Source organism: Marmota flaviventris, chromosome 5, assembly GCF_047511675.1.
Source record: "Marmota flaviventris isolate mMarFla1 chromosome 5, mMarFla1.hap1, whole genome shotgun sequence".
In the NCBI taxonomy this organism is placed as follows: domain Eukaryota; kingdom Metazoa; phylum Chordata; class Mammalia; order Rodentia; family Sciuridae; genus Marmota; species Marmota flaviventris.
In genome coordinates this window covers 74,124,619-74,412,976 of record NC_092502.1, presented here as the reverse complement: position 1 = coordinate 74,412,976, position 288,358 = coordinate 74,124,619, and the positions used below count along the sequence as shown (strand labels likewise).

The following is a 288,358-nucleotide window of genomic DNA, read 5'->3' as shown; positions in this document are numbered from 1 at the left end:
ATTGGATATCAGTAATATTTGGCTCTGCCGGCAACAACTGGACCAAAGCTTTCTATTGCTTCTTGAAATCACACTTGGACTGTGATGGTAATTCAAAGCCGCAGAGTCTTCTTGTAAATTTTATAGAATATGTAGTTGAAAAAAAATTGTCTATAGTCTGTTGAATATAAAATTAGTATGAATTTATGAGAAAATGCCAGAAGAAATGCAATGCCATTTTGAAAATAAGAGAATTATTACATAATAAATTATGCCTGAGAAGACAAATTAAACTCTAGTTAACTCTAATATATACCTAGGTGGTCGGTTTTTATTTAAATTGATATATATATATATATATATATATATATATATATATATTTAGTGAGATGCGGTAAACCAAATTCAAAGCTTGACATTTTCTTCTTTTTATGAAAAAGTGTAGAAAGAAAAAATATTACAGTGAAAGCTGACAGAGGGAAGATAAAAAACAAACAAATGGAAAAATTTATGTTGTTAAGCAGCAGTAAGTTGGGCTTGTAGACCATTTTGTGTTGTGATAACAGAATACAAAAGACTGGGAAATTTACAATGAACAGAAATCTCTTGGCAGCAAGATGGAGGGAACAGCTCTGGGAGGGCTTTGGCTTTCACAATGCATCATTCCATGGTTGAAAGGCAGAGAGGGTAAGAAAGACACAAAGAGGCCAAACTCATCCTTTTATAAGGAACATACTTCAGAGATACAAAACTCTTGTGGGAAGGATGTTAAGACATTCACAAACGCAACCCACTTTTGACCTAATTACCTCTTCAAGATCCCACCTCTGAACACCGTTATGAGGACAATCAACCCTTAACATTATGTTGGGAGGAGACAAACCTTCAAACCAGAGAAGCTGGTGGCCATTAGGTATGTTATAAAGCACAGAATATTGTGCAAACACAGTGACAAAAGGACCAATCCTAAATATTTATAACATGCTTGAGATACTCAATGTTTGTGAGATCTTCAATCAAATGCTGACACCCATTCTAAGCCCCACCCATTTTCTGCCAGATTAAAAACGTAGCTGCTCTGCAGGCTGAATGGTGTGCACCTGGGACCTGCCCCTGGAACGGCATGCCTAAGTGCGTGCTCACTTGTCACCACGCATCCGGGTATTTCCTACACCATACAGGCATTGACAGCATATTTCAAAAGCGTGGAACTCTATCATAGGCCTCGGGCAATTAGTTTTATTTTTGTATCCCTTTGTAGTTTCTTCATTCTTTTATCAGTCTTGCTCTCCAAATCATTTTGCATAATTCTTCTAGTGAGTCATCAATACTTGTGGCATTTATTTTCCCTTCATAGGTTTGGACCTGCAAGATTCTTCTTCACCTATCGTTTTATGAGATTTCCTCCCCCACTTTCCTTCCTCCTTTTTCTCTTTTCCTTTCTCTTTCCTTCTTGCTTCATTTCCTTTCCCTTTTAATTTTCATCCCTCCTCTTTCCCTCTCCATTTATTCTGGCTCCCTTTTAGTGCTCCTCCTATATGGCTTCTTTTAAGTGGTTTAATGGGATAAGTGCAGCAAAATATTATTTATGAAAATAAGTGAAAAATAAAAATGAAACCCTTGGGTGGAGTGATAAGGTAGACGGAAGAATGAGGCTGTTAGGATAACCATGGAGCTCTTGTTGAAGATGAGCCACAAACTCTGCCCTAAGCCTCTCATCAAAAAATGTCAAAAAGGGTAACTGGTAAGCCACATATCCCCAGGTCTTGGGCAGTGCTCATTTGGACAAAACTGGGATTCTGTTAAGAAAGGATAAAAGTTTCTACCACATTGCACCATCCATGCATGTGCCTCCTCTTGTTGATAGAACACCTTCCCTAACTCCCTCCCAAAGTCACACCATTATCTCAGTCAGCTATTTGAGTCACTCAAAGGCCAGGGTCTTTGTATAATCTTCTGTCCTTGTCATCGAGTCTTGAGGCACCACCTCATCCTTGGTAATTAATAAGCTTAAGTCTTGAAGAAGTTATATAGGTCTCCATTTGGGAAAAGGGAGAATAAGAACCCAGGTGCCACTGTCCACACATCATATCAGCTCTTGGTTGGGCAGGAACAACAAGGACTCCTGCTCCAAGGGGGAGTTCAGCAGCTCCTTGGTTGGCTGAACTTAGGAAGGTCCTCTTATTTATTACTCTCCAAGCAAACATCCAAGGGAGCTCTGTAAACACATCCATCTGTGGAGGCTGCACAGCTTTCCCACTTTCACAACTCATTACCTGTGGTGAAATGGGAGGGGGTGGGGGGCTCTGTTTCTTCAATGAATTGGTAATTCCATGGTGTTTGATATTTCCTTAGAAGCTCATTTCCCTCTGAAATTTAATAAGCTTTCAGTGTTTTCAGATCAATTCCATCTGTGAATAGTCACAGCCAAAGGCCTTATTTGACCATTGAATTAAAGTCTGAGAAATATGGGTTCCTAGTTAACACGCTCATATCTCATGCCTCTCTCCATTCAGCTTGGTTGTCATGGGCAATGTGAAAGTGTGAATTTGGAGGAAAAGCAAGACCCCTTGCTTCCCTCTTTACCATCAGGTATGCTCTCTAACAGAAACCTGAAGAAAGGTTCCTGTTCCAGCTCCAGTTGAAAGACATCAATTTAGGATAGGAAAGCAGTGTGCTTTCTTCTCAAAGCTGGAAGACTCTAGACCATAGGTGTCTCAGGCAACTTGGCTTGCAGACCAGTTGCCAGAGTGACTGGTTCTAATGTGAGTTCATCTCTTTCAAGGAGTACTTTGCAAAACTCAGCAGTCAGTAACCTACACATTTTAAAATTTTCTTATCATTTCCCCTAATACCACAGCTGCTGTAAACACAGTCTGAACATGAAATCAAATGTTTAGTCAACACATAAGCATTCCCAGCTTGAAGTAGATGAGACTTAACTCTCCACCTTTCAACTCTCCTTACCAGAAAATTCACACCTTAATATCTTTTGAGTGAAACATTTCATTTCTAGATGACACAGCATGCATGAGTGAATAATGCATATGCAAGTAGCAAAAAGTCTGTACCACTGTCTTGTCCAGTGGGGTTGTATTACTCTGCTTAGACTGCTATCTCTTAGACTGGGTGGTTTAAAAAAATTATTTCTCACAGTTCTGGAGGCTGCAAAGCCCAAGATCAAGGTGTTGGTCAATTTGGTCTTCTAAGATCACCTGCTTTTCTTGTAACACCACCAATCCCACCAGATTTGAGTGTCACCCATATAACCTTAATTATTTCTTAATAGCCCTATCTTCAAATATAGTCACATTGGAGGGTAGGTCTTGGATGTATGAATTCTACAGGTACAAAAAATCAGAACGATGACACGATTTTCTTCATATAAAGATCCAGAAGAAGGGCACCCAGGACAGGCATAGCAGCTCCATGAAGACAGTACTGTCCCATGTTCCACCTGCCCCTCTGCCTTGCTGTATAAAGCATGTGGTTTCTGTTCTAAAGACCACAGAATACCTAGTTTACATTAGCTTGCCTTGCTAGAAGAAAGGATGAAAAGAGTTACATGTTTATCAAAAACAAAAATTTCCCCTAGAACTTCCTCCCATACTTACTTACATCTGATTGGTAAAAATTTTAAATATGGAAAATGTTGTCATTTCTAATTAAAGAGATGGGATCCAGACATTCAGATTTGCAGCTCAGGATAATGTTGTTTGGTACAGAACTGTGATTCTGTTAGTTAGGATAAAGGACTGAGTGGATTCTGAAGTGGTACTTCAAACAGATCTCAGGGGTTGTTACAGTGTCCCTCCAAATGGGCTGACAATAACACCCAAAGCATAATTCAGTAAATACAAAAAGTGAATGAAGAGGGCTTCTAGTATTGTGGGTTTATAACTCTTTCAAATTTTAGCTTAATCCATGAAAATATTTTTTTAATATTTATTTTTTAGTTGTAGTTGGACATAAAGGTATTGCACATTTATTTATTTATTTATTTATTTTTATGTGGTGCTGAGGATGAAACCCAGGGCCTCACACGTACTAGGCTAGCACTCTACCACTGAGCCACAACACCAGCCCCTGTCCATGAAAATCTTTTAAAGTTTTCTCCATAAATGTTATTTCTGTATTCTTATTCTTCATTTAGTTTTGTATTAAAGCAGTTTGATCTAATACTAACTTCCATATTCAGGCCTGTCATTAGATCTGGGTACTAGTGCTAATATTTAGTTACAAGAGCCAAGACTCTTTGGAGGATGGTTGAATCCATGTGTTAGGAATTGAAAAACTATGCCTTTTCTCAAGTAAATCACAAGTCCCTTGGGCCCAGATGTTACTGTTCTCAGCATCTAAGGAGTAAATTGCAATATCACATATTGCCAGTAGATGGCAACATCATCTAACACTTGAAGACTCCTGATCAGCAAATCTTATATTGTTTGAGTCCTTGAGTAAGGAGTCATTATTTTCTATTGCCAGTTAATTTGAGTTTCTACTATTTGATCTTAGAATAAGAAACACATGTTCAAATGGTTACATCAAATACCAGAACTCAGTCACATATTCATCATTTAATTAATGGTAATTAATTCCATTAGAAAGTCATATTCAAGGCAATGGCAATGACTTGTTATACACAATTTTCCAGATGAAAAGACTACCTTGTAAAGAAGCCAGAAGAAAACAAATTAGATGAGTTTAATTGTTGTGGTCTCAGAGCCTTAGGGACTATTTTCAATCTTGTCGGTACATTGGAATCATCTCAGCAGCTAATAAAAAATACTGAGGCCTGGTTCTCATCCCCAAAGATTCTGACTTAATCATTCTGGGGTGTGGCCCGAGAATCAAATCTTTCAGTAGCTTTTCCACAATGGCTTGAGACTCCCATTACTCTGTAATATAATCATTTTCTTAAAATGGCCAACATCACCCAAATCCAGAGCAGCTGGTCACATACAGTTTGAAAGAAGACTTTCTCATCCTACAGATTTTTTTCATATAAAGATCCCCCACAGATAAGAAAGTCTTCTTTTCTCCTTAGAGAAAAGCCAGGATGTCTGCCCATCTACCATCATGGGTGCATTTCCTCTTTGCAGAGAGAGAATAAAACAAATCACAAACAAGTCATGAGCTTCACACTCTTGGGCTTGATCAACATTGCTGTTGATTTATTTTATTGTTTTTCAATTGATAGCCTTTGTGGAAAGGGACAGAAGGGAAGACAGCTTAGAGTTTGATCATCTTGAGGAGAGAGTGAGCAAAGGTTAGGGTTAGGGTTAGGTGTTGAAATCAGGTGAGACAAGTATTTGACATCTTCATTTCACTTGCACTGATTGCTCCATTTCTACACTCGGGACGTTACAAAATGGCATGGGACTCCCCTTAGTGCTGCAACATCAGCACTTGAACAGATGTGTTAGTTACACCCTGAGTTATAACTGATCATGATCACAAATATGATGCTTATGAATGACACAGACACTAGGTACCTCAATGGAGAGTGTGTGGTTGACACTGAATCCAGTCTGAGGTCCAAGAAGTAGGTATAGTGATGAGCTTGGTGACTCACTTTGTGGTGCCGTATGTGCAGAATAGGTCTTTGTGCTAAACTTTAGGAGAATGGTTTTCAGCTTTGACATGAAGACATACTTTTAAACATCAAAAGTAACCTTTCATTGACACCCAAAGGTAGTTATAGGAGTTTCATACTGGGTGCTGAATTTGAGTGACAATCCCACATATCTTGATAGTACCATCTAGTTACTCAAGCTTGGAAAGTCACTGTTAGTACTCTTGTTGGTTCACAGGATGGGACCTATTAAAATGTGAACATCCTTCCCAAGGGGAAAAGTTCACCTTTTGAAATGTTGTCAGTTATTGAATTGGTATGGAGGCCCCTTCCTAGTCAGGTGACCAAGTAGGTATCAAACAAAAAGAAGACTCAAAAGTGCTACAACATTATCAAAGGGAGGGAAGGATTCTAGGGTCCCAAAGCACAATTCTTCCCTGAGTGCCAGCAAAGTCCAATGTTATAGGGACTAAGTTCCATTAAGATAGAGTCTCTTCAGGAAGTGACTAAATAGGGACCACCAGATGTCTTCCTGTCGTTCTTTCCCAATTGCTATGGTTTGGATAGAAAGTGTCTCCCCAAAGCTCCCGTGTTAATGCAGGAATATTCAGAAATGACATGATGGGGTTGTGAGACTACAACCTCATCAGTCCATTCTAATTGGAATGGATTGACTGGGTGGTAATTGTGGGGCATGACTGGAGGAGGTGGGTCACTTGGGGTCCGCCCTGAAATGGTTCTTCTGCACTGTGGGCCCTTTCTCTCTGCTTCTTCCTGATCCCAACATGGAAAGAGGTTTTCCTCTGTTATGCCCTTCAGCCACCTTGGACCCAGAGCAATGTAATTGCCCACCATGGACTAAATCTCTGAAACTGTCACTCAAATAAACTTTTCCTCCTCTAAGTTGTTCTCATCAGGCATTTTGGTCACAGCAATGCAAAGTTGACTTACACACCAATCTATTTGTCATCTAGCAGGAAGAGTAGTTTTGATAAAGTGAAAATAGGATCATGCCACTCCTCTGAAATCCTTCAATAGCTTCCAGCTGTCCTTATTATCATTTGATTATAACAGTTCTCATTCCTACAAGGCCTACTTAATTTTCTGCCTGTTTTTCAAACCTCTCTTTGTCACTGTGATCTCTAGAGCAAGGGTCCCAGAAGCATTTTTTAGTATTGAATTTTTTTTGGGTAAAAGGTGCCTGCATACTTCTGTCTCCATGGTTGTCTCTCCTCTGTTCTCCTTTTGCAGGACCTATCACTCTGCCTGGCCTCCTGCCGTGACATCTAAACTAGCTTGTTCTAGAAGCTAATCGCTCCTGACCTTGCCTTGTCTTTCATTCCAAAAAAGCACAAATGCAGACAGAGCCTGAAGACCCCAATTCAAAATTCCCTCCTTCCCTAAACCTGGCCTTTATTTTCTTGTTAAGAATGGAGAAAAGAGATTTACAGGGTTGCTGTGAGAGTTACATGACACAAAATAGAAAGTACCGTGATATCAATGTCAAAGTCTTCTAAAAATTTGTTTCTTTCCTTTGTTACCCCAAACCAACCTAACCTGAGTTCCACTCCAGAGTTCATATGATTGTTGAGCACCCTGTCTTCTTTCTGAGAGCAACCTGATTTTCTTTAGGGGGAATTGTCTCTTCTGACAGTCTTGGTGCCGCTGCAAATCAGAAGCTTTATTCTCTGAGTACTTGACCTGAACTAATCCAGTTTTATTTTTGTTGTTGTTGTTCTTCCTGGGCTTACGAAGAGAGATACATAGGAAAATACATGCTGTCTATGTAGCCAGAGCTGCTTCTGCATCTGTTCTGATTCTGCTTTGCACCTAATAAACTTGGTTCTCCAAGTTGGTCTGACCCATAAGCTACTTGCTGTCCTTTTAATACATTCTATTTTAGCTTAAGCGGCCAGAGTTTTTTTCTGTTACTTGAAAACCAATAATCTATGTTTTTTAGTTGTAGATGAACACAATACCTTTATTTTATTTTATTTATTTGTTTTTTATGTGGTGCTAAGGATCGAATACAGTGCCTCACACATGCTAGGCAAGTGCTGTACCACTGAACCATGACCCCAGCCCCTAAAACCAATAATCTTAACTCATAAGCATTCCTCTGTGAATTTCTAAAGTCTTCCTGAATTTAACTTGCTTTGTTATTTGTGCATTTGCAGAGTCAGATGCTGTCTTTGAAGTCTTTGCTCACATATTTTTGTTCTTCTGTGAAACTTTCCTTTTTACCTTCAGTTTTAATTAATATTTCCATTATCTGAATTCTATGACTGATGACACTAGTCAGTCATTATTCAAATATAGTTCTCTCATTTTCCCTTCAAGACTTCAGTAGAATTGAATCAGCTTGCTGAATGGGACGACAGATGGCTAATCCAGTGAACTAAACTAAATAAAGGGACAAGTGCAAAACCCCTACCAGGTAAGAACATCTTAACAAGTAAAAAGTCTTTCACCATGATATTATTTATATCCCTATAAGTAACGAAATGAGGGAAGTAGAAGATGTGAGGTGGGAAGTACTTAATGGTATATTTTGGGGAGCAGGGAGGCCAAAGAACACTCTAGATATGTGATAGCTACCCACCTACATAAATCTTAGCATAAATAATTATATCTATATCAGAAGAATTATCATAGACATACTTGGTAAGTTTTTTCAGAGGAAGGGACATATGGTATGTGTATGTGTGTGTGTGTGTGTGTGTGTGTGTGTGTTCAAATTAGGAGGGGGAGTAAAAGGAAAAGTTGGAATTTTTGAAATTTCTTACCTGTTAATTTGAAAATATTTGATTAAAATTGGTTTTTATATTGTTGGCAGAGTAGACAAGCTTTCTGATTTTTGTAATAAGAATCTGTACTTATCTAGCTGAATGAACTGGATGCTTTATACACAGCCTCTTTAGGACTTTGGTTTTATTGTTCCCATCTTGTAGATGAGGTGCAATGGCTCTTGAGGCTTAAATGACTTGGAGTACCATATTCTAAACATATCAAAGGCCCCAATTCCTGTGCTCTTTCCACCTAACCTCATTGAAATATTGATTAATGGTAAGAGGAAACAGAATCTAAGAGGACTTATCATAGAGACTGGCACTGTCCAGTTAGTTGTGTTACCTTGGGGAAGTCACTCAATTTATTATAGACTTCAGTTTCCTATTTATATTGGGTTAAAGCCTATAAAGTTGTTACTTTTGTAGTATAAAAAAGATCAGAGTTCAATACTATGAGCAAAATGAGCCTGTTGAATCAATATGATGACATGACACGTTGTCCATTATTTTCCATGATTATTATTTGCACTATGGTCTGAATGTCCCCCTAAATTCATATATCGAAACTGAATCACCAATGTGGTAGTATTGAGTGGAGCCTTTAGGAGATGATAAAGTCATGAGGGATGAGTGACCTTACAGAAGGGCTAGAGGAAAGCAGCAAGGTCCTTTATTGCCTTTCTTCTGGAGTCAGCACTAGCCTGGGAATTAGACTTCACTGCTAGGGTAGGAATGTTTGTCGCTTTTGCTCTTTTCAGCCCTTCTGCACTGTGAGGATGTCACCTTGATTGTGACTTCCCAGCTTCCAGAACAGTAAAAAGTAAATTTGTGTTTTTAGTAACTACCCAATCTTAGGCATTTTGTTATAACAGGACAGGCAGAAAACATATGGATAATCAACATGGTCAACATGAAAATGCTCTGCCATGAACCATGGTGATGACCTTGCAAGGTCAGAGACGCCCTTCTTTTCCCCGGGAGCTGCATTGCTTAGCATTGGCACAGGATGATGATTCCACCCAAACAGAGGCACAGCGTGGGGATCTTCTGCTGTTCTGTGCCAGGTCAGGGTCTTCACTCTTACATACCAAAGGTGGGGAGGCAGTGAATCCTAGAATAGCACGCTGAAGTCTTACTTCATCTGATCACGTGGCAATTTTAGATTAAGGGCAAACAGGAAGAACCCGAGGGAATTGATGTGAATTTCATTTTCCTCTTGCCTTTTATCCCAATTACAGGATCATTTCCGGGAGAGGCTGTTTCATGGAAAGGCCATGAGTCTCTTTGTTGTAATCAGGACAGGAAGCCTAATGTTTTAGGATTCTGTAATTATCTTTTCCATCAGTGTTTTCTCTGGGGACTGGTTTCCATATGCAGAAAATTCTCCTCAAGAAAATGACACAATGTGAACAGTGTGAACCTCCCCTGGACCCAAACCCTGGCAGTAATGTTAGAATTCTAAGATTAAATTTGGACAGTTCCAGTGAGAGGGAGCTTGCTCCTTGCTGTTTTGGAAAATGGGAAGATTTCAAACTGCCTTGTAGGTAATTGCTTCATAGTGGCTAGGGAAGAGATTTAGGCAAAGAAACAGGCAGAGACTCTCTGAGTCTGCCTCTGTTCTCATGTACATAAAAGGCATCTGGATTTCTTGCTAACTGGCATAGAGAGCTCAAAGGCAGGCCAGCAACAAGGCTGTTGTAGAAATTAAAGATGCACTGTTTTCTGTATGCATCAGAATGGTGGGTGTAGTCATTCTAACAGCACCTATGTTCCCTGCCTCAAGGTGTTTAAAGTTGACATAGTCGCTCATGTTTATAGGTAATATCATTGTTTTAGGGTAAGGTAAGTGCTAAACTAGACAAAGCCACTGGGTGCTCGGGGATTACAGAAAGAGGCCACTCTTTGAAACTGCTGGCTAAGTTGAGTCCTGAAAGTTTGAGACTGAGAAAAAAATAGCTAGATAAAAAGAAGCAGCTAAGACACTCAATGCAGAAGGGACAGCGAAGACAATGAGCCCACATTAGGAGAGAGAAACCGAGAGCCCAAACTGAGGTGGTGGTTTTGATTTCAGAGATAGATTAATGAAGTACAGAAGATACAATTCAATAATTTGTTTGATTTGGAGATTAGGGGAGAAAGAGGAGTCAAGGTGAACCCCAAGGTTTTTCTAACAATACCTCTAAACAGATATTTGTTTAATTGAGTTGGCAAATTTGTGAGTAGTATGTGGGTGTTAGCATAAGGTGAAACACCTGTAAAAAATACAATCAATATTACTTTAATGGCTTGCCAAAGATGGAACAATTTTTTCTTTTAAAAACCTTACTTTGATATAACTATGCTTACAGAAATATACTCATATTGGTTAATAAAATGTAATCTAAGTTTAATTTATCTTATATAATTTCCACCAAAAACATAGTACATGGTTTAAGATTTTAAAAAGGATTCAAATCTGACATAACTTTCCTATGTACATAAATGAATACAGTGAATCACAACATCATGTACATCCACAAGACTGGGATCTCCATATTTGTATAAATATGTCAAAATAGATGCTATTGTCAAGAATAACTAAAAAAATAAAATAAAAAAGAAAATGATTTGCAGTCTGTTTTTTTTTTAAATCTGTTACAAATGTGTAAAAGATCATCCTTCAAATGCTAGTAAAAAAGGCAGCAAGAACCTTGAAAAGGTTTGCTTCAGAAAAATAACACATACTACACTGTAAAAGCTTATCAGACAGGTATAGTAAGACATTGTTACCATGTTACAATGAAGTTGGGAAGCCCCTGGGAGGGAGCCTGTGTACACCTGTACATTGAACTATGGAAGCTATCTGATTCAAAGATGGACCTTTAAATAAGGTCTATCCAGGTCTGTTAAACATCCATCCAAGGTCAGCATTCCAGGTTGGCGAGTCTGCTTCTCATTCAGTGACCCAGGTTCCTGATCTGCTCCTCCCTTTCCTAAAGCCTCCTCATCATCTGTATGTTTGCGTCTGGGTTTCACAGGCTTCAGATGTTGCAAAGAGGAAAAAAAAAATGGAATATGGAGGAAACAGGTCTAGACATCTTAAGTGTCAGAGCTGGACGTGATAATTTCTCTTTGGAGGAGAAATGATCAATGTGACCCTAACTAACTTCAAGGACGACTGAGAAATTTTACATGCTAAGGAAGCTTCATATCAGACTGAAATCTGATTTCTGTAGAAGAGGATAATGGATTTTGTTGAACAGTGACCAATCTCTGCAAAATAAGTATGTGAAAATGGCTACAGATGTGTGTCTAGGAGCTGTTGAACTATGAGAGTAAATGAGGCCAGAAGAGAGTGAGCACAGATAAAAAAAAGAGCACAAAGAAAGAAGCACTAACATTTTTAAGAGGAGCCCAGGAAGGCGATCAAGACCTGTACACAGATACGGGAGTACAATCAGACTTTTTGGATAAACACTTGTCATTCTTTTAGCCTGACCAGCATTTCTTTCTAAATATAATGAATTCTTCATCTCTCAAATTTTATTAGAAGAATCTATCTTATAGTATAGAGGTTAAATGATGCCTGGTTACTTCTTTCCCAGCTCTACTTTTATGGAGAGGCAAGGATGTGTCTTAGCTCTGCCAGTCGGATGCATCTGACCAATCTGTCAATTAAAGCAAGTTAGTACTTGAGTGTGAGAAACTATGGGGAATCCACTGGTAGCATTGGTGTTTGCAGGAGATAAAAATGCTTGGGGCAGCCATGGCACTAGTGCTATGGCAGTGCCTGACATCCTGTGCTGGTGATGTTGACAGAACAAGCTGAATACTTTGTGGTTATGTCAGTAATGGTGGTGGCATTGGCATCTCAGGCAGGACACTTTGGGGGGAGTGTATTTTACATATTGCTCTTGCATGCACAACTTATGAGCACCTTCTCCATCTTTTTTTTTCTGAAATTTTTAGGTCAATGCTTCAAGTATCATTAGAATAAATAATTTTTCTTAAATAACCAAAATCTTTTTATCTTGCTTCCAATTATGAGACACAACAATACATCTTCCTTAAAATGCAAATTTTTGGGTTTTCCTTTCCATGTTAAAGGTCTTTGAAAATGTTTCAGAACGTTATCTAAAAAGAAAAGCACTTTTCCCCCAGAAATTATCAGAGATATAAATTTCTTTAGAAAAATATGCATGTGCATAATGTAGGTCATGAGATGTAGGTTGTGGTAATAATTTATGGTTGGTTACCAGAACTCTTACCATATTCAGGAAGGCAAGCCCAGAAATCATTATGATTTAGAAAATGTTCTAGGTTTTGTTTTCAGTAATGTAAGGTTGGTGGTTTTTATAAAATGGCACGAACATGGGTTTAGATCCCAAGGGAAGCTGCATGTGTGCTTTGGGCTGTGATTAAGTGATAGAAAGTGCAGAAGAAACTTTAAGCTGCTTGTTCTTTCTTAATGATGCAAATTTCAAATGTGACTTCAATTTTTTTTTCCAGGTCAGTTGATGATTCCATAAATTAACCTATTCCCATGGGAATAAGTTACATATTTATATAATTAAAGACTTAGCATTTCTTTATCTCTAGGCTTAGCTGTAAAGATAAATTCCCTTTTTGATTAAAAGAACACAGATTTAAATAGAGATCAAAGATAACTATTAACTTCATCCCAAACCAGAAGTCTTACAGCACTGTTGTGCATTCTAATTATTTTAAAAAATTTGTTCCTTGTACTTCCCACTTCTTATCATCTTATAACCCACTTCTCTGCCTCCCTTTATCAAGAGCTTTGTGACTGAACATCAGCTTCTCTGTTTCACATTCCCACCATCAGTCTTTTCTAACTTATCCAACCATCCTCTTCACTTTTCATTCAAAGAAATGAAATCATATGAGGGTTTCTTGTGTATGCTTATTAACTCATCAAGCCTGTCTTAACTTTGAGGTTGGGGTCTTTACTATGTTTTGATTTGAATGAACAAGTGACTGAATAAATAAGCAATTTCCAAGCCATGGCTGAGGTCCACCTAGGAAGGACTCTATTCATTAAGGGAAAAAGACATTTCATTTCAGCCAATGTTACCCTATGCCTATGAATTCCAGAGCTGAAATTTAGCCAATTGCTGCTTCTCTCAAAGGGAAAATGAGAACATTATATTTATGCTCTAGTATTTAAGAATGGAGAAGGTTTATGCCCCAGGGAGCTGAATCAGTACTTATTATAATTTAATCTGCCTCTGTCCTATCAGTAAGGTGGGGTGAGGCTTCAGTCCCCAGAACAACAAAGCTCTGAAAAGAGTCGATGCTGCGCACCTGTCGCATAGCTTTCCATGTTTCCCAGCAACACTCCACTAGTTTTGTTCTCTAAGCCTTAGAGTTGGTTTAGAGCCTGTGGCAACTTTTGGGGATCACATAGGACTAGTGTTGTTTTGACTCCTTCCAGTCCACACCTCAGTTCTTTTCTTTGTCTAAACATTTCTATATTTTGAGAATTTACCGAATTTTTTTTTATTCTTAACTGTCTTCTAAATACCATCTGCTTTCCAGTTATTTATAATGTTTATTTTTATTATGTAAAGATATTTTGAAAGAATTTTTAAAGACAGAAATAGGCTCCCCCTAATTTATTTTTCTATCTTGTTAAAGATTTTTTAAGCGTACCTAGTAACTTGCTGGCAAAATGAGAATATAGATTTGTAAAATTTGTCAAGTCAACGTGAAAAAAAATGCCATGTAATATTATGACTTTCTTTAAAGACCCATATAAAAGTGTCTAACCTAGGGAAGTAAGTTGACAGCAACAAAGACTACTCCCTCCTCCAACCTCAGAGCCAGAATCTTGAGATAAGACTGCTGCCTGTCTTTTGTTCTTGACTGGGTCATTGCTGAAGTCACTCAAGAGTCATGATAATGCAGCACTGTTGGAACACCAGGCAGTAAATTTTTATTTTCGAATAAGAAAAGAAATAAATGAAAGACAAGAGCAATCCCCCTTCTCTATATGTTACCCCAAACATCGGCGTGTAGTAGGCTTCTTCCATAGGCACTCTTATCAATTCACCTACTCTCATTAGAAGACCTCCAATTCCTGTGTCTACAGTCCACACTACTTCCTGAACCTTTTGTCCATTGGACAGTGGAGCCTAAACACCTAACACTCTACAAAATCAAATATGGAATAGCACTCATTCTCTATGAAAATGTGCTCCTCTCTTTCACTTATTTTTCTAGTAAATTCTCCCAGTAGCCAAAACAGAAACCCCATATTCACCTGTGGTTTCTCCATCTTCCTCACTTATTCCAGGGCTTATCAATTCTATCTCTTTACAATGTGTCAGGTATGTATATTTACCTTGCATTTCCTCGGCTTCTGTTTCTTGCCTAGATGACTTCAGCTGTCTCCTAAGTGCCTACATTTTCCCACACGTTTCGCATTTAAAACATCCTTCTTGTCTCAGTGCAAATCTGTTTTGTTAGTTTCCTTCTGAGCATAAAAAATATTACATGATTTGAACACAGATGCAGCCAATCCCACTCCTCAGCAGCCACCTCCCCTCCCACGTTCTATGTTCCAACTCCACAGAACGTCTTGGGTTTCCCAGCTACCTGCCATTTACCTGAATATGCCACTTAACTCTCTGTCTCAACTTGTGATTAACTCCAACTTACCTTATGAGGAGGTAAAGAATAATTTTCTCTGAGAAGATTTTCCTGAATTCTACCTCCACTCCTTGTTGAGCTTCTGTGCTCCTAAAGAATCCTGTTTGGCGTTTTCTGGAACTTCTTATGTACTGCTTAGTTATTTATGATTTAAAAAATTTTTAAATGTCACCAAGGCAATACATGCACATGATTTAAATAAGCACTTTCATAAGCCTTTTTTTTTCTTTTTTTAAAATTGGTTGTTCAAAACATTACAAAGCTCTTGACATACCATATTTCATACATTTGATTCAAGTGGGTTATGAACTCCCATTTTTACCCTGTATACAGATTGCAGAATCACATCGGTTACACATCCACATTTTTACATAACATAATGTCCTCCTGCCCAAAGTCAGTTACTTCTCTTTGCTTTCTTTTTTACTTCTAACTCAGCATCACCAAGTGAGCAGCCTTTACTACTTACACTGTCTTGTCTTAATTTTTCAGTCATGTGCCATCTTTATGCCAGCACCATATTATCTTGACTACTGTTGCTTTATAATAATAAATTATGAGTTTTTCTTTTTTTTAATAAAAGTTTTGACTACATTCTTTGAATTTCCATATAAATTTAAACTTTATGTCGTCTGGATGTATGTTTAACATTATAATAAAAACCTCATGGAATTCTGATTTATGTTATATTAAATGTGTATCTCACTTTGAATTTATATCTCAACACTGCTTAGTTTTTTTTTTTTCCATTAGATCTTTGTGGTTATACATACTAGTTGGGTTCATCCCAACAAACTCAGACATGCAGGAAAATTGATTTCAGTTTATGATCATCCCTTTGCCCTCCTGTCCAATACTGCTTAGTTTTTAGATCCAAAAGCAATGTATCTCTCCATTTATTTAGGCCTTCTTTAATTTTTCTATCAGAATTTGTAGGTATAAGCATACAGTTTTTGCATATATTTTGTTGTTTATCTCTAAATTTTTAATATTTATAAAATTTTTACTTAAATATAAATACTGTGCAATAACAGCATGTCTTGAAAGTATACAATTTGACAAATTTTGACACACACATGTTACCTTTGGAAACATTACTACAGTCAATAAATTGCATGTGTTCATTACCCTGAAAGACTCCTTTTGTTATACCATTTCCTGTCTCTCCATCTCTCCATGCCCACGGCTCTGCTCACACTCACCTGCTTTCTCACACTTTTGAGTAATTTTAATTTTCTAGAATTTTATATAAATAGAATCAAACAGTGTGTAATTCTTTTGTTCTTTAAACTAATTATTTTGAGAATTATTCAGATTGTTCTTGTATCAATAATCCATTTCTTTTTATTTTGAAAAGTATTTCATTTTGTGCACATCTACCATTTATCTGTTCATTCATCTGTTGGTGAACATTTGTTTTGTTTCAAGTATTTTATGTGTGTGTGAGTAAATGGATATGAAAAATTCTATGCAAGTTTTTATGATTTTATTTCTCTTGGTAAATACCGAGGAAATGATTGAATTATTAATGTTTAAGGAAACTGTCAAACCATTTTTCTACAAAATTGTGAATATTCCAGTAGCTCAACATCTTTGCCAACATTTGAATAAGTCTTGAAATCAAGCAGTGTTAGTCCTCCAATTTTATTCTTTTTCAAGGCTGTTTATTATTTTGGTTGTTGTTTCTTCTTCTTCGCTATTTGCAGTCTTTTTTATTCCTATATGAACTTTTAAATCAGCTTGAAAATTTTTATTTAAAATTCTACAGATATTTTCTTGTAGGATTATCTAGAATATAATCCTAATGTAGTATTGAGTCTCCTGACTGATGAATGCAGTTTGCTCTACTTTGATTTGGGCTATTTTAATTTCTTTTAGTAGTATTTTATAGTTTTTGATGTAGGTTTTGCATATATTTTGTCAGATTTATTCTTAATTATTTCATATTTTTATACTATTATAAATGGTGCTTATATTCAATTTTCTGTTGCTAACATATAGAAATACAAATCTAATGCAGTTTATTTTTATTGGTTTTTCTTCTATCTTTCCCCATCCTAAACTCATTTATTATTACTTTAAAAAATTTTCGATTTAGTTGTAAGTAGATACTTTTATTTTACTTATTTATTTTTATGTGGTACTGAGAATTGAACCCAGTGCCTCACACATGCTAGGCAAGTGCTCTACCACTGAGCAACATCCCCAGTTCCTTATTATTATTATTATTATTTTTTCCAGTGCTGATGATTGAACCCAGGGCCTCACATATGATGCCAGGCAAACCCTCTACCACTCAGCTACATCCCCAGCCTTCTAGTTGCTTTCTTAATAGAGTCCATCAGATTTCAAAATAGACAATAAATATAGTGAATAAATAGTCCTAATATTTCTTTCCAATTCATGCTTTTTTATTACCCATTGTAAAGGTAGAATTACCTGTACAATGTTGAATAGATGTGGTGAAATAGATGTCCTTGTCCTGTTCCTCCCTTTAGAGGAAAAGCCATCACACTGAAAAAAGTTTTAATCTCATCTTAATTCTCTGAGTTTTTTTTAAAATTAGACTTTATTTTTTATTTGTTCTAATTAGTTATATATGACAGTAGAATGCACTTTGACACATCATACATAAATGGAGTATAATTTCTCAGTGATAACTTTGTCAAATATTTTTACAAATCTATTGGCATAATCATATGAATTTCTTTTTTATGAGTCTATTATTTTGTTAATTAATTTGAATGGTTTTCAAATGTCATTTGTATTCCACATGGTCATGATTTATTGTCTTTTATTTTATTGTTGACTTGATTTACTAAAATTTTGCTTATAATTTATGTACATTTGTACTCATGAGTGATATTGGTCTATAGTTGTAACTTCTAATGTTGGTAGGGGTATCAGACTGATGCTGACTTCAGACAGGTATTTTCTTTTCTTTAGTATTCTAAAAGGGTTTTGTGTGGAAATCTGATCCATGAAGATTTTGTTGGATAAAAATTTTCCTATGGGTCTTTTGTATTTCTACAAGTCTTCCTGAGAATTTAAAGAATTAAATGCCCTCACCACACTACCTGTACCATTTCTCTGTGCTGGCTTGTATTTAAAACAAGTAATCTCAAGGTATGAGGTTATATCTCCCTCTGAGATAGAGGGAAGACTTCATTACTGCTCACTATAAAAGTAGTGGAATCCCCAAGTTCAGTGTCCCTCAGTTGTAACACAATCTCACTATGTGTATAGAGTCCATCTGGATCCCTCAGCATTATACCCATGGGAAGTGAGGCAAGGAGAAATGATCACATATGCTAATGCTTAGGGTACTTGTGCTGTAATAAAATAACTTTCTAACATAAAAATCTTTTGTCATCTACCAGAATCCGTAGAACAGGAACAAACTAATTTAATAGTTTGTTAAGTAGGGTCAAAACTAATCTTGGGCCCTATTTACTTTAGGGAAAAAATTTAAACTGCAAACTCAATTTCTTTAATTGACATGACTATTCATGCTATTTATTTTCTCGAGAGTGAGCATTACTTGTCTTTCCATATATACATATTAGTAACCATGACTAAACCTCAACCAATAGGAGATAAGTGATACCAGATTCTGCTTGTTCATAAATACAGAATGTTGCAGTTTTGTTTGGTACTGCTTTACCTAAGGTTGAATGGTCTTATCTAAGTTAGGATGCTTTGTTAGTGTCTCTAAAATTATGTTTAATAGGATTTTCACCTTAGAGATTGCTCATGTGAAGCTTCTTTCTTTCTGTTCTCTTTTTCTACAAATTCTATCTACCTTATCCTTGGAATTACAACCCTGTCTTTCCAACTCAGCGAGATGACTGGGGGGCCTTTCAAATCCCTCTTCTCTGAAAGGCACATAGGAAATGCTTTTTAACATGAAAGAATTACTTCTTGTTACTCAGATTTTATTCCTCAGACTTATCCCAAATACCCTATAAGTTCTGCACTGCTTGCTTGTAATTCAGATGAAAAGGCTCCTGGTGTGTTTCCTTAAGGTTATAATTTATGAAACATTTTATATGTATTATTACCCTGAATAAATCAGTATTCCCAAATTATTAAAGAATATAATTCTATCCCTTAATTCCTTGAAAGGCTATTGGCCCGTATAAGGAGGCTATGACTCTTAGACTGGTATAGTTTAACAATATTTAATTTTTTAAAATGAGGACTGATAAATCAGGAATACATTCTGATTTTTCAGGTATTAGGCATAGCATTCTTTGCCTCTAAGAGTGTCAAATGTTCCTGAAAATCCTGTGTAACCCCTTAAGACCTAGGTCTAATGGTCATATCTCATCATTTCAGTGTGAGTAGCTTGGGAGAGCAGGTCATTTCTAAAAGGTTAATGTTCTTTATTCCTCAAAGAACTGTCAACCCCTTGTGAAAAAACCATTGCATTCTCCATATCAATGTGCTTTCATCATAAATACAACCAATATTTCATTTAGGGAAGATAGAATTTGGCAGGAGTAAATTAATTTGGATAGCATAGCCCAAGAGATCATGGGTAAACATTGGTTCTACAATTAAAATACGTGCCTTTGAGAGTGTCATATTTTCTTAAACTGCAGATTTTACCCAAATCAAAATGGCATTAGAATTCAGGAAAGTCACAATTTTAGCACAGCTTAGGTATAGCTGCAAGTACTTCTTCCAAGAACACGAAGCCATTGGTTTTTTTTTTTTTTTTTTAAATTTTTTTTTTTTTAGTTGTAGTTGGACACAATGCCTGCATTTATTTATTTATTTATTTATTTATTTTTATGTGGTGCTGAGGATTGAACCCAGAGCCTTGCACATGCTAGACAAGCACTCTACCGCTGAGCCACAACCCTAGCCCCACAATGTCACTGTTGACACAGAGCATTAATCAAGTATGTAAGTCAGTAAAAAAAAAAAAAAAAAATCGGTACATCCATGTCATTTCACTGATGTGAAAAAGAGTTATATTATGCAAAGTCTATAAGAGCCATTCGATTCAGGTGAGAGGAGCTGGGTGTCATAGGGCCTTTGTCACCAGTTTTCTGAGCCTACATTATTAGATCCAAATCTGGAAAGGTTACCATTTTTCATACTTTTTTGATAGCCCAAAGAGGGCACTGTTATCTTCTTATGAGAGTTTGGAGCACCAATCAAAATGGGGCTAGTAAAGTAGTAGGGAAACGTCCATACTTTTCTACACTTTTAAAATATTGAATAATTTTTTAATATGTAATAGAGTCACATGATTAAAAATCAGCAATATAAAAAGATGTGTATTGAAAAGTGCTACTCCTTTCTTCATCTCTATTCACTTTTGCCCTTCCCTCTCTCCTGCATCTTACTTTTTTGTGTTATCTTTCTAGTGTTTTTTAAATGCAAACATAAGCAGTTATAAATGAATATTTGTTTTCTTCTCCTTTGAACACAAATGTTAGTGAATATGTGGTATTCTGAACTTTATATTGTTTTTAACCTAATATTTCCAACCTAATATTTTATATTTTTCTTGATATCTTTTCACCTAAATATTTAGCATTCTGTTGTATTTTTATATATGAATATATTATAATTTAGTAAACCAGTTTACTTTGATGTATACTTAAGTCATTTTTTATCTTTTATCATTTAAAAAGCCTGCAATGAGAAACTTATCCATATTTTATTTGACATGTATACTAATTCAGCTTCAAGATATATTCTCAGAGTTTTGACTACTAGATTAAAGAATAAATTCATTTGTAATTTTGACAAATACTTTCAAATTTTTTAAAAAATTGGCTGTGTAATTTTTTACTCCTAATATAGTGATAGTATCAATACTTTTCCATCCTAAAATATTATCAAATTTGCATTTTTCACAATATAATAAGTGAAAAATGATATTTTACTATAGCTTCAATTTACATTTCCCCATTTATGAGTCAGGTTAAACAATTTAATACATAAAATAATAATTGGCATTTATTTTCCTGTGAATAATCTACGCTTATTTTTAACCTATTTTTCTATGACTTTATGGATTTTTTTCTTATTTATAGTGTACTGATGAAATATTTACAATTAAAGAGATTGGATCTTGTGTGTTACAAATGTTTATTCCCAGAATGTCATTTGTTTTGGGCTTTACTTGTTATATATATTTGCCTGGAGATTGTTTCTTTTTAAATCAGTAGTTCTTTCATGGATTTTGAATGTTGAGTCTTAGAAAGTATTTTCCAAAACCAAAGTAATAAGAAAATTCTTCCATATATTTTGTTCATATATTTTTCACTTATATGCTTGATTCATTTGGAATTTATTCTGATGTTTAGCTTGAGTTATGGATATTATTTTATTTTTCCATATAAATATCAGTTACCCAAACATCATGTGTTTAACAGGCCATATTCTTTTGAATTTTGATTTACAACTTTATAAGCTGATAAATCTGTGAATTTAATTCATTTTTGAACTTTCTATTCCATTCAATTGACAGAGTAGAAAGTGGGAAGCAGGAAAAGATTACCACTAATCAATCTGAAACCAAGCAAGATTTGCTACTTGTTATGGAAGATAGAAATATTTTTAAAAAAGTCTTTCTGAATAAAACAAAAAGCTAACTTCACAGAACTTGAGGAAGCATGCAGATATAGAATAGGCTGATTTCTAGAATTAAGAGATTTGAAGCACTGGCTAATATTTAACATGGAGTTTAGGGAAGAGCTGATTTTCAGAGCGAGGGTACTGAACCAAACTTGTGATTGAATGATTGGAGCTGGTTGAAATCAGTGTGTGGTTACTTAATTGTAATTTTAGACTAGAGACAAAGAACCAATAAATTTGTAATATAAGGAATTTTCCTTCTTGGTTCTGTTTTCTGTTTAATGTTTCATGTCGTGTGCCAATTCTAACCAGGAATATCATTTTTTAATAACCAGAACTGTCATAGGTCTCTATTAACATTTCATGAGTGAGGTAATTTCATAACCATTTGAGCCACGAATAGCATGCCTAGTTTCTGCACAACCCTGGGTGATTTTTTCACTGTTTTATTTTGATCATCTGTCCCCCACCACTACTACCTTGTTTCTGAGTGTTGTGGGAAGAATAAAGTATTGTTGAATCTTTTGGGCCTTACAAAATCCACATTTTGTACAATGTGTGCCTTAATCCTGTTAATGGGCAAGAATATTACAAACCTGGGAACGAAGTCCTGCACTGTCTCTTGCTGTTAACCATTATGCCAATATTTGCACATAAATAAGCAGCTTGAAAAGTACATACAATCATTAAAATATTTTAGAATCAATACTTCTTACTGGAAAAAAAATCAAGCTAAATTTCAAAAGAAGCATTCTAATAGAAAGGATGAGTTAATCTTGTCAGCTTTTCCAACACTACAGTAATGACAGATGAACAGAGAGTTCTAATACTGTTGAGCAATGTGAGAATGTTCAAAGTCATCATAGGTTCAAAATATTTCAGGTTTACTAAGTTATTCACAGATCATCCACCTGGGTTTCATCTTAATAAATGTTATGGCTCTAAATTTCTGTTTTCATTCTATTTTTCCACGTCAGTCTATACCTTAACCTTATTCCATCCTTTACCACCATCTTACTGAGGTTTCAGTTGGAAATGAAGATAAATGCACATATTCATATGCTTTCATCAACTAGAAAGCTGCCCATAGCATTGAAGTTATTATTTTACTCATCTGTCTCTTTGACTAATTTGAATATCCCCTGAGAGAATACCTATGACATTCAATTTTGTAGAATCAGAGCTCTAGCCCAAGATAAACTACCATAGGTTCTCACTAGATAATTATTTTAATTAACTTGTACACTGCAAAATACAGGCACAACTGAGAAAAGGGACATTTTTTGAGGCTTTATTTATAGGGACTTTTCCATCAGAGTGTGTTTGGCTTTAATTGAATTATTTGTATCTGACAGGAGGGGCTAGTTTTTCTATTCAGTTCTCATTATGTATTTTAATCAGCTTATTGTCAATATAAGCATCTTGCTTAGATTTTAAATAAGATTAAATCTCACTCAGAAAGAAAAACAGAATATGGCAACAGAGCAAATTGCTGTCATTATATGTCAAGAAAAATAAATCTCATTTTATGATATGTGGCACACTATAATAAATTCCCAGCACTGTCATTGTTTGTTTTCCCAGAAAAAAATGTAAATGTTAAATTTCAAGAACTGCTTTCTATTCAAAAATAGTTGTTGATGAAATGATTAGCTTTTTCTTTCCCTAAAATCAGTACACTGATGCACTCCCCATATCAAAGTCCAATGTCCATTCATTGCAATGGACTGTGCATTGGTTTCCATTCGATGTAGGAAATAAGAAAAACTTTTGGATGCATACTTATATACAGTTATACTGACATTTATTGAGTTATATGAGCGAGACCCATTTGACTTTAAGAATAAGAAAAAAACCTCACCATATTTTCATTTACTACTCAGTGCAAAAGTGATACTGTTAGGGACTGGGGTTGTGGCTCAGTGGTAGAGTGCTTGCCTCGCATGTTGGAGGTGCTGGGTTTGGTCCTCAGCACCACATAAAAATAAATAAATAAATAAACAAACAAATAAAGGTATTATGTTCATCTACAGCTAAAATTTTTTTTTTTTTTAAATGTGATGGGCTGATGTTGTGGCTCAGCGGTAGAGCACTCACGTAGCAAGTACAAGGCCCTATTTTATTTAAATAAATAAAATAAAGGTATTGTGTCCAACTACAACTAAAAAATAAATATTAAAAAAGTGATACTGTTAGTAATACTAGAAGTGATTATTCCAGCTGTCACAAAGGTGAAGATCTTATATTGACTCTTAATAAAGCATTACACTCATCACTCCGTTGGTTCTGTCTTTCCTCCCGTCTGTACTTTTTCTCCTCCCATACTTTGAAGAGATAAGCTTAATCAATAGTAAGTAACTTGAAGTACAGAGGTATGCAGTAAAAGTCTCTCTGGCCATCACTGGCCTCTTGTTCCTCCCACTGGCAACTGCTGGGGCAGTCAATTGATTGTTATTCATTCCAGATGTATTCTCTCCTATATACTTGTATACAGACAGATATTAAATTTCTATTTTTCTCACATATTTGCATATCACATATATTTTTTGAACCTTCTTTTTTGCTTAATAAGGCACCTTAGATTTCACAAGAATATCCATGCTGTTTGACAACAGTGTGACTGCCATGTCATGGCTATAGCAACCCTTGACATATCCTACTGATGAAAGTGTAGGTTATTTTCACTTCTTTGTTACCACAAAAAATAGGGTGAGGGATTGGGAGGGAGAGCATAGGAGAATTAGATGAATTCTAGATATGGAAGAGGGGTGGGAGGGAAAAGGAGGGGGCAGGAGATTAGCAAGGATGGTGGAATGTGATGGACATCATTATACAAAGTACATGTATGAAGACTTGAATTAAAGTATGTTGAATTGGGTGTCAACATACTTTATATACAAACAGAGATACAAAAATTGTGGTATATATGTGTATTAAGAATTGTAATGCAAAAAAAAAAAAAAAAGAATAGTGTTACCTTAGATTAGGTAGAGGGAAGTGAAAGGAGGGGAAGGCAGGGGATGTGGGGATAAGAAAGACAGTAGAATGAAACAGGCATTATTACTGTATGTATGTATGTGACTGTATGACCAATGTGATTCTATAATATGTATAATCATAAAAATGAGATATTATATTCCATCTATGTATGATACATCAAAATATATAAGTGCATTCTACTGTCATGTATAACTAATTAAAACAAAAAATTAAAAGAAATAGGGTGATATATATCGTACTTCACAATTCTTCACATATAAGTAGCAAAATCTGTAGAACAAGTTTTCAAATGTCTACTGTTGTAACATAATATATGTGTACTTAATATTTTAATAGACATTTCCAATGTGCCAGTTTATAGTCACTCTGGCAACGTGGATTCTTTGGTTTTCCCTACCCTTATTGAAAAATGGAATCTCATTTTATTTTATTTTACATTTATTTTAAATAACTTTCGGCATTTTTTTCATGTATTTAAGGTCTACTTGCATTTGACTTCCTGTGATTTGTCTTCTTATTTCATATACCTGTTTTTCCCTTGGGTAAGAAGGTCATTTGTACATGTTTATTACTTTAATGGGATTAATTCTTGTTATCTTTTCTGTTGCAAGTAACTTTACCTGATTTTTATTTATTGTTTGTACTAGTTTATGTGAAGCATTTCATTGTAAGGGGTCAAATTATATCTTAATTGCTTCTGGAGTGGGAGACAGAGAGAGAGGGAAAGAATAGAAGAGCACAATAAGTTTCTCATAGTTTCTTTTAGTACTCTCATCTGCCTTATTTTACATTTTTAAAATGCTCTACCTCAGATACATTCTGGTCTAAAACTTGACAAATGAGTCCAACTTTTGTGATGTTGATCATATACTTTGAAAATTCTGTAGTATTTGTAGCATGGTATATGTGTGTTACTAAGTGTAATTTATAATGCAGGACACTTAGTATTGTATTAGAAGACAGATACTCCCCAGGAACAAGCATGAGCTCTTCTGGTATTCTGATCTCCATCAATACATGCTTTTCTAATTAATATAACAGATGTCAAAAATTGTTTTTGCTTTTAAAATAAGTTCTTTTAAAATAGTTAAATGTTAGCTTGAAAGGAATTAGAAATGGAACCCCATTGATGAAGTTAAAGATATTTAAGATATTTGGATGGTTCACAAATATTTTAGAGATGCCCTTTACACATGCGTGAATAAGGCTTTTAAGAATCCATTGAAGCCACAGTGCATCCTTAGGGATTGAGTTCAAGTCTTGAATCCCTGAAATAGTTCTGCATCAAGACATTGGTTTAAAATGTTGGCTGAAGCTGAATATATAATGATGCTGATGATATGGGTAACGAAACTGTTTCTCAGAAACTTTGCTAGGTCTTGCTTCATGTGAATCTCTTATGCAAATTAGTGGTGAGAATGGGGCCTCAAACTTTGTTCAACTGGGACTTCATCAAGTTTACAAAACAGGTTATGTCTGGGTTATTCTGTGCCATTTGGCATTGATTGTTTGGTGTGTGTGTGTGTGTGAGGGGGGGGGGGAAGGGGTATGTGTGGGAGAGGAGAGGAGATTTGGAAGCTTTCTTTCTTTCTTTCTAAGAGAGAGAGAGAGACAGAGAGAGAGAGAATTTTTTTAATATTTATTTTTTAGTTTTCGGCAGACACAACATCTTTGTTTGTATGTGGTGCTGAGGATCAAACGCAGGCCCGCGCTTGCCAGGCGAGCGCGCTACCACTTGAGCCACAACCCCAGCCCTTTGCTTTCTTTTTTAAACAAGGGGATATCTGACATTGTCCATCTGATCAGAGGTTTTTGGTGGCTGTTATTATAAACCCAAATGTAACTGTTTATAACCCTTGTGGGCTTAGGTCAGTTTGTAACAAACTTGGTTCAGTACTGATTTGTAGTTCTCATGTTCTGATCTCATCTGTTAAGTAATCCGCATTTCCCCACTGATTTGAAATGACATTTCTCACATACTAAATTTTTGTAAATATTTGGGCCTATTTCTGAATTCTTCATTTGGTTTATTTAATCTATGACAGTATCAAACTTTTAATTATTGTAGTTTTATTTTTTAGAAGTTTCTGGATTATTTCTTACAAGTTCATTCTTTTATATAAACTAAGAATCTTGTCTCTACTTACTCCCACCATAGAAATCTATTGGTTATTTCTTTGTTCCTTCCATCCATCCATCTCTTAAACAGTGTTCATCAAACACGTAAAAAAGTTAATTCCTTCTCATAACCACCCTAAAAGGTAAGTTCTAATATTATCTCCATGGAATAGATAAAGATATTGAGTCACTGAGAGGTAGAATAATTTAATTGTGAACATACTTAATTTATAAGGTAAGTTAAGAAGTCATCCTTATTATTTAAATTTTATTAACCAAGAAAAGGCATGCTTTTCTACTTGCTAAAGGTTTATCTTATATTTTCAGGAGGTTATTTAATGTTCTTCTTATAGGTTTTATATCCTTTTAGAGTTCATTTCTTAGTTGGAAGGTGTATTGTTTCCATTCATCACATGATAAAGAACAGTTACATGTATATCAAAAGGGTTTTGGTTTTCAGTGTTAGTTTTGTATACACCCAGAGTACTATATTCAATAATTATCCTTTCTAGAAAGACAACTTTATGATCTACTAATAATATATTTGCTTTGTCCTTCCCATTTCTTATAGTTCATCTTTCTGGTATCTAATTATTTCAGCTAGCACTTTCAGAACCATACTTACCATTCTTTGTACAGATGTTCTCACTGCATGATTTTAGGTTTAGAGCACTTAAACAAGGAGACTCTTAAATATTTGAAAAGGCTTCCACTGCAATTTGTATAATCCAATTGCATGGGTTTTGTTTGTTTGTTTTAGGATTGTAACTCCAAAACCTAGTTTAGTTCCTGGCATATAATAGGTCCTTATCAATTTTTATTGCATACAGAAATCAGCAAATGGATGAACGAATACGAATGGCTTATTTATCCGAGTGAAGTATTTGGCTGTTTTCTTCTTAATCTTCCTGATTACTTTTCTCAATAAGCTTCTTTTGTGGCACACTTTTGCCCTCAATTTTTTTCTTTTCATGATTTTTGTGTTTTTCCTGCTGTCTGGAATCTTCACAAGCTATTTCCAAATCCTCTGTAGCCTGGTCCAACTTACCTATAGTTTCTACCATTCTTTCAAATGCTTATCAGTCTCTATGAAGACAATCTCTACGATTAGATTCCAACTCTCTGGGCTTATTCCAGCTTAGTGTCTTCATTCTGAATTCCCTTTATGGCTTCCCAATGTTCTTCACATAGATCTATGTCTATTCAAACTCTTCATACTCTTAAGATCAGTGCCAGCCTGCTCATAAAAATTCCCATTTCTACCATACTTTATGCATATGTATCTTTCAAAATGCCTACATTTATGGAGAATAAAAGATGCCTTAATATTAATTACATACTGTTTGTGTTACTATTCATGATTCATGCTTATCTATTCCACCATCCAAAGGAAATTATAAGTTTCTAGAGGGCAGTTGTATTAGGCTGTTCAGTATCCCCCACAGCATCTCAAACAATGCTTAGTATGGAGGAGTCTGGGAGGTGACAAACTGGTGGCTATAAATAATTAAAGCTCATAACTTGATTTTATGAGTCAAAAAAGTACTTTAAAAATTGAGCACGAATGCCTTACGTTGTGTTTTCTTCCTTTCATCATAGCTTCTCTATGCTATTGTAATTAGGCTGGGCTTCCCTTCCACATTTATGCTACTTGCCTGGCCTATAACAGGCTTGTTTGTGGTACTGCTCAGTTTCAGTATGGATTGACTAATACCTGTACAAAGGGTAAATGGAGTGTTAGCTGGATGAGCCTAAAACACAGTTGACTTCTGTCTACAATCAGAAAATTAGGTTGGAGAATGGGTTTGCCCTGACTCAGCAAAAGAACTTTTGCTTTAAAAAAAAAAAAAAGAGAAAGAGAGAGAGAGAGAGAGAGAGAGAGAGAGAGAGAGAGAGAGAGAGAGAATTTTAATATTTTATTTTTTAGTTTTCGGTGAACACAACATCTTTGTTTGTATGTGGTGCTGAGGATCGAACCCGGGCCGCAGGCATGCCAGGCAAGTGCGCTACCCACTTGAGCCACATCCCCAGCCCAGAACTTTTGCTTTTATAAATAAGTGACAGAGAGGGTTAACATTTATACTGTCTGCAAGGGCAGCTGTAAGATTATTATTCACTGGACATGTTCATACTTTGAATAAAGATGGGATCTAAAAAATTACCTCTTCTAGTCACTAGGAAATGACCTCTTCTAGTTGCAATATCAACTAGAAAACCCACTTATTTCATTTCTAACTGCATCGAAACTTTACTGTTCCTTTTCTTCTTTGTATGAATGGAATCGTGGTATGCATTCATTTGTCTGACTTCATTACTGGATATTATGAGATTTATTTATACTGTTGAACATAGTTTTACCTAATTTATTATCATTGCATATTGTATGAAAATATTATATATATATTTTTAAATTTAGCATTTGGGTAGTTTTGATTTCTTTTAAACAGAGTTTCTACAAACATTCTTCTACATAGCTTTGGTGACATTATGTATGTATGTCCACTTTTTATGTACCTAAGAGTGAAATTGTTCTGTGGGCATATAGAACATGCCTATGTTCAGCTTAAAGATACTGCTAAACAGTTTCAAAGTGACAAGTCATTTTTTTCTCTCTCTAGCAGCATTTGAGTGATCTCATTTCCCACATCCTCACTGACATTTGGTATTTTCTGTTTTTTTTTTTTTTTTTTTTTCCAATTTAGTCAGTCTGATAGATATAAGGTGGTGTTGCATTGTGGTCTAAATTTAAATTTACATGTCCCTGATTATTAATGAAGTTGATCTCATTTTTATGTTTATTCACCACTTGAATGGAAGTATCTGTCTTTCATCCATATTTCTATTTGGTTGACTGTACCTTTTTTTTATTGATTTGTAGTATTCATTTAAATTACTGAACATGAGTTGTCCTATGACCTGACCTTTATAATTCTCTTAATAGTAATACAAAAGTCATCTATTTTGAATAGAGTTCTATGTATCCACTTTTTTCCTTTTGCTTTTTGTCCCAATTTAAGAAATATTTGCCTAACCTCATAGACTTAAAAATATTCTCCTATGTATTTCACTACTAGGTTTGCATTATTACTTTTACTTTTAAGGGTATAAACCATCTAAAATTTTTTCTTTCATATGACGTGAGGAGGAAGTCAAAAATAGATCATTTTTTCATGCTGGGGATATAGCTCAGTTGGTAGAGTGATTGCCTAGCATGCACAATGCACAAGGCCCCGAGTTCAGTCCCCAGCACCACACACTCATACACACTCACACACACACACACAAATCATTTTTTCATGTGGATATTCAGTTGACCATATGTTATTTATTGAATAGGCTAGAGTGTCATCTTTGTCACAAATTAACATGGTCTTTCACTTTCCACTGTATTCCACTGATCCATTCTCTTATCTTTGTTTACCAGTACCACCTTGTTTTAAGCAATATACCTTTTAATAACTATTGATATTTGTTTTTGTAATATCTCTAGTGTCACTTTTTTAAATTGCTTTAACTATGTTTAGGCTTTTGCACCTCTGTAGGAATTTCGAATTCATCTTGTTTTTTTTTTAATTATTATTTTTTTGTGTGTGGAGAAAAAACAATCTGCTGAGTTTTTGACTAAGCCTGAACTAAGTCAATAGATTGATTTGAGAAGAATTACCATCAACATCTTTTCACTATGGAGTTTTCCAATCCATATTCATGGTTTCTCATTTCTTTTACATATTTCTTCTTTAATTTGTTTCAATAATATTTGGTAATTTTGAGTATAAGAATCTTGCCCATCATTTGCTGAAACTGTTCCTAAGTGTTTAGTGGGTGGGTGCTGTTTTTTTTTTTTCCCTGCATGTGATCAGTATATAGAAATACAGCTAAATTATTTAGATTGCACTTCTTTAAAAGAAGCATTGTAATATTTAGAGGAAGAAGTAATGTTGAAATCTTGCCAGTGGGCTATGCAGGCAATTTATATACATTGCAATGTATTGAGCACTATAACAAAGATTATTAACATTAATCCATCATGTAATCTTAATAACATTACTTATGATCTTAGATCCCAGCTCCTTTAATCTTAAAACAAAACTGTAATACCTAACTCAAAAATTGAAAAGAGGATCATCTATTTAATAAAAATGGTAGTACTTGGCAAAAAGTAGGTATTCTAAAATACTATAATTATTTATTCTAATGTATGAAGATAGAAAAATTATATGTGTGTATATATACATCACATACATATATTTCCATTTATAAAGTCTTTTTCCTAATTAGTCTAAAATTATGTTATTTCGCACTATAATTTTTATTACCTTATTTTTGTAATTAGTACTAATGTTTGAAAAATATTTTTAAAAATCTTGGAGATTAAATGCTAACAAAGATTGCAAGACTATAATTTAATAAAAAAAATCTAATATAACATTATAAACAAAGCTATGAAATAGTTTAAGGCATTATAAACAAAGCTATGAAATAGTTTAAGGCAACTTGAATAAAAGTTTAAGCTATGAAATAGTTTAGGGCAACTTGAATAAAATTATGACACAATCTACTATTTGTAATAAGGCAAAGGAAAACACCACTTTTTATATATTCATGATGTTACAAAAAGTTTAATTATAATTTGAGTCTTTTAGGAGGATTGCATTCTATATGTTGTAGAATGATAAAAATTAAAATAGCAAATAGTTCAGTTTTGGGGGTACATGTTACCATTAAGATGTAGAAGCATAGTATCAACATTTTTGGTTTCTTAGATTTTTACCTCTTGGCTTCACACCTACCCTTCTTCGTTCCTCTCTATGATCCTGGGACTGGAACTTTCCATACTGCATTTCTTCCCTGCCACTTGTTTTCCTGCCAAAATGGGTCTTAAGAGGCAGAATGCAAAACCTGAGGCAGGGAAACGGACTTGCTTCTTCCTAATTTTTCCCCACTCCTGAAGTTTCACCACAGCCAGAGTTCTTCATCCTGGGAGCAACAGTTTGCTCCCCACACCCCCAGAGCCAGCCTTATTTGCCCCCTTAGAGATATGAGCACCAGCTTGCAGGTGCCCATGACAGTCTTCCCTAGATTTTGGGGGCTCAGCTATGCAGAATGGCTTCCAAGCTCTCATATACCAACACCAGCTGGTCAATTTTAATAACCTCAGCGTTTCCCTCCAGCTCTCCAGCTAGGAGCTGCTTCCTGTAATTCCTGTGCCTATTATTTAAGTGCTTCCTTTAGCCTTTTCAGTTGTCCAGTAATTCTTAAACAAATTCCTTAAATTAAATTTGCTCTACTAAAATAACTATGTGGTTTCTGTGTTCACTACTGGACCATGACCAATAGATTCATTACATTTTTAAGACAAGAAAAAGGTTTACACATTTTGTAAGTTTACCCATGAGATAGCAATAAAATATGCAAAATAGAAAAAAGAAATTGAATTGCAATCCTAATTTTGGAAGATTGGAAGAGAAATTTACATTTGAAATAACACTGACGGAAAAAAATTAAAACATGAAATGACTACATTTTGTTTTAGTGAGTTTCTATTGAAGCATAAAGGCCTAATTACTGAAACTTTCAGTTTGTTTTTCATCATTTTTGATAAACTGCATGTTCTCCATTAAAATTTTTTGAGAGATGCTCATAGCTTTTAGTACCAACGATGCTTTACTTGCATTTCTTCACCTCAAGGTGGTCTCTGCAAGGACCCTGGCTGAGACCTCAGGGTGGTAGCAGCCCAAGAGGGCTCCTCACTTGCTGTGTCTCTGGTTAGATTCTCCAAAGACTCCACAATAAACTATGAGATATAACCTCAGGGTCTGGTTTTAATTGCATTTTCCCCTAATAAGTCATTTTTATTTTATGAGGTTCAGATGTTCAAGACAGAAAGGAATTAGAAGTACACAAAATCACTGACATTCTCCAAAAAGAGTTTGCTGTAATAGATGCCTCTGCGTTCAAGTACAATTTGTTACAGCACACTTCTAAAGAAAGAACTAAACTGGATGTTTCCACCTACCCATTAATCCAAATAGCATCTTCCTTTGTGAAATATCCATTTTCTCTGCTAAACCATGTGATCTTTCCACAGTGATATTAATAGGACCATTCCTCTATTTTGTTATTGGAAACATTCTTCAGAAATGTGAACTATAGATAAAAATTTTGGCAGAAATTTTTATCAGGAGACCTAGATGTTTATGCATCAAACATTAATGTTCTTCTTTCTCTATTTCATTCAAATATTTCTGGAGGTTTTATAAAATATTTATATATACTACATATGTCCAATTCAAGCCCAATTTTTAGGATCATTTTATTTCCACGTTTTTACTGGTGCATTATAGTTGTACATGATGATGGGATTTGTTGTTGCGTGTTGGTACATGCACTCAATAGAACAGTATCATTTGGCCAGTATCACTCTCCAGCCCTCACCCTCTCTCTCCTGGCCTCCTACCTTTTTGTCCCTTTCCTCTATTAATCTACCTTGGATTACACCTTTTTTATCCTTTTCTTCTCTAGGCTCCACACATGAGAGAAAACATAGGACCCTTGATTTTCTGAGTTTCACTTATTTCCCTTAACAAGATGGTCTCTAGTTCTATTTTCTTGCAAATGACATAGTTTCATTTTTCTTTATGGCTGAATAAAACTCCATTGTGTACATATACCACATTTTCTTTATCCATTTATCCATCAATGGGCACCTAAGCTGGATTCATAGTGTGTTAAGCCTAATTCATTTCAATACTAGGTAGCTAATAGCAACATTTAAAACCATTATTTAATCCAAGATTCCCAGGAATATGGTGGGTTATAGATTATCACCCATTGGATCAAGCAAAGCATGTGTTGGGGATAATACATTGAAGCATAGTTCCTTTTTTATTTGAATTAATTAAGGTATTAAGTGATATATAAAAATATGAATTGTACATATTAGTAGGGTAATATGCAATGTTTGAATATATGCATACATTGTGTATTGTTTAAATAAAGTTAAAAATATCTATTTCCTGAAATATTTATCATTTCTTTTATGGTAAAAACATTCAAAATCCTTTATTTTAGCTTTTTGAAACATATAGTTTGTAATTGTTGATCTATATTCACCCTACTGTGCAAGGGCACGTCAGAACTTCTTACTCTCATCTAACTGTAAATACTCATTAATAAATCTCTCCTGTCCCTTTCCCAGCCACTCTCTCTGGCTTCTGGCAACCATTCTATCCTCAGCTTGCATGACATCATCTTTGTCAGAATCCACTTGTGAGTGAGATCATGCAGTATTTATCTTTCTGTGCCTAACTTTCTTAATTTAGAATAATGGTCTCTGGTTCCACCCATGTTGTCACAAAGGACAGTATTTCATCCTTTTTATGGCCAAATAGTATTCCATTGTGTGAATGTATCCTGTTTTCTTTATCTGCTCACCAGCTGCAAGTAGCAACCAGTATTGTATTCTTTGCTTCTGTGCATTTCACTACTAATTAAACTACTAATAATACTGCATTATTCTACTTGTAGGAAGTATCTAAATAACTAAAGTTATGGAAGCAGAGACTACAATAGTGGTTGCCTATGCCTGATGGTTGGGAGAAATCAGAAATTATTTAAAGGATATAAAGTTTCAGTTATATTAGATGAACAACTTTTAGAGATTACTATTGTACAATAATAGTACCTTGAGTCCACAGTGTTGTATTGTGCAATTTAAAATTTGTTAAGAGGGTAGACCTCATGTTAAATGTTCTTACCACAAAAAAAAAAAAAAAAAATGAAAACAAAGCACACGAGGAAACTTTGAGAAGTGTTGAATACGTCTATGACCTTGATCATGTTGATGGTATCATCGGTGTTTGCATATGTCCAAACTCATCAAGTTGTACACATTAGATATGTGCAGTCCTTTGCATATCAACAAACCTGCTGTAAGTAAATAAACAAATATATATATATCTATATATATCTATATATATCTATATATCTATATCTATATCTATATATATATATATCTATATATATATCTATATAGATATAGATATAGATATAGATATAGATATAGATATATATATATCACTCTCCAATCACTGTGACAATCAAAAATGGCCCTGAAAATCTACAGAATTCTCACTAGGCTGTAGTAAATCTTTTCTAAAAATTGCTTTTGTAGATTTTAACTATCGGCTTGTTAGGGACAGACTCAAAGAATGAGAACATTTAATAAAGATCTTAAAGATAGCATAATGCTTTTTAATGACCAGCATTCACCAAGCTGTAAGAAGTGAAGCAATCACAAGAGAATAAATAAAAAATCTGAAATTCAGAGATGCAATGATGCTCTCATGTAATCCAAACACGACATATTGTAAAAAGAATTTATATGTAAAGCTGTATTCATAGGTTTTTGTGAATAATTTTGTGTACAGATTTCATAAGCAACTTTCCATGTTAGCATTTTACTAAGGCACTATTTCAAAGAAAAACAGGATTGTATAATTCACAGTTCTATTTTCTGTAAAATTCAAGGTTTCTTAATGTGAACTGTGTCTCTAGTAACTACTACATATTCAAATCACAACTGAGAGCGACAACAACAAATATTCTGAGTTCAGGGGAAAAACTGAAGGTGGATAAATCTGGAGGAAGAAAGGAACACAGTAGGGAAATTGTTGACTTTCCTAAGATATGGAAGAAGCAGGGAGAGACCTGAGTCGCAAAGTCAGTCTTGGGGTCCCTGAACCCACCAGCATAGCATTACAGTAGCAAGGGAACCAACTCCTTCAACCTGCAGCAGCAACTGTTCTGAAGGACCTGAGAACACCTGTTTCATACACTCACATAATGAGAGAAAATGACTAATTAGCTCAGTGTTTTCCCCAGACATCTACTTCATTAAAAATATCTGATGAATGGCATCAATGATCTAAAAAAGGAATTGCATTCCCTGTTTTGAAACATTTTTCTATTTAGTGAAATCATATGTGCTTTTAAGAGATCATTTTAGTATTTGGTATTGGTGAAGGTATTTCCTTCCATGAGGAAAAACTTCAGAAACAAAGATTTGACCTTGAAGAGTGTCCCAGTATGGAACTATCTGCCCTCGTTATGAATTCCTCCTACAGGCAGAAACTATTGTTGTTGACCTACTTTGTGACTGTAGCATCTACTGGAAAAGAAATTGGGTCAGGAATACCCCTCACAGCGATTCTTTGCCTGTGTTAGTTACAGTGGCCTGTCTCCTTGTTGGTCTCTCATTCTTCATTCCCTCATTCCCGACAGCTCTTCTCAGAAAGAAGCTTATTGTCTACTCAATGGGACTAATTCTTAAATTGACCTGTTAAAATCTCCCTCTATAATTTTTTTTTGTTATTTTTAGAGTTGATACAGTTGTCACATGGCATCACTGTGTAGTTTGGTACATTTGAGTATCTGCTTATTACATCTTCAAAAATTGTGCATTCTATCATTACGTAATGAATTTTTGTCTGAGGAGTGATGGTATTAGTATAATAAAGTGTACCTTGCTCCATATGTGTTTTCCTCTGATTCTTTATTTTTACATTTGCCTGGTAATTATGTCTCTTTTTAATGTCATTTGTAGTTATTGCTTTAGGTATATTTCTTTTTCTTCTTTTCCCTTCTCCCCGCCCCCTTCTTTTGGTACTGGGGATTCAACCCAAGGGCTCTATGCCACTAAAGCACATCTCCAGCCTTTTTAATTTATTTTTTGAGACACGTTCTTGCTAAGTTGCTTGGGGCCTAGCTAAATTGCTGAGGCTGGCTTTGAACTTGGGATCCTCCTGACTCAGCCTCCAGATTTGCTAGGATTATAGAAGTCCACTGCCACATCCAGCTAGGGATATGGATATATATATATATATATATATATTATAAATAACTGTGTTGGGTTTTATTTTTAAACAGTTCAAACACAATTTCTCACAAATTGCAAAATATGAATTGTTTACTATTTCCATTGAGGACCCTACTAGTTACTTATCTGATTCTCTCCTCCTGCTTTAACCTGAATGCAGAATTTTGGGGAGGTGGAGTTTCTGAAAAGTATTTCTTTTGACTCGGGGACCTCAGCCTGACTAATGATGCACAAGCAGACACTAAGTGGGGTTTTGGGGAAATGACTGTATACTCAGTTGGTATTTCTGTTGCCCTTCAGCTGCTGCTTATCGAAAATGTATGTATCATGCCTGGAGGTGGAGCAGTCATCTTGTGGTCAGGATGACAAAAGCCACAAGAAAGGGGACACAGCAGAATGTGGCAGTGCAGGTCCTGTTGATACTCAGGAACTGTGCTGAACTGCCTGCCTCAGAATCGTGGTGTGTGAGGAGAGCAAGTCCCCGTGTAGTCACAGATCTCACTTGTATGGGCGAACATAATCCTAATGATCACACTGCCCCGAACAAGGCACATCTAATCCCCAGATATTCCCCACCATTACAGGAATTAGATGAATGTCCTAATTCTCTATTCGCTCCATGCTATGATTGGAATTTTTTCCCTCAACCCCCTCCTTTTCATTCTCAAAAAAAAAAAAAAAAAAAAAATTGGTGAAATTATTTTATGCTTTAGTCCTATACTATTATTTTGTATTATTTTGAAGAATGTAAGTTATGTAAGTTTATTTCAAAGTACTGTGTTATTTCAAATTGTTCTACACACACCCAGATTTATATTGTCCAGTTCATTTCTTAACTACTTTTTTCTTTCTTATTCACCTTTCTGAATGTTAAGATTTTCATTTGGATTAATTTCTTTGGCTAAAGTTTTTTTTTTTTTTCTGACTATTCTTCTCAGATAAGATGTATGCTGATACTGTCTGAATTCTTGCTGATGGGGTCACAGTTCTCTTCTGTCACAAGCCTGTAAATGCTATTCAAATGCCACCTGGTTTCCAGGATCACAGATAAGAAATCTGATGTCAGTTGGTTTCGTTTTTTCTTTTTTAACTAATCCTTTCTTTTGTGAAGCTTCTGTTGTTTGTTTTCTTTGAGATTCAAACATTTTACCATGATACATACAGGTGTTTTCTTTTATAAGTCTGGCCTGCTCACCTGCAGTGAGCTCTTTTACTTTACAGAATCAAATCCTTCTTGAAACTACAGAGTTTTTCCCATAGTGTTTAATGGCTTTTTTTTTTTTTTTTTTTTTTTTGGAAGTTGGTCAAAGGCAAGCATGGCTACCTCCAAAGACTCTCTCCTCTCCCTTCTCAACTGCAAAGTGTCAGTCTGTTGGAATAGAAAGTAGACCCTTTGAGTAAATTATATTCCAGGTCCTGTTCTAAGTCATTTATAAAATTAATTTTTTTTGTTTTAACTATCATTTAATCTATATACTATTATCTCCATTTTGCAAAACAAGAGTAAGAAACCTGCCCAAGCATCCACCACTAGACTGTAACCGTGCTAGAACTCATTAGCCAGGCACTCTTTGTCCTTAGCCATAGTTCTCAAACAATATGCACTTCAGTCACATGTAAAGGTCCCCAGTACTCACACAGGGCAAAGGAGATCCACAGCTTCTCTGGAGAGACGAAGACTTTTATCCAAAACCTCAGGGCTCAGGCACTTGTTTGAGGCCTGTCCACTGCCAGTATTGTGCCCTGTTGTCCAGAAGGGAAAAATATCCTTCAGCCCATCTTTCCTTAAGCATTCAGGCAGGGCAGAGTCTTTGCACATATCCAACTGCCTCCTGGTCAAGGAAAAGTGGAAAAGTGTTTTAAATAAGATGGGGCAGGATGTGCAGTTGTAATGTATAGTCCTGTGAATGTGACCTTCATGACTGCTTTAGGGAACATAGTAGTAGCTCAATAAACATTCACTGAATAGGTCTTTGCCATCTGAGAGCCATCAGCCTAAAGTCCTAAGACCTAGGACTCTGTCCCCAAACTGTGACCCTTAGACAAATCCTCTTCTGAGTTTTTGGAAAGGCATCTCTATGTCGTTATCCTCTTAGAAGATGGAGAAGGAAGCTTCTGTTGTTTCTTTTGGTTAAAAGCTTACAACAAAAAAAGACCTTCATTTCCTACAAAGCAAATAAATGAATAAATATCATGTATATAGAAAAGCTCTCAAAAATTCTTTGTGTGTGTGTGTGTGTGTGTGTGTTAGGGTAGATGAGGAGAAAAGAAGAGAAAGATAAAGCTGATGAAAAGTGAGAATAATATGGCATCCATGCTCCACAGCGAAGAAGGAAATGTTGCTTAGCAACTAGAAGTTTTAGGAAGGAAAATTCTCAATTCCAGTGGGGGGAAAATGCAGGAGGTAGGTAAACATGTATCTAAAGTGAAAGCTTTTGAAGTGATTGTCATGGTGAATAATTTGCTTGGAAAATATGCTCCTTCTTTTGCTCTATATTCATTGAAAATTTGGCCCTGTCTCAAAGCATGACGAATAAATGGTCAAAATGAATGGAAGGGCCAAACTGGGGACCAGTTTGTCCATCATAAGATGTGTCAAGGACCCAAAAGGAATTGTTTGCTACCTCACTTCTATAATTGTCTTTTTCAAATTTTCTTTTGAATTCCCCTAATACATGAATATATTTTCTCTCCAAAAGATTTTTAAAATACAGAGGTATTCCCAGAAATGCTCCCTGAAGCTCGCCTTTCCTACCTTGCCTTACCTGGCGTACCATTGGTCAAGAGTCTAGAGTCATCCTTCCAGCCCTTCTCAAGCATTTGCATATGTTTACATAAATATTTACATCTCAATTTTTAGCACAAAGGGAATATGCTACTCCTTGGTCTTATAAAAATGTATGACTGAAAAATCTCTCATGGAATATTTGTAGGCAGAACTATTCTTTTCCACATGCCATACATCATATTCCACCCTAGCTTCCCTCCTGATGGGTATCTCAGCATTTCCAGTTTTATACTAATACAAATGATAAAGTTAATAAATGGCCTTGAATACACATTGTTGAATACATGTGAATGTATTTCTTGAAAATAGACTGCTAGAGACTAACTTGCCAGGCCAAGAAAATTTAAGATTTCGATATATACTCCCTAATTGCCTTCTCCAAATACTTCATCAAAAAGACCATCTTCTTGCTGTGTTATGAATGTGCCAGTTTCCCCATATTTCACAGACTGACAGTTTATGCCATCTAATAAGTGAAAACCACACACACATGATTTCGGGTAAGAATGAATATCCTCTATATGTTTATTGGCCATTTTGTTTCTTTTTTTGAGATTTACCATCTGGCATCCTTTACTTATTTTAATGTCAAGTTGTTTGCCTTTTTGTAAATTATTTATAGCAGTCTTTATAATTCTGGTTATTAATATCTTCTTTGCTAAATGTGTTGTGGTAATTGATCTCTTTTTCCTGCAGTTTATCTTTTCTTTATTTTTCCAATTACACAGGGAATATGCTACTTCTTGGTCTAAGTTCCTTAGGTAAAACCTACTATTTTTACTTTATAGTTTCTGTATTGAGGTCTCACTGATGGAGACTTTTGCTACCTCACGGCTTCAGAAAGTATTCTGTACTTTCCTCTAGCACATTTATATTTTTACTTAATATTTAGTGCTTTAACCATCTGAAGTTTGTTTTAGTAAGTATGAATCATAAATATTATCTTGCTTCAATTTGTTCATATTGATAGTGACTTTTCCTAAAATATAATGATCATACATTTTGCCCACTGATTAAAAGACCAAATTAATCACGAATTATAGTCTTACATATACATGGGTCTCTTAATGCTACTCAATTTCATTGATTTATTTCCCTATTTTAAAACTATTCAGGTTTAATTATAAAGGCCTGCTAGCATGTACTCATATCTAATTGAAAGTCCTTTCTCATTGATAGTCTTTCAGAAAGTTTTTGTCATGTTGTGGTATCTTCTCTTTCATGTTTAAGAAGATGTTAGATAGATTTATATATAAGAAGGTAAATAAATACATAGTCTTTTGATTTTTTATTTTCTAAATGTTTTACATTTTTAATGAGATCTATTTTTCTCACTGGATATTGTTAATTGGAAAGTATTAACTTTGTTTCTTTGTTTTCTAGATTATGTCTTTCTTTCTCCTAAACCTTCTTTATGCTAAATATTGCCATAGTCATGGCTGGTATCTTTTTTGTGTTCTTGTCTTTAATCAAAATCCTTGCCTATTTTCATTTCGTATTTCCTGTAGATTTCACGTAAGCACCCTTATTAAATTGAGAATGTTTTTCTTTGGTCTCTGCTTGCTAATCATTTTTGAATCACTAAAGAACATTGAATATAATTGAATGGATTTTCTCCTTTGGTGCCCTAATAATGATATATGTGTTCATTTTCTGATGTCTAACCAAGTGTTCTGGGAAATCTTTGGTTACACTCTTTCTTGTAACTGTACATTTCAAGATTTTTTTCCCCCTTTCCCATTCCTACCTGAGAACAGAGAGATAAACTTGACTATTTACTGGTATAAATAAGGTGACAGAGCAATAGCTGGTTAGGGTCACTGCCAACACAGACATACCAGGAGAGATCAGAGAGAGACTTGTCCACTTTCCATGAAGTGAGGAGGAAGTGGGCCGATATTAGTTCATACATAAGGAAAAAACAGAAACGGAATCATAGAAGAAAAAGCTGACACAAGTGTATGAATTTTGTGAAAGATAGTAAGTAGTTAGTGTAATAATGTTCTAAGTTTCTTAGAGTCCTGAAAGTCTTGCTTCTTTATCATGTATATGCCCAGAGAAGCAAGTCATCTCTGATTTTTGCAAATGTCTAAGACAGAAATAACTTCTACTTGATTATGTTGTATTCTTTCATTTTCTACTGGCTTTAGTATGTTAATATTTACTTTAGAATTTTAATATTCATGTGCCTGGGATGGGATTCAATTTCAATTATTGATCTCTTTTTTTGTACATTTTACATCCTTTATTAATAGCTGAGTTTTCTCTATTCTTTGTGAGAATGGCTCACAAAGCTTTTTATATTTTTTCTGCTCTGAAACACACACACACACACATATATATATACATATATTTACTGTATATATAAATATACTATATACATACATAAAATATCTCCTGCTTGATGTTTAATAGAATTCTGTAAAATTATCTGGACCTAAGGTCTTTTGAAAGAGTAGATTTTAATTGCAAACTCATTGCTTCATTTTATATACTTCTTAAATTAGCTGTTATATGCTTTTCTGTGAAGTGATATCCATCTGATTCCCTTATGTGTCAGGGACTAGGGATTGAACTCAGGGACACTCTATCACTGAGCTTCATTCCCCGTCTTTTAAAAAATTGATTTTGAAACAAGATCTTGCTAAGTTGCCCAGGCTGGGCTTGAATTTATGATCCTCCTGCCTCAGCCTCCAGAGTTGCTGAAATTACAGGCAAGCACTTCCTCATCCATCTCCATTTTTTTTTTATGTTCAAATACCAAAGAGTTTTTTATTTTTTTTTTGTTTTATTTATTTTATTTTTTTTAAATTTTTTATTGTTGGTTGTTCAAAACATTACATAGTTCTTGATATATCATATTTCACACTTTGGTTCAAGTGGGTTATGAACTCCCATTTTTACCCCATATACAGATTGCAGAATCACATCAGTTACACATCCATTGATTTACATATTGCCATACTAGTGTCTGTTGTGTTCTGCTGCCTTTCCTATCCTCTACTATCCCCCCTCCCCTCCCCTCCCCTCCCCTCTTCTCTCTCTACCCCCTCTACTGTCATTCATTTCTCCCCCTTGTATTATTTTTCCCTTTCCCCTCACTTCCTCTTGTATGTACTTTTGTATAACCCTGAGGGTCTCCTTCCATTTCCATGCAGTTTCCCTTCTCTCTCCCTTTCCCTCCCACCTCTCATCCCGGTTTAATGTTAATCTTGTTCTCATGCTCTTCGTCCCTACACGGTTCTTAGTTACTCTCCTTATATCAAAGAAGACATTTGGCATTTGTTTTTTAGGGATTGGCTAGCTTCACTTAGCATAATCTGCTCTAATGCCATCCATTTCCCTGTAAATTCTATGATTTTGTCATTTTTTAATGCAGAGTAATACTCCATTGTGTATAAATGCCACATTTTTTTTTATCCATTCGTCTATTGAAGGGCATCTAGGTTGGTTCCACAGTCTTGCTATTGTGAATTGTGCGGCTATGAACATCGATGTAGCAGTGTCCCTGTAGCATGCTCTTTTTAGGTCTTTAGGGAATAGACCGAGAAGGGGAATAGCTGGGTCAAATGGTGGCTCTTTCCCCAAATTTTTCAAACATTTGAGTTATTGCACCCATCAGTGATTTGCCTTCTACGATTTTCAATCTGAGTTCACCACTAGTGAAATTTTGAACATACTATGCTGTAGCTAGTCTCCGAAGCTGGCCCTGGTTTTGCCCCACCCTTTATATACACATCACACTTCCTGTTTCCTCTCCCTTGAATATGGCCTATGTTTGTGATTTCTTCATTCAATCACATATAGTGTAAGTGATGCTGTACTATGCAAGGTGTTGGATTAGCCCTTAAGTGATCCTGCAGTTTTCACTTCCTCCCTCTGAGAACAGGTCTTGGGATGTTCCCATTTGGAACTCTCCTATGAGGCTGTTGAAAGCTCATCTTCAGGAACCCTGGTCACCAGTCCCAAGTGATCTTGGAGCTGAAGCCAGCATTAGCTTCCAACGATGTGAATGAGCCAAATTAAGCACCCAGATGACTGCCACCTCAGCACACATTGTTGGAGCTGGAGAGCTACCCCATTGAGCCCAATAAACTCACAGACTTATGAGAGATAATAATATAGTTATTTTAAGCCACTAAGCTTTAGAGTTATTCTTTATGCAACAAAATGTAATCATGATATGTTGCCACAGTATTCCAGGAGTTATCATACTCCATCCACTAACCAATAATGGAATCTTTATTGTTAGCCAGCTAGTGGGCAATATGGTTCTAAAATTCTATCCTCAAAATCTGCTTCCTTGGGCCACTTTGCACCAACTGTTAAAAGTAAGGTCCTCTAAGAAATATTTGTTGAGACAGAGAAGAAAGAGTGCATGCAAAATGTTTATTGAAGAACAAGCAGGAAGAACACCTGTGAGGATGGAGGGACAGGGTTGGGCAGAAGGAGGAGATCAAACTGCTGTACATTTGTCCCTGAGGTCTCCATCAGCTCCACAGGGAGTTCTGGAGATGGGATGAATCCTCAGAGTTGTCTTGAGTTGAGACAAGGTGTCTGAGATCAGTTATTGAATGTAAGCTGCCCCCAGGGAGAGGGGCTAACTTTGAATAAAGCCATTTTTGATGGCATATCAGTTTCTCATACACTACCATTTTAAGTATTTTATTAGTATTTTTTCTTTTTTAACCTTCTGCATCTATCAAACTTTCTTTGTCCCGTTTCCTACCCTTCTTCCTTCTTGTTTGAAAAGTAAAAGCACTTTCTATTTTTCTTGTTTTTATCCTATTTATTAAGACAGGGTCCCACTAGGTTGTCCAGAATAGCCTTGAACTTGCTATCCTCCTGCCTCAACTTCCTGAATAGCTGGGGATTATAGGTGTGCACCACTGTATACTGCTTAATCCTTACTTGCTAAAAATGTATCTTTAACCTTATGGCTTTCTTTTAATGTCCATGTTTAATCAGGGTATCTCTTTTCCTTCCAGACTGGATGGGATTTGTAACCTATTTCATGTGGGTTTTGTTCTTGACCTCTCTCCTCTGCTCCCTCTCACACACCTAAGCTATATTATAAATACCCACTTTATTATATTATGCATTAACAATTCTTAAACTTTATGTTTTCCTTGCTTGCATGCTTTTTTTTCTTCTAACTCACAACTCACTTTCTTATACAAATTGAAGATTTTACTGTAGTTCATCATAAAGTGACTATTTCTGAAAGAATGAATTCATTGTAAATGTTAGTTAGCTTGACCATGATTCAAAATGCAGTTTTTCTCCTTTGAACTTTGGAAGCAATTGCTTAGGTATTTTTACATCCCAAGTTACTGATAAGAAATGTTATGGAATTTTGACTATGATTTCTTTGTAGGCAATCTAGTTTTTCTCTCTAAGAAATTTCAGTGTTCTTAAATAGCATCAATGTATATCTCCATGTAGAAAATTTTCCTTTCAGTTTGTTCCTGCAGGATGTCACTTAAATGAAAACAGACAACTTGTACTCTTTGGGGTCTGGCTTTTTTCATTCAGCTTAATGTTTTTGAGACTCAGATGTTTCTATTCATATTAGCTGAGTATTAACGTTTGATTTTTTTTTCAGTTGTTTTGTTACAAATATGTAGAAATACAATTTTATATTGGATTTTGCATATTGATTTTATATTTGGTGACTATATATTCATTAATTTATAATTAAATTATAAATTAATTCATAGAGTTTTTTGTATTTTCAACACAAGCAAGCATATCCTCTGAATACTGATAGATTCTTCTTTTCAACACTATTCCCTTTAGATATTTTTTTAATTGCTCTTATTGCAAGGATAAGATCTCCTATATGATATTGACTATAATTGGAAGTGGCAATAAAGAGCATGTTTCTATCATTTCTGATCTCAGAGAGAAATTTTTATTTATTTCACCAGTGTGATTTTTGTTGCAGACTCGATTCCTAGTTTGTTAAACGTCTTCCACTTATAAACAGGCTTGATTTTTGTAAATTTTTCTGCCTCTATTGAGGTGATCATATGATTTTTCTTTGGCTTTCTGCTAATGTTGGTAAAATATGTAATTGACTTTGAAGTGTTAAATCAACCTTGAATGACTAGGATAAACCTAACTGGGTCATGATATGGTATAACTTTTATATATTGCTTATTTTTAAATTCAGTTTTTGAGTAATGCTGGTCTGAAAATTTTCTTACTTGCTATAAAATAGCTTCTCCTTGCTCCAAAGACAAGTGAAGAATTGTTCTCTTTGTAATTCTCTGGGAAAGTTTGTGTAGGACTGATTTGCTCTTTCTTTCCTAAAATGTAGAATTTACAGGTGAAATCTCCAGGTTTGTGTGTGTTTTACAATTAGAGATTCAATTTTTTTAGTAGGACTAGAACTATCCAGATTTTTAGGATTTATTTTTTTCTTTTTTGTATCAGTTTTATTAAGTGGTATTATTCTAGGGATTTATTTATTTTAATCAAGTTTTTATAATATCCTTTTTGACTCTTAAAATTTATCAAATTTGTGTCGATTGCCCCTGTTTTAAACCTTATATTACTTACTCATGTCTGTTGTTTTTCTATTGATCTGTTCCTTTGGGAGTTCACCCATTTATGGATCATTTTAAAGAACAAACTTTGGGCTCTCTGAGTATTTCTATGGTATATTAAGTTTCTGTTTCATTGATTTCTGCCCTTTTTATTTCATATTTTTTCAGTTATAATTTTATTTTCTTTATACTTCTACTTTTTTGTGATGCATCATTGCACCTCAAAGCCAGAAAATGTTAGGAAAAAATGATTGAGACAGGAGAAGTTAGATCAGTCTGCTAAAGAAAAAAGCTCTGCAATTATTTGGAAACCTAGTAAATTTAGAAAACTTGGACTCACTCTGTCCTTTGAAAAGTGGAAATTGAAAATAGAATAAGACAGTCTAATAAGTCTGGAAATACTATACAATGTTTAAGACACGTCTACATTAGTTTGTTTAAAATTTTAGGCTAGTTTTTTTAAAGTACATACTGCAGTGACTTTTAGATTAAACCCTAGAAATCTGTAGTGTCAGCTAGCAGACCAATGCCTGCCTGGGCTGGTGGGGGTGAGGAGTGGGCAGGGGGAGATTGCAGAGGTACACAGGACTAGAGGTTATGGACCTGTTTACCCCTGGACTATGGTGGTGACTTAAGAGGTAAATGTATACATCTCAACTTATCAAATTTTATACTTCCAATATTTGAAATTTCTATTTTGTCAATTGAGCTTCCATAAAACTGTTTAGGAAACATACCAGCATAGAAATAACAGGGGAAACGACCTCACTGTCTTGGTTTCTTCCTTGTCAGACAAAAAGTTTGCTGAGATTATTATCATTTTCCTTTCCATGCAATGTGTCTTTTTCTTTAACTACCTTAAGTTTTTCTCCTTCTCTCTTGTTTGTACAAGACTGAACAGGACATGCCTAGATGGTATGTTTGTATGTGTATATACACATAACACATATATAATATTTTATGTTTATCCTTGTTCTTCTCTAAGTTTCTTGGAGCTGAGGTTTAGTGTGTGTTATTAATTTTGGAAAATTCATACTCTTATTTCTTCAAATATTTTTCTTGTCCTAATTCTCTCTTCTTTTCGGAGTCCATTTAAGCATTATGTTAGAATAAGATACACTAAGATGGTATCCAAATGACATATTTATTATATTTAAGATTTTTCCACAACTCTCAGATGCTCTGTTCTGCCTTTCACTTTGGGTAATTTCTCTCTGTCTGTCTTAAAGTTCACAGAATTTTTTCTTGGGTCTGTCATGTCTACTGAGGAGTGAATCAAAGACATTCTTCTTTTATGTTACTTTGGGGTTTTCGTTTCTTGAAATTCCATCTGATTCTTTGAGTTCTCATCTCTGCTGAAATTTCCCACTAATCTCATATCTTTTCACCTTTTCCATTAGAATTTTGAACATCCTAATTATAGTTATTTTAAAATCACTTGTCAGATGATTCTAACATCTCTGTCACATCTGAATGGGTTCAGTTTATAGTTTTTTTTCTTAGCAATATAATGTTTATTTTTTTTTTTGCCAGTTTGTTTGCCTCATAAATTTATGCTGAGCACCATGAATCTTGTGTTGGACAGTAGAAACAGATAATAGACTGTACGCCTGTAAGCACGCAGGGCTTCTCCTCTGCTAGGCTTCTAGTATAGGGGTTTGAGTTAACCTAGTTTGGTTGAATTTTCAGAGCAACACGTTCTTTGAATTCTGCACCAATACTTTTAGTTTAGGGTTTAGTTCAGTTTAGGAAAACTTTTAGTTTTCCCGAGACACTTTCTTTGCTTTACCTTCAGTTTTAGGCCTTTTCTTTGCATGTGATGAAAGGGTCAGTCTCCCTGTCTCCTCTCAGCATCCCACTGTTGACTTGTATTTGAGGCTTGTTGGCTGGTGTTAATGAGCAGGGAACTGTCTTTGTTCTGATTAATCTTCAGTCTTAGGTAGACCTTGTGTGTTTGGATCTTGGGAACATGACCTCAGAGCTCTTACTTTCTAACATCAGTAGTTCTATCTTCAGCACACTCTTGCTTCTCTCTCCTTGTTCTCTTCCTCCACTTTCAATGGGTTTATGCCAGTGCCTAAAGGTGACATTGCTTGATGCAGACCGAGGTCTCTGATTTATAGGGAGAGAAAGGTCTGGTTTCCTAGTCCCTCACCACAGCTGCTGTTCTCTCCCAGGTCTGCACCACCAGGCAGGTTTTCTAAGGACTCCCATCAGATCTTTCTTGTATGCCCAATAGCGTTTGTGAAGAAATGGTCAACTCCTTCAATATATATGACTTCCGGAGCCTCTGCATTCTCTTGTAAGCCCACATTCAACAACCCCCATCTTGTAAACTTTTCCAACCCAATTCTAATTGATGTTGGGCTGTGTTTGCCCCAGGTAAGCAAATGCTGTCTTTCCTCCTGGGCAGGCATCTCCTTAGACTTTAGACTACTTTGTGATTCTATGACCTCACTTCTCTCACGGGTTAGAGGAAACCTTGACCCTGCATTTTTGTTGTTATTGTAAAGGTGGATGAAGTGTTCTTTCTAGCTCTCTATACAGTATGAAGAAACAAAAGATTTTTTCATCAGGATTTTTGTTTTCTTCTTATTGATTTCTAAGAATGCTGAATATATTCTGGATATGTAATCTTTGTCAAATATTTGTTTTAAGAATATTTACTCCTACCTTGTGGCTTGTGTTTTCACTTTCTTAATTGTTTCTCATGCTCTACGGAAGTTTTTTAATTTGGAACTTTCAATTTTGAAATATTTTAATTTTATGTTTAGAGTATGTTGTATCTTGTCTAAGATATTTTTATCCACTGTAAATCCCTGAACTTATTCTTTAGTGCTTTCTTTTTGGAGTACTACTGCAGTATTAACTTCTATACATAGGTTTATGATCCAATTTAAATTTATTTTTGTTCCAAAATTAAGGAAAATATTGAGGCTCATTTTTTCCCATTTAATTCTTAATATTTCTTTCAAATAATTGGCCACATATATATGATTCTATTTCTGGACTCTCTATTTTGCCCTACAGACTTATTTTTTTCTATTCTTACATGAGTAGCATACTTTCTTCATTTCTGTTCCTTAATTACATTCATCTGTTTTTAAAATAAAAGTTTTATTGCAGGGATTAAATAAAATATAGTAGTTTCCTGCTTATAAGCAGGGCACAGAGTTCAAGGCATCCAATGGATGCCTAAAACCACAGATAGTCCTCAACTCTATATATTCTATTTTTTTCCCATTCAGACATTATAAGCGACTAATGGGTAGTAGTATATACAGGGAGGTTACATTGGACAAAGGGATGATTTGGAATGGAATGGCATTAAGAGTTCATCACATCATTTAGAAAAGTGGTAAAGTTAAAACTTATGAATTGTTTATCTCTGGAACTTTCCATTGAAGATTTTGAGATCTCAGTTGACCAAAGGTAATTTCCATAGAGTGAAACTGCAGATAAGTTGGGACCTTCTTTTTAAACCTGAGTGAGTAGCAATTTTACAAGTCATTTATGAAAAGAATAGGTGTCAAATGACAGTGTATGCTGAATGTAAATATCAATTATATAATCATCTATGTACCATGAAATGGCTGTTTTTCCATCCATTAGCCCCAGAACAGCAGGGGATAAGAGACTTAATCATGTCTCTCAATGTAACATGCTTGCTTTGGATCTATGTGAGAACAGAATTGCTCATGATGCACAAGCATTTACATGCAGTGCTGCCACTTCTGGACCTGTCTGGAAGAGTTGTGAATAAAAATGACTTAGCTAACTACTTTATGCCCATCCTTTCACCAAGCCAAGGGAAATTTATTTAGTGAATTTACTTTAGAGAGCTTTATTATCTTGGTTTGCTTATGAGGTTGATTTTCTGACATGAAGATTAGTAAATTTATTCTCCAGGTAATAACATCATGTATTTTCAATCTCTCACCAAATAATCCACTATGTAACAGAATTTGTATGAATTTACATATATTTGACATTTTAAAGAACATTTGCAAATTGAGCATGTGTTCATCATCATGATATTACCTGTCAGGAAAAGTTACTGTGTTAATTTTCCAGTTTCAATCAACTAGTGTTCACATACTTATCATTACTTGATTGAATTTATCATTGTTTTTTTCACCAATATGATGATAGATATTCAACCAATTGTTAGAACAGCCATGACAGGTGATGGACGGACATAAGAATGTTTCTGATCGGATACATCTTTTGTGAAGAAGAAAACTTTAAATGTAGCATTCTTTACAGCTGTGAATGGTGACAGGTCCTGCCTTAGGGCAGAAGGTTCGACTAGTTGGGTTCTCCAGGGCCCTTCCAGACCTGTAATTCTCTAAACCACTTCTGTTGCTGGCCTTCAGACGCTGAGATCCAACTAGACACAGCCAAGCATGTGCCTCTTTAGGAGCTCCAGCAGTGTCAGAGGCAGCAGTGTCACCAGCAGCAACAACAACATCTATTCCATCTGAAGACTTCACCCAAAGGTGAGTCAAGTTAGCTTAGACCTAGGCCTTTCCCTTTCCTCCAGCTTCCACTGGATGCGATCACCGGAGCCCTGGAGGACTGAAAACCACAGGACACCCTCTGCCACCAATATAAGCTTTGACACAGGGACGAACGAGGGATGGCTGGTTGGCTGGTGCTGGGTGGGAGGGACTCGCTAGGAGACACGCTCGAGGAGGGATGAGTTGCACCAACAATGACCAGGTTCCTTTCGCACCATCCGCTGGGTGCCCGCCACTCCCGCAGCTCTCAGCCCACTGCACGCGGTCTCCTTCCAGGCTGCCGGCTCCCGCGGGAGGGCGTGTGGGATGATGCTCCCTGGTCCTTGTGCCTTCTCCAAGCTCCAGCATCCGGAGCCGCCCTAAGCTGGCACCGCGGCAGCCACAGCCTGGGCGGGAGAAAGGGAAAAGGGAGGGGGGCTGGAAAGGCTCGGCGAGCGGGAGGAGGGGAGGGGGGAGGGAAGGAGCGAAGGGGAGGGAATCTCTCTGCTCTGCGGTGCCTCCCCCTCGTCTCTCCGGCTGGCGGTGACTCCGGGTTCCCTCTCCACACCCGCTCGCAGTGGCTCACCCCCTTCTCCGCCCACCCTTCCTCCGGAGCGCGCCGGAGGGGAGCCGCAGCCCGCGCGCGGCGGCGGCGGCGGCGGGGCCGGGAGGCGAAGGCGGTGGGTGTGTGCGTGTGTGTGAAGGACGCCACCTCTCTCTGGATCCTGCTTTCTCAGGCGGCGGGCGGCGGGGCTGCAAGCTCCGGCAGCGGCGGTGGCAGCAGCGGCGGCTTCCGGAGTCCCGCCGCGAAGATGCTCAAAGTCACGGTGCCCTCCTGCTCCTCCTCGTCCTGCTCTTCGGTCACCTCCAGTGTGGCCCCCGGGGCTGGGAGCGTCGTCTTGGATTACTGGATCGACGGTTCCAACAGGGATGCTCTGAGCAATTTCTTCGAGGTGGAGTCGGAGCTGGGACGGTAAGGCGGGGAGAGGCAGGTGCCCTGGACCAGGCGGAGCTCTGAGGCGCGGGCTAGGGCTGGGGACGCCTGCAGCGTGCACCCGGGTTGTCCCCCTCGCAGTGACTGCTTCCAAGGATGGGGGACTGGCCTCTCTGCCCTTCTATTTTTCGTTGCCTAGTTAGTGACTGGGAGGGAGCTAAGCTTTTCTCAGGTGCGGCTCAGATCTACCCCGGAGTGCCTAGGCCGGTGGAGTGGCTGGCATCAGCGGTACTCTCCCAAGCTCCCTGCTCACCGCCGGCTGCCACTTCTCTTGGGTGACAGCTCTCACCGCACGTGGGCCCTGCTTTCCCAATTAATGTCTTTGCTCATGGCTATAGCTTGCTAGAGGGTCCTGTTTCTCTAGTTATTTGGGGGAGTGGGGATTGGAGGGTGCCCCTTATATCATGACAAAATTATTAAATTAGATGCCTCCTCTTTCGCCTTATCAAGCTCTCCAAAGCAAGTAGCACTAGGAATTAAACTTAAATACTAGCTTCCCTACAGAGTGTGCTCAGGAGTGAAAGGGGGAATGAATCATTTAAGAGAGTTAAAGGCAGAATAATGAAGTAGTGTGGCGTTAAAGAGGAAGCAGCACATGGAGTGCAGGCACTGTAATTAGTGAAGAGTTCTGCTGATTTATTTAAATTATGTATGTAAAACCCCATCTCCCTAGGGAAGCATAAAAGTCCCTCATCCCTTCCCTGGGGATCCAAACAGGTAGCAGATTTTCTTTGTGAATGATTCCATGTGTTCTAATATTTTTATCCATTGAATTTTTCTTTCCATCCTCCTTTTTTTTCCCTTCTTTCTTTTCTTTTGTCCATAGGTGAGGAGACTTGTTTTCAATACTCAGTTTAGATGCAGGGCCCTTTACTATACAGAATCTGAAGATGTAGTTTAAACTCTTGACAAATTGCAACTTCTTTGCAATTTTATTTTCCTTTCTCTTTTTGCTGGAAATATTTTAGCTAACAACTGTTTTAAAAATGTCATTAGAGACCAGAGTAGAATTCTGAATGTTGGTAGTTGGCCAGAAGGTATAATCGTCGCTGTCTTACCTGTCTCCAATTTGCTATTACTATTAAGACTCATTGAGAATGGGTGATATGTGAAAATGAAAAACTTCTGAATGAAAACTTAGGAGTTTGTTATGCTTAAAAATGTCTCAAAATACTTTAGCATTGGATAATGTTAACAAAACATCCATTTCTGGTCAAATTTTTCAGTGTCCATCTGAAGATCTGTTACATATAGATTGATATGAAATAACAGAAATAGGTTTGCAAGGTTCAAAACCTAATGATGTGTTGTGCTGCATAATTGTGTGTATACAATTGTGTGATGTGCTGTAGTACTGCAGTGTATACTTCTAATTAAGGGGATGGTTTACTTAAAATTGTTTACTTGGTGTTTTAGAAACTGACACATAGTTGAGGAAGTGCCTGATGATGCTACAGGGACTGTCCCAGCAGCAAACCTAACTGCCTTCAGAGTAACAACTTTGTCAGATGCTTCTAATCCATTCTGACTTACCATCAGTACAGCTTGTCTTTAGGAATAAGTTTTGCCATCAGGAAACTCGAGAAATTTCCTTTAATTTGAGGGATGGAAAAGTTAGAAAAAACAACAACAACAACTGTCAATTGTACATGCATATGGGATGGTAGACATCACAGGGAATGCCTAAGGAATTAAAAAAAAAAATGAAGTTTGGTGTTATGTTGCATAATTTTGGGGTGATAAGTCCAAACAAGTTTGCTCTTAAAAACTGATAGTATATTTTGCTCTTAAAAATCACAAAATTAAGATATTTAGGGGGAAAAAAAAGCTAAAACTTGTGAACTTCTCTGTTTTTTTCAATAGTAATGTGTAATTGTTTAGGTAAGTTTTCTGTAGATGGCAGCATTGATGAGTTACATGCTTACACTATTTGGTTAAGACTTTGAAAAATATAACTTCATGATACCACTTATTTTTTTTTGAACAAAATATACCTGAAACCTACAGCAACTAGTATTCTGAATGTAATTATTAATAATTTATAACCAAAATTATCACTGTAGATATACGATAAATGATAAAAGCCCTCTTCCTTCCCATACTAGTGATCAAGTTGAATTTAGTTAATTGGTTTCAAGTCTTTACTCTCACATCTTGGGTCAAATCTGCTCACCAGTGGTGACTCTAAGGCCAAAACATTCAATTCATTAGTACACAGTTGTCATTAACATACTAAGAAAGCAGTGCTCTGGAGTTGTGTGGTACCACTCAAGAGTGGCAAGCTCCAGAGTGTAGACAAACTCTACAAGATTGAGTTAATTCATGATTTATTGGTTCCTCTGTTACAATTATCTATTATAAATTAGTGACTACTGAATTCAAGAGGATTGGATTTATGACCATTGGGGGCCAACACATGCTGAGGATATTTAGAAACACCAGGAGAGCAAATTTCCAAGGTTAGACCCATCTAAAGCCCTGGATGGTGCTTGTGAAGGCAGCTGCTGGCAGCACTGATTCATATGTAGCCATTTAGAGCAGGGCAGATGCGTTAACTTTCACTATGGGGGTATGGATGTATGGGAATTATTTAAAAGTGTCAGGTGAACTAATTTCTCTAAAATCACATTTGAAATTCTGTATTACTTGCAAAGTTTGTCAAAAAGTTTCTAAAAATCATCATACACCAACAAATTCAATTCTACTTAAAAATATGGAATTGGTCATGATCCCAGTTAGGGCTCCATATCCTAGACAGCAGTTGGTGTTTTGCCCAGTGATTTGAGAAATTGGCATTTTAAATGCTTTTCTAATGCACAAAGGAGCTTGCCTCTGGTTCAGATTCTGCCCAGTGGTTTGGCATAGGGAATGACAAGAATTGATTTGGCCAACTCTGTGGTGGGGATTTGGCCTTGGGCATCTAAACCCATATCCTGTTTTCAGGTATGTCCTACCTTTTGTTTCCTACCTTCTGTTGCAGCAGTTTGAGAGAACATTTATAACAAAGCCAGATGTACTTACAGATGCACAAATCCAAAAAAGAAATGAAGAATAATTAGGACAAAATAAAAAGATTTTCAATTATTTTATATATTTTTTTAAAATTTCCATTCCAGGGGCTGAGGTTGTAGCTCAGTGGTAGAGCACTTGCCTAGTATGTGTGAGGTACTGGGTTCCATCCTCAGCACCACATAAAAATAAATAAATAAAATAAAGATATTATGTCTATCTATAACTGAAAAAAAAGTTAAAGAAAATTTCCATTCCACTTACTATAGTTTCTTTAGGCTGGTGAACTTTAGTATCTGCCTCCCCAACCCAATTCACAATTAAAAGATACATCTATATTGCAGCTTAACTCAAATATAATTATATAGGATTCAAGATAAGAACCAAGTAGATTTAGATAGTGAGGTGTATATATGTGTGTATGTTTGTGTGTGTGTATAAAACAGAATGATTTGATGATATAATACATATTCTTATTATCAACAGTGGACTCTAATATTTTCTATTCTATGTTGTTTGATTGTATTCTGTTTTATTAGAAAAATATTGGCTGAACTCATGTGATTTCACATCCCACTAATGGGTTGTGATTCAGTTGGAGAATTCTGTTTTAGGCCATAAATCTGTGCATGCCAGATTGAACTGTGAGGCAGAGTCCTTTTAAAAATTGTCTTGCAGACCAGTTGACAGCATTGAATAGTGTCCATTTGGCACAACTCTGTAAGAGAAAAATTCTCCTACTTTTGCCTCCGAGTCATTTTTGGGTTTCCCTTTCCAAGATTTTTGGAAAAACACTGGTGTCTCCTGAAGATCTATTCTACTAGGCAAGTAAGAATCTGGACTGGCTGAGGGCAAGGGGCTGCACCTGAAGCAGCTTCACTGTGGAGTGGCGGAACTCAGAGGCCTGAGAAGCAGGATGCTTCAGTAGAAATACATAACTGTGGCCCAAGTAACAGTCAGCAAAGGCCTCCTGTAAGGGAGCATGAAAAGTGTGTATTTTCAAAGAGAAGGGCTTCAACGGGTGCTCTTGGCTTGAATATCTGGTTGTCTTAAACAACAAATCATTTGTTTCTCACAGAGCTGGAGCTGAGAAGTTCAAGGTGCTAGCTGATTCATTTCCCCAGTGAGGGCAAGCCCTTTTCCTGTCTTGCAGGTGGCCACTTTCTTGCTGTGTTTTCAGAAGGTAGAGAGAGGAAGGCGGGCCGGGGAGAGGAACCAAGCTTTCAGGTGTCTCCTTCTAATCCATCGCATCATGAGGGCTCCAATCTCATGACTTCATCCTAAACATAATTACTTCCCCAAAATCCCAACCTCCATACCATCGTAATAGGGATTAGGGCTTCAGCATATGAATTTTGAGGGGACACAGTCAGTCCTCACCATGGCTGGTGAAGGATCAGATTCTTTCTTTTCCCTTACCCTTTCCTCTTCAGCCCTCTACCTGGGTCATTCTCCTGGCTAATAATTCTCATGCCCCAGCTTTTACCCTTAGACTGTCCTTTAGGCCCCCACAGCCTGTCTAGGGTATACTTCTGGCTACTGATCTTCTGCCACACATACTGCCTTTGAAGCTTACACCCTTTGGGGATGGTATGGTTTTTTATCTGACTTGGAATTAAAAATATACCTGTTCAGTCCCTGTCTTGTTCTTTGTGCATGATTCTTTTCTTAGGCAGTGGACATAAGGGCAAGGTGGGATTGCAAGTGGTAGAATAGAAACTGACACTGTGTGGGCTCTTTGCAAAAATACTGACTGTTAGCTTCCGGAAGGCAGAGTCTGTGGGTTTGGCTTATTCACTGTTGTATGTGCATTGTCTAGCATTGAGCATAGCACTTGGCAGGTGTTCAATAAATGATTTTAGGGAGAAATCCTCAATGGTAATAAAGTGGACTGGGCACAGAAGGTGTTCCTCTTTCCTCTCTTTTTTTGAAATGCTGGTGCCTGTTGGTCTTGATGTATGATCTCCATTCTTGTGACTCCGGAAAAGTGAAATATTGTAACCTATTTATCTTTTTCCTAAAACTTATGTGACCATGTCCCTCATCTCACTCAGCACTCTTCTCAGTGTGAGTATTGATAACCACCACCTCTGTAGCTCATAGGGACTGGAAATAATGCCATTTTTCTGTTGGCAGTATTCTGTGGTTCTGAAATGAAAGGAATTCAGTTTCACCTTCACTATCACTTTACCACAGGTGTGTCAGAATTAGGCATTAAATCAAGTTGAACTTAAAGTCATGAAATGCCTCCAAGCTATCCCAACCTCTAAAGTACTTGGAAATGCACTCTTTGTAAAGAGGCTTAAAGTCTATTAAGGACTGTATGATAGGATCACTGCTTTAAGAACACCCTATTTTTCCATGCTTAAATACTGTTACAAAGTTCAAAATAACTTCTGGTTTTGAAAAAAAAAAAAAAAAAGACTTCTAAACTGTTCTGGAGAAATTGAGAGGGTGGGGGAGGGAGAATGCTAACCACAAAATAGCTTCAAAGAACTTTATTGTGAGCGCTTAACCCTCAGACATAAATTTGTGGGTTGTGTGTTTGCAGAAATACGTTTGAGACAACTTACTGAGGGTTGACCGAGTAAACTCCTTCAACTACTAGTTGTTATTTGCTTGTTGATTATTTTTCTTCTTTCTTAAATATGCCTGAGAGGTAGTTTTTTATTTTTCTAAAACTCCCTCTTGGGAAAGCTAACATATCTAATAAAACCAATATTGATCTTTTAAAATTTCAAGGTCAGGTTTATCTGTGAAATATTAATATTTAATTGAGTCAAAGAACCATAACATTCAGGCCAAAGAATAACTTTCCATGAAGATCAGTGACAGCTAGAGTCAAGTTTTTACTCAGATCATATTAATCTTTACCTTAACTATCTTTTTATCTCTTTGTAGTACAGGATCATCTGAAGACTTCATAACTCCAATGGCTTAATTAGGAGGTTACGTCCAGATATTGAGGACATAGTGTTAGCACATAAAGGACACAGATCCTTCAATACAGTCCATTTTCTTCATTCTAATTGCAAGTGAAGGGCAAGAGTAGGTAAGGTAAAGTAGAGAAAGGTAAGGATTTTCCTTGGCTTTATCTTATCAATGGCAAAGATCAAATGAGGAAAGGAGCAACGCCTAGAGAGGGTGATTCACCATGACCAGTCAAGGGTAATACGTGTAGACCTTTCTCTTTTCTCTTACAGTGGGGTCTCTCAGCCTAGGCATCATGGAAATTCAGGCCCAGATAATGCCTTGTGTGGGAGCTCTCCTGTGCATTATAGGATGTTTAGCCATGTCTCTGGCTGCTAGCCCCTAGATACCAACAGCAACCTTCCTCTCAAGTATGAACACTACAGAGTCTCTGGATATGGTCAAATGTAGTCTCCTTGCCCTACTGACATCCATTATCTTAGAAGCTTGAAGCTAGTCTTTTTCATGACTTTCTTTCAGCTGTATAGACAGTGAACAACAGATTAAGTGCATTTGCTGGATATCTGCTGCAACCAAATATTTCTCCCATTTCTGTATATAACACCAAGATTTCTGTCATAGGTGCATACAATCTGTGCTGTAACTTGCTTAATGTTTGGTTTAAATAACTTTATCTTTATTAACCTAAATTTACTTAGAACAAATGCTTATTTCACTAAATTGAAAACCATAAATAAAACCAAATTGAATATTCATAAATAGAAGCAAATTATAAAAATAAATCACAATGAAAGCATAACATTAATATTAAATTGTAGCTAGAAATGTTTGTCTACTGAAGGCTGCAAGCCTGAGGATTGTTCTCTTTGTTAAGAACAGAGATTAACAAAGATTAGCAGGGTTAAAACCATAGTAGTACAAATTGAGGTTTTCTTCCTGATATAATCAGAATGACTGAAAAATAATTGAAAGAAGAAGGATGTTCTCAATTTTTGATTGCTTGCTATTTAATTCCATGCCTTTGAGCCACCTAAAGTCCACATCTTTACGGATATGACCTTTTTTTTTAAATTTTTTATTGTTGGTTGTTCAAAACATTACATAGTTCTTGATATATCATATTTCACACTTTGATTCAAGTGGGTTATGAGCTCCCATTTTTACCCCATATACAGATTGCAGAATCACATCAGTTACACATCCATCAGATATGACCTTTTGAATAATTATGACCTAGACTGTGTCTGTTGGCAGTATGTGTGTTGTTCAGTGAAGGCCAGAGTATGAATGAATATGATTAATAAAACACTATTTGGCCTCCACATGCATAGTTTACTGATAATAAGTCATCAGCAATACATCTAATAATACAAGATAAATAAGTAGGCAAATAAATAAAAATCATTTTTCTAGATGACTTGCTATATTTAATAGGTACACTAAAATTGTGCTGAGAGCAGGGATTTGGAAATTTCTAATAGATGTGTAGTTAATTTTGTATTTCTGTTGCATGAGGCTCCATGCTGAAGGTTCCATAGACTTGCTGTCTGCGTAAAAGAGTGTGGTTCAACTAGGCTTGTTCATGTGTACAGACAGTGATGCTTGTTTGCTGTCTTTGCTGCTCATGCTGTGTTTCAGGATGAACCTAGTTTTCTTACACGTAGAATGAAAGAATCTACTTTTTTTTTTTTTGCAGACCCTTTTCAGAAGGTTAAGAAAAAGTTAAATTGTTTTACTTTGAAAACATTTACCATTTAGAGCCAAGGAGGTTGCTGTTTTGAGTTTAGCATCAATGTGAAAACAAATGCAACTTTGATTTCATGTTTCTTAATGTTCATTCTTATTTTACAAGTGGATGATTAAGTAATTATACACCATAAACAAAGGAACCAAAGTGAACCATATTATGGGTATACTGTCTCTACACACACATTGGGGTATATTCTGAAAGCAGAGCTCATTTACATTTTGCTTCCAAATCTTTTTGTGTAACAGGGATTCAGATTTTATACATACACATACATATATATATATATATATATATATATATATATATATATATATACACACACACACATACACACACATATATGTAAATATATATAACATAAATATTTTATGTATATATATGTGTATATGTCATTTTTAATGACAGGATTGTATATATTTGAAGTAAATGTATCTTATTTTTGTTAATTTTATTTATGACAAGAATTGTCAATATGAGAATGTGTATCTTTTATGCAACCAACTTAATAAAGAAGTTGAAAGAAAACAAAAACTAATATGAGACAGAGAAATAAGAACCACGGCAGTCTTTTCAGCAGAGTGATAGTTCCATCTGAGAGGATTGAGGTATCTTCATGGGAGAGTGCTGGACCTTGAAATATGCCAGGATTTTAATAGCTATAGCTCTGGTAAAAGTAGTAAAATAACAGAAAAATATAAGACATACATTTTGTTTTGCAAAATTTACAAGTCATGATCCCTGCAATGGCAGATAAGTTGGAAGGGTAAGTTGCTATCAGACCAAAGAGGGCCCGTAATGAAGAAAAAGTGACCCAGTAACTTTGTCAACTGAAAACTGAACACCCAGAGAAAGAGGAATGAAACATTATGAGAAGCAGAAGCCATGGTGTATGACTGATCCAGCTACTCAGGAGGCCGAGGCAGGAAGATTGCAAGTTCAAGGCCAGCCTGAGCAACATAATGAACACTTGTCTAAAGGAAAAAAAAAAAAAAAAAAAAATATATATATATATATATATATATATATATATATATATATATATAAAATTATAACTTATGTAATTATATATGAAATTATATTTATACCCAGAAGCAAAAGATGGCTACAGAAGCAGCATCTGGATCTTCAGTTGAGTTTGTCAGAACTTGTTACTAACCTATAATTAAAATAAAACATGGGAGTGGGTAAGAGAAAACTTATGTTGGTTTAAAAAAAAATAAAGGGGGGGGGGGAAGAACTCTTACAAATCCCATGACTGACTAGATAAGAAGGAAGAAGTGTTGTTGGATTGAAATCTGTTACTTCGACCAGGAAAAGAGATAGGTAAACATTTAATATTGTGGATAATACTTGTGTTCAAAAGCATTTTACTGGATGATTACTGGATTAAATAATGATAAGTGGGAACCAAATAAACTTCTTTACTTACATATAAATGCTATTTTACTTTATGAAAATGACTTTAAATCAGATAAATGGATAAAAGTGTGAATAAAAAAGAAATCCCATTACAAGGTGTGTCTTTGTGCAGAAAGGGGAAGTGGGTACATATGTGTAGTTGTTATGCATTTTAAAGTTACCTGATGAAAAGTTTTGATAAGAACTTTTGCCATTGCAACCAAAAAAGTCACATAGAGGAAAACAGAAAAAGAGTAAAGAAATACAGATTCTGCATCAAGTGGAGGTTTAAATGAATTTTTGGTTCAGTAACAAAGATGAGTGGTCAGAAATCTGGTATGGAAGTGAGGAGAGAAGAGGGGTTCTTTGTTTGCCTCAACTTCAATTTTAATTAATTAACTTACTTCATGGAAAATTTTGCTCACCGCCTACTTAGGAGGCTGAAGGCATCAGCCTGATGTGTGTTTGTGAGCTGTGCTTGGAGAATTGTGGGCACTAGTGCAGAATGTGAAGTTTCACCTTGTTAACAAGTGCATCATCACCACCTACTGTTGAGTCACACTTCAGGGTGACATTATTGAAAAACCCACCAGGGACAAAGGTATTCCCTAAAAACAAAACAAAACAAAAGAGAGTGGGTTGGACTTGAGACTACCCTCTGAATGGCATGTTCTATGGAAAAGATAACAGATATGACATGTTCACTCTTTGTTTAGAATAAATTTTCTTTGACTTATGACAATAGACAGAATTGGCTAATATCACATGTCAGACATAAAAGAGAAGGGGATAGCAAATCTGTAGTTATATTCCCACATTTATTTTTACCTACAATGCAGTATATGAATGATTTCTTCTTACTTCAAATCCTATGTATTGTTCAATAGAGATATTTGCTCACATTTTATCCTTTATTGCTCAGATTCTTCCAATTGTGACTTGGTCTGCCTCACTTGTCATACAGTCTTTTTTTTTTTTTGTCATACCATCTTATGGGGACAGTTAGTGACTACTTTAACTTAGTAACGAACTACTTTCCATTTGGGATTCTAATAGACATGCAAAGTTGTCATTTAATTGTGACAACTGGTCCAAATTCATTCTTTAGCAAGATGTAACTATTCTGTTACCCATCCATTCTAGTGGATCCTATATATTTTTTCAAAGCTCCCGACCAAGACAACCACTGAGAAAATGAGACTGCTATTAAATGAAATTCAAAATATACAATTCAATAAGTCAGTCTTGCCTGAAGTGTTCAGTCATAACAGGCCTCTGGGTATTTCTTTAGTGAGAGGAATTGTTTTTAGTGGCAGTGGCTCTTTTAGAACTCTAGGTCCTTCTCCTTTTTCCTTTAACGTTAGTGTGTGTGTAAGCTAATAAAAATGTTCATTGGGGTAAACGTGTGAGCTCTCCTGAGAGCAACCTATAGCTAAAGGTGAACTAAAAACATAATAAACAAAGCTTGTCATGTATACCACAGTAGTGAAGGGGAAACCCTAGGACATGATCAGGATAATGTCCAACAAACCAACACACAGCTTTAAGCTATTGAGATGCAAGAAATGGAAGTGAAATGTCAGGACTGAGTCAAGGGCAGTAGAGGAGCATTTGGCAGGGTCTGTTCTGAGCCAGGTGAGTGCGGCAGAGCACTGGTCCTGGCTTCAGCTGGCAGGTGGTGGGGGCAGGTAGTCCTCAAGGGTGGAGGGGAGTAGTCCTCAAGGAGGACTCTTGGGCAAGGCAGTCACCTGGGTGGCTCTGAGGCTGGAGCACCAAGAAGGTCATTCTGGACAGTTGAATCAGTGGAAGTAAGAGAAGCACTGCTGAGCAAGACAGAGGCTAAGAAAGGAACATTGCTATCTGGTGGCTGTGCCTCTTTGGGCATAGAACTGAACCTCACTCAGCCTCATTCTTAAAATGAAGACTAGGAGTATGTCACTTTCAGCATTGCTAGGACAATTAAATGAGATCACATATGTAAAACAACGCTTAGCTCTGTACCTGGCATATGCACTTAATATCATTCACAGGTCACAAAGTGGGAAGTAGGGAATAATGGTTCTAAATCGGGTATGGGCAGAATTAATATCTTACTTGGTCTGGTTTATAGAGCCCTTTTAGCAAACTAAGCTGTTCTCGCCAGCCAACCTTACCTACTATCATTTCTCTTCCAGATCACCATCATGCAGTAGTAACCAGGAACTTGGAATGGTTCTACTGCCTTAAAGTGTACTTCTAATTATTTCAATAATACTACACGATCTTTATCACTACCATTTTACAGAAGAGTAATCTCAGATTTAGAATGAATGGTGAAGCAGGTTGTTCATGCCGTGAAGAAATGGATCCCGTATGATCCTCTTACCTCTATGGCATTGTGCACAAAACCCTCTTAGTCTGAAACGCACTTTTGCTAATCCTCACAAGAGTCATCCTACCCACCCAGGTAGAAAGCTTCTACCACTTCTGTTCACTTATCTCATTTCATAAATGCCCAATTCTAATGTTCGTGGTCTTATGGTAAATGACTTGTGACCTTCACCACCAAATCATCTGCTCCTTGGACAAAGGAGCTCCATATCTTACCTATCTTTTATCTCCATACCCAGCCCATTCTTCAGCACATAGGTGTTTGTGGAATGCTGGGTGCTGTGATGCATGCCTGTAATCTCAGCAACTCAGAAGACGGAGGCAGGAGGATCACACATTTGAGGCCAGCTTCATCAATTTAGGGAGACCCTCAGCAACTTAGCAAGAACTTGTCTCAAAATCAATTTTTTTAAAAAGGAAGTGTTTGTGGAATATCTTGTGAAAACCCCCAAAATACAAGAATTAGGCAAACAGCTGCAGGAACAGGCAGGAGATTAAATCACTTTCTCCAGGATGTTTTCCCTACAGCAACCCCCAGCGAATCACATCCAGAAATTACTTTTTCGATACCCGTCTCCCTTTCAAGAGTGTAAGCCACTGAGCATCCAGTCTCTGCCTCCTTATTCACTGCTATGTCCACAGCACCTAACACAATGCCTAGCATTAAATATTTGTTGAGTCCTGAGTCAGTTACACAAATAGGATTTTTACAATTAAGTTTTCTTAGAATGCAAGGGTCTCTGATTTTTATCTGTGTCTGTATCACTGTCTTAAAGGCCCCTGTCTTTGAAATACTGGTGGGTTATGTTTTTGTTTTTGCAGTACTAGGATCTGAGCCCAGGGCCTCATACATGGTAGGCAAGTGTTTTACCTCTGAGTTACATCTGTGGCTGGAATTATTGGAACAGGGTGCCTTCTGTGATTAGGTCTACCTCTAAGTTCCCTTCTAGGCACAAGATCTGCTTTCTTCCAGTTGAATTCTCTACTTGTATTCAGGAGACAGGGCAGCTTCTGGAGTAGGTACTTTTCTAAGCTCCAAAGGCTTTGTAATTGTGTTAGAAGGTAACTGTAGTTGTGTTGAATACTTTTTGTTTTTATTCTGTGCTTTTTAAATGCCTCGCCTTTTTTTTTTTAAAGTGGGTAGATTCTCCTTATTTATTAGTGCATATTAATGATATGAAATACTGGGTTTAATTTAAAATATTTATATATGCATATAATCTATTTTGATCATTTCCAACCCCTCTCCCTCTGTCTTCCCTTCTCCTGCCCCCTGACCTCCTACCCCTTCTCTAAGAGTCTTCCTTTTACTTTCATGTCATGTTTCTCCCCCCCCGTAGTTTATGCACATGAGAAGAAACATGTCAGACTTGTCTTTCTGAGTCTGGCTTATTTCACTTAACGTGACGATCTCCAGTTCTATCCATTTTCCTGCAAATGACATGATTTTGATTTTCTTTATAGTGTTTCACCTTTTTTTTTTTTAAAAAAAGTATTTATTGCTAAATTTGCTCTTCTCCACTTCCTTTCGAGGACCCTACAAATGCTGGTAATAATTGTGGATATCTAGGGTAGAATGTAGCAAGAAGGTATCATTGCCTGTTTTCCCTACCCCTTTCAATTTTGTTTTAAAGTGAATTATTCTTAAAAATCTTGACTCACGATCTGTTTGTTACTATGTAATCAATTAACAATGTCTTGTCACATGGCCCTGTAGCACATGCCCTGCTTTTACCACAGGAAGAGAAATAGTGGTTAAGGAGAGGGTCATGAAGGAGGTCAGAGCATAGTTTGCTCTGTGCCTATCTTTATTTGGGGATAGTGTTCAAAAGCCATTTACTGAGTCCTCAGCTCAAAAGCACCTCTCTCTCATCTTCTGATTTTTTTCTTTATCCCACCAGAGCCTAAGTCCCTTTTATTTTCTGTGTGTCTCCCCTTATTATGGACTGAATGTTTATATCCCTTCAGAATTGACATGTGGAAGCCCAAACCCTGAATGCAATGACATTTGGAAATGAGCCTTTAGGAGGTAGTTAGGGTTAGATGAGGTGATAAGAGTGGGCCCTCAGGATGGGAATAGTACCTTGTAAGAAGAGGCACCAGCAAGCTGTCCCTGTCATGTGAGGACATGGTGAGAAGGCAGCCATCTGCAAGCCGAGAAGAGAGCCCTCACCAGAGCCATGTGGGGCGCTCCAGCTCGGACCTCCAGCTTCCAGAACTGTGCGAGGTAATGTCTGTAGTGTAAGCCACCCAGTCTGTGGCGTTTGTTATGGCAGCCTGCGCAGACTGTGATACTTCTGCTCCTTTTTCCTTTTGGTACCTATTTGTCTCAGAGTTCTAGAAAAGTGATCTGTTCTCCTTCCTAGATGCATGCCATTGTCTTTCTCCCAGGTGTTGGGGAATGGAGATCAGAGACCCTCTTCACAAGGAATGCAGCCTCTGTGTTTTCTTTATCAAAGGACGACTGGGGCTGGCTCTGCATTTTGTTGCTCTTTTTTTTTTTTTTTTTAAATGAGAGTAGGACTGTCTCCTACACTGCATCCTGCTGGATACTAGACTGGGGCAATTCTGCGGCCATATCCTCTCTTCCTCTCCTCAGCCTTCCAGGCACTCACACCTTGGTGCCCTACTGCGTATCCGTACCTGTCTGCTTTCCAAGTGTCAGTGCCTGCCAGCTCCTGGTACATTATTTCCTCAGCAGCTGGCACGGGATTTTTCTGTTGCCAACTAGAAGCTCAGCTATTAAAAAATAAAACTTGGCACATGGTGAGTATCATATGTTTCCATCAGGACTTGGATCTGCATTCTGGCACAGCTCACATGATCACTTTGGGCACCTCTCTCAGGACAGAACCCAGTGTTCCTTTGGGTCCCTGACCACATTTTCATCCACTTATTCCAAATGTAATGTCCAACATTGAAAGACATGGGATGCTTATGATAACTTGATGGTTAGTTTACCAATGTTTTTCTTGATGCAGTTGAACTCTTCGACCCATCAGTGTTTCTTCGACACTAGGTTGTCATCTCTTACTGTTGGTGTCAGTTTTGTATCTTGAATTGTAAACTTCCAAGAATAAGGTTCATATTTCTCAAATTGATGAACAGCTAGCACATAACACTGCAAGAGGGTGTTTGTTGAATGACTTTTTATGATCACGAGGAAATCCAAGGGAAGAGATGTTGATTGTGGGGATAGTTAAACATTAAAACAAATTAAATGAATACTTTTAAGTTAAAAAAAAAATCTGCAGCCGAGTGCCAATTCAGCCACTTATGAACTGTTTCATTTCAGGCAAGTTTTCAATGAGTCTCAGTTTCTTCATATGTAAGAGGAGGTAAAATTGGATGAGGTTAGTGCACACATTATACATAGTAGTGTGCATTAGATATCATTGGTTTAATTCTGGAATGGCTGCTGTAAAGGTGGAGGGTTTGTATGTAATGAGATAGCCAAATCTCTCAGAAATGTCTTTAGATGCCCAGGTTCTATAACTGTGTTGGCAGCAGGGTTCACTAATTTTCTGCTGTTGCTTGCAATTTCCAAGCAAGCTCTCTGAGCTCCAAGTTTCCCCTTCCCCAGAGGAAGCACACTGTGCAATTTTTGTAAATATTTGACCACTGTTACTTGTCTTTCACATATTGAAAAAAATGTATAGTATATCCTTAAGATTTTCCATATCTGTTAATAAAAAAGGTACAGTTTGTGGTTTAAAACAATTGCCATACATTTTTCTTTCTATATGAATTTTACAGCTTCTTTACTTCTAAGAAGAATGTTAAAATTAGAAAATATTATTTTTTGTTTTGCTCTGAGATCTTATTTGTACTAAATTTTTTTCATAGCTACATTAATCTTTTTATATAGAATAATGCATTCTTCATTGGCAAGTTAAATAACTAGACCTAGGATTACTCATTGTAGCCTGCCTGTGATTCAGAAATGAAGAATAGTTAGTTCTCATGCTTTTTTCACAGGATTACTACAAAGATTGAAAATATCAATTGTGGCTGTATTTATTAAGCAAAAAGTCTGTGTGTATAATGAATTTTTCACTTGAATGATTTTTTTTTTTTTTTTTACTGTCAACTAAATACCAGACTTCATTTGGATTTCCCATTTTTCCATTAATGCCCACTTCTCTTCCAGGGTCCAATTTAAGCAATCACATTGCATTTAGTTGCCATGTCTCCCTTGGTCTGTGGCAGTGTCTCAGTCCTTTCTTGTTTTTTTTGTGACCTTGAGCAATGCTAGCCAAGTTTCCTGCACAATATTTCCCACTTTGGATTGTCTGTTGTTTTTTATACTTGCCTGGAGTAATAAGTTTTTGCAAAGACAAGAAGTGGAGTGTCCTCCTTGTGGTACCATATCAGAGGAGACTTGATACCAAATGAATTTCCATTTAGTTAACCTTCCACACTGGCTAGTTTCTCCATGTATAGTTACTTTATCCCTTTCTTTATTCTACTTAATCTTTGGAAATGGGAATTTAGTTTGGCCCACTTTTGGAAGTGGAGAGAGTTAAACTCTATCTGCCAAAGATGGGGATATCTACATATGATTCCTCTGTAAGGAAGATTTGTGAAATATTATTCTATTATTAATAAATTCTTTTTAATACCAATATATTCCATTTATTAGTCAACATGGAATAGTCAATCGTCTTGTTTTACATACATTTCCTTCACAGCAACACACTGACAAAGTCAATGCCTCCATTGTATAGGTAAGGAAACTAATAATGCCTAAAATAATTGTTCAAAGTACAAAATTATGATGTCAACCTCTTATACTAGTTACAGTTCATCCAGTAGTATGCTGGAAGCACTTTGTACTAATTTATAAGAGCTGACTTAAATTTTTAGGAATTCTAGAAGCCATGGTTAAACAGTCATGATTAAAAATTAAACTATAAATAACAAATTATATTAAAAATGAAAGTAGTTAATTATTCAGAATTCATTTCTTAAATATTTCATTTTAGTTTACTCTTTATATTATTTCCTCTGTGTGTATGTGTGTATGTGTGTGTGTGTGTGTGTGTGCAATGTATATAGTGGGGATGCAATATATACTACACAAGAGTGTGTAGAGTAGCATGTCTCCCCAACTATGCATTCAGTATCAGTAATAAATTTTTATACACGTACAATATAATTGAATGTTTTAAGTTATTTTCCTTAAAAAATCTTGTACAAAATATATTACTACCAATAAATCACGCAATTGGTCATAAACTAAAGGGCCAGAAGCTTTGAGTCTGGTAGGAAAACCTGTCCCTGAAATATTCTACTTAGACAATGGAGTGCATTGGAGATGATATTTTAAGGGGAGGGCAAAATCAGAAATTCTGTTTTGTCTTGATGGAAATAGATCAACTCTAGGCAATCACCAGTCTCTGTATGAGTGGTGCAATTTATGGCAGGAACAGCCCAGCCCCTGGGCTATTGCAACTCTTCATTGGAAAGCCGGGGAACTTTGATGCAGGTGAGGTATTTAAAACTGACTCCAGCTTCCACTTCCCCCTAAACAAGGCCACAACAAAATCTGCTCTTCTACATGTGTAGCCCATCTCAGTAAAAGTTCCTACCACCACTTATCTTGGCTACCTAGAATGATTGGAGGCACTCTAGAGTTCTCCTTTACTCACTAATAAGACATACCTTCAGCTTAACAAGTGTATGATATAGAGCAAGTCCCTTATCCTGACTACCCTTGGAAGAGGTATAATAATCACATAGAGGTCTTATGAAGATTCAGTGAAATCATACATTATAAAGTTCTTGGTGTAGTGCTCAATACATTGCACAATCAAATAAAGATTAATAGGAATGATTTCTGTCTCTTAAATATATTTGAAATGTGTCCCATCCTCTACATGGCCTTTGGTCCTTTTAGTTGAACTTATTTGGAGCTCTTTTCTAGATTATGGCATTGGTATCTTAAATCTTGTCTCTACTCCCATCCACTTCCCACTCTGCTTGCAAGATGACCTTCCTGAGGCCAAGTCTGATTATGTCATATTTCTGCTGTCTTCAATCCTATTTAGAGTGTGGAAGTCCTTTGAACAGGTAGCAGGTCTTTTCAGAACAGTTCCTCTTGCTCTTCCGTTCTTACATCTACATTCTCACCTTGGGCTCCAGCCTTACCTGTTATTTTTCCTCACCAAGAATGTGTCATGCAGTTCCAGGTCAGAGTGTGGCTCCTCCCCTGTCCCCTTCTTCATACTGTACCACTCGCTCTGCACCCCTCCTTGTCTATTTGTAAACACCTTTTCCTTCCTTGGTATAGAACATGTGACATCTCAGGAAAGCCCTGCTGGACTCAGAGGCAGCTAAACTTACATCTGCCTCTGCTGTCTGGGGCAGTGCTGCAGGACCTGTTTGCCAGTGTGTCTGGATGGGGAACTCTTCTAGGATCTTTTGATTCCCATGTGCCTTGACAGTTCCTAGTAGATGTTAAAGAGAAATTTTATTTAATGACAGTTATTAAAACATGATTGGACTGACTTTATTTAGGACCACTGGGATAAGTACAGGGACCACAGCAATGGGGTCTTGCTGTGAAGAAGAGAAATTGGGCTGAACTTCATATGCAGTTGAGCAAGTTAGAATTTGTACCCAAGAAGCAGGGACAGTAGACAGAAAGTTATTAAGAGGGAATATTAGGGATGAGGGGGATTTTGGCTAAACCAGTCTGGCAGAACTGTTGCTGAAGTCAGCAAGGGTAATTAGACATAACATGGAGAACAGTGGAGGAGGGTGAACCAAGCAAATATTAGGATGATTGGAAATTGAGGATGGAATTTTTGGTAAACTAAGCAAAAATCTGTATTTACAAGGAGGTACACAAGTGGACCTAGGGGAAGGTTTGAGAACCTGACTAAAGTTTGGCCAATTGAAGAATCTTTGTCACAAAGGGTGAAATCATACATTATGAAGTTCTTGGTGTAGTGTGTTCTCTCTCTCTCTCTCTCTCTCTCTCTCTCTCTCTCTCTCTTAGTTGTAGATGGACATAACAACTTTATTTATTTTTGTATGTGGTGCTGAATATCAAACCCAGTTCCTCATGTGTGCTAGGCAAGTGCTCTATCACTGAGCCACAATCCTAGCCCACAAAGGGTATATATTTAAAATGTGAAGTACCTGCTAGGAAATAGGTAATATCATGACAGTTATTAACCTAACTGGAAATTTTGCTGTCCCTATTCTCCTGTCAAAGAGGATAAAGCAAGATTCAGACAAATATCTGGGAAAGAAGCATAGACAATGGTTTTCTTCTGTGCTCAAAAACTTCTTGAAGTAGGTTAAGCCTCAAATTTAAAATCTCCGAAGGTGTCAAGAGTGTACCTTGTTCCTGTATCCACATGTTGGACAAGCCATATGTCCTCATCCTTATTAGGGTTCTCACTTAAGAGTTTTCAGGAGCTGAGAGCTGAGCAGAACCTGAGACATCACCCTGTGCAGTGTTTTATTAGACTGGTGAAGAAACTAAAGCAGAGAAAGGTTGTGCATCTTTCCTAGCACTCAAAAGCCAGTTGGGAGCAAAACAGGGGACCAGAACCATGGTCTTTTGCACTTGGACTCTGTGACATACCTCCTCTTCTCACGAGTGCCATTTTCAGAAACCTGGGTTTGAGCCAGTCCCGGTTCTTCCTCCTACAGCTTTCCTGAATTATTTCAGAACGCAAGATTTCTTATCTCCAAGAAGCTGTTACAGATTCTACATTTAATCTTACACTATTTTATATCTTGGGTATTGTGTTTACATCTGGGGGAGCAGAGGATATAGCCTTAAAAATTAATATGTAACAAAAAATATTAAACATTTTACCCTTGACTTCTTTCTCATTTGGACAGTGCTCACCTTATAAAAAACCTTTGTCTCATGTGTGTTGAAATTACATCTAAGAATCCTGGTCTGCTTGTTACTTCTCATTCTGTTCCTATCTGTGAGTGACTTGGGAGTCGAGGTACTCATTCTTATACAACTTATTAAAGAAATATAAAATATGCAAATGTCTTACCCATTTTTAAAAGCCTACCTAAATTAAAGTAAACATCAAATAAGTCTCCTTTTCATTGTTCTTCCTGACTCTAGGAAAATTGAATGTTTGAGCAAGTAGATTGATTAATATATTATTACAATATTTAGTACAACATAACTAGAAAAATCACACAAGGTAGTACTTTCATGGACGGGCCTTGCACATGTAATGAGACCAAGATTATTTTCTTATAGCTGGGGACACTTTGATTCTCCAACTATATTATTTATAAGAGAAATATATTGTTTATATTTATTCTTAAGCTCAATTAAGTCTGCCAGCATCTGACTTGCATTAAGTATATACTCTTTTTCTTCCTGATTATAGCAATAGTAAAGTTTTAAGTTACTTTAACTGATAAGATAAATTGTTTTTATTTATTATTGATAAAAATGGCAGAAGTTTCCATTATCAATAACAGGAAAAATCACAATGTCATTTTTATTTTGTTTGCATGTCTGTATCTAAACTTGTGCCTAAAGAATGCAAGTTCTAATATATACATTATATAGCATATAATATAAATAGCCCTCTCTTTTTTCCTCCCCTGGCTTACCTCATCTGACATAAGTCAATACTACCATATTGTATTTCTTTCAAAAAACTTCTACTTTGTTTTCTTCTGTCTGGTTGTTTTGCTCATAATTTCATTATAAAGTGGCAGTTGAGTTCCACTTGGTTTCCACTTTTCAAATTAATTCTCCAACATAATTTCTTAAACCTCTCCACTGTCTGTGAATCTATCAATAATCAATACTCCCTTTTTAAAAGTGATAGGATGGCTGTGCCCTGTGTGCCATGGAAGGCTGAGCACTCAAGGACAATGTTTACTGTCATAAATGAAACCTACACAGATCTCGTTGAGTGTGTGCATCATAATCATGTGAATAGTTTTCAGTTTCAGGAGTGAATGGTTCTCACCAGTAACTACAATTTGTAGAAAAGAACTGGTCTTCAGTCAAAGTATGTTTGTATTTTTATTCTTCTGTATCTATAACAAGCATCAATAATAATCCTGTGACCATGTATATCAGGTATTTTTTTTAAGTTAGAATATTATAGTTACACTTAATCGTTGGATTCATTTTAACAAAATTATACATGGATGGAATTTCATTTACTCCATTTCAATCTCCGTCTTCCTCCCTTTTTCTCGTCTCCTCCCTTCCCCTATTCTTCCTCTAATGATTTATTTATTTATTTTTGATTAGTGCTTCATACATATACATAAAGGTGGAATTAACTGTGGTATATTTATATATGCACATAGTGTGATTTTGTAAATTCACCCTGCATTTCCTCCCCTTTCCTGTTTCTACTCCCTTCCCCTCAATCTCCTTCTCCTATTCCACTAATATTCCGTATATTTTCATGACATTTGGTCCCCTTTCCTTTTCCCTTATTTTGCTCTGGCTTCTGCCTATGAGAGTTAAACATTCAATCCCTTGATTTTCTGAGTCTGGATTATTACATTGAGCGTGGTGATCTCTGGTTCCATTCATTTGCCAGCAAATGCCATAATTTCATTCTTCTTTGTGACTGAGTAAAACTCCATTGTGTTCATATACCACATTTCTTAATCCATTCATCTATTGATAAGAACCTGGCCTGGTTCCATAACTTGGCTATTGTGAATTGTGTATAGTACAGCAGGGTTTTCTAACTATGATCCATAAACCTCTGTGCCTAGATAAAGTTTTATGTTGGTGGAAGCATTTTTCTGAGAAGAGTGACCACAGTGCTCATCAAATTCTCTAAGATGTTAAAAAGTGCTGATATTTGAGATTCATGAATATACACATTTTCTTACAAGAATAGCTGGGGAGCTCGAGGCCTGTGTTGACTAACTCATTTAGCAAACTTTTTATTTCCCTCTTCTGGGGCTCTTCCCAGTCCATCTATCCCAAGAAGTGCTTTCTATATTCATATACTCCTATTTTTTGACCTCTTCTTTATTCCCTTTGTTGGTCAGGATGTCTTATGTGCAAATGTCAGTTAGAAAATATGTACAGAGGCATCAAAAGAAATCCAGCTCAAGTCTGGGGTTGTGGCTCAATGGAAAAGTACTTGCCTAGCATGTGTGAGGCACTGGGTTTGATCCTCAGCACCACATAAAAAATAAATTAAATAAAGGTACTGTGTCAATCTACAACTAAAGAAAAATAGGAAGAAACTCAGCTCAGATCACCTTAAACAATGGAATAGATTTACTGGCTCATTTAAGTGAAGTCCAGAGGTTGTTCTGGTTTTGTGTGGGGTTTGTCACAGAGTACAGTTTTAGTTTTCTGCCCTTTTTTGTCCTAAGTGTATGGGCTTTGTCCTTGTACCACTTTTCTCTTATGGTAGCAAAATATAGCAGTTTGAGTGCTAATACTGGCAATCGACCATCACATCCAGGACAGTAGGTGTTATCTACTTTTAGGACTTTGGTAGTCCCAACTTTTATGTGGGTATGTTTGACTATTGATAGGCAAGATGCTGAGCAGTAACAATATTTATTAATACCTTGAATTAAGTGAGTCTGGACACATAGCTCCTGCTATCTGAATAAATTGTGCTGTGGAAGACAGGATGTAAGATAGGAATTTATGGTGTTTCTTAAAGAGAGTTATATGATATATTAGTTCCTTGGCCTAAGTAGATATGTTTAGATAAATAAATGATTATTAAGTCTTGGGTTAATGATCTTCCTGTTTGCTCAGAATCATCACTTTTCCTTGGCAGAAATTAAATTGTCACAGCTTAAAAATATCAGCTGCTTCTTTGGAAGTTTTCTCAAGGTGGGTAATTAGTCAGGGAGATAAGCAGGACCTCTGATCTGAGCCTCACAATTCTCGTCTTACTACTTTTTCTGTTTTAATGTGATAGACTATAACTTTGTTCCACTTAAGAAATTATTTAAATCCAGAGAAAATGAGACAGAACAGGTTGAGTTAGTGAAAGTGAGTCTGGTCTGGCTTGTTTTGTTTTGTATTATTCTCACAATATCCAGCACATTGCTTTACTCTCCATGGAGTTTAGCAGTGTGTTGTGCTTGACACTTAGAAGAGATAAATATTTCCTTTGAACTCTGTTCAATCCCTTCTTGTAATTACATATTATAGGATCAAAAAGAGCTCTCCTATACCTGGTAGTACTAGAGTCCTGGCCAAAGACTATGAGCAGTAATCTAGTTGTGCATAGATCCATTTTCCTGGAAGGGAAACCAATGTGGTTGTCACCAGTAACCCCCCAACCTCCAACCTGGCCAGCTGTATTTGGATTACTGCCAAATCCTCCCAGCTAGTTTTTCCTTTTGGGAGACCACTGTAATGTGTCTGTGTGGGTGTTGTGCCCATGGGTTTGAAAAACAAGTCAAACTTTAAAATTTGTTGCAATTGGGCAGGTACTGGTTGAATCTGAGGAGATTATTATTTTAAAATTACCTAGTTTGACTGAATTGAACAGATTACCTAAAAGTCAGTTTGTACGTATAGTCATAAAAACTGTGTATTGGTTTCTTGTTTCTTTCCTTATCATATATGAATAACAAGCCTTTGTTCAATGAGTTAGGATAAATACCAATTTTGTAAAACCTAAAAGTTTTCTCATCCCAAGAACAGAATGAGCATGAAATCATCCTCTCTACTTGAGACAATGATCTGAAAACTGTAAAGGGCTAGTTCTAAAACCCTTTTTTCTTTTTAGAAGATTATAAAATTAATAAACTAAATATTTCAAATATTATCCTGTTTTATGTATAACATATATCTCTGTTTAAATAATGTTAATATATTCAAATACATTAAATATCTAAGTAACCTAGATTTTTATAAAATCATAATTTTTTTCTAAGGGTAGACATTTTGGAAATGTTAAACAAAAGGCAGATAGCAAAAATTAGTTTTAATTCTTTTAGCCAGAAGTGGTCACTATTCACATTATTCTTGATTTTGCTTGCATTTATATATATATATATATATATATATATATATATATATATATATATATATATGATTTTTTTCCCACTTAATTGTGGCTTTAAGGTTAACGTTTCTACAAATTTAAGAATATATTTATAGTTGACTGTCTTTAAAATATGATTTATATAATTTGACTAAAACAAAACATATTTTATGTATTTTTTTCATTGAGTATCTAAAATCAGTAACACAATACAACGATAGCAGCTAACATATAACAGGTGTGCACTAGGCATGTTCCCCTCCCCCCACCAATTCTCACTGTAACCTGCAAGGTAGGTATTATTAACCAGAAGTTGAAAAGGTCTGGGAGAACAATCACCTGACCATGATACAGGTGTAGGAAGTGCCTTAGCTCAGATTGCCTGATTATTGTTCTGAGTCCAAGATGAACACTCTTAAAACTGTCATATTGCCTCTTTTGCAATGAATTCCATGTAAATTTAATATCTTCCACAGAAGATATCTGAAATATGATGAAATTAAATTATGGGCAAATTGGCCAGGCACACAAATTTGATGCTCAGAACTCAACAGAGTTGACTCTGAGTGCTTTTGTATTTCAGAGGGAGGAAAGAAAGCACCATTAGGCAGCTGCAAGTATCCAGGGGAGATGGTCCTATTGCCTAGTCCTATCTGATAAAAGGCATGATGCAGTTCTTCAAAGAAGGAAGATTTTCTCCATAGACTTTTATTTAAAATAGGATTTATTCCTGAGAATGGACTCAAAATAGTATTGGAAAATCTGAATCGGGTGCTTTTTCACATTACCTGATAACACATATTTTGCTGACCCATTATCAATATGTCTATGGCTCATTATATGCAGACTTTATTTCTAGGCTGCTCCAGATTGAAGGTGAAACTCCACTAGCCAGGATACTGCCTGTCCTTCATGGAGTGTCTCCATCCTTGCAGTGCTCATTTTTCACCCTTTTTATTATTCCCTGGATTCCATTTCACCACCTATCTCTTCTTCCTTTTCTCCTTTGATTTTCCATTTCCTGTCACAGATATATTCCATCCAGACTTCCAATTCTGAGCCCTATCTGTAAGTTTTTTCATGTTTTTCTTACATTTTCCCAGCACATCTCAGCAATTCAATGTGTGTGACTTTTGTCCAGTATCACAGCTGCCTTCACTTTGTAAATGCTTTCACATTCTTTGTGATAACTTACTGCACTTAGATACAACTTTAGTTTAACGCAGGAGGGCACTTTTCTCTCTTTAAGAAAGGCCCTATTGAATAACTGCATTTCATATTATCTACTCCTTTTAACTACTGCACTTTGATGAAGTCATTATTCTGTGGCTAGTGGAAAGACTCTTGGGTTGTGAATAATCTGATTACATTTTACTCTTCCACAATCAGTTGTGCTCTGCACAAAGGCTTTTGACCCACATAATGACATCTGGTCCCTTCTGCACTGACCAAGCCACTTAATTCTCTCTCTAGGGGTATTTACATTTAGCAGTGGCCTTGTTTACACAGGAGTCCAGGTTGATCTTAGAAATACACAAATGCACTGACAGTAATAGCTTGGAAAATCTCCAAGGCCTTCACAGAAAGGAACTAACTAACAAGACATGTTCAGTATGTTTACTTGCCTGCTGCATTACAAGGAAGAAAGGAAGGCAAGGCTGGGTCATTTGTACTCTTCTCCATTAAATTTCTTTTTCAAATAAAAAACAAATACCTGACACATTCAGTTTGAGAGAGCTTTCATTTCTTTCTGTGAGTCTTCTGATATCTGCTTTTCCTTAACCCTCTCCCTTTGCTCTTTATTTTTCTCTTCCTGCTTAGTTTCCCCCTCCCTTTAAATGCTTCTAAATATCAAATCTAAATATGTAAGAATGTCATACAGAGCTGTGATGGAAGAAAATTTCACTATGTATTCACTAATGCAAGTTTCCTGTTACATAAGCTCACTGAAGAAGCCCAGGCTCTTTCAGTTGTCTTGTTTGGTAAGGGACTGTATGGCACTGAGTGTGGAATTCATTGACTTGCTCCTTACTAGGTCTTTAGCATTCATGAACTCAGTCAGATTTGATGAAAATGGCAGAAAATTCATAGAGCCCTGTTCCTTATCTTTTTCTTTGTTTGTGATACTTCTGAGTTGTGTTAGTGTAAAGGAAAGCATCTGGGATGGGGCAGGGTTGTAGGGTGCCAAGACATAGGCATAGTTACAGGATGCCAAGGCACAGTCATATTCATTGCAACTTTGGGAATTACCCCCAAGTCTGTAGTCACACTTTCCAAGAATGGATCTATTTGGAGAGGTATTTTAAACCTTGCCAGAGTCATTTGTCTTGGCTTCTTCCACTGATGTATGTGGGGGCTCTGATTGTTGGCTGCTGCAGTGTGATATGCAGTAAATAATATGACATACCATAAACCATGAAGGGCGAGTAACTTCTTTATGTTTTTGTTTAGTATGGAGAAATATGGAACAACACAAATAAGTCTGCCCCTTATTTGAATCTTCATTATATATTTAAGACTAGTGGATTTTTAAAAATATATTTTCTCTGTTTCACCATTTAACCAACTTTAAATTGGAAAGCATTTTTGTGGAACTGGTGGTTACTAATGGAGTTAATACAACCAAACTCCAATAGCCTTACTTATAGGTTCCAAAAGAACCCAAACATAATGTTGAATTTTAAGAATGTACAATGGCATTATAGACTAATAACTAATAATTAATTAGTCATATATTAATAAATAATATGCTAATAACAGTAATGTGATTATAAGTTAATATGTAATTTAACCAAAAGAATTTGTAGGAAAAACCTTGACTGATTATTTTTCACTCACTACATTTTTTTTTCCTTGAGACATTCTTTGGTCTACTGATTTGCAAAATAAAAGCAAAATAAGAAATGTGTCCCTGGCATAATGATAATTATTAATATAGCATTAGATGTACTAGAATAATAATTTCAGTAGTATAAAAGTTTTCTTCAATCTGACAAATTCTTAGGATAAGAAATGAGGCTACTTCTACTGGTGACAGGTCTATATAGATGATGCATAAAGAGATACAGGGATCAGATTGTTGATTGTATATCTGTGTTTGTCTTGGTTTTCTTATTTCAGTCAAGCCTCATTTCCTGTGTACAGAGATTTTTTTCCTAGGTCATTGGGACACATGTATGTGCATGAACACACATGCACATGCACATGCATGAGTATACACACACACACACACACACACACACACACACACATTGGTAGAGTTCCATTCTTGGACTTAAAGGGGGATAATAACTTCTGCGTGGGTGATAATTCAATGCACCTTTCCAGTCCCTCCGTTCCTGCCTTTCATTTTTCTCCAAAACACCTTTGGTTTCTGGTGGCTGCACCATGAGAAGCCTTAGAGCCACGTGCTGAGCTTCTTTTCTGGGCAGACCTCTCAAACCAACAGCAGGTGCTGTCCACCCTTCTTGCCCCTAGAGCATGGAAGATGAGGCAGTTCAGTTCCGGACAGAGTTGGGCTGTGCTGCTGTAGCAGATGGTCAGCTTTTAGTTTCCTCAGTCCTGTCTCCTGGGGAACTCTAGTGTTGTCTTATGTTCTGTTATTTACTTTTCATTCAGAGAGAAGCCAAAAGAGGAACACAATGCTATATTAAAAGAGCCAGCAACTTCAATGTTGACAAGGGTGAAAGACAATATTTTTTTTTTTTAAGAGAGAGAAATGAAGACGACACATGTGTTAAAATGCATAACTACAGTTCTAGAATCTCAACTTCATTCCATTTTATGGAAGATTGAAAAGATTTATCTGTTGATAGATTGTTGATTAGATTGCATTATGTATTTTCACTTTTCAACAGTAAATTTGACAGAAATTTCCATTTTACTTTTCCAACTTGATATGTATACACACACACACACACACACTGATATTTCTTCATATTATACAAGACTGTCATTATAAGCTTCATTTGATTACACAATAATCAACCCATTTTTAAAATTCTTTCCAATAAATTTCAGTCATTTAAGGTATGAATTGCTTTTTATGTTAAATTTGAGCATTTTCTTTTCACCCAGAAAAAAGTTCAGAAATTTTGTGTTTAGATATAAAATGCTGATAAAAATACCACAGTTTAAGATTTGAACATTGAATCTAGCCAATGGAAAATAGAGGTCCAGAATAAATTATCTTCCTTTGGATTATTGCTGTACATGGAGGTAACAGTGACTCAAATTTTGTTCTTGATATAACCAAAATCTGTTTGGAAGTGAGGCCAAGGGCTTTAGATCTGTCTTCCATATGGTCAGCTGTAGAAATGGTTGTGCTGATGCTTCATGAATATTTCTGAGTTTGATACAGAGAGAAGCTGGGAGGAAATGAATTCCGGTGGAGGCACTGAGGTCCAAAGGGAGGTCATTATACACAGACCTTCCTGGAAACTGCTGTCATTGCAGTGGACTGTGAGATGATCCCAGGTCTCTGTACAGAATTCTTTTCCTAGATATGAGCAGAATTGACACCCTTGATGAAACAAAGGGAATAGACCAGTTAACCTCCCTCAACTTCTTCCACTATGTAATGACATGAACTGCATTCATATCAAAATGCAAATTTTAAAGTATGACAGAGATAATGTTAATTTAAGATGTGAAAAAAATTAATGCATTGAAAAAAAACTGATAAATCAAGAGATCTGTTACTCTCAGGATTCACAGAAAAACCTCTTTACATAAATGTATCTTCTCTTCCCATCTCCAAATGATTGCATAGATTTCTCACCTTACGTCGCTAGCACTTTTGTGCTAATCCTTCATTACTGCATCTTGCACAGACCCCTAAGTCACTAGGCACCTACATTCTTTAGGATGATGGTGATAATAATGGTATTGCTTTGAGTTCCCCAGGTTTTCCCTGGGGGTTTGCTATGGTTCTTGGAAGCTATTTTCATACCCTGTGAAATTGCTTGTGCTGACCTTGATGAGGCTGATGTGCCATCAGAAGTACACTCTATGGTAATAGTATTTGCAGTGAGCTCGGTGGCTACAAGGGTTCAGTTAAGTCCCAATGTCTTTTAAGCTAAAGTTTGTCTAGCTTCTATTTAGAACTCTTGTAAAATAAAAGAGTTGTTTCATGTGGCTTTTAGAGTCTTTTAAACTGGAGCTAACTATTGGAATTCTTTGGTGTGACTGAGTTATATTTCTGATGGACTTTATTTGAAGATCTGAAATCATGGCTGAGTTTTATCTGTACTGCTATTCACGGTCAGGCAGTCTTGACTCCTGCATGTTACAAATAGCAGGTCAGCCCACTCTATGCCATCATCACCCCATTGGATCTGCTCACTTTGGTGAGCTATGAATGGAAAAGTTCTTCCCACGTACCAAGCAGCTACATTTCCCCTTACAAATAGAAAATGTTTGCAGCAGTCTTTATTATCATCTGAGTGGGTTTTCTTGGATTCATGCCCAGAAAGTTTATTTTTGTGGAGAGTAGGCTGATTTTCTAATTTTCTGTACATTTCCTGGTAGAGTTTACCAAACTGTTTATCTTCACTAATAACTTTGACTAGGTCAGGGTTTGTGTAAATTCAGTGCAGCCTTAAGAAAACCATTACCTAAAGTTCTGTAAGATCTTCCCTGGTGGCTTTTAGAGTAACAATTTCTGTACCACCTTAGTTGAATCTGTCTTGGGAAGGGAAACAACAGAAGGATTGTGTTTGTATTCCCAAAGCTTCAAACTGTGGTGGTAAAGGCTCTGTTACTTGTCTTTGTAGACAAGAATCCTGTCATTTATGGCTCCATCATATCATCATCTTATGATCATTTGGAGCCTCTGATGGTATTCTAATTCAATGTACATTTCCTAACTACTATAACATTATTTTATAATGCTTAACATGACAAACTTCTCCAGTGTAATTTTTGGATATATTCATAATGGGTTGGAATCAGCAATGTTGTAGAAAATAAATAAATTTAAGGCTAATGGTATAAAAATTAAGACTTTCCTCAAGGTGAGTAGATAAGTTTTCTCACATTTACAACACACACACACACACAAAACATATCTGTATACATTTTTGTATCAATTAGTTGCTCACAGCATCCAGCTAGATGTCTTATTAAAAAAAGTGAGTTTTATGTCTACAACAGGGCTGTTATTCAGCCATTAAAAATTAGCAAATTATTGATACACAAAGTAATTTGGATGGACCATGAGGGCCATATTCCAGTGAAAAAAGTCAGGGAAAATTCAATTTCAAAAGGTGTGATTTCATTAGAAGTGTCTCAAAATGACAGACTTACAGAGGTAGAGAACAGATTCGTTATTGATGGAGTTAGGAATGGTGGTGGTAGAGTGTTGGATTGGGTGTGACCAAAAAGGGGAAAGGGAAAAGCATTTGTCATACTGTAGTAATTTTGTGTCTTGATTATGGTGGCAGGTGGATGAGTCAAGACATATAGGATGCACAGAACTAGACACATATTGTCCCAATGTCAATTTCCTGGTTGTTATGTTGTACTAAAAGTATTTAATATGGCCATTAGTGAAGAATATACAGTATCCCTTTATCTTGCCTGCATCCTGCACAGGCAATAGGAATGGAGTCCCCCTTGGTAGAATGGGCTGGCTGCAAAATAAAAGCTAAGAAAAATAGAATGACGAAAAAATCATAGGACACAGAAAATATTTTCTGAAAGTGGAGGCAGGACGAGCTAGCCGATCATATAGAGCGTGCTTTATAATAAAAAGCAAAATGGAGCCCGTGCTTGCTTTATTTATATTGGAGTACATTAAAGGCCTTCCATGTTGAATGTTCATCACCAAAAAAGTTATAGATGGGTTCAGTTATTTTGTGTCTTGATTATGGTGGCAGGTGTCCAGTTCCCAATGTGTTACGCCCTAACCCTAGTAGAGCAGAGATAAAGATCTTGTGCCTTGGGCAATCTGTTGAGTAGGAGAGCCACAGATAGTTCTCAAGGTTAAATCTAAAATCTCACTGGCTACCATACCAAGAGAAGAACCTCAGGTAATTCATAGGTGGCCTCCCGCACCTTTATACCATTTTTATAGCTTCCTATAAATCTATAATTATTTCAAAAAAATTTTTCTGAATGAGCTAGTACTTATAAAGCAGCCTAAGGAAAACAAACCTTTCCCTATCAATTTTGGTAATAAATTCAGTAATTGATTCTCAGAGCTATAAAGACTTAATAATACTCACACATAAATGCCAGAATAATGTTGGAGTCCTAGCCTTTTAATTTTCTTAGCTCTTTATAGCTTCTCTTCTTGGCAGCAGTCTTATTATTTTTGATAATTTATTAACTACCACAGACACACTAGTAAAGTGATGTTCATTAGCTGGAAACAATATGCTTACTCTTCCATATTTTAAGTCTACCACCTATTGGGATACAAAATTTGTGCCAGCAACATTCCCACAGTCCATAAGTCAAATCCATTTTATTTTTAAAAAGATATGTCTTAGCTGGACGTTACAATAGTGCCTACTCTGAATTTTCCTATAACAGTTTTATTGAGATATCATTGACATAAAAATTGTGTAAATTTAATATGTACACCTTGATATTTTGACACATATCTGCATTATGAAATAAGCACCACAGTGATGCTAAGTAGGGTATCTGTTTACCTCTTCTTAGTTACATTGTGCTTGAATGTGTGCAGTCTTTGCCTTTTTGTTGTGAAATGTTGATGTCATCATGGAACTTATGTATTTTCTGCTTAACACTTTAGGAAAAATTAAAAATGTATTCAAGCCTTGAAGCTAGCTAACAATGCACAAATCTCAAGCTATGTATGTCAAAGAGAACGTAAGAAAAACCCTTAAGAAAATAAATCTCAACATATGGTAAGAGATTTATGTAAAACTGTCAGCCCCAAATCCAGGGACAAAAAGGGAGGAAGTTTATACTTTATTGCTTGTCCCAATTTTTCAAGTGACAACTCATTTAGGGATCATGCTATGTGTACCTTTCTAAACTGTTCTCCCATTCTTCTAATGCAGTGAAAAGACACATAGTCATAGAATAAGAACCTACCGAATGAGACACAAAGAGTATGGTTTCTTCATCCTTCTTAAAAATGGAGTGTATGCTTCTTAGAGGTAACACACTTTATATTAATCTTTACCTCTCACTCCCATACCTCAGTTTTTGCCACAAAGTTTAATATTTACCTACTAGAAACTAAAGGGTCCTAAATAATTGGGAACTGAATTAAAAAAAAAAACAACTGTGCATAGTCCAGGGAAAAGTTGCAGCAATTATTAAAAAATGAGTGAATTATCTTAGTGTAATTTGATTGGAAATATAGGAAAGAAAGAAAAAAATGATTTTAACCCAAGTTTTTCATATTGAACTCATGATATGCTGGAAAGAATAGAACTCAGGCAAGTTTCCAACAGTTCCTTTGAAACAACAGGGGCCTGTTGTCTCTGGAGAGTGGAACGTGGGCAAATGTGCACCATACTGATGCTCCTCCCCACCTGAGATGGCAGCCCACGTGCATTGTTCCCAGTGATTAGAAAATGGTGTCATTTTTTTTCAAATGCCATATTCAAATGGGTCATCTAATTGTTCTGGTATGAATTAAGAAAATGAGTTTCACAAAAAAAAATTCACTTTGCAAAACTAATTAAAAGTATAACAAAAGAACTTTTCATATTAACAAAGAATTTCCTGTGACATTCATTTAACAGTGAACTCCTTTGGGGTGTGAAAGTGGAATTTTATAGATCATTAACAACCTGACAGGTTCTGAGAGTAGAAAAATATAAAACCAATGTGTTAGGAAGCAATGCCAATTGAAGATCAATCAAAAGTGACATAGAGTATTCTCGAAAGCTTTATGAATTAGCCAGAAAATAACTCAATTTATAAGCCCTTTTGCAAGAACATATCAATTATACACACTTGTGTAATATCTGTAAATTCTTTTCATGTCATCATAAATAATAGCTGAAAAGAACTTTGAGAGAGGAAATGATTGTTCCTTTTCTTCCCATTGTGACTAGCAGTCCTGAAGGACTAGTCGGCCCACATGCTCACTCCCAGTCTTGATCTTCTCTTTGAAGGCCAATATTAATTCTGTCTCACCATGTCACTAAAGCTACTAACAGTAAGATCTCCTTTTAATGGCCAAATTCAAAAAGAATATTTTTCAGTTCCTGTATTAGTTGACTGTTTGCTAGCATTTGTAGTCTTAATCATCTTAATCATCCCAAAGTTTCTAAGTTCTTTCCTTTGGCTCCACCTACACTATCTGCTGGTAAAACTTCTCTGACCCCTTTGGCCTTCTTCACTGGCTTCTCATCCTTGAGGTACCCATAGATGTGGGCTTTGCCCAGGTTTCACCCTCAGCCTCCTTGTCATTCTATAAGTTTTGATATAGCCCAGTATTCTTATCTCAAATATATATCTACGGCCCATAACTACTATCTTCTAAACTTATAGGCCTTGTTTTCTAACCCAAATATTTTCTTGTTCTCTAAAACAACAACAACAACAAACCCTTCTTTTCTACTTTCTCAGTTCCCAATCCTAAATAATCCTTAAATTCACAACCTTCTTTATGTCCCTTCAGCTACTATGTTTGTTGAAACCCTAGCCTTTCTCACTTATGCAGTGGTAACAATTTCATCCAAATGGATTCTACTGTGATGTATAACTAAAAGAACCAATGAAATTAAATTTTAAAAATATGTGTCCTGGTCTCTAATTTCTCCCCCTCTCTATCTCTCTTCCTCAATGATGTCAGAATTATTTAACTGAAGTCTAATCCTCTCACTCATGGCTCTTAAGACATTTTGCATTCTGATCCAACCCTACCTTTCTGAATATATAAATAGGCTGTGATTCCAACACTCAGTTTAATTTTTGAGACTTTTGTCTTACAATGGATTGTCACTCTTCTTAGAATGCCCTTTCTCAGATCTTGTCCATCTGGTGAGCTCTACATCATCCTTTACGATGTGGTTTGGATATAGTTCACAGTGAAGTGTTCCCTGATTATTCATAAGCCCAACTATTGCTTTTACTCCGAGTTATTTTTACAGTCCTGCTGTCATTTTAACACTATTTATTTGCAAAATGGTGGACCCCCTAGGATGTACAGACCCTGTTTAGCCCTCTTAGTAGCTCTAACAACACAATATCATTACCCAGTCAAACCAATCTGGGAGTGTAGCTGCTTTATTTTATTTTATTTTATTTTCTGTCATTAATAACAATACAACAAACTGGGTAAGTTATAGAAAGATTAATTCTGGCTTATGATTCTGGTCCAAGGTCAAGGGGCTGAATCTGTTGATAGCCTTCTTTTTTTAAAAAAATTTGTTTTAATTAGTTATACATGACAGTAGAACACATTTATGCATTTTGATATATTATACATAGCTGGGATATAACTGCTCATTTTTCTGAGTTGTAGAATCATTGTAGAATTACATTGGTCATGTAGTCATATATATACGTAAAGTAATAATGTATATATATTCTACTATCCTTCCTGTCCTGACATACTTCCCTTCCCTCCCTTCACTTCCTCTACCTAATTTAAGGTAACTCTATTCTTCTCTAGTGCCCCACCCCCTTATTGTGAATTAGTATATATATATTAGAGAAAACATTCAGCCTTTGATTTTTTTGGGATTGGCTTATTTTGCTTAGCATGATATTTTCTAACTCCATCCACTTACTGGCAAATGCCATAATTTCATTCTTCTTTAAAGCTGAGAAATATTCCATTGAATATATATACCACATTTTTAAATCCATTCATCTATTGAAAGACACCTTGGTTGGTTCCATAGTTTAGCTATTGTGAATTGAACTGCTACAAACATTGATGTGGCTGTGTCACTATAGTATACTAATTTTAAGTCCTTTGGATATAAACCAAGGAGTGGGATAGCTGGGTTAAATGGTGGTTCCATTCCAAGTTTTCTGAGGAATCTCCATACTGCTTTCCATATTGGTTGTACCAATTTGCAGTCCCAACAGCAATGTATGAGTGTACCTTTACCCCCACATCCTCGCCAGCATTTATTATTGCCTGTATTGTTAATGATTGCCATTCTGACTGGAGTGAGATGAAATCTTAGTGTAGTTTTGATTTGCATTTCTCTAAATACTAGAGATGTTGAACACTTTTTCATATATATGTTGATCAATTGTATTTCTTCAGTTCCTTAGTCCATTTATTAATTGGGTTATTTGTGTTTTTTTTTTCTCTCTCTCTCTCCTCCACACATTTAACCATTGTTCATAGGCAAAATTTTTACAATGAGCCTCCTCTTTTTTCCTCCCCCAAGGTATACAACATGGGGCATTAAGGAGAAGTCCATATCCCTGAGTTGAACAGTTTGTGGATGGTAAAGCTGCAGTTATACTTATGCCCATTCATTAGCACCTGGGCCCCTTCCTCTACCAACATATCTTCACTGGCAGGGGAGACTCAGTTTAGGTCCTCCTGAAACTTCGATGTTTGTCAGAAAATCTGTACAGATAAGTTAAACAGGCAAGATTTTATTTAAGAATATTGCATTAGGGGAGAGAGATCAAACTCTACTCCATTGTAAAAGAGATAGGAGAGTTTTTAAGCACTAGGGAACTGGTGGGAAAGTCCTGGAGGAGTTAGTAGAGTGTTTGTTGATCAATGTGATTAGGCCATTTATTTTGGCTAATTGGTGTGTATTGATGTTAGGCTCCTACCCTCCTACAGAGCCCCAGGGGAAGAGATCCTATTTTCTTTGTGATTAAATTTCAAAAGAGGTTGACTCCTAGGTCCTTGAGAAAGTCCTTCTTGGGTTGTAGAAGATTTGCATCTCAAAGAGGCAGAGAATGAATACATAATGGTAAGTGTTCTAAAGTAAATGCTGTAAGAAAAAAAAGGAGAGGGAGTGTTCAGAGGCTTCAGGAAGAAGTCTGTCTGCTTAGTCAAGCTGAATGAATTTTCTGGCCATACTGGCCAGATGCATAGGAATAGCCTAAAATGTAAATAATTATCCACTTTAACTTGCTCTCAGGTGACTTTTTATATTCCATCCATAACAATGAAATGGGTCATATAAAAAGACAGTTGTCACTATTAATGAAATTTATACATATTTAGATTTTAATAATCTGCTACAACTGTGAACAATTTCCCTCTTAGATCATGTCCTTTTTGAAGAAAAATGAAGAAACCCCTCAAAATAAATACTTTGTAATTATTACTGCTTTCTTCCTTTGACTATTTATTAGCGGTGAAAGCATTCCTCAAACAGGCAAATACTTTGGTTTGATCTATAGTGTTGCTTTCTTTTTACCTAGAAACATCCATTAGGGTGAGTCTTTCAGGAACAGAAAACGATGATTTAACACCCTAGCTGAGCTGTTTCTAATATAAGTGAATCATATGAAGCCAGAGGGCAGATACGTTAGAGAGAAAAGAAGTAGTCAGTAACATGGCATAGAGAGATCATAGTTCATGTCACCATTCTTCTAAATGGAGCGACTTCAGCATAGATCTTGACTCTAGCAGGTAATTTTTCTTTTTTCACTTTGTGGAAAAGATTCATTTGCAATACCTATTATGTGAAATACATTTCATAAACACAGCTAGTGATCTCAAGGCAGTACTGAAATTTTCATTGTATCACATACATCATAATTGTTACTGTGACCTGGCCTTTTAGATGGAGTTGCTTGAAATAGGGAAAATCAAGTAAAGACAGTAGTTGGTTAGGGCACTGAAAGAGGGGTCAGTGAAGGCTATTAGCAGATGACAATACCTTGAGTTCTTGGGGAAGTAGTGTCATTTAATTCAGACTCTGGAGACTACTGGCTTTTGAGAGCCACTGTTAGGGGTTTGTGAGGTAGGACAGAAGAAATAAGTAATAGAAAGGAGGCATAAAGTGTGATTTTGTTGTAGCATATATTGACATATTTATTTGATACTCCATTTCTTGTCAGTTGTACGGCTCCCTCCGTGGTCCACTTTGAAACTCCACCGTCATGGCTATGTCCATTCCTATCAGATAGATTACTGAAGTGATCTCTTTATTGGACATCCTACTACAATCCATTCATTACATAGAGTAAGCATTAGTCTACCTTGTTCTGTTTAGGTATAAGACGTGGCCATAGCTTTCCAGTGTACTCAGAATAAGATTAAAGTATCATGGGAGAAGAGGTGTCTCCAAAGAAGGGGCCTAGGAATTCCTGGAGAGAAGGGGAACCCAATTCAGGACCAGTGAGGTTCTTGGCCCATGTTATGGAAAATGATTTGTCAGTCAGAGGCATAGACAGAGGCTTACTTTAGAAAGTAGACACATATTCAAGGGAGAATGAGGACAATTTCAAGGGAAAGACATCTTTGGGAGTAAAGCAAGGACTACGCATTCAAATAAGAATGCAGGTCATCTTGAGAGTGAGAGAGGCAGCTTTAGGGTTCCCAGATGTTCTTTCAAAGGAAAATTGGTGAAGGGTGGGTATAGAATTGGTAGGATGGTAGAAAGGTATAGAAAGATATGTAGGATCTCACATTGGGTTCTGGTGGTCTGGTTAATCTCAGGATCCTCAGGTTGATGTGATCATCATTATCTAATTAGTAGATAACAGTGAAAAGTCCTCTAAATTATGGATTTCTTGAAATACTGTCTCTCTCTTTAGTGAATTGATTTATTGGGGTTTTAATTAATAGGGCACAGGTAGATTTACAGATTTCCCAGGAATTTGGGAGTAACAAGGCCTGGAAAAGTATGTGAAACTTCTGAATGATAATTCTATTTTCTTATCCTTCCTTTATGTCTCCTTTTTATTTATTACTTATTTCTTCTGTCCTACCTCACAAACCCCTAAAAGTGGCTCTCAAAACCCAGTAGTCTCCAGAGTCTGACTACCCTTCAACCACCTCATCTCTTACCATTCTTCCCTGGTTCATGGACTCCCAGGCACACCATCTTTTATGTCCCTTAAAATTGCCAACTTATTTCTGCTTTGAAGTTCTTTGCATTTACCCCTCTCCCCAGAGAGCTTTCAACTGGTTTCTTTCATGTGGCTGGCTGTCCTGCCATTCATCTCTTAGCACCAGTGTTCCCTCATCAGTGAGGATTCCCTGACCACCCAATGCATATCATTTTCCTCTCCCCAGTCACCTGTTATAACTGCTTCCGGTTTTGTTTTGTTTATAATACTTATAGGTATAATTATCTTCAATTATCTTTATTTGTTTTGCTTGCCCACCATCATTAGAATATAAGTCCCATGAGGGAAATGATCTTGCCTATCATATACTTTGTTATAACCCAAGCACCAAAAATACTCCCTGAAAGATGGATATGCCTAGTAAATATTTAAGTGAAGTCATTAATAAATTTAATAAATAAATATCACTTAATGTGCTATTATCTGCCAGGTCTAATTCGACATTACCTTGAGAATCAAAGGTGAATGTGGCCTGGTTTTATGCTTCTTGTAGCTTACTGTCTGGCTACTATCTTTATCTGGACATCTCATTAGCAAACCATCTTTTAGGATTTAAATTTAAATTTTGTTTGGGGAATCAAAGTGAATTGATATTTCAGCACATTCATAGATAGTCAGATACTTTGGTTCACTAACTATACTTTCCAGTAAATTCTAAAAATTAGCGTGTCTCATTTTATACCTATTATTTTTTCACTTTAATAAGGTCTTATCCAGGGCTGGGGTTGTGGCTCACTGGTAGTGCACTTGCCTCACATGTGTGAGGCACTGGGTTTGATTCTTAGCATTGCATATAAATAAGTGAATAAAACAAAGGTCCATCAACTAATATATATATTCTTATCCAGCATGTACCAGATTCAAGGCTTTGTACTGCTCACTATGAGATATACACTTGAGGCCAAGATATTTACCCTGTCTTAAGGGAATGTGAAATTTAATGGAGACAAACTCTGTGTTCTGGTAAATATGAAATACACCTGTATCTTATAAATTCCATAAAGGAAGCACAGTGGATTTAGAAGGATCCAGAGAAGGGAGTAATCCCACAGTGTTGGATGAACAGGAAATGGTTCCTTATGAGATTAGCTTTATCTTGGGTTGTAAAAATCATTTTGACAGGTGCAGGAAATGTCAGATATAGAAGAAATGGCAAGGAAGAAAAGGAGTTTTCCAGTTGAGCAATAGTATCAACACAAAGGTTTAGAAAGGACTTCTATTAAGGAGGGCTTTGAATTTCTTTTGTAGTTGATGGGAGCCATTGAGGTTTTGTCATAGGACTGACATTAGCACAGTAATTCTTTACAGAGAGAAGTTGAGGCATCTTTTGGCTGAATGAATTGGAGTGAAGGCAACCAGGAAGCAGAGAGACCAACCAATTACCAACCTTTGTGATATAGCAGTCCAGATAGAACAGAATAAGGGTTTGAAATGCAGGATGGAAGTCTTCCTAAAGAAATTCACAACTGTCTACCCATAATGGACTTTTTCACTTACTACATTTATCCTGAACTGCTTCATTCTTTAAACCCAGGACTTCTTACCTTTGTACTCATGAATTAGTTCTTTATGTAGGCTGCAATCTTATTAACAGTTTTTTATGTATACTTTAGTCTTCTCTTATATCCAAAAATATTTTTAAGACCTATATGAATCCTCAAAATTCCAAATTTCCAGTGCTGTTGAAACATCAAGATTTAAATTTAGACACCAATTCTCTCTTTATTTTGTGGAATCTCCTTTTGACATTTATTAGGCTTTCTTAACAGATTAAGACAGTAGGCTGAATTTTCTTACCTCTCCCCCACCCCGCTGCCCCAACACACACATGCCCCAAATTGAATTGTACTTATTACAGAGGTGCCTATCCCCTGTGGTATTTAGTTTCTAACAGATATTTTTGTTGAGTCATATTTTTAAGCTCCAGCTAAGGGTGCCAAAGTGCTAACTCCATTAGGTGTGTTTCAAACCTCACCTTATTTGAATTCTTAGCAATATTTGATAGTAATGAACATTCCCTCCTCGAAACACTATTTTCCCTGGGTTTCCATAATAGCCGCTTTGATTTCTTTTCCCTTTGCCTCTCAGTCTATTTCTTCTCTACTTTCTCTAACTGGGTATTAAATATCAACATTTTCCAAGGGTGGGTCCTCCTCTTTTCTAATTTTGCATGTACTCCAGCTGTTGCATTCATTTTACATCTTTCCTCAGTAGAAACCTCTTCAAGTTGGCTCTGGAATGTTTTGGGTTTTTTTTTTTTTCTTTCAATGCTGGGGACCTAATTCAGGGCATGCTAGGCAAGCCCTCTACCACAGAGTCATATCCCTAGTCTTCCTGATCTTGTGTTATGACCCTGGTAGTCTCTGATAGCTTTCTTGCTATCTAGGTGGCTAACATATGCTAAGCTTATTTGTATATGTCCTACCCTATACTTGCAACTAACCATTTCTTAAGAAGTCTTGGTCTTCTTAGTGAAAAGTAGTTTCAGTACCACAATTTGGGCCTCAGAGGTGCTTATTGTGACAAGATTTCTCATTGTTTCCAGACATTTCCATTACATATACACAAGTTAGCATTAAGAACTTGGTTTTAAAAACACAAGGGATGTTAGAATCAGGAATAGCTCACATTAAAAGACAAGCACAACAGCCGCAGAATAATGATTCTAATACTGTCACCACCAGTATGATTTATGTACTGCTTTTGATTTAGAAAATTAGTGAGATTGCTTATAAACATGATATATACATATTCTAATTGATTTAAAGTTATAGACCTCTATATTATTTATTTTCTTGTGTAGAAAAATAATGCTGCTACTTGGAAAGATTCATCCTCAGTATGCTCTTCTCTGTACTTGAGTTTTTCCATGGTTTCCAAGAGGAGTCTACTGAGAATTCCATTCGACAGGCAGATTAGTATAATTAGGCCCAGGGCAATTCACAGCGAGGAGGTGCCTGGTGGAGCCCTGAGGTAGACCCTCTATCACTCATTATTTTTTATTCCTTTTCCAGTAAAAGAAATTCCCACACCCATGAAACTTTAGAAGTATTGGAAATCAACAATTCTCTCTTTATATGCTTTCTTCCAATTAATGATTTTCTGTTTCCTGCTACTGTTAATGGCCAATCTTTTTGAAAGCAACTTTAAGAAGATGTTTAATTATTCAAATAAGAATAGAGGTTTTTTTGTTTGTTTGTTTGTTTTTTTTAATGACAGAACCAGTATAGAAAAGGCATTTAATGGATTAATTTTGGACAACATGTATGTTCATGCTTTTGGAGGAAAAGCTAAGCTGAAGTAGATTTCAATGGGAATAAGGAAACACTGGAGTTTTTACTTTGGTGAGCACCTTGAGACGAAGAATGTTTTCCACTTACTTTCAGTGTTTAAATGTTATTTCATTTAAAGTAATCTTCATATCCTCGGGAAGTTAGTGGGAAAAATTAAATGGAAGGGCTTTTTAACCTATTTGCAAACTCAAATCTAATTCTGAAAATAATAAGGTGAAATGAGAGAAAAATGATAGTGGAAATCATATTACATATATTTATGAGAGGATTAATCACTGGAAAATATGATGCATGGTGTGTGATATAGCAAAGATAATTTCTTTCTGCTTTATTTAAAGAGACATCAGCAATCCAACATTTCTTTCTAGGTACTTCTATGCCTGACAAGTATTAAACATTTTTAAAACATTAAATAGGTTAGGAAAAATTTGGCTCCAAGAACATGAAAATTTATTGAAAAGATGATAGAAGATAAATACATACGATGTGAATTATATGAGTTTAAGAAAGGATAAAACTTACAAATAATGAAAAGTGGCAAAAAATAAGTGACTCTAAAACAGGAAAGATTTGTTTGGTGATGTATGGGTATATGTATAACTAGAAGGGATAAAATGAAATCCAGGTATGGGAAACTTAGTGTTAAAGTAAGTTTTTACTAATTATGGTAACTTGGAAGAAATACTTTTATAGTGTTTTTCATTAAAACTGTAAATTTGCACAGTGCATGTATATTTACCAAGAAAAATGAAGGTACCCAATGTTCTATATGAAAACTGATCTTCTGCAATGGGTAGTGGGGTTTGTTAAGAGTCAATCTTAAACTTGACATATTATGTTATCATACTGTCTTCTGATTTCAGTAACCTTTTGTGGATAGCTTGGTCTTTTCTTTTGTATTTCTTCCTCTTCCCCTTTTCTTCTCCCAAGTGGCATCTGATTGTTTAGAAGAATAGTGCTTCCATGAATTCTTGGGATGGATTCCTGGAGGTCACATAACCAGTCTATATCTTCTGGAGTTCCCAGGTCCTTGCTGTGTGGTAACTGTTTTAGTTTGCTTTTCAGGATTGGTGGCTGTTGATGTCCACATAGCCATGACCTGCATTTTGAGTACCAGTGACCCTGGTTTGAGTTATTTGCCTCAAACCTTACTTATTTTGTCTCACCTCCAGCCCTGTTAGCATCTCTTCACCTTCCTCAGAGGCTTATGGGAAACTCTGTGTTTCCTGCATACTCTACTAGAGAGTATGGGGAGCCTGGAGGTTTAACTCAGCTAGCCACTGAGCCCCCTTCTCCTTCCTGTACTTCTACTGTATGCCTTGCATGGTCATGAGCACTTCTCCAACCACATACAGGGAGGAGTGCCAAATTACTTTCACCTAACTACAGAGTAGTTCCAAATCTGAAACTATTGAACCCTTATATTCCAGTCTTGAACCACTAACTCTCCTACTCTCTGTTCAGCTTTCTGATGTGATCACTGTCAAAACAAGCTTTCTACTTTAGTCTTTGGATCCTCTGTCCCTGGGTTGCCTATCCGTTTCCTCCTGTCCTTTTCCTTTCTCCTTCTGCTTAAATTACATGAAACACATCTTCCATATTTTTTTTTTTTGAAACTATACTCATCATTATTCATTTCACCAGCCTGACAAAAATCTCAATTTGGATCAGTCAAGTTCAATTTCTTCACCCTGAAACCTAGACTCCCAAGGGCCAGGCATAGAGTGTAGCATGTAGTAAATCTCTAATATTTACTGAATGAATAAAAATCAGTGAAATGCATACTGGGCAAATTTAAGATAATCAAATTAGGATAAGCATATATACATTTTGAACTGTGGGATTTGGGGTATGTTAATAAAACTTGAGTTCTAGTTTCTTTACCATAAAGATAAAAAATAACAATAGTCCATACGTAGGATTCAAAGCATGTGAAAGTAAACCGTTTTGCAAGCGGCTAGATCATGGCACTTCAAGGCATGTTAGCCAATGTGTAGTGGTGGGAGCAGAATGACTTAGACACTGATATTTTTACTATGGCTTGAGTTCCTCTACCACACTGCTTTACTAGTTCAAATAACCAGGACTGGATTGGCTGGTGGGAGGAGACTAGGAGGCAGGTAATAAAATGATCACAGCAATTCAGCAACAATGTTTCTTGTTAAGTGCCTGGTTTTCTGTATAAATTCTTACCATTACTGTTATAAGCGAAGTGAATTCATTGCAAAGTGTAGAATTATCCTAATTTTTGACAAGATCACATCTGAGATTTCACCTGGGTTTACAATTTGTCCTTGCGTGGATTTCCCCTTCTCTTAGTCACCATTCTTCCCTCTCTTGTTCAGTCCCCAGGCTTTCCTTCCAGGACACAGGTCCTCTAAGTATGTCATGAAGTTTCCTTTATGCTCTGCATTCAAGGTTTCAGGAAAGATAAAGAACAAAATGGATACTATCACACAGGTCATTGACATCTCTTTACAGCTCATTTAATAGAATGTCTTCTCTGTCCCCCTGTTCTTCAATAGTGCTTTTAGATATCTGGGAAGTCTTCCCTGAGTATCTTACAACTGATACCCTTGAAGAGGTGGGATATATTTTCCCCCCGGTACTGGTACCAATCATGGTGTCTGGCCTCTAGACTAGACAGCCCTGTGTGTGTGTGTGTGTGTGCGCGCGTGCACGCGCACGTGCATGCACATGCATGCATGTGCACATGCGTGAGCATGCTTATGAACTTAAAAATAGATAATTTTCCATGAAGGCTGAATATCCATCTAGGTGTGATGAACATTTTTGTTCCAATTTATGAAATCTGTTCTCTGCTTTAATCTTGCCAAAGTATTCACTATTCAAATCTTTCATTAAGTCTTTCAAAAATACTTTATAGGCCAGTATTGCTTTCTTCCTTCTATTCTTCCTCATTTCCTTCTATAGCATACTATAGGAGAGAGAACCGATGTGAAAATGCCAATAATGTGTTAAATATTTTTATATATTAAGTAATTTGATTACCACAGTAATAAACCAAGGTGGATTTTTATCTACCCAATTTGCAGGTGAAAAAACTGAAGTGCAAAGGGGTTAAACAAATTGCCCAAGCTATTAAGTGGCAAGAAGCTATATTGGAACATATATTTTAGAACCATGATCTTAAGAGACTATAGCTTACAAAAACTACCATAAAATATAAACTTTTTTTTTAAATTTTTTTTTTAAATTTTTTATTGTTGGCTGTTCAAAACATTACATAGTTCTTGATATATCATATTTCACACTTTGATTCAAGTGGGTTATGAGCTCCCATTTTTACCCCATATACAGATTGCAGAATTACATCAGTTACACATCCATTGATTTACATATTGCCATACTAGTGTCTGTTGTGTTCTGCTGCCTTTCCTATCCTCTACTATCCCCCCTCCCCTCCCCTCTTCTCTCTCTGCCCCCTCTACTGGCATTCATTTGTCCCCCTTGTATTATTTTTCCCTTTCCCCTCACTTCCTCTTGTATTTACTTTTGTATAACTCTGAGGGTCTCCTTCCATTTCCATGCAATTTCCCTTCTCTCTCCCTTTCCCTCCCACCTCTCATCCCTGTTTAATGTTAATCTTCTTCTCATGCTCTTCGACCCTACTCTGTTCTTAGTTACTCTCCTTATATCAAAGAAGACATTTGGCATTTGTTTTTTAGGGATTGGCTAGCTTCACTTAGCATAATCTGCTCTAATGCCATCCATTTCCCTGTAAATTCTATGATTTTGTCATTTTTTAATGCAGAGTAATACTCCATTGTGTATAAATGCCACATTTTTTTTATCCATTCATCTATTGAAGGGCATCTCGGTTGGTTCCACAGTCTTGCTATTGTGAATTGTGCTGCTATGAACATCGATGTAGCAGTGTCCCTGTAGCATGCTCTTTTTAGGTCTTTAGGGAATAGACCGAGAAGGGGAATAGCTGGGTCAAATGGTGGCTCCATTCCCAGCTTTCCAAGAAATCTCCATAGTGCTTTCCAAATTGGCTGCACCAATCTGCAGTCCCACCAGCAATGTACAAGTGTGCCCTTTTCCTCATATCCTCGCCAGCACTTGTTGTTGTTTGACTTCATAATGGCTGCCAATCTAACTGGAGTGAGATGGTATCTTAGGGTGGTTTTGATTTGCATTTCTCTGACAGCTAGAGATGGTGAGCATTTTTTCATGTACTTGTTGATTGATTGTATGTCCTCCTCTGAGAAGTGTCTGTTCAGGTCCTTGGCCCATTTGTTGATTGGGTTGTTTGTTATTTTATTGTCTAATTTTTTGAGTTCTTTGTATACTCTGGATATTAGGGCTCTATCTGAAGTGTGAGGAGTAAAGATTTGTTCCCAGGATGTAGGCTCTCTATTTACCTCTCTTATTGTTTCTTTTGCTGAGAAAAAACTTTTTAGTTTGAGTAAGTCCCATTTGTTGATTCTAGTTATTAACTTTTGTGCTATGGGTGTCCTATTGAGGAATTTGGAGCCCGACCCCACAGTATGTAGATAGTAGCCAACTTTTTCTTCTATCAGACGCCGTGTCTCTGATTTGATATCAAGCTCCTTGATCCATTTGGAATTCACTTTTGTGCATGGCGAGAGAAAGGGATTCAGTTTCATTTTGTTGCATATGGATTTCCAGTTTTCCCAGCACCATTTGTTGAAGATGCTATCCTTCCTCCATTGCATGCTTTTAGCCCCTTTATCAAATATAAGGTAGTTGTAGTTTTGTGGATTGGTTTCTGTGTCCTCTATTCTGTACAATTGGTCCACCCGCCTGTTTTGGTACCAGTACCATGCTGTTTTTGTTACTATTGCTCTGTAGTATAGTTTGAAGTCTGGTATCGCTATACCGCCTGATTCACACTTCCTGCTTAGCATTGTTTTTGCTATTCTGGGTCTTTTATTTTTCCATATGAATTTCATGATTGCTTTCTCTATTTCTACAAGAAATGCCGTTGGGATTTTGATTGGCATTGCATTAAACCTATAGAGAACTTTTGGTAATATCGCCATTTTGATGATGTTAGTTCTGCCTATCCATGAACAGGGTATATTTTTCCATCTTCTAAGATCTTCTTCTATTTCTCTCTTTAGGGTTCTGTAGTTTTCATTGTATAAGTCTTTCACCTCTTTTGTTAGGTTGATTCCCAAGTATTTTATTTTTTTTGAAGATATTGTGAATGGAGTGGTTGTCCTCATTTCCATTTCAGAGGATTTGTCGCTGATATACAGGAATGCCTTTGATTTATGCGTGTTGATTTTATATCCTGCCACTTTGCTGAATTCATTTATTAGCTCTAATAGTTTCTTTGTAGACCCTTTTGGGTCTGCTAGGTATAGAATCATATCATCTGCAAATAGTGATAATTTAAGTTCTTCTTTTCCTATTTTGATGCCTTTAATTTCTTTTGTCTGTCTAATTGCTCTGGCCAGTGTTTCGAGAACTATGTTGAACAGAAGTGGAGAGAGAGGGCATCCCTGTCTTGTTCCAGATTTTAGAGGGAATGCCTTCAGTTTTTCTCCATTCAGAATGATGCTAGCCTGAGGCTTAGCATAGATTGCTTTTACAATATTGAGGTATGTTCCTGTTATCCCTAGTTTTTCTAGAGTTTTGAACATAAAGGGATGCTGTACTTTGTCGAATGCTTTTTCCGCATCTATCGAGATGATCATATGGTTCTTATTTTTAAGTCTATTGATGTGGTGAATAACATTTATTGATTTCCGTATATTGAACCAGCCTTGCATCCCAGGGATGAATCCTACTTGATCATGGTGCACAATTTTTTTGATATGTTTTTGTATCCGATTTGCCAGAATTTTATTGAGGATTTTTGCATCTAGGTTCATTAGAGATATTGGTCTGTAGTTTTCTTTCTTTGAAGTGTCTTTGTCTGGTTTAGGTATCAGGGTGATGTTGGCCTCGTAGAATGAATTTGGAAGTTCTCCCTCTTTTTCTATTTCCTGAAGTAGCTTGAAAAGTATTGGTATTAGTTCCTCTTTAAAGGTTTTGTAAAACTCTGCTGTATACCCATCTGGTCCTGGGCTTTTCTTAGTTGGTAGTCTTTTGATGGTTTCTTCTATTTCCTCAATTGATATTGGTCTGTTTAGGTTGTCTATATCCTCCTGACTCAATCTGGGCAGATCATATGACTTAGGAAATTTATCTATGCCTTCACTATCTTCTAATTTATTGGAGTATAAGGATTCCAAATAATTTTTGATTATCTTCTGTATATCTGAGGTGTCTGTTGTGATATTGCCTTTTTCATCCCGTATGCTAGTAATTTGAGTTCTCTCTCTTCTTCTCTTTGCTAGCATGGCTAAGGGTCTGTCGATTTTGTTTATTTTTTCAAAGAACCAACTTTTAGTTTTGTCAATTTTTTCAATTGTTTCTTTTGTTTCGATTTCATTAATTTCAGCTCTGATTTTAATTATTTCTTGCCTTTTACTTCTTTTGCTGTTGTTTTGCTCTTCTTTTTCTAGGATTTTGAGATGAAGTATGAGATCATTTATTTGTTGGTTTTTTCTTTTTTTAAGGAATGAACTCCAAGCAATGAATTTTCCTCTTAGAACTGCTTTCAATGTGTCCCATAGATTCCGATATGTTGTGTCAGTGTTTTCATTAATCTCTAAGAATTTTTTAATTTCCTCCTTGATGTCTTCTATAACCCATTGATCATTCAGTAACCTATTGTTCATTCTCCAAGTGATGTATTCTTTTTCCTTCCTTCTTTTATCGTTGATTTTCAGTTCCATTCCATTATGATCAGATAGGATGCATGGTATTATCTCTACTCCTTTGTATTGTCTAAGAGTTTCCCTGTGACATAATATATGATCTATTTTTGAGAAGGATCCATGTGCTGCTGAGAAAAAAGTGTAACTGCTTGATGTTGGGTGGTATATTCTATATATGTCAATTAAGTCTAGGTTATTAATTGTGTTATTGAGTTCTATAGTTTCCTTATTCAACTTTTGTTTGGAAGATCTGTCCAGTGGCGAGAGAGGTGTGTTGAAGTCTCCCATGATTATTGTGTGGTGGTCTATTAGACTCTTGAACTTGAGAAGAGTTTGTTTGATGAACATAGCTGTACCATTGTTTGGGGCAAATATATTTATGATTGTTATGTCTTGTTGGTGTATGGTTCCCTTAAGCAGTATGTAGTGTCCCTCTTTATCCCTTTTGATTAACTTTGGCTTGAAATCTATTTTATTTGATATGAGTATGGACACTCCTGCTTGTTTCCGAAGTCCATATGAGTGATATGATTTTTCGCAACCTTTCACCTTCAGCCTATGTATGTCTTTTCCTATCAAATGCGTCTCCTGTAGGCAGCATATTGTTGGGTCTTGTTTTGTGATCCATTCTACTAGCCTGTGTCTCTTGATTGGTGAGTTTAAGCCATTAACATTTAGGGTTATTATTGAGATATGGGTTGTTCTTCCAGCCATATTTGTTTATTTATGTTACTAAACATGGTTTGTTTTCGTCTTTGATTATTTTCCCCCCTTTACTGTCCTACCTCCCACTGTTGGTTTTCATTGTTATTTTCCATTTCCTCTTCCTGTAATGTTTTGCCAAGGATGTTTAGAAGAGATGGTTTTCTAGCTGCAAATTCTTTTAACTTTTGTTTATCGTGGAAGGTTTTAATTTCATCTTCCATCCTGAAGCTTAATTTCGCTGGAAACACAATTCTTGGTTGGAACCCATTTTCTTTCAGTGTTTGAAATATGTTATTCCAGGATCTTCTAGCTTTCAGAGTCTGTGTTGAAAGATCAGCTGTTATCCTGATTGGCTTACCCCTAAATGTGATCTGCTTCCTTTCTCTTGTAGCTTTTAAAATTCGCTCCTTATTCTGTATGTTGGGCATCTTCATTATAATGTGTCTAGGTGTGGGTCTCTTATGATTTTGCACATTCGGCGTCCTGTAGGCTTCTAGGATTTGGGATTCTGTCTCATTCTTCAAGTCTGGGAAGTTTTCTCGTATTATTTCATTGAATAGATTGCTCATTCCTTTTGTTTGAAACTCTGTCCCTTCCTGTATCCCAATGACTCTTAAATTTGGTCTCTTGATGTTATCCCATATTTCTTGGATGTTCTGCTCATGGTTTCTTAACAGTCTTGCTGAGCTGTCTATGTTCTTTTCAAGTTGAAATACTTTGTCTTCATTGTCTGATGTTCTATCTTCTAAGTGTTCTACTCTGCTGGTAGTATTCTCCATTGAGTTTTTAAGTTGGTTTATTGCTTCCTGCATTTCTAGGATTTCTGTTTGTTTGTTTTTTATAACCTCTATCTCCCTGTATAGTTGATCTTTTGCTTCTTGGATTTGTTTATGTAATTCATTGTTGAAGTGATCTTTCATTGTCTGATTTTGCTGTCTGATGTCTTCCTTGAGACTCCAGATCATCTGAAGCATGTATATCCTGAATTCTTTATCTGACATTCCATCTGCTGCAGCTATTACCTCTTCTAACGTTGAGTTGACCTGCATTGCTTGTGGTCCTTTCTTTCCTTGTCTCTTCATACTGTTCGCGTTCCTTTCTACTTGGTGAAACTGTTGTGCTATTGAATTTTCCCCCTATATATTTATATTGGTCTTGTATAGTTGCAAAGTCTCCCTCGCAGGCACGGGCGGCGGCTCTGCCCCTCCTCCAATTGGGGCAATGTGCCTACCACGCCGGCAGGCCACTGGGCCTGCTCTGCCGGTCGGTAGCAGGTCCGCCTACCTTGCAGGCGCGGGCGGCGGCTCTGTCCGTCTGCGGGCTGCTAGGCTTGTTCTGTCGGTGGTCGCAGTTCTGCCTACTTTGCAGGCGCGGGCAGCGGCACTGCCCCTCTGCAGGCCTCTGGGGCTGTTCTGCCAGTGGGTCGCAGGTCCGCCTACCTTGTAGGCGCGGGGGGCAGGGCGGCTCTACCCTTCCTCAGGCCACTGGGCCTGTTCTGTCTGTCGGTTGCAGGTCTGGCCTGTTCTGATGGTGGTCACAGTTCCGTCTACCTTGCAGGCGCGGGGGGAGGGGGCGGCTCTGCCTCTCAGCAGGCCGCTGCTCCTCTTCTGCCGGTGGGTTGCAGGCCCGCCTACCTTGCAGGAGTGATTGGAAGCTCTGCCCCTCCGCGGGCCACTGGGCCTTTTCTGTCGGTGGTCACAGTTCCGCCTACCTGGCAGGCGCGGGGGGTGGGGGGCGGCTCTGCCCCTCAGCAGGCCGCTGGGCCTGTTCTGTGGGTGGTCACAGTTCTGTCTACCTTGCCGGCACAGGGGGAGGGGGCGACACTGCCTCTCAGCAGGCCGCTGCTCGTCTTCTGCTGGTGGGTCGCAGGCCCGCCTACCTTGCAGGAGTGATTGGAAGCTCTGTCCCGCCGCGGGCCACTGGGCCTTTTCTGTCCGTGGTCACAGTTCTGCCTACCTGGCAGGCGTGGGGGCGTGGGGGGCGGCTCTGCCCCTCAGCAGGCCGCTGGGCCTGCTCTGTGGGTGGTCACAGTTCCCTCTACCTTGCTGGCGCAGGGGGAGGGGGCAGCTCTGCCTCTCAGCAGGCCGCTGCTCCTCTTCTGCCGTTGGGTTGCAGGCCCGCCTACCTTGCAGGAGTGATTGGAAGCTCTGTCCCGCCGCGGGCCACTGGGCCTTTTCTGTTGGTAAAATATAAACTTGATTTAACATATTTGTGCTCACGTCGGATGCTGTTGATTGCAAATTAGAAACTAGCTAATGTTACATATTTGACTTTTTATAATTAAGATAATTACTTGGAAATATTGTAAATAAAATTATTCAAGTATTTCAACAAAGTTGCAAAGTGTCTCAGTGTCAGTTGGAAGGAACTAAAATATGTGTAAACCCAGGTGAAATCTCAGATGTGATCTTGTGTTGGGAGGGTATCTCTGCTAAGAAGAGGGAGTCACCAGTTTTTCTAGAGTATATAGAACACTTAAAGAATCAATGGTTTCTAAAATGTTTTACATCACTTCTCTGAAAAATACTCTGTCTATATCAAATAGTTTTTATAAAACTATTTGGCAGTAAGAAATTTAATTTGCTATGGCTATCCATGCCCAATCACTGGATCATGTACGTCACTTTTTCCTGCTCTGACACATTTGGGTATGACTTCAAGGACCACAGTTCCAACTTAACCATCAGTACTCATCTAAAGCATTGCTTTTCCAAGAAGGCACATGAGTACCATATTTATATCTGTGCTTCCCTGAGTCAGGAATCCTTGGAAAGGGCTGCCTGACTCTGAGTCACTTTTCTGCAAGTCTAGAAATTTTGTCAGGGTGGACACATCACCTTTATCCCTTCACCAATAGTCACTTGTGATTTTAGTTGCAATTGCTCATTCATCACTATCATATTTGTTTCCATCTCCTGCTGAGGGCCCAACCCCAAATGCATTGATATGATATTTATATGTAAATATATAAATTTATGTTTATATTCTTTTATCAAAATACATAAGTAATGTTGTACTCAAACAACAATACTAAGGTGGATGAAGTGTCCAGAAAAAGGCAGTCTGCATGGGTAGCTATCATGCTTAAATACCATTTATATAGAAACATAAGATTTCATAGAATTCACCTAAAGAAGAATATAATTTTATATGCCAGTCTTTAAGTATACAAAAGTTTTCTGGATGTTTAAAGATGATCTTTATTTTTCTCCAATTTTTAATTTAACACATATTCATTCTTATCATAAATAAATTTAAAAATATATAGATAGATTTACCAAAATCTCTCATGACTACTTTTCTCCATTCCAGAGAAATTAGTATTTTTTCTTTCTAATATATTCTTCACTTTTTAAAAAATGTGTTTATACAACATTTCAGCTTTGTAAATTTTTTTTTCTTTTTTCTCATGGTACTGGGGATTGAATCCTGAGCTGTATGCACATTAGGAAAGTGTTCTACCATTGAGACACACCCCCAGCCCCCATATCTGTTTTTAATATAAAATGTGTTAATACGTGGGCATTGTTCTGCAACTTTTTTGTTAATCTGCATGCCCTGCATACTCTCCATACTTGGGAATATATGCTGATATTATTAATTTTAATAGTGGCATTATATCTTACAGATTTAGAAAAAAGTCCAAAGTCCTTCCCTGATCAGATACATAGATTATGGCCACCTATCTCATTCTCTATTTACTTCTTCCTCACCCCACTGGCTATCCCTTAATATTGCTAGAATGCACCGAACACAGTACCAATTCCATCTCCTTGTCTGAAAGCTCTATTCCTCCATATTTTCTTGGCTGATTCCCTTGATTTATTCAAGTCTCCACTCAAATATAGCCTCATAAGAAGCTCCTGATGTTCCTATCCATCTCCTGCATCTTCCCATCCCGTCCCCCTCTTTCTTTCTACTTACCTTAAATTGCTTTATTTTTTTCACAACATGTTGCTACCCAGCATGTATTAAATGCATTGCATCCTTGTCTGTCTTCCTTCCCTAGAATATAGAGTTTATCTTTTAGAATTTGTCTACTGATACATTTTTAGGATCTAGAAGAATGGCAGGCACACAATAAATCTTTGTGAATAAAGGGATGACTAATATGAAATTTTATGTAGTTCATTTAAGCATTTTTTTCTGATGGATAGTTGTTTCTAAATTTACACTATTACAATGTGATGAGGAATATCTTCTTATATGTCTACATTCATTTTTACATGCATAGATAGAGATGTGTTTAGCGTGGACTCTGATAAGAGAAATCCTTGGATTAGTGTGTATGCCCTTTTAAAATTATAATGGACAAGAAAAATAGTCCTCCAAAAAGGATACACCAATTCATACCCTCCAATACAGGAGTGCCTGTCTCCTTACATTTGGGTGTTTGTATGTGCTTGATTTTACAGTGCTGGGGATTGAACCCAGGGCCCTGCACATGCTAAGCAAGTGTTCTACTACTGAGCCACTTCACAACCATTGTTTCCTTACATTCTTACCAATATTATGTGTGAAGTAAATTGTTATTTTTGTCTATCTGTTGGCAAAATCTGAAGTCTGTTATGACCCCCCCCCCCCCAAAAAAAAAGCAGAAATTATGATTGGGTTGTCAACTCTCAGTTTCTACCTAAAAATTTGTTCATTTTCTTTTACAAGTTATGTTACTTTTTTCTGGATTTATAAGTCAACTTGATGAAAAAGTGCAATGTTGTATAATAGAAGAGATGGAGTACTCTTTTCTTATAGCTAGCTTTAGTTTTCACCAATCAATATAAGTGTTGCTTTTGATTGCTTTTTCCCTTTATTTTATAATTGACAAGTAATAATTATATGCATTTATGGGTTACATTGTGATGTTATGACACATGTGTACACTGTGGAGTAATGAGTCAGGATAATTAACACACCTACCATCTAACAGACCTATATCTGTGCAGTAAGGACATTTAAAACTGACTGTTGGCAGTTTTGAGATACACATACATACACCGTACTGTACATTTCTTTTAGCTATCATTTATTGGGTCAAGAATGCTTTCTAATTTGCTGTGTATTTTTAGTATGCTATGAGTTGAATTCTAATCATAAATGGGTGTTGGATTTTTGGCTAGAGATTCTGCTACCCATTTTCCCCTCCTTTTCTCAATTATTGTAGTGAGTTGTATTGAGACATCATTGCATTCCTGAAATAAATGACCTACTTGTCACTATAAAATCAATTAGCCACCACCATTTTTGTTTAAAAATTTTACAATGTGTATGTAAGACTTTTTGTCTTCTTGTTGCCCTATCTATAATATATGAGTTATTTTAGAATTATAGAGTGACTTCAATAAACTTCTCATTTTTTTTCAGATAACATGATATAGTTTATACAATTTGTAAATTATCTCCTCCTTGAAGAGCTGTAGAAATTCACTCTAAACTATTTTATAAGCTAATTTTCATGTTGAGGGGGCAGATATTTTCATCTCTTCTTTTGCTATGGAATTTTTAATGTTTCTGATGTATTTTGTGTCAATTTTGATGTTTCCTAAAGAGCTTTTTAACCTAGATTTTCAAATTTATTGTATAAATCTTCTCACAGTGTTCTTCTCTAATCTTTTTTAAAATACCTTCACTATTTTAATAATATCCCCTTTTTTATGCCTATTTCCTCATAAAAATTAGGTATGTCAAAACATCTGGATTTTATGTCAATAGTCCTATTTTTAAGTGTTGGCAACTTAATTTGATTAAAGAAGAAAAGTCAGTAAATTGACCTGGAAGAACATTGGCACTGGTCAAATTTGAATGCTCTCCCTTTCTATTCTTCTAATGCAAAACTTTCAATTTTAATTAATATTTAAACTAATATTTCATTTTCAGTAATGAGAGATGTTCAGTAGTTACATTCTCCCCAGAACAAGACCAGAACCCTAGAACATTTTAATTTCCTTTTCCCTTCCTTTCTTTGATGTTTCTCATGTTGATAGCACTTGTGACTTAAATTCTAAATTGTTATTGCAATTTTTAAATGTAACAACTCATACCATGCATTAACCACACATCCTTCTATTTTCTTTAGCACTATGTGTGTTTGCTTTTCCTCTTACATTCATTTTTTTCATGTTACTTTAGTTCCTCCTGCAATGATTCTTTCAGTGTCTGAGAGTGAATTTAGAATCTCGTATACCTGAAAATGTCCTCGTTTTGCTTCATTCATTTATTTTTTGTTTATTTATTTATTTATTCATTTTTTTGGGAGGGGGGGTACCAGGGATTGAACTCAGGGATACTCTGCCACTGAGCCACATTCCCAGCCCTTTCTTATGTTTTAGTTAGAGACAGGGTCTCACTGTGTTGCTTAGTACCCTGCCATTGCCGAGGCTGGCTTTGAACTTTCGATCCTCCTGTCTCAGCTTCCCAAGCCACTGGGATTGCAGGTGTGCACCACCACGCCTTCTTCTGCTTTTAAATGTGAATTATAGGTTGGGAGCATAGAGTTTCAAGTTCGAAGTCGTATGTCTCTTAACTTTAAAGACATAGTTGCACTGTTCTCTTGTATTAAGGGCTAAGTATTCGATTCAATTCTGATATGAATGATCTGTATTGCTTATCTTCCTCTGAAGGCTCCCATCCTTTGATTGTGAGTGCCAATGCTTCCATTGAGATTTAAGATACATTCTGTGATAATTTGTTAAAGTCTTTCCTTCAATCTGCTGTATCTATTCTGTTTCAAGAATTACTATTAAATAAATGTTTAAAAATTTATGTTTGTCCTCTAGGTCTCTGTTTTTCTTTCAAGCTCTTTTGCTTCCCTTTCTTTTGTTTCTGGCTCATTCTGGTTAAAAACTGGTCTACCTCCATACCTCTGATCATCAGTGTAACCCCTAAAGCTTGTGGCTCTGTTGGGGCTGCCTCTTATTTACTTACTCAGTATTTTGTGTATCGTCATCTAAATATTTCTTTGACATGGGTTTGAGGAGGGATGGATGCTTCCTTGAGTTTCTATTTTGTCATCTTGATCCCATCCCTTCCTTAGTGAGTTGTAACAGTGGTAACTTTTCTGTCATAAACAGTTAAACATCAGAAGTCTGAAGGACTGAAGAATCCTTTTCAAAATATTTTACAAGTATGATTCTTGGCCATCTTCCCATTATCATTACTTGTGATCTTTCCCAATCATAAAAGTTTAGCTCCTTTTCACCTTCAAAGGCTATAAGCAATTTGATCTTATTAAGCATGTGTTTTGCTATTCCTTTGCCAGAGACAGTATTTAGCTAGACTTAAATTGGTAATTTTAAACGAAAACCCCCACTTGACTGAATTTCCATTTTTCAGGGGATGTGCTCACATAGCCAAAATTTATTACTGGGAAAGTTACTCTTAGTTTGCATTTTCATTAAGATTTTAATACACTGATAATAAATCTTGAAAAACTAGATGTTATCAATGAAAGACATGAAGCTCATGAGTAGCAGAAGTATTTGAATCCTGAAGATGTTGGCTGTGTTTTGGGAGGCTATTGGCTTTCAACCACTTAAGCTAGAGTCTAGTAGAAGCTGGAGTTTGTCCTTAACTTGATCTTGTAGCAGTTGGCAGAAAAGTATCCATTGAATTAAGCAGTGGCATATGGGTTTACCATGTCATAAGGCATTAGGAGCACAATATATCACAGAATTTCTGGGATTAAAAGTAATGTTAAACACCATCAATTGCTTGTTACAATTTCAACATGCTTAAGCCATTTTATATTTTTACCTCCCTCTCAAAGTTTCCCATAATAAGATGGCAGTGATTTTAATTTGGGTAAGGGATGTTAATTTTTGCATCTCTAAAAGAGTAAAAATAGTTAATATTACCTTGCAATCAATACAGTTTTTAGATGTTAAAACAATAATGAAGTGTGAATTTTAAAATACTGGTCATGAAACTCAGTCATGTTTTGTGCAAATGATTATAAACTGCTTATTCATAGTGAGAATTTCGATTGTGGTAAAAGGATAAGTTGGTACATGAAAGCTGCAAACCCAGTAATTTTAGATTTAGTAATGCCAAAGGTAATATTTAATTTTTTCTCAGGAGGAGATAATAATCATTTAATAATTTTTGAATGCATGTAACTTGGAAAAGAGAAACTGAGATGCATCACATTATGTTTCATTAACTATATTGTTAGGACATTCTTCTGTATGTTTTATTTCTACTTAGATTATAAAGTTCCTAAGGGCAAAAGTTTTTCTTTTAACTCCATTCTGTATAAATAATTCCAGTGATTTGCAGAGTGCTCAGTGAAGAGAATATTTTGCACAATTCAAGTCATTGTATACCTCTGAACACTTTGGCATGCCTGCCTTGTGTTAGAGATGGACACTGACTGAAATGCACGTAATGGTTGTAATTTTTAGATCTATGCAATTATGAGTTTCAATATGAAATCAAGAGGAACAGGCTTGTCCACTTAAAATTTTTTTTTAGTTGTAGTTAGACACAATACCTTTATTTTACTTATTTATTTTTATGTGGTGCTGAGGATCGAACCCAGCGCCTCGTATGTGCTAGGAGAATACTCTACCACTGAGCCACAACCCCAGCCCCAGGTTTGTCCATTTTTTACAGCTTAAGTAATTTAATATAATTTGGGAAAGATCATTGACAATTATGAAAGTATTTAACCTAATGAGAAGCTTAAAACAAATGCATTTTTGTAACACTGAATTATAACTGTATATTGCATTATAGTATAATATTATAATCATAGATCCTGGTTATAATATGTAAATAACTGAATAGTTTAGAGACCTAAATATACAAACATTTATGCAATGCATCAGGTGGTGTAAACAGTTCACAGGTACAAAATGAAAAGAAATCCTGGTCTTAAGAAGCTCCCAGTCTAATATGGTAATATTTTTATTTAGCAATTCAGTTTGTCACAGTGAATCTGAAGGGATGTTATAATTACTTATATATATATATTTTTTTAGAAAAGCTTACCAGACATCTTAAAACTAGGTCTTTGTCTTATACAAAAAAAAAAAAAAAAATTATTCAGTTCTTTCCTTTCCAAAGAACTAAGGAGGCTGGGGGAATGATTGGTTTCAGTGATTATAGGGAAAAAAAATCTATATATCTTTATCTAGAATCTACATAGTAACCCTGGAGAGTCATAGAAAGGATTGTAAAGCCTTAAGATTGGTTGACACTAAGTCAGTGGCAGTAGGGTACCTCAGTATGAACTTTCTAACTCTGTGGACAATCCTAAAGTGTTCTAGTGAATGATGCTTCCTAGCACACAGCCTTGGTAAATGGCACCCCTTGGAATTTTGCAAAAAAAGGGCCTGCTCAGAGAAAAGGACTTGTATCATTCATCTGAAATAAGTCTACCCTGTACCTTAAATTCCCCTTTTCTAAAGTGGATTAAGCTGTAGACTTGAATCATGTGTATTCACTTAAGAACTCGGGGTAGAATAACAGATAATACTGAGGAAAGAAGTGAGGCCAGGTTAGGGTTCAGAGGGACTTGGGTTCTCAGCCCAGTAACTCTTGCTCATCATGAGAAACCCTGACTGAGCCACTTGGAAGAATGAGCCCTGTCACCATAGCAACACTGGGACCACTTTTCCAGATCTTAGCTATCTCTGCCAATCAGCTCCGGCCCTGAGCCATCAAATCCATTTACAAAAAATGCCAGATGCTACATACTCAAACCATCACAGATATGCCAGAGGGAGAGGGAAAATAAAATTTTCTCTGAAAGTGATCTTTTTCCTTGATATGGCAGATAGAATCAACAATTATAGACACAACTATTCTATTTTGTGTCAAAGGACAGTTAATTCAACAAATCCTGACTCCCATGGCTAATTAATTGCCTTGGTGCACCTACATGTGAGTGTGTTCACATATGTGTGCATGTGCATGTGTGCATATGTTTGTGTGTGTAGTGTGTATTCTCCAATAGATTTGAATGCTAAAAGGGCAGGAACTGTGTGGTATTCATCCTTTGTGCTTACCTCTAGATCTGGTATTTAGTTAGGCAAACCATAAATGCTGTTTGCATTGTTCAATGTATTTAGGAATGATTAAGTTTAATGAATGATGGAACCACTCTCAACTAGCGTTCATTGGATGGGTAGATCGGGGAACAGTCATTTATTTGGAAGAAGGGAGTATAACAGAGTAATAATTCAGAGCAGCATCAAGGTCAGAAGATATTGAAACAGAGCTGTGGATTTGACATATAGTTTGTAAGCAAAGGCTTTAGGAATGTTTTCTTTCTTTTTTTTTTTTTTTAGAGAGAGAGACAGAGAGAGAGAGAGAGAGAGAGAGAGAGAGAGAGAGAGAGAGAGAATTTTTTAATATTTATTTTTTAGTTCTTGGCGGACACAACATCTTTGTTTGTATGTGGTGCTGAGGATCGAACCCGGGCCACACACATGCCAGGTGAGCGCGCTACCGCTTGAGCCACATCCCCAGCCTAGGAATGTTTTCATAAAGGGCACCTGAATGCCTCCCAAAATGTCTGATTTCCTATAACTGGTGGTGGTTTGTTAATGGAATAAGAATATCCCCTAGCCATTTTAATTTGGAACAAGATTTTAAATTATTCTTCTATTAGAAGTATCAGATAATAATTTGTCAGATAATAATGATAATATCTTAATTTTATAAATCAGCTCTAACAAATTACAGGCTTGACATGAAAAACATTCTAAAGACACTGGTCAAGGATTATTGTATCTTAAAAGGCAGAAAATAAATATAATACTTCAAATTCTTTTATTTTTATTTTTTTCTTGAGACTCAAGTAAGTCTGCCTTAATAACCTAGTTTTTAGTCAGGTTCTAGGTGACCTACCAAAAGTGTTGCCATTAATACCCATGCTTCTTCCACCCTCTCATGTTGTCTTATTATAATTAAAATAAAAATATGTGCAGATGATCAAAAACTTGGTAAAGAAAATGAACACTCCAAAATTCGAAATAGTTATTTCCATAGGAAAGCCAACTGTTCTGTTAACATTCTAGGCGGACTGACCTAGATCTCTAAACTGAAAGGTTTGCTGAGACACGTGCAGCCGTGTAAATCTCTGAGATGTGGGTTATTTAAACAGATGGTAACTGTGACACAGTGAGCTCTACATGCAAATTGGCAGAGATCAGAACTCAAAAGGAAACAGGCTAGAGAGGAAACATAATCTCACTGTGGACCTCTGAGAATTTTAATTAAAACACAGAAGAAAATTGAGAGTGCTTGGATATACTTCCTCAGAATATTAATTGAATATGAGTATTGGTTGGATTGTTGCTATGATACCAACAGTGGGGGAGGGCTGGGTAGTTTTTAGATCATCTTCATGTTTTGCTAAGTTTCTGGATGTTATTTGGCCCTGCCATTTATATGTTCTCAAATAAAATCTGTAAGAAAAAAGTGAGGAGGGGGCAGTGTTTCTGCTGTGTTATTGATGTTGGCAACTCAATTGTGGAGAAGTTTTGTTTCTTTGTTTTCTCTAACAGTGTTCTATAGCCAAAGCACCAGTTTGGTAGGTGTCAAAAGACAATTACAGCAGAGACATAGGTGGTTTTCAGATCCACAAATATTCCTGATGATGGACAGTTCTGTGGTCTCATTGTGGAACCCACTTCTGGGACCTTAGGTAAAGCCTGCTGCTCCCAAGCTTCCGTGATTCTGTAAACTCCTACTTTCCTGTGTTGACTTTTTAACTTAAAATACCTAGAATATTAATATTGTTCTCTCCTATAACCCAGTCTTAACTGATACATGTCATAGAATAAAAGATGGCTGTTTCCTGCACATCTCTTCTCCCGTAATCTGTGGTGAATCTTACATAATCCTTTCCATGCTGAATTATAAAGCACAAATCTCATGCATCTATCGGTAGGAGAAAGAGTAAAAGAATATTTCAGGAAAAAGGAATTAAGCCTGTTCATTACATAACACACAGAGACCAGTTTGGAAAATGAGAAGATTATCAAGAGAGTTACAAATAAAGCATTCAATCCGAGAAGCAAAGTTTAGAAGGGTTTAAAGCCATGTCTGTAACTTACATATATCAAAATAGAAGTTGAAAAAAATGGCTTCTTCTTAAAAAAAAAAAAAAGCTGCTGTCTAAACTTAAGAAGAGATTTCCTGGAATTAGGGCAAGGAAGTCCTAATTTATTGCATCTTTCTTCATTGCATTCTTTCTTCAAAGACAGAATCAAAGGACAAGGCAAACTCAGGGCTATTTGGCTAATACTGCTGGATCACTCTGATAGATGCACAGTCAATTTGATGTTTTATTATTATATCTGACATTTAAAATCAAACATGTGCAATTCTTTAATGCTATTCTACTTTAAAAATTTTGAAGGCTGAGGTGGAAAATGAGCAAGTTTCAATTATAAAATTAAAAAGATTGGCAGTCCCATTAATCACTAGTAATTAACCACTGAGTAATGTTTGTATGTATAGTATTGTTTTGCTTAATTTTCCAGGGATATTGTTCCTTAAAAAATATCAGAAATGTAAGACTATATTTCCCAGTTTCAAAGAATGTTATGAATGATTCAGTTAAATCACATTGTTCTATGACTCTTAATTCTACCCTCTTACCTCCTCCTGGTCAAACTTCATTTCTATAATTAACTTCAGATGTTTCTCTTCACTTTACTTTTAATATTTTGATGTCTATGTATATGTAGCCACAAAAAATACATTATTTTATGTGAGTTCTATCTATATGATTGGAATCAAGCTGTATGTATATTTCTGTAACCTCCTATTTTCTTTTTTTAATCAGTTTTGATGGACCTTTATTTTATTCATTTATTTATATGCAGTGTTGAGAATTGAACCCAATGTCTCACACATGCTGGGTAAGTGCTCTACCACTGAGCCACAACTCCAGCCCTCCTATTTTCCTTTAACAATATGCTTTTGAGATTTATTCTTGTATGTACCTATAGATCTAAAATATTTGACTCATCAGTATTTTGTATTCACTAAGATAGGAAAAAACATTGCCAATTAAGCTGATATTCTTATTAAAGTGTTCTTTTCAACTTTTTCAGATGCAGATTTTTACCACTTATTACTCTATGTACATAGAAAAGAAAACATGAGAAAAATTAATTAAGATATTCCTAAAACCTCTTCACTTTCAGAGGTAATGTATTCTTGAATCACTGCTTGATTCAATTACTGATGCTTGCCCTTTTCCAAAGAATATTGTCTTCTCTGCCATAAAAAGTATTGATGAATGAGCACTTCTTTAATGAACGTTCCAATAATTTCTTCCAAGCTTTTGATACGCATTGTATCAGTCTGAGGCTCTCACTTTCTTGATTTGTCTAGAGGTATGAATAGTTGGTTTTCAGATAACAATCAGAATTCATACCTATTCTTCATAGAGTTCTATATGATTTGTTGAATGCAGTGTTACAGGGCTGTAGTCACCCAAGCGAACCATCAGGAATAATAATCATTTTTTGCACTCTTAATTGGGACAGAAGCATGTACTAATTGCAAAGAGAAATCCCATTTCTTGTAATAAAATGGAAAAAAGTACCTTGGAATTGGTGAAATCTAGCAGTTTATTCATTTTAATCAACATGTTGTATTCTCATTAAAAATAACAACATTTTAGTCATCAATTCCTATTCTAGTGAGCATTTAGGTTGTTTCTTTGTTTTGCCGGTAATTTCGTTTGAAAATCTTTTTGTATGTGAATTGTGTCATAAAGTTTACAATAAGTAAATTGTGAGTATATGGAACATTTTAAATATGGCTGAACTTTACTATGTAATCAAAACAAATCACTAAATTAATTACAAGGTAGCTGTTAAAATTGTAGTCTCTTCCCTTTAAACATGTTATTTCCACAATAAATTACTTAAACAATGTACTTTGAATCTCAATTATAATACTGTTAGCCTGAAGATTTTTTATAGTTATTTTTAAAATTAGTGAAAGTGCATAATGGTGACATTCACTGTGATACAGTCATAAGAAAGTTAGGTCAAATTCATTCCACTGTTCTTCCTTTATCCTGTTCCTCTTCCCTCCCCTGTAGGCCCCTTCCTCTATTCTGTTGATCTTTCCTCCATTTTGATGGAATTCCCTCTACTCCCTTTTCTTTTCCTTTTCCCCCCTTATTTTGTACCAACTTCCACATATCAGATAAATCATCTGAACTTTGACTTTCTGAAATTCAAGAATTTTTAATACCTATAATTATAGAAAGTTATTATGAAAGCACCACACATTTCATATTTGGCTTTGGCATATTTTTTAACTTATATGTAACTGTGGATTTGTCAAATAAACATTAATTGATATATTTGATCAAAAGATGATAATGCAAGGCCCTATGTTGGGAATTATGTAAAATATAAAGATGAACCAGCAAGAAACCAGAAAGTGTTCCATTCTACATCATGGCCCTTGTGCAGCATATTCTCCCCTCTTCTCACTGTCACTTCAGTTTGGATTCTTCTGACTTTGAGGGTTGACTTGTACATGTTGTACCAGAACATCTGGAGGGCCGGTCTGGATGCAAGTAAAACACCCATCTCAGATATCCCCTCTTGCTCAATGTCCCCATACTCCATCTAAGAGGGAAACCAGGGAAGTTTTAAGACCAGTGAATAGGCAAAAGGGTCACATCTTTTTTCCTGATGTTATTTTTGCTAATTAGAAAAGTTAAACATATTAGTGCCTTTCTAGTATCTCTGGTCTGGATTGGAAATAAGCAAAAGTTTATAGTCATATTTTTTTGCTCAACTAACTTACATTTTCTTTTGTTTCTGATTTCTTTTTTTAAACCATAAAAAAGAGATCTCCTCCAAAAAATTATGAAAAATTCAATTTCTTACAAAATTACATCTGGAACATAATTATATATCAGTAGAAGCCATTATTATGTCATATGTTACATAGCCTGGAAATTATAAATGATTTCTAATTTCTTAACATGTTTGTCACTAAAATAATGGTATCACATATTGTTCTTTTGGCTGTAAAATAAAAATAGAGCCACACTCCAAGGAATTGAAATAAATGAAAATCATCTTAAAATGATCATGGAACATCAGAGAGAGAAAAACTATACAGAATATGTATATAAAAATATATAAAAAAATTATACACACACACAAAACACACACCTGAGATATCCAGGTAATCTCTCTGTGCATTATGAATCCTACTAAATTTATACTTTTTAACAGCTTCTGATATGCTTAAATAATTCACAGGTTGCCAATGTTATTTCAATGAAAATCAGAATGCTGTGGTATACTTTAGCAATTTAACTGTGCAATAACATAATGTGTCATATTCTATTAGCAAGATGACACCTATTAGCTTTTCTAAATCTTTTTCTATAAACACTTAAAAGCACTGCCAAAACTGAGGTTTCTGTGCATACTGATGTCACCCACTGTGCTGTGAGCATGGCTCTAAGGGGTGTAATTTCTTAATTTATTCAAAATCCATGCTTGTGCATGTAGAAAATTTCCCCCATCTTCTCTTTGTTTCTGTCTCCCTCTCCCTTTCCCTCCATCTTGATTGCTGTTGTGACTCTACTGTGCTGTTAGAGAGAGCAGCATGTTTACTTGCTTTTGTGGCCATCCCCTTACTGGTGGGCTTCCTGTGTTCCTTGTCAATATTATTATGGTCAAATAAAAAAAAAAAAACTATTGTTATTTGCTGTCAGGTGAATTTCTGCTCCTTAGTCATGTAGGTCCCCCTATGATAGCATGGCAGTCTTAGGAGAACTGCCTTTGGTATTTGCATGTGATCATCCATTTTCTGTTACTTTAAAACCATAATAGGAGTTTCGGCAGTCTTTGAGGGGCATCCTTTATCACCCACAGACTCGTTATCTATATTTACTATTATACTGCCATCTCCCAAGCCTGGGATGGATAAAATATTAACCAGGATCTGTCATGGCCTGTGTTGGTATACAGCCAAGATACAAAATGTATATTATCAAGCTCGGGACATGCTCCCATTAGAAAACAATGGAGAAAAGTAAAATTCAATGAATCCCACATTCCTGTGGGGATAGTAACTTCTAAAACATTAGAGGGTTCTAAGTTTTATAGAGATTAGCTTATGTATATAATCTCATTTAATCATCATAACCACTCTTTTGGGGTAATTTTTAGCAAATTCTCTTCTGTAAGATGGAGATTCTGGGCTCAAGTGAGTAAAGCCTTGGTCTAGAATCACCTAGCTGAGCCATTTGGGATCTCCCAATATCATATAAATTTTGCTTGATAACCTATAGTTGGCAGATTTTTGCCATACATATATCCATATTCTATGAATAGAAAGTATGAAGTTAAGTTAGAACAACAAAGGTGAACATTGACAGAGTCCAAGTGTGAATTGCACAGCAGTTTTTACATACCTTCTTCTAACAGCCCTTTGCAGCCCTCATCACAAATGATGCTCACAATGTTCAGCGTATCCAATATCATGTGGCTGTTTTCAAAGCTACAACTCATACCTAGTTCCTCTGGTTCCAAATTGCATGCCATTTGATATGTATCTAATGACTTTTATGTGAATTTTGTATTATAAAGACTTTGTGGACTCGGGGTGTAGTTCAGTGATAGAGCATTTACCTGGCACGTGCAAGGCCCTCATTCTATTTCTAGCACTGGAAAAAAAAAAAGGACTGTTAAACCATTAAGATTATGAAGTTTTTTTTAAAATTAGTATTTCTAATACTCATGTATTTGAATATACAACACTAAAATCCTAAAATTCAATCTAATCCTGTTAGTAGATTGTGAGTTGATGTATATTAGGAAAAATAAGAAGACAACAAAAATCCGCAACTAATGCTACTAAAATAAATATTTGATTCCTTAAGGGGTGAACTTCTTTGAAGTAAAGTTTCTGGTGTTTTTAGACAGTTCATTCCTTCCCAACATTTATCATTTTGTAGGTTTGTTAGCCTTTCTCTCTCTCTCTTTGACCCTTTCTTTCTTTCCCCTCACTCCACATTCAGAAAAATTATTTATCCTTAAAGTGCATTTCTGAGAGTTTTTAAATTACAATCTGTGTTAATTCAATCTTTGTTAAATTATTGCTGATAGGTGGAGATACTAGTACATTTTCATAATAATGTTCTTCCTGAACCATTTTTAACTGTAATTTTTTCTTTATGTCAGGTACCTAGGAGTCCCTGTAGACTGAAAGCTAACTTCCTTTCTCTCTTTCCAAAAGTGTAAATAGGCCATTAGAAAAGCTCCTGAGTACTGCTCAGAGTACACAGTCCACACTACAGAGGGTAGAGAGATGGAGCGTGGCAGATGACATTATAGGAATAAAATTCCAGATACAGTAACATGGAACAGGGACATTGTACTAGTGGATATAATTAAAGTTTGGAAGAGATCGACAAAAAAGCTTTCATTAATATTTCAACATAAAATTCAATTTTCATATTACAGTTGATAAGAAATCTTTAAATTTATTTATTTTTTTGGTACCAGGGATTAAACCCAGGGAAGCTCAACCAATGAGTCACATTCCCAGCCCTTTTTCTATTTTATTTTGAGACACGGTCTTCTAAGTTGCTTGGGGCCTCTCTAAATTGCTGGGGCTGGCTTTGAATTTGCAATTCTCCTGCCTCAGCTTCCCGAGCTGCTGGGATTATAGATGTGCTCCATTATGCCTGGTGATAAGAAATCCTGAATGATTTAGATTTCATTTATTCTGTTTAGATTTTCAATACTGTCAATGGTAATGGAAAGTATGATTAGATATTAAGAAAAGTTTACACACATAATATTTACTATTATGACAGTCATATTTTTTGACCTTTTTTCCAAAATGTCAAAATATTTTTGCATTCTATTTTGTATTTTAATACTTTTAAAATTATGGAAGTAAGGGTTACATGATTATTTAATAGAACTTCTATAGCATTTCCTCATGTGACTGTTAAAGATAATGTAATATTAAAAAAAGTGGGCATCTCATACAAAAAGCAAATTAAAAATTACATTTAACCTTTATTATTGAAAAAACCCTACAGGTATAGAAAATTATATAAGATACAGATTTAGTCTCTAATGAAATTATAAAGTAAAACCAACCACCCAGGAGAAGTAATGGGTATCAGCACTCCAGACGCTTCTGGTAGGCCTTTTTCTAATCACACACTTCACTTTTTATGATAATCAATTTCCTTGCTTTGCTTTGTATTTTTACCAGTAAGGATACAGTCCTAAATAATATAGTTTAGTTTTGTCTGTTTTGAATTTTATATGAATGAAATTATCCAGTAGTATGTTGATCTCTTTCTTTTGCCCAAATTAAGTTTTTAATATTTATTCATGTTTTGAGCATAGTTTGTAGTTCTTTATTTTCATTGCTATATGGTATTCTATGTAAAAAAATAGACTATGATTTATTTTTTCATTTGTTCATGAACAGTTGGATTGTTTCTGGGTTTGGGCTGATATCAGTATGATGCACTGAATATCTTGATTTGCATCTTGATGCACACGTGCAAGAGTTTCTCTAGGGTGGATATTTGGAAATGAAGTTGGTGCTCTTAGGGGATACATACATCAACTTTATTAGATAATGTGTTTTTTCTCAAAGAGGATACATCTATTTACAGTCCCACCAATACCATATGAGAGTCTTCATTATTTGACATTTACTAAATCACATTATTTTAAGACTTTGTCTGACTCATTTTAATTTAAATTGTTCTGATTGCTAACAGTTGAGCAATCTTTCATGTTTTTTTTCAATTGCCTGTCAAGATTTCACTTTTATGAAGCCTCTATTTAGACCTTCTGCTAATTTTTCAATTATTGTATCTATCTTTTTTGTTGGTTTATGAAGACTATTTACATATTCCGGTAACAATCTTTGTTAGTCTTCTTTCCCCTTAAAGCAGAGTATGAGAAAGAGGGTTTAAAACCCTAGAGACAGAAGTAAATTGTAAGGGGAGCAAAGCAGGGAGAGCTGGTGAAAAGATGCACTATTGAGCAGGGCACTGCTCATTGCAACTGATTGTTCAAACTCAGATAATTGTTCTGTATAAGCAATAACCTGCCTCTGAAGACACTGTAGGAAAGAAAAGAGAAATATTTATCTGCCAACTCCTGCCTGCTATTGGTCATAGGCACATCCACAGGATGTTCACTACCCCACACCTCTGGGTTTCATTTGTGTAGGGGCTGAGTGGAGTCTGTTGGTCTGGCATCCTTGGGGAGGCACGAGGTAAAGTATCTCGCTTTCATAATGGGACCAGTTTTTGAGGATACAAGCTGTCCTCATCATGTCTAATTATCACAGTAGCCTCCATCAGAGCATTGGTCTGTCATAATCTCTTAACAGAATTAAGTCCCCAAGAGGGGTAGTGAGACAAATAATCATCTTTATTATTGCAGGCACTCTCATGGCTGTAGTTGATGGTCACTGTAAATTTTCCTCACCATCCATTCGAGATTTTTTTTTAGTCTTGGACAGAAATTGCACCAAGCTTGGTGGCTTGCTTTCTGGATAGATCTATTTCTTTATCCCTGAGAAGAATGAACCTTCAGATGCCTTGTTTTTGTTGACCAGTGGCTGCGGCAATTGCTGGTTCACCATTATGACAGGTGAACCCAGAGAAATCCAGTGACTCACCCTCCTTTCACACTCCTCCACATCCTCACTGTACATCAGAGACTCCTGCTTCAGTCAATGGTGAGGATTGACTGCCCCTCTCAGGAATCAGAGGATAAGGATTCATTTATTTGCTTCTTGGTCCCTAAGCATGAGATCTCTAAAATTTAGTTAGAGCAATCATATATCCCCTGGTGAAAACAGTGTCTTCCTGAGAACCAATTTTCTACTCTGGCAGAATCAAACATTATGGGGGCAGTAAGTACAAGTTCCACAAGTGGATCATTTTGAGTATTAGGGTCAGTTTTACTTCTGTCACTAAATCCCCAGACCCAAGCAGTCTAGACCTGTACAGTATCACTATATATATGCTATTGGTGCAATACATGAATCTGATTTTGGAGAATAGACACACACACCTCCCAACCCCAAAGAATTTCCCTGAGCTGCTACCCAAGATGATCTTAGAACTGCCTGTTTCACTGTGTGATTAGTTCAACTGTTTCTAATGGTAGAAGACTGGAAGGCCAGTGGTTCCCATGACTGTGAAAACATTTTTATACCTTCTTGCCACAAAATGCTCCCAGCATTTCAAAAACCTGAGAAGAAATTCTTAAGAGCTATCACATAACTAGGGAATTAAATCCCAGGAACTGGGAGTGAAGGAAGAGAAATGAAATAGAAAATGAAGGAGGGCCAATATGAAATTGTGTTATTGAGCCATTGAGCATCAAGCACTACTTATTATTGGCTTTTATGGCAGTATGGCTTGGTAGGCCTTATAAAACGCTGCTTGGGAGTACTCATCAGAGGCAGAGATCAGGTCAGAACAGAGGAAGTTTTGTCTGGTGGCTGTTTAGTTGGTCACTGAAATGTATTAAGGAGTGTTAACTTTCCCACATGTGTAGGTTACACATGTGTGGGTGCATGTTGGTGGTCAGTGGTGGTACCAGAAAGGAAATACCATGGTAGGAAGTAGGAGACCTGCTGAGGAGGTATGAGGTAGGTTCTAAAATCATGCCTCTCTAAGATTTATATACAAGTGAATATGTAAAATGTAAGGAACTGCACATGCAGACTTGGATTCCATCATGAAACTTAGGCTTATATTGTCCAAATGTCACTTAAATTAAGAAAATGCCACCTGGCTCCTTATGTTACCACAAGAAATTCTCAGGAAAGAATAGCAGAAACAATGTTCCTGTGATTTGTGTATTTATAAGATTGAAGATTGGAAATGAAGTAAGTGCCAACTTTTTAAGAATTGCTTATCTTTATGCCAGAGTATCTAGTATAGATATGCATTTAACTTATTTAACAGAAGATATATTCACTATTTGTTCAAAAATGATGACAGTTTGAGGAATCTTAGTGTTAACAATGACTATTTCCAGGGAAGAGTTTTAGTGTTAACAATGACTATTTCCAGTGAAGAATCTTAGTGTTAACAATGACTATTTCTAGTGCTTAAAGTTTTTTCTCCTATATACTTTCATGTATTCCTTAAATATTTAATAAGAAACATACATTATGTTTTTATTAGAAAAAATATAATAAGTGCATATTAAAAATTAAATAATGGCAAAATGATGAGAAATGACTGTTTATTTTTCCCATGTAAAATCAAAGTTTCTTCCTTGGTATCTATAGACATACTGCATCACTTTTCAAGTTAACCAAAGCAGTTAGTAGAAATTCTTATTCATTCTTATGTCTTTGCAGTACCTAGCTCCTTGGTGACTTATATTATCTGATATTTCTCTTAAGACTTTAACTAACCTGTATTTTTAAACTTCTATGTAGAGCTTTTACTTTCTTACATTTTCCCCTCATCTACTTTTGAAGTTATATTTATATATATATATTCATTTATATTTGCATATTCAAACATATTCATATATTGTTTTAGATATTTAGTTTCTCTTAAAAATGTGCTATTTTGTAAGAATAACATTTCAATATCAAACAAAATGTGTTAAAATAATGTACAGGTTCTTAATAAAAGAAAATATAAAAGCTACAGTGGATATATATTTTTATTTCTAACATTCTGCACAAAAATCTGTGGTCTGCTGGGTATAAACATGCATTTTTACAGTGATTTTGTTTCCACAAAACCATAAATGTAACCTAGGTCATGCTAACACAGGGTGGGCACATTCATTGGTCTGACAGTAGCAACAAGGACACTGTTTCCTCACAGTTATCTCCATGTCACCCTCAAAGGTTATTATGTGTCTGAAACAGGTTGGCTTTCAGTAATCTTCTGAATCACAGTCATGTTTGAATTTACCTATATTCCTTTAAAATATGTTTTCAAACTACATACTATCAGCCACAAATTACTTAATGAAGTGAAATATTGCTATGTAAGGTATGTATGTGTATGTATGTAAAAAAGATAATAAGTGTAGCAAAAGTGCACCTTATTATTTTAATGATACAAAAAAGACTATAATTTAAGAAAAATATGTATTTTTCTCTCCTTAATAGTATTAGGTGAAAATGCCAACTCCTTTCTTAGACATTAGATAATCATAAATTTGAATCATTAAAATATATTTTAAATATCTTTTTGAATTAATTCTTATGGAATTTAATGCTTGAAAGCAGCATTTTGTCTACCTTTAAAATTGAGCATTAACTACCTATAGGCTGGGCATGAGGGCACTCCCAGCTATATGAAGAGGCTAAAGTAGGAGGACTATAAGTTTGAAATGAACCCTGGGCAACTTAGCGACACCCAGTCTCAAAACAAAACATAAAAAGGACTGAGGATATAGTTCAGTGATAGAGCACCCTTAGGTTCAATCCCCAACACCAAAAAAGAAAAAAAAAAAAAGAAAAGAGGAGGAGGAGGAGGAGGAAGAAAGAAAAACAACCTTCATGCTATGTTTTCCTTCTTTCTTTTTTTTTTTTCTTTTCTGGAAGAGTTGACAGAGCAAGGTTTTGATTTTTGTTAAAGTAAATGTAAATAATTTTTAAAATAATATGATCAGTGTTCTCCTTTAATTGGAAACTCAGTAAAGGACACATAATTGATGTATCCTTTTCTGCCGCAAACCTGTGTGGAGAAGAAAAATATGTCTTGTGTTGTTCTGGATCCTGGGATACCCAGAAGACCAAGATACAAAGTTTACTGATTGACAGAACACCTTTAGTTAGTTGTTGAGTAGTCTTCCCTGTGAAAATATTAGTTATGAGGCTTTCTGGACTTTTCAAATTAAGCTTATATGTAAATTTAAGTTCCTGGGGGAAATGCTATACTTTCAAAAGCTTGGATCACAATGGCTGTCCTTACAGTATTATGATATTTTGAATGAGTTTCTTTCTTAGAAAATGGTAGAAAATTCATTGGTTTGTGTTTCTACATTTATTTACTTCCCCATTTTTTCATGTGTTTGTTCAAACAAGAATATACAGGGTGTTGTTCATGCTTGTCTTGATGTCATGAATGAAATGGCAGCCTGTTCCACTAGCAGAAAAGTTAAGAACTGCACAGATGATTCATGGGCTTATAAAACCTCAAATATGTACAATGGTAAGCATGTTATTTATACATGTAAATTGGGGGGAATGCTCCGAATTCCATTACACTTTGTATTGCATAGTGTCTTCTAGTTGTTTTACATATACATACGTGCATAATTTTAAATAACTTCATTAGGGGCACAAGTATTTCTTGTATTTTGCTTTTTTTAAAACTAAATAAACTTGTGATATTCCAGTAGTTTTATTAACATAATAAAACCAGTGATAAATTAACATGAAAGTATTTTTGAATGGAAAAAATATGTCAATTTTCTGTGGCAAGATTTGTGCCAATGCTCCATTAAAGAAAATCCACTGGGACTCTTTATCTTCCTTAATGTAAAATTTTCTTTATCTAATTATATATTAATGAATAATCCTGCAACTACTTTGGATCACAGAAAATGTGAAGACAGCTTCAGACTCTTTGCCCTGCAAATACCGCATGTGTTTGTACATAGATAAATAGGTGCATGCCATTTCAAAAATTTCACAGAACTAAAAATCTTATATGGGTTCTCTGCCTCAAGCTATGAAAAAATGATATATTTTTTTAAACTAAGAAAAAAGGGAAAAAGATAAGGATCAAAAGATTAAATGTGCATATTCTACCTCTTTTTTTTAAGTTGTTTTTTTTTTTTTCATCCTAGGATTTCCAGAGTCATGACTGAGATTTATATTATTCATGTTCAAAAGCAAGATTGTGATTTCTTATAAATAAATACCAGCACCATCTAAAGGTTACATAAACACAAAAACCATTCTGTTGCTGATTCCTAGTATTTTGGAGAGAATCCAATGGGGACTCAGGAAAACATGAATCTGAGTGACATGAATAAGCCCTGTGGCAAGTTCCTTGGTGTTTGAGTTCAAGTCCCCAAATGAGGGGACTTTTTCTCCCTTTTTTTTTTTTAAAGCAGGTTGTATTCTTAAGAAGATTATAAAACATCAAGTTATTTTTATCTTAAATAATTGTGAAATTGCTGCAGATGCTATGTGTAGTACATGAAAATATTATATTTTTTCATTTTAAATATGGAAAGTTTAAAAAGCTGATTACCTTAAATTCTGATATCCTTACAGAGAGGTAATTTTTTTACACACAACATTGAAGCAAACTTTGAAATATGTGACAAAATCTTACAGATTTAAATTCCAAATTAAAAACATATTGCTAGCTACTGTGGTTTAGTAGGGCTTATTTGCAGTCGTTCTGGCTTTCAAATTTAACTCTTCATAATTCTCTCTTAAATTGACTTTCCTCTTTTTCTCCTATTTAAAAGTCTAAAATAGAAAAAAAGAAGTCAGAATATCTACAGATGAATAGCACTGTGTGAAAAGGAGCGAGTAACAGTAAACAAAGAACATCTTTTAAAATGCAACTGTTGTCTACATCCTTCCATATTGAAAAATTTCTCATTTAAATGCATCATCATGCTCACTTCCCAATCTAAAAATAATATCAGTATTCTATTACTGTCATACTGAGAGGGAAGTGTATGGGGATTTCAGTTCAAGAACTCTAGACCTAAAATGATTCCTAAGAAGTGTACGTTTATTCTGTAGCCTCCAACTTGGTGTCCATGAAAACCATAATTAACACTGGCGAGCAAGATGATGTCAGCCCAGATCTATGTTTGCAAATGCTCTCTGTAATAAGGCAGCTATGTTTTAGAGAAATGCTCTCATGGAACACATGGGAAAGGATGCTGTTTTTGTTTGTTTGTTTGTTTTATGCTCCAAAGTCTATCTTGGAAAGTACTTGCTGGAGGAAACTTATAATATTCTACAATATTCAGATGCTGGACAACTCCTTCTCTCAAGTGTCTTCTGGTTGTTAGGGGAACATAAGGAACAGAGAATGAGAGAGGAGAGCAAGGACAATTTGTATTTTGTCATATCATTTTTAACAATGGGGTTAAGTATATGACTAAAATTAGGGTTTGTGGGTTGTCTTTGAGTTCTGCACCTATTATCAGCCTTCATTTATTATTTAGTTGACTATGGGGCATGGGGACTTTTCTCAGAGTGGGAATTTTTATTGTATTCACAACGAGGGTGGATGATGTTATGTCCTTACAGCTGTTTTTATTTGGAAAGATAGAACTTATGTATTCTTTTAGGAAATTCAACTGCTAAAAACAAAATCATATAGGAGCCCATATGCCATTCTTTAGAAAATTAGCACGGTGGGTTTTTTTTGTTGTTGTTGTCTGTTTTTTTGTTTTGGTGGTTTTTTGTTTGTTTGTTTGTTTTGTTTTGCCACCCTCTCAACATCCCACCTAAACCCCTTCGGAATATAGCAAATATGAACATGTTCATTGTGCATGTTGGAGAAAGAAGCATCTGACAGCTCAACCTAAGCTTCCTCTGAAAGAAGCTAGCCTTCCTTCCCTTCAGGACACATGGAAGCACTAAAACCAAGGGAAGACAATTCCATTATAACCATGCCTGCATTTCGTCCCTCAGGAAAACAGGAATGATGCCATGGATGGATGGCCTTTTGTATAAAAGTCCTCATCAAAAATTCCTAGTTCAGCAACATTTTTTAAAGGGGGCAGATGGCAAACTCTAAGCTTTGCTATTAATTACTTTTTTCCTTTGTTTATTTGTTTTCACATTTGCATTCTCTGACTGATTTATTAAATAAATATCTTGAACCAAAAATAATTTATCATTTATACATATGCATAAGACAAGTCTGCAAATTAGTGTATATATATGAATAACCCATGGATGGAGAGGAGCTAGGCTGGCATGAGAAATTAGTAGTAATCAAATGAGCAGGAATTTAAACAAAAACAGATGAAACCCCCAGGAGATGGGGTTCATTATGATATTGTTGCAAATTTTGGAGAACTTCTGTTCAATGATGAGCCTAATGCTTCCAAAGATAGACATTTCTGATTCGGTAGCGGCAATTCTGGATCTGTGCACAATACTGAATCAGTTATGGGATATTCAGTTCTGAATCCATATATTTCAGACACATAACGGAATGAACTAAAAAAAAAGTTCTATTCAGTGAGATTGGTATTGACTAAAACCTTTATGAAGTTATAAAAGAGAAAACTGTAATGATCCCTTCTTATAATTATTTAAGATTAGCCAGAAACAAACAAACAAGAAAATGCATTGAGTTGCTTTGGCTGATGGCTCATCTAACTTGCTTGTATCTTTAATTATGAAAGCTCAGACATTTATAATTAAAACACAAATTAAAATTTCAATTTCTTAAAACTTTGCTCAGACTTCCATTGCTACAATGAGTTATTTCTAGCACCATTTAAAAATTGAATTTAGAAAAATACACTTTAAAATCCAACAGTGAAAATAATAAACTTTCTCCCCTTTTCCCAGAAATATTCAACACCTGTATGGACACTATGCAATTAATTTGATTGTGTAGGTGAATCAACTTATTCATAACTTCTAAAAATTCTCCTGAGGCAGTGTGGCATTCCAAAGTCAAGCTAAAATGTGGAAAAAATAGCTCAATGTGCTCTGTCAAACCCATTTGAAATAGATTTTAACTCACCTCCAATTAAGATGTTAGTGGTTCTCGGTACCCTGCCAAGTTATATTGGAGCTTATGGCAAAAACAAAACAAAACAACAACAAAAAGAAATTCAGCTATACTGATTCTATTTTTAGTTAAAATTGCATTTTGTTTAGCATGCATTTTCTGCATTGGCTGGGAGTTATATAATTTTGATGATTAAGGGTTTTTTGCCCCCTTAAATTTTGTATAAAGATGAATCACCTGGGGCTGGGATTGTGGCTCAGCGGTAGAGCACTCGCCTAGCACAGGCGGGACCCAGGTTCGATCCTCAGCACCACATAAAAATAAAGGCATTGTGTTGTGTCTATCTATACCTAAAAAAAAATAATAAATTAATTTTTTAAAAAAAGGTGAGTGACTTACCTCTCCCACCTGGCTTTGACCCTAATGATTTTGATAAATAGAGCTGTAAAATATATCTCATGTTTTTTTTTATGTGCCAATACAAGCATTTCTTTTTTGATACTGGGAATTGAACTTATGGGAAATCTGCCATTGAACTGCAGCCCCAGTCCTTTTTATTTTTTAATTTAAGACAGGGTCTCACCAAGTTGCTTAGGTCCTCACTAAGTTTCTGAGGCTGGTCTTGAACTTGTTGTGATCCTCCTGCTTCAGCCTCCCAAGTCGCTGGTATTATAGGCATGCACCACCATGCCTGGCAATACAAGCATCTTAACATTGCAATTATCATACATCATCTATTGGCATAGCTCTTCTAGGCTTGAAAAACCATCCCCAGGACCATGAACACATGGCTAATTGAAACTGTGACCTCTCATCTATAGTTGTTAGCACCTGTAAAACATGCTGAATTTCATCAATAATTTGACACATAGGTTTTGCATGTTTTAACCTCTCTGAAAATTAGGATATGTGTTACAATAAATGGGGCATCCTATAATTGTACTTCACAACTCTTTTTTTCCCTTTTGTTATGTTTTACAATTGGTGGTATTTCCAAATTTATGAAATCAAGTGCTCACCAAAGCAACTAATGTAGGAATATATTGCTTAATTTTATTCCAAGCTTCTCCATACTGAAACATTTTACAATTGGGTAATAGCATACATTTCTGTAGGCTTTTACTTTTAGAATTCATTACTGGCCACTTAAAAGTTATATACATATATATCAAATCTCTAAATAAATATGAATTATAAACATGCATTATCGAATTGGAGTTCATATTAACAATAGTAAAAGTATTTGTTTGAAATAAAACAAGTATATTTTTCATTGAAATATAACTAATGTAAAATACTTAATTTAGATTATTTTGAATGATCTCCTTTGCAGAATTGTAATAAAGCTAGAGAACTCAGCTATGATTTATTCTATCCAGAAAAACAATTAAACTGCCCTTTTCTCCTTCCATTCCATCTTGTTATCATTCATAGATCCAAGCTGAGTAGGTAGAAATATTATCCTTGGAAGTACAGTGAGGACAGGAGCCCCAAGGCCACACAGAGGAAAGTAGGGTTCAGCTAAGGCATGCATGTTAGCTTACACAGGTTGAACAAGTGTCCAATTATCATCCAGGTAATGCCAAGACTGTAGCTAGGGGAATGCCCTCCAAAAGAGAAACCCAAAGGAGGCCAAAGTAGGTAGATAAAAGGGTCTACAGACCATGGAACCAGTGGGAAAACTGGGCTGTAGAGTACAGTCCATCATGAAGGAGTGAAAGCAAGACTGCTGGAGCCCCACTTTGACATTCTGCTCAACCTCTTGTGCCTGGGAAGGGCAGTGAGAAAGGAGTACTAAAACCCAGCTTCCTTATAAACTGTATTGACAAGTTGGTTTTACTTCTCAATTTCCATTTACTTCTCATTCCTCTACTGCCCCCTTTTCCATCTCCAGTATTCCAAGAAAACCACCTCATTGAATCAGCAGTGACTTTGTAAGTGTGACCAGAGAGAGCAATGAGCAGATCTTAGACCATGGCACTTGGCATTATTGACCCTTTCCTCTCTATGTGTGTTGAGATTTAAGATGAAATGTGTGTGTGTGATTGACTGCTGAAGAGAACGCTAGTAGGATTGACTAAGGAGAACAGGACTTGAGAACAGGACTTTCATCATCTCTTCCAAGTCAGTTCAGGCCCTAGAGAAGCAGTTTTATGGTTTGTGGCTAGCATTCATTTTGTGCAGAACGTGTCCTTCTGTGTACCAGCGACATTTGAACACAGAAATCACAGTTTGAATAGCAATTTCAAGGAGAAAGAAAAAGAGGGCATTGAAGAAAAGGAATACATGTCAGAAGAACAGAACAGATGAGAGCTGATAGGGACAAAAGGTGCGTATGAGGCCAGTTGAGGAAATACCACCTATTATGCTTAGGAGTTACTATACAGACAGACTCTGACTTTCCACAGTTCAATTAATAATGCTTTGACTTACCTTTGACTCTGCAATGATACCAACATGAATTACATTCTGTAGAAACTGTACTTTGAATTTTGTTCTTCTCTTGGGATAGTAATATACAATACACTCTGGATAGAAGCAGCAGCTGCAGCCGCCACCACCATCCACAGCTCCCAGTCAGCCTGCAAACATGAAGGGAAATAACTGACATTCAACAGCATACCATATTGCCAAATGATAGGGTTTTGTACGTTAGGTATATTAAATGCATTTTTGACATATGATATTTTCGGCTTACAATGGGGTTATTGAGATGTAATCTGATCTAAAGTAAAAAGGTTTTGAACTTCTCTAAGATATTATAAAATGTCTCAGGTATTTCCTGAAGGAAGACAAGGAAATTACAGAGAAATTTGTGTATACAGTTTGCTTTATGAGAACATTTTTTTTTTTTAAGGAATGGGCCGTGCTATTTTGTGTTTAAGTATAAGCCAGTTCAGAATTAAAAGGAAAAAGTTAACTGTGTAAATAACTTTTTGTTTACTCAGTGTGCAGTGTATCTTATGAATGCAAGCAACTGTGTTAAGCAAAAGGCTTGGGAGAACAAAGAAGGGAAAAATCTGGAAGTGGAGTGTTTCTGGGAAGCTCTGAGGAGGAATGAAATGTTAGGGATGATTTTGAAGATGGGTGTAGAAACCCAAAAGGTGAGAGGAAGGGAGAAGGGGCTTGAGGCAGCAGTTGAAAGAATTAATTAAATAATCAGCAAATCTTCTTAGTGGTAACACCTCATTATCTGGTTCCCTGAAAAATCAGTTGTGAAATGCAAATTCTATAGTGACAGCTGTAGGGTCAGAATTCTTCCTGATATTTAAGACTTGGGCTGTCCAATGTGTTGGCCAGCCACGTGTGGCTACAAGCAACTGAAAAGTGGCTTGCTAGAAATAAGGTATGCTGTAAGTGTGAAATACACGTAATGTATATAAATACATGAATACAAGAAAAGAATGTAAAGTATCTCACTAGAAATTTTATATTGGTTACATATTACAATGACCATCTTTTGGATATATACAACATACATTAGATACATTTTGGAAAATTCGTGATGTGTTGATTATATTGAAATATTATTGAATTAATTGCACCTGTTTATTTTTTACATTTTAAAATGTAGTACTAGAAATTCTTAGTTGTCTATGTGGTCAGCATTTATAGCCAGCACTTTACTTTTGGAAGCAGATGGTTTCCTCCCATTCATGTGTTTTTAAAACTTTTTATAACTTCTAATCATATGCCCATATTTGATATAGTACAGGTTTTTCTTTTTGGTTGCTTAATTTACTTGTTGCACAATATCTTGAAATTGCATCTATTATGCAGAGCTTCTCATGGGGACCACATACTGAGCAAGCCTGCATATAGCCTCTCCTGCTCACAGGAGGCAGCTAAAGTTGGACTCTGACCCAGGCTCCTTCTCTATGCACTTCTTGCCTTCCTTGTCATTTTCATCTATTATGTCTATCAGCTGAAGAAAATAAGAGAGGGTGTAAAATGAGGCAAAGCATGAGGCAATGAAGTTAAACAAAATTATAGAAATCATAGAGCAATTGTATGCTAATGTCTGAGTCATGCGGCTGCTTTGCTCCTAAGACTGTGAAACAAAATAGAATTGCTACCGCTAATAAAACTGAAAAATGTTGCAGGTTAAGACACTTCCATTTTTCCTCCTCAGTAATCTGCAACTTTCCTTTGTCTGAGAGTATGACTTGCTTCTTCTTCGAGTTAAAATTATTTTAAAATTCTAGAACTGTCCTTTTGAAGAAAGCTCCTAGTGATAGGTACTGTTTTAGTAAAAATGAAATCACTGATAGTGTTTCAGTCTGTTTTCTTCTCAAAGAGAGAAGGTTGAAATAAATATAAGATATAAAATAAATATAAAATTAATATTTGCCCCTATTTTGTGGAAATATTTACTCACTCTTGGCTGTTGATAGTATAGTAATAGAAGAACTAGATAAGTAGCTTAATAAAATATTGTAACAGGCTTTTAAATTTAAATAAAAAATGGCTTCTTATACAAAAAACATAAAAGATGTATATATGATGTTTCAATATACATATACATTGTATACTATTTAAATCAGGCTAAACATATCTATTTTCCCAAATATTTGTCTTTTTTCTTAATGATGAAAGCTTTCAAAATCTTTTATTCTGGCTTTTTGAAATGTATAGCTTATATCATAGTCATCCTATTGTTCGAATGGCACACTAAGACTTCTTAATCCTATCTAATTGAGCCTTGATACTCATTAATCAACCTTTTCCCATCCCACCCCATTCTCCGCAGCCTCTGGTAACCTCCATTCTGCTTTCGACTTGTATGTGTTCAACTTTTCTGATTCTGCGTATGAATGAGATCTTGCAGTACTTGATTTTCTGTGCTTGGCTTATTTCACTTAACATAATGATCCCCAGTTCTATCCAGGTTGTTGAGAGATAGAGGATTCATTCTCTTTTTATACAGTGAATAGTATTCCATGTTGTGTATGTACCATATTTTCTTTATCCATTCATAAGTTGATGGATACTCAGGTTATTTCTATGTCTTGGCTATTGTGAATGGTGCTTCAGTAAACATGGGAGTACAAATGTCTGACGTATTCCTTTCTTTTTCTTTGGATACATACCCAGTAAGGATCACTAAATCATCTAGCAGTTCTATTTTAATTTTTTGAGGAAGTGCCATACTGACTTTTCTAATGTCTATATTAGTCTACCTTCCTGCCAATAGTATTCAAGGGTTCCCTTTTCTCCACACCCTAGTCAGCACCTATTCTCTTTAGTTGTTTTGATAATAACCATTCTCACTGGGGCAAGGTGATATTTCATTGTAGTTTTGCTTTGTATAATACTGATATTGAGCATTTTCTAGGTATCTGTTGGCCTTTTGTAATTGTTGTGTTGAGAAATGTCTGTTGACATTTCTATTGCCCATTTAAAAAATCAGATAGTTTGTTACTATGTTATGTTACTGAATTTGTGGAATTTCTTAAATATTCTGGATAGCAAAAATGTATTGTTTGCAAATATGATTTCCCATCCTGTGTGTTGTTTCTTCATTCTTTTTGATTGTTTCCTTTGGTATGCAGAAGATTTTTAGTTTGATTTAATTCAATTTGTCTATTTCTGGTTTTGTTTTCTGTACTTGGGGAAACTTGTACAAAAAAAAAAAATCTTTGCTTATTCCAATATTCTGATTCATTTCCCCCATGTTTTCTTCGAGTAGTCAAATAGTTTCATATCTTACATTTTAATCTTTAATCTGTTTTGAGATAATTTTTGTAACTCATGAGAACTAAGGGGCTCTCTTCTTTTACAAGTGGATATATATTTTTTTCAGCACCATTTATTGAAGAAACTGTTCTTTCTTCAATGTGTATTCTTAGCACCTTTGACGAAAATCAGTTGGTGGTACACGTGTGGGTTTATTTCTAGGCTCTCTATTCTGTTCCATTGTCTGTGTCTGTGTTTATGCCAAGACCATGCTGTTCTGACAAATACAGCTTTGTAGTATATTTTGAAGTAAGGTGGTATAATGCCGCCTGTTTTTTTTTCTTTTTCTTTTTTTTTTTTCCTTTTCTTTTTGTTCAAGATGGCTATAGCTATTTGGATTTTGTGTGTGTGTGTGTGTGTGTGTGTGTGTGTGTCTGGTTCCATACAAATCTTAGAATTTCTTTTTCTCGTTCTATGAAGAATGCATTGATATTTTGATAGGAATTGGGCTTGTTCCGTAAGTCACTTGAATTGTATGGATGTTATAATAATATGGATTCTTACCATCCATGAACACAGAATATCTTCCCGTTTTTTTGTTTGTTTTTAATTTCTTTCATCAGTGTATTATAATTGTCATTGTGGAGAAATCTTTCACCTCTGTGGTTAAATGTATTTTTAGGTGTTTTTTTTTTTTTGTAGCATCTGTAACTCAGATTGCTTTCTTGATTTCTATTGCAGAAAATTCCCAACTAGCACATGACAATGCTACTAATTTTTGTATGTTGATTTTGTAGCCTGCAATTTTTCTGAAATTATTTATTAGTTCTAATAGCTTTTTTGGTGAAGTCTTTGGACTTTTCTATACATAGGATTATGTACTCTATAAACAGTGGTGGTTTGACTTCCTGATTTCCAAATTTTTGTCTTGTTGATTGTTCAGTCTAGGTCTTCCAGTACAATGAAATGAAATGTTGAATGGAAGTGTTCAAAGAAGGCATACATATCTTGTTGCAGATTTTAGAAAGCTTTCATCTTTTCTCCATTCAGTATAAAGTTAGCTGTTGGTTTATTATAAGTGGCATTTATTATGTTGAGGTATGTTCTTTCGATATATAATTTGTTTTTTATCATGATGAGATATTGAACATTATCTCATGCTTTTTCTGCATCTATTGAGGTGGTCATATGGTTGTTGTCCTTCCCTCTGTTGATACAGTGTATCAGTTTTGAATCCCACTTGATCGTGATGAGTACTCTTTATTTATTATTTTAAAAACATTTGTATTCTAATTTGTTATATATGACAGGAGAATGCATTACAATTCATATTACACACATAGAGCACAATTTTTCATATCTCCAATCATATTCTTTATAATGTGTGTTACATTTAGTTTCCTAATGTTTTGTTGAGGATTTTTGCATCTAGGGTCATCAGATTATTGCCCTGTACTTTTTCTATTTTTGATGTGTCCTTATCTACTTTTGGTTTCAGGATAATGTTAGTCTTAGACTGTAAGGCTAATGTTATTTATTCTCTTAGACTGTAAGAATATCTTCCTCATCTTTTTGTTTTTTTTCTTTTTTAGAATAACTTAAGAAAAAACTTATATCAGTTCTTTTTAAAATGTTTGGTAGGGATTCTACAGTGAAGTCATATAGTTCTGGGCTTTTCTTTGATAGGAGACATTTTTACTACTTTTTCCATCTTGCTGGTCTGTCCAGGTTTTATATTTATTCATGACTCAGTTTGATAATAAGAGTTTGCTATTTTGTTTCTTTTTAAAGAACTAGCTCTTTGTTTCATTTGTGTGTGTGTGTGTGTGTGAGTGTGTCGTGACCTCTATTTCCATTCTGATCTTTATTATTATTTCTTTATTTATACTAATTTGGAATTCAGTTTATTTTTTTCCCCCAGATTCTTGAGATGAGGTCTTAAGTTGTTTATTTGGGAACTTTCAGATGCAGAGGTACTTTGTTGAAGATCTTTTTACTTTCTCCTATACGCTGACTTTTTAATGAATAAATAAGGGGCATTTCATAGAAACTGACAAACTTCAACACATCACATCACTTTAAAGTTGATTCACTTCAACTTTTGTAACTTCTTTTAAATAAGCTTGAGAAAGAGGCTATGAAAAACATGGAATTATAAATTTTGAAATCAGAAGCAAATGTGGCTATTTTAATATCATTTTTTTAAACATGCTCTTGATAAGAATTTGAACTGCATATTTAAATTAGATTTAGTTGAATGAATATGCATAACAATTAGCAGTTAATTTAAAAAATATCTTTAGTTGTAGATGAACACAATACCTTTATTTATTTATTTTTATGTGGTACTGAGGATCGAACCCAGGGCCTCATATGTGTGAGGCAAGTGCTGTACCACTGAGCCACAACCCCAGCCCAGCAGTTAATTTTGAGGAGCCAAATAGGTTCGGAAAAATAATAGATTAAAAACTTTTCATCCTATGTGTTCATAAACTCAATGACCATCATTTTAGATATAGACTTCTGTTTTTTGTAAGGGAAATTTGTAATTTGCAAATTGCAATTTGAACTGACCTATAATTGAAATCTACACACTGGAAGAAGTTTTAATGACTTCATCTTACTCCTTTTTTTAAAATCAGGCTTATTCAGGTGCCATTTGTAGACATCCTGACTGCAACTGCTATTTGTTTCTGTATGTTTCAGGCAACATCTTTTCTTATCCATAATTGAAAAGATTATTTACTAGAAAATGGCAACAAATAGCTTTTTCAAGAACAACTCAGTACATTTTATGGAATGATTAGCATATATCAAAGCTAAATAGTCATAATGAATATAAATATGTACATTTACTTGTCATCAAATGATAGGAATTGACAAAGAATGATTCTGGTGATAAGTGCTGACCTGTTCTCACATGGATGGTGGTAGCACTCAGACGGGATGACTGAAGGAAATAGGTCTTCATCTTACTTAAAACTATTCCTGGGATTGAGATGTCTGGCAGGAATCCCTCAGTACATTTAAAGCATTATCTGTCTCTTAAAGCGGGAATGGGAGAGGACCAAGGGAGGAAGATGGATTTTTCTTGGTAAATGTAACCCTCAAAAGGTTACCTGGGTCTGAAGATGATAAAATAACCAATGAATTGAATTTTCCAATTCAGAGGAGAACTGTTCCCTATTGGTAAGACAACCTTCTCATACCGTCCCCTCCACCATCATATTGAGATTCCTGTTTCAACTGGATTCTGAAACTTATCTATGCATAAACTTGATTTCATTTAGAGATTCAGATTCATGTTTTAGGATTGTACTAAAGTATAAAACATTGTGGTTTTTTGTGTATTGATTCTTCCATCATTTATTTCCTCTAAAATTCACTTGAAAAAAGATTAAATTCAGCAGCTTTTCATATAAGAAAAATGTCTCTTTGTTTAAGGAACATTTATTCTGAAGAGATTTTGGCATGATTATCCACCTGGCACTTGAATTAGGTGACAATACTTAAAGAATTTTATATTTACAGGACATACATATTCCCTCAGTATTCAAGTTATTAATTGGTTATGAATTAAAACATTTTGGGAAACTGCCTAAAATCCTTAGGGTCCCAAAGTTACCTTGTAAATGCATCAAAACTGGTTATTATTTTTAAAAGTATCTTATTTATTAATAAAATATAGGTATGCCTTAATTTTGAAAACCCAAGGTTTAAAAATCCAAATATACAGATATATAAGATGGGCAGTGGTAATAAGGATTATATAAGAATATTTTGCTTATGAGAGAACTTATCAATATTCCCTTTTAAAATATTAGCTTCCTTTACTGTACTTATCATGATTTATTTATAGATATTTGCCTACAGACCACAAAGTGTGCTGATAAAATTTGAAACTTAATTTCAGGAACAATCCTCTTTAAAGATTAATCTGACTGACAGCAAAATATCTCTGGTATTGAAATTTAATATAATGGGGAAATAGGATATGATTCAGAGATGTTCAATTAGTGACTCATGTTTTAGAAAAGCCAATTATGTAAAATACTCCTAATATTATTTATGCAATAGCTTATTATCTGGATTTTAGCACTATATATTGAACTCATTAGAAATATTTTTGTAATCTTTCAATGAAATCCCATTATTTATTTGAGAGGAAAAATTAAATATCTAGTGATTTTAAAGTAATGTTAATTATAGGTGAAAAATAAAATAATTGAGATGTAATTTGCCTTCCACTTGCACATGAGGTTTATCTATACTGCGGTTACATTTGCTTTATTTTATTGCTGATTCCTTTATATCATAAACATGTAATGAATTTCTTCTAGGAGCCAGGGTCTATGATCCACGCCGGAGACATGAATGAATAAGGTGTGGTTCTTGGATCTTGTGGGTTCAGAAAAACAAGCACACACAAAAATGCAACATGGTTATAACAGGTTTTCAGGAATCCTGAGGGCACAGAGGTCAAGAATTCCAGGGAGTTATAACTTCAGGGCATTAAGTTGTCAGGCATCCATACCAAGCCATACCACCTAAATGGTCACATCAGTTTTGCTGGGGCTGAAGGTGTAGGTGAGGAAAGTCTTTGTACCAGGTCTTGTGTCTTGGGTGGTTGGGAGTAAACAGCAGAGAAGGCAGTGAGGTCAGTCTTGCAGGTTGGCAGTCAACACCTCATTCCCTGTCAATCCTTGGGCAGAATTTATGTCCATGCTGTATTTAATGGTCTCCATAAAGTCTCATTGAAGCTGAAGTTCTACCATCTAAAGCCAAATTAATGAATGAGTTTGCATTTCCCTGGTTCTGAGCCATTTATTGCCTACCTAGTCATGATATTTGACCTTCCTCTGGGTGGACAGAGGCATAGCTGTTTCTTCAGTTTCAACTTGTTCCTCCTGAGTTCAGTTTTTCACTTCTGGATCATGGCAGAGGTGTCCACCTATCACCACCTTAATTTCCAGTATCTCTTCAAAATATCTGTTCTCTAAAGCTTAGCTCATTTTAAAAAGAGAAATTAAAGCCAGGACTGGTGTTGCATACCTGGAAGCCCCGTGACTTGGAAAGCTGAGGCAGGAAGATGCTACGTTTGAAACCAACCTCAGCAACTTAGCAAGCCTCCATCTCAAAAAAAAAAAAAAAAAAAAAACAAAAAAACAAAATTAAAAAAGGGGTTGGGGTTTAGCTCCAGGATAGAGTGCTTACCTATCATGAACAAGGCCATGTGAGATTCCAAGGGGTTGCCGGAAGTTCAGTAAGGCTTGATGTTGTTACGGAGTCTGTGGGCAAAGTAAGACATGAGCCAATCTATAGATGGTCTTAGATGTCATGCTAAGGAATTTGAGTTTTATCCATTGGCAACAGAGGGTTATTGAAAGGTTTTAAAAAGAAGATGACAAAATCAGCTTTAAGGCTCAAACTTACTCTGACAGCAGTGTGGAAGATGGCTTGGAGCAGTGTAGATATAAATGCAAAGCCTGGCACTTAGTACATTGAAACTCCACAACAATGATAGCTAGTATTGTTTTTCATGCTTCAGGAATCCCTGTCCTATGGAATGCAGTATAGTTTTAAGATTAAGAATATATTCTGACACATTTCTTTAAGGAAAATTGCAGTGAATTATAAAAGTGTATTGGTGTTCTTTTTTTTCCCTGTTAGTTAAACAAGTGATTGTAAATATGTTTCTTTTCTATCACATAAGACATTTATTTGTGTTCGATTGAAATGCTTTGTCCAGTTTTCTGGCCTGCGATTATGGTGAGCCCCCGAAGCTCTGTTCATCTGACAGCAGCGCTGAGCTCCATTCTCACAGCCATACGACAGATCTTGCACATACCCATTCTAAGAATGACAGTATAATACAGTCGGATTTAAATAGTGGGATTTATGTGCAGAGAAGAAGTTATTAAAGAATCTGATGTCATTCATCTTTCTGTAGTCAGACCACTGACGGTAAATGTGAAAACTTCAGACCCCCCCATAACCTCCTTCCACCCCTTTCTTATTCCAAGGCAATATGGCTTCAGTTTAGCTGGCATAAGGTTATAATCATGTCCAAGGAAAAAAGAACTTAGATCCTCTTCCTCGGATTTTCTAAACTTGGCTGGTGGAGGGTGCAGCTCGCACCGCATGGCAGTCACCACCTGCATAGCTGCGGGGTTTGGGGAAGACTTCCTGAGCGAGGGCGCTGGGATTAGAACATTGTGCTGCTTGCCTTGCGTCTCTGTGATATCTGGTTTAAGGATTATTGATCTTGTCTTTCCTCTTCATATGAAAAAAATTCTAAAATACATGCTGTGCCAATGGAACCTACATTCTTTTTGGAAGGAAAGGGGGCTCAGGAGAGGGTGCACATTTTACATAATCACTCTGACACAGTGTGTTCTGGACAGTTGTGACCTCCCAAAGATTGCCTGGAAGTATTCAGGCTGCATGGAGCTAGCCTTACACATTCTGTTCATGTGCAGAGTTGTCATACAAAGCAAAATTGAAGGACTCTGCTTTCCTTGAGAAGTTTTACAAAGCCTGACAATCATAAATATTATATAAAAACATGTTTCTGTCGTTGGTGTCATTCCAGTAGAGAATGAGTTTGGATAATTTGTAGGTCTTCTCAAGCTTCATTAACACTGAGGTGAAATTGTGTTGTTGCAGTATGGTTTTGATTTTGTTTCTTTAGTATTCTTTTTCTTTAATCTGCCAACTCTTGGTATATGTAGACAGCCACTTTAAAAGTTATAGCAATTTAGCCTGGCATGGTGGTGCACACTACTTGTAATCCCAGCAGCTCAGGAGACTGAGGCAGGAGGATCATGAGTTCAAAGCCAATCTCAGCAACTTAGCAAGGCTCTAAGCAACTCAGTGAGACCCTGTCTCTAAATAAAATACAAAAAAGGGCTAAGGATATGGCTCAGTGGTTAAATGCCCCTGAGTTCAATCCCTGGTACCACACACACACACACAAAAAAGTTACAGCGATTTTTAGAAAAGTCAAGGAGGCACAAATAGGATATGGTTTTCTTGTTCATTACAGGAAATATCTTTATTTCATGGTGATGCACCCTGCAACACGGCACAAGGGCTTCTTGTGCTCCTGGATGCCAGAACCTGAAGACCAGAGTGAACTGCTCATAGATACCAGAGGATCTGGGCTAAGGGATCACTAAATAAGCCAGATATTATACTGGTTATAGGTATAGGCTCTAACACCAGAGAAAAATGGATTCAAGTTCCAAATTCACCTCCTACTAATTGTTCAGCCTTGAATAATTATATAATTATAATTTATTCTTTTCATCTGTACAGTGGACATTAAAGTACCTAGCTGATAAAGTTGTTCTGAAAGTTAAATGACATAATGTATGTGATAAGTGTAATACAATACCTGGTCTAGAGTAACTGCTTATTAAATGCCAGTTGTTTCTGTGTTCCAAGAGACCAGGTTTGCCCACATTTTTCATGATTCTAGCAGTCTTAATCAAAGCAGTAGAGGCTTTCTTAAATGAAATATTTCCTTATAAAATATTTCAGAGTTTCTAGTGGAAATTCAAAATCTCAGAACACAAATGGATGATTTAAAAAAAATATTTTATCAAGGAAAAATAAATGAAATGAGAAAATGATCTTACAAACAGGTTTCATACTGTGGCTTCACATGGCTATTTCTGTTTGAGACACTTTACTTCCTGATAAATGTTTGACTATCTTATTCATTGATGAGTGGTCTGGGAAATTATTTTGTACTGTATTTGGAATTTATATGCATTTGGGTGAGATTTTGGCCAGAGTTCTTCATGAAGAAAACTGTTAATTGACCTCAAAATTGATCAGCAAAAGAAGAGTTCACTTTGCACGGATGAAACTTTTGCTAGCATTAGTTTTTCAATTGATTAGTGAGAGAATAGTAGACTATTTTTAATTTTATGTAGCCTTTGGCTCATGTAGTTCAATGATATTGGTTAATTCAGATTAATTTGAGACATTGATATTGTAGGTGGTGAATCGAATTGGAACAAGTTTGTTAATGAGTCATTGTCTATCTGATTAGGTTAGTCTTTGCTTGGAATTTTGAAGTCAGATAAAATAAGGAAGACTAAAGGAAGCTAAAATTCACTCAGTTCTATTTATGTGCCTGGCATTGTGCTGGAGATTTTCATGTAAATTATCTCATTTAATTCTCATGACAATTTTAATTGTTAAAGACTATGGTCTATATATTTTTGGATATAAAGAAACTCTCAATCTCATTCTTGTCTTTCCTCTTAGACTTAAACTCACTAATCTTTTTTTCTTTCCTTCAAGGTGCGTAGGAGGAGCTAAATAAATCTTGGGGGAAAGTGATTTTCTGTTTGGTAATGTTTAGACAATTTTTACCATGTTTTGTTGAATAGGCCCTTTCTCAGTTTTTCCCAGTCTACAGCCAGTGGCAGCTTCTTCTGCTAGATGATTTGATTGACACCTAAAAGATTGCAAAGAGCTGCAATGTCATAACCAGAATCCTTTTAGTCTGTGTAAATTACACATGCCTCTGTTTTCTTCAGGAGGCAGGTCAGTCATCCAGGATTGAATTTAAAGAGGGCATTGAAAAGCTTTTTGATATCATTTATTGGATTCATTAGGCAATAATTTGATGCATTTCTAATTAATGTAGGAAGCAAAATATACCGCTACCTTTATCTCTTGCACCTTTTTAGAGAACTCAAATTATTTCATGGCCTTCAGCAAGCATTCCTAATAATGAAGAGAAAATTGACATTTCTTCAAGGATTTCCAATACTTTCTAATCACATCAAAGCCCTGGCTTGTGGCCCAGTAGTCTAATCCTTTTCTACCAGCTGCCTTTAGCTATTGCCACCCAACAGTAATAGGGCAGGAGATATCGCCAGTGCTCTAGGGGAGGTAAAGGATCAGCTCAGTTTCTTTTTTTATGGGCAGCATTTGGGCCTTCAGTTTGAGGTACTTGTGATGGCCACTGTACTGCTTAGCAGTTTTCAACCATTTAGTCCCACCCCAAAGCCCTTTGCCCAGGAGGCTTACTCTGACATCTGGAAACACACTTTTCCTTCTCTTTTTCTTTGAAGATTAGAGTACCCAAGATGACTTTTTCTTTTAACTCTGAGACTCTGAGAGATGTTGGCTTATCTTCCTCCACCTCTGAGGACTAAACCTTTAGCTTTAAATGGATGTTGCAGTAGGAGCAGTAAAGAGCATGAAGACCCGCAGAGAAGTCTCCTTCTCACTGTCACGGGGACAGTGTTTGACCTGAGAACTCCATTCATGATAGGATTTCTTGATTAATAAACAAATAAACAATAAACAGTTTTTCTTATGTTAGATTATAGTTTTTGTTTTGTTTGTTTTGTCTTGTGGTGCTGGCAAAGGAACCCAGAATCAGGACTGTACCACTGAGTGATGTCCCTAGCCCCCAAGTTATAAGAAGAAAGGGACAATCTCTCAATGTTTTGCCTACATTGATAAAGCACTAGGAAAAGGAATCTATAATTTCAATTAATAGCACATTTTCAGTGATAGGAATGGTGACACTGTACTGTTTCACTGCTCTTTAAATATTCTCTGGAAAAAGCTGGTGAGAACAAAACCAGAACAAAAAGTGAAGATATTGTACCTCCACCATAAAATTTAAGGATTTTTGTAATTGGATTCTGATTTGTTTTGAGGATAAAGAGCAGATTTGAAATTTCTAACTAATTTAAATCTCTTTTCTTTGCTTTTGACTCAAAAGTCAACTGCAGGAAAATAACTGAAGAGGCATTAAAACAAAACAAACAAACAAGAACCATAAACTTCTTCCCACAGGGAACAAAATTCTTCCCCAAAGACCCAAGAACTCAGAAATGAAGAGACCTCAGGCTTCCCTCTTCATAAACACTGACATCAGCAAGATGGAATAAATCTGCCTCTGTTGTTGATTAGACTCTGTTGTTGATTAGAAAATGTATACGAAAATTTTCTACCTAGAAACTGAGCGGGGAAGGGGAGGCTTGTGAAACTGGAGGCAGGTCAATGCAGGGACTAAATGTACCCCCACGCCCCCCGCACACACACACAAAGTAAAACTTCAGGGTTAAATTACATGGGAATTTGAAGCAGTTTAGGTTTGTTTTAAAGCATCCCACCTGTGCTAGGTAGCTCTGTTTAGTAGACCCTTGTTCCAATATATGTTATTGTCCATCTCCCAATTGGTATAAAATCATGGTAAACTTGTAGTTCTAAGAAAGACCTTGTGTTTTCACAGAGGAATAAGCAATGCTCATTCACAACAATCTTGACCCTTAGGGAATGTTTTATTATATTTGTTAAATAAATGAAAAAAATCATACACCTCAAACAATAATTGTAACAAATACACATATTTATAAAGCATTTTCAAGCCTACAGAGAGTCCAAACTTATCTTTGGATTCATTATACTGACTCCATAGGTGAATTTCACAATGTGGTTATGCCACTTTTGCAGGGGAGCAATCTGAGGTTCATGGAGGCCAAATGGTTTACCTCTGGTCAGGGCCAGCTTCATGGACATGTGAACTATATAGTCCCCTCAGGTTTCTGTGTAGGGAGGGCTCTGAACTTGGTTTAATGCTCTGCTGTGGCCAAGTTGAAATTCTCAATAAATTTTGAAAATGGACTCTGTATTGTCTGAATGCAAAGTTTACATTTTCTTTTCAAATAAACTTGGAATCTAGTATCCTAAAAAAGAATGGAGTTACATGTTTTTTGAAAAATATTAAATATATTGATAAAATGTCTTTTAGTACAGTGCATGAAGACAGGTTACTAAGAAAGAGGGGGAAGATTTGTGTTACATGCAGAGAGAACTGCATTTACACAAATTACTTAAACCTTTATATCCTGGACTTTTATTTATGGCAAGAAGGTATTTATAAAAATTAATAAATAGTTTATGTAAGTACATTACTTAAGTAAATGCATTAGATGGAAGTAGACTATCTATTACACAAAATGACTCACTAAGTAATATCCTAAAATGTGACTAGCTGAATCAGTTCTTCGTGGTCCACTTGGCTGTTTAGTGGACCATGTGCCAGTCCTAGAAATTGTCAGATAATAAAATCCTAAATATGATTTCTTTTTTCTGGGTGGAGTAAAATGAGGCTCCTTGAATGCTGTTTATAAGCATAAGATTCTCTTAAGGGCTACTGCTTTAACATAACTGTGCAGAACAGTTCTTTCATTCCCAGATCAAATTTGTTACCTCAGGGGAGGAGGAAAGAAGACAATATGGCTGTTCAGTGGTGGGGGGCATCAATAAACTGGAAATACCAAGCTCTGCTATCAGTTCATGGCTATTCAATTCAGGCAACACCGTCCAGAGAAGCATTGTCATTTCTAATTGTAAGACTGACTCTTAAATTTTGATAAAATGTCACTAATGGAACAAATCTCCTGGCTTAAATGAAAGAAACAGGCAATTATATTAACATCAGGGAATTGTGCTGTGGCCTAATGGAAACAAATACAAATATCTAAACGAATAAATGATGATGGTGTAGGTAATACCTTACATCCCAAATAGGTTAGAAATAACATGATTTTATCAGTTTCATCATGACAAATACTGTTAATAGATGGAAAATAGTAAATAGGTATAAGTGTAATTTGTGCTATATTTTTCTTCTTTGAAAATAATATTCTTCCTCTCTCCCTTCCACCCTTCCTTCTTTTTTTGCCTTCTTCTCTTCATGTAAGATTTAAACTCTTATAACAGAAATAGTGAAGAATAGAGAGTTATTCATTCATTTTTTTTTTAATTCTCCAGTTCAGTATTGCAGGTCTACATGAAATGTACCAGGTAGCTGGGCACAGGTGTTCATCTTGAAGTCACACTGTACATTTCAATACCTACCTTTCCTCATGCTGATCTGTTATGATTAGCATACCAGAGTATATATTTTGATCTTTAAAATATTTCCTGAACTCTAGTTCTATGTGCCAGGCATAGATAGATCAGTAAGATGCTTCCTGAATACAGAGAATTCCCAGTCTATACTAGTATTTGTGAATTCCAGTGCTTGCAGAGGCCACACTTGTATTGTAAATGACTGAAACCAGGGGACTTGTGCCTTGTCTGACACATCTCGACAGCATGTCAATCTCAATGAGGCAGGCCAGCCAGCGTCAGCTGATCATGGTTCTACAAGAATATCAGCCCCATATTTCTAGACTTAGTCTCCTTAAAATTTGAAATGTCCCTACTTTTAATGTTGACATCCAATTAAAAGTTCTCTAAATATTTCATAGGCAAAATGAAACTGTGAAGCATAGAATCAACTTAAGAGATGGCTGTTTGCAAGCTCTGGTCTAGAAAGGCCTGCATGTGCACAGACCATGGGCAAAAATTAACTCTAAAAGTGGGTCAAGCTGCTTCCTGGGAGTCCAGCATGGAGTAGAAAGACTGTGATAAGGATGCCCTGGAACATATTTCTTTTATTTTTATTGGTTCTTTTTAGGTAGGTATTTTTTTCCCTTTTTAAAATAAATATCTTTATTGCATTTTTATGTGGTGCTGAGGATTGAACCCAGTGCCTCATGCATGCTAAGAGAGCTCTCTACCAATGAGCCACCGTCCCAGCCCCTAGGTTGGTATTTCTTAATGGATGAAAATTGAGCTGAATTAAAGAAAAATTAAAAACTTGTTCACTAGCAAGTTGAAGGAGGTGATTCAGGCCAAAAGATGGCATGGTCTAAGACCTCATGAATTTGGTACTAAGGAGATAGAAAAAAAGAAGGGTAAGATGTAAATGATCTCATATGACATGCTAAAGATCAGTCATTCTCATTGTCACAGGAATATGAACATAGGGGATAATCATGGTCAGATTTCTATCCTAGAAAGATCTTTCCAAGAGTAGAATGGAGAAGGACCAAAGAAAATCAATACTAGAGACCTGAAGCCTATTTAAGAGGCTACAGAGGAATAGAAATTATAAATTGAAAGTGATTTGCAACTTAGGAAGCAGTAATGTGTTGTACTATTCATATAAAACATTACCTTTATTAACTGATATTAAAATTTGCAATTTCATATTTTAACACCTATGCAATCAGGATTCATCCTCAATCCATGGAATGTCAATGTTAATATGTAATGTTAATGTCAATGTTAACTTTTATAGTGATCATGGCATAATGACTCCTCTTAATATCCATGGTGTCTTTGTTTTAGAGAACTGGAATGATAATCACAGAACTCCTAAACACTAAACTGGATTAATTATATTGTAATGCAGAGATGTGGAATGAGTTCTTTTAATTGATAATCCCACCTACTCTGGAAAGGAGACTTGAGACATTTCTATGTTTTGCTTACCAGCTCTCCCACTTCATGAGGTCAGGAAAGGCAAATGTGTAGGGTAACAAGAGCTGGGAGGGTGGTGAGATTGTGTGTGGAAGGGTTAGAGCAATATAAGCCCCCCTTGAAATAGACAGTCCCTTTACTGGTCTCACCACCTGCTGTTGGACACAGGGTTAACATTACCAAATTCAAGAGAAGCAGAAAATCTGAGTCTTTTTATGAAATATCACAAATTTTTAATGTTAGCAAGATATTCGACTTTTCAACACACCCTGTTGGCCAAACAAAACACATCTGTGTGCTAAATAAACCAACATCCTTGTCTCTGCTAGTCTTCTTGTTGAAGGCATGAGCTTACTGACTTCTAATCCATTCAGTTGCTTAATATTAAATGCTGGATGTTGCTGAATTTCAGTGAAAGCCTAAGTCACAGCTGGGAGAGAGGAAATCTTTTTCTTGTCTAGATTGGCCATCTGGCAGAGCTTTCTCAGCCACATAAATCCTTCAGAAGTAGCAGTGGGGGTAGTCTCAAGGCCTGTGATATAAAATGGGTTAGTTATTTTGTCCTAAAATATGTATTCTTGATCATCTCTTCAACAGGAAAAATTGGGGGGCATAGTGTTTTGACATAATATAATTATATCTCATGCCTCAAAATTCCTTTCTTCTCTAGAAGCAATAACAGATGCTGTAGATGTTGGAAAAGCTGCCTGGAGTGCCCCAGGAAATTTGTTGATTCTTCTCTCAGAGATGTATCATTTGCTAATCTCCTTCAATCACAGGTTTTGTCAGCATTGGTAATATACTCTTAACAAATGCATGAAGAGTAAACATTTTTCTCTTTTGTAACAATAATATTCAATTAAAACTCAATGAGGCAATAAAAGTTAAGAGTGTGAGGGAGGAGTTCTGCTTCTGGTAGTGATGGAGTAACAGGACCGACACTCGAACTCTGGTACAAACAACCTGGACACAGTGCAAGAGACAATGTCTTCTTGCTCTGAACTATGGGGAGAACCACATTCACTTTGGCTCTTTAGCTGGGAACAACGATGAGGCTTTGTGAGACTAAGAGGAACAACTGTGGAGGGTCTGAGAGCTAAGCAGAGACGTTAAATATTCTAGCGCAATTGGAAGACATTAGATCCTTGGCCAAGCCAGGGTGGAGAAACAGCACTCAGAACCTCATATATTTGATTAAGACCTCAAAAGGATCACACTTAAAAGTAAGAATCACACCCTGGATCAAGGACCATAACATAGGATCAAGGTCAAAACTCAAGTTGATCTATCCTAACAACAAATAAAGCTAAGTTTGACAAGATCAAAAGAAGTTTTTTAGATTTTAACTGCCTGATACTGAAAAACATTCAACTCTATTGAAAAGAAGTTGTTATCCAGACTCACTAATGTGTCATTTAAAATATCTATCATTAATTATAACAAAAAAAAAAATACTACAATTCAAAGAAGCAGGAACTGTGATCTATAATCAGTGGGGTGGGGATGGGGGAAGCAGTCAGTAAAGTAGACTTGAAAGCCAGGTGTGGTGGTGCACACCTGTAATCCCAGCACAGAAGAGGCTGATGCAGGAGGATGGCAAGTTTGAAGCCAGCTTCAGCAGCTTAGGGAGACCCTGTATCAAAATGAAAAATAAAAAGGGCTGGGGATGTAACTCAGTGATAGAGTGTCCCTATACCAAAAAAAAAAAAAAAAAAAATACTTGGAGATGACCCATATTTTGAATTTAACAGATGAAGACTATAAATCAACTATTAAAAACACGAAAGAACATAAAGAAAAATATAATTATAATGAGTAAATTATATATCCACAAAGAAACAGGAACTATAACAAAGAGCCTAATTAAAATTTACAACTGAAAAGTGTGTTATATAAATATAAATTCATCATAAAAATTCATCAGCTTGAGAGTGGATTGGAGGCTGCAGAAAAAAGTGACAGTGAACTCGAAGACAAATCTATAAAAGTTATCCAACATGAAGAGTAGAGGGAAAAACAACTGGTAAAAGGAACAAAGGCTCAGAGCCTCGTTGTAGATTACCAAGAAGGCCAACAGACATGGAACGCATGTTCCAGAAGGAGAGGAGGGAAATAACTGGGCAGAAAACATGCTTAAAGGAATCCTAGGGAACCATTTCCCAGAATGGGTGAAGAGCATTACAGACTCAAAAAGCTCTTGAGAAGCAAAATATAATATATACAAACAAAACCAAACCTAGGCATATTGTCAAGACCAGAAACCAAAGATAAAGAGAAGATTTAAAATAGCCAAAGAAAGAAGAAAAGACATGCACATAGGAAGATAATGCTATGAATGTGGGCGAATGTCCCATGAGAAATACTAAATGGGGACCAGAAGGTAGTGCTCAGGGGGTAGGTAGAAGAAACCTGTTAGCCCAGAATTCTACATCCAGTAAAAACAAATATGCCTCAAAAATAAGAGTAAAGACATTTTTAAAATAAATGAATGCCGAGACAATCTATGTCAGCACACCTGAGCCCCAGTAATGTTAAGAAAGTTCTTTAGTTTGAAGTAAAATATTAGATAGAAATTCAGATTTATAGGACTGAATGAAGAGCATTGAAAATAGAAGAATGCAGGTAATATAAAAGATCCATTTTTATTTTTTTTCTTACTATCTTCTAAAACAACTATTTAATTAGGAATAAGGCAAGGATGTCTGCTCTCAATTCTTCAGCGAAATGTATTCAAGGGCCAACCAGTGTATTTGGTCAAGAAAAGAGAAATTGGAAAGAAAGAAGTCAAACCCTCTACTTTTAGTCAGCGTTTCCACTGCTGTGACCAAAAGACCTGAAAAGAACAATTTTAAGGAGGAAAAGTTTATTTGGGGGCTCATAGTTTCAGAGGACTCAGTCCATAGAGGGCTGGTTCCGTTCCTTGGGGCCTGAGATAAGGCAGAACATCATGGTGGAGGAAAGTAGCTCAGATATCAGTCCAGGAGCAGAGAGAGAGAGAGCTATGCTGAACAAGGATAAAATACATACTCCAAGGCACACCCCCAGGGACCTACCTCCTCCAGCCACACCCTATCTGCCTACAGTTACCACTCATTTAATCACTACCAGGGAATTAATTCACTGATTGGGCTAAGGCTCTTATAACCCAATCATTTCACCTCTAAATTTTCTTGCATTGCCTCACATATGATTAGACACCTAATATCTAAACCGTAACACCTCTTCATTCGGAGAAAACATAACATTGTTTTAAAAAAATCTTCAGGATTCTACCAAAAAACAAAAATCTAGTAGACTAGAAAATTAATCTGGCAAGGTTAGGACAAAAGGTCCTATAATATAAAAGTAAACTGTATTTATTTATACTAAAACTATGGTAAAAGAAAATTCTAAAACATCATTATAATTGTTAAATATAAAACAATAAGTACTGACTTTGGCAAAAAATGAGACATTTTTTTTCTTTAATTTCTTTTAGTTATACATCATATCAGGATTCATTTTTACATAATTATAAAAGCAAGAAATATAATTTGTTCTAATTCAGTTCATAGTGCTTCCCTTTTGCTGCCCTTCTATCTTCCCCTTGTTCCCTTCTCTCTATTCTACGGATGTTTCTGCTATTTCTTTGTATTTTTTTTAGGGTCTTGTGTATATACATAATGGTGAGGTTCACTGTGGTATATTCATATATGCACATAGGAAGTTAGTCAGATTCAGTCTACTGTCTTTCCCTCTTCCATCCCTCCTATCTTCTCTTCATTCACCTTTGTTTACTCCATTGATCTTTCTTCTAATTTTTGTCCCCCCTCCCACCATCTTATTTTGGATTAACTTCTGCACATCAAAGAAAACATTCAACCTTTGATTTTTGGGGAACTGGCTTATTTCATGTAGCACAAAAATCTCCAGACCCATCGATTTACCTGCAAATGCCATAAAGTCATTCTTCCTTATGGCTGAATAATATTCCATTGTGTATATATACCATATTTTTTTATCTATTCATCTGTTGAAGGGCACCTAGGTTGGCTCCATAGATTAGCTATTGTGAATTGTGCTGCTATAAACATTGATGTGGCTGCAGCAGTGTACTATGCTGATTTCAGACTTTTTGGATATATACCAAGGAATAGGATTGCTGGGTCATATGGTGGTTACATTTCTACTTTTTTGAGGAAACTCCATACTGCCTTCCAGAGTGGTTGCACAAACTTGCAATCCCACAAATAATGTATGAGTATATCTTTTTCCCCACATTCTCACCAACATTTATTGTTACTTGTATTCTTGATAATTACATTCTGACTGGAGTGAGATGAGATTTCAATGTAGTTTTCATTTATATTTTCTTAATTGCTAGAGATGTTGAAAAAATTTTCATATATTTATTGGCCATTGTATTTCTTCTTTTGAGAAGTGTCTGTTTAGTTGCTTTGCCCATTTATTGATTTTTTTTTTTTTTTGATGTTAAGTTGTTTGAGTTCTTTGTATATTTTGGATAATAATACCATATCTGAACAATAGTGACAAAGATTTTCTCCCATTCCGTAGACTGCCGCAGTCTGGCTGGGCACAAAATCACGAGCCACCACACAGCCTTGTAGATTCAAACAGCAATTCTTTATTCCCGAACTCACACCGGCACTCTACAAACACGTTCTGGGGGAATTCACGTTCTGGGCCCCAATCACGTTCTGGGCAAAATCCCAAATACTCTCTGAATCCCACAGGAACTCAACGAGAACTCAAGGAGCAGGCGCGCCTGAGGCAGCAGGATACGCCCTATTCCCAGCAGAGTACACCTTAAACCTGGAACCGCCCTAAACCCGGATTGTCCTAAACCAGGAACGCCCTAAACCCCGATCCGCCCTAAACCCGGATCCACCCAGATCCTTGAGCAAGGTCACCTTACATGCAATGACACTGCAAATGACCTAGGTCAATATGGAGAGTCCTTCCTCTAAGCAACATTGGGTAGGCTGACAAATAAATTGCCATGTGTCATTCTTACTTAGCAATGGCCCTCAGCATCTCCCCCCTTCTGATTAATTAAACAACAAGCAATGTGGCTTAAGGACCGTGCCTGGTAGGTTGTCCAATTCAACATATGGTTCTTACCCATCATGGGAAAAACTGACCTCTAGGCGTCAGCCTCCTGTCTTAGGTTGATACCACTGCAATTGGATCATACCCGTCAATGACTACCGGTCCAGCATACAGCCATACTTGTGGATAGGCCTATGCACCAGTTGGGGGGGGGGGTTTGAGGTTCTTGCCTCACCTCTGTTGGCCCCCAATTTTGCCCTTGGTGCCAGTGGGGGGGGGTGAGGTTCTTTGCCTCACCTCTGTTGACCCCCAAATTTTAATTTTTTATCAGCAATTTATTTATTTATTTTCTTTTTTTTTTATTGTTGGTTGTTCAAAACATTACATAGTTCTTGATATATCATCTTTCACACTTTGCTTCAAGTGGGTTATGAACTCCCATTTTTAGCCCATATACAGATTGCAGAATCACATCAATTACACATCCATTGATTTACATATTGCCATACTAGTGACTGTCATGTTCTGCTACCTTTCCTATCCTCTACTTTAGACCATCACTAGCAGAAGGGAGGAGGATACAGAAATGCCAGGACACCAAGCCAATTGACGGCTCCTTTGGAAAAATTGCATCACTGGTGACACCATCAGCAAAGATATGCCAGCACTACCACAATTCGCTGCACCAAACGATAGTTCACAATGTATACAAGTGATACATAGTCCAGGCAAGTTCTGCAAGCAGTTCAAAGCAGAGGGGTCTATCAATAGTAGACTCTCTCTTCACACTCTGGATTCCTTTTCTGTAAAGACACTTTTTAATTTGTTGCCATTCCACTTATTGACTTTTTATTTTAAACATCTTGCACTTTAGGAATCTTGTTAAGGAAGTCAGTTCCTGAACCGTATGTTGGAGTGTTAGACCTACATTTTCTTCTAGCAGATGCAGGTCTTCTGGTTTAATTCCTAGGTTAATGATCCACGTTAAGTTTTGTGCAGGGTGACAGAAGGGTTAAATTTTCATTCTACTACATATGGATTTCCAGTTTTCCCAGCACCACTTGTTGACGAGACTCTCTTTTCTCTGATTTATGTTTATGGTGCCTTTGTCTAATATGAGATATCTATATTTATGTGAGTTTATCTCTGTGTCCTCTATTCTATTCCATTGATCTTCACACTGGTTTTGTAACTATATTTCTGTAACATAATTTGAGGTCCAGTACCATGACGCCTCCTGCTTCACTTTTTTTGCTAAGGATTGCTTTGGCTATTCTGGGTCTACTATTTTTCCAAATTAATTTCATGACTACCTTTCTACTTTTGTGAAAAGTACCATTTTGTAATTTTGATGGAAAGTGCGTTGAATCTGTATAGCATTTTTGGTAGTATGGCCATTTTGACAATATTAATTCTGCCTATCCAAGAACATGAGAGATCTTTCCATGTTCTAAGGTTTTCTTCATTTTCTTTCTTTAATATGCTATAGTTTTTATTGTAGACATCATTCTTTTTTTAGATTGTTATTTTATTTTATTGTGAGGCTATTTTAAATGGGATCATGTTTCTAATTTCTTTTTCAGCAAATTCATCATTGGAGTACAGGAACACAATTGATTTATGGCTGTTGATTTTGTATTCTGTTACTTTGCTGAATTCATTTATGAGTTCTTGAAGTCTTCTGGTGGAGTTTTGGGGTTTTAAAAGTATAGGATTATGTCATTGGCAAACAGAGATAATTTGAGCTCTTCTTTTCCTATTCACGACCCTTTAATTTCCTTCTCTTGCCTGATTGCTCTGGCTAGAGTTTCAAGGACTATGTTGAATAGGAGTGGTGAAAATGGGCAGCTTTGTTCCTGTTTTTAGAAGAAATGCTTTAAGTTTTTCTTCAGTCAGAATAATGTTGACCTTGGGTTTATCATATATAGCCTTTACTTTGTTGAGTAAATCCCTAGTATTTCAAGTGTTTTAAACATGAATGGGTATTGTACTTTGTCAAATGCTTTTTCTGCATCTATGGAGATAATCATGTGATTCTTGTCCTTCATTCTGTTTATGTGGTGAATTACATATATTGATTTCTATATGTTGAACAAAACTTGCGTCCCTGGAATGAAACTCACTTGGTCATGGTGCACTATCTTTTTAATGTGTTTTTATAAGCAGTTTGCCAATATTTTAATAAGATTTTTTTGCATCTGTGTTCATCAAGGATATTGGTCTGATATTTTCTTTCCTTGATGTGTCTTTGTCTGCATCACGATGATACTAACTTTGTAGATTGAATTTGGCAGTGTTCCCCCCTTTTCTATCTCATGGAATAATTTGAGAAGCATTGGTATTAGTTTTTCTTTAAAAATCTAGTAGAATTTAGCTGAGAACCCATGCAGGTTCTTTTTTTTCTTTGTTTGTTGGAAGACTTGATGCTGCTTCAATTTTATTACCATATTTATCTGTTTAATTTTTCTATATCCTTCAATTTGGGTAGATCACATGTCTCTAGAAATTTGTTAATATCTTAAAGATTGTATAGCTTATTGGAGTATAAATTTTCAATATAGTTTTTGATGAACCCTGGATTTCAGTAGTATCTATGGTGATATTTTCTTTAATATGCATTTTTTATCTCTTTCTTTTGATTAGTTTGGTTAAGGGTTTATCAATTTTGTTTATCCTTTCAAAAAGCCAATTTTTTGTTTGATTACTCTTTTGTATTTTTTTTTAACCTCAGTTTCATTGATTTTGGCTCTGATTTCAGTTATGTTCTGTCTTATACTGATTTTGGTGTTGGTTTGTTCTTCTTTATCTAGGGCCTTGAAATGTAAAGTTAGATTATTTATTTGTTACTTTTCTATTCTTTTAGTGTATGAGCTCAATGCTATGAACTTTCCTCGTAGAAATGCATTCATATTGTTCCAGAGATTTTGATATGTTTTGTGCCACTATTTTCATTTACTTCTAAGAATTTTCTTTTATTTTTTCCCCTAATTTCTTCTGCTATCCATTCATCTTTCAAAAGTGCATTATTAATCTCCAGGTGTTCAAGTAGTTTCTGTTTTTAATCTTATCATTGATTTCTAATTTCCCATTATGATCTAGTAGAATGCAAGGTATTATCTCTTTTTTAAAAAATATTGCTGATTTCTTTTGTGACCTAAAGTATGGTTTATTTTAGAAAATGTTCCATTTGCTGCTGAGAGGAAAGTGAACTCAATCATTGATGGATGAAATATTCTATAGATATTTGTTAGGTCCATATTATTAATTGTATTTTTTAGTTCTGTAGAATCTTTATGTTTGGATGATCTAACAGTGATGAGAGAGGCATGTTAAAGTAATCCCATATTACTGTTTTATAGTCTATTTGATTCTTAATATTGAGAAGGGTTTATTTCATGTATATAGTTGTATTGTTGTTTGGGGCCTAAATATTTACAATCATTATATCTTGTTGATGTATGAATTCCTTAAGCAGTATGAAATGAACTTTTTTTGTCTCTTCTGATAAATCTTGGCTTGAAATTCACTTGGTCTGATGTGAAAATAACGACATCTGCTTTTCTATGAGTCCTATGTGAATGGCATTTTCCCCCATCCTTTCATCTTCAGTCTAAGGATGAGTTTGCCTGTGAGGCGAGTCTATTTCAGACAGCATATTGGTGTTTTTTTTTTTTTTAATTCATTCTGCCAACCTATGTCTTTTGATTGAAGGGTTAGACTACTTACATTCAATATTATTGTTGAGAGATTATTTAGTTTCTTGCCATGTTTATTTACTTCTAATATTTAAATCAGACTTGATTCTTCATTACTTGATTATTCTTCTAGTCTAATTTCTCCCCATGCTGGTTTTTTCATTTTTATTTTTATTTCTTTTTCATGAAATATCTTACTTAGTATATTTTGTAGTGCAGGCTTTCTACTTATGAATTCTTTTAGCTTCTGTTTATCATGAAAGTCTTTATTTCATCTTTAGTTCTGAAGCTTAATTTTGCTGGGTATAGTATTCTTGGTTGGCATCCATTTTCTTTCAGAACTTGATAAGTATTATTCAAGCCCTCCTGGATTTTAGGGTCTGGGTTGAGAAATCAGTTGAAATCTGGATTGTTTTACCTCTAAATGTAACCAGTCATTTTCCCCTAGCAGCTTTTAAAATTCTGTTCTTATTCTATATATTAGGCATTTTCATTATAGTGTGTCTTATAGTGAATCTTTTTTGATTTTTTAAATTTGAAGTTCTATATACCTCTTTATTTGAATTTCCATCTCATTCTTAAGGTTTGGAAAATTTTTTGCTATTATTTTATTGAAAAGATTGTGCATCCCTTTAGCTTGTGTTTCATAGCCTTCATCTACCCCAATGAATCTTAAATTTGGCCTTGTAATGTTATCCCAGATTTCTTGAATATTTTGTTCATGGTCTCTTAACATGTTTTCTTTATGGTTGACTTTATTTTCCAGATTATGTGCCTTGTCTTCAAGGCCTAAAAATCTATCTTCAAAGTGGTCTGATCTACTGATGATGCTTTTCATTGAATTTTTTAAAAAGATTTTTTAAAGTCGTAGATGGACACAATACCTTTATTTTATTTATTTATTTTCATGTGGTGCTGAAGGTCAGTGCCAGTGCCTCACGTGTGCTAGGTAAGCACTCTATCCCTAAGCCACACCCGAGCCCCTCCATTGCATTTTAAACTTGGTTTATTTATTCTTTCATTTCCAGGATTTTTTTTCTTTTTCAGACTCTCTGTCTCTTTTTTGAAGTGATCTTTTACTTTCTATATTTTCTGTCTGATTTCATTTCCTCATCTTCCTGTAGCTCATAAGCCATTTTAACTAAGAACTTTCTAAATATCTTTTCTGACATTTCCTTCAGTGGTGTTGATAAAGTCAGTTGTTGAAGCATTATGGGATGTTTGGGGATGATTAGTTTCCTGCTTTTTCATATTGTTTGAATGTCTGCCCACCTATTGGTGTAGTTCTCACTTCTTTTAAGTGAAGGACTATTATGAGATCTTCTTTCTCTTAAGAGCCCTTGGATGGGTGAATATTCAGATAATAATATTTTAAGTCAATGTGGGAGCTCTGCCAATCCCAATATCAGCACCACTTTAAGAGATACCACTGAACCTTATTTACTATAATCATTTCAGAGCCAAGCTTAACTCTAGCCAACCATATAAGAAACAAAAACTGGTTTATTATTGTTCTCCATAGTTCCTTAAATCCAGGTATAAATTTGAAATACAGTCCTGGAATAGGTCAAAAGAATTCATTTTTAAATTAAATAAACTTTCTGTAACCTTAAATGAAGTATAAAGGGGGAGAGGAAGAAAGATTGGGCAAAAAGGAGAGAAGAGGGAAAGGGGGATAGGGAGAGAGAAAGAGAGAATATGTAAAATAATAATTTACACCAAAGTTTAAAGAAGAAACAGATGAATCATGGTTATTTGAGGTAGTAGTAGATAATGCAAGAGGATGAATAGGGTGCTAAGAGGAGCAAGTATAAACCAGAGCTAGGAAAACAAAGATAGGAAGATTGATTCCAATCAGTGCTTCAAATCAATAGATGAAATGTATTCAAATGGATTGAATCTACAACACTGGCTATTGGGGTAACAATTATCATTCAAGTTAAAGAGTTTTTTGTCTGATCAACTTTGATATTATAGTTATTTATAGTAAATCATGAATAGGTGAAGAAAATTCTTCTTGAATCTTGGTTTGTATTTCATTGGGGTTTGGATATTTGTCAAATGTCCATCAGTCTTTGGCTGCAGATCTCTCCAGAGTTGCATGGGCTCAGGAGCCAATTCCTACCAGGGGCTTCTGGTTTGTCAGCTCAGGGGCCTTCAGGTGACTGCTTAGAGGGTGCAGTATGTGGCTTGGCTCTTTCTGTTCTGGGTAGGAATTCAGTATTCAGGCTCTGGAATGTCCCTGTGTTTTCTGTGAGTCCCCCTGTGCCTGCTCCCCTCTATAGGATCCTTTTTGTGGTAGTGAAGATCCTGGTGGCTATGAGTTCAGAAACTCTGGTTGTGGGTTTCTGTGGGTGTTGTGTGGTGCAGAAACATTCCCCCAGCTGATGCTGTTCTCTGGGACACTGTCTGAAGGGACTCAGGTGGTTCATCTGGACTCTAGTTTTTACTACCGCAAGTTATAAATTGTGGCACTGGTTCCCTGTTTATTGAGTCTGATGCAAGTTCCCACAAGTATCCAAACAATGCCCTTTCACTCAACAGTTGTGATCACATGTCAGGCTGTGCATCAATTAAGGCTGGGAACAGCCTTTTCCTGTTGCCTAGGCTCTGTTAATTTGCTGCCTTAACTGATCTCCCTCTGGCTATCTTTGTGGGTGCCTTTAGCTTAAATTCCCTGGGGTATTCATAGAACTTATCCTAGCAGCCTTCTGTCTGTGGCTGCAACCATCCACAAACCGGCTTTCTATGTCACTGGTATTCAGGCAGCTTCCCTCTGGTAAGCCTTGTGATCCTGGGGACTGTCCCTAAATTCCCACTGTGCTTCCCCCTAATGTCAGTGGTGAATCTGCTTTCCTCTGTTCAGGGCCAAACCTGCTTCATTGCTGTCTCTGTGATTGCTGCACAAAGCTTTCTGCACTTGCCTGGGCTGTAGAGGCTAAGTGAGTTAGGTGTACTTCCCAGCACAGAAAGGGGAAGGGAGAGGGGGTTTCAGAAATTTTCAGCTAGTAGTGGTCCTTCTAGAAGTTCTTTCTGGCCTCATTCTTAAGAGGTCCCACTGCAGGGAACTTCTCTCTGGTTTAATTCACAGCTGTCTGGGTGTGGGAAGAAGCCCTGTTGATGGAAGGGGGTGACTGGTTGACTGAGGGCTCCACAAGATGGCTGCAGACCTCTGGCTCAGTTTTCTTTTCATGATTTGGGTATAAGTTGTTGACATAGTTTTAAGGACCTGCTGTTACTGACGCATTTTAAATTTTGTCTGTCTTTCCGAATGTTTTTAAGTGAGTGAGCTTAGAGATTTTCTGCTCCCCTCTTTCTTTCTCTCTCTGTTCCTCCCCCTCCCCACTCCCATACCTTGGTTTGGGTTCAGGGTTAGGAAACTTGAGTTTATTTTCTACTCTGGTAACCTATCTTCCAGTTCTCCAGGTCTCAGACTTCGGGGTATATTGCGTTTCAGAGCATTTATTTTATCACCCACCTCTCAATTCTGCTTTTTTCTTCACTGCCTCCTTCTGTGTTGTGAGGAGACAGAACTTCTGCTCAGCTCACTTCTGCTGTCTCCCCCCACCATCACTGACATGAAACATTTTTTATTATGAAAAATATAAAATACTGCTGAGAGAATTCTAAGAAAGCCTAAATGGAGTGATATAACCTGTAAACGGATTGAATGAATGAATAGCATTCACATGTCAGTTCTCTCCAAATTGATCTGTAAATTCATACAATCCTAATTAACTTTTGATAAACATTAATAAATAGATTCTAGAACTTGTAAGAAGCAGTAAAGTGCCTAGAGAAGGCCAAAAATCTTAAAAAATACATCACAGTTAAAAATTTACCCTGTTTTCAAAAATTACATAAAACTGCAGTAGTCAGCATAGCAGGGCATACACAAAACAACAGAGAGATGGAGACACACCAAGACTGGGTCCCAGACACAGATCCTTAGATACATAGTCAACTGATTATTTGGCAAAGATAATAAGGCAATGCAATGGGGTAGGAAAGTCTTTTCAACTTAAGGTGATAGAACAACTAGCTAAACACATGGGAAAATGTTCTTTAATACATACACTGAAGCACAAATATAGAGCGAATGAGAGTGTATTATATACAAGATTCAGAAAAACTAAAATCAGAAAAATGATAGAAGAAAACTAGGGTATTTTCACCCATTCAGAATGAACAATGATTTCTTAGGACAAAAAAATCATTTATTATAAAAGAACAATTGATACACTGAACTTCAAAATTAATACCTTATCATTATTAAAAGACATCATTAAAATATGACATGACAAATATTGACTGGGAGAAATTTTACAATATATATAACAAACAAAGTTGTGTCCAAGTTGAGTGATCCATGGTGTCCCCAGATATTTAGCTAAATATTATTATTTCTGGGTGCATCTGTGAGAGTTTTTCTGGCTAGGATTAACATTTAGGTCAGTAGACTGATTAAAATAGCTTGTCCTGAGTGAGTTTCACCTAATCAATTGAGAGCCTATTAGAAAAATGACTAAGAAAGAATTTCTTCTCTCTCCATCTATCTTCATACTAGAACACTGGTCTTCTCATGGCTTTGGACTCAGAATTGGACTGGAACTTATACCATCATTGCTCCTGCTTCTGCTTCCTTGGACTCAGACTGGAACTTTTATATTATCAGTCCTCCTCAGTCTAGATTTCTCAACCACCATAACCTACATAAAATACTTCTTTAGAATAAATAAATAAGTTATGTATGTGTATATACACACATCCTATTGTTTCTGCCTCTCTGGAGAACTAATATACAGATAGAATACCACTGAGCAATAAAAAATGAACTCCTCATGCAACAAGATGAATTTTAAGCATTATGTTGAGCAATGAAAACTGAACAAAGAGTATATACTGTGTGATTCCGTTTATACGAAGTTCAAGTACAGTCCAATCTAAACCTTAATTACAGATCAGAACAGTTGTTTCTACAGAATTGATGACTGACTGGAAAAGACATCAGGAACATTCTATGGAAACAGAAATATTCTCAATCTTGAATGAGTTGGTTGTTCACAGGGGTGTGCATGTGCCAAACTCATTATATTGAATTCTGAAGAACTGCACGTTTTATACCACATAAATTCTACCTTAATTTTGAAAATCATGAGATAATAAGAGAAGAAATAAGTAATAAATCAAATTTGAGGCTCTCCAAGGAATTTTATCAAAAAACAAAAACAAATTTCAAAAAAGAGGGGGACATCTTCAGATAGATTTATACCATAAAGATTTCCTTGATGAAGGAGGTGATGACCATGAAAGTCCTAAGAATTGTGTAAAACCTATAGTATAGTTGTTAGAAATACATTGTTGTTATATCAGAGATGAAAATATTAACAACCTGATATTTGTGCTTTATTGTTGACTTTTAAAGGAGAAGCAGATTATGCAATAATAGAAGTCATGGGGTATAAACATGTCATTTAGAATAATGACATTATGAATGAAACTAATGGTCTCATTCTGATTTACTTTCTGCATGCTTCTTTGGAGAAGCCTGACTAAGACAGAAATAATTGTGTTTTACATTTTGCTCTGAAGATATCCAGGTCTCCCAGAAAGGAATATTCAACATTGTTCAAACTATATTATGCTTATGTCAGAATAGTATCATCTGTGAGGAATGAGATAGCATCAGGTAAATTATTTTTCTTCATTTAAGGAAAAAGGATTTGCAAACATTGGAGATGACTAAATCTTTTTAAAAAGATTTTTTATTAGTGCACTATAGTTGTACTTAATATCAAGGAACATTTTGATATAATCACATATGAATGGAATATAATTCACTCCATTTAAGTCCCCCATACTACCTATATCCTTCCCTTTCTTCTTCTTCTATTCTACTGGTTTTCCTTCTATTCATTTTTTATTTGGTGCTGATTAGATATACATAAATGTGGAATTCTCATATGTATACATAGCATAAATTCATCAATTTCATTCCATAGTTCCTCCCCTTTCCCATTCCTCATGCCCCCCTCTATCCCCTACCTCTACTCCACTGATCTCCCTACTTTTCACATGGGATCCCCCACTATTGTGAATTGTGCTGATATAAACATTAATGTGGCTGTATCACTCTAGTATGCTGATTTTAGTTCTTTTGGATAAATACTAAGGAGTGGGAGAGCTGGGTCTTTAATTGCTGTAGAGTCAAAAACTAATTTATTTGCCTCCATTCTGCATGCCAGATAGTTATCTAAAATACTTTTCTAGTTCCTCACCCCATTCTCCAGCTCAGAAGTTTTTAATATCCCTCTTTATATATAGATTAAAGCTTTGAATTCTGTAGTCTCATGTGTGTAGTCTTTCAAAACAGTTTTGCTATTCCAACAAAACATTCCACTATATATTCTTCCACATTCCCCAGACAAAGAGACCTGTTAGAGGTATAATGCTCCAGGAACTCTCCCATGTCCCTTGAGGCTGCAGTAGGCCATGTACTTAGAACACCTGCAGGTCTATTCTCTTGCTCTTATTAGTCTCTATCAACTTCAAAGATAAGTTTAAATTTGCCTCTCTACAGAAAGTCTCCCAGCTCTCTCCTTCTTAGTCCTCAACAACAATGAGATTAAAGGTTCCAATGTGCTGAAGATACTTCTGATTTATGTGTAGGTTTTTGACATAATGCATTAATATCTCTCCATCCCACTCTCAAAATCATTCTGGCTTGGACAATAATTATAAAGTCATGCTACCCAAAGTCCCATAATCTAATCTTTCTTAGTATTTGGCCTGCTTTTAAAAATTACAGTTTTACATGTTCTTTTCTTGTTTCCATGTTATTTCAGAAGTCCATTAAGGACCCAAACCATCCTTATCATCTCCCAAAGTGCCCTGTACAGGGCTTCATATATCTTTACTGAAGTAATTCAGTTCCACTTTGAGGAAAAAAAAAACCCAGTGATTTCAGATTCTTTTGAAGATGTGAACAAATCTTGCTCACACCCACACAACTTAAGCTTTTCAACATTCTATTATTTATTTATTTATTTATTTTGCAGTGCTGGGGATATAACTCAGGGTGCTAGGCAAGTGCTCTCCAACTGAGCTATGTCTCTGTATTCTTTTTTTTTTTTTTAATAGTTCTTAACAGCCTCATCCTTATAATAGAGTTAACTACAATGAAGTCATTTTTCTTCAAAATTAATCATATTTTATCCTTGGTCCTATTTGTAATGCAACCATAATGTTACAGGGCAAGATTTCTAAATGATTACATATTCTTGTTGGGCTGACCTAGTACATTTTTATGGTGTGCTTTACTTCAGGGATTACAACATTGGGGCTCTTACTTAATAAATCAAAAAATTTGTCTTATACAAAGGAAAGAATATAGGCCTACTAGGAAGTTAGAAATAAATTGTGGAGAAACTGCTATAAAATATCCATTACATTTTTTATTGAAGTTGCTAAAATGCTAAATGTCCATCAAAGCCACATTTAATATATAAAATATGAGTGGTAAAAAAGGACTTATTTAGACCTATATTAATCAACATTGCAGATCTCTGAACATTATTTTCAGTGGAAAACATGCAACTTGAGGGCTTAGGTAAATGGTATAACTAATACTTTTATAAGTTATGATAAATAAGTATATAAAACAATGGTACATATTGCTTACTAATATAAATAAGCTTATGTGAAGGTGTGAAAGTTGGATTGGACAGATATACATTAAATATATTACAATATATAGTATGGAATAGCCGGAAACAGAATTGAGAATGGAGGGTTAAGGTGAAAAAAGAGCTATAGTTATTCTCATAATGTATTAAGACATTAAATGGTCGATCAAAAATTTAATTTGTGTGTGCTGCGCACATGTGCACATACACTCTCACTGAGAAAAGAAAAGTATTCACCAAAAGTTTAGTTAATTGATACCAATGATTAACAATGTGAGACATTAAACATTTTGAAGAAAACAAAGAGAAGGACTCATGAGTATTATGACCCTTTACTCCACAGTTTTTGCTATTATATTACTTTGTGATTGGGAACAAATAACTTAAACTAACCTGATGATTTGAGGCTGCTTTTGCTTTTATTTTGTAGTAGCTAAAATTCAGCATTTTAATCCCAAAGCTTTTACCTTATCAAAGGACAGAGTCATTTTAAAGTAAATCTTTGCAGAGATTCCAGCCTTAGGACCAAAGTCACAATTAGATGCTGAGAAGCAACAACTGAAGGAATCTGTTAGGCAGGCAAGCAAGGCTTTGAGAAACTGGAGCCACACAAAGATAATGGTTCATGGCTCAAGTTGGCCATCAGAGTGGAAGAGTTAAGTGGTTGCCAGAGTAAGGTCTTTTAGAAAGGAGTGTGGGTCAGGAGTTAGACCTATAACACAGTGTATGTGGAGTAAGCTGACATCAGGATGAAACAACAAATAAGAAATCTGTCACAGAGATAGTCAAAACAGTCAAGACGCCAAGTAGACCATGGGATGACATGGAATGAGGTGCTCACCCTTGCTTCCAACACCATTCAGCATATTAATGAAATGGAAAAGGGAGAGTATATTTATGGATGGACTCTGACCCTTAGCTTATTAAAATCCTTGGCTTGGACATTTTTTAAGGTCTGGGGTTCAGTATCATTCCTTGACATGATATTTTTGAGATTTACTTTAGGACTGTAATTTTAACTGCTTCAATGTCTAATAGCAACTTCTAAATTCTAAAGGTTAGCCATTTTTCAAGTCTCACATTGAAAATGCCAAATCAGTAATTAAATCAATTGAGAAGTTTTCTTCCTGTTCTTTGTTGATTTAAGGTTCAAATTTGGAGTGGGGGGTGTTCTTTGATGACTTTAGAACACCATGAAGCATCCTAGTGTTAAAGAGCATGGAGGAGTTCCTGGCTGACGGAGATGGAGAATAAAACAATGAGAAACTGTCACTGGAAATGGAGCAAGATGTATGCTGACATTAAACACTGAGAGAATTTGTCTTTTTTTGGATTTGTGTTCCTTCATGTGACTCTACTTTCACACCTAAGAAGAGTTAAATTTTAGTAATTCATCCAATCTAAAAATCAGTGAAAAGAATAGGCTTGTGAATAGCAAGTCAGTCACTCAGGAGAAATGCGGTGGATGTAGCGTTGCACACGTCATATTTTCAAGTTTGATTGACAGCTTTTAGAAGTCACAGATTTGCTTTTAGACCTTTTCAGAATGAGCATTTAGAAGATCTTTTCTGCCAGTACACACACACACACACAAGGAAAATTTAAAAATCTAAAAATCAAATACAGAAACGAACAATATTAAATGCTTTGAAATGTTTAAGAATGGTTAATAGGGGGCTGGGGTTGTGGCTCAGTGGCAGAGCGCTTGCCTTGCACCTTCAAGGCACTGGGATTGATCCTAAGCACTACATAAAAATAAATAAATAAAATAAAAGGATTGTGTCCATCTACAACTAAAAAAAATTTAAAAGAGTGATTAATATTTTGACATAAATATACTTTAACCAAGCACCTTCAACATTAGAAAAAAGATGAAAATGATTTTTGTTTCCATTTCAAGGGGAAAAAAACAAAACTCTAGTAATTTATGAGACCTAACAACCTTAGCAAAGACAATTTTACATGGCCATGAAGTGTATCATTGCAGAGTCACAGCTGATACCAAAAAACAAAGGTGCCAACAGTTCCTCCAGGCTAGTACATTTTAGAATATTCTGTGTCTGAAGTTTTCTTGCATTTCCAAAGAGCAAGGAAAGAAGCCAAGCTTTGTTACTGTGACCCAAAGGATCACAAATGTCCCATTAGATCCTCCCAGAGAAAGCCAATCTCTGATTTAAAACTTCCCTTGATTGGAGAAGGACTTTACTGCTAAAATGCCTTACTTAATATTGTACAATCTCGTCAAAATTCCCCAAAGCATTAATGTGAATCCAGACTTAGGAATTTCTGCTTCCATTTTGAATCATATTTACTCTGTACTTGACCTTTGAATGCATTTGGGTATCTGTCTCTGAACTAGTGGATGGGTGGTTATGTCAAAACACCTAGATTTCATTTGGAGTAAAATATAAAATTAAATCAGTTTTTCTTTCTTTAAAGCAACAAGAAGAGCAAAGGGATGAGATAATAATGATAAAAAAAATAAAGAGGAAAAGCATGTATCCAGACATAGTTGCAAAAGGTTTTGATAATTGTCCTTAAGTATTGAATATGAGGAATATGTGAAGATGAACTACAGGATAGAGAGCCCCTTTTTATGCTACATAGTTCTAAATGTGGCAGTAAAGGACTGTATACTTGAAACATCTTGAGGCAAATAAATAATTACATCTAGAGCTTTTCCCCACACCCATAAGTTTCACACAGTGCCAGATGCCAACATTAGGTGTTTCTTAATAGCTTTAATGAAATAATAGTTGTGCATGTGTGTGTGTGTGTGATACACTGTATTGTGTAAATATGTTATGATTTGTACACAGTATTATAATCATTACACTATACACAGTTTTAGAAACATTACAGGTTGAACTACATTTTCTTCTTTCTGTTTGATGAAAAACGTGGTGGTCTATGTTTTTAACCTTTTGCCTTAAGATGTTTTTAAAAATATCCAGCCATTTGATGAGGATAGAGTTGGAAATAACTTCCCTAACATTTCTGTTAAAGAAAACCAATTTGAAAATAAAAGTCAAACTTCAAGAGTATTGATTTCCTTTCTTTGTCATAAAAATCATAGCAGAAAAAGATCTCACTGGAATAATTTTTATACTCCTGGTCTTTTTGTTAAAGAACGTGCTATAAATGAATAGACATGAAAAGTGAAGCATTATTTTTTAGCTGAATAACCCCATAAAAATAATATCTTCTATTCTATAATCTCTTGCTTCTTTTGGATCTCAGATAATTTTTTGATAATTCTCTTTACATAATATATTTTGAAATGAGAATGCAAAATGTACGATAAGTCCCATCTATATTAAAAGTTAACTGTTAATATGTTTTATGTAAAAACACTATTTTTATATAAATATACTGAAAACACGATTCCATTTCTATATTTACAAACTTGAGCAACCATTTAATTTCAACAAAGAATATAGGCTATGTTTTTGAGAAATTACTAAAATGTTATTTTCATATAAATCTATTTAGGTTATTCTTTTAACTTATTTCTTTCAGTCTTTAAAATGTTATTTCTAGTATACTTGTGTCTTGAGAGTTTGTTAATTTTTTAAAAAAGGTTTTGCTAAAATAAGAATTGATATACTGAAAATTTTATTGATGAAGTAATTTAATGAGATTAGGAAATTAAGCAATATATGCCTTATAATATATTTTCTTTTACATGAATTATTGAGTAATATTAACTTTTCAATTGCTAACTTTTTCAATTATTCATAAAAATGAAAATTAGATTTTGGTTTTACCTCAAATGTTTGCAAGTTAAATTTTTTCTCTCTAAGATTTCATCAGTTACCTATTGTTAAGTGAAAATAAAATGGAATGAATACTATAGGCTATATTTTGGTAATTTGGTTTTTGCCCTTGCCTTTGAACAATATGGTTTTTCTAGAACAACGTTTTACTTACTTTTATTAAGATATAATTTAAATTATGGTAAATTTCACCTTATTACACAATTCTGCCTTTTTGACAAGTGAATATATTTGTGCAAACACCATCACAAAAAAGATATAGAGCAATTCTCTCATGAGAAAAAAAAAAGTCTCCATATTTACTTGCAGTCAATATCTCCCCAACTTCTGAGCCCCTAAAAACCACTGATATATTTTCTATCCCTATAATTTTGTCTTTAAAATATTATACAAATTGGGTTATACAGTATATTGCCTTTTGAAATGATGTTCTTTCACTTGGGATATTGTGTAGAGACTCATCCAAGTTGTTAAGTGCACCCTAGTTTATTCCCTTTCCTTTCTAGGTAGAATTTCATTGTAAGAATATACTGTAGATTGTTGATCTGTTTCACAGTTGGATGTTGGAGCATTTCTAGATTTTGATGAATACTAATAAAGTTGCTCCGAAGATACGTGTTCAAGTTTGTAAATGAACACAGTTTTTATATCATTTGGATAAATATCTGCCAGTGAGACAGATGGGTCCCGGGATATGTTTAACTTCAGCAGAAGCTGCCAAGCTCTTCTCCAAAGTGGCTGCACCATTCTTCATTCCCACCAGCAAAGCATGAGAGTGTTAGTTGCTCTGCATCCTTGCTAGTCTTTTTATTTTAAGACATTCAAATAGGTGTGTAGTTGCCATTTTCTTACGGTTTTAATTTGTATTTCCCTAATGAATAATGTAGTTGAGCGTCTTTCCATGTTCTTATTTGCTATCCATATATTTTCTTTGGTGAGATATATGTTCAAGACTCTCATTTATCTATTTTTAATGTTTTTATTAGTGCATTATAGTTATAAATAATAATTAGTTCATAGAGACATAACCATAATGCATGGGATTTATTTACTCCATTTCAGTCCCTCGTGGCCCCCTCTTTCCCTCTCTACTTCTCTCCCTTTTTCTCCTTTCTCTACTTTACTCATTTATTTATTCATTTTAAATTGGTGTTTTATAGATATACATATAGGTGAAATTCACTGTGGCATATTTATATGTTCACATAGCATAATTTTGTCAAATTCCTTCTGCATTTCCTCCTGTTTCCTGTTCTTCCTTTCTTCCCATCAATCTCCTTCTTCAGCTCCACTGAACTTCCCTATATCTTTATGATATCTACCCCCAATCCCCTTTTTCCCCCTTACTTTGCTCTAGCTTCTGCATATGAGAAAAAACATTTAACCCTTGAGTTTATGAGTCTGGCTTATTTTACTTAACATGATGTTCTCTATCTCCATCCACTGACTGGAAAATTCCATAATTTTATTCTTCTTTATGGCTGAGTAAAACTCCATTGTGTATATATACCACATTTTCTTAATCCATTCAGCTACTGATGGGCACCAGGGCTAGTTCCATAACTTGGCTATTGTAAATTGCACTGCTATAAACTTGGATGTGGCTGATTTTAGTTCTGAGGAGTAGGATAGCTGGGTCCATTTTTTTGAGGATTCTTCACACACTTTCCAGAGTGATAGCATTAATTTGAAGTCCCACCAACAATGTGTAAGTATACCTTTTCTCTCATACCCTCACCAGCATTTATCATTATTTATGATAAATTCCATTCTTACTGGAGTCAATTGAAATCTCAATATAATTTTGATCAAATCTTTTTATAATTAAAAATTATACATTCTTATGGCATAAAATATGATGTTTTGAGATGTGTATACATTGTGATATGACTAACTCAATCTAATTAACATATGCACTGCTCCCTTAGTGATTTTCAAGATATAATACATCGTTCTTGTCTCCTTTGAGCAACATCCCCCAAATCCCTGACCATTCTGCTTTCAGTTTCTATGAGTTCACATTTTCTAGATTCTACATATAAGTGAAATCATGCAATATTTGTCTGTGTCTGACTTGTTTCATTACTGTCCTCCACCTTCATCCAAGTGGTTGAAAATAGCAAGAATTTCTTGTTTTAAAGACTTAGTAGTATTCCAGTGTGTATATATAACACATTTTCTTTAGTCATTCATCTATTAATGGACACTTAGGTTGACTCCATATCTTGGCTATTATGAGTAATGCTACAATGATCACGAGAGAATGAGCTCTTTGGCATGCTGATTTCATTCTCTGAATATATAGCCAGTAATGGGATTTCTGGATCATAAGTTCTACCACAGTTTTATTTTTTTAATCTTTTGAGTAACTTCCATACTGTTTTCTACAATGACTACACTAATTTACACTCTTAGCAACCCTGTGCAAAGGTTTCCTTTTGTCCACACCCTCAACAACACTTGGGATTGTTCATCTTTTTTGATAACAGCCAAATTAAAAAGGAGAAAAATGAAACCTCATTGTGGTTTTGATTTGCATTTTTGATTATTTGCATTTTAGGTTTATTATTGACTTTTGGTTTATTATTGACTTTTCTTTTAAATAATTATTTTAGCCGTTGTGCAAGGTCATATAATACAAACCTTTAGTTAATCAGTCTATCTTTAAATAATATCATGCACCTCACACATAGAGACTTCACTGCAGTATTTTACCAACTTCTATTTTTCTATCCTTCATTTATTGCCATTCATTTTACTTTTACATATGCTTTGAATGCAATGTGTTGTTAATATTTTTCTTTAATTGGGCTGGGATTGTGGCTCAGCAGTAGAGCACTCACCTAGCACGTGCGAGGCTGGGTGAGCGCTCTACTGGGTTCGATCCTCAGCACCACATAAAAATAAATAAAACAAAGATATTAAAAATATATTTTTCTTTAGTTATCTTTTAAAGCAGGTAAATTTAAAAAAAGTAAATTTCATATTTATTGTCACTTATTTTATTTCTAAAACACTTTATTTTATGTATATGTCCTTTCTTACCAAAGATCTTTAAAAATAGTAACACTTTTCTTGGCCATTGGTAAATAGAACCCACTAGAACTGACTTCTCTTGGCTATATTAAAAGTTTATTGTGCTTAGATAGCTAGATATGTGTTTGATTTTTATAAACCTTTGTGCCCACCTAGAATTTCAGAACCATAGGACTGAATATATCACAAGAGGGCCTTTGGCTTGCTCTTCAAAGTCTGAGAGGTTTACTTCAAGCTGATCTTATTTTAAGATACTTCCAGATATTCTCCTTCTGAAGTTGAAACTTTAGCCTGTTTGGTCTGTACTTCTCTTTTTGTCTGTTTCTATTACTCTCTTGCTTTGTGTGTGGAGTGGGAACGTTTGTACCACACTGTCCTGCTTTTTAATGCTCTTTTTTTAGCAACCTTACAAACATAGGAAGATAGCTGTTACATTCCTCCCTATCATTCTCCTTAATAGGTTAAAAAAAAAAAAAGAGCAAGGGGTAGGGGGTTCCCCAGCTCCCTTGCCAAGTAGCAGAAATGCACTGTTAGGACCCTTACAAAAGCCCTGAACTGAAACCCCTCCCTGAAGTCATACAGCTTATTTTACTCAACAGGTACCTTTAGGCACACTGGGATTCTGATTTGGATGGGTGTTCTTCAAAAATTATGTTTACTGGAGGACGTGATTTACTTGAGTGCCTACTGAATGAAGCAGCCCTGTTGTTTGTTACTGGTGTAGAGAAGGGGTGAGAGGAAAAGAGGGTCTAAAAAGAGCAGTCTAAAAACCTAGAATTTTCTAAACAAAATGTATTCAATTGTGGAAAAAAAAGTACTCTTGACATATAGGGCTCGTGTATAGTGGAACTTATAAACACTTGTCGTTTGAGAGGATAACGGTAAGAGACACTTATTTTCAAACTTATCCCTTTAATTCATGTCCAAAGCATAACATTTTCTTTTTGTCTTTTTCCCCCTCAAGGGGTGCTACATCCATTGTGTACAGATGCAAACAGAAGGGGACCCAGAAGCCTTATGCTCTCAAAGTGTTAAAGAAAACAGTAAGTTTATTTCATTATATAATAGCATCTCTGGGGGACCTGTGACCTGGAGCAGTCAGGAACCTGACTCAAAGGACTAAGGGGCCAGGGAGCCGCTATGTGCAGCTGACTGGTGTGACTCCTGAAGGGGAGAGAGCAACCCAAGTTGATCGTGGTCTGATGGAATCCTCATAGCTCTCTGAAAGCCACGGGATGTTGCAGTGAATGTGGTCTGTGGGGAGAACTGTGCAAAGGAGATGCATGAGAGCTGGTAGGGAAGCCTGGCTTTCTATACCAGCTGTGGTCTGGGAGATGTATATACACAGATGGCACATTTTAACATTTCCATATTAGAGTCACACCTTGATATCCTAGAGAAGCTTGCCATTTATAAGAAGCTGAAATGAAACACAGATATCTGTGTTTGTGAAAGGAGTCATCAGCTTCTAATTTGTCTTAACTTTCAATGGCTGAGTTTGTATTTGGAAAAGAAAGAAAGATTTGTTTGAGTTTATTCTCAAATGATAGGCAAGCTGGAAAGGCAAAGTGTCTCAGGTTGCTCATCGCTAATAAGTAAGAAATGTAGCAGGTGAGATTCCAAAATAAGTGCAGGCACCTGTGTAATACTCTGTCCCTAAGAGAGAAGTGTGTAGATTTAATCCTTCATTTACACTCTCTATCCTTAAGTAGTTTCTACTCAAAAATCCATAAAGGCCAAGGTACTCTTTACAACCACATTCTTCCTTATTCAAATTTTATGTGGACAAATATGTAAACTATGTATACATACACACATTATATATATTTCTGAAAACTTATTCACAAAGTTTACTGAAGAGAGAAATGTCATATATTTTGAAGTCAAATATTATCTTTTTTTTAGGCCAAGAAATTTTTTCCTTTAAAGGCAGCTTAATATCACCAGCTGTTTATATATTGTCCAGCACAGGGAAATTTTAGAGCTTCATATAATGAATAGCATAATGGCATAGGATTTCCAGTCAAGTGGAAATAGAATAACATTTTGAAACAATCTGTTAGAATTTAAAGCCATATCAAAATAACAACAAAAAAAGCCCTAGTTTAATCAAAGTAGGTAATAATTCATAGGCAATTGCTACTAGTAAACTCTATGTTATGAAAATTCTGTTTGGAGTAGATAATTATACAAGTTAATATTTACAAGGTTTGGAATTTTCCTTTAGTTATATAATTTATCTGAGTGAAAGATTATTTAAAAATTTATGGAAAAGAATGTCCTATTAAATATCTACTTGTTATGAAAACAAATTGTGCTTTATCAGTAGTTTATACAAAATATCATTAAACTGAGTTCTATCTTTTGTTGATCAAAAACATTGTTGGTAAAATTTGTGTGTGTGTGTGTTGTTTTGTGTTTTACTTTTTTAGCTGAAAACATTTTATGAAGGGCTAGATATTTGAAAGTCTAGGAAATAAACACCAGAAATTACTTGTGAATGCTCAAGAATCCCAAAGAACAAAAAGGCTGGTTTAGAGAATAGTGATTTATGTCAACAACCTTTGGAGTAAGAGATAGGTAAAGATGTTTGGTAAGCTCCTGACTCATATTAATTGAAAAAATACAGCCGTGGTTCACCCTCACTTTCCTTCTTTCCACCTCTGTTGTGAAAATATCTTCCTCAAAAGACAAGCAGGAAGAGAATGTGGACGGGAACCAAGTGTCAGATGGAGCTGTAAGGCAGATGTTGTCAAATACAGTTACTGCTGTGCCAAATGGAATGAGAAAAAAAAATCCCCCGGAGGAACCTTAGCTTTGAATGTAAATGAGATGGAATCCCCAGTATTGTCTTCTAGGATGAACTGTGCACAGCGATGTGCAAATGAGAGAGAGAGAGCAGGCAAAACCTTGCCCAGTGATTGCCTCTAGTGTTTAATTCTATATGGGTCATGGAGACGGAAACTTCCTCAGCTAAATGAAATGAATGGACTCTGAAAAGCTATTTATAGAGGGAAAGTCATGCAGGGGAAATATTTTCCTAGACAATTCCACAATGGGTTTGCTGCTGAAGATGAAAAGGGTTTTGGGGAAACTTAAATTATTTATGTATCCATCTATTGAGTTGAATATAATACAGTTTTGTCTATTAATTCATTTTTGCCCTATGAAAATGGCTTATATATATTTGCATATTATATTTTTATATAATATCTATTTTATATGTAATATATAAATATATATTATTTTCTCATTAATTTTATATATTATATAAATATTTAAACATATTTATATATCCATATTATATATATATATATTTAGTTGTAGTTGGACATAGTTATCTTTATTTTATTTATTTATTTATTTGCTTGTTTGTTTATTTTTTTATGTGGTGCTGAGGATTGAACCCAGTGCTAGCTAGGTGAGCACTCTACTACTGAGCCACAATCCCAGCCCCGAAAACAGCAATTTTATGTGATTCACTTAAAACTAATAGGACCACTATATTATTTAAGTCTAGGTTCTGAAGAACTCATTTTATGCCTACACCTAAACCTAATAGGCCGGAATCTTAATCTTAGTCTGCCTTCCTCCATCTGCTATCTATCTCTCTCTTTCTCTCTCTCTCTCTCTCTATCTATCTAATCTCTATCTCTATCTATCTTAGTTTACCAAGGGTAGCATAACAAAAAAACTACAAACAATATGAATTTATCCTCTCACAGTTCTGGATGCTAGAAATCCAAAGCCAAAGTGTTGGTAGGGTTCATTTCTTGTTCCATGTCCCTCACCTAGCTCCTGAAGAGAGACAGCAATCCTTGGTATTCCATCAGTCTGATCTCTGCCTCCCTCCCCTATAATGTGGCCATCTTCTTTCTATGTGTCTTCCTCTGAATGTCTGTGTCCAAATCTTGCTCTTCTTATAAGGTACCAGTACAATTGAGTTAGAGACCTATTCTATTCCAGCATGACCCTATCTCAACAAATTACATCTACAATAACACAATTTCCAAGTAAGTTCACACTCAGAGGTACTGGCAGTTAAGGTGATATATATTTTTGAGGCAGAAACAATTCTACCCACAGTACTATCCATCAAGCAGGATCTCTAAGGTGAATTTCAAAATGTTACATTCAATATGTTATATGGAGATGAGTAAAACACATCATATTCAAAAGTTAATTAACCTGAGAAATCTCATCCCATTTGTGGTAATAAAGTTAATGTAAAAGTTTTCCTCCCTCTTCTCTTCTCCCTATATTGGGGAATCAAACCTAGGACCTCTTGCATGCTAGGCAAGGGCTCTTCCATTAAGTTACACCCCCACCCCTCCTATCTTTTTTTAAAGTTAATTCTTTGATAATGTTAATTGCCTTTCTCAGGATCTATTTAAGTACTTTTTTAATGAGAGCTGACCTAAATTTTGATAAATTTACCAATATTAAATTTCTTTCTCACAGCTTAATATTTTAGGAAGTTTTGGGTTACACTAGCAATAATGGACTTATTTTCCATTTGAAAAAAAGAGAACTCATCTTTGAGAATCAGTTAGTCTCTCAAATGTCTAGGTGACAGAAAATGCTATGACTTATCTATAAGAATATAAATCAAAGCACTGGTTTCATATGGAAAATCATGTTATTGATTCTTTCCTTTCCTGAGAAGAAGATTTTTAGTTTGAATCCATCCCATTTATTGTTTCTTGATTTTACTTGCGTTTTAGGAGTCTTGCTAAGGAAGTCAGTTCCTAAGTCTACGGAGGTGACGATTTGGGCCAAATTTTTCTTCTTTTAGTCATAGGGTCTATGTTCTAATGTCTAAGATTTTGATCCAGTTTAGGTTGAGTTTTATCCTCATTTATATGCAAAGATTTAACTTCATCATCAGGGGAATGAAAATCAAAACCACTATGAGATGTCACTTTACTCTTGTTAGGGCAGCTATTATCCAAAAGAAAGTTGTAAGGTAATTATTTAAGATAGGACACATGCATTGATGGTCAGGTACAGGATGGAGTTAATACTGATAATAAACATGAATCAATTCTCATGTTAGACAACTGGGCATTTTCACTAAAACAAACAAACAAACAAACAAACAAAAAAACCCAAACAATCCTTGTGAGAAATTAACATGTAAAAACAATAAGAAAAACGTGTTTGTGTTAATATTTATTTTATATATGGATATTACATGATGTACTTTATATATAGATACATTTGAAAGAATTAGAATACATTAAAATACATATCCGTCAGCATCATATGATTTGCTTTCAAATTATTCAACAACAAAAAGTATGTTATGTGTGAGTGTGGGAACATATGGGAAGATGAAAAGGGAAAACAAATGTGGCAAATTATTTAATATAGGACAGTGTAATTTTAACATTTCAGTATGTATGAACATTCTCATAATGAAAAGTATGGAGAAAAACAACAGACTTAACAGTGAGATCATCTTCAAATAACTGAACAGTTTTGAACATTCTTTTTTTTGCCATTCAGGAATAATTTCAAGATCTTGCAGCCTCTTAATGTTATGATAAATATCAGTGACTATTATAGATGTATTAAAGTGCCAGAAAATAGAAAATGAAAGGTAACCATTATTTTATTATACTGGAAAGCCTGGACATTTCCTGTAACAATATCCATTTGTCTCACTGCATCATTGGTGTGAATAATTTTGAAAGTTGTAAGGTAAACAAGAGAGGAAAATAGATTGAAGTGCTCTTTTGGTTGGTTGGTTGATTTTCCCACTTAAAGACTCATAGTGAGGAAGTTGCCAAATCACAAGGTGTGGCACTGAACATCTCCTGCACAAAGGTTGGACTGTTTTACCACTTTTTATATTGAAATATTACAGATTCGCAGGAAGTGCCATTTTTGTTGCCCATATATAACCTCATTGTCTCAGACATATGACCAATTGGCTTGCAATTAATTATCAGTGGAATTTTACTATGCACTTTGTAAACTGTGAATCAAATGTGAAGGAAACAGAGCTATCTTTTCTCCTTCATGCATAAGTTTTGTCTTCATTTAATATGATGTTTAGAAGACACTAGCATTCAGTCTACAGCAATTGCCAACGTGCCAAGCACAGACAGCCTTAATGATATAGGAACAAGTACCATCAGTGAGGGAAACCATCAGCCCCTGTCTTACAAATTGACAATAAATGGCCAACAGATATTTATGCAAAAATTTAAATTCACCAATCATCAGGAGAATGGAAATCAAAACCATTATGAGATGTCACCTTGTTAGGGCAGCTATTATCCAAAAGTCAAAAGACACCAAGTGCTGTAGGGGATGTGGAGAAAAGGAAAGCATTAGTCAGGAATGTAAATTGTCACAGTCATTACAGAAAACAACATGGAGATTCCTCAAAAAATTAAAAACAGTTTCCATATGATCCATCAATACCAAATCTAAAGGAAACAAAATCAATACATGAAGAGGTACTTGCCCTCCTATGTCCACTACAGAATGATTCACAAAAACTAAGATCTAGAGACAACTTAGTCTGTGGACTGATGAATGAATAGAGAAAATGTGGCATACATAATGGAATCTACAGTCTTAAAAAGGAAGGATATCCTGCCTTTTGCAACAGCCCCAGAAAGCATTATGCTAAGTGAAATATGCTAGGCACAGAGAGGCAAATATTGCATGATCTCACTTATGTGTGCAATCTGAAAAGCTAGAACTCATAGAAAAGGAGAGTAGAAGACTACGGACGGGAGAGACATTGCCCACAATGTCCAGACTTTCATTTATAAGATGAATTAGAGACCTCATCGATAACATAGTGTCCAGAGTGAATAGTAATATATATTTGATATTTGCTCTAAGAATGGATATTAAATGTTCTTTCCACCATAAAAAATTACTTATGTGAGGTGATAGATATGTTAATTAGCTTGATTGTGATAACCATTTCACAATGTATATGCAAATATCACATTGTATACCGTAAATATACATAATTTTAAAAATTAATTTATTCATTTATTCTAATTAGGTATATATGCCATCAAAATGCATCTTGATTCATTGTACACAATTGCAGCACAACTTTTCATTTCTCTGGTCATACACAATGCAGTGTCACACCATATGTGCAGTCATACATGTACACAGGATAATGATGTTCATCCCATCCCACCATCTTTCCTGACCCCATGCATCCTCCCAACCCTCCCTCCCCTTTGTCCAGTCAAAGTTCCTCCATTTTTCCCATGCCCGCCCCCAATATTATGGATCAGCATCCAATTATCAGAGAAAACATTCGGCCTTTGGTTTTTTGGGATTGGCTTACTTCACTTAGCATTATATTCTCCAATCCATTCATTTACCTGCAAATGCCATGATTTTATTCTCTTTTAATGCAGAATAATATTCCATTGTGTATATATGCCACATTTTCTTTATCCATTTATCTATTGAAGGGTATCTAGATTGGTTCCACAATTTAGCTATTGTGAATTGTGCTGCTTTAAATATTGATGTGGCTATGTTACTATAGTATGCTAACTTTATGTCCTTTGGGTATAGACCAAGGAGTGGGATAGCTGTGTCAAATGGTGGTTCCATTCCAAGTTTTCTAAGGAATATCCACACTGCTTTCCAGAGTGGTTGTACCAATTTGCAGTCCCACAAGCAATGTATGAGTGTGCCTCCCCACTGCCCTATCCTTGCAAACATTTATTGTTGTCTGTATTCTTGATAACTGTCAATCTGACTGGTGTGAGATGAAATCTTAGAGTAATTTTGGATTTCACTTCTCTAATCACTAGAAATGTTGGACATTTTTCATATATTTGTTGATTGATTGTATATCTTCTTCTGAGAAGTGTCTGTTCAGCTCCTTAGCCCATTTACTGATTGTGGTTTTTTTTTGTTTTGTTTTGTTTTTTGGTGTTAAGTTTTTTGGAGTTCTTTATATATACTGGAGATAAGTACTCTATCTGACATATGTGTGGCAAAAATTTGCTCCCAAAATATAGGCTCTCTCTTCACCTCATTGATTGTTACTTTTGCTGAGAAGTTTTTAGTTTGAATCTATCTCATTTATTGATTATCGATTTTATTTCTTGTGACTTAGGAGTCTTGTTAAGGAAGTCGGGGCCCAATCTGATGTAATGAGGATTTGGGCCTACTTTTTCCTCTATTAGGCACAGAGTCTCTGGTCTAATTCCTCGGTTCTTGGTCCACTTTGAGTTGAGTTTTATGTATGGTGAGAGATAGGGGTTTAATTTCATTTTGCTGTATGTGGTTTTCCAGTTTTCCCAGCACCATTTGTTGAAGAGGCTATCTTTTCTCCAATATATGTTTTTGGTGCCTTTATCTAGTATAAGATAACTGTATTTATATGTGTTTGTCTCTGTGTCTTCTATTCTGTACCATTGGTCTACATGTCTATTTTGGTTTCAATACCATGCCGTTTTGTTACTATAGCTTTGTATTATACTAGAGTACAGTCTGGTATTGTGATGCCCCCCACTTCACTCTTTTTGCTAAGAATTGCTTTGGCCATTCTGAGTGTCTTATTTTTCCAAATGAATTTCATGATTGCTTTTTTCTATTTCTAAAAGGAATGATGTTGGGATTTTAATTGGAATCACATTGAATCTGTATAGCACTTTGAGTAGTATGGCCATTTTGACAATATTAATTCTGCATATCCAAAAGCATGGGGGATCTTTCCATCTTCTAAGGTCTTCTTCAATTTCTTTCTTTAGTGTTGTATAATTTTTATTGTAGAAGTCTTTCACCTGTCAGATTGATTCCCAAGTATTTAATTTTTTTGAGGCTATGTGAATGGGTAGTTTTTCTAAATTCTCTTTCAGAGAATTCATCACTGATGTATAGAAATGTATTTGATTTATGGGTGTTGATTTTGAATTCATTCATTAATTCTAGAAGTTTTCTGGTGGAGTTTTTTGGGTCTTCTAAGTACAGAATCATATCATCATCAAATAATGATAGTTTGAGTTCTTTTCCTATTCATATCCCTTTATTTTCTTTCATCTGTCTAATTGTTCTGGCTAGAATTTCAAGACTCTGTTGAATAGAAGTGGTAAAAAAAGGCATCCCTGTCTTGTTCCAGTTTTTAGAGGGAATGCTTCCAATTATTCTCCATTTAGAATGATGTTGGGCTTGGGTTTAGCATAGATAGCTTTTACAATGTTGAGGTATGTTCCTACTCTCCCTAGTTTTTCTAGGGTTTTGAACATGAAAGGGTGCTATATTTTGTCAACTGCTTTCTCTGCATCCATTGATATAATCATATGATTCTTATTTTTAAGTCTATTGATGTGATGTATTACATTTATTGATTTTCGTGTTGAACCATCCTTGTATTCCTGGAATGAACCCCACTTGATCATGGTGCACTATTTTTTAAATATGTTTTTGTATGCAATTTGCCAGAATTTTATTAAGAATTTTTACATCAATGTTCATCAGAGATATTGGTCTGAAATTTTCTTTTCTTGATGTGTCTGTGCCTGGTTTTGGTATCAGGATGCTACTAGCTTCACAGAATGAGTTTGGAAGGGTTCTCTCCTTTTCTATTTCATGGCATAATTTGAGGAGTATTGGTATTAATTCTTCTTTGTAGGTCTTGTAGAACTCAGCTGTGAATCTATTTGGTCCCAGGCTTTTCTTGGTTGGTAGACTTTTGATGACATCTTCTATTTCCTTGCTTAAAATTGATCTGTTTAAATTGTGTTATGTCCTCTTTTTTGTTTTTTTTGTTTTTTTTTAGAGAGAGAGAGAGAGAGAATTTTAATATTTATTTTTTTAGTTTTAGGGAGACAACATCTTTGTCTGTATGTGGTGCTGAGGATCGAACCCCGGGCCGCACGCATGCCAGGCGAGCGCACTACCACTTGAGCCACATCCCCAGCCCCTGTGTATGTCCTCTTGACTCAGTTTGGGTTGATCATATGCCTCTAGAAATTTGTTGGTGTCTTTGAGGTTTTCTATTTTACTGGAGTATAAACTTTCAAAATAGTTTCTAATTGTCTTCCATATTTCAATAGTGTTCTGTCATGATATTTTTTTCTTCATGGATTTTAGTAATTTGAGTTTTCTCTCTCCTTCTTTTCATTAGGGTGGCTAAGGGTTTGTCGATTTTATTTATTTTTTCAAAGAACCAGCTTTTCATTTTGTCAATTTTTTGAATTGTCTCTTTTGTTTCAATTTCATTTATTTCTGCCCTGATTTTAATTATTTCCTGTCTTCTATTACTTTTGGTGTTGGTTTGCTCTTCTTTTTCTAGGGCTTTGAGATGTAATATCAGGTGGTTTATTTATTGACTTTTTCTTCTTTTAATGAATGAGCTTAATGCAATGAACTTTCCTCTTAGCACTGTCTTCATAGTGTCCCAGAGATTTTGGTAAGTTGTATTGGAGTTCTCATTTACCTCTAAGAATTTTATCTCTTCTCTAATGTCTTCTGTTATGCATATGTCATTCAATAGCATATTGTTTAATCTCTAGGTGTTGGAGTAGCCTCTATTTTTTATTTTATTGTTTATTTCTAATTTCATTCCATTGCAGGGTAGTATCTCTTGTTTTGTATTGCTAAGTGTTGCTTTGTGGCATAGCATATGGTTTATTTTGGAGAAGGATTCATATGCTGCTGAGAAGCAAGTGTATTCACTTGTTGATGAATGGAATATTCTATATACATTTGTTAAGTCTAAATTATTGATTGTGTTATTGAGTTCTATAGTTTTTTTGTTTAGTTTTTCTTCTGTTGTATTATTGTGTTGTGGTCTATTTGGTTCTTGTAGTTGAGAATGGTTTGTTTGATATACATAGATGCCCCGTTGTTTGGGGCATAGATATTTATGATTGTTATGTCTTGTTGTATGAATCCCTTAAGCAGTATGAAATGCTAGCTTTGGTCTGAAGTCCACTTTATCAGATATGAGGATGGAAACCCCTGCTTGTTTACGTGGTCCTTTCACCTTCAGTCTGTGGATGTCTTTTCCTGTGAGATGAGACTCTTGAAGGCAGCATATTGTTGGGTCTTTTTTTTTTTTAATTCAATCTGTCAGTGTACATCATTTAAGTGATGAGTTTAGGCCATTCACTTTCAGAGTTATTATTGAAATATGATATGTATTCCCAGACATTTTGGTTTATTTTTGGTTTTAACTTGACTTGGTTTCTCCTTTGATTGGCCTTTCCTTTAGTGTAGTTCCTCCCTTTGCTGATTTTTATTGTTGTTTTTTCATTTCCTCCTTCTGGAATATTTTGCTAAGAATGCTCTGTAGTGCAGGCTTTCTCACTGTAAATTCTTTTAACTTTTGTTTATTATGAAAAGGGTTTTATTTTGTCACAAAATATGAATCTTAATTTGCTGAATATAAAATTTTTGGTTGGCATCTATTTTCTTTCAGAGCTTGGTATATGCTGTTCCAGGATCTCCTGGCTTTGAGGGTCTATGTTGAAAAATCTGATGAAATCTGCTGAGACCTTACAATGGCTTTGGGATGCCTGATTGGAGATCCCCCTATATGTGATCTGATTCTTCTCTCTTGCAGCTTTTAAGATTCTGTATGCTAGGCATTTTCATTATAATGTGCCTTGGTATAGATCTGTTGTAATTTTGTACATTTGATGTACTATAAGCTTCTTGTATTTGATTTTCCAATTCATTCTCATGTTTGGGAAATTTTCTGATATTATTTTATTGAAGAGATTGTGCATTCCTTTGGTTTAATCCCTGTGCCTTCTTCTATCCCAATAAATCTTAGATTTGGTCTTTTGATGCTATCCCATAATTCTTGGATATTCTGTTCATGGTTTCTTACCATCTTCACTGTGTGGTTAACTTTATTTTCAAAAATGTATATTTTGTCCTCATTATCTGATATTCTGTCTTCCAAGTCATCTAGTCTGTTGGTGATGCTTTCTATTGAGGTTTTTGTGGGTTTTTTTTAATTTGGATATTGTTTTCTTCATTTCAAGAATTTCTGATTTTTTTTCAGAATCTCTATCTCTTTCTTGAAGTAATCTTTTGATACCTGCATTTGCTCCTTTATCTCTTTGTTGGTGTGATCAATAGTGGCCTATATTTGCTCTCCTATCTCTTTGTTGGAGTGATCAAGTATTGCCTTTAGTTGCTCACTTAGGTCATTCTTTAATTCACAGATAATTTTAACTATTTACATTCTTAACTCTTTCTGTGACATTTCATCAACTGCACTTTCCATGGGTTCTATTACTGTATTATCTTGGTTTGTTTGGGGCACTTTTTCCCTTGTTTTTTTCATGTTGTCTATGTGTCTTCCTTTCTTGCAGTACAGATCTGAGGTTTACAGTTTCTACCCTATAATCTTGTAGTGTCCCTGTACATTACCTGTACCTCACCTTGGTGTTGGGCTTCCCATGCCAAGGTGGTGTCTCATAATGGATGCTACTACAACTAAATGTGGTAGCGGCAAGAGTGGAGGTAACTGAAAATAGCAGTAGGGGTGTCTCAAGATAGATGCAGCCACTTTCAAAGATGGGACTGAAAGAGAGGGCTTTACAATGGCTTTGGAATGTCTGATTAGAGATGCAACTGCCTCCAGGCCCTGTCTGTTATGCCAAGATGGAGACTACCATGTGGGGAGGGTTATGACGATGGCTGCAGTATCCCAAAATAGAGGTGGGTTAGGCCTGGGCTCCTGAGTGGGTTTGTGGGGCAGTGCAGGGCCTGACCTGGGCCTGGGCCCGGGCCCCACCACAGTTCAGCAGGGATGGTACTAGGCCTGGGCCTGGGCTCCAGCATGGGTCTGCTGGTCGGTGGGGCAATATACATAATTTTTATTTGTCAACTATACCTCAATAAATGCTGTAAATTCTTAAAATAAATACATAAATTACAAAATAAATTGGACTCCTTCTGAGTGAGAAGAGGAAGTGTATCTACTCTCTAGCTTTGTGAGTAGGAACCTCCAACCTCCTTAGGGAGAGCCTCTATACTTCATCACTAACCCTCAACTGCACAGATTTCAGGGATGGAAGATGGAGATTTTCTCTCTTTCTGCCTAACCTTTGGTAAGACAGAAAACTGAACGTGAATCATTCATTTTGTGCATATGAGAGATGGATGCTTCAAACTGGTTAAAGATATGCTTCTATTATATACTGCAGTTAGCTACTTTCAACCACTTGTTTGTATGCTCTGGAAGTACAGACAAAGTCACTTTGGTCAATGATAGACAGGAGAATAATAAATCACCAGCTCAAATAGACTTTTGGGGGCCCATTTGAGATCTCAGAACACATTAAGGAAAGTAGCTTGCAGATAACAAGTGAAGTGTAACTTCTTCAAGCGTTTATCAGTTGGAACCTATTGGTTTTCATAGGGACTATTGAGCCAGGTTTTCTGGAAGAGGAACAGGGATATTTTTGTTCAGTTTGTAACAAGTATACGTCTATTAAAGGGAGAAGGTGGCAGAGTAGCATGTTTAAATCTTGGCCTGATTTGTATGCTTTACCTTCTGATGGTCCACTTAGAAGTCTGAACATTCTTGTAGAAAGCTCATTGTTATGAGTTTGTTTGCTTTTTTGATGTAAACATTGCTGGAATGTATTATAATCCTGCTTGCTTATCCATTTTCTCATATATTGAGCCCTCATATTTCATTGCTGCTGCCTTTTTTTTAAAAAAATAAACACTGTAATCCAGAGGCAAGCTGATGGGGTGGGGGGAGGGATCAAACAGTTCTTTGTGCTATTGAACAAAAGATAAACACATGTGAAAAGTGAACACATTTGGCTGAAACCATCTGCTTGAATTACCACATTTAACTCCTGGTACTTTGACAAGCCATGTGTGGTTGGAACTAAAATGATCTCCACCATCTAATGAAGTCAAAGAAGCAGAAAAAGGACATGTGTAATCAGAGGGAGAAACTTCTCAGGGAGCTGAGTAGGAAAATGGCTTGTGCCCAAAGGGAGAGCCCAGGGCAGTGGGGCGGTAGATAGGAACTCAGGGTCATGACATGAGAACTTGGAATGCTGCACAGTGAGCCACAACCCACAATGCTGGGAGATAAAGTAGGAAGGTGACCTGTCAGTCTCAATATTCACAGCTTAGTGAGCAGCGGGAAAGCTATAATCCCAGTGTTAGCAGAGAAAAATATTTTAAGAAATTTTTAGTTATATATTTCTTTATAATACAGAGATAAATGGTAGTAAGAGCTATACCCATCCACACAATAAAAGAAAAGAGAAGGAAGGTTAAGAAGAGGTCAAGTCATGAAACTTCAAAGCCATTAATTTGCTAAAGGAGGAAAAAATAATGAGTATGTACCAAGGGATATTAATTAGAAGATATCCAAATAGTTTTCAAGATTGAATTAATTTTCAATTCTTTTTTAATTAAGCATTCTCTAATAGCCATATGTCACTTCGGTAGTTTCAACAGTAAAGGAGTATAATGCTAAATAAGAATAAAGCCCACATTAATTATTAAGCCCAGTATACTATCCTCTTTCACATTAGTGCAAAATTCTCTGGGGGAGTATTTTATTCATGGGAATTTTAGAAAATTGACTATCCAAAGTGAACATGGCATTTAGAATGGAACCCAAGTCTTGTGAGTCCCCGAACTGGTCCTTTCTTATTTATGCCATGAAGGCCCTTAGTGGGAAAAAGATGTCAGGAATAATCTTGACCCAAGATTTGGAGCTGCAACTAGATGTTGCTCCTTGCCAAGCTGATAAATCATGACAAGCACTTATTGACACAGACTTAGGGAAGCCTAGCTCAGCTTCTATGCCCCACTGTGAAACAAGGGCAAATAATATTTTCTATGGGCAAAGAATACAAGCAACATATTTTTTTCTCCAAATTCTGCGAGAACTTTAGTTTAATGAGTCTTCTCATGCAGTATTAACTGTGATAGTTTGGATATCATTTGTCCTTAATGGCTCACATGATAAAATCTTGGTTCCTAATGCTACAGGGTAGTTGTGAGGGGTGGGGGCTATAGGAGATGATTAGGTCATGGAGACACCATCATTGACAGGGATTAATATAGTTCCCACAGAACCAAGTTAGTTGTCTCCAGAGTAGGCTGTTATAAAATGAAGCTACCCCCCACACTTGGTATTTATATGTAAAAAATAAAATACCTGTGTGCTTGTGGAAAAAAGCTTTATCTTATTTCCTACTTTTTCTGGACAATTAGGACCTTCTTCCAATACCCTGGTAATTTTTGCACAAGGATATGAAAAACTTCCTTTTAAAAATGGGGTACTTAAAATGGGGTTCCTTTTCCACTTTTCTACCATGTTGACATCACCCAGAAGCCCTAACCAGGATTCTGGCACCATGCCTTTTGGACCTTCCAGTTCCCAGAATCATGAGCCAAATAAATTACTTTATGAAGTACTCGGTTTCAGGTGTTCTGTTATAGCAACACAAAATGAACAAGTTAACAAATTTAATAAATTAACAAATGAAATAACAACAACAGGGTACCATGAGATATACAAGTTGCACACAGGGATTGGTATGAGTCCCTTAACTCTTTGTCTTAACAGTAGATGGTATGCAGTTATGTCCACAGGCTGTGTACATCAGGATTCAATTTCCCCTCTGTAGAAAATGTCTGACATAGGGTAAATTCAGCTAATGTTGCTTATATTTATCTCTACTTCAGAAGTCTGAAAAATGTATCAAATGGATATTTATATCCATTTATTTTTTTCTCACACCATACCAAGCTGTCACTTGCAATATTTTTTTCTGAGATTTGGGGATCAGAATAGTCTAGAACTGTTTCTTCCATCATGGAATCAGAGCATATTGAATGTTCTCATCAATTTCAAGGTGCAGTATACATAATAAAGTACTACGTTGTAAGTGGAACCTTTTATTGATAAGTAAAAGTATATGCAAGATTACTACCTTTTAAATTTTTCTCATATTTTTAAGGGGGAACATGGGTGAGTGACAAATCAAAACTAAACTTCCATCTACACATGAAAAAAAAAAAGTAAAAGTACACTGTATTTATTATGACAATTAAAACTGGGGAGTCTAGAATAGAGTTGCTTTAGATTAGGTAGAAGAGAGTGGAGGGAGGGCAGGGAATATGGGCGAAGAAAGGCTAGTAGAAGGAATCAGGCATTATTACCCTATGTACATATATGACTACACCACTAGTATGATTCTACATCACGTACAACCAGAAGAATGAGAAATTATACTCCTGTATGTATAATTATCAAAGTACATTCTACTGTCTTGTATAATTAATTGAACAAATTTAAAAAAGGAAATGGAGAGGAATTTGAAATATACATATATATCTTCCTAAACCTGGTATCCCTGAAAATCTTGGGGAGAAATACTTCAAATTTCTAGTCAAAGATTTCTTAGTTTCTTCTGGTTCAAATGTGATTCTTTAGGGTAAATATTGAGTCTAAGCTCAGTTCTCTCTAAAAGCTGTGTCTCCATTGCCCTGTTCTTCAATGGCCTGTGGATTCAGAAAAAGTCTTAGGGCCTGGAGTGTGTTCTCCTTAAAGAGGCTCCACACCAGGACTGTCACCAGAGGACACCTGTAGCTACAGATTGCTCAGCACAGATCAGAGGCTTCACCAGCTGTGTGGGAAAGGCCAAACAAACAAACAAAAAACCTGACACACACTCCAGCACCAAACCATCCTAGCAGCACAAAATCAGAGATCAGACCAGTTATATATATTACAGGCCCCTTGGCCTCTGCCTCCTCAAATCCTGATTGTCTACAAAAGTATGAGAAAGGGAGAAGTGATGGGGTATTAACATGAAATGTGTGCATACCTACCCAAACACTTACATGAAACTTTTAAACCTTGAGTCCTTTAACGCAGAGGAGATTAAGGATGTGCTAATGAGAGCATTTGAGGGTATGCATATCATTGCATGAAAAAAAGATGCTGAGAAGTACTGAGTTGGTGCACTTTCATTTCTGATTTCTGGAAGTATCTGGTCTTTTCAAGAATACTAAAACTTTGATATTCACTCAAGGTTTTGATGCCTACTCAGCAAGGAAGGCAAATCCAGACTTTCACATCTAGGAAGAACATATGACTATGGAATAGCGTTGACAATGAATTTTTGCCCTCAAACCTTAAATCCTTAAAAATCTCTCTACAGATCTCTTTCTGACTCCAGCCCTGAAGAATGATTATATACTTTTCATTCAACATTGTTTGCTTGTGTATTTTCTGGTAATGAATAGCTCTAGAAGAATCACTTAAAAGCCCTTTTTCTTCAATAGCCCATTTTTAAAAGGAAGTTTTTCATATCCTTGTGCAATAATTACCAGGATATTGGAAGAAGGTCTTAATTGCCCAGAAAAAGTAGGAAATAAGCTAAAGCTTTTCCCCCACAAGCACACAGGTATTTTGTTTTTTACATATAAATACTCTTGGTAAAGAATTTAACCCTAAGATGAAATTGAAGAGTCTTAAAATGCTAATAATTTAGACATATTTTTTTATTTTTATTATTTAATAGGTTATAAAGTCATAAGCTTTTTGAATATAATTAATTACTTGGTTTTATAACTAATAGCTAATCACTTGGTTTGAAGAGTCAAGAAAAAGATCAAAAGGATATCTCAGGACTGCCAGGAGTGTAAAGCTCTTTCTCTTACTTCAGATACGTTGGGGATCGTGCAGCTGAATCATCATTTGACTGAAGAATATAAAATGGAAACTAAATTGTGTGGTATGCATGACTTCCTAATAATTTAAAAAGCATTTTGAAAAGTATTGTCTTGACCATATGAAAATTACTGGACGGTACTAAGAAGAAAGGATGGTTCTATTAGAACCAGAATTTAACCACAGAATAGCTGATATCCTGATTCATAATCAACAGAAGAGTGATTTTGGTGGTCAGTGGTAACCATAAAACATAAGAAATGGTCTTAAAACTTTCCTGAAAATTAAACAAAACAGTGCAACATTTATCCCACTCTTCAGAAAAGGTGAGGGAAGGTAGTTACTTAATGCAAAGGGCATCTGTTTCTCTGTTTGATTACCATCAGGCTAGAAGATTCTGTTGGTCTATAGTTTAGGATTTTGATTCAGTTATCTTCTACTTTGTGGTGGTTTCTTTGGCATGAAATAGGAAACTGGAAACAGAACATGCTTACCTTCTAAATGCCATCTGAGGAAAGGCACTGACATGTTCTTATCATCTATATGGACCAGGAAATTTCACACATGTGCTCATTTAATCCTTATAACAATAACAATAGATGGTTGTAATTATAATCCCCATTTTACACATGATGAAGTTGAAGTAATCGTTACATATATTAAGGGAACTGATAAAGAACTCTTAATAGCCAGCCATAGAATTGAATACTTAAAAATATACACCCAAGGATGTTCCTTACAGAATTATTCATATTAATAACAAATTGAAAGGAATTTTAAATGTCCAACATTTGGCATTGATGCCATTGAATCCCTCAGAAACTCTCTGGTAATCTGCTTATAAATATTAAGTATCCACAAAGTTTTATGATGTTTTTTGTGAAAAAATAGCAAATCACATTTTCCTATTTGAAATAGACAGTTTTAAAAGCTGGAAGGAAATAAAACACTGATGATCAGCTGTGTTACAATGGTGGATATGCTTTTCATTTTTATGTATTTATTTACCTATTTTTACTTTATGGACATGATACCTTTATCTTATTTATTTATTTTTATGTGGTGTTGAGGATCTAACCTAGTGCCTCACATGTGCTAGGCAAGTGCTCTACCACTGAGCCACATACCAGACCCTCATTTTTATTTTAAAAACATGTGGCTATCATATATACATACATACATACATATATATATATATATATATATATATATATATATATATATATATATATCATATATATGTTACGTATACATGGTGATAGGTTTGTTTTCTTCCAGCTCTGACAACATAAGAATTAAGAAATAATTTGAAGGCTTAATATCACTTCTCCTTTGCTCACAGGATATATATGTCCTTTTTGAGATGATCTGACCATGCTGGTGCTGGCATCTTCTTGGGAGATATGGAGAGTTGGTACCCAGGAAAGCTCTGTGCCCCTGCAAGACACAGAGACAAAGCAAAGAATCCATAGCTGCATCCCTAGAACTCTCTACTTACTGAGGACACAGAGCTTCTTTAGGGAAGGATAATACATTCCAATTCTGTTACAATTTTCTTTTCTCTATAATTTCATTTTCATTTAATCACTGTGTGGTTGTTTTTGATGCAAACATGGATCACTCTAAGTAAAGACCAAATAAGCTGTTCAAAGAAAACAAGCAGGACTCCTTTCTGGCAACAATAAAAGTTCTACATCCTGCAATGGGTGAGGGCAACAGGCAGGAATTTCAGTATCTACTCCAATTGATTTATAAAATCAGAAACTTCACCTGAGAGTCTATAAATTTCATTCTTAGAGTGCCCCTCACTTACCTTGGGAGAACTCAAATGTAGATAAGTAGTGGAGTAACTCTTTGAGCTTCATAATTTGGAAACCATAAGCAACTCAGGTTCCAGATAGATATTCAGTTCTGGCTGCAAGATAGGCATTCTCCACTCCATCAGTGTCAATGGCTTAAAAAAATGTCAGATAGTCCCCAAATGAGAGGATGAGAACTGAATAACAAATTTTGATTTCATCTAACCAAAGTTTTATGTTGTACCAGGATATCTTTTTCTTTTTCTTTTTCTTTTCTTTTTTTTTGAACCACTAACCTTTTGTATCTAACCACTATTTCCCTTACGTTACTCCTCCATTCAACAAATTATTATACACTGAGATTGGGTAAATAATGCTGGAGATTCCAATGTGTAAAAAATAGATAAGACTCTTTCTGTCATAAAGCTTATGCTCTGGTGGGAGCAAAATATAATGAAATAGTAATTAAATGATGACATAGAGTTTTCTAAATGTTTAAATAAAACAAAATGGTATGGCTCATGGCTTATGAATGCAGCTGCTTTTGATGGAATGCCAGGAAAGGCATCTCAGTGAAGTGAGTGCAGAAGAAAAACTGGAGGAACAGAAAATAGCCAGTGCAATGGCATTGAAACCTGGTCTAGGAGTTGAATTGCCTGTGTAGGGAGGAAAATGACATCAGACCCATAGAGTGAGACCAAGCCAGCCTGCATTTAATGGCACATGGTAGCATTTAAATTTATTCTAAGCACAGTGGGACACCCACTGTGACATGATCTGATTTACATTTTAAAGACATCATTCAGGCTGCTGTGGCAGAGGGACTGATTCTAAAGGGTAACAATCAAAGCAGAGAAACAAGAAATATTACAGAACTGCTGCAACCTTTAAAATATAAGAAAAGCCAGACCAGAATAGTGATATGAGAATAAGCAATTATTTCTTTCACTCTTGAGTGAGAAAGTGGAGAAAGAATGTTTCATTTTCATTGGAGGGGGAACTGACACATGCTTTGGACGCAGAGGGGAGTGATGAGGGATTGAGAAAGGAGGTCTTTTTAAAATGAGAAACATAGATCAGGGTTACCTCCATGCATTCTCAATTCACGGGAGAGATGCAGAGACAAAAGAAGCAAGAGAAAGGGGTGCTGTGTAAATACCTGAAGGCCTTTTCTCTTTCTATATCAGGTTTCCTTTCTGTTCTTCCCCCCTTTGCTAAGCAAACCTGATTCTAGTAAGTCTGGCATCATCCAGATCTTTTGTATAATCTTTGTTCTGCCTGTTCTCTCCCAGGAAGCTTAAGGCTGTTTCATTCACTGTCAAATAAAAGACTGTTCCCTGTGAAGAGGCTGTCCAACATCTGTAAGCATGAGGGTTTGTACTGAGGATAAGAAGGAGCAGAGGTGACTTCCTTTGGAGGAGTTGCCTCTGTCTTACAGAGGCTTCAAGTTCTCAAATACGGGTGCTTTTCTTTCTGGATTAAACTTCTTAAAGATATTTTCATCTGGTTGCAATTCTAGTTCAATCCTTGGCTTGTTCCTCCACTGAAAAGCTCTGCTTTTCTTCTTTGGGTTTTCCTAATGTCTTAGAGTCTGCAGAGAGTAGGAGGTGGTTAGTAACAGAAGTATCAAAAAACATTAAATTTCACAATTTTCAAAGCCAAGATTACTTGATTGAAATGCTTTTATAGAGTCTGTCTTCTCATACTGATCACAACAAAGTTTTCTTCATGCTAGACAGTAATAAATGTAAAATAGGGTACTGGTTTCCCTTACAGCCTACGCCTACCTCCTGCCCCTGTCAATCTACCTACCTCTAAGCCATCACCTCTTTTGTGTAGCTGCATCTTCCCTTTTCTTCTCCGTGAGACCAAACTCACACAGAAAGGTATGGGAGACGAAAGACGACTAAATGCAAAGTGGAAATACCACAAGAGGAAATTCTCTTGGTTTCTTCAAAGATGGTCAGTGAGCTGGAACAAAAGAAGGGGAAGAACAGCAGCAGAGTTTGGTACAATGCACTCCTCCCCAATCTTCCTCGCCTTGTTGAAAAACAATTTTATTGTTCCCATTTATCAGACCAAAACCTTTATACTTCTCTTTCTCTTACACCCCATAGATGACCCATCTTTTAATTCTATGACTCTTCCTTAAAAATAAATGTCCATTCACCAACCTAGATGCCCTCCAACAGATGAATGGATAAAGAAACTGTGGCATATATACACAATGGAATATTAATCAGCATTAAAAGAGAATAAAATCAGGGCATTTGCAGGCAAATGGATGGAGTTGGAGAATATCATGCTAAACAAAGTAAGCCAATCCCAAAAAACCAAAGGCCAAATATTCTCTAAAATAAATGGATGCTGATCCATAATGGGGTCAGGGCATGGGAAAAAATGGAGGAACTTTGGGCAAAGGGGAGGGGATATGGGGGCAGAAAAGATGGTGGAATGAGATGAACATCATTACCCTAGGTACATGTATGACTGCACATACAATGTAATGCTACATCATGGACAACCAGAGAAATAAAAAGTTGTGCTGCAATTGTGTATAATGAATCAAAATGCACTCTGCTGTCATATATACCTAATTAAAATAAATTAATTAATTTGAAAAAATAAGGAACATGAACAAAATGTCCATTCATTCCTCAACTCCCTCATTGCTTCTACCTGGGCTTGCCCAGACTCTCATCATCTCTCCCCTGAATAACTTCCACAGCCTACTGCTGTCCCCTTGAATTTACTCTCCTCATCATCCTCACCTCTATAAGGGTTGGAGTATCCTTTTAAAACTTAAGATCATATGATACTTCTCTCCAAACTTCTGACTGTGCCTGACTCCTCTCATACTAAAATACAGACTTCTAACCATGGTCAACACAGTGCTTTATGCCCAGGAAGAGCCTCTGCTATCATCTGCTACTTCCCTCCTCCAGCACTTTGTCCTGGCTAAACTGACCTAGCTGTCAGTGGCTCCAGGCCCTAGTCATAGCTAAGAGCCTTTCTTTTCTTTTTTTTTAAAGTTAAAAAAAAATTTAATATGAAATTTAGGTTTCAGGTTGGCTGAGTTTTTCTGCTTCTTGTCCTATGTATTTCTTTTTTTTAAATTTTTTATTGTTGGTTGTTCAAAACATTACATAGTTCTTGATATATCATATTTCACCCTTTGATTCAAGTGGGTTATGAGCTCCCATTTTTACCCCATATACAGATTGCAGAATCACATCAGTTACACATCCATTGATTTACATATTGCCATACTAGTGTCTGTTGTGTTCTGCTGCCTTTCCTATCCTCTACTATCCCCCCTCCCCTCCCCTTCCCTCCCCTCCCCTCTTCTCTCTCTGCCCCCTCTACTGTCATTCATTTGTCCCCCTTGTATTATTTTTCCCTTTCCCCTCACTTCCTCTTGTATGTTCTTTTGTATAACCCTGAGGGTCTCCTTCCATTTCCATGCAATTTCCCTTCTCTCTCCCTTTCCCTCCCACCTCTCATCCCTGTTTAATGTTAATCTTCTTCTCATGCTCTTCAACCCTACTCTGTTCTTAGTTACTCTCCTTATATCAAAGAAGACATTTGGCATTTGTTTTTTAGGGATAGGCTAGCTTCACTTAGCATAATCTGCTCTAATGCCATCCATTTCCCTGCAAATTCTATGATTTTGTCATTTTTTAATGCAGAGTAATACTCCATTGTGTATAAATGCCACATTTTTTTAATCCATTCGTCTATTGAAGGGCATCTGGGTTGGTTCCACAGTCTTGCAATTGTGAATTGAGCTGCTATGAACATCAATGTAGCAGTGTCCCTGTAGCATGCTCTTTTTAGGTCTTTAGGGAATAGACCAAGAAGGGGAATAGCTGGGTCAAATGGTGGCTCCATTCCCAGCTTTCCAAGAAATCTCCATACTGCTTTCCAGATTGGCTGCACCAATTTGCAGTCCCACCAGCAATGTACAAGTGTACCCCTTTCCCCACATCCTCGCCAGCACTTGTTGTTGTTTGACTTCATAATGGCTGCCAATCTTACTGGAGTGAGATGGTATCTTAGGGTGGTTTTGATTTGCATTTCTCTGACTGCTAGAGATGGTGAGCATTTTTTTCATGTACTTGTTGATTGATTGTATGTCCTCCTCTGAGAAGTGTCTGTTCAGGTCCTTGGCCCATTTGTTGATTGGGTTGTTTGTTATTTTATTGTCTAATTTTTTTAGTTCTTTGTATACTCTGGATATTAGGGCTCTATCTGAAGTGTGAGGAGTAAAGATTTGTTCCCAGGATGTAGGCTCCCTATTTACCTCTCTTATTGTTTCTTTTTCTGAGAAAAAACTTTTTAGTTTGAGTAAGTCCCATTTGTTGATTCTAGTTATTAACTTTTGTGCTATGGGTGTCCTATTGAGGAATTTGGAGCCCGACCCCACAGTATGTAGATCGTAGCCAACTTTTTCTTCTATCAGACGCCGTGTCTCTGATTTGATATCAAGCTCCTTGATCCATTTTGAATTAATTTTTGTGCATGGCGAGAGAAAGGGATTCAGTTTCATTTTGTTGCATATGGATTTCCAGTTTTCCCAGCACCATTTGTTGAAGATACTATCCTTCCTTCATTGCATGCTTTTAGCCCCTTTATCAAATATAAGATAGTTGTAGTTTTGTGGATTGGTTTCTGTGTCCTCTATTCTGTACCATTGGTCCACCTGCCTGTTTTGGTACCAGTACCATGCTGTTTTTGTTACTATTGCTAAGAGCCTTTCTCACAGTTTTTGTTTCTCTATCTCTACCCCTATAGCTGTCACATGTTACTTTATCAGAAAGAGATTCCCTGACTCTCCAACTTAGGTGGTACCTTTCACTACTCTGTTTCCTTTATCTTGCCCTGTTTTGTTTCTTTTCTATATAGTACTTACCAACTTGGGATTTTTCATTTATTTATTTATTCAGGGCCAGAAGTCTATTTTATTCTCATGCCCAAAATAGCATCTGTACATGATGGGTGCTCAAAATTATTTGTTAGATAAATTGATAAAACCAATAGAATACAGTGCAGATGGATTGGCAAATGATTGATGAGAAGATAATGTTCTCCTTGGATTGTTTATACCCCTCAGTGATTTAGAAGCAAGAGCACGAGAGGAGGATGAAGGGATAAGGGTGTTCCATAAGTTGAAGAAGAGAAGGTAAAAAATGTTCTATTGCAGAGTGCTGGAACTAAGGGTCCCTTAAGACTTGAGGTTGTAAATTGAAAACGGGTCCAGCCAACATGATTGCACATTTTCTTTCAGCCACTGCAGTTCAGGCCCAGACAGAGAGTAAAAGTGGAGTTTAACCAAATTAGGGAATTTGTGTGGAAAGTATAACAGAGAGAAAAGGCAGAGAAGTTGGGGTATATGAAGAGCAGTGCTTATACTAATGAATCATGGAACCTAAACTAAGTAAGAGCTGCTAAGATAGGAACTAGAAATCCGAGTGTGTAATGTTTGCAATCAAGAATTTTGAGATGGTTCAGTTGATGGTAATTATGAGATTTGAGATGTGACCAAGGAAATGGGTTGCTAAGGGAAAGCAGAGGTATACCTAAGAGGAATCAAGTAAGTGGTAAAGAAACTGAGGCAAGAATGTCCAGTTAATCATCCTAATTGTTGGGATAGAGATATATGGGCTAAAATCCTCAATATAAGTATGGGTGACATGAACATAGGAATATGACTACAACAGGGAGAAGATGAAGGTCTTATTGGCTGATTGTAGACATTTTTAAAAGATGGGATTTTTATAGGGAGAAGGGAGCAGAAATAATTGGGACATAACAACAATGAGCAAGAAAGACATCTATTGGATACTTCCATATACTGTGGCATATTTCCTAATGGGACAAAAATAGATCAGCTCTTGAGATGGTATAAGAAGTAACACAGTCATGACCTGCCCAGATTGCTATTAGACCAAGAAGATGAAGGGAATAATCAGGCTTGGTTAGAACTCTGTAGTTACTGAAGGTACTCACTTCATATAAGAAAACCTATTTGTATGTGTCCCGCATTTGGTTTTTGAATGTTCAAACAGCAATTCTAAGCTTTCTAATCCTTGTAGACTAGAACTGTCAGTCTTGAATCAAACACAACTTCAGTTGTCAAGTCTTTTCACCAAGCATGTTAGTGTCAACATATGCTTGTTGAGTGTCAAAATCAGGGAGCTAAATTAAGCAGAACCTATGCAGAAGAGAATCATTGTGAAAGCTGAAAGACTGGGTTGTTTATTTATCCATTAGTAATTTATGTTCTGCCTGGTCTCATAAAGGATGTGAGAAGCCCAATTCTGCATTTCCCATCACGTTCCCTGTGCGTCATTCAAACCAAAAACGAGCCAAAGGAGGAAGATAGAGATACATGATCCCAGATCCTTCAGGGAAAATAAAATGAGGCTAGGTTTTTATGCAGAAGTGCTGCTGTACTTGACTGAAACATTTCAAACAAGAACAAAAGCTGGGAATGTAGCTCAGTGCATTTGCCAGGCGTGCAGGAGGCCCAGGATTTGATCTCCAGAACTGGGGATGGGGAGAGAAGAACAACAGCACCCCTAGTGATATATGTCATCTCGTCTTGTCAAAAGGATTTTAAGTTACAGAGCTTACATCAAGGCTGTATTTAAGAAAGCAAAGGGTCATTGGGCTTGGTGGCACACGCCTATAATCCCAAGAGCTCAGGAGGCTGAGGCGGAAAGATGTCAAGTTTAAAGCCAGATTCAGCAAGTTAGTGAGGTCCTAAGCAACTTAGCAAGATGCTGTCTAAAACTAAGAAATAATAATAAAAAGGGCTGGTGATGTGTCACAGTGGTTAAGCACCTCCAGGTTCAATCTCAAGAGTGTGTGTGTGTGTGTATACAGAGAGGGGGGGGGGAAGGTTTTTCTTTTTTCTTATTTAAATTCTAAGTTGTTTCTTCTTCACATATTTTCAATCCTTCCTCTTCAATGATCTCAGCACCAGCACAACCATACATTAACTGTGAATCTTTTTGGTGGGGGGATACAAGAGTTGAACTCAGGAGCACTTGACCACTGAGCCACACCCCCATCCCTATTTTGTATTTTATTCAGAGATAGTGTCTCACTGAATTGCTTAGTGCCTCGATTTTGCTGAGGCTAGCTTTGAAATCGCCATCCTCCTGCCTCAACCTGGGATTATGGGCGTGCGCCACCACACATGGCTTCATTAATAGTGAATCTTAATGAAGGATTCATATCTGATCAGACCCATTCAATGATGGAAACGTTTTTGTAGTGTTACTCTAAATCATATTTTTTATCCACTTCTTTCTATTCCACCTCCACTATCAGAATAGATACAAAATTGGGATTTCTTTCAGTATTAACAAATCTTGAGTTCCATGAAGTTTTGAAACTATATGAATCTGTATAATTTCTTTTATTAAATTGCTTTATTAATTTTTCCTTGTACAATCTTCAAAAAGTATGTTTAATATTAAAATTATATCAGTGAAGTTACCCAAGCCCCCCCAAAACAAATGCCAAATGTATTCTCTGATATAAGGAGGCTGACTCGTTGTGGGGTAGGGAGGGGGAACATGGAAGGAATAGATGAATTCTAGATAGGGAAGAGGGGAGGGAGGGAAAGGGAGGGGGCATGGGGTTAGCAAGGATGATGGAATGTGATAGACATTATTATCCAATGTATGGATACACGATGTATCCAATGTATGAAGACACGAATTAGTGTCAACATACTTTATATACAACCAGAGATATAAAAAAATGTGCTCTATATGTGTAATAAGAATTATAATGCATTCTGCTGTCATTTATCTTTTTAAAAAAATCAATTTAAAAAAGAATAAAAAGAGAAAAAATAAATAAAATTAAAGTATTGTGTCTAACTACAGCTAAAAAATAAATGTTAAAAAAAGTATATCAGAAGCCCTTAATATTGGCTGTTTCACCAGTGACTTTACAACAATGAAAGAAGACATTTCTTTGAATTCTTAAGGTAGTTTAAGTAGAGGAGCTAAAGTAAATCACTGTAGAAAAATCCTGTGTGCCCAAGCTACTTGATGATTATTAATTTCATGTTGGCAATTAGAGCAACGACAAAGAATGTCAGTGGGAGACAAACTCTTTCCGATAAGCAGTAAAACATTATAAATTAGAAAAGCATGAGGGCAGTGCCACTGCTGTCAGTCTACTTTATCTGGTATCAAAAACTCCAGAATGCTCTGTGATTGGACAATATTGTTATGGGTCTCCTCAGTGTCTGCCTACCTACTACCCAAGCTGGTAGATGGGGCTGGGGTGAAGGAGGGCAAGAATGGCCTTTGAGCACTTCAGGCACCAAGACACACCTGAAATTTCTGGATCTTCCAGCCTCTTTTGGATTGGACAAGAAATGACATCTCCTGAGGAGGGATATAGCATCACAAGTGACTGCCAAAGAAAAGGGATATGCATCCCAGGAGTATGGAAAAGTTAACCTGTGAGGCCAAATTTCACCAGTTGGAAATAGGAGGAGGTTCTTGGGCAGTTAAGCTCCTTTTCCTTCCTCCTTCTCATGAGCTGGTTTAAGGGATGGTGGCCTGGGACAGCTCTGTGGTGAAGAGTTGTGCGCTAATTGGACATTATTGCCTGATGACCTGCAGGATATCTTTACAACTCATTGTGACACAGTAACCACTATGCTGACTACATTTTGGTACCTCCTACCTTTGGGCACTTCCATTTTTCCTCTCACTGAAAATGGGTTTGTACCTCTCAAATATAACATTGGAATGTTGCCCCATGTCTGTTTTCTTGGGAACCTGTTCTATATATCCCCTAAGTTTTAGTAAAATTTTTGTAAAATTCATTTTTAGAATTGAAAATTATTAGTAACAAAAAAAATCTAACATTCTTCAAGGTATTGTGAAGATACTGATGGTATGTCTTTTGGGTTTCAATATTTTTGTCATGTTGATTTGTTCAAGCTATCTGTTGATGTTTCTCAAGATGCTAATTATGGTAGCACTTGGATGCTAATTTCAAGTGGCATTAATGACTCTTCAGATAGTTGTCCATGGACTTTTGTGGTTTGCTTGACAATTATTTTCTACAAACTACTATTCATTTTGAATGTGAGAGCAGTGTGAGAGCTCACACTCTACTGGGATCCCCAGGAGTTCAGAAGAGGAATTCAGCAGTGGGAGGAAGAGAAGAGGAATGTGGGTAAAGTTGAGAAGAGATGGCTGACAAGACCCACTCCTATGTGACCTCCTAGATAGAACATCTTTGGAGAGAACTGGCCCCCAGTGGAGGGCTATCTAGCAAGCTTTGAGACGTCCTTTCAAAAAGACCATAAGTGGTTCTCTGCTTAGCTTTCTGGGAAGTATTTCCCAGCCTCAGTCGGATCTTATTCTTGGCTTCACAGTCTGATCTGTTTGCCTTTTATCCTTCTCCCTCTCAGCTTTGTCCTTGATTGTTTTCTTGGCCATCACCACTCTTTCTTCTTTAGGTAGTTCCTTCTTCTAAAATCCTTATTTGCTTCAACCTTCTCAGCCTCTCCTTAAGTCATGACCTGCACATTATTCAACCTCAATTCCAGCATTCAAGGAAATACAAATGAGCCTGTATTCACATTTTTCTTTCATTTAAATTGCTGTTACCAGAATTTTTATTTTCTTTATTTTTATTCTATTTCCGAATATTGCAGTTATAGGAGTCATAGTCCTCAAATTTTGGTGAGGTTAGGAATGTTTTATACTCATAAAACTATTAAGCACCCCAAATAGATACAGATATTTACTGTATAAGATATTAAAACTGAGGAAGTTTTAAGTGTTAATTAATTTTTAAAAAATAAACTATAATAATTTAACATAAATAATAGTTGTAATAAAATATTTTCATTGTAATGAAAATAATAATTTCATTATTATGTAATAATATAGCCATACTAATATATAATATAGTATAGTTATATTTGTAACAATACTATCCAAAATTAAAAATGCTTGGTGAAAAAAGTAGCATTGTTTTACTAATTTCTTTACTATCTGGCTTAATCCAAGACAAACTGACTTCAGCTGTTTCTGCATTTCAATTTCTTGTGATTCATTGTTTTGTTTGTACCATATGACACAATCTGAACTTACTTAGATATGAAATTGGAAAGGGGAGAATTTTCACAGTTCCTAGAAGGTCCTTCCAGGCCCCTGAGACCACATTTTGAGTTGAGAAACAATAGTATAAAGTATACTGGGAAAGTAAATACCCTTTCCAAAATAGTTTTTAAAGAAAAGTTAACTCTGAATTCAAAACAAGTGATCACACTAGAAGATTGCTATTCTAGACTTTTTGCAATCCAACCTATTCTGAATATTTCTGGAATTCATATAATTTAACTCTCAGAGAATTAAAAGAGAAAGGCATGCTAATATGGAATATGTTCTACATAACATTAAAATAAAAAATGAAATTTATATTTGTATTGGAAAAATATTTATTGGACATAAAAAATATCTTGTGAAAAAATTTCAAGGTTCCCTCTGTTATCATTTACATTCTTCAGAAATATATGATAATAAGAGGGACAACCTTAAATTTCATAATCCCTAAATGTATAGGCAGAAAAATAGATCCTAATACCAAAAATCACCGTCAACCTGAAGAGATAATTAGATAAAAATAATTTGCATAACAGAGTTAAACATTTTGGAGATTTATAGTACAACATGATCATTACAGGTAGCAAAAATGTACTGTATATGGAATTCATGTTACAGAAGTAGATTTTAGCTGCTAAGGCCACAAAAACAACAACAAAAAATGGGTAATTATATAAATGATTCATATGTTAATTTGCTTCGCTTTAATAACTTTTATACTATATGTTATAATGTCATGCTGTATACTTTAAAAATACACTAAGATTTTTCAAAAATAATAATCTGTATCAGAATTTTCTTCAACAGCATCTGCCAAAATTGAAACAAAAAGTGAGGCAAGAGTTCTTTGGAAGAGATTTATTAATATCATCTGGGTTTTCTGGCAATGCTTCTGTTATTCAAAGATCTCTCCTTTATACAAGTGGAATACCTATTTCTCAATGGAAATTTTTCACCATTTTTTTTACTCACAAAGTCAGTGAGCTTTCACAGTCTTGTTCTATCATTGGGCTCCCTCCTGGACCATGCTGTCCTATGGATTGGGCAGTCTGATGTCACTCATTGGCTATCAGCAGCCCACATATCACACAATCCCCGTGCAGGCTCTTAACAGTTCAGTCTTCATTTCATATTGACAATAGTGTGGGTTTTAAATGGATAGTGATGTCAAAGTCTTTTAGAATAAACCTCCTTTAAATATTAGCAATTCACAGAAAATGATCTTCCACTGAACAATGCAACTTTTAAAACAAAACTTATAGTCTTTCTTTACTATCTTTCACTACCTTCAGATGGTATTATGTACATAAGTCTTATCTCCCAAATGAGATTGTAACATTTCTTTGGGAGAGAGCTTATTTTATTTGTTTGTTTTCACATATCCCACAGTGTATAAAATGGAGGTGAGCAGATAAAACCTATGTGAGACCCTTAATATGCACTCCTTACAGACACATTTTTAAAGAGTGAATTCAGAGATCCTTGACTCCTCCAGTTACATGGACCACATTTTCTAGTTTTTTCTTGTTTGTTTGTTTTTGTGGGGCTGGGGACCAAACCCAGGGTCTTGGGCATGTGAGGTGAGCACCTACCAACTGAGCTATATCCCCAGCCCCATTTTCTTGTTTTTAAATAGGTCACTTTTTTTTTTCTCTTTCAAGTTTTGATGATATAACAAAAACTGTGGATTGTCTTCTGTTCCCCAAAGCATACAGCTTCAGGAACTGCTTCATCCAAATTTCAGCTCCAACCTTTCTTATTGGATAGAATCGTCATTGTTCTAGATTGCTTTAGTTTCGTCCAATTTATATCACCAGTAACATCAAAATAGTTGACAAAGTTACTGCCCAGAAATAGAGAATAACCCATCGGACTCCAGGTACAGATGCTCCATAATCTGCTAGATTCATTCAGCAGCTATGCAATTGCCTTAAATCAGTTTTTTCAGAATGGATTCAAAAATGTCTCTGGGAACAAAATCCTAGATTACTACTTTGTAACCCCATGTGGATTACTGCTAAATGGTCAAACAATGGAATATTAAATCTACTGATATCAGTGCTTATTATAAATTAAGTATTAATTATTTATTAACCTGGGAAACAGAAGAAGAAGAAAAGGTAATACTTCAGGATTTTCTGCAAATGTAAAAATATTGAAAGCAATCAATAAGGGAGCATTTGTTGTTTGCCAACATCCATTTTTCCTGATAATTAACCCTCCCCATCCCTCTCCATCCTGCTCAAAGAGAAGAGCCCATGACCCATACTCAGTCTTCTCATAGTTATACATTTCCTAGGAATAGGCATAGAAAACAAGCAAGGCCAATGAGAATACTACTTGACGTTAGCATATAGATATAGAAAGAGAGGCCTCTCTTCCCTTTAATGTGAGACTGAAGAATATAGACTTGGAACTTCTGTGGCCACGTTTCCTGCTATTTAGAAAAAAAAGGAAGACACACAAGACAACAACATAGGGTGGGTGGCAAGAAGAGATACACCAAACCAGAACCTCTGGATTTCACCGTACCTTTTTATATCTTTAGAAAATTCTACATGAGTGTCCCAATAAGTCACCTTTTAGCTTAAGCAAATTCAAACTTAAGTATTAGTTACTTGCCATTGAAAAATTTTTAATCAATGCATGGTCTGTCTGAATCCTATAGTATGAGCTGTCCAGAAAAGTAGCTATCCTTTAGTATCTGGGGAAGACTAGTGAAACAGCTTTCAAAGTTTTTGAGTCTCAGAGTACTGGATGTATCAAAATATGTGTCTTTCTATATTTCTTCATTATGAAAGCCCCAGAACATGTCAATGTGAGGTACAGTCATTTGAATTAGGTTATTTCTTACCAACTTGTTTTCCTCTACTCATAGTGAATCTGTCCTCACATGTAACTGTCTAGATTAGCTGTCAAGTATTAAAATGGACAGATCATATCTTCCTCCCCTCTTTTTAGTCAGAATTTATATCTGATGCTGCATTTTTATATGGGATGTTCATGCACATTTTAAGAAGTATGTTAGATTGCACAGACTGGCATCCATTTGACATAAGTAGAATATATTTTGTTTTATTTACAAATAAATTATAAATTTACTTTTAGTCTAATTTTCTCAGGCAAGAACATGTTAGAATACCCCGAGCTTGCCTGGTATGGTGGTACACACTTATAATTCCAGCGGCTCCAGAGGCTGAGGCAGGAGAATCAAAAGTTCAATGCCAGACTCAGCAAAAGTGAGGCATTAAGCAACTCAGTGAGAACCTGTCTCTAAATAAAATACAAAATATAGAGCTGGGGATGTGGCTTAGTGGCCAAGTACTCCTGAGTGCAATCCCTGGTATCGCCCCAAAAAGAATACCCCGAGTTTCCTAAATGATCACATTAATGATCAAGAGTTTTTTTTTTAATAGTTTAAGAGGCTTTACCAAGACTATCAACTGAGGAAAAAAACACATGAAACTTATAACACTCCTTTGAATATTTTTTATTTATTTTCAAATAATGTGTCCATTTGTGTTAATATTTTCATTAGAGAACAAAATTGAATTAATAGGTGTTGTTGGTCCTCTTGAAAGTTGTGATTAATTGTCACCACTGAAATGAGATTGGGTTTCTATTCAAGCCCACCATATCTTCCTCAGAAGAAGTAACTTAACGGGTAGAACCCATTCTTCGGTAGGCTGTTGGATATACCCACAGTTTGGCTAACATTGCACATAAATTTCTTCACACTCATTTCTAAACCATGTGATCTCTGCCAATCCAATATGGACAGCTCATATTGCAGAAACCACAGTAAGGGTATAGGATATGTGTAAATGTGTGTGTATGTGTGTGTATTTTTATATTTAGGATTTTTTTCTGGGAGAAGAGTATGCTCAACCCTTCTGTCTGCATATGACTTTTAGAGAACCAAAATACTCATTGTGATGAAGAAAAGTTAATCATGGACCTAGAGAGGGGAAAACATTCCTAATTTTGAATGTCATAAATTAAATGGTCATTATCCCCAACAATGAGATCAAATGGTAAACCATCTAGGGTTCTTTAATGACCAGCAATAGAAACAGAAAATCATAAAAAGGAAATTTAGTGGCTCATATAATTAGAAAGTTCAAAGGACAAACTATAAATGAACACTAGGAATTACATTATATGAAGAGTATTCTTTCTTCACATCTCATCAAACTTTCTTTTTTCCTTGTCGGTTTCATGTTCAATGCAGTGAACTCCATATGGTGTAAAAAATGGTCATGATAGATGCACAGTCCATCCTCTTTGGTCTCATCATTTCAGAGAAAAAGATAATACCTCATTCTTGATTATTTGACACAATTTCTGGATAGGACCTTCTGGAATGACTTGGGCCTGCTGAATGTCTTTGATGCCATCACCACATGGTCAGGGAATGGATTTTCTGATTGGCTAGGCGTGAATATGTGCCACCTTTGTATGAAGAACACAGAAGAAGTGATTGGCAGTTTCTTTAGGTCTGAGACAGAAACATCTATGAATGAAAAAGGAAGAGAAGGAGGAGGGATAGGTTGAGAGGAACTTGTGCCATATGGTAATAGTGATGATGACAACTTTTGACAAGAAAGGCAGGAAGATGACAAGAAAGAGGTCTGACAAGTTGTGGTCCCTGTTAGTCACCAGCTCTAATTTACATCTCAAGCAGAAAGATGGGACATGCAGCTGAAAAAAAAGGGAGGAAAGAGACATAAGCAAAATCCCTAGGGATTAGCTTCTCCCCTTGTCTGATTCACCCAGGGGGGTTAATGCTGTTTCTGATCTCTGTTACAATGAAGATTTTTCTAAGGTGGGACTTTCTTTCAGTTTATCTCTTTTTATTTTGCCTTTTAGGTGGACAAAAAAATCGTAAGAACTGAGATAGGAGTTCTTCTTCGCCTCTCACATCCAAACATTGTAAGTGGTTTTTAACCTATTATTTCAAATACTTTCAAGTTACAGAAAGGGATTGTTGTTTTTCACTGTCCATGTTAATAATGAGAAAGGGCTTCTTCCACCTCTGGGGGTCACTGGGTCTAGCTCTTGTCCTTGTCTTATCACATTTTCCATTTTTGGTCTGAATCAACCCTGCAAATGCATTCATTCATTTCCAAAGTAATATATACCACCTTTATTTCCATGCATACAAGCATAGAACTTGGGAAGTTTTATTTCACTCTCATAAAACATTGGCTTTCTCACTCTTGTGTGCCTATCTTATTGATATGCCATTGCCCACAGGGCCAGTGATGAAAGTGCATTGCTTTCAAGAGTCCTTTCTGTCTCCTTTGAGAGAGTATCTGCTTCAGAAACAATGTGAAGATGCAAATAGATGATGTACTTGAATGGGGAAAATAAAATGTCCTCAGAATCTCTGCTTCCATCTATGTCCAGACAAAGCCTCTGAGAGAAATGCCTAGTGAAAAGCTTTCTTGAACCAATGAAGTGAAAAAGAACAAAAATCACTTTCTAGGCCATAACTTGTTTTTATGAATTAAGCCATCTACTTTAAAAAAATGTATTTTACCCACTTCTCTGAGAAATTTGTGCTCTCTGAGGGGATGAACTGCAATGCTGAGGCTCAAAGCAAAGTGCTTACAACTTAATGTCTGAGTTAGGAATGCATTTAGCCACACATCAGCAAATGCTTTTCTCATAAGAATCAGAAGTCGGGGGCTGGCGTTGTAGCTCAGTGGTAGAGCACTTGCCTAACATGTGAGGCACTGGGTTCAATCCTCAGCACCACATAAAAATAAATTAATTAAATAAAGGTATTGTGTCCATCTACAACTAAAAAACAAAAACAATTAAAACAAATAATCAGAAGTAAGAAAGTTTCCAGCATTGATTCACCTCACTGACACCATCTAGGACACAGATGCCACCCATGCTTGGTCTTACCCTCCTCTGTGGGTTGACTTTCACCCTCATGCTTTCTCTTCATGATCCCAAAATGATGGCTGCACAGTTTTCACAAGTCCTCAGGTTTGTATTCAAGGGAGAAGGTCTCACCAGCTAAGTCAAATGAGAAAAGTTTTCTCAGGAACTGCTATAGCAGAATTCTTTTCAAATTTTCTTGGCTAAAGCTGTCACAAAATCATGGATGCTGGTAGACTGGACATGGGATTGTCACAAATCATTTAGACCAGTTGTGATCCACAAAACAGAACAAAATCATGATCTTATTCAAGGAAGCCTAGGCATCCTGCTTTCCTGAACAAAATCAGGGTTCTGTTTGCAATAAGTAGGGGAAAAGGGTTTGGGGAAAGCAATTTAAAAATCTGCCATACCCAATCACTACTTTTATAGTTTCTATCTCTTTTCTCTTCAAAGAGAGGCCAATGTGGAATTTTCTTCAAATGTGGATCAGTACTAGACACTAGATTCTCAGATGTATGCAGAAAAACATAAAAAGCAGTTTGGATTATCTGAATGTAACAAAAATACTGCTGTGGTCCATGAAATCTTTACCACCACTCATCCTTTTTTTTTTTTTTTTTGTACAAGGGATGGAAGTCAGGACCAATGGGCCACATCCCCAACACTATTTTGTATTTTATTTAGAGACAGGGTCTCACTGAGTTGCTTAGCACTTCACCTGGCCATGGCTGAGGCTGGCTTTGAACTTGCAATTCTCTTATCTCAGCCTCCCGAGCCGCTAGGATTATAGGTGTGCGCCCCCGTACCTGGCCCACCACTCATTCTTAAGGACCTCCTTTGCCCACTAGCAACTGTTAAGCTGTTGAGGATATCATTCACATACAGGCTTTAACGGGTTCTATGCTGACTCAGGCCCCTAATTCAGAGTCCCTTCTTTCCAAGAGAAAGAAGCATTTTACATCTCTAGCAACCATGATGTTGTCCAACTGATTTAGGAAATTGGGTTTTATTTTTGATTCTAATGATATTCAGAAGTTGGAATATTTTAGCAAAATTCAGGCAGTTATTCTTCAACTGCCAAAATGAAAAGTGTCAAAACTTAATAGAACCTTTGAAAAAGATGATGTAACTGACAAAATCAACAACCCAAAAGGAGAGTGACAAATATCTACCTGATACTAGAAAGAGGGACTTTTACTACCAATGATCCAATACTACTTATTGGAGAGAATGTAATTTTAGCCATAATCTTAGATAGTTTCAAGGAAGATTAAAATAAGGAACTTGTGATATCATTGACATATGTGTATATCTTTCCCCAGATAAAACTTAAAGAAATATTTGAAACTCCTGCAGAAATCAGTCTGGTCCTAGAACTCGTCACAGGAGGAGAACTATTTGACAGGTAAGGTAGACTTAGACATCTAACCACAGGAATGCTTGCTTTTGGCCCCCAAAAATAATCTAAGGGAAATTCTCCTGAAATGGAATAAATAAAAGAGCATAATAAAAGAACATTCTACTTGATAAATTTCCCTGAAATAAATATTAAGAAGGATGTTGAAAAAAGGTGGATAGTAGTTAATCAGATAGAGGTAGATGAAAATTTGGAATAAATAAATAGAGAACCACTATAACATCTTTCTAACTTTGCAAACACTAACACAATAAAAAATATAATTTTGAAAATCATATTAATTTAAATAGTAATATATGTGAAAATAATTTGAAAAAATATTTGCAGAAAACCATAAGAATTTAAACCTACACTCTAATAGTGTTCTTTATAATAATCCCCAAATTTATAGAAATCAATACTTTTCCAATGATTATTTTTAAATCTACTTTTAGGTAAAGAGTTCCATGTTTCAGGGTAAAACATTTTCTGTTTTTGCCAGTTATTGCCAATTTCAGTTGTCTGCTAGTTCATCTCTCAAAGGAATGGTTTGAGAATGTGGGAGGGAAGGATGCTTTTCAATCTGGCAGAACAGACAGGCAAACAAGCTTTATGTTTCTATAGTTTTTCCACCTTCCCCACCTACTCAGGAAAATTCCCTGTTTGCACTGTTGGGCTCTTGGGAGTCTTCTGCTATGTTCAAGATGGAATTGGAAGAAGGTAAAGAGACTAAGTAGGTTACACACTGGAAATGGTAAGAAGCTTTCCCTGGTGGAGTGTGCCCGTGGTGAGGGAGAATTGGGCTATGGTTTAAGAGGAAGACAAAGGAAAGACTGGGTGCCTGGGTCATGGTAAACGCTCCATAAATATTTGCTGAGTGAATGACTAAGTAAGTGGTACAATGAGTGGACTCTGAGGAGAAAGATATCTAAAGGGAATTAGTTTTGATTGTGTAGAGAGAGAAACCCTTCTCCCTCCTACTATGGCCTTAATGTTTGTGTTGCCCCAAAGTCACATATTGAAACCCTCACCACCAAGGTGAGGGTTTGTGAGGTGACTAGGCCAGTGCCTTGATGAATTGGATTAGTACCCTATACCAGAGGCTCAAGAGTGATACCTCCCCCTTTCTCTGTGTGTGGGACTTAGTGAAAAGGCTCAGTGAGGAAGCCAGCACTTGCCCAGACTCAGAATCTGCTGATTCCTTCAGCATGGACTTCCCAACCTCCAAAACTGTGAGAAAGAAACCATGGTGGTTTATCATCACCCAGTTAATGACATTTGGTTATAGCAGCTGAAATGAACTGAGACACCTCCTTCCCATCCTTACTCCACCCAGTTGAATTTGCTGCCTCTTCAAAAGTGTCCCAAAGTGGTTGGATTGTCTTTTCAACTGTTCTGTCTTTTATTTTGAACCTTACCCAGTAAGGATTTGAACCTTTAGGTGGGAAGGAACAAAATGGGCCACCCGGATTGTAACTACATATGTATCTTTAACAGAAGTCTAATTTTGTTTGTATGTATGTTGAAGTTTCCTTAGAACAGGTGGATTTTTTAAAAAAAATTTTACTCTTTTCATATTTTTACTCTTTTCATATTTTCAATAATAAGTCCACTACAGAAAGTGGGCATGGGTAGCCTTCCGGTGTTGGTTATTTGTTTGTTAGATTCACAATTCTGAATCCAGACTGTACCACTCAAGGGTGAATAACTAACTTAGAGTAATTTACTTAACTTCTCTGAACCTCGGGACAAATTTAAAGCTGTTCTATGTTGTGAAGAGAACTTAACAACTTGAATACACTTTAAGAATATATAGTCTTATTCTAAAACTATCAAGTTCCCATGTGCTCCTCTGAATTAGCCTATTTGGCTATTGCCAAAATTTGCCTATTAAGTCTTCATTTTTCACACCCCTTTTGCTGACTCTTTTCCATGCACGTATTATTTAGGTATTTTAGTAGAGTTAGTTTTATAGGCAGATCCCACTGGCTTTGGAGCCATGAGTTTTCTCTGAGCAGATCTTGCATATTTCTCTAATTATGGTTTATTGGAGAGAAATTTTACACTCTTTAATAGTAAATAATTGCAGATAGGAATGACTGAAGCTATCATCTACTAATAGCACCATTTACCTTCCTGCCTCTGTTTATTTGAATTAATTTGGAGTCAAAAGTCTCTATGTATCACTGTGTCCCAAGCTTTCTTCCATGAAAGAATTTGGAGTAGAATTTAATTCAGTTCTAGGAAAAAATAAAAACCTAAGTGCTATTGATAAATTTCATTTGCAGAAGAAAATGGATAAAATATTCATATTTAACAGAAGACATCCCAAAAGATGGCAGATAGCCAGTAAAACACTCAACCACTCCCAAGCTGTTAGTGGTTTTGGAAGATAGACTTTTTCCCCTAAACATTGTCCACATCATTGACATAGCTGAGATGAATTTGGCATCTCCATTAAGTTACTTATTTCTACAATTATCTTTAAATTACATCACACTGAAAATATATCCTGCTTTTTTATATAATCTATTGAGTTTTTTTTTCCTTTGAAAGTAAAGAAATCATAATATGATCTCTTCCTGTACTTAAGTCAAACTCAAATTTATTTAGTTGTGATAATGAGAATTCATTCCTTGTCTAATGATGACTCTAATAGCACCTAATGAATGAACTAATGGAGCAATTGAAGAAGAGATAATTATAGTCAAACTGGTTGTATTTTATTAGCAGAAGATCTATTCTATGATGCTTGTATGTAAAAAATTAAACATAGTCAAACTCCAGGTGGAATCTGCTATTTCATGTATAAGTTAAATAATGAGTTACATAGGATAAATTATTATGGATTTTTGGAATAAAAGCAATGCTTTTGATGTTCAAGAAAACGATTAAAATCTATTTATCTATATAAGTGTATTATGCCATCAGTTGAAAAAGAAAGTACCCAAAGTTATTGTTCAGTCCTTCCCAATCTGATCATAATTCTTAAAACCCCAACATCATTTTCATTGAACCTTTTAAGTGGAGAAGGTGGTTGCTTTAAGTTGTAAATTTTCAAGTTTTTTTCCCAGAAAATTATCATAGTTACCACAACTAATTTAGCAATATTCTTTGTTTTCTCATTAAATCAAAAGCATTTTTCCTGATTTTTGTCTGGTAACTCCATTATCCAAACACCTGGTAAATTTCTTTTCTTGCCTTTTCTGCTTTCTTCTTATACTTTTGCTTGCCAATGCCAAATATTATATATGAACGGTTTTAGAATTTGAAGCTTTGAATGCTGTTTCCTTCCGCAAGAACAGGTTTTCTTTTATTCTGACAAGCATTTAAGGTACAAAAGAGATCACTCTGATGCAATCAGGTATTGGGCTGATTCAAAGCTGGGCTTCCTAAGGGCGCCTCTATTTCATGTCAATTCTTATTCATAGGGCTCTGCTCTTTAAGGGTCTCAACTTTAAGCCAGGGGATTTTACTGGGATTTTTCTTCCATGGCAAAACTCAGATCCTGCCTTCCGTCTCCTCAGTTCTGTGAGATGGCTGCTTTAGAATCGGTTCATGCCTTCAGAGGGAAAGCAGAGGCAAGCAATGGCAGTTTTGCTCTGCTGGGTTTTCCTTCCTAGATCTAGGTTGATGAAGCTTTCACTTCCTTGGTAACTCTCTAATGTCTTCAAATAGATTTTTTTTTTTAAATATAAGTCTTAATAGTTTTCTATTTCAGCATTTCTGGGCTTCTAACTCATGATGAAAACCAGTTGACTTTTCAGAACATTGCCATTAGGAAGATGTTCCAAAAGTCGGACTTAGGCTATTTCTTGCCCCAGTCTTAGGGTTGTGTGGTGGTTGATATTCCGATTAACCAAATTCAAGGAAAGTCTAGATTTGTGAAGACTGTTGTGTTAAATATTAACCATTAATATGTCTGAAGTGAAGTTCTACAATATTTGATTATCCATAAAGGGTAATTGGTCACTATATGTGGGCCGTATCTGAATTCCTACTGGAAACCTTGTGGTGTGCAAGATATTTTACTATTATCATCTCATTTCCTTCTCACAGCAACATGTATGCAAAGTCGGCCCTGCTATCTAGGCAAGGCCTGCTATCTGTGCAAGATAACTGAGGATCAGAGACATCCAATAACTTTTTATCAATAAGTCACTTAGCTTATAGATTCTAATAACAACAGTAATGAAGTAAGATTGGACTCAAGTATATCACATTTCAAAGTGTGTGGATTTTCTATCACATTATGCAAATGTTGATATCTGTATACCTAAAAATAAAACTTCTGTGCTGGGGATATAGTTCAGTGGTAGAGTACTTGCCTAGCATGTGCAAGGCACTGGGTTTTAACCCAGGCACTCCTAAATAAATAAATAAAAACAACTTCAGATTAGTAGTCTAACATTTTGTCCAATGTGAGTGTTGGGTCAAATTTATACATTAATATGCAGAGTTGTTTTTTGATCATGGATATCTCTTTGTGTGGCTTTATATGGCCATATGTGAAGAGAACATACTTTGAACAAGATGTATGGTCCTGTTTTTGTTTTTTGTTTTTTTGGGGTTTTTTTGTTGTTGTTGTTTTTGAAAGCTTGGCTATAAAGGAATGGATAAGAGGTGAGGGTAGTTGAAGGGGACCCAGGATAAATGGAGACTGGTTATTTTAAGTTGGAGCACTAAGGACACATGGATTTTCTTGGGGAAGGAGCCCACAAGGAGAAGCATGAAAGGTCTGTGTGAAAGGGACTTATATTTGGAGTTAGCCAATCCCAAAAAAACAAATGCTGAATGTTTTCTCCGATATAAGGGGGGTGACTCATAGTGGGGTAGGGAGGGAGAACATGGGAGGATTAGATGAACTCTAGATAGGGCAGAGGGGTGGGAGGGATTAGCAAGGATGGTGGAATGTGATGGTCATCATTATACAAAATCCATGTATAAAGATTTGAATTTGGGGCCAACATACCTTATATACAGAGATATGAAAAATTATAATATATATGTGTATTAAAAATTGTAATGCAAAAAAAGAGTACATGTATAATGGCATGAGTTGGTGTGAACATACTTTATATACAGAGATACGAAAAATTGTGCTCTATATGTGTAATAAGGATTGTAATGCATTCCACTGTTGTTGTGTATATAAAAAATACATACATACATACATACATACATACATAAAATAAAATAAAAAAGAAAGGGACTTATATTTGGAACATTTCAGAGCAGGCACAGAGGGAAAAAGATCTAGAGTCAAATACAGGAATTTGTTCAGCATAGAAAAAGTGTCTTTCTTCCTCAGAAGCAGAAAGAAAGAGATAATATGCCAAAGAATCAAAGACCTAGATTAGTCAAAACAATTTTGAAGTACAGAGCTGGAGGAATAATTGTTTGAGCTGAGATGTAATTTTATTTTATTTATCAGCTACTAAATTAGCCTGTTAGTCTTTTATGGATGCTGGCAAGACATCTGAGGCTCCTGGTGAGAGACAAAAGACTTTATTTCTCATAGCCCAGCAAACATTGTGGGCATCAGCAAGTTTATGTCCTTTGAGTTTCAGTGTGTATTCCTGCATGTAGAGTGGGGCATGTTAAAAGAGAGGAAATAATTCAAATGTCATCAACTGGTAAATGAACAAACAAAATGTATAATGCAATACCATTCCATACTAACAGGACTTTTCTTTTGATGCCTACTGTAGCATGGATGAACCTTAAAAATGCTAGGCTAAGCAAAAAAAAAAAAAAGACAAACATGGAAGATTTTATATACATTATAAAAAATATGGGGCATTGGGAGATGAAAGTGTTAAAGTGTCAAAGTGGAAATGTGAGAGCACACAATGGCAAAAATAAAAACTTCTGAGGAGCACCAAATGTCTGCTGAAGCTGAGGACTATAGATTTTAGAGACACATATCTCCAAAGATGTGTAGTCTTCAGCAACTGACACACATCTGGTCTGTGTCATCTTGTGTCATGGGGCTACACCTCCCCCTATCTCCCATGCAGTTTTCGACAGCTTCTGTTTCCCTTGATTTTTATCTGACTTTCCAGTTGTTTCCTTCCTGGTCTCCATCCTGAGTTCCTCTCCGCCTTTCCATCTCCTAGCGGTCCACATTTCCCTGAACCGTCTTCCTGCATTCTCTGCAGGTCGATCTGACACTTGCCTGTGGCCTGGGCCACACTGGTGACAGCCTTCTCAGCAGAGATGAAGCTGTGCTATCAACAATCCACCAGGCATTTTTACCAAAATGCTCCTTTGGCATCTGTAAATTAATATGTCCTCAAATGAACCCAACATCCTTCTTCAACTCTTAATCTTGTTTCCCTTCCCTACCCTTGTGAACTGATTCACCAGCTAAACTAATCAGCATGGATTTCTCCCTCTTCCTTTTACTTCCTTCCACCCATAATTCTTCTTGTGAGAGCCTTTCAAAGTCCTCCCTTCCCTGCATTTCCATTGCTTCTGCCCTTGGAGCCTTCACATTCCCTCTCATAGCAGTAGAATCCTAACTAAAGTTAATTTCACTCCCTTCCACATTTAAAACATGGATTCCATCAGGTCAGTCCAGAAGACCACTCCCTCCTTGCCATTCAAGTCCATAATTTAAAAAAAAAATGTGAACAAAACCACTTACAAATTGTACTCAGCCCAGTGTTCTAACTTCTAACTTTGGAATGGACCTAAGGGATTTGTAGTCCAATTCTCTCATACTGTAAATGAAAAGCCTGACCCAAGGACTTTAACTTTGCTACCCACTTTATTCTCTTCTTACTACCCTGTTAACCACAGTACATTATCATCACCCTCAAGGAACTCAAGGTCTAGAAAAGAGAAAAGAACTCTGTGTTATGGATTCTAATGTTTTTAATATTGCCATAAACTTTCAAAAATGTGTATTGGGGCTTATGCAGACAGCCATAATATCAAAAGATAAAAATAAAATAAGTGAAGGCTGGGGACCCAAAAGAGAAAATAAAGATAAAAATCAATATCCAAAAGACATATCATAATGTACTTTGCATTTGCTGGTACTTGGCCCCAAGTTTGGCTCCAAATATTCATGTGGGGCTGATCATTGCTCTAATTGAGATATAGAAACTGTGCAAGGAGTCTGAAATGGGTTCAGAGAGGAATAGAATCTTTTGAACTAAATCTTACATGAGAAACTGAAAATTAGCAGCTAGAAGGTAGAAGGACAAATCTTCTGTAGCAAAGTGATATCCAAAAGCATAGCACACTGGCCAGGGTAAGGATGGTTTTTCAATCCCCATTTCAAATGTTGGGCTAGGCAGAAAGCAAGCAGTTGTAAGATATTTGTCAAGTGAATGATTGAATAAACAGCCGGCTCTTCAGCAATTTATATAAAGTCTTTGGGTCAACCTTTTCATTTATAGTATGAGAGAATTGGACTAGGAATCCTTTAGGCCCATTCCAAGGTCTACAATTTGATTTGGTTTCTTATTTCTCCTGTACAGCAACTCCCTAGCCAGCACACACATTGATCCACCATCCCTGACACCCTCCCTAGCTTTCAATATAACAGGTACAAGCAGCACCTTTGAAACATAAATTTTTAAAAAACATATATGAGTTTAGCACTTCATGAGAAAGTTTCTTAGAGAAAAAAAGCAAAACAAAAATACTGTCAATGAAATGAGAAAAAGCATTAACTGAAACTTATAGAGGAGTGGGTAGACTTATACAGGTACTGCTGAATTAATTAAGTATAATTTTGTATGTGGCAACATTATAGTGTAGTGGCAGCCTTAAGACTTGTTTTCTGAAAATTTACTTTGGGGCTTCTATCCTCTGACATTTGGTCCTTAGTACACATTCTCATCAGACCAAGTCTTTCCCACTTAAGCCTACAATCATGTAATAACGCAGCCATTTGGGCAAATGCTGCGATTAGGGGACAGAGCAGTACACTTCCTAATCTGCATGCCAGGAAGTCTGGGGGCCTCAGGATATGATCAGATTAGAGCTTCTCAGCTGCAGGGCCTGTGCTGACTGCCTGGATGGAGATGTGCTCAATTCAATTTGCGGCAATTAGTGTGTCGAAGCAAATGCACAAGAGTCACGTATTAAAGCAGACCCTTGGAGAGAAACAGGCATTACGCATACATGTTTTCTTATCCTACAAGTTTAAAATGATGAGAAGGAAAACAGACCAACTGAGGAGAAGAGACTTGTGTGGCAAGCAGTGAAAGTAAAAGGCACAGTACCAGAGGAAAAAGGCCTATGGAGGCCGGAGGATTGCAGTGAGAAGGCTAGGAAAATGTGCTGTCCCCACAGAACCTGTGGACGACTGCAGAATGGGGCTCCCCAGACAGCTTTTAGGGTCAGTTTTTTTTTTTTCTTTTCTTTTTAAATATACACGAATGACAGTAGGGTGTATTTTGACATATTGCACATACATGGAATATAATTTATTCTAATTAGGATCCCGTTCTTGTGGTTGTGCATGATGTGGAGTTTCACTGGTTGTGTATTCATGTATGAACATAGGAAAGTTAAGTCTGATTCATCCCACTGTCTTTCCTATTCCCATCCCATCCCTTCTCTTCATTCCCCTTTGTCTAATCCAATGAACTTTTATTCTTCCCTCCCTCCCCCTTATTGTGTGTTAACATATCAGAGAGAACATTAGGCCTTTGGTTTTGGGGGATTGGCTTATTTCACTTAGCAGATAGTCTCCAGTTTCAGCTGCAAATGCCATAATTTCATTTTTCTTTATGGCTTAGTAATATTTAATTATGTGTTTGTGTATGTATGTATATATATGTGTGTGTGTGTGTATGTATATATATATATATATATATATATATATATATATATATATATATAATCACATTTTTTAAATGCATTCATCTCTTGAAGGGCAACTAGGCTGGTTCCATAGCTTAGCAATTGTGAATTGAGCTGCTATAAACATTGATGTGGCTGTATCACCATAGTATGCTAACTTTAAGACCTTTGGTTATGGGTCAGTGTCTTGATTAAAATCCTGGGAGACATTTGCTTTAACACTGAGCCTTCTAGATCAGCCCACAGTGGAAAGCTGTGGAACTCTGTGGCATAGAGGTAAATTACATGACCCCAGGCATTTGAAATTGATCTTAAGATGCTGGTATCATCTTAACTGCTTTTGTACTATTTTACAAATCATGAAGAGGAAATGAAAGTAAATATAGCAATTGCTATGTTTAAATAGAAAAAATAAAAATACCAACCAAAATTATCTCCCTATTTTTATAGCTTTAAAAATCCCTACAATGATTGCATACCTTCATTGCTTCTAAAAATCAGTTGCTAGTATCTTTCATATAAGGTTATAAATCCTTGACCATCTATCCATAGTTCAATTTAATTGACAATTTTTTAAAATGCCAGCCAAATTGTGTGAAGGAATTATTGTATTACTTTTACAACATAAATACTCTATTTTGCTGAATTTAAGTCACTTTGATATAATTTACTTTAAGTTTTGAAAAAGATGCATGTTATTATAGTATTATCTAAAACTATATAGTACTGAGTTTATATCAAAGTCCAGAAATAACCCTTCTGCTTTCTGCATTCACCTTCTAGAAGCATGGATGTGGCTGTTCTCCCTCGGGAGCCACAGCCAAGGCACTTGTGGTGGTGATTACTTCCAAGTCTAGTGCTTTTGTTCTGCCATGATAAGGAATTAGGTAAAGAATTGTCCAGATGTTTATGGTCTGAAATGTTTCTGACATCCATTCACTTGGTGGTTAGTATTGATGCAAAAGTATTTATTGACTGTCTACCAAGAGCAAGGCTCACAGTGAGGATCTGCTGACTGATCCAAGCAATGGTCTTTCTTTTATTATTATTATATTTTCTAATTGTAGTTGGACACAATCCCTTTTTATTTTTATTTATTTATTTGTATGTGGCGCTGAGGATCAAACCCAGGGCCTTGCACATGCTAGGTAAGCGCCCTACCACTGAGCCACAACTCCGGCCCCCAACCAATGGTTTTTTGCAAAGACTGAGAATGTTACTTCAGCGTCCTGCCCAAGGTATTGAACAAACATACCTGCTATGCATCATGTGACCTAAATGGACAGAAAAGGATTGTAAGACTTTATTTTCCTTTGATCAGTCACTAGTAACTTCACCTATAGTCATAGTTCTAAGTTATAAACTTATGTTGGTGAATTGAGAAGTTCACTTCTATTGATCTTTCTAATCACCCTCCAATGACCTATGTGTATGGAGTGTGCACTGAGATAAAGTCAGGAAGGTGTTCAATTTGGTGTCCTTGCTCCACATACCTGCTTTAGGGATGTTGTTTCTCACTACAGAATCAACCAATACCTGCTCCAAACCCAGTGCACAAACACAATTATAACCTGTATCATATCTGTGATAATGTTTTGTTGTTGTTGTTTATAACTTTGCTTTCTTTACATTTTGTGGTCTCACCTGGGCGAAGAGCCAAATCTTTTTATATCCAGCAAGTACCTGGCTCACATTAGACAGTCCAAAATATTGATGAATGTTGACATCCTACCTTCATGCTTGAACTCTCACTGTAGTCTTGTTCTCTTTTATTTTTTTTCAAAACAATTTTTCTCCTGCCTGATCTCATGCTTCTCTTTTTCACCTGTTCCCAGCCTCAATTTCCACTCTTCCCGTGTCTGGGAAACTTCTATACACTTCAGGCCAAAACTGAGCAATTTCTGGAATTCTTCATCTACCCTAGGAGGCCTCCAGAAGATTACTGCCTTTTCTCAGCTCTTAAACTGTTCCCTAATGCTTCTGTAACAGCATTTAGCATACCGTGTTGATTGTTGTCTACCCACTTATACCAGAAGAAACCCCAGGAGTGAAGAGACCATATCTTATTCACTACTGAGTACCCAGTGCATAATAGTCACTCCATAATATTTATCAAATAAAATAATGAATGGGCATGACTGTTGGAGTGCATCTTCTTTATAATTAGACAAATTATTTTATGAATTTAGCACATTTTGAGGGAAATTAGTGAAATTTCCAGTAATTATTTTTATATACTTATTCTTCCCTCCATTCTACCTGAAAACAACTCCCAAGAAAATTCATTCCTACATCCAGTACATCCCTAGGCATTCACTCAAGAGCATGTTCTAGAATAAAGGCCTTCATTCGTTAATGTTGTTGTAACACAATTCCTCAGACTGGGTGACTTATAAACAACAGAAGTTTATTTCTCACAATTCTGAGGCCAGGAAGACTAAGATCAAGGTGCCATCAAATTCAATATCTGGTGAAAGGATGCTTTCTGGTTAAAAAATGATGCTTTCCTCACGTGTTCCCATATGACACATAGAGGAAGGCAGCACTTTGAGGCCTCTTTTAGAAGTGCACTATTTCCACTCGTGAGGGCCCCACCCTCATGACCTACTCACCTCCCAAAGTCTCTGCCTCTGCTACTAGTGCTTAGTGCATTGGTGATCAGGTTTCAATATATGATGTTCGGGGCTACAGAAACATTTAGTCTATAATAGACATTTAGCCCTAAATTATAGCCAAATAAACATATACAAATACCACATCTAAGTCAAAGCTTAAGACTGCATAATAAACCAAAATATAGAGAGAAATTTCTACTGAATGAAGCATCGCCTCTACAAATGACATTTATGCCCACAAAGAACTGTTCATTTAATAGACAATGTGGGGAAATGACTCATTGTTCTGCAGATTGGCTCTGTTAACTCCAAGATGTGCCATTTGCATAGACTAAGACATGAGCATTACCCCAGGATGCAGCACTTGTAGTAAAGCTCTAGCCTGGGTAAGTGACTATGGGAAAAATCCACACTCTTCTTCTGCAGGCTTGGAAATAAACAATTTTATCTTCTGGAGAGAAGGAATGTTTGAAAAGGAAGTTAACCATCAGTCAGCCTTTTCCATCATTTTTATAAAAATTCTTCTCCTTTAACAAGACTACAGAAAGCCAAGCTCCCAAGGCTGCAGGTCCAATGCACAGAGGAGATGCTAATTGCACTTGTGCTAGTTGATGGATGTATCACAAAGTCTATATTTAGAGCAAAATGCAGAACGTGATGTAATGGCAGTCAGAGTACTCCACTTACTCTGTCACAATAGTCTTTCTTTTTCTTTTCTCTCATACTTAATTTTTAAATGTTCAGAAAGTGTAGTTCAAGATGTTATTTCAGTTAAAGTTTTAGTGAGTAGACTAACCTAATCATGAATTAGAAAATTTGCAGTTTTGTAAGAAAAATATCATACAGACAGGATTTTCAGGCAACCACTTAATAACCATCCCCTGAATATTATAGTCCACATTCTCACTTTATTTAACCTAATGCATAACAGTGTCCAAAAATAAATAAATAAAAAGATGAGGAGGGATATTTTGTCTCTCAACCTTTAAAAAAGATGATGTCAGTGTTTCTTGCCAATGTTCTAAATAACTGGATTGGAAAATTAAATAATTGAATTTTTTGCATCATCTTTTCAAAGAATGAGAGTGAGAGGGAATATCCCTTCCCATCTTTGTACTTTTTTGGATGATTTTGGTACATTAGGTTAAATAAAGTGAGAAACTAGATTATAATAATAATATTCAGGAGATGATTATTAAGTGGTTCTTGAAAATCCTGTCTATATGATATTTTCGTTACAAGACTACAAATTTTCCAATTCATGATTAGGCTAGTTAGTCTATTCACCAAAGCTTTATTTGAAACTTAAAATACTACATATTTGATGATATTAAGGAATTATAACTTATGGGTATGATATTTTCATTACGATTATGACTTTAAAATATCTCATTTTTTAAAGATGCCTCAACTATTTAGGCATAAAGTTATGAGTCTGACATTTTCTTTGAAATAATAAAGGAGGATGCAAAATGAAATAGATATTTATTTAAGCCAACAGATAAAACAAGACTGCCTAGAATAAATCATTGTTAAAGCTGTGTGGCAATTCTCTTGGAATGTTTCATCTTATAATATCAACTTGGAATGTTTAAAATAATTCACCATATAAAGTTTAAACAAGATGGACTTTTTTTTTTCCTCCTTAAATAGGATGGACAGTTTAAGCTGAGGCAAAATAAATGTTTTTCATTTTCCTAAACAAAGTAAAATGTTTAGAGTGCCAGTTTATGGGTCTCTCTCTCCCTGGTGTTACGGTAGCTTGTAGCAATTGTTTAGATGTATCTTCTTTGACATTGATTTAATTAACTTCTCTTAACATCTATTCAACTAAATGTATGTGTCTGAGAAGCATTTCGTGTTTTTTTTAGGATTGTGGAAAAGGGATATTATAGTGAGCGAGACGCTGCAAATGCCGTCAAACAGATCTTGGAGGCAGTCGCTGTAAGTAAGAAATAACAGCAACCCCGTGCTTGGCTCTTCATCACCTCTTTGTTTTACAGAATCGTCAGTTAAGAAGCACAGACTGTAATAAGCTTCCCCATTTCTTGAGTTTGTTTCCTTCTTGTTTCATCATTTTTTAATTTGGTGTGGAAGTGGAGAAAGGTTGGATGAGATAAATATAGACCCTGGAGCATAAAGATGATTGATTTTTCATCAAGATGAGAAATGACTGAATTAGGAGGGGAAAAAAATGTGGCAATTTTATTTTTTTCCAAGGAAGAAATACAAATTAAAAATTTACACTGGATATGAATTTTACCAAGTTATGATAGAAGCAAATATATACACATTTACATATATGTAATTTTGAGAAGCTTGTTTGGATATCGGGAAATATTTGCCTAGATAAAACAGACTACGCTGGTTAAAACCTTCCCATATGTTTAATGGTGTCTAACACATGCTAGGACACCTTGGTAATTCATTTACTGAGTATGAACCCAAAACAATTTTTTTTTCCTGAACAAAGAGAACAGAGCCCAAGGGAGGATGGATATCATAATCATTTAAAAAGCCAAATATATAAAATATGGCCAGAATCAAAATAGAGGATATTATTCAGAGTTAGTTATCTAACTAAAATTCAAATCAGCCAGTGATACAAGCACATGTCCTATTATACCCACAGCAAAAACCAAGGGAGCAAAGAAAGGAGAAAGGAAATAAGGGAAAGAGAAACAGAGGGTAGGAGGGAGGAGGGGACCAGGGAGGGACCCTGATATCTAACTAGCTTACACACCAATCATGAAAAGAAGAATCAAGTTTCACAACATTTGCATAGAGCCATAGAAATTACCAGTGTATATGTTCTAACCAAATCCATTATTGAACTATCAACATCAGGTTTAACTTACTTTATAGCTCAGTCTTTCCAAATAACACCTTCCTGTAAAAGTATTAGGTCTTTTTGCTATAGTGAGGAATAAAAAAGTTTGAAATAAGAGTAAACAACACTGGAAAGGATGCCACAAATTTTTACATTTGAAGGAACAACACGGCTCCTAAATATATGAGTATCGAATATCAAGTTCATATTCTCACTATGCCACTTCATTCCAAGGTTGTTTTTTTTTTTTTTTTTATCACCCTAGTTTCCTAGACTTGCAAACTTGTGAATGATTTCAACTCTTCCATTCCCTTCTCTTCTCCCATTTACCTTTCCAACTTCATTTGAATCTTCCTTCAAACGTCCATAAACCTAATCCTATTCCTCATCATGCTATGAATGTTTCTGGCATAGAATTTAAAAAAAAAAAACACTTCTATTTGCTTCCAATTTCTGTTCTTAAATATGTAAGTCTAGAATCATCTCTTGCAATCCCTATTTTTATTTTGTCACTTCTTATTTCAATAGTGGTAGTTCATGTACCTCTTAAATACCCATTTTAAAACTACACTTTTCCCTACTATTATTCACCATAGCTTATCTATTCAAATAAACATATGGCTATGACCCACATCACTTTGTCCAAATCTGGCAGGCAGCCGTTAAGGGTACTTTGAGAGTCAAACAGAACTGAGTTCAATTTATAGACATATGTGCATTGACACATCACTAAATACCTTTGAGCCTCAAATTCCTCTTATAAAATAAGCACAAACATTCAACCTAACAGTGTTGTGGAAAAGATTAATTGAGACAATGTAAGGAAGTCACAGAAATGTTTCAATAAAGAGGGCAAAATAGGTGAAGAATTTTCAGATTCAGAATATTCATTTAAAGATATAACTGATATTGTAAATCTATTCAAATATTCCTATTTCCTAAGTACTAAAATAAATAAAAACAATTGTGTGATAATGTGTTCCATGATCTGGGTGCTGATTGCACAGATAAGTGCAGTTGTGAAAAGTCAATAGGCTTTGTTTACTGTCCTCTCTATATATTATACCAATACAAAGCTTTTTTTAAAAAGTGTGTTGAAAACTTTGTATGAATATAAAGTTATAACAGGTCATCAATGCTCGACTCAACATGCCATGTATGTGTATTTGTAATTTACCTGACCAGTCATGTACTTGAATATGTTTTAAATTTTATCACATACTATTTTTCAGACAGATTATTTTTCTTCCTGGGACAAAAGTGTGTTATGCTCTGATACTACATGAGACAGTGATCAAGGAATGTGATAGGAGAGGGACAGTTGCCCCTCAGGCTGCCACCCTCCTCCCCATATGACATTCTACTGGCAAGATATTTCAGGATGGGGTAATCTTCAGAATAATAATTGTTCTGAGAGCTTCTAGTGTGCCTGTCAGTGCACCTAACAATAGCACGCAGACAATCAGGTGGGGGTTATTGCAAAGACACAAGTTATGTGAAGAATCCTGGCCAGGCAGCCTGGACAGTAGTCAGGACTCTGTTCTCCCATTACTGTTTGTTTGTTTGTTTGTTTGTCTCAGTCTCATTATCTGCTTTCCTCTTCTCTCTTCCCCAAATTTCTCTTCTTCTCAGACTCAACAAAGGGACATATGATCAACATAACATTCTTGTGTTAGCATATTACAATAAAAACTCAAAATGGATGTAAATATTACTTAACTCCAAATTTCAAGACAAAAGCTACATTTGGATTAATTCAACTCTATCCAAGCATCCTTCCCTCATCCAACCAATTGTAAACAGGATGGGAATTTTGTAATAAAAGTGGCCAATGGAACCAGCCTGGGATGGGGAAGAAGGGGCTGTTCAAAGGGAAAAGGCTGGTTGTCTAGAGGTTAGGATTCAGTGCTCTCAAAGGGAAAAGGGCAGTTATTTCTTGTGAGTGAGTCTGACACATTAAACATACCTTTTGCTACTATCTCTTCTAGTATTTTTTTGCTGCTACTAATTATTCATGTTCCTCTCCATTCCTGATTTTTCACTGCATTCTAAAATGGTTGGTAATAATACATATCTCTCTGTAATAACACTGCATGTAAATGGTCTCAATTCTTTAATTAGAAGTCAGGCTGGCATTGTGGATTAAAAAACAACATCCAACCATATGTTGTTTGCAAAAGACTCATATTACAAGCAAAGAAATCCACTGGCCAAGAGTGAAAGGATGGAAAGAATATTCCATAGAAATGAAGACCAAAAGTAAGCAGTATAGCTGCTTTCATATCTAACAAAGCAAATTTTGAAGGTCTTTTGAAACAAAGAGGGTCACTTCATGGTGGTAAAGGGAACAATCTAACAAGATGATATAATGAAAATAAATATTTATGCCCTAAATGTTGGTGCATGTAATTACATAAAACAAATACTATTCAATATGAATACTCAGAAACTCAAGTATAATAATATTGAGTCATTTCAACATACTTCTCTCACCAATAGTTACATTCATCCAAATACAAAATCATTGAAGACTCTTCAGAACTAAATAAATATAAATCACATGATCCTAACAGATATCTATAGAATATTTCACCCAAAGACAGCTGAATTTTCTTACTTCTCTGCTGCCTATGGAAACTTCTCCAAAACATACCATATTTTAGGACACAAATCAACTCTCAATAAATACCAAAAAAATCAATATAATTCCTTGTATCTTATCAAAGCATAATGGGATGAAATTAGAAATTAACAGCAATAAAAAAACATAGAAATTACATACACACATAGAGATTGAATACAGCAGATTTGAACAAAGAAGGGACAATGAAGGTAATTAAAGGAGAAATATAAAAATTCTTAGAATCAAATGAGAGTAGAGATATGCCAGAATCTGTGGGAAAAAATGATGTAATTCTAAGAGAAAAGGTCATAGCTGTTAGTACCTGTGTTAAAAAAATCAACAAATAAACAACCCAACAATACATCTCAAGGTTATAGAAAAACAAGGAAATTATTTCTAAGATCAGTAGAAGAAAGGAAATAATTAAGATAGATGCTAAATTAATGAAATAGAAAATTTAAAAAAATAATACAAAGAATCAATGAAACAAAATTTTAATTATTTGAAAAGATAATAAGATTGATAAACTCTTAGCCAAAATAACCACTAGAGAGAGAAAAAAACCCAAATCAAGAAAAGAGATGAAAAAGGAGATATCACCACAGATATGCCTGAAATCCTAAGATCATTAGGGACTACTTTGACAACTTCTATGCCAATAAAATGAAAGACATAGAAAAAATGGATAGATTTCTGAACACATATGGCCTACAAAATTGATCAGGATGATATAGAAAAACTAAACAGATCAATAATAAGCAATGAGATAGAAGCAATAATAAAAAGCCTTATAACAGTGAAAATCCTGGGACTGCACTGATTCTCCAATGAATTCTACTAGACCTTTAAAGAAGAACTAATGCTGATGCCCCCCAAATTATTGCATGAAATAGAAAGGGAGACACTACCAAATTCATTCTGGGTGCATTTTTGAATAATAGTATGTTGTTTACCATAAAGACACTTGGGGTATGATTTCATTTTGGCGGAAGCCCTAATTATTTATCATGTAAGAACTAACCTTTCTATGGACATCTAAGTCATTCCCCACATTCCCATACTTCCATATTCTTTATAAGTCAAGCTGTTTTACAGTAGATGTATATAATTATTTTCTCATTCACTGATACAAGTGTAGAACTTTTACAAGGTTCTTTCAATCTCTTTCATCTTGGTGAATGTTGCTATCATGCAACAATTGTTGGCTAAAATTCTAGAATTCACTCTCCATTTGTTTACCTCACATCTCAATAATCTGCAATTCACAACATAAATTTGACCATTTTTTTCCTCATCTTTACTAACCCTTGGTTTTAGTCCCCATCCTCTCCTGTTCATAATGCTGCAAAACCTTCTAATGGTCAACTTACATCCGTTAACTAAAGTCCATTCCCCTTGTATCATTCAGAGTTATTATTTAAATCACAAATCTGCCAAACATGGTGGCACACACCCATAATCCCAGTGGGTCAGGAGGACAAGACAGAAAGATTGCAAGTTTGAAGTTAGTCCCAATAACTCCCTGCCAAAAATCATAAATCAACTGGACCATTTCCATGCTTTTACCACCAATAGCATACCATCAAAAATAGAGCAGGCATGGTGGTGCACACCTGTAATCCCAGCAGCTTGGGAGGTGGAGGCAGGACGATCGTGAGTTCAAATCCAGCCTCAGCAAAAGCGATACACTAAGCAACTCAGTGAGACCCTGTCTCTAAATAAAGTACAAAATAGGGATGGGGATGTGGCTCAGTAGTCTAGTGCCGCTGAGTTCAATCCCCAGCCTCCCCACCCCTGAAAATAAAAATAGAATAAAATCAGAATTTCTTAACATATCTTGGATTATCTTCCACATCCAGGTTTCTTTCTGCCATTTCAATCTCACTGCAAACAATTTTCACTTTCCTTTTCTGTGCTTGAGTCACACTGGCTTTTGTTTTTGTTTGTTTGTTTGTTTCTTGAGTTTTACGTTTTGTTTTGCTTTGCTTTTTTCTGACCCTCAGAGAGATCAAAGTTCATCCTTGTCTCAAGGTCCTTGTTTCTGTGCCTGCAATCACATTTGTTTACATCTTTTTTTAACTTGCTTGCTTATTTCTTTCTGCTCTTTACTGAAGTGTCACCTCTCTAGAATGATGTTCTCTGACCACTCTAAAATAGTGCCTACCATTACCTCCAAGCCACCCTCAATTCTTTTACCATGATTTATTGTCACTGACACAATTATTTGAAAGTATACGTTATTTTGTCCATGTTTGGTGCTCTGTATCTAACTCCATAAAGTAGGAATTTTGTGTAGTTCTCTCATATTTCCAGTCACTAAAAGAGTACCTGAGGAAAGTAAATGCTCAATAAATATTTACTGAGCAAGTAAATGAAAATAATCAAAGCACTACAAGATAGCTACCATCTAGCTTATCTTCCTAGATGATGACACATAGATTGAATCTTTACTATCACATTCCTATTCACTTTATATAAAGCAAAGTGTTATAACTTGTTCCCACTCGTGAAATTATTTTTCTGCTCCCGTATTATCATTTCATTCTTTTCCTATAAGTCAAAACTCACCTTCTTTAGTATGTTTGTGCTGGTTGCCTCCATTCATTTAGATCAGCTCTTGACTCTTTTGATTATCACAGTGAGCATTCTTTAATTTGTGATCCTCAGGCAGCTAACAGAGAAAACTCTATTCCCATTCAGTAAATGAGACATGCATGTTTTCAGCATCAGATTTTCCACCTCTCAGAGTTACACCAATTAAGAAAAAAAAATGTGTAAGCAAAAATGCTCCAGATAGGAGTGTTCCACATAGAACAGAGGAACCTATTCCAGGTCTGCAAAGATAAATGGATTAATCTTCTGCCAATTCCTATATTTTTAAATGTGATTTTACCTACTCACAAAGCTCCTATTTAGAAACTAGGCTATCACATTTAAGGCAAGCAGTCTTTGAAAAAAGCTTTAGAAAAATCAAATTTTCTCTAGTTACTGCAACTAAGGGTTAATTTTTTTAAATTAAAATAATATCTCTAAGAATTTCACAGGTAGAAAACAAGGCAATTTTAAACTTGTGAGAAATGGCTGACATTTATAAAACAGTTTATTGTCAACTACAAAGCTATAGATAGCTCAAAAAAATGGGACAGTTGGGAACTCAAAGTAATCAGTGATACATCTCACATTTTTCCAAATCACACAGTTATAAGGCTATATCTAGGCTGGTTGTTGAAAGCACAGAAGCAGAAAGCTTAAAGATTGAAAAAGTTTGGTAGAAGTATGTTGCAGGTATGATTATGCTTCCTCTGCAACATATCTCACAATCTACCCCTCACTCCCCACTCCATCCCAGTTCTTGCCCCGTGTATTTTACAGTATTTATCCAACATAACCTTGCAACTTCTAATTTGCGGGCCTTCAATAGTATTTGCAGAAGTTTTTAAAGTGAATTAAAAGGCGATTTCCCCTTTGGATCTGAATTCATTCTATTAGCCTTTCAAGGCAGATTCTTAAGCCTTCTTGCGTATTATTTCTTGAAATGAATTCCTGTAGTCCCAAGTCAAACAGTCCAGGTCACTCTGGACATTCTGGAAGGGTCATCTTGCCCTAACACAATGTCACAATTTTCCAAAGACTTGTAGCAATAACTGTGGAAATCTCCTCTGACATCTCTTGCTGCTGCTTCGACCTCCAGTCGAATAATACCTTGCTCTGCCTCTGTACTCCAGATGTCCTCATCCCTCTCACTTTCCCACCAATGGTACAGCTTTTCTTCTCTCTGTTTTAGCTACAGTTCTCTTCGGGATGTCTTGATTTTAAAGGCAAGAGTTTGGAGCCCAGAGAAACTTGTACATATGGTCTATAGTAATAAATGTTTTTTTTAAGAAATAGAAGTAAGTAGCTGGGCACAATGGCCTACACCTGTAATCCCAGCACCTCGGGAGGCTGAGTCAAGAGGATCACAAATTCAAGGCCAGCCTCAGCAACTTAGCAAGGCCCTAAGCAACTTGGCAAGATCCTGTCTCAGAATAAAAATAAAAAGGGCTGGGCATGTGGCTCAGGGGTTAAGCACCCCTGGGTTCAATCCCCAGGAACAATAAATAAATAAACATATACATATGTACAAACAGTACAAGGGAGTAATTGAGGAGAACTATTAAATGTTTCTTCTATCACATCACATAGATTTTTGGTTAGAATAGTGTTAGCATTGTGATATGGCGGTGAAGAGTTGCAAACAGAAGCACTGAACAGAAGCACTGAACCCTTTAAAATTATTAAAAAATGATATGATATTTGAACATCAAAGAAAAGCAGGAAATGAATATGATATAAGGAATCAGGAAAAGATGAAATAGCAAAAGATCTTTGGGTAAAAAATGTTTTTAGTCTATAACTCTTCCCCTAAGAAACAAACAGATTTCACTTCTTAGAGAATGGATGGATATTGAAGAACTGAAAGGGCAAAGGGGATCTGTAAACTATTGTAGAAGTGGCAGTGTCAGGAAACAGCCCCACTCGTTCTGGGGAAACCAAACAAAGAGGTTGAGAATATTAAAACTGACAAGACTGAAGGAGATGTTCTGTGGAGCTATGATGAGGTTCTGTGGAGCTATGATGAGGACTCACTCTGTGGTGCTGGTGTCACTGAGCTCAGAAGAATCCGTGTGCCTGGAATGCAGATCTCTGAGGACGATGCCCCTCCTCCCAGCCAATGGAGCCGTGTTACTGAGGAGGGGCAGTGGCATTGTCCCCATGAGCCTTGGAGAAAAACACAAACTAAAATCAACAGCAGCCACAGAAGGACCCTCCCCTGCAAGGTGAAGGAGTGTTTTAGAGTCACATGGGAATAACTAGCAGAAAAACAGACTCCAAAAGCAAACAGAAAGGAGAAATTCCTTTCATCCCCCTCCAGCCTCCCACCCTTTCTCCCTCATGCCCTCTTATGACAAATCAAACAGGGAGTCAGCAGGTAAGGAAAATGTGACTTGGGTTTCGAATCTCAGCATCATAAAGTGGACGATAAAGGGGTGACTTTAGTCAGGCACAATGGTGCCCATCTATCATCCCAGCAACTCCAGAGACTGAAGCAGAAGGAACCTCAAGTTCAAAGTCAGCCTGAGGAACTTAGTGAGACCCTATCTCAAAAGAAAAAAAAAAAAAAAAAAAGCCTGGGGATGTGGCTCAGTATAGAGTGTTCCTGGGTTCAATCCTCAGTATGGGAAAAAGAACAAAAACAAAAAACGTGAGTTTAAAAGTGAGAGAGTCTATAGCTTAACAAATTCTACAGGAAGTTATTAAAATACAAAAATAAATTGTCAAAGTTCTTATTTTTATTAAAAGAGTTTTCTAAAATGTTCATTGTCTACTAAAGTACATGAGATGGTTCTATAGGTCAATGAAAATCAAAGTAAGAGAAGCAACACTAATAAAAATAACCATTTGTATTTAGTACTAAGTATTGTGCTTGGTAACATTTATACATTTAAAAAGCATTAGTATCGTTGAGCTTTATATGATTTAACAGGTTAAAGCTATCTCCCATTCTGACTTCTTATTCCTTGTCAGGGGAGCTCTTATAGAAAGATAGAAAATGCCAGAACTCCATAGAGGCACTGTCTTGCCTCTAGGGCATGGGCAACTACTGATGCTGCCTGGTGAATTCTGAGGGGTAGGCTGTTTATGAATTTGGGAGAAAACTTACCATGAGAACCCAGGGAGAGAGACTATTCAGCACATGATGCTGGAAATTTATTTCGCTATCTCATAATTACAAGGAGCAATATAACTCGTGTTGAAGAAGGCAGGGAAAAAAGGAAAATGACACCCCTGAAATTTTCCTCCCATTTGATATCTTGTAGAAGATAATAATATTTCCTCAATATTTCAGTGACCTTAGTTGTATACCCTATTACTTGAAACAATAAGATACTGAACTCCTTCTGGATAAACTTTTGAGTATATCCTAATAACGATTCTGTGGTATAATTTTCCATTCATGGGAGCATAGCAAAAAGGGCATACTCCTAGATAAAAAGATTCTCGTCCCACAAATTTCCAAAAATTCAATTTCACTGAATCTCTAGCACCAGCACATTGCTAAATCAGGATTAAGTATGATGTGAAGGGACAATAAGGTTTAAGGATATTAAAACTAAGCTTGCTTCTGACACTTGTTCCTTGTTTCTGTGACTATCATTCCTGCTTTGTCTGTTTACTGTCAATAAAAAGGTTCTGAAAGTTCAGTCAAGCAATGAGAGGCTAAAACAAAAAAAAGTAAGATTTTTTTTCATTATTTGTTTTAAATCTGTCAGTTCCTATGTTATTTGCATTTTTTTTCCTGGGGAAATTTGATTTCTTATTACTCAAATTTGAACACTAGCTTCTAGAGAATAAATTTTAATTAATGCAAGGCTCAAAGCATTGAATCACTATAATGAAAATTTTACCAGTAAAACATAAACATTGTTATATATTTTTACTAAGAATTTGAGAGATCATAGTTTGCAGAAAATAAATAACAAAATTTCTGTTCATATTCTAGTATTTTAGTTTATAAACATAGTAGATTAGTGCTCAATAAAAGCATAGATATTTTGTCAGACAGAAAGTTTAGATCAGAAATATGATCTACGTTCTAAATTATAGGTCAATATTGGCAAATTAGAGAGCTAAGAAAAATTCAGGGGTTGGAAAGAAGAGTATCTTTCTCCTTAAATGTTTCTGAACATAATTGTTAGCAATTATAATAATGATATCAGAAGTTCATCCAATTCTATCTACGTGGCCTCTTTTGTTTCCCAAAAGAGTCACAATGAATTCTAGACCACATATCTAGGAATTTTCCAATTATTGTGCACAAAATATTATGTTGCTGGTTACATTCTAAATACCTTTTGTTGTTTCAGGGCTTTGTAAATGTCGGATGATGTCAACAGGTCTGTTCAACCATCCCTCATCCTCTGGGCTGTGCCAGACTCTGTTCTGGGCCCTAGGATACAGAAATCAAGAAGCTCACAAATACAGTGGGCAGGCAGACACACAGACACAAGGCTCTAAGAGGGTATCAGTGCACCAAGTGACCCAAAAGTACCAGAAAGAAGAAAGCTATTCTATATGTCTAGAGGGAAACTAATTCAGAAAAATCTTGCCAGAGGAAGTTGTAACTGAATTGAGGTTTTAAAGAAAAATTGTCACACAGCCAGAATGAAAGAAAACAAATTCCTGGAATAGTCCTTTTCTATCACAAGTATTTATGGAATCTAATGGAGTAAAAGTGGTATTACTAGAAAACAAAGCACATATGGGGAGGCCTGGGGCTTGAGGAAGAGGAAGAAGGAGGCTTGTCCTGAGGGGCTTAGGTGACTTGCTAAAGAGGTCATGTGATTCTGTTAAGGAGGAGATCTGGAGGAAACTTTTGTTGGCAGACCATCACCCTGTGAGCTGCATAGGATCAAAAATTAGTGAGGCAAAGTAAGAGGGTATTAAAATATCTAGTCAAGAATTTCCATGTGCTACTGAGAAGAAAGTATATTCGCTCGTTGAAGGATGGAATATTCTATATATGTCAATTAAGTCTAAGTTATTGACTGATTATTGAGTTCCATAGTTTCTTTGTTCAGTTTTTGTATGGGAGATCTATCCAGTGGTGAAAGAGGTGTGTTAAAGTCACCCAGAAGTATTGAGTTGTGGTCTGTTTGACTCTTGAACTTGAGAAGAGTTTGTTTGATGAAAGTAGACGCTCCATTGTTTGGGGCATATATATTTCTTATTGTTATGTCTTGTTGATGAATGTTTCCCATAACCAGTATGAAATATCCTTCTTTATCCCTTTTGATTAACTTTGGCTTGAAGTCTACTTTATTTCATATGAGGATGGAAACCCCTGCTTGCTTCTGCAGTCCATGGGAGTGATATGATATTTCTCAACCTTTCACCTTTAGTCTATGGATGCCTTTTCCTATGAGATGAATCTCTTGGTGGCAGCATATTGATGGGTCTTTTTTAAAATCCAATCTGCAAGTCTATGTATTTTGACTGGAGAGTTTAGGCCATTAACATTCAGAGTTATTATTGAGACATGATTTGTATTCCCAGCCATTTTTGTTTATTTTTGATTATTAACTTGACTCGGTTTCTCCTCTCATTAGTTTTTCATTTAGTGTAATACCTCTCTTTGCTGATTTTCATTGTTGTTTTTAAATTCCTCTTCATGGAATATTTTGCTGAGGATGTTCTCTAGTGCAGGCTTTCTAGTTGTAAATTATTTTAACTTTTGTTTATCATGGAAGGTTTTTATTTCACCATCAAATCTAAAGCTTAATTTTGCTGGATATAAGATTCTTGGTTGGCATCCATTTTCTTTCAGAGGCTGGATCTCCTGGCTTTGAGCGTTCTGGGTTGAAAAATCTGCTGAGATATGAATTGGTCTCTCCCTATATGTGATCTGATTTCTCTCTCTTGTGGCCTTTAAGATTCTATCATTATTCTGTATTATTCTGTATGCTAGGCATTTTCATTATAATGTGCCTTGGTGTAGATCTGTTGTAATTTTGTACATTTAGTGTCCTGGAAGCCTCTTGTATTTGATTTTCCAATATTCTTCATGTTTGGAAATTTTTCTGATATTATCTCATTGAAGAGATTGTGCCTTCCTTTGGTTTGAAACTCTGTGCCTTCCTCTATAACTGACATATATAGAATATTTCATCCTTTAACAAGCAAATACACATTCTTCTCAACAGCACATGGATCCTTCTCTAAAAATAGATCATATATTATGCCACAAAGCAACTCCCAGCAAATATAAAAAAAAGGAGAGATACTACCCTACATTCTATCAGAACATAATGGAATGAAATTAAAAATCAATGATAAAATAAAAAATGAAAGCTACTCCAATGCCTGGAGACTAAATGATATGCTACTGAATGAACAATGGGTTGCAAAAGACATCAAGGGGGAGATTAAAAAAATTCTTAGAGGTGAATGAGAATACAGATACAATATATCCAAATCTCTGAGACACTATGAAGGCAGTAGTAAGAGCAAAGTTCATTGCATGGAGTTTATTCCTAAAAAGAAGAAAAAGTTAACAAATGAATGACTTAATATTCATCTCAAAGCCCTAGTAAAACAAGAAGAAATCAACACCAAAAGCAGTATAAGACAGAGCTGAAATCAATGAAGTTGAAACAAAAGAAACAATTGAAAAAAATTGACAAAACAAAAAGTTGGTTCTTTGAAAAAATAAAATAAAATTGACAGACTCTTAGCCATGCTAATGAAGAGAAAGAGAGAGAAAACTCAAATTACTGACATATGAAATGAAAAAGGAAATATCGCAACAGACACTACAAAAATACAAAAGATACTTAGAAATTATTTTGAAAACTTATATTACAATAAATAGAAAATATCAAAGGCATCAACAAATTTCTAGAGGCATATGATTTGCCCAAATTGAATCAGGATGTTATACACAATTTAAAAAGATCAATTACAAGTGATGAGATGGAAGATGCCATCAGAAGCCTACCAACCAAGAAAAGCCCAGGACTGAATGGATACACAGCTCAGTTCTACAAGACCTTTAAAGAAGAACTAATACCAATACTCTTCAATTTATTTCAGGAAATAGAAAAAGAGGGAGCACTTCCAAACTCATTCTATGAGGCCAATATCACCCTGATTCCAAAACCAGGAAAAGACACATCAAAGAAAGAAAACTTCATACCAATATCTCTAACAAACATAGATGCAAAAATTCTCAATAAAATTCTGGCAAATTGAATACAAAGACATATCAAAAAGATTGTGCACCATGATCAAGTGGGATTCATCCCAAGGATGCAAGGTTGGTTCAACATATGGAAATCAATTAAGGTAATTCATCACATCAATAGACTTAAAGATAAGAACTATATGATCATCTCAATAGATGCATAAAAAGCATTTGACAAAATATATCACCCTTCATGTTCAAAACACTAGAAAAACTAGGGATAACAGGAACATATCTCAACATTGTAAAAGCTATCTATGCTAAGTCTCAGGCCAATATCATTCTAAATGGAGAAAAATTGAAAACATTCCCTCTAAAAACTGGAACAAGACAGGGATGCCCTCTTTCACCACTTCTATTTAACATAGTTCTTGAAACACTGGCCAGAGCAATTAGACAGATGAAAGAAATCAAAGGGATACAGATAGGAAAAGAAGAACTCAAATTAGCACTATTTGCCGAAAATATGATTTTATACCTAGAAGACCCAAAAAAATTCCACCAGAAAACTTCTAGAACTAGTAAATGAATTCAGCAAAGGATACAAAATCAACACCCATAAATCAAAGGCATTTCTGTATATCAGTAACAAATCCTTTGAAAAGGAAATGAGGAAAACTACCCCATTAACTATAGCCTCAAAAAAATAAAATACTTGAGAATCAACTTAACAAAAGAGGTGAAAGACAAAACTATAGAACACTAAAGAAAGAAATTAAAGTAGACCTTAGAAGAAGGAAAGATCTACCTTGTTCTTAGATAGGCAGAATTAATATTGTCAAAATGACCATACTACCAAAAGCACTATACAGATTTAATATAATTCCAATCAAAATCCTAATGACATTCCTCATAGAAATAGAAAAAGCAGCCATGAAATTCATCTGGAAAAATAAAGAGACCCAGAATAGCTGAAGCAATCCTTATCAAGAAGAGTGAAATGGTTGGCATCACTATACCAGACCTTAGAGCAATAGTAACAAAAACAGCATGATATTGGCACCAAAATAGACTTGTAGACCAATGGTACAGAATAGAGGACACAGAGACTAACCCACAAAACTACAGTTATTTTATATTTAGACAAAGGCACCAAAATGCACATTGGAGAAAAGATAGCCTCTTCAACAAATGGTGCTAGGAAAACTGGAAATCCATATGCAACAAAATGAAATTAAACCCCTATCTCTTATCATGCACAAAACTTAAAGTGGATCAAGACCTAGGAATTAAACCAGAGACACAGCGTCTATTAGAAGAAAAAGTAAGCCCAAATCCCCATCATGTCAGATTAGACCTCAGCTTCCTTAATAAGACTCCTATAGTGCAAGTATTAATATTAAGAGTCAATAAATGGGATGGATTCAGACTAAAAAGCTTCTTCTCAGCAAAAGAAATGATCAGTGAGGTGAAAAGAGAGCCTACAATTTGGGGGGAAAAAATTACCACAATCACGTCAGATAGAGCACTACTCTCTAGGATATATAAAGAACTAAAAAAATATTAACACCAAAAAAACAAATAACCCAATAAATAAATGGGCCAAGGAACTGAACAGACACTTCTCAGAAGAAGATAGACAATCAATCAACAAACATATGAGAGAATGTTCAACATCTCTAGCAACTAGAGAAATGCAAATCAAAACTACTCTAAGATTTCATCTCACTCCAGTCAGAATGGCAGCTATCAAGAATACAAACAACAATAAGTTTGGGTGAGGATGTGAGTAAAAAGGCACACTCATACATTGCTAATGGGACTGCAAATTGGTACAGGTGATATGGAAAGCAGTATGGAGAATCCTTGGAAGACTGGAAATAGAACCTCCATTTGACCCAGTTATCCCACTCCTTGGTCTATATCCAAAACACTTAAAAACAGCATACTACAGGGATATAGTCACATCAGTGTTTATAGCAATACACTTCACAATAGCTAAACTGGGAAACCAACTTAGATGCCCTTCAGTAGATGAATGGATAAAGAAAAAATGTGGCATAAACACAATGAAATTTTACTCAGCAATAAAAGAGAACAAAATCATGGCATTTGCAGGTAAATGGATGGAGTTGGAGAATATAATGTTAAATGAAGTTAGCCAATCCCCCAAAAAAACCAAGTACTGAATGTTTTCTCTGATTTAAGGATGCTGATTCATAAAGTGGTGGTGGTGGAGCATGAGAAGATTAGATGAACTCTAGATAAGGCCAAAGGGAAAAGGGGAGGAAGGGGAATGGAGGGGGCATGGGAGTAGGAAAGACAGTGGAATGAGATGGACATCATCACCCTAAGTGCATGTATGAAGACACTAATGGTGTGACTCTACTTTGTGTATTACCAGAAATATGAGAAAATGTGTGCTTTGTGTGTAATATGAATTGTAATTCATTCTGCTGTCATATATAACAAAATAAAATTTTTAAAAAAAGAATCTCACTTACCTTTATTGGAACAGAAGCTGTGAGATTGAGATGAGTATCTTTACTTTTACAAAAACCCATTAACAAGTCATCAATGTGCAGTTACTGAATGGATATGACCTTATTCTTGATTGATGTCCTTGGATTATGGTCTTCAGAAGTTCTTTCTTATCTATCCTGCCAGGTTTTAGTTGATTAGGGAATAAAAGTGATAGAATTGATAGTATCAACTTTGGAGAAAGACAGTTGGGTAACACAAGTGAGGATAAGACATACTGTATAGTTAATGGCAGCATGAAAGAAGAGGAAATAACAAAAGCACTCACAGTGTCATTGAGGTCAGGAAAGGCATGCATTGTTTCTATGTCCATTGATCTATATGATTATTAGCAATAAAATAAGGGGGAAAGGTAGAAAATCAAGCTATAAGAAAATAATATTTTAAGGGTACACATTTAATTACATCTTAAAGCTGCTAAGCACAAGTACATAGCCCAGGAAAGAGGATTTTATCACAATACCATTTTTCCCCCCAGTCTGAGTGTTGAACCCAGGGCCTGGTAGATACTAAGCAAGCGCTCTACCACTGAGCTATACCCTATAATATCTTTTTTTTTTTTAAATAAATCTCACCCTAATTGATAATTGTGCCTATTTTCTTTCCTTTGACATTGTACTGCACAAAAACATAGCCTGTAATTCTGATATTGAATTGTCTGAAAAACTGAACTCCTATGCAAAGAATTTTGCCATCCACAATGGGCTCTCCAAGAGGACAGTTTCTTCTTTGCACATATTCAGTTTGTATGGGACAGCTTCTGCCTACCTACTTCCAGTCACAAGGAAAAGGCTCCTAGCTGGCAAGATTCCTTTGACAATGACCCTCTTTTAAGAAAGAGTTACTGTTGTTTGAAGGGGATCAGTGATTCTTTCTCTTTATGTGTATTTCTCTCCTAGGATGGTAAATGGGAAAAAGATTAACCTCTGATTAATTATTTCTATATTGTTTTTTATTGATTATATATTGGAGGATGAGGATGGGGCCATGATACTTACTGCCTAACTCTCTGGCAATAGTTACTTGCCAAAAGATATGAAAAATTTCCGGTCTTGAGGACATAAGCCCTATTGTATATTACATAGAATGATGTAAATCTGGTATTTTCAATGTCTTTGACTCATAAAGGAATGAATTTTTATTTTGGGAATGGCTAATTCAGGAATGGTGTTGAAAACAATCAATAGTTCTCTGAAATAATCAGGTAGAATATATTGTATTTCTGGGTCAGAATGAGAACTCTCAAGAAATATAATATTCTGTGGTTAATGAAAGTTTAGTTTTATTATGATTAAATAATAGCCTCACACTTCTTAGGTATGGTAGTAATATGCAAAATGGAGGTGTTAGCATTTCTAGGTTAAGGATGAGTTTACTTATTGATGCTTTACTTTCTTTTCTCACAATTTTTATTGTGTATAATGAAAACACACAAAAATAATTTCACAGTTTCAACAGTGGGCACAAGAAGTATTTGTCGACAAGATTCCAAACTGTAAAAGGGATCACCATGGAGTAAAGTGAAGATAGATCCTAAGACAAGATAGAGGAAAAAGCAGGAGTTGACTAGGGCGCCCTCACCAGACTGAGACCTGTTATGACATGTAGCTAGCATATCATCTGACTTTATGGGAATTATTTTTTCAGAGAGTCAATTCCGACTTCTTTATTTTCCCAGTAACTAAGCTCGAACTTCAAGTCTCACAAATGTGAAAAAGTAGACTAAGAAAAAGCTTGAAATGTGAAAAGCAGTTGGATCTTTGGAAGTATTACCTTGAAGAACTGTTGACCCTCATGTGATGTTCTCCTCAAGAGAAGATAGCAGATCACTCCAAGTAACTATTCAGGAATAAATTCCTCATACTCAAGTGGTCAAACCATGACTGAGAAAATTGCTAGAGAGTAGAAATGTGACTAGAGTAGCTTTATAGGACCTTCAGCATAGAATTAAGAGGTAGATGGTTATAATTAGTCACAAAAGGAAATCTACTTGTCTCATCTGTTGATAGACACTGGAGTTGGATCATCCCCTTTTTAAATAACTTTAAGCAAAGAAGAAAAGCAATAATGAACACACTAAAATATTGCAAAATGCAAAAGCAGAGAGAAATGTCTTCAAGACATACAAGTTACTGCATACTTTTAGGAAAATATTAAAATGGTATAAAGAGAGGTCTTTTAAAGGCATATACTTTGTTTATTCAAAAGTTTCATGTACTTTGACACTGAAGCCAGTTTGATGTTGAAAAAGTTATCAACAAATAACAAACTTCAAATAAAAGTGAAGCTTTGTGCAGGTATTTGCATAAATGATGAGGATGCTTGACAATAATATAAGGTTACAAGAATCAAATAAAATATTAAAATTTGAATTAAAAACAGTAAAGTGCAAGAATTGAAGTCATACATAATTGAGTGATTTCATGTCCCATTTCTTAAACAAATTCTGAAAGGAGTTACTCTCCATCTGAAGTCCAACCCACATCTTTCTCACTGTGATAAATTCTGAAGGTAAATGCATGAACTTCTTCTTTTTTTTTGCTTTTATCTTTTTCATTTCCTAAGAGATTGAAGTTCCAGATTTCAAGAAATTTTCTCCTGAGATTCCATGGCACTTTGTACCATTCAGCTTCTAGCACTCATCCTATTATATTATGATTAACTGTCCATAGTTCTCTCCTAGGATAGTTGGAGTTGTTGCTAGACAGGAATGATGACTTATTCATCTGTATCTGTCATCCTTTCCCCTATCATCCACACCCTCCATATGCCTCTTTGTATTTGTACTTGGAACAGGAACAATATATCATTCATTGACTGAAACCTTGTTATTTATAAATACATTTTTAGGATCCCAGCATTTTGTGTGCTGGAAACATTTTTGTGCTAGACGTAAATGCATAGTTTTGTTTATCTTTTGGTTTGGGGGAAGACTGGGAATTGAACCTAGGGGCACTCTGCCAGTAAACTATATCCCCAGGACTTTTATTATTTATTTATTTATTATGAATTTTTTAGTTGTAAATGGACATGATATCTTTATTTTATTTATTTATTTTTATGTGGTGCTGAGTATTGAACCCAGTGACTCACACATACCAGACGAGTGCTCTACCACTAAACAATAACCCCAGCCCTCAAGCCTTTTTATTTTGAGGCAGGGTCTTGCTAAGTTGCTGAGACTAGTCTCAAGCTTGTGATCATCCTGCCTCAGCCTCCTGAGCTGTTAGAATTACAATTATTTTTTAAAACAAAATTGGATCCCAAATATGTTCAATAATTCAAGAAAATGTTTAATCATGTTATTTCTAAAAAATATAATAGCAATCCAAGGGCACTTTTCATGGAATACAATTGCTTCTAAAAGTCTAAGCAGAGACATGGCATTTTGGAAAAGGCATCTAATTTCATAGAACTTGACATGGTAAATACAAGGAGAAGTCCACATTGAAAAACATGATTTTTCACTTTGCATTCTAGTCTTGGTTTCTACTTCTCAAAATTTAACCTCAAAACACTTAAATGTCTATGATTAATATGTTGAACATGCTATCAGTTCTGACCATCTATGCAATTTACCCTTTGAAATGTTTCCTTGAATATAGGAACTGATCCAGAGCCATGCTATCTAACTTTTAAATCATCCTCCTAACTTTGAAGTGAAATTGTTTTACAGAAACTTAGCCATACACAAGTTTTAATGGATCTGGATTTTGTAGAATTCTAGAAATACTACCTTATTGTAATTTGAATATCCCTGAGGAGGAGCCTTTTTACCTGTTTACAACATTCAGACCTTCTGTTTACTCACAGAATGGGCCATTTGGCATAGGGGCTAAATGGTCTGCTCTACTGAAAATAACTGAAGGTAGATAGAGTAGATAAGAGTCCTCAAGGAATATTTAGTGGGAACCCATGTGACAAAGACCTAACAATAACAATCTTAGTAACAACTAATCTTAGCTGTTGCTACTATGAGTTATTAGCTACTCGTGTGGCACAAACCTTAGCTAAAAGCTTTAATAGGCATCATTTCACAGAATTGTCTCACCTACAAGGCCACCAGATCCATTTTAGAAGTTGATTTCACATATGAGGAAATTGAGACAGAGATTTAGTACATTTTCCAAGACAGAAAAAAATTTAGAATTTTTTTTTCATTCTTTTTGAGAGAATCAGGCTTTGAACACAGAATAAAAGATATCGTCATAGTTTAATCCTTCTGCTCTCTTCTTCCCACTACCATACCCTGCTATAGACTGTTGGGCCAAAAGCCATAGACACAGATGAGCAGACAGAGGACTAAGCATGGCAGGAATTCAGGGGCCAAGACTGAAACCAGACATGTAGGATCCATCTAAAATATCATGCAATGTGGAAAAGTCACACGTTTTTCTAAAGACAGGTGCATCGCCACAGCAAGTGTGCCTATTTATATTTTCCTTTGCTTTTTTTATTCTTGGATTCGGTTCTAGGAAACTACATATTTGACACAACAAGAGAGAATCACTTTACTTGCTATAATTAAAAAATTAAATCTGTCTCAAATAAATTAAGAATATGTGCAAATGCAAATTCTATTTTTTTAGGGCAGAGTAGGTAGGAATACTAATAGCTCCACAGGTATAACTCTTTCAGATGCACTTAGCTCTGTAGTTTGCTCAATATCTAAAATGATGGAAAAGTCAAAAGCTGAAATCTCTGATGTGAGTTAGTAATAAAAGATGGTGTAGAAGAGGTATTCATATATTTGTAACCAAATTCAACTTCCATTCAATTATTGCATTTCCTCACAAGTAGTTGCCCATCAATGCCTATTTTGTAGGATCATAAAATACAGTGCAGTCCCTGTAAGTGACTTTTTAGGTTGTTGTTATCTGGCACAGGTGGCTCTAGAGCCTGCTGTTGACTGTAGCTCTATGTGCTTTCAAATGCAAGTACCTACCAGCTCCTCCTCCAACATTTTATAAAATAAATCTTTTTTAAGACTAACTACAAATAGACTAAGAACACACAGAATTCAGAACTTTCTTCATTTGTTCACTCAACTTAATTCTTAACTACTGAGAATGATGAGATAGGCTAAAAGGAATTAGTATGATTTTTTATGATAGGTACAGTCAACATAGTAGATATATATTCATTTGGTACTGAAGAGTGTATTCAAAAAATCATTAACTTTGCATATAAATAAATCTTATTTCGCATTAAAAAACATAAAAACAATTATGTTTACATAGAATTTCTATGAAATGAAAATATTGAGATGCCTCAAATTTGGCTTTAAAATGACATTTCTACCTTATTATTGACTCAGAAATTTTAACTCTGAACCTCTTCATATGAGTTCTAACAGATTAGATTGTTTTACAATGTCATTTAACTGGAATTGGCAACACTACACAATTTAAAGAATAGTGCAGTGTTCACTCAGCAGAATGGCTAAACTCTTTGTATTTTTGACCCTTGTGTTCCCAAGAGATGAGTAGACAAATACAACAAAGCTTAAAAACAAGCCTCAAAAGAATCCAACTATTTCCAAGAAATGTAACTTAATTACATCAAAAACAAAATTTTAAAATTCCATATCCAGCTCCCAACCAGATAAAATTCACACTGTTTATTCTCCAGTCAAAAATTAGAAAGCATGCAAAGAGGCAGGAAAAAAGTCAACCAATCAAATAGAAACAGACATAAAAGTGACACATACAAAAAAAAATAGCAGACAGAACTCTATTCTCCATATTCAAGAAGGTGGAGGAAAAGCTGAGCATGTTGAGCAGATTTATAGAAGATGTGTTTTTAAAAGACTGAAATCAAACATCTAAAGATGAAAATTATAATACAACTATAATTTCCAAGATGAAAAATATACTGGACAGAAGTAACAGCAAGTTAGATACTTCAGAAACAAAAGAATAGTGGACTTGAAGACAGATTTCCAATCAGAAATGGTGCAAGAAGAGATGGTGGAATGAGATCATCAATGTACTGTAAGAAAAGAAAAATGGGAATCTGATATTCTAACCTCAATGAAAATAGCTTTCAAAACTAAAGGGAAAATGACTTCATCTGACATACACAATCTGATACAATTCATCACTACCTGCAATACTTGAGGGAATTTGGTTGTACATTGCAAAATAGAACTGATCAATTCATATTGCATTTTACTTCTCAGACTGGTGACCCAAAGAAGGTATTGATAATGCCCAAACAAAGAGCATGATGAGTTGAGTTTCTGAAGTCTTGTGAGCACAGAGCTATACAACTTTGTGAGGGGGATTGACAGAGAACATCTATCCTGATCAATACATATTAGGAGTTGTCCTGTCCCATCTCAGGCAGTCCTGCCATTTCAGTTATTCAGTAAACATTTGCTAGTGAAAACATGTGCTAGACATCTGAGCAAATTGTTGATATTCCTTAGTATTTTATGTATCTTTGTTCTTTTTGCCATAGAGGCTAATTTAGTCCATAATTCTGATCACTCACTCCTTCTTTCATGCCTTATTTTTCCAAACATTTATCAAAAACCTACTATATACCAGACCTTGTGCCTACAATTCATGGGTATAAAGGTGAATAAGGTAAATCCTGCTCTTAAGAAATATCTTTCATTTTGATAGACAAGCACACACTTAACTATGATAACACATCAAAGTATTATACTGTAGATGTAAAGAAAATGCTGCAGGAGGCAGACAAAATGATTCACTTTTCTGTAGGATTGGAGGAAGATTTCACAGAGGAGGTGATATTGATCTGGGTTATTAAATGTTCCAGATACTATTGCTACATAAACAAAATATCCTCACAGCTGCTTAACATGCTCATGTATTCTCTGGGTTAGGACTTTAAACAGAACCCAGTGGGGATGATAGTTATCTCTGCTGCATAATGTTTGTGGAGAAGACTCAAATGTTTGGGAGCTTCATGGATGGAAATCACCTAGAGTTGTCTCCTCTAATATCTCTGAGAGTTGATTATGTCTGTTAACTGAGACTTCATACCTTTCATGTGGCAGCTTAGGGATCCAACAATGAGTATAAAGTGACAAGGTAGAAGCTATACTGACTTTTAGATAGTAATCTAAACTCAGAAGTCACTATTACCTCCCCTGCATTCTATTAGACACCAGGAAGTTACAATCCTGCCCAGATCCAAGGGAAGGAGAATTAGATTCCAACTCTAGATGGAAGAGTAGCAAATTCTGGAAGAGCATGGGAGATGAGTAACACTATTTCCAGAATCTTTAGAAAATAGCACATGAAAAATTTTATGTGGAAACCTAGTGGGAATGTATTTAGCATTACAGGAATGAAAAGGTTGTGTGGCTTATGCATGAGAATTGTCCCAGGATGGTGCACAGCCAAAAATTAGGGGTGAATTTTAGAGGGCTTTTAATTTTTATCCTGAGGTGATTAGACTTTAGGTTATAGGCAATGAGGATTTACTAAAGTGACTTGTTCTTGTTTTCAAATCAAACATTTAAGTGAGTAAAATCTGTGATTTACAAAAATACCTAAATTTATTGGATACATGGGGGCGTCTTAAAGACAAATATAATAATATCCATAGGGAACATGGTGGGCTCTTCCAAGCAGTTGACAATGTAAATTAAAAGAACAAATGAAATGAATAGATATGAATGGAATATTGACTGATTGGTCAAGATTAATGAGGGAGAAAGAGGCAATGGAGGATGACCCTGAAAGAGGTAAGAATGCCTACAAGACCCAGAGCTTGGCCACCTTGCCTGAAGTGGATTCCTCTGGACCTAGGATGCATTACAGATCAAGGCTTACCACAGATCCCACCATCAGACAAGCCTAACCAGACCTGTGAATCTAGTCATGGGCTCTCATCTACTCTGTGGACATCATAGAGAGGTGTCAAGGATGAAGAAAATAAGAGTGGCAGATCTCCAAAGCAGATATGACACAACACTGGAGTATTCACTCTGAAATTCTTACTTAAATTCATGTATATTGATTCTAAATTTTCTGAGTTATAGAAAAAAAAAATTCATGCAGTTTAAATTTTCTTCCTCATAGAAAAACTGTAGCCAGAATACTGTTTTATTTTTATAATGACTGGTTCTTCCTTGTCCTGTTAGATTTTTAAAGAAATTCAAACTTCCTCCTACCAACTCCTGAGACATTATCAATTAACTACACACAGCCCATCGAACACAGCATAGTGGTAATTAAACTAAATTACTATGTAGTAGCTTTCATTACACAATGACACAGTTTTTGTTAGGACCATAGAGAGAGTTTAATTACATGTCTAGACACCCCCTGAATTCAGAGCAGCCGTATTATCTTTGTCTCTTTAAAAAGGAATTTGAGCTTTTGATTATTGCCTTTTTAAAAAGACTAACTGGCAAGTTAAGTTTGGGGTTTTTCCCTTTTTTCCTTTCTTATCCTATATTATGCCTTAACGTGTACTTGACTTAGGAATCATGTATACATCTGTGGATGTGTTTGTTTTTCAAGGCAAATGTACAAATTTTCACCCTTTCTCATGTTTGATGTACCATTCACTTGCATCCAAAAGTATTTTCTTTTTCTAATGCATCCCAAATATGTATTTTTTAATATGTAAAGCATATTCCATAGTCTAAAGCACAATCATCTTTAATAACATTACTTCCAGCTTCCTCACCCTTGTGAAGAAACTAACTCTGTAACAATGAAGTGATTTCTTCATTAATCCTCAGTGCTGAGCAGTCAGCTTCTCTGGGCAATGTGAAGAGCTCATGCTCTCTGTGGGGCCAAACTCAAGATCTCTGGGCCCTGCATGGCCAAACTCTGCAGACTCAGGAGCTCTCCTCATTTCTTTTGTACTCAAACATGATCTCTTCTTTTCCATTACAAATATTTGCTTGCTGCTGCTTTCTCTGCAATACAAGTCATTTTTGTGCCTTTTCCAAAGCTATACATTATTTCCTGATTACCACCTCCATTTAATTATTCAAAACTTTCTGTAGCCTCCAGTACTAAATTCTCATCTTTTCTGGGACATGCATCAAATACATTTCAAATGTGTTTCCTCTCTAACCATTCTCAAAATCCCCTTGGATTGTTGCCTCCCAATATGCATTTGCTCTAATCTTATATTCAAATAAGTTTTGTACACCAATTTATTTGTTGACTATATGTACATTGCTTCTGTTTTCTTTGTATACATGTGTTTATTTAGTCAGCATGAGTCCTGTTTGTTTAAATTAGGACATACAGCTTTTTTTATTGATTTTTTTTTTTTTGCTTGTGTGTGTGTGCCTGAAGCCTAATTTAAAATAACCATTCACTTAATAATGATTTCTACTGAAATCAAACATAAGTGTTTCATTAAAGCCTAAAATGAATGAATGTCTTAATTTTCTTAGTTGAATTTTAGGAAAAGAATATAGGTTAAATGGTATTTTCCACCAGATTCATATAGCTCTTTCTTATAAATATGCATTTGATAAAATTTTTATCCCATGCACATACTGAAATAGGAAAATGAATTTCCAACATGTTGAAAGTATCCATTTTCCTCCAAGCTGATTTAGTAAACCAGGAGACTCTCACCACAAGCAGAAATAAGTATTGGAGTCTGAGTGTTCCTGACCTCTTCCGTTGACTGCTCTAACCTGACACTCCAAATTTTCCTATTCAGTAGCATTCCTAATTTCTTCTCTGCCAACATCTTCTTCCCTTTCCCCATGACGCTGCGACCCCAGTAAGCATTTCCAGCAACATTTTACTTTCTTCAGACACTCTTAGGCAATACTAGTTCTAGAGCTGCAAGGGACCCATACAAACCCTACCTGCAAGGTCAGCAACTGGACTCCATCAGGCTCCTTCATCTACAAATGGAGGCCTTTTAGCTTGCCCACTGCTTTCTAGGATATTACAGCTGGTCACATCAATACGCCTTTAGCCACTTGACACTTAAGTCACTGTATCACTTCCATTTTATTGCATTGGCAAGCACAATTACCTGAGTGTTTCAGACATAAAAGAGAGGGAAGAGGAAACAGATGAATTTTCAAATTTCTCCAAACTTCTGAGGCATACAGTGTACTGGATATTCTGATCAACTTCAAAGGATGTAAAGAAATTAACCCAGCCATAACTACCAACTTGGCGCCACTATAGGATAAAAACTAATTATATAATTATTCAAAATGTCACTTGCAAGATGAAACTCTTCTGCTGGATCTTACAGTTAAAGTGTTCTTCCCGGTTTGGGGCTCTTCTCAAAGGGACAATGTCAATCTCATCTAATATTCAGCAAACACCTTTGAAGTGACTAAGTACCATTACCTAACAAGAATACCATATGTTTTATAAACATACAGATGCTAAAAGCCTTACTTTAGCTAAATATATCAAAGTAATGTTGCTATGGAAATATATTGCCACAATGTAAGCAGAAAATTTTCTACTTAACAACTTCAACTTCCATCACAAACAAAAAAATGGAAAATGAATACAAGGTTCAGATTACCATCATTCTTTGACTATCTATGTTAGTCACTAAACATTAAAACAACATTCACATCCATAGCAAAAGTTAGTTACTTGTGAATCATTTAAAACCACTTATTGAGCACAAACTTAGAGCCAGGCACTGTGAAGGAAACCAAGTGTCTGGGGAACTTTTCTGATCTTCATGGAGTTTTTCTAGTCTATTGAAAGAGACATCCTGAATGGAAAGGCTGCCAAGAAATCTACATGCTGTGAAGAGAATCAGAAAGCATCCCAAGTGGACATAACAGTGAGCACTTGCATTAGTTTAGAAGGACAGGTACAGTCTCCCTGAGGAGGTGACATTCATTCCAATTGATTTCTGAGAGTGCAGAGCACTGGCCAGGTGACAAAGGATGAGGAAGCATTCAAGGCAGACAGAGCAGCCAGTGATGATAGTTTCCTTTTTGTTTCTTTCTCTTTTTTTGGTACTGGGGATAGAACCCAGGGGAGCTTAACCACTGAGCCATATTCTCAGACCTTTTTATTTTGAAATAGAGTCTCATTAAGTTGTTTAGGGCCTTGCTAAGTTGCTAAGGCTACCTTTGCGATCCTCCTGTCTTAGCCTCCTGAGTTGCTGGAATTACAGCCATGAGCCACTATGCTTGGCTCTTGTTTCTTTTTGATGACCAAAGCATATAGAATGTATTTATATGATGAAAGCTAAGAGAGAGATTTCAGAGAGGGAGAGGTGAAGAGAAGTTTAGAATGTGTGGCCAGTGCCTCTCAGGAAGTAGGAGGGTGTGGGATGGGATCCAAGTAGCCCTGTGGCTGGCTCTTGAAGAACTGCCAAGAATCCTGGGAGAATCCAGCAAAAACAAATTAACAGGGTTTGAAATATGACTGTTTATCAATGACAAATACTGTGTCTTAGAACTTTGTTTTGTAATTAATAAAATAATAACAAGAATGTTTCAAATCCTGATTGCCACAAACTTTGTTCCTTTTCTGACTTCTAAACATTCTTACCATAAACTATAAGTATATATAACAAATTCAGTACATATTTCACTTAGGACTATTTCAAAAGGGAAGAATTGAAACCTAATCTATGATATATTTTATATACTTATAAGTTAAATTGAGTCTTTGGGGTGGAGGTCTGTGGTAAATCAAATGAAAAAGGCATACATTTCTATTCAAGTAGAAAAAGGAATAATAAGCAAGTAAAGGAAGGGAGATGTAAATGCACACAAACTAGGTTAGTTATTGTAATTGAAGCCTTTTTTCACTGAGTTTTTAAGCAATAAACAGAAGGGATAAGTATGATGAACTACAAAGCAGGTATTTTCTGATCAAAGTAACCTATGACTCTCCAGGAAAGAGCAAGTTTTCCAAAACTTTCCAAATGTGTGTGTGTGTGTGTGTGTGTGTGTTTAACAAGATACATGAAACAACAACAACAAAATCCTAATAGCTACCATTTGTGAAGTGGGATATACACAACATGCTATTCCTTCACAACTCGTCTGATTCTCACTGCCACCTGCCAAGGGTGCAATGCAGATGACAGCACCAAGAGGTAGAGGGTATTAGGGCCACATGGCTAATAAATTATACACCTGGGTATATTGTCCTGAGTACCACTCATGAATTGTTCTTTAAAATTTGCTTCAAAAATGCTAAAGAAATCTTAATATGTATACTTCTTACATCAAAACTTCATCAAGACTGAAGGCATGACATTGAAATGAAATTTATCAAAAGTATGCTTTAGCACACAAAACATTAAATTTACTAATATAAAATCCTTAAGCATATGTCTGTTTCCTATCTTGACTTTGCTTCAGATAAACTTTTATTTATCTTCATATAATGTTTTTTTTTTCCTAACACTTCACTTTAAATATTTGAACCAGGAAATTGTGCTTTCCTGCCTCTGACTGCACCCCCACTGCTATCTCCCCCACACACTTATTTTTTATTTTTTAAGGTTTTAATTGATTTGTGCACACTTGGTTATTTTTTCTTCTGATTTATTTTTTAAATTTACAATTTGTCAAGCATTAGTAGTTAGACGATACAATTGTTGGATTTATTTTTTCTCTCTACTAAATTGATAGACTAATATAAATGTTATAAACCTCTCAAATTGTTATAGGTTTTTATTCTGATTTCTTGTCTTTGGTTTACTTTAATTATTACTACTTTAGATGCTTGGCTTATTTTATAGTATCCAGTTATTATGTTTGTTTTTCTCTAGTGCTTTTATCTATTTATGTTGAATCCTCATGATTCAAAGTATCTAAAATCAACATGTTGAAAAGATATTATATGTCCTTAATCAGATATTACCTAGTTGTACTATGTCATTAATACAATATTATAAATTACCTGTGCATAATTTCCCATAACCATACAATTTTGAGGAGCATTTAAAATTAGAGATACATGAAATTTGAGGTCTATACTTCATAAAACCTAGTTTGAAAATAAAAGGAAGCATGCTTATTATTCAACTCTTAAACTTCTTTTTATGTCTTTAAGTGCTTAAGAAGTTTTCAAAATATATTCTAGAGGACTTTTTTTAAAAAAATCTAAAACTGTCTTATCATAGTGCAAAGACATTTCTTCTTTCTTGTTAAGAGTATGGTGGAATTTCCCAGAGGCTATATGTGTGATTTTACAATAGACCTGGCATAGAAGCAGACATGACAATCCAGCTGTCTTATATTAAGCCAGAGATTAATGAAATTTGCAAAGCTGTGAAAGAATATCACTCCACTCACTAATTTTTGTCCTAGAAAAAGATCAAATTTTAGTCAGGCATGGTGGTGCACGCCTATAATCCTAGCAGCTTGGGAGGCTGAGGCAAGGAGGATCGCCAGTTCAAAGCCAGCTTCTGCAACCAGGAGGCACTAAGCAACTCGCTGAGAACCTGTCTCTAAATAAAATACAAAATAGGGCTCGGGATGTGGCTCAGTGGTTGAATGCCTCGGAATTCAATCTTCAGTACCAAAAAAGCAAGTAAGCAAGCAAGCAAGCAAGCAAGAAAGAGACAAAATTTTTAGATTATTTTAAACTTTTAATTTCTCAGTTTAAACCATTACTGCAGTGAACAATGCTGTTTATAACTTATATAAGCAAAGGCTTTTTAACTCTAAGGAATATAGACATTTCTTAAGAACTTAAACTCCAAGAGTGATGCTGTTCCTGATACTTTTATCCTGAGGGAAGATAAAAGATCATACTCCACATTTTCCTCATTCCTAGCTTCCTCATTTCATATTCTGTAAAGTTTAGAAATTCTATGGGCCTACTTGTAGAACTAATCAAAATAGTGAATGCCATTTTTTTTTCAGTCAAAAACATATAAATGCCTCTCCCCACATATGTAAATCATTGCAGCATACCTTTTGGTAACCTTTCTACACAAGTAATTTATAGCAAATTATTCTAGGTCTGTTTAAAAGCCAAAATTAAGATCTTTAACATTCCATTGCTTTCTTTTTCTGAGTTTGTTCCTCTGGTAGTACTTAGCTCCTAACTCTATATTTTCCTCTAAAACATTCCTTCTTGTTATCCATTCTAGCTTCCCTTATAGAGTCCCATATTCTCTTTCCTTTTGTTTGTTATTTGTTTGTCTGTTTCATTTTCACCTGGAATACAACCATGGTTTCTATTCAAGAAAACAGAAAAATATTTCATGAGAATCTTCATCTAATCAGTACTTTCCTAAATCAAAACCTAACAGGTCATTTCATCTGTTGTTATCATGTTGCTAATTTTTGTGTCATTTTTTTTCCCAAAGGAATGAAACTTCTAAGTTAAGTAAAATTAGAGAGAAAATCAATATTGATGCCCAAATGTGCAATTTTTAGGTGTTTTTCAGAACTATGAGGTACTTATATCTTCCCCTCCCAACCCAGCTGGTATCAAGATATGATATTTTCCTTGTTAAGAATGTGGCATATGGGGCCAGGGTTGTGGCTCAGTGGCAGAGCACTTGCCTAGCATGTGTGAGGCACTGGGTTTGATCCTCAGTACCATATAAAACTAAATAATAAAATAAAGGTATTGTGTTCACCTACAACTAAAAGCATTCTTTAAAAAAAAAAAAAAAAAAGAATGTGGCCAACTTTCTCTGGTTATCATACAAGGCCAACCATGGTCTTCTATCATTTCCTCATTTCACATTTCTCCTCCCTCTCTCATTACCTTTCCCCTCCATTATTCTGTCCTCTTCTTCATTTATATCTTCTCTCATCCCTTCCCCTGAAGCAATCAATTTTCTGCCCAGTACCTTAGGAATCACATAATAGGCAAGGGTGTGAGCTCTGCCTCCAAATGCCTAAATGAATCCCAACCACAATGTCTAATTGTGACATTGTACAAATCTCTTGGCCTCTTTGTGCTTCAGTTTCTTCATTTGCAGAACAAACATTAGGTGACTTAATTCATAGAGCTGTTGTGAGGATAAAGTAAGTTAATAAGCTATTAATAGTAGTGCTTGGATAACAATAAGAGCTTATGACATGTAAGATATTATCTATATGTGATAATTACTTAATATAATGTGTGAGCTAAACCTAGTGAGACCAGAGCAAAAACAACTTTATGTTTCTTACTGTTGTTCTGGAAAATCCACTCTGCAAATTCATCTCCTGGCTCTGGTGATAAATAAAACTTCAGGCCATTCCCGTAGCTTTCCCAATCACTTCTGAGTGAGGAAAAGGCCAAAATTTTAGATTTACATCCAATTTTAAACTTCTACAGTAGAACTTAGAGATCTATAATTTGTAAAGGATAAGGATACTTGATAATTCTCTTTGTATTTTCTTGCTCTTCTTTGAACAGCTAGCTGCTGTTTGTGGTCCTTTCAGGGTTGAGATGTGAGGGTGTTGAAGGGGAAGAGGAGTCCAAAGGTAAAGATAGATTTTACCTGACTGGTACAATTGTGGTCCAGCATCGGTGATCCTTGGGTTTGGTAGGTTACTAGTGCCTGTTACTTTTTCCACTTTGAAACACATTGATGGCTTCTGTTGTAGGGCATTTCTTTCAGCCCAGTTTCTCTGAGTAGTCAATGAATGGCTCCTCATCTGCCTACTGTCACTTTTGTCACTACTCTCCCATTCTGTTTCCTGTGAGGCTCAGGTGGTATTTCCTACAGGGAACACATCCCATGCAGGGCTTCTTCAAGGAGGCTCAGGTCTGGTTCCTTTCTTCAGAGTCATATATATATATATATATATATAAAACATATATTTAAATTATTTTAAACTTTTAATTTTGCAGTTTAAACCATTACTGCAGTGAACAATGCTGTATGTAACTTATATAAGCAAAGGCTTATATATATATATATATATATATATATATATATATATATATATATATATAAATAATTACTGGCTCATGCATGAAAAACTGAATATATTATAATATTATAATATTTATAATATTATAATATATAATATTATAATATATAATATTATAATATTATATTATAATATTATAATATTTATAATATTATAATATATAATATTATAATATATAATATTATAATATTATATTATAATATATAATATTATAATATAATATTATAATATATAATATTATAATATAATATTATGTAATTATATAATAATATAATGATATTATAATATTATCAGTTTTTTATGCATGAGCCAGTAATTATATATATATATGATTATATAATCATATATATATATAATATAAATGAGTATAGCAATAAAATGAGTATAGCTGCTAGAAGTAATTATATATAAATATATATATAATTACTGGCTCATGCATGAAAAACTGATAATATTATAACATATTATAATATTATATTATAAAAATTATATCTATTTTATATAATATTATATTATAATATTATATTATAATTATATCTATTTTTATATATTATATTATAATATTATAAAAATATTATAATATTATATTATAATAATTGTATCTATTTTTATATAATATTATATTATAATATTATAATATAATATAATATTATCAGTTTTTCATGCATGAGCCAGTAATTAAATATATATATGATTATATATATAAGTATATATATATATATGCCTTTGCTTATATAAGTTACATACAGCATTGTTCACTGCAGTAATGGTTTAAACTGAGAAATTAAAAGTTTAAAATAATTTAAATATATATATGTATAATATATATATATAGAGAGAGAGACTCTGCAGAAAGGAACCAGACCTGATATATACATATATATATGAATTCATATATATATATATATATGTGTGTGTGTGTGTGTGTGTGTGTGTGTATACACACATAGCTGTTTTGTGAGTGAAAACTGATGGTGTCTTTTAGGAGAGTGATTTTTCAGTGTATATTAAAATAAAAACTCCGTGTAACTTTGGCCCAATTACCAAACCTGTCCTAAAAAAAAATGCCAGCAGAACTACCCAAATATGCAAATGCTAAAATGTTTATCATTGCATTTCTTGGAATTTTTTAAAAAATCAAAATAAACTTGAGTGTCCATCAAAAAGAAATAACAATATTAATCATGATGCATCCAACATAGTGGGTATAAAAGTTAAATAAAAAAAGCTGAAGTGCTAAGTGGATGTTTCAAAGATGTATTAAGTAGGGGAAAAGGCAGTATAAAAATAATATGATACATTTGAGTAAGAAAATTGAGAAAACCAGGTATATTTCCTCGTATGTATGCATATATTTACATTTATAAATGCATAGAAAAAAGTTCAAACCAATGTTATGAAAAATAGTTTAAATTGATGAGTGGTTCTGTTTGAAGAAAGGACTAGAAATGGGGAACAGAGGTCAAGGACTTTAGCATTTACAATGAGAATATGCTACATGTGTGATTATACAGAATTTTACAAACATTTTAATTGCAATAAAATGAGTATAGCTGCTAGAAGTAATCTTTATGATTCATCTCAAATATAACTTTCAATTTCCATATTAATAGATCTCCTAATTCTCAGAAGAGTTTATGAGAGTATTCATCATCATGGAGTAATATTTATCCTATTAAAGAGAGTCCTAAATAATAGCTACTCACATCTAAAAGTCTGACAAACAATAATTATGATATCTTTGCTATGGGTGTGAGTTTCTAAGGTCACACATGCAACTATGCTTTTCAGATATAAACTAGACAAATTTCAATTCACAGCAACTTGATTTTATTACAATAATAATAAAACAATCCCCATTGATATAGTATTATGCCTAAAGAGAGTGATGATATTCTCTGAGGAGCAAATATTTATTTATTTATTTATTTATTTATTTATTTATTTATTTATTTTGACAGCACTGGAAATTGAACCCAGGGCCTCAAGCAAGCATCTACCACTGAGCTATAACCCTAAGCTCTCTTAAGTTATTTGTTAATGTATAGGTTTAAAACAATATCACTTTGTGATATTTATTTTGAAATCATAATGTGTTGTTGCATTTCAAACATAAAATTATGATAGTTCTTAAAAGATTAAGTATTATGTTGAAAACATAAATAGAATTATGTGAATGTACTTCGTATTTTCCCTATGCAGTACCTACATGAAAATGGGATTGTACATCGTGATCTCAAACCAGAAAATCTTCTCTATGCAACACCAGCCCCAGATGCACCACTCAAAATCGGTGAGAATATTTCCTGATGTTTCATGACCTCTTTACCCAGAGCAGAAGAAATTTGTTCTGTGAAATTTTAAAACATTGTTCCATCCCTAATTTGAATTTTGGAGGAATATGCATTGTTTTAGAAGTTCATGCTTTATCCTGGAATGTTAATCCAGAAATCAGTGCTAGAAGTTGGTGCTTCTTTGTTAGAGACACAAAGAAATTATGGTCCTTACCAATAACATATCTGAGGAGATGACCTTGTGTTTTGTAGATAAGTTTATAGCGGAAAAAAAAAAGATAGATTTAATGCTTCCTTTGATTATTGACTCCTATTTTACAAATTATTTGGAGTCTAATTTTAGATAATCAAGAACTTTGATTCAAAATACTTGGTACATATTGATGAATCTGGCCTCTGAGACACTTGTTTATATAACCAGATATAAATTAAGGTCTGTATTTCCCAAAATGTACTTCAAAGAACTCTGGTGCCTAGGCAAGGTAAATAAAAGTGAATAAGACCTTTTTGTTGGAGTGTGTGGGTTTGAGTAGTTTGCAGAGGTTGGTCAAATAAGTTAGAAAATGCAAACTTAAACTTAAGCAGGCTTTGTATTTCTTTTTTTTTTTTTTTTTAAGAGAGAGTGAGAGAGGGAGAGAGAGAGAGAGAGAATTTTAATATTTATTTTTTAGTTATTGGCGGACACAACATCTTTGTTTGTATGTGGTGCTGAGGATCAAACCAGGGCCGCACGCATGCCAGGCGAGCGCGCTACCACTTGAGCCACATCCCCAGCCCAGGCTTTGTATTTCTGCAGCACTTCCAAGAACCTTAAAAAATATTAATGAATAGACTGACATATTATATACTGTACTACAAGGATTTCCCCAAAGTTTGTTGACTCTTTTTTTTCCCAAATAAACATTGTGGAGGAATACAAAGATGAACTTTGAGAAATTCTGATCTACCCAAAGAAAAATTTAAATCAGTGTATTAGGACATGATGTATTAAATGCTATTTTCCACAGACCTTCCTAAACAAATCATCATTTCCAAAAATTTTTAAAAACTTTACATGAATTCTCCTTAGCAGAATTTGTACTAAAACCTCTGAAAGGCATTGTATTTCTGGTGCTGTCTGTCACAGCGCTGAGCTGACGTGTTCACTGCATTCACCAGTGTTACCAACTTTGAAAATCAAGCTGTTCTATGAGGGAAGAGCCTAGACAACAGAATGTGCCTTATGAATGCAAGAACCTAAAGAAAAAAATCCTGAAAGTCCTGCTGGCAGTAAGCTTGTTCTCATAATCACTCCTGAAAGGCAGCAGACAGCAGGGAGTTTCCATTTCCTTTGACATCCCTTTCAAAGATTTGATCCTTCAAGAAATTTCTTTAAATGGATGGATAGATACTAATTTAGGCAGGAGAGCCTTTCTTTCTGAAGGGCTTCCTGCTGCTTTCACTGATAAGGATCAGGCACCTCCCTGGAAATGTGGGTTTATCTTTGAAGTCTAAAATGGCCTCGGTTCTGCACCTGCCTCTCTTGAAGAGTGGCCTTGAGCAGCTTCCTGATGTTTCCTGGGAGAGAGATGTAGCCCAGCAAGAGATCACAATGGTGGCACCTTTGATAATACGTTACTTAGGTAATACTTTGTGGATTAAGTAAAAAGGATTTTTGCATTAAAAAGACACTTGTCATATGAAAGTAAATTATTATCTGTCAAATATAATAGGTCAGACATTATTTCTCTTCAGTCAGAAAATGTCTTGATGTTTCTGTTTATTTCCACGACATTTATGAAAATCTAATTTTTTAATCTTCAACAATGGAAGATTCTGAATGATACCACTAAGTCTATATCATCTCTTATACTGTCACATAAATCTCAGAATTATAACAAGAGACAAAATATCACAACTATTAATTAATAGTTGCTTAAGAAAATAGCTTATTTGGTAAAGGCTTGGAATTTTTTAGAAGAATGAGGGTTAAATATGAATTTATTTGCAAATGTATTTAGGGAGTCCATATTTTTCTCCTACTTAAATAAAGACTTTTTCCTTAGCTTCCTCTCAGGTGACTTGTCCCCCACACATGTGTACCCCACCATCAAATACAAAAGCAAACAAATAAATAATTATTTTTGTAAAAAGAAAATGTATTTATAAAAACTGGGAAAAGATTTGCTTCATTAATTTTTTTTTCTGTGTTAATAGCTGATTTTGGACTCTCTAAAATTGTGGAACATCAAGTGCTCATGAAGACAGTATGTGGAACCCCAGGGTACTGCGGTATGATCTTTGATACTGATATTTTACCTTTATTGAAATCTATTTTTATTTAATGACCCAATTTTTATTTTTAACACCTAATATCTCTATTTATAAATGGCTAAAACTGGTGTGAGTCTCCATGACCACCTCCTGTTCTTCCTGAGGGGTTCAAAATGATGTTGGTTTTAGGACATCTCTGTTAAAATATCTTTTGGGTAGGAGCTACTCTTGGACTCACTCAAGAATAGAAAGGCAATCCCCAGGAATAGGACAGGGAAGTAGCAGAGTTTGTAGTTGGCCAAGAGCCTTCTGTCATTTTCTTATTTGCTTTTCCTTAGGAGGGTATTTTAGGAAACAGGGTGAATTTATTCAAATGGTATACTGGATAACATGAAAATGGTGTAATCTTTAGGTTTCATTCATATCGATGGCCTAGCCACCCCTGCCCCTCAAGACAAAGACTTCAGGTACAAGAAAGTTCCTCCAATCCTCCAGGTGAACCATGCTAAGATCCTCATATCCTCTTGCCTGATCTCCCAGAACAGGCTGGAGGTACCCTATGTATAGTCTATGATCAATCCAGAAACAGAACAAAATCTTTTTGTCCATCCTAGCATGAAAGTAGTGGTTTGTTTTTTTTTTTTTTTTGTTTTGTTTTTTTCCTGATGGCTGTGTTAATCCAACAATAACCTAAAAACCCAATAAAGCTTGCCAAAATTAGCTAGAATTCATATAATTTTGGTGATTAATGAATATGCCACAAATCAATTAAAATCCTAATGTAGATGAAAAGGAAAAGAGATAAAATTGTATGTCATCAGTCACAAGATTATCAGTCATCGACTTTTCCTCCCAAGATCTGACTTTTTACATAAATCTTTAGCTCACTCATTTCTTCAGCAAACCTGTATTAATTGGCACTATATGGTGAGTCCACTGCATGGCACCAGGGTGATACATCTCTACACTAACCCCACTCCAGGGGATGAGAACCGACAGAACAGACATGCAAACCCCCAACTTACAGCACCTTGAGAAATACCAGGTTATGTGTTTGGAAGGGTCATTATGAAAACACAGGGAAAGAGGGGCATTTGGAGTTACTGGACTTGTTCTTCTAAATCACACCTTAGAAATAGAGAAGAACTATCTAACTAACTCATTTTAACAACTTTTGGATATGTAGAAATCAGATTTGAGAAAGGCAATAAAATATTCTTTGAAGCAAATATATGATTAAATTGGGCTGGGGTTGTAGCTCAGTGGTAGAGCACTTGCCTAACACATGTGAGGCACTGGGTTCAGACCCTCAGCACCACATAAAAATAAAAAATAAATAAAATAAAGGTATTGTGTGCATCTAAAACTAAAAAATAAATAATAAAAATATGATTAAATCTACAGAATTAGATGTTGGAAGGAACCCTGAGTTTATTAACATTCTCATTTTACAAAGGTCTAGAGAGTTTAAGTGACTTCCCCAAAATTCCACATCTAGTTATTAGTGGCCTGGGTTTGAGACTCCAGGTATTGAAGGGCCTAGAAATGCACAGAATTTCCCCTTTAAAAATCAACATAGATAAGTCAGTATATTATTCTTTTTATTTAAAAATGTCTTCTATTTTAGTTATTTAAACCTCAGAAGTATTACTTGCAAAAGTAATTGCAAAAAGAGTAAAAATCAAAACATGTAGTCAATATTAATAGCCTTATGTACCTTCTTCTATACCTCTCCTTATGACTCCAGGTTCATGTAAGCATTTTATATTTTTGCTTTTAATAAGTTAGTTTCCCTGGTGAATTTTGCCCACTATTTTCTTCCAACTTAATTTTTCATAAATCCAATAACTGTCTTTCTGTTAAATCTTTACATTGTGCCAAGTGTTCTTGTCTGGATCCTAACCTCTTTGAGGCCAAGAGTAATATGTTAGTTAGTAGTAAGTTCAGAAAACCCCAATTGTGTGGCTTAGACAAGGTAGAAGTTTCTCTTATGTTAGAAGTCTAGAGATAACAGTCTTTGTGACTTCCATTGCAATGGCTCTGCAGGTACTATGGATCTCAGTATCAAGGACCCAGTCTCTCTCACAATCCAAAATGGCTGTTTGAAATCAGTCATTACATCAGCAGAAATTTTAAAAGATGGAAAAAAGATGTACTTTTTGTAATTAAACAGACTTGCTGAAGCCCCATGTCACTTCCACTTACATCTTAATAGCCATACTTAGTCACAGTCTCTACTCTGTCTGGGAAGCTAGCAATGTTTCTTTTGGTTGGACATGCTGCTATCCTAAGTTAATTCAGTGTTCTGTTACTAAGTGTCTTAGTTCATTCAGACTGCTATAACAAAATACTTTAGAAGGGATAACTTATAAACAACAAAAATTTATTGAGTTGATGGTTTCTCTTGAGCTTTTTATGTAAGGGCACTAATTGCATTCACGAGGGCTCCACCCTCATGATCTGATCACCTTTCAGAGGACTTATCTCCTATTATCCACCACCTTGGGAGATGTTAGGACTTCATCATCTGAATGTTGAGATGGCACAAACATTTAGACCACAGCATTAAGAATGAGGTTGAGGGATTTGGGGGGTGGCTTAGTGGTAGAGCCTAGAATGCATAAGACCTTGGGCTTTATCCATAGCACCTAAAAACATTTTTTTAAAATGAAGTTGGATTACATAATTCATCATAGACTTACAAGATAAGATTCCATGCCTGGGGGGGAAAAGTGAAAACCATTTCACTCTACCATGTTTGCTATAGGCATTCTTTTATTTTATTTTGTTTTAATGCTCTTCATTTTCCTTAGAACTGACCTCTGTCAATCCCTCTATGGCCCTTCCCTCCTAGTAATGCCGTACATACTTTCCCTGTCTCTGAGTCATGTGTCCTTATTTGTCCTTCTGTATTTCTTTCATGTGTCCAGGTGTCTAAGGCTATGGAGGTGGAGTTAAATTAGTACCATGTGCCAAACAAAACTGTCCACTTAGCCTGGTATGGTGGCACACACCTATAATCCCAGCAATTTGGGAGGCTGAGGAAAGATGATTGCAAGTGTAAGACTAACCTCAGCAAAACTAAAATAAAAAGGGCTGGGGATATATATATAGATCAGTGATAGACAAACCTTTAGTTTAAATTCCCAGTAAAATCCCAGTATCAAAAAACAAAAACAAACAAATCCTTGCATTTATCATTGCTAATGTTGACCAATTGATAGGAGGATTGAAAGAGAATTGAGAAAAGAACAATAAAACAAATTAAGGATTCCCCACAAGAAGAAAGCTGATGGACAATTTAATAATTATTATCCAATTCTAAACATTCAATATTCCCCGAAAGGTGGGTAGGTTGCAACAAATTTCTGAGAACTGAGCAGATCTGAAATGGGAGGATCAGAAAGAGGATCAACTAGTGATGTCTTAGAATCCCTTTTGTGACTGTGAACAAGCAGTACCCTTTCAGGGACTAGTGATGAGTGCAGTTCTTTCTTATAGCATTACAGAGTGTCCATTCTGCAAGAGAGGCTGATTCACTCAGGGATAAAACAAACACTGAATGTCTAATAGACTCCATGTTAACTTCTGAGGTTACAAGGATAAACACAATGTGGTCTTGCTCTTCAAAGATTTCACAGTCTATAAAAGAAGAAAGGCCTTTCCATAGTAAATCAGATAAGTCAAGATTCATCTGAGCCAAAGTCTCAGGAAAACAGAAGGAAGTGAACTACTGATCCTGATTGAAGAGGTCTTCTAAAGGAGGGGCATTTGAACTGAACATTGAAGGATAAATAGGAGTTCAACAAGTGGGGCTGCAGGACATTCCTTTGTCAGCGATCACAGGGAAAGTGAAGTTATTGGGAAGCGGCAATACCTGGCAAGTTCAGAGGCTGTTTGTCACTTTGCCACTTTGTAAGACTAGAACACAGAATTCTTGATCAAAGGTATAGATAGATTTGGAAAGGTAGGATGAGCTATATTTTTTAAAAATCTGCACTTCAGGCTAAGGAATTTGATGATTTGGTAGGTAATAATGACTCAAAAAGTTTTTGAATCAAGACAGTGTTTTGATTTTTTGTTTTGTTTTGTTTTTTTGTTTTTCTTTTTTGAAGAGATGAACCCAGGGTCACTTAACCACTGAGCCCCATCCCCAGCCCTTTTCCTTTTTTATTTTGAGACAGGGTCTACTTAGGGCCTTGCTAAATTGCTGAGGCTGTCCTTGAACTTGTGATCCTTCTGCCTCAGCCTCCCAAGTCGCTGGGGTTACTGGCATGCACTACCATGCCTGGCCAGGACAGTATTTTGAAATCAAGAGAGTGTTTGTATATACCATTTGTCATTTTATAAATATCTGGATTATGACATAATAGATGGGTTTGAAAGGGAAAGAGAAAGAAAATGAACAAATTAGAAAGCTGTTTTAAATGCTCTTTCATGCTTTTTCTAACGGGAGAAATGTATACAAGTGCTCTCACTCCTAAAATACCATCTCCAGGGATAACATATTTGCTCTACTCCTAAATCCAGTCATATTTTAAATACAATATGTTTGTTATCTTGTCCTTGACATAAATATGCTCATTTTATAGATAATGTCTTCTTATCATGGAGGTTTGTTGTTTTCTGTTGATTATTTTTGTCCTGCTGATATGCATGTCATCCTTGAGGCTACAGAACAGGAAAAGAGGAAGCTGAGTGGCTGAGAGGGCTTACGCTAATCCTTCTGTTCTGCTCTAGGTAGTGGTTTGGAGTTATTTGCCATAATGTAAGGAGGGGAGAGGCCTGGGGAGTTGGTAGCTCTGTTGACCTCAGGGGAATATTCTGGTGATTGAGAGGGAAGATAAAAATGCTCTGTGCACTCTAAACATACCTATGAAATTACTATCATTTATATAGGATGGAGCAGACTTGGAAGTAAAAAATGAGTAAGGTTAATATATTTATATACAGAAGCAAGGTTCAAATTGTATACAAATAAATACATATTTATTCATATAAATTCTTGGCTCAAAGGAAAGACATAAATATATTACTTCAAAATGGGAGTAGAGAGAAAGCTGGATTTTTGTGTTATATAAGCATATATAACATAAAAACATATATACATACACATATATAATTAGTTTATTATAGATAGACATAATATTGGGGTTTAAGAGGAAGCAGGATTTTAAGGGTTCGCTTCTGTATAGTAACAGGAAACAATGGAAAACCGGAAGCCATAGGAACACCAGGCACAAAAATCACATGTCTCTGGACCATAAACAAGATCTAGGCTTTAAACAGAACAAGAATTTTAATGTGAAAATGAATATTTATATTTGTCCATCTTATAAAATAATTAGATCATTTTCAGGTAGCTAGCTTTGAGGGGCTAGGGTTGTGGCTCAGCGCTAGAGCACTTGCCTTGCACGTGAGACCCTGGGCTTGATCCTCAGCACCACATAAAAATAAATAAACAAAATAAAGGTATTGTGTCCATCTAAACTAAAAAAAAAAAAAAAAAAATTAATTAAAAAAAAAAAAAACTTTGATAACCACCCTCGATTCTAGCCCCTTCTCTCCTCACCACATATAAGTACCATCATCAGTCTAGTATGTCTTCCAAGAATAAGTAGCTGGAGAGGAAACTGTCCATCTATAAGGAGAGCTGGGAGGAATCACATGCAACACTGTCAGGAATCGCTATCCTGCTGTGGAAAGCCTGACTTTACCCTGAGAGGGCCTGGTATCCTTTTATGATATAATCAGGTGGGCATGGCCACCAGAGACAGAGAAGAAGCTCAGGAAAAGAAACAAAGACATTTATTACACTCTCAGGTCTTAAAAACAGGAGGCACAGCATACCACGCAGGGCCACATGGGAAAGGCACCAGGGTAGTCTGGAGGCAGAATATAGGAGCCAAGGAAGGTTTGGGTTAAGGTCTTTATTGGGATTTCTGAGGGAAATAAAGTGGTAGCCTGAGCATTTTAGGATTGGCTTGTTTGAATAATTTTGATGGGCTCTAAGCTACAGGGTTGTCCCAGTTGCTTCCTCCTGGCGGGGAGATGATTAAGGCAGAGGAATATTGCCTCCTGGAACATAACAGCCAGCTAGGAAAGGCTCTGGATTGGTTGGTTAGCTTGTGTATCAAAAGCATAGGTGCCTTAAAAAGGGCCCTTTGTTGTCTTTAAGAATTAACTAGCCTCCAAAGGGGCAGTTTTTCTGCAACCAGAAAGGGTTTTTTGTTTGTTTGTTTGTTTTATGTCAAAACCATTAAAATATACAGAAAAGTTTTTAAGTATTTGTAATACAGAAACTTTACACTTAACTTGGAAAAAGGTCTGAGACCCATATAATTGACAGAGGAAAGGTGTGACCTTTATCTATTGCTTGTAAGGTTGGTTACATCCAAGGTCAATTATTCTTACATACACTGTGTCTAGTTTCTACTCTTAATGGAAGGCTTTCCAAATTACATCTTCTGCGAGAGTGTTTATGTATACCATTTGTCATTCTCAGGAAATAAAAAAAGTAAAAGCTACCCATTAGGTCTCTTTCATAGAACCATTGTCCCAGGCTATTAATAAGAGAGGGTTCACTTATAAATGAATCACAAAATAAAAATCACAGATGCTTCATGTTTCAGCAAACACACATTATTTCCTAGGAAATATACATAGTCAAAACCAAATTCCAGACTAGAAAATTAAAATCTTTGGCCCAGGTAAATGAAACCAATGATTAGTTTTCTAAAGCAGACCACAAAAGATTCAACACTGAAGAGATTCTCAACACCTTGTCCTCAGGAAAGAAAGAAGAAGGAAGGAAGGAAGGAAGGAAGGAAGGAAGGAAGGAAGGAAGGAAGGAAGGGAGGGAGGGAGGGAGGGAGGGAAGAAAGAAGGAAGGAAGGAAGGAAGGATCGATCTACTGACTCTTAGTGACGTGCTACAATGTAACTATGAGTATTAATTGCAATGAGAATCACAGAACAGAATTAAATATTGTTAAAGTAGAAAAGAAACCAACATGGTAATGAGTTAAGTAAAAGAATATTTCTGTCTAATGCCAATTACCTAATATAAGTTTAGTTAATTAAACTATGTATGCTCATATTTCATATTTGTACTTTTATGTTTATTCAAATTCTATCTTCAGAGTCCAGAGCTGTTAAGAATTTATTTTCTTTTGACCTTTGCCAAGGTCTCATTATTTCCTGAGACAGTTCTATTGGCATAACTCAGATGAAATATTAATAAAAAAAATCCCATGTTCTAGGCCCCTGAGCATAACAGTGTTTGCTATTGGTGGGTTTTAGCAATGGCAAGTATATGTTGTGCTTCTACATAAACCAGAATGAAAGCTAATTATTCAACAGTTGAAGAATGAGCTGCCACTATATGCAAAGATCTCTGCACTTAGAGGCCACAGGTGCCTATACCTGCAAGTAATATTCTGGGAGTTTCCATATAGAGAGGAATATATATACTCTGTATGTTCAGACTACTGCTGGCTTGGTTTTAAAAACCAATGCTGCCTAATTAACCAATGAATTCTGCCATAATGGAGGTGGTAGAACATTAACTTTTGGCATGGTGTTTTAGTCAGCTTTTTTGATGCTGTAGCTAAAAGACCCAACCAGGGCTGAGGATGTGGCTCAAGCGGTAGCGCGTTCGCCTGGCATGCGTGCGGCCCAGGTTCAATCCTCAGCACCACATACAAAGATGTTGTGTCCGCTGAAAACTAAAAAATAAATATTAAAAAAAAGACCCAACCAGAACAATTGTAGAGGAGGAAAAGTATATTTGGGGGCTCAGGGTTTCAGAGGTCTTAGTTGATAGGCTCTTGGCTTCAGTCCTCAGGCTCAAGGTGAGGCAGAACATTATGGCAGAAGAGTGTGACAGAGGGAAGCAGCTTATGACAGGATCAGACTGCAGAGAGACTCACCAGATACAAAATGCGTAGCCCAAAGCTAAGTCCCCAATGCCCACCTCCTCCAGCCACACCCTACCCACCTTCAGTTACCACTTAGTTAATTTCCATCAAGAGGATTATTCACTGATTAAGTTAAGGCTCTCATAACCCAATCATATCTCCTCTAAACCTTCTTGCATTGTCTCATACATGAGCTTTGGGGGGACATCTCACATCCATGCCATAACAGCATGTAAAGGCAAGATAAAAGCATGGGATAGAAGAAAGACAACCTCACCATATAGCCCTGAAAATATTCCAGAATGATACCTCCTTAAGAATGAGCAAATAGTGATAGACTCAGAAAAGTGACTTTCTTGGACCTGATGTTCAATATTAAAATCATATCTACTCCCCACCTGCACTAAGGCACAATAGGTGTCTTTCTCAATCCACCTTCACCACAGAGCATTAGGATGGCTAGTGGTGTGGGCTGTCCACGTTTTTTTTTGTTTGTTTGTTTGTTTTTCTGCTGATCAGGTAGGGACTGCTGGATGTTTTCTGTGTTTTCACTTTACTAGGCTTAGGAGTTTTATGCCTGATCATACTATAGGCTTCGCCTTAATGCATTAGCAAAAACATCTAAATCTTAGTCTACTCAGCTATACAATGAAAATAATAATGCTTCTTTCATAGGACTATGATAACAAGCAAATAAGATAGTATATGCAAAGTTTTAACTAGAACATGTAATAAATGGTAGGCATGATAAAAGTAATTATAGTAATGATTAGGGTTATCATAATTATTTTCATTATTACTATTAAAATATATTAGTTTATTTGGTTGGTCCCTTTCATTTTACAAGTCCTAATGTTTAGGGAATTGGGTTTGAAGTCTTTGAAATGATATCATCTCTGCCCAGTTTTTTTGTGTTTTAATAAAAGACTTACTTTAAAAAATTTCCCCACAGATTTAACCCACACTGATAGTTTCTGAACTTTTTTATGGTTTTATGACAACTTTTAAAATATTTTTCTAGGTTTTTAAACTCACTGAAAATCAATAATGGTTCCTAAAACTGGAGAGTAGATTTTTTAAAAAGTTAACCATAAGAAATAGTAAAGAAATTAGATACAAACCTTTTAAACACCAGGTTGATTTTTCAAGTAACAGTTTTGTTGATATTTTTTCAGTTGTACAAAAAAATTTTCTTACAAAATTAGAAATAGTAGGATTTTAAAAAAGAATATGAATGAAATTGGAAAGGTGCTGAAGTTCAGTAAGTCAGTTTTAGCATCTAATCTGCCAGTACCCCTTATATATTTGGGATTCATTGCTGTGTATTTATTTATGGGGGCAATGAGCTTTTCAGAGTACACAGACTATCAAGGGAATTAAAGTTCATTTGAATTATTTATTTGTTGGGAGTATGAGTTTCTAATATTTTTATAGTCAGAAGTAAAAAACATTAAAATTTAGTTAATGTTTTAGTAGTTAATAAAGAAGAATAATTCAGTCTCTCCCTACCATAGATACACACATACACATATGTACACACATACACATGCACACAGAGTACAGAGTCATTTTAAAGAATCCAGAAACTGAAAACTTCTCAATAAGAAAAATTTCTTAAGAAGCTTACTGCAGTATGTTAAGTGGACCCAACACTCAACATTTCATGTGAATATTATTACTTAAAATATTTTTTTTAAATACTACTAACAAAACACCTCTCCAAGATTGGTCTTTCATTAGTGCCAATTACAGAAATTATGCCACGAAGTTGCCACATTGCTACTTTTTAAACATTTTTAATTACATGTGTATTTTTTTCCACATTTTTATTGGTGTACTATAGTTGTAATGATAAAATTTGTTACATACTGGTACACTATAGCATCATAATTTGGCCAATATCATTTCCTTGTACTTTCCCTTTCCCTCCCCTTGTTGCTATTTTTTAAAGAAAATAACTCATTAGGTTCCTTCTGCCAAAATTTAAGACAAATTTTAAATAGTTTACAGTTGAACAGAGGAAAGTTTGGTTCAATGCTTAACAAAAAGGTTAACTTGACCCATAAGCTACATTTTCTGTAACAAAAAAATATAGGAAAATTTAAATGGAATAAAAGAAATAAATTGAATAATCTAAAATAGAATCTTTCAGTATAGCTTTATAAAAGAGCATTTATGTTCATTTCTAAAAGAATAAATAGCTAACATGAAATATAAGTGAATCAAATGTTGCTGGTAATCTAACCAAGAAAGGAATAATCTCACTCAAGAATTAATTAAATACTCCTTCTCCCTCTCCTTCTTTCTCCCTGATGTAAGGAGAAAGCCATCATCTCCCTAAGCCATCATCTGTCATAGGCATGTTTGCTACATCTGAGTTAGACCAGATGGAGGAAGAGTGGAGCTGTGGACACCCACAGAGATGGTGAGAAAAGGTCATCAATAGCTCACCTTGTTCTTGACCTTGGAGAGGACAGGGCCTCTGAAGGTTGGGTGCAAGCTTGTATTAAGTTGTCTGGGAAGTTTGATATTTGAAGAAAATGAGTCTCTTTGTGTCTTTTTATTGGCTTGGTGCTTCCCTACATGGTGTATTCTGAGGAATTTTCTTTACGCAGACATTCAGTCCTTTTCTCATTTACTAAAATATTTAAGGAGCTTCTGTGAGATTTGGTGCTAGAGATATAGCAAACAACTAAACAGAAGAAAATAAAGCAAAAACTCTTCTTTAGGGATCATACATTTTATTGGGAGAAGACAAATAAAATAAATAGGTAAGTTACACAGAGGTGATCATCTCTGTGGAGTAATTTTATATAAAGCTGGGAAAGGAGCCTGCGTTGTAGTTTAAAATGGGTGACCACGGAACTCTTCATGGGAAAAATGGAAAATATGAATTAAAAACTTGAACAATAGGAGGGAGAGAGAAAGCCACATGGATAACTCGGGAAGGAACGTTCCTGTAGAGGGGACAGCAGGAATATACCTGGGTGTCTGTGAGATCCGTCAAGGAGACAGGTTGGTTGGAGGAGAGGGGAGCGCTAATGACCAGGAGAACAGAGTTAACATTTACTGAAATGGGACAGACCCTTGGAGAAACAGGTCTGGGATTGTTAATTTTGAGATGTCTGTTAGGTATCTAAGAGGAGAGAACCCATGGGCAGAAGGGTGTGTATCCGAAGTTCAAGGGCAAGAACTCAGCTGTTGATACAGATGTAGTGTTATCAACATACAGATGAGATTTATCATAAGATTACCATGCTTGCTCAAGGCAGAAAGGAGACAACCCCAGCTGATTCCTGGGCAGGACTACCATTAGGGGGCTGGAGAGAAAAGGAACATTTTTATCATTTATAGAACTTCAGGTAGCAAAGGAAGCCCCAGAAAACAGAATTAGGAATTATGAATGGATGTCACAAAGCACAGAGATTTTTTTTTATTTTTATATTTTTTTTGTGTGTGTGTTTTAGCACTGGGTATGGAACCAGAGGTGCTTAACCACTGAACCACATCCCCAAATCTTTTTTATATTTTATTTAGAGACTTTGTCTCACTGAGTTGCTCAGGGCCTTGCTAATTTGTTGAGGCTGGTTTGAACTCAAGATCCTCCTGCCTCCACCTCCTGAGCCGCTGGTATTGCAGGTGTGTGTCATCCAGAGCGCGGATTTTTGAGTTCATATACAAAACAATATTCCCAAAACTAAGCCTGTCAGCAATCAAAAGGGCTGCCTCTCTGGCTTGGAAAATATTCACAAAAGCTCAGGTTCTGGGGCTTTCAGCCAGGGAAGGGAAGGAAAATTCCTGTGAATTTGTCTATCACCCAATAGACAGACAGTAGATGGTATTAAATAATATCATCACAAAACCACCAATTTGTTCTGTATATGTAAACTAAGTTGAGGATTATGGCAACCACTTACATAAATGAATGTTAATCAAGTATATTTTGGTTTGAGATGGCTGATAAAATTGAATCCAAAGAGATTGTCAACAGCATCCTCCCCTCACTTCTCTTGCTCTCTTTGAGTTTAGAGAAAGTCTTTTAATGTAATGGCAAGCCTTAACTTCTGGGTCTCCCCACCATAAGTCATTTTCTATTCCCACTTCTATATAAGACACTACTTGAAGAAGAGAACCAACTGTGCCAAAGAATTCACAGTTCTGTGAGGATTCGGCTCTATTATTACATATGTGAGGGTGGAATGCTGGGAGGAAAAGAGGTCAAAAGGAAGGGGTGATTGATGGCAAGTGGGTAGAAGACTTGCTTAAAATGTATTATTTTGGCCCTGAACACCCACAAAATGTTCCATTTTAGAATATTATTACATAAAGTATATGCATAAAATAAAAATAAAAAGTTTCAAAAGAATTATTGATAATCATCAGTCAGAAAGTTTATAGATCCCTTAGAGAAAAGCACAGTATTTGCCATACTTAACATAGGATTAAGAGTTTAAATTATAAGTCTACTACTTCATGCTTGCATCTCCATATACAGAAGGTAGTCCTATGTGATGTTGGTATTGGGATGAACTGCATTCATTATATGGCACCTCACCTCACAACAATCCAAAGGCAACTTTTCAACACCAAATAGTCCTTTGCCAGCATCCATCACAATAGTGAGATGACCACATGGAGAAAATTGTGATTATCTCAATGGTATCATAGAAAAGCCAATTTCAGCTTAATAAAAACAACTTGTGCCTTTTTTTTTTTTTTTTTTTTTTCCTTTCTTTCCTCTGAAAGCACTAGGTGTTCTGAGGTATTTGATTTTCTCTTTAGGGTATTATTTTAAAAAATTAAAAGAAAGGTGGTGAAGAATAGACTTTCTTCACCCATTTCTAAGATTTATACAAAGAGAAAATTACAGGATTCATGTTTTAACAGCTAAAGTGAAAAACATGAAGTGGGAGTTGGATTGACTGATATTTGCAGTATAAAAAAATCGAGAGTACTGGGGAATGGAAAGATTCAGAACATACAGCATAGCAGTTGTGTTTGAAAACATCCTTTTAACTTGTTTGCTCTTCAGCCATAGATATCTAAAGTGACAGAGGCTTCAAATTCCTCCTCAGCCCTTCACACCTTCAGCATGGCACACATAGAACTGATACTGTTCTGAAATTCACTGTGGTAACATGATAGGGCTGCTGCTAGAGTCGGAGGCAACCCGCTCTGGAAGTCTCCTGTGTGTTCCAGTCTCAGCGGCTCCTTTGGATGGCACTGGGCATACTTGCTTGGAGTGTTACCATTCTAATCAGCAGTCAAAGCAAAAAGTGCACCAAATCTGAATCAGGCTATGAACTTTTCTTAGCCTACAATGTAGGTGACAGCTAAACAAAGGACTTCACAAGGTACAGATGCTAAGAAAAGCACCCAGTTTGGAGTCTTCTCTGCTGTCTGCACTGCTGCCAGCCCTAGACAGTGCCCCTGAGTGCACTTTTCCCCTTTCGGCTCCTAGGTCAAGTCAGGAGCAGGAAGGGACAGAGAATTCCAAACACTGGTGTACTTCCTACAGCTACATCCCCTCTCTCTTTTTCTTCTTTCCACCCTGCTTCTCCAGGGTACAGTTTATGAGACTTCAGATGCTGAGTTAAAAATACAGTAGATTTTTGTGGCTCCCCACTGTAATGCTGTACAGTGAAAAACCTGCGTTTTCCCCTTGGCTGTAGAAGGGAGAGTAGTTCTGAAAAGTCAAGTTTAGGCTTTAAGATGCACATAGGTATTTTTTCCCATATGTTTTGAATTGCTCAACTGAAAGCAGAGGAGAGAATTTAAAAACAAACCCAAACTCTGACAACCCAATCTGCAGTCTGGCCTCACAGGAGCTCAGTACACCTGAGCTCACTACACACCTGGCCATGCCCTAGCCTCACTGGCTTCTATCAGATCCTTGAGTGTGCCTTGATCCTCCTGCCAATGGATCTTTGCATAGGTGCTCAATACTCGAAAACTCTTCTCTATCTTTCCTCAACCACTGCCCTCTTCTCCTCTGCCTAGTTAACTTTTCTAGGTCCTTTTTATCTCATTTCAAACTTGGCTTCATCCAGTCATATTCCCTAACCTCTGTGTCTAGGCCAATTCCCTACTGAAAGCATTAACCCTTCAAGCACTTCCAGCTGTTACTTTGCATTTTTATTTTTTATTTTTTTAAATTAGCATTTGTCTCCCCAACTAAACCGTAAGCTCAATGATGGCAGATTCTTGTTCCCTTTAGGTCCCCATTATTCCTTCAGCACACCCTGTTGGGGCTCATCATACAGAGGATGCTTAATAACTATTAGATGACTTATTCAATAAGTGAGTGAATAAATTATTTCTTTTTAAAATGAATTTATTTATTTCTTATTTTCAACTTAGTGTCTTTCATATTTTTCTCCAAGTTATTAGGTAGCTTGAAGTCATCTGATAAAGAAGGCCACTCTGTAGTTTTAACTCAATAAGTACAAAGGATCATACAGCTCGTCTAGGACACTGAAGAAAGGAAGGAAGTCAATAACCAAGTGTCCCTTTATTTTTCTCCCAGGACTTTAGGAAAAAAGGGGAAATTGAGGATCAATGGTCCCTGTAATTGATTGGCCATACCTGATACTTTAATTTTAGGATAATTTCCCAAACAGATCACAGTGATTTTATTTGATAAAGTAGAATTCATTATAATCTCTAGATGGACTTTCAGTCTCTAAATGTTTTAAGGGTGTCATCATTTTATAAAAAAAAAATCAACACTCCCTGGCCTTCGTGCTCATTAGTAAATAAATATCAAGTTTGAATTTTTGTTTAATTTTATATGCAAGTGAAATTACTTTTTAAAAGGATTTATCTGGAATCATGGGAATTCTGAGATCATTTACCAAAATTAGACTCTGCTGGAGATTGGGGTAGGAGATAGCCTGAGAACTTTGTGGAATTCGTTGTTTGATGAGCAGTAACATGAATGATAAGGTGATTTTAAAAAGTGGCAGACAGTTTGACTCACTTAGAAAGCAGCCAGAAAAATCATTAAATGGTTATTGATTTCAGAAAAGAAGGTTGTATTTTAACATTTTTTTAAATATTTTATTTTTATGTCTTTGGTACTAGGCACACTCTACCACTGAACTATACCCCTAACCTCTAAACTACATTTTAACAAACTGTTTTATACCTTGAAATGATTTCTTCTCCCCCAATTTTGTGTAGTTTGTTTTGCTAATGAGATGTAAAAAAAGATACGAAGAACAACCAAGTGCTTATAAAATTAAAATGTAGACTAATGAATATCTTTTCTTGAACTAAATTGAAAGTAGCCAACTATCTCTCACTCTGAGATCACATTAGAGAATCACTTGTGAGGACACTGGATACCCAGGAGACTTAAAGTACTGGAGTGCCAGAGCCCACAATTTATTTTGAAAAGCTTTTGACTCTTGGAAAGGGTTCAGGTAGATTACATGGGAGTACTCTGCTGATTCTGTAGAAAGTCAAGGTCAAACTAACTAGTACTTGAAAACATTTAAAAGCTATTGAGAATGATATCTAATTATGTCTAGTGCTTAGACTTTGCTTCATCCTAACTTTATATTTTGATTAAAATATTTTAAGTTCTAGGGGTTTTTTTAACATCCCTTTTTAAGAGAAATTTATTATGAAGAGCAAGACCATTTTATATTTCTTTTGTCTCAGTTAATCTGGTTGTGGGAAATTTAGCCTTTCACACCACAGGTTTACTCACATTACAGCATAATACCTTACAAGGAAATAAACTGCCTGTGGAGAGTGTGTTGGCACCCATGTTAGGAAGGTGAGAAATTCAGATGCTCCATAGAGTGGATCCCAAAGGCACTTTGTCCTCCAACGTTCAGGCTGTTTGGACCTCTTGGGCTGGAACTATGAGAAATGGTGAGAAAACACCTGACCCTAAGAGGAATGTATCACTGGTTAGCACTGGATGGGAGGCCTGATTTCTCCAGAGCTGACAGGATGAGTTCCCACAGGACAGCATACACAGCAGCCACAGTAGCAGGACAGGTGGGAAGTACAGCAGGTTCTGCAGGGTCAGAATGCTGGTGCCTGGCCTCTCTTTTTGCTTGCATGATCAGTAACTAATCCTTAACTTATACCACAGTGGGTAGCAAGACAAAACTCGAAATAAACTTCAAAATCAGTGAGTCTAATTCACTTAGATTTGAAAGGTACAAAACCCAAGGCTCATAAAATGTAAATAAAATATCCTTCCCAGTATTTCTATATTTATGATTAAATGTGATTGTGGGGCTTGATAACACTTCAGACCAAAGAAAAATCTAATGTGATGACCTGAGTCTGGAAGGACTAATGCATGTTAAATATGCATGTTAATTATGCATGCTTTCAGCTCCCAGCCTGGAAGAGTTCCCAAGGACACATACAGGCGGCAGCAGCCCTCCTGGAAGTGGCTGCCTAATCTGAGTTCCCTTTGCACTGGGATAAACAAACATTTGCAAATGGGAGTTCACTGTTGGGGCTGCTGAGATTTAAAAGCACCTTTTGGGAGGTGCAGGTTGTCCCAGGAAATGAGAGCTACTTGACAGTGAACAAAGTAGGCATTGAGCATGCATTTTTAAAATTTTTTAAATTAAATCTTGAAAAAGAATATTTTCTAGGAATAGTTCACTGTAGATAAGAAAAATGACTTGGATCCAGATACAATTCCTTTAAGGACCCATCTTGCTGAATGGCTGTTTGGTGTGCTAGGATGCACACTCTCGTGTCACAGTGCAGGCTCTTCATCTCTATATTTTATGTAACACAATTTCTACAGAAAAGAGAAAATCCTGATTGGAAAGGGGTGCAGTAGAGGATAGTATTGAAAGATGTCAGTGGGAAATCTACAGTAATCCCTCCAGTAAGTCCAGAGACCCATCACGACAGCCTCGTTCCAGGGCTCACATTAATATTTCCACTGAATATGACATTTACAGCCTGCATGGCAAAGGGATCCAGTTCACTCGCTCTCCAGTCTCCACCCTGGAGGAGAGTGTGATGTCCTGGTCCCAAAGGCCTCCCTCAAGGAACTCTCAGCATTTCTCAAGCTGCTCCTTCTTCAGGGAACCCACAAAGCACAGACAGTGCTTTAGTTCAAAATAGAAGAACATCTTATTCTGGATTGTACACCTGAACCCTCTCTCTCCATAGATGGTAGGTTTCTCACTTCTCTTTCTCTTCCTTTGTTAGTTATGCAAATCCTAACTATACCAATCCTCAGTGCAAACTGCCACAGCCAGTTAACTTTGCATTTTCACATCTCTGGAGGAATAAAAATATAAAATACTTTGCTATTCTCCACTCCAGGGCCATTTCGTGGCTGGGAAGTCCTTCCTTTTCACAACAGTAGGCAGGGGTAATATAAGCAGGCTGATTGTGCACAGAGAAGTCCCTCTTTCTCAGTCCATGACCCCAAACTGACTGGGGATAGCTTTTCCTTGAGGACCCAACTGTAATTCTTAATGTCAGGACAAGTACCCAGACCCCTCCCAGCTTCTTTTCCAGCATACCAAAGTCAGAAATTTGCTGATCCTTCTGCCCTCTTCCCTGGTCCTGCCCCACATACATTTAGACAGGCATTTGCCCCTGCAGATCTCAAGGTGGCATCCTTGTGCCTTCATTTCCTTTTACTGTGCTTGACTTTGATTTCTTCCTTTTCTATGTACAAAGCTCTCTTTAAAGTAAGAGGTCTTTGGGAGCAGAGATATATCTCTGATTCGAGCAATATCATGAGGTTCCAATGAAGAATCTTATAATCAATATTTTTTATGTATCCCACACCTGGAGAGACCGAAGATCTCCTACTAAAGTAGACATAAGAAACTGTAGCCTCACACTGTGGGGAGAGAAGTCTGATTATGAAAGGGCTCTGAAGTTTCGTTGATGAACTTTGTTTCTTCTCCATTGCTTGTTATTATCACGTGAATGTTGCATGTAGGCTCCAACCTAACACAATTTTCATTCTTTCTGCAGCACCTGAAATTCTTAGAGGCTGTGCCTATGGACCGGAGGTGGACATGTGGTCTGTAGGAATAATTACCTACATCTTGTAAGTGAAGACAAGCAATCTTTATGCAAGCTGTTGCCTTTGTGTAACATTTTCTGGGTACCTATAGTTCTCATAAGAACCGAGATGATTATTGTGATTTTCTGTTCATACTAAATATAGTTGGTGATAGAATTTTTCTCAAAATGAATTTTTTTTTCTTTTGTAATTTTCTTGGGACCAGAACCTCTTCCCAGGGCTTTTCTATATCTCATTTTTGCTATGCAATGTTTAGCAGATTTGGGAAACAATTCATTTTTTGATGACCATATAAAATGTGAAATCCAAGTCCACCTACTATACTTTCTCTTGTTTTATTTTATTGGCCATCTTGTCTAAAACAATTAGGCCTTTAGTCCTTTTAAGAGAGCAAAGGGCTATTTTTTATGCAATCCCAAATTGGTATATTTTTTATCAGAATATTTTAAATGCATCTTCATTATCAATTTTGTTTCCTTTTTCAAACTAACCCTACACAGTTTTCTCTGGGAGGAAACAAATGAGCTAAATATTTCACCCTCTGGTATCTCCAACTCCATTATAGGTCAACTGTCTAATAAAAAATAAGGAATTTTGGAAAATTTATCAAAATGATGATGGAATTACAGGCAATGACAAGGGAAGTCATAAACCAAATAGAGGTTTGGCTGGAAAGCAAGATTTCCTTAGAAAAACTGAAAAGCAAGATGTCAGTAAGCACATGTATTTGCCATTTAGATGGTAATGCATAATTAATATTTGGAACCCATATTGTTCAAATCTGGAAAGAGATTTTTGAGGGTTTGAAAGAAAGTGTATTTGTCTTCCCTCTCCTTTCATGCTGGGGATCCAACCGTGGACCTCAAGAATTCTACCATTGAATTATGATCCCAGCCCAAAATTTATTAGTCTTGTTCAGGCTGCCATATAGAGTGGGTGACTTCAACAACAGACATTTATTTTCTCACATCTGGAGGCTTGAAGTCTGAAATCAGGGTGCAGCCTGGCTGAGTTCTGGTGAGGGGGATCTCTTCCTGGTTTGCAGAAAACTCCCTTGTCAGCATGTCCTCACACAGCAGGGGTGGGAGGGAAGTGCACAAACTCTGTGGTCTTTTCTCATAAATGCACTAACCTCATCATGACCTTCATGACTTCCCTAAACCCAATTACCTTCCAAAGGCCCCATCCCCAAATACCATCATATTAGAAGTTACAGCTTCAACTTGTAAATTTGGAGTGGGGAAGAACATATCAGTCCATAGCAGAAATTTGTTGTTAGTTTTGTTTTTAATAGTGATCTTAGAGAGTGCAATGTATAGGTCATGTGAGCTAGGAATAATTGGAACAGAATGTCATAATTGAAACAGAACTTCCAGGCAAGTTAGCAGACTCTACGTTCACCCAGGTGGGTACATTGGTTGATAGCCCAGATAAAAAGGTTTAAAAATCAACCCATAAAATAGCATCTGCTAATACATAATTGCAAAAGATATTTTCAATATTTAATTTCCTGTGTTTCTAGAAATGTGTTAAAGCTTGAGAATTTGAAGAGGTAGTGAACCATATTTTTTCTTCTGTTTGTCACATGAAATGCTTAACTCATTAAAATAAATACCTGACTCTACTTTGAGATTTCTTTTATACTAGAGAAAGAATATTATCCCTGAATTATGCAGGAAATATATCATACTTCATATACACATTTGAATTTCACATTAAGTGTAAAACCAAACCTTACAAATAAGGATTAAGGTTTGGTTTCACACTTAGAGTGTGAATGAAGTGGAAATGTACCTTATGACAATCCGTGTCAAAATGTACTAGGAAGATTTGAAGCATTGATAGTATAAGAGAACTTTGAGAGATGGAAGGAGGAAATTAAGTTACATGCACCCTGAAAGATGGAAGTATGGATTGAAGAAAATTCCATGGAATGGGTCACTGACATAGGAACATAAAAGAGAAAATGCAATCATTGGAGAAACATTTTATTATGACCTGGAAGATAATATTTTCCTGTCAAACTCCTTTTCCTTAGTCCATTGCCAAATTATACAAACAAGTCTTTATATTTATTCTCTGTAGGTTATTAATTAACAGGAATTTATTGAAAGTGAAAGTAGTGGCTCCAAAAATGAACACAGAGATGCTGCTTTGAACTAATATGGAACTAAAGTTTCACACTAATTTCTGTCATCCTGTAAACCTGGGGACCTCTTGCTTAATCTGTAGTTCATTAATAATTGATGAAATCCACCTGGCAAGGTTCATGGGCAGATTTTTTCCTAAACTCAGTGGCCTATTGATGGCCTGAGATTGTGCCCTCTAGACACCTGTCTCATTGCACCAAGTGACCTAGAATCAAAGGGGAGCGAAGTACAGAAATTACCAAAGGAAGAATTTGAGCTGATGACTTTTTGCCGATGCTTCCTGGGAAAGTAAATGTTATGACAGAGTTACATTACGAGCCTCAGTTAAATCCTTTCTTCATCTCCCAAATGTTGAGGTATCTGTTCTACATCTACTTGTCTGTGTGTACATAAATTCTGGTGCTTATCTTTGAATAAAGCCATGAATAGAAGTTTGATTCTTACTATAGATATAAATACCTCTGTTCCCCTTGCCCCCCTCATCTATGACTTCTACATTTTAACACTTTACTCTCTCCTTAAAAGCTCTAGCTTGTCCCCAACAGGCCATTTTGTGCCATGGCCCATTTCTAAAGATGAGGTTAAGTTAGAAACAAAGGCCATTCTGTTGTTTCTCCCAGGAATTCTGGTCTTTCTTTAGAGCTGCAGGACTGGGCCTTTGACTACTGCAGCAGTCATACCAGAATCACATAGCATCTGAAGTTCAAACCCTCTCCTTCAGTTTTAACACTATGGTTCTTCCCAAAGGCCTGGGACTTCCCTGTATAAACACTACAGGCCTATATCCTCCCAGCATCTCCTTCAACTGTCATTGTTGGAATTAAAGTATTACCAGTTCTGAAAGGTTTGTGCACTGTGTGTGTGTTTGCTACTGTTGACATAATTGAGATGGGAAAAAAAGTATTCAAGCACTCTAGCTTATCACTTTTGTTCTCAGAATTTTCAGAAGGGGAAATGCAAGGAGCTTCCTTAACTGAGTGTGGAAAGCTGGCTAATTTCTCCACAATTAGCAACACTTTTCTAGTGTTGTGGAGGGATGGGAGGGCCAGACAAGGACGACTTTCCTCTTCTCCAGGGATGGACAAGCATCCCTCTGTCTTTATGCTTTCCTTCCATAGGTAAGTCAGGAGCAGCCTGAAGCAGCAGCGGGGAAGAGAATGTGGCTGACTCTAGGATATTTGGAGGAAACAAAGACTCTCCCAATGAGTAAAAGAACACAAGAAAATACTTCTTCATAGAAACCCATCATTTCAGGATACACTTGAATTTTTCATCCTCTGCACCAACCTAGCCAGCACGAAAGGAATAATTTGAGAAGACGTCTTTTATTCATTATTTTATCCCCAATCTTTTCAAAAGAAACATATGCAACACATGGGCTCATTTTGACAGTTCCCCTCTTGTCCCAGTGATTTCAGAACCCCCACCTGTCTCTAGGCAGTAGAGAATTGGCAACTTGCTTTTCTTCTCACCCTCTCTTTAGGATGCCAGAAATGTTCTTCTGTTCCTTTTTGTCCCACTTTTCTTATTCATTTTTATGCTGATCCTGTGGTGGAAAGTAAAGATGAATATAGGTGGAATATCTTTAAGATGTATGAAAGAAAGGGTCACTTTCAAGGATGAGGCAAATTTAGGCTGTTTGTTGATTGCATCTAGTCACTGAATTAAGTCTTTTTTCCAGCACTGGGGATTGAACCCAGGAAGGGTCCTCTACCATTGAGCTACATCCCCAGCCCCCTTCTCTCTCTCTCTCTCTCTCTCTCTCTCTCTCTCTCTCTCTCCTTTTTTTTTTCCCTTAATTTTGATACAGGTTCTGTCTAAGTTGCCAAAGCTGACCTTGAACTTGTGTTCCTTCTGCCTCAGGCTCCTAAGTCAATGTCATTACCAGCACAAGCCACCATGCCTGATGGATCCTACATTTCTATAGAGGAATTCAGTGAATAGAGATGAATTTAAAAAAAAATAAAACTCTTATTTCCATTTTTTAACCTCTTTACCCTCAAAATTCTAACTCTTCCATTTTATACTAAATGGGAACTCTAATCAACCTGTCTTAATTCTCATGAAGAAAAAATTCATGGAAAAATCTTTACCATAGTGCTTATAATAATGTATGCTATTGTTATTGCTGTTCTTTTTATGTCATCATAATAATTATTATATTTTTTTCAGAAATTCTACTCACTATTCTTACTTCCTTGAGATGTGACTGTGTTTTTACACTATTGATCATGAATTGTAACAAGGCAATTATATACTTGTGCTGAGTAGACTTGCTTTTGTGTATTATTTCTAAAGGAGGTCTTGAATTTCTGTAGAAATTTGATGAAATATAGTCTTTTAAAGATACTTTATTTCCTATATTTTTCCCCCTCTAGACTTTGTGGATTTGAACCATTCTATGATGAAAGAGGTGATCAGTTCATGTTCAGGAGAATTCTGAACTGCGAATATTACTTTATCTCCCCCTGGTGGGATGAAGTATCTCTAAATGCCAAGGACTTGGTAAGTGTGACCAAAACAAAATGAAACACAATGGAATAAATTCATATTTAACTAATTAATGGACATTTTAAAAATTATGCTCTAATTAATAATTAGTGGTTAATTAATTCCCCCAGTCTTTTCAAAGGCAATATATATATATATATATATATATATATATATATATATATATATATATATCATACACCCTGATGTGGATTCCTTTTGTAGTCCCTTTTTTGTCCCCTCTGACTTCAAAACCTCCACCTGACTCTTGACAGCAGTAGCATTAATGCATTTTTCTTATAGATAATGAAAGGTAGATATGTTTTTGACTCATCATTAGCTAAATTATCACAAACTACAATTGTTATTGTATTAATTAATGAGTTTCTACCACCTGACAAATGAAGAGACTTGCTTATGACAAAAACTGTGCTAGGTAAATCCAAACATAGTTTACACAAAATTCTGTTTTAACATGGCTTATTATTACCTAGATTTAGATAGAATTCATATAAAATAATGTCACTTCCTGAAATTTCATCCAAACTTATTAAAATATCCTGGCAGTAATACAAGTTCTTCCTTTATGGATCCTTGACATAGAGTCATGAAGTAGTAATAGTGTATTTTGTTTCTTTTACACTGCTTTTCACATAAGCTAATATAGAAGCTCATTTGCATTCAGGAAACACTCTCTTTGGAGGGGTCCTCCTCTTTTAAAAAGATGATACTAATATGTGGTTAAAACATTTATTATCAATGATCTAGGGGAAAACCACACAGAAATAACCAAAAGCTGACTTTTGAATCATAGAGGGTTGAGAGGGATCTTGGGAGTCATCTGATTTTTCCCTCATTTTAAAGATGAATGTGCTAAAGATCAGAAAATTGAAGGGACAGGGGCTGGGGATATACTCAGTTGGTAGAGGGCTTGCCTTACATTCACAAGGCCCTGGGTTCGATTCCCTGCACCAAAAAAAAAAAAAAGAAAGAAAGAAAGAAAAAGAAAAGAAAATTGAAGGCACAGCCAAAGATCATACATCTTGCTAATAGGAGAACATTATTAAAACTGACTACAGTTTCCAGACCCCTGTTCCAGGACTTTTCCTCCATCAAACATTTCTTCCTTTTACTTCATGTTATTTCATGGAACAGATCACTTAGGGCCCATGGCTTTTCCGGCATGACTGGGAAGAGGAGCGCTGTGTGTGGCATGTGAGGATTTTGCACCACACTCCAGACATCTCTTACATCCATCACTTTTCTCCATCTCTGCTACCACTATCCCAATCCAAGACACCATCCTGTAGGACCTGGACCACAACCTCCTCTCTGGTCTCCCTGCCTCTTCCTGTGCCCTTCTTAAATACACTCCACACAGGATGTGGAAGTCTCTGCTCTGGACAAATCCAGTGTCTCCAACCCAAATACACAGTCCTTTATAAATGTTACAGAAAAGACTGAAAGGCAAACCAGATATTATTTATTCCTTATTTTACTTGCTGCTTGATTTTGTTGGCCTGGGTTCACTTCTTCATCCAAAGCCCCTCATTTCTTACCAGGCCAAAGTCCAGAGAGACTGACTCCCTTGGAGACATTATGATGGACTTGAGATGAATGCTGACATAATACAGACCTCAGTTTAAATCCAAGCTCTACTAATTAAAAATTGTCTAACCTTAGGCAAGTACTAAATTTGAGTTTGTTAATCCCTCGCTTGAGAACTGGAGCTAGTAACTCTAAGTATACCTTAATTCTAAAGATTATTAGTTTTTTTTTTAATTATATGCATATAATAACGCATAAACTAGGGAATTAAGGTGTTAATCAGATCCAGTCATGTAAGAAAAGGACCTAGGGAAGTGTCCATAGGCACCCACTTTGTGTCTATGTCTAGGTCTCAAAAGTAGAAACATAATCAGAACTTTCACACATCTTTTGACTTCAAATAGACTATCATATCAGATCACTCCTTCTGAGTCCAAGGCTTGGAACTATTTTATTTGTTGATCTTCTTGGCAATTTATTGCCTGTCATTCTGAGAAGCAGAAATGGACCTTTCAGAACAGGTTGCCTTTGGTTGAGTTTAACCCTTTAAGCAAATCATACCCCAACGCCAGTGACTTTTTTGATTCTAAAATGACTTTTACTCTAGCTGTGTGCTGGAGCACCCTCCGGAGATTAAAGAAAAAGAACTACACATCCCAGGAGTATCATAAAATAGTATCATAAAATAGTTGGACTATTGCCCCTTTTGTTTGCCATTTAATCTCCATGGAAAGAATGATGATGCATGAATGATTCTGTTGCCATGGAGATGTATTTTAAGTTCTGAATTCTAGGTGATTCTGAAGTACAGCTTAGAATGATTCAAATGCTGGTTTTACCTTCAAAGAATCAGAGGCAAGCAGGACCTGTTTCTTTGACCTTTGCTCAAAAGCAGTCTGCCGCTTGGGGGACAGGTTTCAGTAGGGTCCCAATATCATCTACTGCTACCTGCAGTAGTTCCTGCCCACTGGGTCCCCTGAGGGCTTATACCCTTTTTAAAAATGTATAATTAGTGCTACTGCTCAGAAAATAGAACAAGACCTAGAAGTTCGCAAGCTAGGGGCATGTTCAAGCCACCATAAAAGTTTCCTTAAATCTGTTTCTTTATCATTTCAGGTCAGAAAATTAATTATTTTGGATCCTAAAAAACGGCTGACTACCTTTCAAGCTCTCCAGCACCCATGGGTAACAGGTAAAGCAGCCAATTTTGTACACATGGATACTGCTCAAAAGAAGCTCCAGGAGTTCAATGCTCGACGCAAACTTAAGGTAAAATGACATTTTTTTCTTTTGTTTTTTTTAAAAAAAATATTGGGGCTGTGGTTGCCTAAGCACGTGTGAGGCACTGGGTTTGATCTTCAGCAATACATGATAAATAGATAAATAATAAATAAATAAATGTATAAAAATACAGTAACATTATTTAAAAAGATTATGCCTCTTTCTAGGACTAGTAACCATTTTCAGTGGCACCAGTGGCACCCAACAGTGCTGACATTAAACTACTTCCAGTTTCTTTATCTTCTCATAAATTCATCATTAATAGTAGGAAAAAGTTTTTTTTATACTGAAATTTGGTCACCAAATACACTATTGCTGCTTCTCATCTAATTAAGGCTTATCAATTGGAACAGCATTTTTCAAGAAACTGATGTTTATTCAGGAAGTTGTTTCCTTCCTGAATATGTGAAAACTGGAAAATAATTTTTGAAACTATACTTCATAATATAAATAACTATACTTGATAAACATTAACATGATTGAAATTAGAAATTATTCATCAAAATGTGCCCATTTCCTATGGAACACTTATAAAACAAAGACTATATACTTTTCTATGGCATAATGGTATTTAGAACTAGTTATAGAAGGGGATCTCCAAACTTAGGGTTCTCTTCAACCTTTTTTTACTGGCTCATATAGATTAAATAAACTGAAGGGCCAAATTAATTTGAAATACCCTGGATTAGTGTTGATGTAATATGGATCCTAGTGTTCCAGGAAACAAATACTTTGGGAAACAATCTAAAATTTTATATGAGTCATCAGTTATCCAGATTATGAAATACTCTAATTTGAGATTAGAGAGATTTTGTTGTTCATTCTGCAAACAAGTTTTCATCCAGTGGTGTTAGAATAACATACTTTGAAAGACTGAACACTAACTTATAAAATATACTCCCTAAAAACAAAGTAGGGGTTTAGCTCTGATTTGGGATTTTAAGTGGAGGTGACATCTGATGCCTTTCTGTCTCCAACCAGGCAGCCGTGAAGGCTGTGGTGGCTTCTTCACGCTTGGGAAGTGCCAGCAGCAGCCATGGCAACATCCAGGAGAGCCAGAAGACTAGCCAAGAACCTTCTCCAATCCAAAGCAGCAGCGAGAACATCAAAGCTATGCCAGAAGTAGAGAACACCCAAGGAGATGGGCCCCAAGTGGCCGTTGAGGGTGAAAAGGCTGAGCTGATGAAGGTGCAGTCCTTAGAGGAGGTGAAAGATGAAGATATAAATGCTGAGGAAGTCCCCATGATGGAGCCCAATGCTCTGGAGGACGAGATAAAGATTGCTGACCCAGAAATGGAGGAGAGCCCAGTGGAAGAGAAACTGAAGACTGTGGAGGAAGCAGCAGACCCCAGAGAAGGGCAGGAAAACCCTGCTGTGGGACTTGGAGTTCCACAACAAGATGTGATCTTGCCAGAGTACTAAGTTGACTTCCTTTAGATCCAGAAGTCAAACTCTGGCATTTTATGTGCTTTGTCCTTCAGCAAGGAAGGGTGTGGAAGCATGATATGCACTAATAGTGATTCTGTTTTTGAGGTGCAAAAAAAAAATACATATATACAAGTTGGTAATCCTAACTTCAATGCATGTGACTGCTTTATGAAAATAATAGTGTTTTCTATGGCATGTAATGGATACCTAGTACTGATGAGTTAAATTTGAAATTGCAAGTAAACACAACCCTTAAAAACACCCATTTTCAGCAACCAGTGGCAGACATTTTAAGTAAATAGTAGCAAATTAATTTTCCTTTGAAAACCTAGCCATCCTACATCCTTTGGTTTTCTTCACAAGGCAGTAATTCCTTTGAACTGCTTCTCAGATAATACTAGGAGATGCTATAAAATATATTTCTATGGCCTTCCCAATATTTATTTTTCAGCATTAATGTGTTCAAAACTGTTTACAAGGAAATGGATATATAAGTGATAGTCATACAGAATGTGCAAAAAATTCCATTTACAATGGTAAGAAATTGAAGCATACTTATAAGGGCCATGAACTCATATGCCCCTAAAGTTTATGTGGAGAATGTCCTCTTACTTATATACACCATATCAAAAAAATCAAAATGTTATTAATAATTAATTCTGCCATTAATTCTGACATTTTAACAATCCTAGAGAAAGTATTTTACACACACATGATGAATTTCATTCTTCCCTTCACCTATTATCCAATAAGATGCTCTTCACGTAGACAAAATTAAGGAAGAATTAAGAAAATTAAAGAAGAATAAAGAATAAAGAAAATCAGGGAAGGAAAGGGGTAACATAGAATTAATTCATTTTCATTTTCAAATAAAATTCATGAATTTATAAAACCTATAGATAGAAACATTTTTATGGATAAATCTATAATTACAAAGTTTCAAATATTTAGAAAAAAACTATTCCACAAATTGGTGACAAAATGTCTGAATAGAGTAGATCATTCATTATTGACTTTACTAGAAAAAGACAATTATTGTATATAAAAACTTTCCCCTCCAATTGACAATGTCTAGATAAATTCTTTATAAGATTAAGGATACTTATGAAATATAGTATATCTTTTTCTCACACTTGGAATGAAAGTGCCCACATTTTGGAATGTAGCGAAAAAGTTTTTCATGTCAAGAAATTTAGTGCACAAATTTTTATTTGCCTTAAAAAGTGAACAAAAATGAAGAAAACACCGATTTCAAATCATACTCTTGAGAAGCTAGAATCTAATATTTTATTATAATTTGTATCTCCAGTGTATTTTTCTCCGACTTTAATAGCAGAACCATTTTTCCCTTAAAGAAATTACACTGAGTCCAAGTACCTCGAATTTATTTCTAGTTTGAGTTGAAATTAATATTTTACCAAAATCTTGCATAATGTAATATAATACATTTGTGGTGGGTTTTAATAATTTTAAAAAGAATAATTTTCAAAGTCCAAAATGAAAACCATAAAAATGACCAGCATATAAAAATTCTCATAAAATAAAGAGATCTTAATTTCTTTTGGCTCCTCCTCAAAACCATTACTTTGGAAAACAAAGTCTCTGCGGCTACTGGAGGTTATTGGATCTCAGTGTACATTTTGCATTCCAAGCACAAATCTCCTATTCTCAGAGAAAGGAAATAAGGTAAGGCTTCTGGTATTCCATAGTTTAGGGATCTGATAGGTCACAGCCATAGAGGAAAAGACTCTGAAGAAGCACATAATCTGAGATCAGATGATTATTTTTTTTTGTTTTATTTTTATTAATAGTACTTGTCCTCTTCTTCCCTCTTTTATTCCCTCTTAGAATTAAAATTTTGGTTGTTATAAAGGGCTCACTTTTTAACTTGCAAGAATGCCTTCTTCATTAAGCATTAAGATTTCCATTTAAGAAGAGTAATTTCCTGGTAAACTTTTCCCCGTGAGAGTGTGTGTATGTGTGTGTGTGTGTGTGTGTGTGTGTGAAGTGTTCCATTCGTCAAAAGAGGAAATAGGAGAGGGAAATGGGGTTCTATTAGAGAACAGCAATTAGTTGGAAGATCAGACCATATCATCCCTCCCATCTGGCGTTCCAAGGGCAGGTTATATCATTCCAACACTGGGGCTGACTGGATCAGTTGGCCCTGTGGATTATAGAAACAGCATTACCATTGCCACAGCCACACAGTGAGTTTCAGAGTGAATTTAACTATTTTTAACCATTTAAATGATTGTACATGACCTTCCTTGGTGAGTACTCAAGAACATGAAGGTAATTCCCTCTTTTTAAATCTGTAAACTGCATCTTCTAAAATATTGATGGAGATTTTAGATTTTTACTCCATATGTTAAGTCCTGATAATGCCCATATAGTGACTAATGAAGTCGTTTCAGTGGGAAACAAGTCAGTCTTTCACAGAAATGTTCATTTCAGTAAAGTAATTCAGATTTCACAGAAATAAAATCTAAGCTAGCATCATAATGTTATCATTTTTGAAAGAACATTGCTTGTTAAAATGGGATACATTGTCTATCGCAAGGATGATTTAGCTAAATAACAGGCAAATAGAGACTTAATTTGAAAAAATTCATAAGGTTACTTCTGACAATGTAGTCTCAAAGCAAGATAGTTTTAAAAATTTCAGCAAATAACAATATTTTGCATTTTAGAACTGACAATTATCACATTGCATTATTGGTTTCTATTTTGAGAAGTTCAGATGCATAGTATAAACTACATTATTTTACCATAAGAGTCAATACTGAACTACATCCCCCATTTAAAAAATCTAAAAAAACCCATTTAAAAAACCCAGTATTTTCTTTCAAAATATTAAGGAAACATTTGTCCCAGGGACACATGGACTAGAAATTATAATAAGATGGTTGTAGCATTTACTATATAGAACAAGAGCTGTCTTGTAATAAAGCCACTTATGTAATTTTAAATTTCCTATTAGTTACATTTAAAAAAATTAAAAGATGAAATTATAGTACCTTTTAACCTAATATATCAAATTTGCTACATCAATATATAATCAAAAAATAATGAAACATTTTGGATTGCTTATTTTTATACTAAGTTTTTGAAATTGAGTGTATATCATATCTTTAGTATATCAAGCAGTCAAAACCCACATGTAGCTCATGGCTATTGCATATGGCACTGGTCTAGAGTACTTTTTTATTTTAAGCAAAGTGACACTTGAACTTTTATGCTTATGTCTGAGCTGCCTCAGTTTCAATTCATGAATTGAAGAGAGGCCAAGAAGAAAATATTTCAGAAATATTGTAGACTGCAACAAGCAAAAAGCTATTGGCTATTCCCGCCCATTCATATGGTTTGATGAAATGTTTCCTAGCACAACTTCAAAGAAAAGCACTTTCCTGAGCATTGCCAAGTAATCTCTTTGCCACAGTTCCTCTTGATTTTTCTCTGGGCCCTGTAATCCTAACTACAGACTAGAGCCTCTTGAGTACTGCCATAAAGCCAACAGTATTCCTGCTTACCAGTGTCTGCTGTGGGTCCTCTATGTGTCCCCATTGAGAAAGGACTACACACAGAATCCAATTTGTAATTCTGAACCAGTATACCATTCTTGTGTCACAGGCAATATATCTTTCTAGAAATCTACTGAAACTTATAAATTAGCATGATGAAGACTGTATGAGAATGGTGATATCACATCAGTTACCCTGAAATGACTATTGGTTCTCATTTTTTACACGTCGTTAGAAGGGTTTAATCAACACTGCCATTACACATGGATTTTAAAAATAGAGTTAGAAATTTTTTAAATACTGATTTTAGAATAATCAAGTTTCTATAGTCATTTTTAGTGGCAGACTTTAAAAGACATGAAGTTTGCCTTTTACTGTGACCTCAATTACATAGTATTTTAAACATATTTTGTAATTTAGAATGTTTAGCAATGCCTATTTCCAGTTTCACATACAAGGTGACTGATCGTGGGTTGCCTACAGGCTGAAAATTTAAAGAGGGCTGTTTTGTTTCATAATCTAGTTTTTATTGCACAGAAGCAGCTGGTTGCATTTCAAATTGGAAAAAGAAAAGTAAATGCCAGAAAAGGCAAAGGATAAAATTAGTAAACCATTTATTCTGTTTTGGGTTGTTCTTGCAAAGTCAATTAAAAAAAAATTTAAAAAGAGGTCAACAAAGTGAATTAACACTAGGATTTTCTTGATGAAGGTGGACCTAATATATAATTGACAAAATATACAGAATGGAGACACTTGCATAATTACAATGCCATTATGTAATTTATTTGTCATTGCAGAGTATACTGTCTGGTTATCTAGGTCTACTAGGGAGGATGCAAAGTCTGTAGGCATTTACTTATGTAATAGGATTTGTAATATCCTTGTAATTACTGCCTATTAGGTCATATTCCAATTTCCTTAATGATCAGCAGTGAAATGCTCCTGTTCAGGGTCATTGCTAAATTTGAGCATTTATTGGTTGAACACTGCTTAATGTTTAGACTCTGTGTCTTTATGCAATGTTTTTGAAAAAAAAAAAAACATAGACATGTAATTTCAACATTGGTATTATAATATTCATAACAATTTGATAAATAGAAATGTACCCAATAATTTTCTATACAAATTTCTAAGTCCTTTTATTCCCCTGAAACATTCAGGGTGAGTTTCCAGTACCTTGACAAACAGAAAAGAGAGGAGAGACAACCCAATAATAACCAAGTTCAACATATCCTCTTCCTATACTTTAAAATTTTTAAGGGCAATATTTTGTTGTCATTATATTAATTTTTGTGAATATCATGAGCTCATATAATATGTCATTCCAATCATTTTCATACTTATCTTTGGGAGCAAAAATAAATATGATTAATTTATATCAGGTTAAAATTTAAGATTTTCATAAATGCTCTGTGATATTCTAGTTGATCTGATTGCACAATTTTAGCTTTCTTCCTGATTCAGTTCCCTATCATCTGGCCCAGAGGTACCCTTAGAGCAAGATAGAAGCCTTGTCAGAAAATCAGACTACCTAAGAAGCTTGCAAGAATCAGATGCTACTCCAGAGAGGATTCAAAGCAGCCACCTGGTTGAGCTGAAATTAGCCAAGTGAGAGAAAGCCACTTCCCACATTCTGACTGAAACTTTGAAAGTGGTTTGTTTCAATATTAGTATATTTCCATTGACCAATAATGGCACAAGATTCCACTAGTTGTTGACTCTTTCCTTGTCTTGGTTTGCTACAATTAATCCCAAATCAATGTTTTATTTCATCCTTGTAGCCATCAGGCTCATTGTATAGGGTTGTGAGATCCTCTAAAAGCCCTTGTGGGAGCATCCCAGACTAGCTGGAGAAACATGGATCCAGAATTTAGTTTGAATCTCTCAACAACAAGGTTAAGACTTAAAAATCACCTTGTCTTTCTAAATAGTTGTTTTCAGTGCATTTTAAGATTGACCCGGAAAATCCATAGATATGGAATATTTGTGTCCAATCTGATCTTTGCTATGATTCATTGTGTTAATAATGCAGATATTTAATCTTTGATCAGACTGAATAATCCTTACTTTCCTTTCAAAAGCTATTACAAGCTACTCAAATACACTAGACTTTACATTAGATTTTTTTTGAAAGCTATTGTTTTCCTTAAGCTCTCCCCTATTCTAACAATCAGTTTCAAATGATAAAAATTTACTAGGTTTGCCCTTTCTTTGTTTTTTCCTTGATACATGGGCAATAGTCCATCTGTTTTGCAAAATGTAAGTATAGTCATACTTGAAAACTATCATCTCATAATGGCCTCCATTTAACTTAACCTATTTAACACACCCACAATACAGTTCATATACCATGGCATAAACTATAAATAGCATATTTATTATTTTTTTCTTTTCATGGCACCATTAGTCTCAGTATTATTTTCATAGTTATCTGTAAGCAAAAAAAGTTCTAATAATTAAAAAAATGTTCCATTCATTAATAGTTAGGTCAAAATGACTTAATAGTTTTTCATTCTATGTCCAACAGATGTTGCTTTTTCTCTCAATTTTTTTAAAATGCCTTATGAATTCAGTTAGTGGGGACAGCTGACTTCTGGTTTAAGTAATTCCTTATGACCAGGAACTAAGAATATAGGCAAAAGGGATTGTTAATAAGAGTCAGGGGCTGGTGTTTATATTCTTAGTTGTCTGAATGCCAATCATTCTTTTAGCTCTTTTATTAATGGAAATACAACTTACATATTTGAGATATACATATAAAAACTTACATACATTTTACAGAATCAACTTCCACATAATTTTTCCAGGAATTAAATTGAAATCTCCAAAGAAGAGTTTTCAGGAGTCACTGTGGTTCACAGAGCAAATCTTTCAAAGTCTGTGTTCATTGGAACATATCCAAACTATTGTTTGTGGCTATTTTCATACAATCAGGGGAAAGTTGAGTATTTTAA

The 288,358-nt window shown here is 35.8% G+C and overlaps 1 protein-coding gene across 1 annotated transcript; it reads left to right on the top strand.

Moving 5' to 3' along the window:
- The first annotated feature begins 51,132 nt into the window (after window positions 1–51,132).
- Window positions 51,133–283,442, top strand: Camk4 (calcium/calmodulin dependent protein kinase IV). Its single transcript, XM_027927740.2, has 11 exons — window positions 51,133–51,397; window positions 169,547–169,625; window positions 203,076–203,138; window positions 205,424–205,506; window positions 218,807–218,879; window positions 252,694–252,784; window positions 254,982–255,056; window positions 272,935–273,010; window positions 277,515–277,641; window positions 280,291–280,443; window positions 281,437–283,442. Exons 1-11 carry the CDS (start codon window positions 51,237–51,239, stop codon window positions 281,875–281,877), a joined length of 1,422 nt encoding a protein of 473 aa, XP_027783541.2. The 5' UTR covers window positions 51,133–51,236; the 3' UTR covers window positions 281,878–283,442.
- The last annotated feature ends 4,916 nt before the right edge of the window (window positions 283,443–288,358 follow it).

What these genes read in the sequence shown, in the direction of transcription:
- Camk4 (XM_027927740.2), top strand. Translation starts at nt 51,237, where the DNA reads ATGCTCAAAGTCACGGTGCCCTCCTGCTCCTCCTCGTCCTGCTCTTCG. An exon ending in TGGAACCCCAGGGTACTGCG is followed by an intron (nt 255,057 to 272,934) that starts GTATGATCTTTG and finishes TTCTTTCTGCAG; the next exon opens with CACCTGAAATTCTTAGAGGC. An exon ending in ATGCTCGACGCAAACTTAAG is followed by an intron (nt 280,444 to 281,436) that starts GTAAAATGACAT and finishes GTCTCCAACCAG; the next exon opens with GCAGCCGTGAAGGCTGTGGT.